This window comes from Diceros bicornis, chromosome 3 (genome assembly GCF_020826845.1).
Source record: "Diceros bicornis minor isolate mBicDic1 chromosome 3, mDicBic1.mat.cur, whole genome shotgun sequence".
Taxonomy (NCBI): Eukaryota; Metazoa; Chordata; class Mammalia; order Perissodactyla; family Rhinocerotidae; genus Diceros; species Diceros bicornis.
Window position 1 is genome coordinate 37,813,268 of NC_080742.1, and position 215,875 is coordinate 38,029,142.

A 215,875-nucleotide genomic window follows, 5' to 3' on the forward strand; every position below is an offset into this window, starting at 1 on the left:
TGTTCCTATAAACTGGTATGATTGAAGACAGCGGGATTGAGGATTGTGGACAAGAGAATTGAGATGTTCACAAGTTCAGAATGGGACATGTTAAATTTAAGAGGCTATTAGACATCCACATGGAGAGGTCAAGTGAACAAAGACGGATATATCTACATATATGTGTATGTGTGTGTGTGTGTGTGTACATACATCTACATATGGAAAAAGACCCGGTCTGAAAAATTTCCTTGAACATCCAAAGCATGGTATTTGAAGCATGAGACTGGATGAAGAGATTGCAGATAGCGAAAAGGTCCAAAGGGTTTTTCCTTTTGGGGCATTCCAACGTTAAAAGGTCACAAAGATGGAAGTGCATCACCAAAAGACGAGTAGAAGAGCCAATAATGTAAAAGGAAAAGAAAGACAGTATGGGGTTCTAGAGACTAAGAGATGAAAATATCTCAAGGTGGAGCTGTGTGAACTATTACTGTTAGGTCACTAAAGTGAGTACTGATAACTGACTTCCGAATTTAGAAACGTGGAGGTCATCAATGACCTTAACAGGAGCATTTTTAGTGGAGTGGTAAGGGTAAACCTGATCAGCATGGGTTAGTAAACTTGAAAGAAGTGAAATTCGGCATAACTTTTGTTTGGCTCTTTTTTTTCAAGTACCTACTGTAAATCTGTAAATTCTGAAAATTTTTAATTTTTTAAATATACACAAATGCTAACCCCAGTCAACTGTATTTAAATACAGCTTTGCCTCGTGACCTCATTAAGATGAGGAATTGACAAAGCAGTCTGTTGTATTACATAAGCAGAGTAAAAGCACAATTCTAAACAAATTCACTTAAAAACCAAAAAAAAATGCATGTTCTCTCTCCTGGCAGCATTGACATCTGATGCATTCCTAAGTGACGATGTACTTCTATTGCCAGTGTAGCTCCTGAATAGCAGTAATAGGATGTAGTTTCTTCAAAAAATACTATACTTCATGCCAAACTTAACATTCATTCTTATGTGGGAAAGTCTAGGAATACTAAACACAAAGATGGTGCTATTTAAAGTTTACAAATCTTTAACGGTCCACACAATTGTCTTCAATACTAGAAAACGGTGTTACTCATTTTTTAATGTAGCATTTATTTGGAACTCCTTAATAAAATGTTTTTCAAAATACATAAATGTTTTTCAATTACTTGGCTATCTATAACTTAAGGCCACCATGTTTCTTTACACAATTTTAAACTTTGATGTGATTTGTACCAAAGTGTCTAGAGCAGTAGTTCTCAACAGGTGGGAATGGGGCAATTTTGCCCATCAGGGGACATGTGACAATGTCCAGAGGCATTTTTGTTTTCACAACTTGGGGAGGTGTCGAGTGCAACTGGCTTGTAGTGGTAGAGGACATAGTCACTGCTAAATATGTTAACATGCACAGGACAGGCCACTACAAGTTATCTGACTCAGAAAGTCAATAGTGGTAAGGTTGAGAAACCCCACTCTAGAGACTGAAATTACACAAGAGCCACAGGAGCTTAAAGTATGAATAGTCAAGTAACTGAAATGCACTTCACACTCTATAGATTCAAGACTACCTAGGTTCAAATATCTACATTTGACTAAGAGAATGTAGTTGAGTACTTTAACTAATCCAAGTCTCAGTTTCCTCAACTGTTTTAAAAAAGAAATTTTTAAGTATTTGAGATAACCCACCTAATTCAAACATTGAGTTCAGTTTCTGAGCACATGTAAAATGTGCTCTTACTACCTTGTAAACAAAATGTTTACATTATTTATACATTAATCCAAAATGTCTCAAATTCCTCAAAAGCTTCTATGATGCAATGATTTACACACAACTATGTGAAAACTTGATATATGAAATATGGTTAATTCTTGATTAGCCACCATTGAACTGTTCCGCTCATTGGACCATTTGAGACTCTGGTAAAAGGTCTGGACCATGTAACAGGTAATACCTGTTAATATTAACATTTTCTCCAATCGAATTCCAATTCCATAGCCCATTTTAAAAAAGGTAACTCACACACTTTTCCCACTTAAAATTGCTACTAATGTACTTCTTGGCCTTTGAAAACCTGCCAAGACTCAGCAGAAGTTCTCAATCAAGATCTCTTCTTGGCCACTAGCTCCATGGTTAGTTAGCAGTGATAGCCTCAGATCCAACCACAATCCCCAGCCGAACCACAGCAACTGATAACCTTGAAAATCTTCAGCAAAGAGGATGTCACAGAAAAACCCATTGTTAACAACTGCACATACTGTGACATCAGCCAGTAACAGAAATCCAGGTTTCCATTTTGCCAAAGCCAAAGAGGCCTGAACATTCTTCCTGATTTACCTTTGTGGAATTTCCAGTTCTAGTTGTTAAATATGTTCCAGTGAAGTTACCAATGGCCTATACACAAAATGAAAGTGTTTTATTAAGTAGCATATAGTCTTATTTTAAATTTATACAAATACATAGAAATTCAAGAAATTCCTTAAATTCTAATAGTTTATTTCCTATACCCTAGTTATAAAGTTCAGAGCAGATTTTCAGCATTAAGTAGTGACACATATCAAGTTTCAGATATTTATTAATCAGTGTAAACCCCAATACAATATATCAACATGATTTCGTGCATTTAGAGGGGAAATATTTCCTGGTTAAGTGGAAAATTGTGCGGATGGCTTCTGGAAGACCTTCATTCTCAGCAGCTTTATAGTGAAACATTTCACTTAGAATTCTGGACCTTCCTTCTTCAGTTTGCTGTAATCCACATTCACTGAGAAGAACTTGGAAAAGAAAAAAGATATTTGAAATAATCTATCAAATACACAGAGATGGTACAGAAGTTTTAGAATTATTTTTATTCAGCTTTCTGTAGTAACTACTACAGACATGAATTTTTTATTAAGAATATTTAACAATATGGAAGTCATGCAAAGAAAAGACACTAAAATCTCAGTCCTTTAATAATGGTTTTGGTAAAGTAAAAATATTCAATCTACCTCAGAATAGTATTAGTATAATCTGTTAGAACCTATTAAAATTCCTTCTATTTCAAAGTGAATAATTAAGAATTCCTTCTGATATATACATCCAGTTCTTATGTTTTTACTTCCACCTGTACTCAAGCGAATATCCAACAGAACAGAGGAACACCAAGAATTATCATCCCTACTTGGTTAGCAAAGCACTATAATTTAGATAGAAGAGATTTATAGCAACCAAGATAGGCTACTATATAAAGTAATGCTTTGTTGTGTGGTTTACATAACTTTTTAGACACAAACTGGCTTGCCTTGATGGCTTTTCTATCTTCTGTATCTCTCACTTAGGAGTTTCTTTAATTTCCTAACCTATATTGCATCAACATCAAACTACACCTGACCACCTCTACTACAAAACTTTTTAAATAGTACTGTCTTTTTGCTTTTAAATAATACTGTACATTTGAAAAATTTGAAATTTCCTTATATTCAATTAAACTTAATTATAGAAATAAATCTTACTATGATTGCTTAAAAAAATGCCTCTAACTCTCAACTTTTTTTTTAATAATTTGTATTTGAAACTGCTCCAGTTCCTACTGAGGAAACATTAGGATTTGTACATAAGCCCAAATAAGGCTATAACCTTAGGTTTACTCATTCTTGTGCCAAACACTGAAGAAGTTGTGCTATAATTACTTGAAGCGCACACTATTTAACTCCAAAAGAACCAAAACTGCAGAATCATCAACATTTTCTTCAGAGTTTTTAAGCAAGAAGCTCAAAAATCTGTATCCATTATTTCTTCAAATACTTTTTTTTAATTTCTCCAAACATACCCTAACTTCTTTATCTCTAACTGAAAAATTCTTGTTTTACTTGACTTTTAAAAAACAAAAATTCCCTGGTTGTAAAGCTTATCCTTGAGGTACATATAGACTTTTATAGACAGAGAAGTATGAATAAGCCATAAAGTAGTATTCTTTGTTCTGACAGTGTTCTCTTATGAAGCAACTGAACCTAGACAATGAAACTTAAAAAAAGAAACTAACTGTGCTATCTCTAACATGTTAACAAAATATGGAGGGAATATTTATAAAAGGAACTGCAGGTTATACATTAAGAAGAAAATAAACATTTGTTGGGCTCTTCTAATAGATGCCAGGCACTGTGAGCAGAAAGCTTTATGTTTATCTTATTTAATTATCACAATTAACTAATTTTTACTCAGCAAGATACTCAGTAAAATCATTCTTACTCTTAATTACTCATTCTTATTTTATAAAAGAGGCAAGTGAAGATCAAACTATATGATTTGCCAAACAATGAATAAGAAGCAGCAGGATCAAGCCCCCACACCCATGCAGAGTGGAAAGGTCACAGTTATCTTTGCCTATTTTCTCAACTAAGCAGGCTTCTGATGTATTTGCTTCCACTCGGTTCCACATGCCAGTATCAAAATTCTCTGTTGAAGTAATTTTCACATCTGCTTTATTTTTCAGCTTCCATGTCCCCATTGTTTTTCTCAATCTAATGGTGGCTACCTTGACTGTCTCCGGAACAACAGCTAGGAAGGTGCAACATATTCTCATCTTAGCTTTGGGGCATTTTATTCAGTGGAGAAGCGGTGCTGGGCCTTTGATGCTTAAATCCTATTTTAGTCCCCTCTCTTGTTTGTATTAGTTAGCTTTTGCTAGATTGTAAAGTGGCAACAAATAACCCCTAAATCTTAGTGGCTTACAAAAAACAAAGGTTTATTTTTCACTCACATTATACGCCATTTTATAAGCTGACTGTTCCATGTTTATTCATTCCAACCCTGGGCTGAATGAGTAACCCTTAATGTCAACTTTGGTCTCATAACAGATGGAAAAGAACAATGGGGAAATCACACACTGGTTCAGAAGTGGCAGATATCACTTCCCCTCACCTATGATTTGCCAGAGCAAGTCACACAGCCAAGCCTGATGTCAATGGGCCACCAGAAAAACAAATTCTCTTAGGTGAGGCACAGTGAATGACAGAATAATCTAGCCTACCTCACTACGTGGGTTTAGAAGCAGTAGTAGTAGGCTTCAGCTCACGGTTTCTGGACCTGGTTCCCTTTTATTTTTCCTTGCAAATCACCCAATTCCTCTATAAGCTCATCTCTTGGCAAATACAGCTAATAATAAATAACATCCTGTTTTCCAAAATCTTGTTCTATAACAAGTTCTTTAGACACATGGTCTACCTTCCAAGTTATAGCAGGTGACTTTATCAAATATTTTGCCATTATATAATACAATTCATCTTTCCAGTCTCTAATATCAGTGTCATAGCTACTCAGAGCTCAATCTATGCCACACACACTAGATTTTTGTTATAGCAACATTCTGTTGTTTCCAATTCACATGGCCTCGTACTGGCATATGTTATATTCCAGGGCATTGGTAACTGGCTTCATTATCAGAATTACCTGCAGAGCTTTTCTGAACTGCGTATACCCAGAAACTCCAATATGCTCTTTGGTGGAAGGACCATGGCCTGGGTTTTTTTTTTTTTTTTTAATAAGTTTATTGGATATGGAATCATTTTCTCTAGAATAGACTTAATTTAAACAAAATTAGAGAAAAATAAATCGGGGTGCTTGCTTATCATTTTTGGGAGCAAAATGTAACACATAGATTAGATGGCTCGTTTCAGCTTTGCTGGTGCATTTTTGCTTCTTGTAGGGAGATCTGTTTAGAGATTTGGAAGTCAAATTATAATCAGAAGGACGAATAGAAAGCTTGGAATCGGCAAAAGGTGATAATTATCTTAAAAGTTGCTGTTATCAGTAACGATAGCATTCATCTCCATCATGGATGTCTATCTGCTAAGGGGTTCTGGACACTCAGCAGCAAGGACACCTCTTCTTGAGTGCTTAAGCAAACTGCTATTTCCTTCTTTTGATGAAGCAGCCTGGTATAGTGGAAATTGCATGGGTGAGTTATACACTTGGGTAAATTGTATAGTATGTGAATTATACCTTAATGAAGTTGCCCTGGTTTGTTTTTGTTTTTATTTTATTTTTTTGACATTGCTACAGTTTGTCTCTGTATGCAAAACTTTTACACATAAGGAAGCTAATGTTTGGGGAATCAACAAATGGCCTCAGATTTGTGACAACATGGATGGTCCTTGAGGGCATTATGCTAACTGAGATAAGTCAGACAGAAAGACAAACACTATGTGATATCACTTACATGTGAAATCTAAAAAAGCTGAATTTGTAAAACAGAAAGTAGAATGGTGGTCACCAGGGTCTGGGGATGGGGGAATGGGGGAGATGTCCTTTAAGAGTACAAACTTACAACCAGTAAATAAATAAGTTCTGGAGATCTAATGTAAAACATAGTGATTATAGTCAACAATACTGTATTATAAACTTCAGAGCTGCTAAGAGACTAGATAACTGTTCTCAACACAAAAAATAATAATTATGTGATGCGACAAACGTGTTAGCTAACACTAGTGTAGTAATCATATTGCAATGTATCAAACCAAACCTCAAACACATACAATGTTATGTCAATTATATCTCAATAAAATAAATGGTCTCAGTCCATGAAATCATTCTTTGGAAGAGTACTTCCACAAACCACTCTTCAGAAAAGATGTTATAAAGTTTACCTGGAAGGTTCATGGTAAAATTAAAAGTTTCAACTGACTTTCACTTCTTCCTACTAATCATCACCTGAAATATTTCAACCAGTCAACCCAACCATCCACTAAATTAGTGCCACTGAAAGTGTGGTCCACGGACCAGCAGCATCAGCATCATCCGAAACCTTATTAGAAATGCAAATTCTCAGTCTCCACAACAGATCAACTGAGTCAGAATTTCTAGGGGCAGAGCTGAAGATTCTGTGTTTTAACCACCTCTCCAGATGACGCCTATGTACACTGAAGTTTTAGAATCTTAATTATCTTAATTTCATATCCAGAGTCTAATATCTCTGAATAAAATCCTTAGAAAAAATATTCATTAGAAAACTATCTCATTTTAATTTGACAGAACAATCTAGCAGCTCCTCAAAAGTCATTATAATGGAATTTTACTTGTACATCCAATTTCAAAAAACATTACTCCATGACAAAACTTACTAAAAGACACTTCCCAACAATTCTGAAACCATTCTGCAGCTTACCTTGTATTGATCATTAGGACCCAGTTTGTTCCAGGGTTCCGGGTTATTCTTCCTGTCCCAACTAAAAGGAATAAGACATTGTACTTGTTATAGTAATAAAACACTATTTAAAATAGTTTTATACTTCTTAAGAAGCTAATATTTTGAACAGATCAATCTCCTTTTCTATTAGGTGAAGTATGGTGTTGTTTTCATTATGGAGCTGAAACAAAAACAGGATCTATAATAAGCAATCCCATGTAATCAATTAGCAAAGAGGTAGAACACACAGCCTCTTGGGGCAGCTGTCCTTATCCCTATCCCTGTCACAGGAAACCTTATACTTGGCTTTTACCAAAGCTTTCTATTTCATCAATGAAGTGATATATAAAAAAGTGCATAGACTAACAACGAACTAATCTTTTCGTTGCCTGTTTTCCAACTTCAAAAAGAAACATTCCCTATTGTGGAAAAGCAAGCAAAAAAAATTTATACTTACCAGCAACCTTGATTAAGTATTTTATAAAAATAGTTATTATCTCAACCCTCACAACGTTACAAGATAGGTATTAGCAGTTCTACTGTACCAATGAGAAAATGAGACTCAGAGAAATTTAGATGATCTCATGAACCACGAAAAATAAATGACAACAGCAGAACTAGGATCTGAACTTACTGCATGACTACAAAACTCAGGTTCTTTCTACTAGTACTTGATGTTGCCTCCCTAGAAAGACTGTGGCTCCTAAACCAGCTTAATAAATCATCCAAGCTCTAAACATTTTTATGTACTTGCCTGACATCTGGATTGAACATTGCCAAGCGCAAGACATACAGCGCTGCTCCAGTTCCTCCGGCTCCAATAAATATGAAGAGGGGGATCAACTAGAAGCAAACACAAAAAAGACAAGAATTAATCACCATCTTCAAATACCTAGATGCAGATAACAGAAAAGCTACAGTAGTTTCTACACACTGATTCCCAAGTCTCAAACTGCTATTTTTTTATCTTGCCTAAAAATCTGAATAAAGGTGGCCCCTACATTGAGGTAAGACTTCTTTCAACTGTGTTCAAAAGAAAGAAATGGAATTTCCAAAGGATGTGAAGATGATTCTGGTTTAATGTGGAAAAAATTATCTTCAAATTTTAAAATTTCCAAGAAAATATATCAAGTGTTCTTCACTTCTCTAATATTTATACATCAGTAACATTAAATTTCCCAGCTTCCTTTATCTCGAGGCTTGAAAAACAAGCGTTCGGCAAATTGTTTAAACTTGTCTCGATATAGATGTTATGAAAAACAAATGCTGTGAAATGAAGAGTCTGAACGAGCAAACAGAAACACTCCTATTACAAATATCGGTTTTAGGCATAATCTCTGAAAACGTACCAGCTACCAATGCTTAATGCGTTGTTAGACAACTGAGTTTAAGATCAAGATGCAAGATTGCGTAATGGAGTTTTAAGACCACAACACGTTGATGTGCTAGAGGAAAACGAAAGATACAAAAGAACTTAACTGCGTTTAAACTCTGCGCCACCAAACTCCCCAAAAATGTCAAGAGGATTCCAAGATCACAGACCCTCATTGCCACAAGGCCTGGTGGTGCAATGCGGTGAGTACAAGATCCTTAACAGACAGCATAACAGATAGAAAACCCGACTGTTGCTGGTCTCTAACCCACGCACCGCACAACTGTCCCTCTTGGTCCCATCAACCCGCAAGAGGGCGCGGCCCCCAGATCGATCCAACATTTACTAGTTTATTTTCCTCAAAGGAATCCCTCACCTTCCGCCCGCCAGCCCAACCCCCGCAATGCATGGCGTGGAAGGTCAGCGCTCGAGAGCCTGGGACAACCAGAAGAGCACGCAGTGATGCAAGCTCCAACCCCGAGGAACGGTAAGTGGCTGTGAAGGAGCAAGCTCCCAGGGGGCTGAGGCAGCCTTCACCTGACATAGGATGGACAGGTGAGGACACCGGGAAAGCGGTCACGAACTTACGCTCGGATGTTTCTTGGCCTGAGTGAAGATCTGGCGGAACATGATTGCGGCAGAGGCCTCGGCTCCGGAGGCGAAGAAAAACAAACCTTCACACCCAGAGACTCAGTAGTCTCCACACCTAGGATGAGCGGACGTTCAAAGTCACCCAGGACCTCCTACTTGAAGGACCCCTGGCTCGCCGGGCGGCTTGCGGCAGGAGGGCCCGGATGCGGCTGTCCTTAATAGTGCCTGCTTTGATCCAGTGCCTTACGCGACTGGTGTAACCTGGTCAAACCTTCAGCGTTCCACTCCAAAGCGAAACATTCTCATTCCTGTGCTATGTATATTTCTGACGGGTAATTTTTTGCGTCGAAACCAGAACACTTCGATTGACTAGATAGGCACTTTCTTGGGAAGCCACGCATTGAGAAATTGGGCAGGCGGGCGGACGGACGGGTCGGACGTTACGCAAGCGGAGTCCTCTTGCTGGAGGCCTGCGAGCCGGGGCCGCGCGCCGAGGCGCTGGGGGCGCGCGTGCCGGGCGCGCGCCGGCCGGGCCTGACTGCCGCTGAGGGAGCGGCGCGGCGTCTGTAGCTGCCGAGCGCCGGGCGCCTGCAGGGCGGGTCGGGTCTCTCGCCGCTAAGGTCAGCGACTGCGGTTTAAGAAGATGCAGCTGCTTCCTGTCTGAGACTGTCGCTTACGGGCAGAAGTTAAAAACTAGTAAATGACTTAAAGATGGCAATAGTCCTGTCAGTGTGATTCTTAAACCCTCAGGTCCTGGCCCTCGATTGAATTGAGAGCCACAAAGACCTTTGTGACAGAAGAGAGATCTAGACTAGAAGAATATATTTAGCAGTCAATTTACTGATGGGAAATGAAGCCATATGACTGAATGTGCTGGTTTAGGGAGAGAAGGTAGAGTGACAAGAGACATAAGGGACATGAATTCATAAGTAATTCTAACATGCAATGCTTGGGAGAGTAAATATGGCCAGCAAGGTAGGGAAAAAAAGATAAATGATGATTATTAAGATGACATGTCATGAAGCTTAGGAAGACTGGTGTCTTTTTCATTTGTTAAGTAAATCTGTATTAAGTACCTACTCTGCACCAGGCGCTGTTCTAACTAGGAAGATAGTGAATGAGAAAATTGTTCAGCCCTAAGGGAGTTTACATGCTGGTTGGGAAGACAAATGATAAACAAACAATTAAGATAATTTTAGATAGTGATAATAAACCAATGAAATAGAATAATGGGAGAGTGGAGGAAAGAAGGTTACTTTAATGGGAGTGGACACGGAAGGTCCCTCTGAGGAGGCAGTATTTGAGCTGAAACCTAAATGAAAAGAAGGAAGTAACCTGGTGAAGATCTGAGGGAAGAACATTCCAGTTGTCAAGAGAAATGGTTTTGAGATTTAAAAAAAAAAAAAAAACATAGGAGGCCAGTGTGGCTGATCTATAACAAAGGAGAGAAGAAAACGAGATCAGAGAGCTTGTAAAGGTCTCTCTGACATTGACCTTATAGACTATGGTAAGGAGTATGGCTATGTTTAAAAAAATTAGCAGAAAAAACAGAAAATATTTAGAACTGAACACAGAAACCTAACAGCAATAAGTGTAGGTAGGCTTTCAGCAAAGAAATTAGAAGGAGGAAGACCTCTCTTTGCAATATTTTATTTTTAATGATAACAGTTGATAATAAAATAAATAAATAGGTATATAGAAATACCACTGTTAATAAGAAAGTAAAATCCAGTGGCTTACTTTTTTGTCATTGACCTAGTTTCTAGAGGTAACAATAATATAGGTAGTTAAGTGATGCCTTTGGAAATGTTAATAAAGCAGAGTTACAGAATATAAATTTCATTAAATATTAACCAAATGTCAAATTGTAAAAGTTTAAATTTTGCACGTTAAAGTTAGGAGAAAAAGTCTGTGACCTATATTTTAAGCAGAGATTTGAAGAGTAGAAGTGACAGGCTAGAAAAAGAAGCCATAGTAGAAGATACGTATCATAAAAATAAATTTTAACTTTAGAAGTAGGATTGATATGTGTGGTAGATTATATTATATACAAGTACCTGCTGCCTCTCCCTGGAAGAGGATATCATTTACGTGCCTCATTGATGTCAAGCTTGATAAGATGACTTACTTTATCAGAAAATGAGATGTGAAAAGTAACATGTGTCATGCATAAGCAGAAGCTTTAGGAGCCAATATGTGCTGTGTTCTCTCTTTTCTCTCTGCCATGAGATCAGCAATGTTCTAGATAGAGGCTTGGGTGTTAGGGTGAAAACTACTTGGAGCAGAGACATTGCTGACCTGCAATGGACATGTATTGAGAATGAGAGATAAACCTTTATTGTTGCGAGTCACCAGATTTGAGAGTAGTTTGTTACTGCAGCATAACCTAGCCCAGTCTGGCTAATAAAGAATTTGGCACTAAAAGTGTGGTGACATGTTATCATAATAAAAATCCTAAAATATGTGGCATTGGATTTAGGTCCCAGCAACAGCTGACAAGGTAACTATTACCAGAGGCTGGAAAGATGGCTATCTGTGTTATGAAGTGCTGGAACATTTGGTGAAACAGTTTTCAATTAATTGGAAGGCAGTTAACATCCCTGATGAACTCATGGTTTTCAGTGAAATGGCAGCACGTGTCAGTTACTATTGGCAACAGTTGACAAGGCAATACCATAAAGAGACGGACTAAGAAAATAATTGGTCAGTTTGCAAGCTGTAACGACAGGGAATGGAGCATCTGGAAATTCAGACTTGTAGAGTCGGAAGATGCGACTGATTCTCATCTCCAGCTGTATGTGACAAAAGTGAGAAGATGTTTGGCCAAAAAAGTCAAGTAAATCCTCAAGATAATGACCCAGTCAAGAATGTAGCCATCACACCTTTGTTGAAACATCTCAATAAATTAAGGTGCCTCAACACATCCTTTCAACTGAACAATTTGAAAGTCTGGACAAATAGATAAGGCTGTAGCTCTCTCACCAAAACCTGATAGGATCAAGGTGACTAAAATTAAATCTAGTGAAAGAAAGAGGTGTGTCTAAAAAGACTTATGAGTATGGCCATTGATGGGTGGAGTTGGCTGGAATCCAATAGAAGAAAAGTAGACTACTGCTAAAAGAACCATCAGCCTTGGATTAAAGAGACTGTGACTGTTTGAGATGTTAAATGATACTTGGACTCCCCAATCTTCTGGAGATGAGAAGCAGGTTGACAGATGTGTTCATCTTCCAAGGAGCGCCTGTTCCCTAATGTTTTCTTTAGATGGATCTAAGGCAAGACTTCCCAGAAGTGAGACAGGAGCCGCAGAGAAGAGTGGACTAGAACTAATCCCCAGATAGCAAAATCAGGGCCTATTCAAGGAATATTCCATATGTTCAGTCAGCAGCAACTTCTGCCTCATGAGATTTCAGGACCAGTGTGTACCTCCCATGCTTTTTTTTTCTGGATAGGATCATTCATTGTGGTTACCCAGTCCCTGTTCCACCATTGTATTTTGTGTGTTATGGGGCAAATAACTTGACTTTGTTACCTCAAAGGTCTCCGGATCAAGAGGGGACATACCCAGAACACAGAGACTACAGCATCACTCAGATCATGGGCGTTGAGCTGGAAACAATGACAGTATAGGACTTTTAGGTAATCTCCCTTGGTGAGGAGGGTGAGTATATTTTGAAAGAGGAAGGGAGAAAGATCTGAATGTTTATAATCAGAAGGGCAGACTGTGGTAGATTGTCTTTTTGTTCACAAATATTTAATATCCTTACTGGGAAAAAATTATATTTTATCTCCCTGTTGATATCAAGCTTAGATTTGGGCAATAAGGATACAAAAATGAAAATATTGATAATACAAAAAGAGATAAGACTGTGGGGCCTGTGAAGAACTTAATGAAGACTATGATATTTGCAGAATGATCAGGCCAAAAAAGAGGGAGATTTGCATTCCATATAGATGAAATAGCCTGAATAAGGCAGAAGAAATGGAAGTTTATAGTGTAAGTGCATAATGTGTGGAAAGAGTTGAGACGAGTTCAGTGTGATGGTAGCTTAGGTTGCATAGAGAGGAGTTATAGAAAATGAAATGGAAAAGGTTAACCGAGATTTTTGAGAATTTTAGATTTGGGACTTGATCCTTTAGGCAGTGAAGACTCATAAAAAGTTTTGTATCTAAACACAGGATAAAACAACTGCAGGGCATAATACCTTGATAAATGAATTGGAGCTGTTTTTTACCCTCCCACTCTGAGACTTGTGCCATCTGGATTTCTTGTTCCTTTGATTTAATTTTGTGAACAATTTTAAAATACAAAAAAGGTATAAATATTAGTTGTCCAAATTAAATGTAAGTTGTACAGTGAATAGTTCTAAAAAAAATCTAGGCAGTATATCAATAGCACTCCAAAAAAATGATTTCTCTTATATAGTTTCTCTGAAGATTAAGCCTAGAAAATTCTGGAAGGTATAGTGATTATGTGTTGTTACTAATGTGTGACAGTAAAGAAATAGCTTCTTCAGAGAAGAATAATTTGATAAGTCAGCCATGGAGTACAATTATATTAATGCAAATTGAAGGCAGAATCTTATATTTTTTTACTCTGTTTGCATTTAGGCATTTAATTATTTTTCTGGCAGATAAATTGACAACTGGAGTTGTTTTTCTGATAACACAAAAGCAGATTATACATTCCCTTGCTAGTAAAGATTCTGCAGCTGTCCTTAATCTAAAAATAAATGTCTTCTTCCAATAGTATTATGGTTACTTAGCGTAAATTGTATTTAATTATAAAATTTCTATTATAAAAATGAAAACATATTTTGGTCTGTGAAAGTTTACTTCCACTATTATAAATCTCAAAGCTTTACATACTGTCATATTTAAATTAAATACCTGAAGCACTTTATGTACAAAATTCAATGAATATTAAAAAGTAAGGAAACTCTAGCAATTTAAAATACTGGTACTTATTTTTATTGAAACCTTCTGGTTAAGAAATATTTTAGGAAAGCTGTGTATTTACAATTTTTGGAAAATTATACCATACACTTAGATCTTCAAATTATAGTTTTTTCAAATAACTATGTTCTATTCCTCTTCTATGTTGCCACTTATTATCTCTCTGCAATTTCTATGAATCCATTTATTTAGTCATTTGTTCATTCATGTATTCATTCATTAAACATATAAGTACCTACTATGCATTGTTCATCATGCTGAGTGCTTACGATAAGAAGAATAACACATTGCTGTCTTTCTTCAATACCTTGTAGACTAGTGGGGCTGAGGATATAATTATAACAAAGCTTCATGATAAGGGTTACAATAGGTACTGATATGACTTAGGTTACTGAATGTATAGTGTCCTTACCAAGATCAGGAATATGAATTCATTTTTGGAAATGTTGAGTCTAGGATATCTATGAGATATCCAATTAGAGATGCTCTGAAAGCTGGCAGAAACGTCACTCGAGTTCAAGAGAGAAGTTTGGTCTGAAGATACGATTTAAAAGGGCAGGGCGTATAGGTGAGAGTTATTGAGAATTGATGAGCTTGTCTACAAAGAATGTGTAAGGAGAGAAGAAGTCAATGCTGAAACCCTAGAGAACATGAATAAAATGAGTACCAGGCCAGGAGGGAGAAGTCAGAACAGAAAAGTTAGAACAAGTCAGAAATGTAGGCAGCTATGTCAGTCATAGTTCAACCAGAGAAACAGAACTGCTAGGATATATACATGTATAATAAGAGATTTATTATAAGGAATGGACATTATGCAATTGTGGGAGTAGTGATTCTTATTGCAGTCTGAGGTCAGCAGTGGAGGCAGTTGGGAAGAGAAGAGGGACATGAAGTGCAAGAAGCAAAGACACATTAGAACCTGTGGGGATGGGTGGACCCATGAAGACCGAGAGACCCCACTGGTCTCTCATTGCCTCCAAACTCTCACCTTCAATAGTGTGAGTGTCCTGCGGAAGATGCTAGTGTCCTTTGTCATAGATAGACATAAACCTAGTCCAGGAATATAGAAACTGAGGGAGGAATTTGGCAAGAACAGGAGTACTAAGAGGTCCCCCAGGGGATCTCATGCATTCCAGACATATTCCTCCTTACCCTCATTGAGTTGTAGTATCCCAGTTTCCCCTTGCTAATCAAAATCAATCACCCAAGCTAATAGAGTAACTCATTGTATTTGCCTGTTGATTGATTGGCATGAGGATCCCAAAGTGACCAGGCAGCAGTCTTAACTTCCAGTTTAATGGGATTATTGCCTTATCTCCTGATAGAAGCATTCTTCCCTTGAAAATAAGACTTCTAGACCAGCAAAGCCACAGTTGCAGGGATGTTAAGTCAAAATTTCACTAGTGGATCACTAGGGAAAAGCCACTCCCATACTGTCTTGCACTATTGTCCTTCAGAGTCAGTCCAGAGTGGGACTGTAGTGCCACAACTGTTTACTTGGGGATATTGACAGCATTTCATACAAAGCTTTCTGTAAGCCAGGCTCAAATATTTCTTCCTCAGTTAACTGGCCGTAGAGAATGCTCCATGAAACCATAGGTGCAGGTTGAGAGGGGAGGAGGCATTATTGCGGGAGTATAGAACATGGGCATTTGTGGCACTTGCTCATGCAACTTACTTATGCTTTTAGGACCTGCTTAGACCCATCTGGTTTCCATCTGGTGATGGAATGCTGCTGTGCATGTTTAATCTTGTGGCATGTTGGTCAGACAAGACCCAGTTCGTGATGAATAACTCAGGTAGCATGATAATTTGTTTCAAGCACCAACAAATCTGCTAGGTTATACATCTCAAGAAGAGCAATTTGCATGGCAGCCCAGATCTGTTGCAAGGCCCTGCCCAAAACTAGCAGCTTTTCAGGTTACTCAGTAAGTGGGTCAGAGTAGCACACCCAGGTGAGGTAATTGTTGCCTCCAAAATCCAAAGAGGCCTGCATAGTAGTATGCATTTTGTGATAAGAGGAGCCAAATGCAGTAACTTGTTCTTCACTTTGAAAGGGCTATCTTGACATGTCCCAGACCATTGGAACCCTAGAAATTTCACTGAGGTGGCAGAAACCTGATTTTTTGGTCAGATTTACTTCCCAGCATCTGGCCTATAATTATCTTACCAGTATGTCTACAGTAATTGTTATTTCTTTCTTACTAGTTCCAGTCAACACAATACCATCAATGTAACCGACTAGCATGATTTCCTGTGGAAGAAAGAGATGATCAAGGACCCTGCAGAAGGGCTACAGAGTTGATATATCTCTGAGGTAAGACAGTCAAAGTGTGTAATAACAGAAGTAGTGTGTAGTCAACAGAAAGCAGACTACTTTCGATGGTCTTTAATAACAGCTATAGATACAAAAGGATTCACCAGTCTAAGATCAAGACGCTGGCAGATTCAGTTCCTGATGAGAACCGTCTTCCTGGCTTGCAGATGGAGGTCTTCTCACTGTGTCCTCACATGGTGGAGAGAGAGAGCTCTGGTCTCTCTTCTCCTACTTACAAGGACACTAATCCCATCATGCGGGCTCTACCCTCATGACCTCATCTAAACCTAATTACCTCCCAAAGGCCCTATCTCCATTGGGGGATATGGATATCATCCATATTGGGGGATAGGGCTTCAGCATATGTATTTTGGGGGAACACAAACATTCAGTCCATAACAGTTATCAGACCTTCAAGGTATAGATAATGCCAATGCTATTCAATTTATCCTATAACATTGAAAAAGTTATCTTCCAAATTCACATTACAAAGCAAGAATTAACCTCAAAATAAAACTTGACAAGAATAGTCCACCCATGCTTTCTTTAACCCCAACCAGACTAATTACAGCAGTTTTATCAAAGAAATATCCAATCCCTCAAAATGTGGGGCACTAGTAAAATATTATGAATTAAAATTACTTGATTTTAAAACTGTTAACAGACTTTCACTTCCAGGATTGGCAGACTAGGTTATTCAGACAATGTAGACTATGTCTTTCTGTTCAAAGATGTTGAAGAGCATACTGGGTTGAATAGTATCCACTGAAAATTCATGAAACGTACAACCTCAGAACGTGAAATTACTTGGAAATAGGGTCTTTGCAGATGTAATTAGTTAAGATAAGGTCATGCTGGATTAGTGAGCCCTAAATCCAATGACTGGTATGCTTATAAGAAGAGGAGGGGACACACAAACACAGAGACAGACAAAGAAGAAGGCCCTGTGAAGAGAGAGGCAGAGATCAGAGAGATTGGAGTTATGGTACCACAAGCCCAGGAATACAGGATTGGCTAGGAACTGGAAGAGGCAGGGAAAGATTCTCCCCTAGAACCTTTGGAGGACGTATGGCCCTGTCAACATCTTGATTTCAGACTTCTGACTTCTAGAACTGTGAGAAAATAAATTCCTGTTGTTTCAACCCACCCAATTTGTAGTAATTTTTATGGCAGTCCTTGAAAACTAATACAGATTTTGATACCAGAAATGAGATCCTGCTGTAGCAAATACCTAAAAATGAGGAAATGTCTTTCGAATTGGATAATGTCTAGAAGCTGGAAGAATTTTAAGTGCATGGTAGAAAAAGCTTAGATTGCCTGGAATTGACAGTTAGTAGAAATATAGACATCAAAGGCAGTTCTGGTGAGGATTTAGATGGAAGTGAGGAGTACAGTAGAGAAACCTTCTGTCATCTTAGAGAATACATATAAAATGAGCAGAATCTTAAAGGTGCTTCTGGTGAGGTTGCAGAAAGAAATGAGGAACATGTTATTGGACATTGGAGGAAAGGTGATCCTTGTTATAAGTGACAACTTGGCTGAATTGTGTTCTATTTTTGAGTATAAAGTAGAATTTGTAAATGATGAATTTGGATATTTAGCTGAGGAGATTTCCAAGCAAAGTGTTGAAGGTACAGCCTTATTTCTCCTTGCTCCTTATAGTAAAATGCAAGAGAAAAGAGATAAATTAAGGAAGGAACTGTTAAGCAAATGGATATAGTACAAGAGACATAGAAAATAGAGAGTGCCCAGTGTAGACGAAATTGAAGTCTGGGAGAAGACTGGGAGACTAGAGCAGAAAAAAATATTCAGAGATAAAATAACAAAGATTCTTTCAAATCCTGTGTAAGATATCAAACTAAAGATTCAAGAGTCTCTTCAAGTACCATATAGAAGAAAAAGAAAAACACACCTAAATTCGTTGCTGATGAGAATATAAATTGGTACTACACTTTGAAAATCTGACTTTTTCTACTAAAGTTGATTATTTGAATACTATATGATCCAGTAATTTCACTTTGAGATAAAAACCAAACAGAAATGTGGGCTTATGTGCACCAAAAGACACAAAGAATAATGTATATAGAATCGTTATTTATAATAGCCTTGAACTGTAAAGAGCCAAAATGTAAGGGTAAATGAATAAATAAATCATGGTACATTCAAGCATGTGCTTCCACAATGCAAATGAACTACAACTACACACAACAACATAGATGATCCTCACAGAAAATATTAGTCAAAGAAACCAGAAACAAAAACAACACACACAATATGAGTCCATTTACTTAAAATTAAAAAACAGTGTCAGACTCAAGATAATGACTATCTTTATAGGCAGCAGGGGGTATTAATTGAGGGGGCTCAAGAGAGGCTTCTTGGGTCTTGGCATGGATGGTGTTTATAAGTGTGTTTCCTTCTTGATAATCCTTTGGTCTGGACATTTATTTATTTTTCACTTCTCTCTGTTATATTTTCCAATAAAAGTTTTTTTTTAACTGAGTTGTATAAATTTCGAACAATGTTAGGAAGTTTGCTTATGATTTGTCACCTCAAGATCTGATGGATTAAAAAGTACAGAAGGTATCATTTATGCATTTTTGTTTGTTTGAAAGATTCTCCACCTTTTCAGTTGATGACATGAAACTTCCTGTCTCTAACTAACCTTATTTGTCTGTCTAACATAAAATATTGTACACTCTATGATGTTTCTCCACTGATGCTGTCTGTGCCCATCTGCTTCGCTTTCTTGGGACCTGCCCCTTGTGAAACTCAGCCCCTCAGACTGCCATTCATGTGCACTGAAACATGACTAAATACCTTGGCTTGCGTAAGAGATCTGTCTAATAAACAACTATTATAGCAAATATCGAAGTACTCACCTCTTGCTTTTGTCTTTTCTCCATGCAGGACAAATACTGATAACATTTCACAGTATCATGTTAGTTAAAAACAAGCTGTCTTACAATGTGGATGAACCATGAAAACACTATGCTAAATAAAAGAAGCCAGACACATAAGACCACACATTTTTTATTCCATTTATATGAAATATCTAGAACAGGCAAATCCATAGAGACAGAAAGTAGATTCGTGATTGCCAGGGGCTAGAAATAAGGGAAATGAGGAGTAACTGCTAATGAGTTTGGGGTTTCTTTCTGGGGTGATGTAAATGTTCTAGAATTCGGTAGTAGTGATGGTTGTACAACTTTTGAATTTGCTAAAAACCACTGAATTTTACACTATGAAAGGGTGAATTTTATGGTATGTGAATTATATCTCAATAAACCTGTTGTAAAAACTCAGCCTGGAGCTAAGCACATTTTTTTAAAAAGTTAATCTTATTATGCTTAGAGAGATGATTGACTGGCTAGAGCACAAAGATAAGACGAAAACTTATTTTCATGATACTCTTTTGTGCATTTAAAATATTTGTACTATGTGTACATACTATCTATGAAAAATTAATTAACTTAAAATTTTTTCAGTTATATATTTATGTGGAAAGTTTTTACTCGTGTAGTACTAGAGCAGATCCTTGCTGCCTAAATTCTTGAAGAAAATTCTGTAGTCAGTATATTTTATATAATTTGAAAAGAGTGATTATCAGTGAACCCTTTATTAGAAAACGTTGAAATGATTTTAAAAGTTCCCAGCCATCCAAAGTTGCAGTTGAGAATTCTGATTTGAACCTGATTCCTATTCCTTTGTAGATATTCTGTCTTTTCTCTATGGCAGCATTTATGAGTCTCCTGAAGTTCAGAAATTTTAGCACAATCTTTTCTCACTTCATCAGTATTTGTTTCTTGTGAATACCTCTGAAAATATTAATAACAGCATGATAAAATGAGGCCTGGACTTTCTGCAAGTCACCTTAGGGATCATAAATGACAACTGTTTGGATAGCTGCTGGCTCCAGGCTAGCTCAGTATTTCTTATTTCCTTCTCAATGTTCTATCATACCTGTTACAAAGGCTTGCCTTCAGCAGGCACCTTATTCCAGGTGTTCACATGTGATAATATAATTAACTGTTTTACTACTGCATGCCTTGGACTACCAATATCTTATTTTCCACTAGTAATGAAGTCATCACTGCCTTTTGAGCCACAAGTCAAATAATAAATCTTAAGTTCCCATTGTTGAGGTTTTATTTATTTTTTCTGAACACTTTTCTGTTCCAAATGCCGTATCAGACAAGATTGTACTAGAGGGAGTAGAAAGCACTCTAGGTGTTTTATACTGAAAAGAAATTTGGTGCATACAAAATCATTTGAAAGGCTGGAGGAGTGAAAGTCAGGGATCCAATGAGATTTTTAGTTTCAAGATCATACAACAACAGCTGTGATAGAGAAGGCAGAAAATGAGTGCAGCTATTGCTGCTAACCTTTTCCAGAACTGCTCCTTGACCATGACCTTATATCTTTGAAGCTGGTGGGTAGATGCTGGAATGTAGATTCTATTTTCCTGGGTAATGGAGCTTGTTTTGCTGCTGCTACAGCCAAAAGAAGATGGCCTCTGCCTCCCTTCCACGTAAATCTCGTGATGTACATAGGAGACCTGGTATCTCTGAATTATATAATTGTTTTAAAGGTTTTTAAAAATTTAGTTCCTCTCACATTGTTAGTTTTATTTAAATATTTAATGATTGTTGGTTGCCTACATGTCTGTATACATGGATTGTGTGGTATTGGTAGCCAGAATTTATATACCTTGCCTAAATAAGAAGCCCTGTTCACCTGGCAGATAATGAATGCAAGTTCTGTTTATAGCCGTCCTTGCTCTGATGCTTGTGATGGGTGGGAAGAAGGTTGGTGGTATAAGGAGGGTTCACCGTTTATGGTTTATCAGTAGTTTATGTGCTGGATATTCCTATTTCTTGTGGCAATTGACCGTCACTGGGCTCACAATCTTTCTTTCTCCTGTAAATCTGGTCCCCCTTCTGGTAATTTCTGGAGTCAGACTTCCCACTTAATAGAACTGAACTTGAAGTTTTATTCTGGGAAGAAACAATTGTTTTCAGTTCCTCTGAAAGCAGGATTGCTATGTGGCTTTTTTCCCTCTAATGTATTACCCAGCCTATTGTCCAGTCTTAGCCCTGCTCACAGGCCTCATTATCTCTCATTTGAGGGTTATGCAGAGACTTCACTGGAAAAACTCACTTCAGTGACTCCTCTCTTTCACCTGGATGAGATTATTAGCTTCTTAGTGTGGTGGGTTTTGTTGTCAATCTGAGCCTACCTCCAAAACCGTCAAAATTCTTTGATAGCCCTCAAAAGTTTGCTGGTGACAGTCCTCTCAGGTTATAGCAGTACTATGGTCTTATGGCTTTATTTCTATTTTTATGTTTCTTCTGTGATTTCAGTGAAATTTGGAGAGAGTCAAAAGGTAATTCACATATTCAATTTTCCTTTGTGAACCAGACCTATTAGCCTTAGATTTATAACAAACTGATATGTACATTCCTGGCTGCTTAAAAAATTAATCAGGATCCACAGCTTCTCTCTCAAACCAGATAAGATAATTTAGTTTTTGTTTTCATTTCTCTTATTTTACTTTCCCCAAGCACCGTATCCCTTTACCTCCAAATCTCTTGGATTTGGTTATAATCATTTAGAATTATGACTCTTCTAGTTTACTTATTCTTGCTTTATTATTGTATTAAATTCCACAGCTTCATTATCAATAATTATTCACATTTAATTATAACATTTATTTTCCTCTTCTTTTTACATCATTTTTTGCATTGCATGTCCTCCTATTTCTTGGATTTTTTTTTCATTTTTTTGGTGTAATTTTGGAGATACAGTAGTTTGTCATCTGCTTCGTAAAGCTTTTCATTTAACTAGAGAAATTATTATTATCACCTTCACATTCTAACTGAAGAATCAGAAGCTCAAAGATTTCAAGTTGAGTTTTTAAAGGTAACGCAGAAATCCAGTGGCAAAGCTTGGGCTCAAATGCAAGTCTCCAGACTCTATGTTTGCTGTCTTTGTTTATGTGTTTGTTTCTTTTTCCTACGGCAAGTGTCCACGACAACAATATGCTGCTTACTTCACTACCTTTTGTAGGAGTAGTTTGAAGGACAATTTTAAATATAAATCTGCTTTTTATAGTGACTATTGATGATGCTTGTACAGTCACATTCAGCTTGCTTAGTTGAACAGAATTGTGAACATTAAGAGTATTCTTTGGCAAAACACTACATTAAGGCTGTTTGTGGTTACAGCTATTAGGAAATAATTATTCTTATAATTTGCATAGCAATGCTTGAATACCTCAAATTTGAATTTAAAACAAAAAAGAAACATGATGAATTATACAACAAAAATATTTTAACAAGAAGATGGCAGATCATTAGGAGATTCAAAATTTTCTGAGTTAAGAATGCCAACAGTAATTTATCATGTGTGCCTTCAACTTGTACAGAAAAATGTTATAGGAGGTGCTATTATAGCAGTTCATAAATAATAAAAATTCTTTATATGACATAAAAATAATAGCAATGCAATATATCTTATGAATATAGATACAAAATACTCAACAAAATACTAGGAAAACTGAATCCAGTAACATATACACCATGACTAAGTAGAACTTATGCCAGTAATACAAGTGTGGTTCAACATATAAAAATCAATCAATGTATACAGCATATTGATAAAATAAAGTACAAAAACCACATGATCATCTCAATAGACTCAGAAAGAGCATTTAATAAACTCAAAATTCTTTCATAATAAAAGCAATCTACAAACTAGAAAGAGAAAGGAAGTTCCTCCACCTGATAAAGGGATTCTATGAAAACCCACATATAACATCAGACTAAATAGTGAAAGACTGAAACTTTCTTCCTAAGATCAGGAACAAGATGAGGAAGTCCACTCGCTACTTTTATCCAACAGTATACTGGAGGTTCTAGCCAGGGCAATTAGGCAAGAAAAAGAAATAAAATGTGGGGCTGGCCCTGTGGCGTAGTGGTTAAGTTCACGTGCTCTGTTTGGACAGACGGGTTTGCAGGTTCGTCCCACATGTAAAGTAGAGGAAGATGGGCAAGGGTGTTAGCCAAGGGCCAATCTTCCTCAGCAAAAAGACAGGATTGGCAACAGATGTTAGCTCAGAGCTAATCTGCCTCACCAAAAAAAAAAAAAGAAAAGAAAAGAAACAAAAGTCATCCAGGAAAGAGAGGAAAAAGTTCATTTAACATCATTTCCTGGAAGTTGCACATACCTTTTCTGCTCCCATCCCATTGGCCAGAACTTAATTACATAACCACGCATAACTGCAAGAAAGTTAGGAAATGTAGTCTCTAGTGGAAAGCTTGTGTCTAGTTAAATTTTGGGGCTTTTATTTTTGGAAAAAGAATGGGTAATAGGTATTGGGAGACAATTAGCGGTCTCTTTCACATTTGTTAAATGCAAATCAAAAATGCAATTGGCCGTTTTTAAATTTTACTTTACTTTTCCCTTTTTCTTTCTTTCTTTCTTCTTCTCTTTCTTTCTTTGTTTCTTTCTTTCCTTCATTTTGTCTTTTTTTGTTTTTAACACATGAACTGCAAAGATTAAAAAGATTGCTAGCCTAAATGTAATATGGTCTTCTCAACTGGATCTTGGAACAGAAAAAGGACATTAGTGGGAAAGCTAGTGAAATCTGAATAAAATCTGCAGTTTAGTTAATAATACTGTACTAATATTAATTTCTTAGTTTTGTAAATGTACCATCATTATGCAAGATATTGACATTAGTGGAAGCTGGGTGAAGGGTATACAGGAACTCAGTATTATAGTTACACTTATCAGTAAATCTAAAATGACTTCAAAATTAAAAGTTAAAAAAATGATTGCTAATACTTAATGGCCACAGGTTTGGAAAATTGGAAAGAATTCTTATTCACTCTTGGTGTTAATATATGTTAGTACAGCCTGTTTTTAGAGAGCAATTAGGCATTATTTATTAAATATAAACATGTTTATGCATTTTTATTCACAAAATCTACTTCTAGGAATTTCTTTTATAAAAAGTTGAATGCCAACTTTTGGAATCTTTCTTTTCCCTTTTAGGTAATTCAGTATGATTCCTCCCAGAGAATCTAGGAGGTTGTCAGAGAGTGGAATGTTTGCTTTTATAATTTCAGGGATAAAACAGTCCATAGTATGGATAATGTCTGAACTAGAATGGAAGTGAAGTTCCCAGAGTGGAGTTGGTTAAATAACTAAATTGCTAGACTTTTGATTGGAGGAATAACAGATCTGAAAGCCAATGGGGAGTATTAAGGATCAGATGCTACTTCTGGATCTTGAGAAAATGGGATGTGAGAGGATGAGTGGCTTCCATCTGAGAGGGCTGCAGGGTAATTTTCCATTTTAGACAAGGAGGTACAAGAATGGTCTTGAAAAGGAAGAGGGTTTACTAAGTAGGTTTTAAAATTTTGAAACAGAAGTTCCTACAGTGCAATAGAAAGGTTTGAGGGGGCACGTAGCAGTGGGAGTTTGGGTTAGGGGACTAAACGTTCAGAGAGATTAGAAGGGTTTACATATTTAGCAGTGATGAGGAACATAGAAAGATGAGTTTGCAATATAGTTGGTATGATTACTGTTATGGTGGAATGCCTGGAGCGTTAGAGGTAGTCCAGCTTTTGGGGGAATCTGACTAGCCACGCTTTCTTAGTCCTGTCCATTTGCACATGTTCTTTCCTTGGTCTGGAACACCTCTGTCTCCTTTTCTCCCTTCTCTGGGCCAGTTCCGACACTTTATGTCTGGATCTAAATAGAAGTTTCTCCAGAAAGCCTTCCTTGAGGGTCTTCTCTTAGCATGTGTACTTCTTCTCTAGTAGCCCTTTTCACAATATATATAGCAATTGTGTGTTGACTTGTGTGTATCCTCAACTGTACCTTCAGTTCTGGCAGGGAAAAGACAACTGTCTTACAGAAAGTCCAGCCGCTATGTAATCATCCTTAAATTGTACTACATAAATATTTACTATTTTTTTCAAATTTAATATTATAAAATTTAATTCCAGTTTACAAAAGAATTCAATACATGTTTCTTTAAAGAGTAAGCTCGACTACTACATTATATGATTTGATTCCTACACTTTTAATTTACAATCTTTCATAACCCTCTATTTCCCCATGTTACAGACATTTTTACTGAATGTTTATTTGTGGAATAAATGAATGAACTGAATCAGCTTCATCCAAATCTTTCTCTATCCTTGATATATAAACATTTTATTTTATTTTATTTTTTCGTGAGGAAGATCAGCCCTGAGCTAACATCCAACGCCAGTCCTCCTCTTTTTTTGCTGAGGAAGATTGGCCCTGGGCTAACACGTGTGCCCATCTTCCTCTACTTTATATGGGACGCCGCCACAGTATGGCTTGACAAGCTGTGCGTTGGTGCGTGTCTGGGATCCAAACCTGCGAACCCTGGGCCGCTGAAGTGGAGTGCACACACTTAACCACTGCGCCACCGGGCTGGCCCTTGATATATAAACATTTTAAAAAGTATTAATACTGCTCAGATTCTAACATTTTAATGTTGTTTCAAAAAATATTTAACCTGTATGTGAATTAACGTGGCATTCAAAACTGTTGAAGGACTGTCATATCTGGTTGTACATACTGTCCTCATGTTTTCATGTGTTTGAAAATTCATCTTAAAAAATAAATTTCTTAGGTGTATGCAAGGTACTATTCCACATTCATGGGACACACATTGTCAGATAATACACAATACACTTGTGAGGAAGAATATTTTCCCCTAGATGTAGTCTTTCTCTTAGCAAAATTAAATACTCTATATGTTTTATTTATGCAGAAATGTCTGTCTATAGTACAATCATTGTAACAATAATTAATATAAACAAATAAATACTTTTTTCTCTGTTAGAGTCGTAATTTTCAAAGCAGCGATCAAACAAGATCTCATGCGATTGTCACATTACCCTCTGCCAGGAAATAAAATTTTCGCACATTCCAAGATATTTTAAGAGATGCAATTTATGAAAGCAGCAGGTAGAGTGTGTGGCTGTCACTATTATTTATATTTGTGGGTAGTGACTTAAATTAGCAAACGTCCCCTTATGGAAAGTTTATTCTGATGAAATCCTTAAACAACAAAAATCAGAAATAAAAAATTGTCCTCCCACGGATTCGGACTGAGGGCGGAGCCTCAGGGATTTGTGGGCGGAGCCGCCGAGGGTCTGGGAGGGCTCTCTGCTCCCGCTCGGCACTACTCGGCTCCGCTCGGCTCCCTCTCGGTTCCCGCTCGGCTCTGTTCGGTTCCCCTTCCCGGAGGGAGAGCAGCGGCGATTCCGGCGCACGCGCTCTCGGCTCCTGCAGCTGTTAGGGCCGCGCTTTGCCGTGGGTTTTCACTTCCTTCTCTTCAGAGCTGTATCCGGGTCGTTGCCTTCCCTATTGTCTCAGGCAACTGGCCTCGGACTGTGCAAAATCTGGGTGTTTTGTTGCTTGTGGTGCAGGCTAATAAAGTTTTTCTTTTATTTTTTTCTAACAGTTTTAACGGGGGATATTAAGTCCCCAGGGCTGCCGGGTCGGCCGCGCTGCCTGGGCCGGGGGGCGCCTCTGGCCGGGGAGCGCCGAGGGAGGGGGCGCGAGCGGCCGAGGCCGGTTCTGGGAGAACCGGGGGGCGGGGGGCGGGAGGGACCGCGGGGCTGCACCTGGGGCGCGCCGGTCCAGTCAGCGGCGCCGCCCATTTTAAATAGCATTTTTTGACTTGTTTCCGCGGTCTCAGTCCCCGACCTCGACGTTGCCTGGGCTCTCGCAGCCTCTCCCTAGGTCTCCTCCAAACGACCACCTCGGATTCCTTAGTAAGTGTGTCGGAGGCCTCCGCGGGGAGAAAGGTCCATTTCAGCTCTTCTAGAAGTCAGGGCGGGCGGGAGCAGGGAGGGAGTGGGAGGATCCTGCGGGAAGCTGGACCCTAGGTGGATGCTACCCTTCCACCGTCCGCGGGAATGAACACGGCTTGTTTTATTCCCTGGGCTTTGCGTTTTCCTTATGTTGACTGTTATGGTGTCTAAGTGAGGGATTACGAGCGAGTCGCAGAAACATCAAAAGATGTGCAAGAGGGTCAGCTTCGATTTTCGCCGGCCTGGGTTCGGGTTCGCCGCATCCTGTGGCTGGAGCTGCCCATGGAGCTGCCCGGGCTTCCGCAGCTCTCGTTTCCACCACAACCTTCCCCGACGCCTTTTGCTGAGAACTAAGTTAGACAAAGATTCCCTGCACGAGGTCATCTGTACCTGTGCTTGGTGTGATTATGAATGACAATAATATTTTTCTCTTAACAGTGGATCGCAGCTCCAAGAGGAGGCAGGTGAAGCCTTTGGCAGCTTCTCTGCTAGAAGCTCTCGATTATGATAGTTCAGATGACAGTGATTTTAAAGTTGGTGATGCCTCAGGTAAATGTTTCCTTCTCTCTTCCCCTTTCCCAACTTTCTGGAGTTGGGCTTATTTTCAGACTTTTTTTAAAGAATCGGTTTTGATTAAAATGCCGATTTAAAGTTAAAGCACATAAACTTCATTTATTTTGTCCATTTGATTTACCTAAGATCCTGTATTACCATTACTTCTGTATTTGTTGATAACTGACTCAGGTAATTAGCAGGCAGAGAAGGACTTATTCCAAAGATGCAAAAACATTTTCTCTAGTCTTTATTTTAAAATATATTTGTGCGTAGTTTATGGATAGAGGGAAAAAAAAAAAATCAAGAGATATCCCCAGGTAGAATAATATCCTGAGAATAATGTAAGCCATGAACAGCCCATGAGCAAGATTCTTCTCATTTCGGATCACTTGGCACCCTCTGCGAGATTTTTGATTTTTGTCTGTTAGCTACCTGACCTGAATAAAATTAACCAGAGTAAAAAGTTGTACTTTGTGGTAGGTGCTGGACCTTGTGGATTGGGCCTTTCAAAAATCCTTGAGGTATAAAGCATGCATGCTTGCTCATTATATTTTGTGATTTTGAAAACAATAAACTTTTAAAAAAGGTCATATTTTCACATTGTACAAAATTGGAAAACATAGAAAAGTATATTTTTCTTTTGTATGTTCTGTTTATTGTACCTCATATATATATATAAATATACATAAAGTTTTAATTGCAGGAATCTGAGAAAAGCATACAAATTATATTTAAATATTTTATGTGAAAAATACTAATACACGCATGAATAATAAAAATTACTTATAATTCCACCCCTTTTGATGGAAATTTAAATAAAGTGAGAAATAAAAGCCCTTCCAATTTCATCCCTTTAACAGTTTTTAAATATTCTTCCAAAGAGTGTTCTACGTTTAGTCATATCTCTTTCCTTTCCTCTGGTTTTTCTTTTTTTTTTTTCCTGCTAGGAATAGTTGGAACAGATGAAATTAGGTTATTTTGTGTTACTATTTTACTTTTAATAGCATTAACAAGCAGAATTTGCATTGTGATTTACTGAGAACTTTTTGTTTTCATAGTTATATTTAGTTTTTACAATAACTCAGTGAAGGAGATATTATTTTACAGATAATGGGGACTGAGTTTAAAGAATTTGCATGAGGTCACTCAGGCCCCAATGGATCTAATCCATTTGGACTTTTTTTGAGTCCAAAGTGTATAATCTTTTCACTGCTTAGATCCTAAAAGTAGATAGATGTAATCTTAAACTGAAACTACTTGGATATTTTGGTAACTAATTGAGGTCACTCCCAGTAATCAAAAGTTGTTAAGTTAACCTTGATTAATTTTTTTTAACCTTTGCTTTTCAACTCTTTCATGTCCCATTTAGTTGATTCACTGATGTTTGGTACTTCCAAAGAAGGGAAAGAAAAGGGAAGGGAAAGGAGGAAAAATCCAAGCCTATTTTAGTTCTCTTGGTGAAAACCTTGGCAGGTAGGAATATTCTTGGCTAGAATGTAGTTTTGGTTTGTTATGGTTGAGTTTGTAAACTGTGACAAAAATAGCTGAGTTTCAGAAGTTATGATTTATTTGGATACCATTATGGGAAAAATGCCAAAACTTAATTTCTGTATTTCATAACTATTTCTGTGACAATAAATCCTGACTTTGTAGATAGTTTTTTTCTTATTGTGTATTAAGATGGATTCATTCACAGGTGTCACTTCTCTTTGCAAGGGTTAAAACAATCTAATGATACAAACTACTTTCTCAAAATAATTTTTGGTATCAAGCTAAATAGAGATTCCTGACCACGTTAAATCTTAATCAGAGTTGATGGGAATTATCTATTTTTTTGTGAAAAGTGGCAGGATGAGTTTTGTTAGCCTGATAATTTCTAAAAAAATCTCCTAAAAGAACTCAAAAATATGTACTTTCTATTCTCTTTTCTCATAATACCTAGTCTGCTGTACTTGTAATTTACTTCCCTGGCCCCTGGGGCGCTTAAGTCACAAATTTGTGTTTGTAGGTCTTGATATGTTATTGCAAATGAGAGTTTAGTAGAAAATGATTTTGTTTAGTTAGTAGTCAATAGAAATTGAATTGCATTTTCCATTCTTGGTGAAGGTGCTTTGGTGTCCCTCATAGCTGAGATGTTTGCTTATTCGAGATTACCAGTGTTTCCTGTTTGACTCCTTTCTCTTCTCTGCTTGAGATGTTGGACTCTTACAGGAAATAAGATATTAGACTTATCACTGGTTTTTAAACACGTTGAAGTTGTGGAATCCCAACCCTACTTATGAATTGGAGATTAAACTGAAGGTGGAGAAATAGTAGCTAAACATCTGTCTGATTATAGCTTCTTTCAAAACAATCTCTAGAAATGACTTATTGAATGAACTAGTGACTTCCTTAGAACTTAATGTTAAAATGGTTTGATTGGTTGGCCTCAATTTTTGTTAACTGGATTCTGTGCATCAATTTCTTCTGATCTTTATTTTGAAATCTGAAATTCTGACTACAAAACTTTATATTTCTGTTTGTCTTTAAGAATAAATATAGACAATTCTGAAAGGTTATTATATTCAACACCCTTGCAGAGAAACATAATTTTATTCATGTGCTTCTCAGATGATAAAATCGAAAAAGGTAAATGTTGCTCAAAAATGACCTGCCCATAAGATTGGCAACTGATTATCGACAGTTAATAATTATAAGCCTCTACCTTTAGACAATTATGAATCAAAAATAGGTCATGTTTCATTTTATCTCTATTGTGAAAGTAGAGCTAAATTTCTCATTTTTGGTTGAGGACAGTCGATAAATAAATTTTAAAGTTAATAAGTCCTGAAATGGGATGTACGTGTATTAGAATTATGGTGATAACCACCAGAAGAACCATATGTAGAAATGTTAGGTGGAACCATTTGAAATTGCAGTTTCATAGGTCTAAAACAGTTGATTATTGGCAGTTTCATGGTTTGGTCTAGTTAAAGTCCTTATGTTTGAGACTTGGACCTAGGATTGGGGTAGGATAGGTTGCATTTAATAATCTGCTATATAAATGGAATGTTTTTGAAGATAAGTGCGTGTATTACTTTTATTACATGAGACAAAATAGCAATGCTGTGTCTCCCACAACTCCCTGGCCAAAGTAAGATGGTTAACGTTAGATCTTGACCCATAGTTAGTTTAGTTAGGCCAAATTGCCAGAGAAAATCTAACTGGAAGGGTCAGGCTGAGACTTTGCTTTGGTAGTATTGTGTGCTTATTCTGACTTTGACTAAGTGGATCAAGATGTGTTCATTGACCATCTGTAGTTTTGTTTAAAAGCACTTTGCTGGATGTTATGGTGAATTCACAAGGAAATAGTGATAATATTAGAACAACTAAATAAAATAAGGGATAGATGATACAGTGCATAATTGATCACTTGTGTAGTTCAGTTCTTTCAAAGGAGATGGGACTACTTTAGACTGGATTGATCTAGAACAGTTCATTGAGGAGATAATTGTTGAACTGGGAAGTGAGAAGGAAGCAATCTAGATGGGGGAAACGTTAAGTGTTAAAAGTGTGGAGGCTGGAAAATGTAATTTATATTTGGGGATCAGCATTAAGTGAAAGAAAAGTAGAAGAAAAGAGCCTGGGAAAGTAGAATGAGGTCAAATTGAGGCCTTATGTGCTAGACCAGGGTTTCTCAATCTCAACTCTGTCATCATTTTGTGTTAATTCTTTGTTGTGGAGGCTTATCCTGTGTATTGTAGGGTGTTGCAGCATCCCTCTCTTCTGCTTCCTAAATGCAGGTAACATCTTCCCTACCTACCCCCTAACTCCTCACCGTTTTCTGGCAACTGTTGTCTCTAGACATAGCTAAATGTCATTTGTGGGACAAAATTGTCCCTACTTGAGTACCACTGGTCTAGATTTACCCAGAAAATGTAAGATGACACTGCTGGTACTAGAGTCAGAGGATGAGTTGCATTGACTGATTGGCTTTTTTAAAGGAGATATGCAGGATTAGTCAAAAATGGCCCAAGATGATAACTGAATAACCAGTAGACTGGTGATCTGTCTGTTATCTATTGTGTATATTTATGATACTGATCACTGTTGCACTAGATCAATGAACCCAACACAGTAACATGTCGCTTAATGATGGGGTTATGTTCTGAGAAATGCATCATTAGGCGATGTCATCTGTGTGAACATCAGAGTGTGTAAGTACACACGAAGAGTGTACTTACACAAACCTAGATAGTATAGCCTGTTACACACGTAGGCTATATGGTACTAATCTTATGGGACCACTTATGTGTGGTCCTTTGTTGAATGAAACATTGTTTGTTGGCTCGTGACTGTAGTTAAATAATAAGGTTGTTGAACAAAGATTATTCTTTATATTGCAAAGCTAATGAAACTCTGAATTGTCATACTGATTTTATCGTTTAATATTTATTATGGCGAAAACTTAGGCATTGAATACTGTGAAGGAATTCTTGAAGGTTGGTTTTTTAATTCTATAACTGTAAAAAATTCCGTAACTGTCTTTTAGTTGAATTAGCTGTTGCTTGGGGAGATTTTGATGTATTATATGTTTAGAAATGTTATCTTTTATTTAACTGAATAGGAGGTGGCGATTTCAATTTCAAAGATTTTTTTCCTAATGAAAAAAAATGTATTGTAGACTTAGAATTAACTCTGTCCTTATGCCTAAGATAGCTGTATTTGAAGTATCTGGCTTATTTCTCTAGTCTATTACTTTTTTTTTTTTTTTAAGGATTTAAGAGTGATGGATTTGGTACATGGCACAGAGTCATTGTTTGAATTTGTAGTAATAGGAAATTTTTCTTTGCAGCCCACAAAAATGTAATTATAAACCACTGAGGACTCTGATTTTCTCATTGTTATTATTACCAAGCTATGCTAGTAACTAAATATTGTTTGTCTCCATCCCTCAAACGAATATGTATCAAAAAGAAGAGATGACTAATCAGATGAAGTTATTTTTCAGAGATCAAAGAAAGCTAAAATTTGATATATTCCTGTTGCCTGCAGTTGGTGTATGGATATGTTGTATTTGGAGAATGAAGGGTTGGGTAAGCTACTAGGATTTGGATTTGTGTAAAAATCTCAGATTCTTCTAGTAATATGTTAACAAATGTAAAGCATTTAAATCTATTTTTTTAATTGCTTTCTATTCAGGCATGATTACAAAACAAAAACACAATGAAAGAGTATCAATTGCCCTATATATATTTTTTTGTGAGGAAGATTAGCTCTGAGCTAACATCCTATGCCAGTCCTCTTTTTGCTGAGGAAGATTGGCCCTGGGCTAACATCCGTGCCCATCTTCCTCTACTTTGTTTGGGACGCTGCCACAGCATGGCTTGACGAACCCCGGGCTGCCGAAGCAGTGCGTGTGAACTTAACCGCTGTGCCTCCATGCCAGCCCCAACTTCCCTATATTTTTAAAAATAATTGATTGGCATTGGCAACAACCACTGAAACAAAATTGCAAAAATTCCTGACATTTTGTAAAACTTACCAAGTAATAGCAAAGTTGGATTTGGTTTCAATTTTGATCAGGTACCCATATTTGTGCCCCAGTTAATCTTACTTTTGTATCTACTGTAAGGTTTTTATTGGTAAAAATTATTAGGAGTACTTTTTAGGTACTTCTACAAAGGCTTCTAGAAGATTGATCCAGAAGAAAAGTAACTTTCCTCCATCTCTCAGCTCTCTTAATTATGGCGTTGCTTGCAAGATGTTCCAGTTTCTTTAGTCAGTATGCACAGAGATTCTTCTTTGCCTTAAAAGTGTTTAGTCAACTCTGCTTATTATTTATTAGATCCTTATCTAAAAATATCTAGAAATTATTATTATTATTATTTTACCAGAGGTAGTTTTTCTTTGTAGGTTGAGTTTAATTGTTGTGAGTGGTATAAAGAAAATCATAATTTTCTTCATGATTTGTAGAGCTGTTGGTCTGAAAAGAAGTCATCCATTTGTGAATGATTCTGGGTCCACACTCTTTTTGAAATTCAAGAAGCTCACAAGTCCAAAGGTGTTTCCTCAGTTTGGCACAAACATATTTGATGGTAAAACCTGACTGGAACTGATAGGAGTTTACTTGTAGGGTTTACTTATGATACTTGTAAATATTCATGCTTTTCGTTGCAGAAATAATGTGTTTCATTATAGGATAGTGCCATAGACCTCACTGGAGGTGTTAGTGTAATGTATTGTGCATATACCCTGCTAAAATCTGAAAAAAATTTGAATTCTGAAACACATCTGCCTCCGAAAGTTTCAGATAAGAGATTCTTGACTTACATAATATTGCTCTTGTGTCCTATGCAAGATTGTTTAGGATGAGAGTATCTTTTCGCAACAGTCCTGAATAAGCTGTGGATAGTGCTTGATAATCCTCAGATTGACAGTGATTTTATAGGGTCAGTCAACATCTGCTAAATGTTAGTCCGTATTTTTTATGTGATTTAACTTGCGGAATTTTTTTTTATCAGCAATTTGTAAAGGATTTCTGAGATATTTTAGATACCAGATACTAATTATAGACAACTTTCTTTACTTTTAATGCCCAGTTAGTTATAGAGGGTAAGACCGGTTGAGTTAACAGAAATTAAAATGGTGTGGAAACATGGACTTTTTTCACCATTTTATTATTACGCTTTTCTTGGTTATAGGTGCAAAAAATTCATCACCCTACAGATTTTACTATTGATGTTGGCCACGACCTGACTATGACTGGTTTGTTTCCCACTTTCTCTTGCTCCTCTTCCTTTTTTCTCCTCCCCCTTATACCTCTCTCCAAATATTTTAGATTTTTATTTATTTCATTAGGTGTAAAGAGGATTAAAAGGTTACTAGATAGTGTTGGGCTAAGAGGGCCTGGGTTGCCCTAGGTAGGAATGGAAGAAACTTGCTAGAAAGCTTTTAGTCCTGCATGAATGAACTCTTTAATGTCCTCAGCCTATCTTTTTAGTGACTACTGTGGTTTCTTTTTTCTAAGATGGATTAGTTTTTAAAAATTCATTAATGTCTTTAATTCTAGATGCTATAGTAGTTACTGCCTAGAATTTTAGAAAGTTTAGGTGACTTTTATTTATTTTTTATTTTTTTTTAAATTTTTTATTTATTGCAGTAACATTGGTTTATAACATTGTATAAATTTCAGGTGTACATCATTATACTTCTATTTCTGCATAGATTACATCATGTTCACCACCCAAATACTAATTACAACCCATCACCACACACATGTGCCGAATTATCCCTTTCGTTCTCCTCCTCCCCCCTTCCCCTCTGGTAACCACCAATCCAATCTCTGTCTCTATGTGTTTGTTTATTGTTGTTATTATCTACTACTTAATGAAGGAAATCATACGGTATTTGACCTTCTCCCTCTGACTTATTTCTCTTTGCATAATACTCGAACAGTAAGTATCCTAATAAGCAGGAAAATGGGTAATTTCTCTTGCAGCTTCCATTTTCTGTGCCATTGCTGTTGTCTCTTTTCACCCGTGTACTTGGTACTCCTAAAATTGATTGGTACATTAGGAATGTGGTACAAATTGACTGTCAAAAATATCTGCTCATTTTTTCTGGGTAAAGAGTGAAACAAATGAAACAGTTTTTTGGGCCAGATTTTTCTTGTTCTCAATGTGACTCAATGCTTGTAAGTCCATATAGTTTATAAAAGGAAGATGTAAGGGAAGAAGAATTTGGTCTGTGTTATGTTATCATTAAATTAAAATCAAGTGCCCAATTTAGAAAGAATCATATTTACTTTTAGAAAAAAAATTACCTCTAGGGCACCAAATATAGCATGAGCTATGTGACACAAAATAACGCTCCTCGTTTTAAAGCATATTGTAATTTAGAATTACATATATTCATCTTCATTAGTGCTGTATTGAACTAAAACCATTATGCCAACTTTGTTGATTTATTATTTAATCAGGTTGGGAATGTCTACCATTCTTTGACTTAAATTTGTTTATATTGTTTTGCAAGTTATTCACGAATTTTGGTGGTTTCATTTGTGTCAGCGTTGTGTGTGTGTGTGTGTATGTATATACATATGTGTGGTTTTTTTTTCTCATATTTTCAACAGATTCTGAAGGGAGTGGTAATGGAAGTGAAGATCCCTCAAAGGACAGTGGAGAAGGTTCCTGTAGTGATTCTGAAGAAAATATTTTAGAGGAAGAACTGAATGAAGATATTAAAGTAAAAGAAGAACAACTTAAAAATTCTGCAGAGGAAGAAATACTGTCATCAGAAAAACAGTTAATTAAAATGGAAAACAAGGAAGAAGAAGAGAATGGAGAAAGACCTAGAAAGAAAAAGGAGAAAGAGAAGGAAAAAGAAAAGGAAAAAGAGAAGGAAAAAGAAAAGGAAAAGGAGAAGGAGAAAGAGAAGGAGAAAGAAAAAGCAACAGTATCTGATAATGTGGCTGTTTCTGCTGCTTCCACCACACCAGCCACAAGTCCTTCTGCTGTTAACACATCTCCTTCAGTCCCTACTACAACAGCTCCTACAGAGGAACAAGTCAGTGAGCCAAAAAAGTGGAACCTTCGTCGAAACCGACCACTTTTGGATTTTGTATCCATGGAAGAGCTGAATGACATGGATGACTATGACAGTGAAGATGACAATGATTGGCGACCTACTGTAGTAAAGAGAAAGGGAAGAGCTGCCTCTCAGAAAGAAGGAAGTGACGGAGACAATGAGGATGATGAAGATGAGGGAAGTGGGAGTGATGAGGATGAGAATGAGGAAGGCAATGATGAAGACCATAGCAGCCCTGCCAGTGAAGCGGGTTGCAAGAAGAAGAAGGGTAAAGTTCTTAGCAGAAACAGTGCTGATGATGAGGAACTGACCAATGATAGCCTGACACTATCTCAAAGCAAGAGTAATGAGGTAGATCAACCCAATTTTTATGATATCTGTCTGTCTGGGGAAAAGGGAATTCTTCTCTAAACCATTCTACCCATTACATTAGATAGTGGCTTCCTTGAAATCCTATTTATAGACAGCTATGGGAGTGAATGAGCACCCTAACTGTAACATTTATTCATTTAGTCAACCAACCTTTATTGAGTATCTACTATTTGTCACCGTTCTCAAGGAACTCACAGTCACCGTCCTCAAGGAGCTCACAGTCTATATATTTAGAGAAATATTTTTATATCAATAGACTTGGGAAATGGTAGAGTTTTCCTTTCCCCTTTGTATCCTCTCACCCCATTGTTCATAGAACTGCTGAATGGTGCTGAGTGGATTATGAAAACAAAGTCACCTTTCTTTCAACTTAGTTATGTCCATATCCACATAAAAATTTAGACTTTTAGAATACTTTAAAGCAGGGCAACAAACAGCATATGATTGTCTCAGACTTTTAAAGATACATTTTAAAGGTTAATTCCTTTACCAGTTGTAGCACCTATCATCTGAATAGTCACCAAATCTTTGCTTTAGATGTATGGTAGTAAATACGAACTATAGGTTTATGTATGTTTAGTAAATAAGTTCTCTCTACAAAGAAATGAAAAAAAGCCAAACATTTCTGTTATAAAACAAACATTTCTATCATAAAACTACAGTAATGACTCAGTTCTTCCACTTGAAGTTCTACTACCGAAAGTTAGGTTTATCCATTGGGCCCAAGATGCAACATTCAAGACTCTTCAGTCAAACACATTTGTGTCTCTTTGTCTGTGTGTTTATGTATATGTTTTTCCTCAAAAGGAAGATTGAGTTGTTGTCTTACATGAGATGTACCTGTTACATCACATGTAGAACTATAATAATTAAGTCTGTCATTTCTGTTAATTGTTCATAGTCATGAAAATTCACTTCTTTACCAAGCACTTATTTTTTGTTTTTTCATATCATTGAGATAGGTTAAGCTGGTAGAAAGATTTCCCTTCTATGCTTTGTTTGTTCTTTTGCGTTTCTTCTGCTTATAAGTTTTACAAAGCAGTGATTATCTATTTTAAGTGTTTCATTTAAAAATTTGATGTTTTCATACTAAAGTAATGTATAGCAACCTAGGAGGGGTTATATGAAACAGCTGTTTATATTTTAGATCATAAACGTTGGTTGACTTTTAGGTTGCCCACTTTCATATGAACGTTGCCTCCTCCAGTGCTATCCTAATTCTTTGTGTAAAGGAAACTTGTCATTTGGAATATAATATAGTATTTATAATGATGTAGCACAGGCAGTTCCCTATCCCCAATGCCAATTTAGGGAAATAGAAGTGTGGAAAATCTAATTGTTTATATTTGATTTAGGCATCTATCCAGTTTATTTTATAGCACTTGGCAATCTATATCTACAGAATAAGTTTACATCACTTCTTTACTTCATTTTTATTAGCCTGACATTCACAAAAGTAGGCTGGCTAATGATAGAGGCAGTGTGGGTTCGATTTAGGCTTAGGTATGGGGAACACCTGCATATGTTTGGAAACTTGCTATGTAAAATGTGTATGTTACCCATTTGTTAATTATCTGTAATATATAATGTATTGCTTAGAGATTGTAGACTTTTCTTTATGATGCATTTAAAGGCCACATGTGCTTAGTTTTTTCCTACCAGAAGAAACTAGTAAATAATGGGACTTTATGTATTTAGGTTAACAGTCCAAAGGAATGATATTCCAGAGCATTTCTTGGAAAAGTGCCTTGATAAAGTTGGCAGGAAGTTTTTTTCCTATAGTAGCTAAATTAATTCCTCTTGTGTTAGTTTATATTAATTTTCCTTTTGCTCTACCCCATACAGAAATGTAGAACTCACAGAAAGTTAATTTTCCTGTGGTAATATTCTACCTGAAAGCTTGATAACTGTTTTTTTCCCCAAAGACTATTATTCAATCTCTTCAGTAATTTTTGATGATTCTAGTTCTAATTGTCACTCAAATTAGATACTAAATTTTAATAAACTAATCAGTTGAGATTATTTTATCTTATGTTTCTAAATTTCCTATTCATATGATCTTGATTTTATAAAAAGATGACTAAAGGTAATTCTTGTTGCCTTATGGCCAATGTTTGTATGTGAGTCTTCCTGTTTTTTTTAGGTAGTGATACCTTGCCAAGTATCTATTAGTTAATACGTATATATTTGATTATATTTGAAGTTTTATTTTTCTCTGCTATTACTTTGTTTTCAAATACTACTTTGTAGTAGACATAGCTGAAAATGTGGCTTTAGAAATACATAATAGAATTATATTGGTTTATAAACAGACAAAGTTTTTTCTTGGCCACTGTGTCAATTGCTTTTGTAGGGAAATGATATTGGGCGTCATGGAGATGATGCCAGAAACTTTCATAATTTTGAAGTTTCTTAGGGGAGTTTTGATATTTTTGAGCAGGGGTTCTTTTATAACTATTGGCTCTTAATGGCCTTAACATGCCTATGCCACAGGTCTTGATTTACTCTAGAGCCATGGTTCTTAAACTTTTTGGTCTCAGGACCCCTTTAAGCTCCTAAAAATTTATTGAGGACCCCAATTATTATTTATGTATGTTGTATCTTTTGATATTTACCACTTCAAATTAAAACTCAGAAATTTCAAAAAGTAAGACGTATAGAACAGCACACAAATTGTCAGATTGATGGCGCCATCCCATGTCGTGTAGCTTCTGGAAAACTTCACCATATGCCCATGAGAGAGTGAAAAAGGCAAATAACCTTCGTATTATTATGAAAATAGCCTTTCCCTTGTGGACCCTCTGAAAGAATTCCCTAGACCACGCCTTGAGAAATACTGTTCTGGAATTGGACATTTGATAACGTGTGTTTTCTGCATATGGGCACTTGCCTTTGCCAATGGCATTATGGCATTTTTTGAATTTAGTGCAGTGTGAACAATCCCAGTGGACTATGGTTATATGTCTTTTTCAAACTTTAATCTTGAAGCTTTTGAGATTCACTAAGGTTGTCTTTTAGTTTTCTCAAGTAAATTTTTTGGGGAGGGCTGTGTAGCATTTTCAGAGAATGGTGTTCAATTCCAGGACTTTGAAACTAGAGCTTTAGATGAGAATTACTATATGGCAGAAAATTATATCAGTAGAAATTTTCAGATGGAAATTTTTTTGTTTTTTTAAGTAAGAGGCTCTGTTATGTTAAATGAGTTAGATGTCTTGCCATGTGAAGAAATGGCAGTTGTGATCTGATTTTTGCTAATTAAAATGTAAAAATTTTGCCAAAACTTATAAATAGCCACTTCTGTGGGGGACTTCTGACTTATTAATTGATTGCCTTTTTACGAATTTCAAAATAAATTGCTCTCAGGCCTAAAAAAATCAATTTGTAACATTGTAAAAAAATTACTTGAGGTTCTTGAGAATTTAACCTTCTTTAAAAACTTAGAGGAAGAACTGTTGGTCAAACTTCTTGGTATACTAATTTTTTCTCATCTTCAGAGCAATAGAATTCTTTTAGTTCTGGTTTTACATGAAGTGTGCTGGAATTTCCTCCTATTAAACACACATGTAATTTAGAATTTACCCTGTTGTATATACTATTTATAATCATCTTTGTGGAATACATATATAAATGAACACCAAACATATTTTGGAGCCCATTTACAGTACTGGGTAATATTATCATTTTCTGTGTAAATTTTAAATCCCAAGGGAAAAAATGAAAGTAATTTACTATAGGTAGTTATTGGCTTGTTACTATAATGCCCCATTTATTCTTATAGTTACTATTAGATTTCATTAAATTATACTATTAAAGTTATATTCTAGGTGATAGTCTTGTGCCATTCAAAACCCACTTTTCCAATTTCTATTTTTATGTAAAAATCATATTTTCAAATGATATATTTTGTGGTAAAAACTTGAGCTTAACTGTTTTCTCCAGAAACTTGAAAAATGATATGCATTTCAGAAATATGCTAATAAAAATTGATACTAAATTGGCTTTTATGTTCTGATCATAAGTGTGCTTAAACCCAAGTTTGATCTATGAACGACAATTTAGAGCATAACTTTTTAAGAGAATGTGTCATTTAGGTTTTCCCATTGAAGCATTGTCTGTTAGCCATTTGGTTAGGGTGATGTAAGGCTCTAGTTTCCCTCAGTTCTCTCCCTTTGTATTACATTTCTAGTAAGAATCTCAAATGATGGGGATCAGAGAGTCAGAAATACCAGTTAATTTTGTTTTCAGTGCCTCTAAATGATAATATGTATTGAGAGAAATTGGTTTAGAGTTGTAATTTAGACATTTACTGTTTTGCTGAGCAAAATGGAAAAAGTGGAAAATAATGGAAGTAGAGCTATCTGTTGATGCTAGTTTTTCTAATCCATAGAAATTTATTTGTTTCCCACATGGGTAAACCTTTTTTCAAGGGCTGATTAGTTGTTGTAATTCCACCAGAGAAGTATTGGCAGAGCACATAAACATGAGTAGCCTCTCAGTCATCAAACTCAGGTTGTTCGCTAGATTTTTTTCTAGTCTGTGATTATTTAACCTAGATGTGGTAGTCTAAGAAAAAAGCCTTTTTTGGATTTACCATGGGAAAATATTTAAAGTAGCAGTGCTCATTGAGGCTTATAATTTTTCATTTAGGGGTTCCAAGGAAGATTCCCCAGTGTAATAAATTGTTAGCTCATGTTTCTCTTTTTGAACCACCTATCAGAAGTACAGAGGAAAGGAGAATGGGAATGAACATTTATCAAGTACCTAGTACGTCTCAGGACCATTTTTGACATACATTTTCTTGTTAATTCTCAGCAGCCTCATGAAGTGGATATTATTTTTATCGTTCAGTTTTACAGATGAGAAACTGCAGCTTTGAGGTTTAACAGCTATTACGTGAGAGCTAGGAACGAAATCCAAGAACATTTGACTTTAAGTCAAATGCTGTTATGTTGAAGCATGGCTAATGGGATGAAAATCTGGGCAGATTTTTGTTTTGCTCACTGTACCAAAGTACTATATAAAAGATGAGTTTTCTTTTTAGGAAGGTTTTACCTTTATTTGCTAGCCATGTCCAAATCCTCCAAACTTTTGTTTGGTTTTATAACAAAGAGGAGCAAAATATAAAATTTTAAAGTACTGGAATTCTCAAGAGAAATGATATTGTCTCCTTGTTTACTTTTGCGTTCTTTTCTGGTTTGTTTTTACAGGTCAGCTACAAGTTTAGAGGTATTACACAGAAAATATATTGAATGTTATTAATTATTGTGACATTCAGGTGTCATTCAAATGTCATTTACAAATTGCTATTGAAATGATGGCTCTAAAGGTTACTTTTGGGTATTGGTTAATTTAAAAGAATATAAAGTTATGAAAAACAATATGAAAATATATTTAATAAATGTATGATATGGAACTAATTTAATTTTGTTTCTGAATATGGTTGGGTTCTTAAAATAAATAGACTCAAGTGCCATCTTTTGTTATATGTAATGCTAAGCCCAATCTGTTAAATATGACAAGAATCATTATCTTGTTAACTTATTATTTAAAGTTTAAATCCATAATGCAGAAGGTTTAAATTAAAAGAAGCAAACTCTTCCCTTTCTTGAAATTTTCTTTTAGTATTTATCTATTAATACATCTTCATTTCTCCTTTTATATTATAATTAGGTATCTTTATTACCAGTTTACACTAGATATTTCTTGACATAAACCTAATAGAGTACTCTGACTCTTCTAGCAGCTAGTCAACCTAGATCCTTTTTTAGATGGTTTTCTGTACCTGTATACACAGATATACCTATGTAGGCTGTCATGGATCTATCAGCCTGTAGTTTGATGACCCTGGAAGTTTTGAATTCCACAGCATGTAAGGAATATAGAGTCTGTAACTATGCCATCACATATGTATTTGCTTATATGTTATCTTGAATTGATTTTTTCCTGTTTAATATATGTGTGTCTTGTCTCCCCTAGGTAGGATTATAAGCTTCCTAACTGTAGGAACCATGTCTTAGACTTTTTTTTTTTTTTTTTTTTTTTTTTTTTTTTGTGAGGAGATCAGCCCTGAGCTAACATCCGCCAATCCTCCTCCTTTTTTTTTTTTTTTTTTTTTTTTTTTGCTGAGGAAGACGGCCCTGGGCTAACATCGGTGCCTATCTTCCTCCACTTTATATGGGACGCCGCCACAGCATGGCTTACCAAGCAGTGCGTCGGTGCGCGCCCGGGATCCGAACCAGCGAACCCCGGGCCGCCGCAGCGGAGCGCGCGCACTTAACCGCTTGCGCCACCGGGCCGGCCCCTGTCTTAGACTTTTTAAACCCGTTTATAGGATTAATAATTACTTGTGGGTTAATTTTTCCTTTCTCATAGTTTAAGGGGTCAAACTATAATCCAGAGTGGCAAAGCAGATGAAGATGCCTGCTTGGTTTTTCATTTCCTAGAGGAGAGAGAATATGGGACTTGCAGAGAAGTGAAAAATTAGAGAGAGGGTGCTTAGAGGGTCCTTGGACAAAGAGATGTACTTCTCAAATGTAGCATACTTTGAAATTACTAAAAGAATGGAGAATGTGGCATAATTTTGGAAATGCATAAAATAAAGTGAGAATTTTATTTATTAAAACTACCTTTTAATTTGTTATTTTCTGATATATTTTAATATATAGGACTCGCTGATTCTTGAGAAGAGTCAAAACTGGAGTTCTCAAAAAATGGACCATATTCTGATTTGCTGTGTTTGTCTTGGAGATAATAGCGAGGATGCTGATGAAATAATTCAGTGTGACAATTGTGGCATTACAGTCCATGAAGGTAATTTTGCTTTGTTTTTTTCTCCTTTTAGAAATGGCTGATTGACAACTGCATTTAAATAAGTAAAATCAGCACTTTTACATTTGTACTACTCTAAGGTTTTTCTATAATATTTCCTGATGTTTCAGTTGAAATAAGACACACTACTGGGGTCGGCCTGGTGGCATAGCAGTTAAGTGCTCGCGCTCCAATGCGGCTGACTGGGGTTCATATTCTGGCCTGCACTCACGCACCGCTTGTCAAGCCATGCTGTCATGGCGTCCCATATAAAAGTGGAGGAAGATGGGCATGGATGTTAGCCCAGGGCCAGTCTTCCTCAGCAAAAAGGGGAGGATTGGCATGGATGTTAGCTCAGGGCTGATCTTCCTCACAAAAAAAAAAAGAAGAAATAAGACATAATCCTCAAACTATGATGGGTGTTATTTTTCAGATTAATTAATAATTAAAATAGAAATATTATTTGGAAATCACAGTATTTTTTTGAAGGACAGTTTTATGATATTTTGCTTCATGGCTTGCTTGCCTTATTTGTTTATTTATTTCTAGTTTTTAAATGAAATTTAGATGTAGGAAAAAGTCTAGTATTTTAGTCCAGTGGAATGTATTATTTAAAAAGTCACGTTCTAAGTCTAGTGATATTATACAGTTTCTTCTTTCATAGTTATAATTTTTAATTTTGAACTTTATTTGTCGTCACTGGTGATATTACTTTGATCACATGGTTGAGAGGGTATGTTCCAGGTTTCTCTATGGTAAAGTTATTATTTTTTCTTATCAGTTAATTTTTCCAATCAGGGCCATGACTACTACAGTATTTCTATGGGCTTATCTTTACCTGCTTTTTTGGTATTACAGTCCTCCTCTCAAATAGTTCTGGGAGTCTTCTGGACTTGTGGGACCTGTGGGGCCTGAACTCTTTTAATCAATCCTCCTGGCTTCATATGAAGCTGCCGTCTCTTGCTGCTAAGGCTCACTGTGGGAATGTCTCCTCTTACTGTTATTCATTTATGTTTTCAGTAATGCTTGTTGAATACCTTCTATGTACTAGGCATTCTGTAGGTTTTAAGCCATGTAAAATGAACAGAATGTAGAAATTGCTGACCTCGTGGAGCTTAATGTCTAGTAGGAGAAACAGGCAATGAAGAAATAATACATATAATCAGGTGGTGGTTTGGACTATGGAGAAAAAGAAAAATAAAGCAGGACAAGGAGTATTGGGAATGCTATGGATAGGAGTGGTTGAGTGAGGAGGTAGAAGTTTGTATTTATAAAAGGTGGTAACGAAAATCCTGTTTGATAAGGTGATATTTGAGCAGTAATCTGAAGGATGTGAGTGAGCAAGCCATGTGAATATTTGGGGAAAGAACACTCCAGGAAGAGGGAGTAGTGAATGTAAAGATCTTGAAGTGGGAGCATGGTTGTGTAATGACACAGAGCTTTGCATGGCTAGAACCGAGTGAATGAGCTGGTTAGTGGTGGGGGTGGAGATGGGGGCAAACGAGGTGAGGCCTTGCAGGTCATAATAGTGATTTTAGATTTTACTGTGATGGATATGGGAAGACATACATGAGTTTTGAGCAAAAGATTAATATGATTTGATTTACATTTTAGAAGCATCACTGACTTCTGAGTTGTGAGTAGACTGAAGTGGGTCTTAGGTGGGAATCAGGGAGACTATTTAGGAGACCTATTGCAATGATCCAAGAGAGGAATAGGTTTTGAGGTAGATAGTAAAAGTTTGGTTTTAAATTGTCTAGAGTTTAGGTAAGATGTTGAAACTAGAGATATAAATTTGGGACTCATCAGCCTGCAGATGTTATTTAAAGCTCTGAGTCTAGATATGCTATCTAGGGAGTAATAAAGTGGTTCTAGCACTTGAAAGGAGATAGGGAACACATGGCCAGTGAGATAGGAGGAGAATCATAAGTAGTAGTGACCCAGAGGTTAAGTAAAGAAAGTGTTTCAAAAAGAGAAAGTGAGTAACTGTCAAATACTGTTTTTAGAGTCAGATAAAGACCTGTGTCATGTGGGAAATCACCCTAATGCAATGGTAAACTCCAAGTACACTACCAGGCAAGCTATCCCAAAGGTTGTAGGAAAAAAGGCTCACTGACAAAACGCTTATATCACATGGTTTATTAAATAAAATGTAAAATATGTGGAAAGAAGCAAGCGGAAGGATATGGGATTAGTTAACACACTCTATACTATCATTTCTGCCATATTCTATTGTTCTCACAGATCACCCTAGTCACATGTAGGAGGGATCATTCCAAGAATGTTAATACCAGGGACACTGATCATAGGAGGCCGTCTTAGAGGCTGCCCACCACAGATGCAGAGATGATATAGCATGTTAGTGTGCTGATGGAAGTGACCCGCGAAAAGGGAGAGTTGACAATTGATGATGTAAGGACAGAAAGGGGAACAATTACTGGAGCAAGGGCTTTGAATACAAAGCTAGAGGGGAGGGGATCCAGCATCAAGTGGAGAGATTGAGTACATAAGACTAGTCATAGTAATGGGAAGGAAAAGAGTGTAAGACAATTCAGAGAGATTTTTTTTATGTATAAAATGCATATAATCCGATTTATTTTTTAAAAAGAAGGTGAAGTAAAACCTTGATGAATTTGTGGTTGTTTATCCTGTGGGAAAAGATCAAGGCAAATACTTTTTGTTGTGTTTGTTGCCAGTTACATGAATTAGAGATAAAGAGTTGTTTAGAGGTGTAATCTTGAATGAGTGAAGCCACTTTACCTATAGAAGGGTTGGAATGTATGAATATCTTGCTAAGTTCCTGTTTTTTCTGTGTAGTCAGAGTCTAAATCTGCTGCCTACTTTCTGTTTCTGCCATGGTTGTGGCTGATGTTTGAGTGGTGTACAAAATAAATATTAATGCTTTTAAAGTAATTGAGATGCTCTCTCTAGTATTCTGGTGTTTTCTCCAATGGTCTCAGATTTTCTTGTGAAAAAGAATCACCTGAGGTGCTTGCTTAAAACACAGATTCCTGGGTTCCACCCCTAGAGATTCTGATTCAGTAGATCTGGGGTGGGACTCTAATATCTACAGTTTTAAAAGGTACCTTGGGATTCTCCTGCAGGAGGTGGGGAGGATCATCCTTGGAGAGACATTGGTTTAGAAGGAAGTAAAAATTGAGGGAGAAAAGGAATTATGCAGTGTGGGTGGATGTCATGCCAGACAGCTGTAGGTGTAGGTCATGGCAGGGAGCCAGGGCAACGTAGAATAAAGTATACTTTCTGGTATAAAACAGATATTAGACTCACAATGAGGTTTTTAAAAATTGACTTTTTTTTTTTTCCTTTCTAAAAGTGGTTAGAGCAAACACAGGCAAGAAGAGACAAAAATGAAACTATGAGGACAAAAAATAATGGTGTCAGAGCCAATAGAAGGTTGAGAGTCCAGGCAGATGGAAGCTAGGATGGTACCTTCTAAACAGATGTGCCTCTTGCTCCAGCTCCCCTCCTGTCTTCAGGGCTTATCTTTCTGAAATGCATATCTGTTCATATTATTCCCTCTTTAAAATCATTCCATCCCTTTAGAATAAAGTCCACACTCACAGGAGGACTCTTAGATTCCATACCCTGCCAATTTGAATGACTTACCTTTCTCTCCAGTGTTTTGGGGGCTTTCACATATGCTCTTCTCTCTACCCAGATTCCTTATGCTCCACAAATACAACCTAAATATATAGGTGTTGAAATCGGTGTTTTACCATTGTCTTCTTGTTATTAGGAGATATGAAAGAACTTTTTTAAATTCATTAAAATATTTCTTCTTAAATATAGGTAACATATGAATAGATACTTACAGAAATTGCAGGTAGAGAAGTACATAAAGTAAAACACTGAAGGATCTCGTTACTATTGCCCTCGCCTTCATCTCAATTCAACTTCTCTTTGCACAGGGAATCACTGTTAACAGTTTGGTCTGTACTCACACCTGTCTCTCTCTGGTACCTTCCACCTCTGATACAGGTGTTGTTCGTTTAACATTATTTTATTACTTGAATACATTTTCATTGTAGAACATATCAATATAAATGAGCTAAAGAAAGCATCTCTCATAATCATACCACCTAGAGATAAACATGCTTTAAACTTTGGTGTGTATTCTTCTAGACTTTTCTTGCTTTTTCACGTGCAGACACATACACAAACACTTTTAAAAAAATTAACTGGTCAATAATATGCAAACTCCTCTTGTAACATCTATACCTTTATTATCACCATGGTTCCACCCCCACTTCCCATCCAGGATTCATTCACGTATCATGCGTTGCATTTGGTGTCATATCTCTTAGTCTCCTTTAACCTGGAACAAATTTTCTGTCTTTTTGTGTTATTCATAATGTTGACGTGTTGAAGAATCTAAGCCAGTTTTTAGAATGTCTTCTAGAATTGATGAAAAGAAGAAGAAGAAGAAGTTTTCACATATTAAGGTATAGGGGAAAGCCATTCTGGTTTAACTCTGATTCAGCCTAAAACTTGTTTTCCCTAGAGCAGCCTGACTTATGGCCCACCAAATGTGCATTGCACATCTGCTTCAAACATTTTCCCAAAGGAAAGAATGCCTTCTTTAAAGATAGGGGTGAATGTCTCCCTTTCTCTGATGCCAATACCAGCACTTCTTTGAAGATGAGCTTTTCTTCCTAGAAAACCAAGGTAGTTTACCTGCTGCGTACATGCTAAACTGTAGCAAAACATCTCCTTGTGACTTTGAGAAAAACAAATGTATTCTTGTCATGCTTCATGTATGTTCTTTGTTCTGAAACAGTATATAACCATGCTGTAAATCACGCTTCACGCTTCTCCAGAGTGCTTTCTTCCCTGATGGAGGTTGCATTTCTGGCCTAGTCCTCAGCTTTGCTCAGATAAACAACACCCTATCTTTCAAATCTGTAGATTGGTTATTGATTATTTGTGTCAACAGAATGTTCCTCCATCTGTATTTGTCTGGTTGTTTTCTTGTGATTAGATTCAGTTTAAACATTTTTTTGGTAAGAGTACTATGTCGACGAGGTTTACTTCTGATTCATCACATCAAAAGACTTATAATGCCAGTTTATTGCATTATTGGTGATATTTAAGGTGATGTCAACCAAACTTCTCCATTTCACAGCTTTTTTTCTTTTTGTAATTTATAAGTAATCTGTGGGATAATAACTTTGAGACTTTGTTAATATCCTGTTCCCTAACAGTCTTCTACTTAGTGGTTTTAGTGTCCTTGCCAGAATCAATTATTACATTCATGGCTGCAAGAGGGGGATTTTCTAATTCTGTCATTCCTTCTGCATCTATTAGGCAGCATTAATTTTGTAAAGAACTTTTCCTCCCCTCTTTTCCCTTTCAGTATTACTGTGGGCTCATATGTTATCATCTATTACCTGATTGCTCTTTCTGTTGCTTAAATTGTCCAAATTTGACCAGTGAGAGCCCCTTCAGGCAGGCTTATGTGTACATACATGCTTGTGCATACATGTACGCATGCACTTTCTCTCACTCTCGTTAAATAAATGGGATAAATACCATGGGATTTTTCCTGCAACTTGCTTTATTTTACTCATCTGTTAATCTTGAGATTCTTTTCATGTTAGTGCATATGGGATATGTTATTCTTTTTAATGGTACATAGCTATAGAATGGTTCAACCACAATATATTTACTTTTTGTTTCTAGTTTTTTACTTATATATAGTGCTAACAAATATCTCTCTCATATATTCATGTAAAAATTTCTGTAGGGTAGATTCCTAGAAGTGAAATTGCTGAACCAAAAGATAAGTGCATTTAAACTTTTAAAAAAATTTGCCAGATTGACCTACAAAAAGACTGTACTTATATTCTTACCAACAGTGTATGAACTACTTGATTATACTGCATAGTAGTAAATTTTCTTTTAATCTTTTGGATATTATCTCTTTATTAAAATACTAGTTCACCTTATTAGGAGCGAGGTTTGGTATCTTGTGGCCGTTGCATTTTATTTTGTTACTTGCTGTACATTTCCTTTGTCATTTCTTAATAGGTTTTACTTGTCTTTTTCTCATTGACTTATTAGAATTCTTTTTTTTAATGTTAATCCTTTATCTGCTATATGTGTTATAAATATTTTCCATCCTTGCAAATATTTTTTCCACCCTGTCCTGTACCTTTTAACTTTGTGGTATTTTTCATTGTTTAGAATGTTCATTTTTGTACAGTCAGATATGTAGATCTTTCTCTACTAGTTTTTAAGTTCCAAAATGGATTTTCATCTAAAATTAATTAATTCAGAGAAAGGGAGATTTTCTTAAGCATTGCAGGAAGCTAGTGTTGCTAGGGTTTGTTTGCGTTTTTTAAATCCAGCTCCCCAAGTGACAGACTTCCATACTGTAATTCAGCCATGAAACATTTCCTTCAACATCTCATGGTTAAACATGAACTTCTTGAATATGTTATTTTAGAGAAAGCTGTTTACCCATGATAATATAATATATGAATATTAAATAAAATGTGGGCAATGTAGAACAGAGAGAAGAAAAAACGTTTATAATAGTCCTAATATCCAGACAACCATAGTTACTGTTTTGGTGTATTTCCTTTTCTTTTTTTTCCTTCTTTTCTTCCTTTTTTTTTTTTAATATACTCTTTAATCATAATTAAGAGAGGCTTTTAAGTTGAGATTTTTGCTAAAAGATAATATTCCAAATGTTGCCTATTAAATGCATAACTAATTACATTTCTGAATACTCACTTTATTTAAATGTAGATAAATCTCTTTCTTTTTGAAATTGAAGGGTTCCAACCTGTCACTTAGTATAAACACCTTTGTGACAAGATCTTATAACTGACTTGTAATAGTAGAGTACCCCTGACTGTGATGTCATTTATGCTGATACACTGATTGCACCATGTCTGAAGAAAAATGTCAGATATGTGTCATAGTGCATGACAGAGCATTAGGTAGTGCACTTGGCAGCAGTTACCCTTAAGTTTAGTTGCTATGCATTAAATGAGATAAGGTCTACCAAGAGATGCATTCCCCCCATTTGTTTATTTTTCAGTCTACTGTTAGCCTAGCCCTAGAACATTTTTATTTCTTAATGTATGCAAAAATGCATCCTCATGAGTGTTTGTTGGGTAGCAAAGTATATTCAAGTTATAACCATTCGGACTTTATAAGTCAGCAGGCACTCTGGTTCTTTTATGCTTTAGGATATATTTGTGACAAGTATCATGCATAAGTTCTTCTCTCATAAACAACAATATTACTCACTTTAAAATCTTTTTTAGTAGGTTTTGTAATCAGAGGTCTAGAGATAGGATGTTAAATACAGCAAAAGTTTTTTAAGTTTTTAAATGGCAACTTTTCTGTTCTCATTTTTTTCCTTTCTATACTGAGAGATATTGGGATAGATATTATTAAATACATGTTGTAGATGAGATAACAGTCTCAGAGATGCGGTTTGTTCAAAGTTACATAGTTAGAAGGTGGAAGACTGCAGGTCTTCTGGTCCCCCGTGACAAGTTGAATGGGGGAAATTTCCACTGATTTGGATTATCCATTCCCTTGTATAATTCAAAACAATTGTAAACACATTTCATATTGTTTTTTCTTAAATATGATTTATATAGGTTGCGGGTGTTAACTCAGAGGTTGATCTTAATTAGATAGCCATAGAAGCGTATTTTCTGTTTACTCATTTGAAAACATGATTAATCCATATGAAATGGATTTTACATGTCTCTAAATTTTTTATTTTTTGTGTTTACTCGTATAAATAAACTTTTTTTTCCATATTCATATTGAAGATGCACTTTTTGCATAGTCTACTAGGATAGAAGAGAATAAACATTGTTTTATGATACTTTAAATTCTATTTTGTATGGAAGAAGGAAAAAAGAATTTAAAATGTATTTAGGCATTAATTAAAATGGATTAGAGTGGATATAAAGTGATAGAACTGCTCTAGAGCTGAGTAAACCCAAAAGCTATGGGAAATATGGGAAAATTGGCAAGTGAAAGGCAAGGAAAGAACTCTGTAAAGGTAATAATACAGTGTGGGTCATTTTTCAGGGGCAGTGAAGCTGAAGAAGAAATACTTACCCACTTGCTGGTTGTTCTTTGAGCTTGCATGATACCAATCTCTTAGGTTACAAAGTAGAAATTTCCTAGGAGAGGCCCTCAGAAATCATTCTTGAGGTTGTTTGTAGGTAGTTAAATCTTCGTGCAAATGTTTGCTCTGTGTGTGGTATATTCTTTAAAAAATAGAATTGAAATTTTCCTTTATTCTAAAAAAGTGAACTGCTGTAATTTACTTTGATTTTGGTAAATAAAACGGATAGCCCCTTGGGGCTTTATTATCTTGGTAATTGCCTACTTTGTGTGATGACAGATGAAAGAATTTGCTTCAAAGGAACATTATTTTGTAAAGAAAATAGATTTTTTCCTTGTTTTATTGCATAAGCCTTTGAGAAAACAGCTTGACTATTTTTATTGTTTTGTTTTATGATTTTTCTTTGAATACAGTATTTTGCTTACTGTTGCTTTTACTGAGAAATTTTATTTTATTGGTGACAATCAACAATAGTTACTCCCAAGAAGAAAATTGTATTTCCTTTTAATTTTATGATTTGTCATTTTAAAATATATATCTAAACAGAAGTGATGAAGTTACCAGCCACAATATAATAGTATTAGAGAAATTAATGAGTTTTGATTCCTTTGCTGTCTTGTATACTGTAGTGTAGCTCCTTTAAAATCTTTTCTTTGGCATTCTTTTATATGACTTTCAGATTAAGTTGCGCTATTATAAAGCCTTTGAATAGCGTAAGGATGACAATAATTATGGGATTTGCTTGAGGCAGCTTATGTAAGTTATAGTTGCAAATCAGCTTTTAGTTTTCTGCCTACTGGGCTGTTTTAATTATAACCTGTATTGAGTGGTAGTATTGTGTGAATAAAATACTTACACATGACTGTTGACCTATTAATGACATCTAGTAAATTAATGTTGACATTTTAAAATTATTTGCTTGTTGTATATGGTTCTTTTTTTTTTCCTGGGTGATTTGTTTGACTCAGTATTTATTTATGTAGTTATTTGTTGATTTTAATTTGGATGTCTTTGGTGGTTGTAAGAAGACACTTTCCAATTTAGGCTCCTTTGGTCTGTTTAGTGTATAACCGCTTGAGATAATCACATGACCTTAACATTGGGTACATATAAACTTGTCTAAGTGGTAAAGCTTTCTGAGAGGTGATCATTCCTTATATATGTTTCTCATAGTGGTTTTTCTAATGTCTTCAGTTTATTGGAGGTTACTCTGGATGCCCCTTAGAATTGGGCACTAAGACTACCCTCTTCGAATAAACCTGGTCAGAAGCATCCTGGGATAGTTGATATTTGGCTGTCTGTAGAAACGACCTATCTTGAGAGGTAATAAATTTGTCTTAGGAGATCAGAAAAATGCCCAAGCCTAAAGATGATGAGGGCATACATCTGGACTAGAATTAAGTTGTAATCTGTTTCACTACTCTGTGTGCATTAAATTGTTTCTCTGAAGGATGTTTTAACGTGAGGGCAGTGTCTTCCTTTCTAGAATAGAAATTGGATTATATAAAGTTGGTGTGTGTCCAGCACCATTTAGGAAAAAGAAAATATTTAGGAGTCATGAATATTGCAGTCACCAGAGAAATACTCTTTATTATAAGCCATCAATAGTTCAGCATGATTTTTATCGTCTGGGTGAAATTCTCTCTCAACTTTTCAGTTCCCCTTTATTGAATTCCATGATTATTAGGACTTTGTTGGTGCCAATACATTCTTCTCGGTACCTTTATACCAAGAAAGAATTACTTATAATGGATGTGACATCACTTTCTGGTGAGTTTAGTTGGTTTGTCAGGCACTGAGAGCCTCATCAACACTGAATTCGTGGACAAAATTGAGTTTCAGGAATTTTAATGAAGAGGACCTGATCTTACCAATATCTTGACAGTGATGTTCTGGCCTGAATTTCATGTTGGCTTACATCTTTGACATGTAATCTACTCTTTTTAAGCTCAAAATCAAGGAAAATCTTTTTGACTTTATAACAATTTTAGACAGATCTTTATAATAACTTTAAATATAATTTATAATTCCAGATGTATATTTGAGTTAATGAAGAAACTTTGGTTTTGATAATTGCAAGGTAGTTGAAGGATAATAACCCTAGAACTATGCTAAGTAATCTTTGTTGGTGTGTTCATGAGGATCCTTAAACATTTTTTTCATGTTATCTGCTTAAATAATTTAACTAACTCCTCTCAGAATATCAAGTTATTAGTGAATGAGAAGAGGAAAAAGAGTAATCTCTTATTTTCATTCATTTCAGTTGTGGATAACTTTTTACAGAAGATACGATTATAAATGTTTAAAAAGTTCTAATACCTCATATAGCTAGAGGTTGGTTGGTTCAGTTGTCAATGGAGCTCAGCTTGTCTAACTCTAGTCTGAACTATTCAAATTGTTCTGTAGCCCTCATTTATATGTGTTTCTGTATTATTTTCCTTTTACTGTTACTTGCTTTGCATTTATGCTTGTATGAGTTTGTGTTTTGATCTGCCACCTCCGAAATTAGTATGTTTGTTTTGCATGAATGTGGTCTTTATTATATATATTTTAGTGTCCAGTACAGAGGGAGCTCAATAAATATTTACTAATCAATAGCTTCTAGACTCAATCTGATTCTTTTTAACTCATATTTAAGTAATTTTTTTATTAAAAAAATTTTAGAGAGCAATACATTTTTCCCCTCCTGTAATGCTTTTCTAGTAGGTCTAAAACTATTTTAAAAGTCATTTATTTCATTGTATATACTATGGTAGGTGAAAAAGTATTTTTATACAGTGATTTCACTTTTGTTTTGATGTTAATATCATTGTTATAAACTATTAGTTTTTCAGAATTTTTCTCTATGTCCTTTCCCTTCCATTTTTCTTTTGTGCTTTTATAAATGTGAGTTTAAAAAATAAACACTGTTTAATCATACTATTTTTTTTCTTTTAGGTTGTTATGGAGTTGATGGAGAGAGTGACTCTATTATGAGTTCAGCTTCTGAGAACTCCACTGAACCTTGGTTTTGTGATGCCTGTAAATGTGGTGTTTCCCCTAGCTGTGAACTATGTCCTAATCAGGATGGAATTTTCAAGGAGACAGATGCTGGAAGGTTGTCATAATTCTGTTGGGTTAATATGCCTGCTTTATAATGTGTCTACTTCTATCTGCTCTATTTATGATTTTCTGAGTTACACACTTTCATTTGATTGCTTCTTTGTATCTTCTTGGCATAAAGTAAATGGACAATGGGCTATAGATCAGAGCAGGAAGGAGGAGAGACTATTTATTGAGTACTTACATTTGCCTTTATGTCCATAATCCCATTTAATCCTAATAATGACCCTATGATAAGACAAATAGTAAAGTTTCCCATTTTATAGGTGTAGTACTTGGGGCTCAGATTATTTAAGTAATTTTAATTTTCTCAAGACCACAAACTGGTGAATAGTCAAGGTTGAACCCAGATCTGTCTGACTTCAAGAGTATATCAGGAGACGTAATCCATAAAGATATTTAAAAAAGGGAATTTTAATTTAAAGAATTATTAGGCTATGATAAAAGAGTAACTATAAGATATAAAAGAACTCTAAAGAATCTCTTAGGGCTAAGGGAGAGTATCAAGGGAATAACAAATTTAGAAGCATGACCCCTTCCCCCAGGCTGGGGTTCAGACCTTGTTGGAGCAGGTGTAGTTGCATCCTACTGGATGGCAGAGAAGTGTTTGCTGGTTTGCCTGGGCTGGAACTGATCTGAAGTTCTTGACAAGTAGGTGGCTGAACATAGGTGCAGAGGGAGCCGGGACGCTGGTGTGAAGGCTGGAGTATGTGATGTCTGTGTTGAGAAAGCCACAGAAAAGTGATCTCCAGGCTAGGCCTGTGAGGTCACTGAGGGACGGTGCATGTGGCTGGGGCATTACACTGGTGGATGTCCTCCTCCCGTCCTGCTGATGAGAAGCCCTTTCCTCCTACAGTGCTGTCCACCACTCTGCTAAGACAGGTTAATGACATGCCCACTGTAAAGGGGAAATGCTAAAGGGATTCTGTCCATTATTGCAGAGCAGATATTGAAGGGTAGATTTGGAGGTGAGAGGAAATAAATTGAAAACTGGCCCAAAGACCTGTGTTTTCACTATATTCGCACTCATCTTTATTATCACATCTGAGCAATGTCAATATAATGGTGTTGACATGTTTCATGTTTTTCCCCAGATTACCATCTGGGATGGATGACTGAGATAGTAGTTCCTAATCTTTTGTATTTTGTGGATCACTACCTGTATCATCTCCCTCCCACCCCCCTAAGAGGGGGTGCTTAATTTTTTATTTTGCCACGTAAGGATATTTCAGTATTTTTTATCAGACATGTTTAATATTTTAACAAGAACAACAAAACAACCTATACAAATTATCACTATCGTTTCCCATATTTTAACATTGAAAAGGGTAGGATACATTTTGTCCCCAAATAAAGGATAGGCTTTTAAATTTAATAAATTTTACTGTAGTAAAGTAAAAATTACTTTTTTATTTTTCTTATTTTTGCCTCAGTTGGTACACAGGCCCTTGAGAAATGTTGCCATACAAGATTGTTGGGATAGCATAGAATTGTCAGTGGACTCTTGGAGATCCCTATGTGTTGCTGTCTAAGAAAAATGTCTAAACCTCTTACTTCTTCCTCATCACCCATCCAAAAATAAAATAAAATAAGTACCTAACAAATGATTTGCTGTATTGACATGAATCTGTAGTTGGTGTCATAGACATGGGCATTATTTTATGTTTGGACTGACTTTGGCCTAGAATTAGGAAGTTTCATACAGCAGTGTGTACTTTCAAGGTGGACTGCTTACATTTGGATTCTAGTCTTTTCTTACTAGTTTTAGGCAAGTGATTTAACCTTTTTATGCCTCAGTTTCCTTAGCACTTTTGAGAAGATTAAATGTGATAATTTATGTAAAACAGTTAGTACAATTCCTGGAACATATGTGCTCAGTAAATGTCTCTTTAGTTCTGCTGCTGCTACTAGTGCTGCCAGTTGCATAAATTCTTTCTGGGAACTCATCAGTCCTGAGAGTTGAGGTTTATGATGGTAAATTGTGGTGAATAAGTAAGGCAACTTTGGAAAACACAGAGCTTCCTTTTAGGGAGGAAAATTATTGTCAGTATTTTTTTTTTTTTGGTGAGGATGATTGACCCTGAGCTAACATCTTCCTCTATTTTGTATGTGGGTCACCACCACAGCATGGCTCGATGAGCGGTATAGGTCTGTGTCCGGGATCTGAACTGGCAGACCTGGGCTGCCGAAGTGGAGCACGCTGAATTTAACCACTGTGCAACCGGGCCAGCCCCGAGAATTTTTTTTTTTACCTTTTTTCTTGTTAATAATTTGAAAGTTTTATCTGAAAACTTTAAAGTAGCTGTCTCTTCATGCTATCATAACCCACAAAGCAACTTGTAAACTTGTTTCTGAATGAAGAAAAGGGAGGCCTCTTTAACTATTTAGATTTACAGAACGAGATTTGTATTGACTCCTGTGGATCTTTCATATACAGACACCTCCCTTGATGGTGCAGCCTGGGAAAGCTTCTTTTATACTATTTGAATATTTTATTTGTGTTGATGTCCACACTCACCTATAGGCTACAGTGGAAATTAGATGTCTTGTTATGGTTTGAAGGATGTAACACTAGCTTGATTCAAGGCAAAAAAGCCAAGATTTGACAAGCTGTTTAGTATTCTAGCTTCTAATGCAAAACAGGGGAAAAGAAGGAACAATATATGAAAAAAATGGAAAAAGTTTTGAAATTGACTTCTATCACATGAGCTAATTAGACTTTTTCCTTCTGTTTCTGAATGGGAGCCACAAGCTCTACGCAGAAAATGATGTGATTTAATATGAGAAAACCATCAGTACATTCTTGTCATTACATTTTTATTTCCTTTCTTAGAGAGAGTATTTTACCCTGTCTTAAGTGGTCTTATAAACCTGATTATGGGAAGTATTAGGCATACTCTAACATCTAGAGATAATGTGCCAGAAACTAGGCTGCAAGCACTTAACGTTCATCGTTATAACTTCCAGACTGTCTCTGGGGTGCTCTGTCCTAGTAGATGCTTAGCAGTTGATTACTGAATGAAGAAGTGAGGAAATGAAAATAACATACTGGAAGTGAATTTGTTGTATATGTTATAAAGGCACTACAAATACAAGGCATTTCAAAATCAAATTTGATTGATTAATATAGTTCCCATTCTGAAATGAGTCTTTTGAGAAGTATCTTTCTACTTAGTTTGCTTTATTAAAATATGTGAATTTGAAAGAATCTATTAATAGTTTTTATGTTAGAATGACAACTCTGACTCTCTGTTTTATGGTGGTTTTATGTGATGCTTGTTTTCTGCTCCTTTCCCCAATCAACATCTGTCATCATTGCTCCAAGCAAAATGGATGGTAAAGTAACAAGGAAGATTATTCCTTTTTGATTTCTTGATTTGTCTTAATTACAAAGTTCTAAAGTATGTGCAGCTAAACAAATGAACAAAAAATTATTTACAAAAGGTGTTAAAAAGGACCAAAATTGTCTCAGCTGTTTGATATGTATTTTAATAAAGACTCAAGTTGGTATCCTCAGATGAGTGGTTGGAGGAAATGATACACTTGTGTGCCAGTCACACCAAAATGGCAGTTTAAATCTAGTAGTACTCGTGTGACTTGTACTAAAACATTTTGAGAAGGTCAGTATGAAGCAAGCAGCCAGCTGTTGGGTTTATGAAAGATAAACTCCTACAGAGTACAGCGGCATTTAATACACCAGTGGGGCATGAAAAAACTGCACAAATTAAATTGAGAAAGCAGCTGCTTGTTGAAGATGTGTATCTTTATATTGAACTCCACAGGAGGCATTTGGGAGGTGGGATAAAAACATTCTATCAAGAAAAATCTCAAAATCTTGGATTTTCTTCCCAATTAAAAAGATAGTTTTTAAAGATTTGTAACTATTTTCCCCGGTCCCTCTATAAAATGATTCTTAGTCTTATTCCTTTAAAACTCATAGTGCATCACAAAACAGAACCATCTAACAATCATAGTCCCTTAAGCTGTGACAAAGCAGAATTTGTTGATAATATATTCACAAGGTTAAAAGATAATTGCCATCTCATTTTTACCCTCTGTCTTACAAAAGTGATACAGATGTGTTTAAATTTCAGAATCCAGTGATCCCGTATTTTGTTTGGTTGTAAGCAAACAGAAGGGGTGCCTAATATGTTTAAAAAGGTTCAGAGCAGTTTTTAAAAAACGAAATTAGCATCAATTCCCCTTTATTTTTTCTTTTTAGTGTACTGAAACTTTGAGCGTTCTTTGTTTAGTGTTCCAGCATCATTCAGACTTTAAAAAAATATCTGTATGTGGGGCAAATAAGTTTTAGTTCATAGGTTCTATGGTGAACAGATGAGTTGAATGAAATATGACTTCCTTATATTATTATAACTGTTCTGTACTGTTTTCTAGTAAATAAGAAAGAAAGTCAAGATGCATACCAAAAATTGTTTTAAAATAGGTCCTTAAGGATTACCCAAGAGCTTTTAGAAAAAAATAACAAGAAAGAGCAATGTTACCTAATTACTGTAGAGTAACTTCACAGGTCTTCAATTAGGATCCTTAATTTTCAAAGTACTTAAAGTAATGAGTGTGAATACCTTTCCATGCATATGAAAATGATATTTTGTTTCATTTGAATAGTGGTTTTGTGCAAATATTTAAGAATAACAGGTAAGTGCAAAGAGCAGAGAATTTTAAGTGAAAGGCAATTATAGTTGTTAACTCTCAGCTTTGGCTAAGCTGCTGGAAAAGTAGTGCTTACTGCAGTCTCTTTTTCTGTAACTAAATGGTACAATTCTATACTTGTTTCATATTCTTTAGTTGCATGTCTGAGATTTTGAGATCTGACCATAGAATTCTTTCAGTAGTCATTTGAGATGGCACATATTTTATGTTTATTTTCTGTGTGGACATTTTATGAAAAGGTCTGATAGAAAAATTATATCTTCTCTCCATATAGATGGGTTCACATTGTTTGTGCCCTGTATGTTCCTGGAGTAGCCTTTGGAGATATTGACAAATTACGACCAGTAACACTAACAGAAATGAACTATTCCAAATACGGTGCCAAGGTGAGACGAAGTGTTTTTGATTTTCTGAAAGGGAAAGTTTTTACATGTTAGTTTACTTGGCTTTTTACAGCAACATTTATTGGTAATCATTGCAATTTGTAGAGCAGTTAGCACTGAATCATTTATTATTGATAGCAATTTTCCCAGAAAGCCAAAAATGTGTCAGTTCTTCCATGTATTCTTAATTTAGAATAACCTGTGGGGTAAACTGATAATTGGTACTACTGCTGTCCCCCTAGCGTTAGCATACTGCCTAGTACATAGTCAGTTCTCAGACTAGATCCGTATTTTTAATCAGTTAGATCAAATACAAACCTGATTTCTGACTTTACTTTTGAAGGGGAATTTATCAAAATTAGGAAAAGAGTACAAGAAGCACCTGTTGTTTTACTCAGGTTTCAAGAACTGGTTTTATCTTTATGACTACATAACGTGCCAGGCAAACGATTCTCAGCCTTGATAGTTTATAAATTGGTTTTTATTGATTGAGTTTAGGATTATAAGTGACAAAAATACCCACTTCTTAATTTAAATTTAGGTTATACAAATTTAGGTTAGGTATACAAACATCTCTGGAATACTAGAACTAATTAGGCACAGATACATTCTCTTTCCATTACTGTCTATTGGGAAATTAGGAAGGAAGACTCTTGAATAACAACATATTAAAGGTGGAGTGGGGAACTTACAGAGTGTTGGAAAATTCTGATGTTGAAAATTAAAAAATTTGACATTTTCTGTTAATATATCCAGAATATCCTGCTCGGGCTCTAAACACCACCTCTACCCTCACCCTCCACCCTCACTCCAGTACTCTTGTGCTTTAGTTCAGGTAATTTCTGTTGAACTGTATGCAGCTTCCCTCTCCAGAATTAGCTAGAGCCCCCATGGAGAAAAGCAGGCCCAAGCACTGAACTTACTTTCCTGGTCCTCAGGTAATTCTACACTATCTTGTTATCTCTCTGATGCCTTTAAGCTGTAGTTTAAAAAAAAATAATTTGTCCACATTTTCTAGTTGAGCAGGATTAGTACAAATTACCTAGTCCACCATTATTGGAAGTGGAAATTATTACTTTTTGATAGCAGCTTCATAATTCATAACTACAGAGCCTAGAGGGGACTAGCTTAAGTCATTTTCAGTAGGCACACAATATTACCATAAATATAAATCTAGAAGCAATTAAAAAAAACAGTAATCAGATATTACTTCATATAACTAAAGCCAGCAGTGACTTCTGGACCAAAAAGAAGAGTCATTAAATGTGCAGTTGTCAACTGATTTCTTCATTATCACCTGCTTTTGTTTCAAAGTATTATTGGGAAATGGAGTCGAAAATTATGTACTCTCTAGCTCATCTGCAAAATCACAGTGTTGTGAATTATAACTGAGACAGCTTTTCTAGACCACACTGTTGGTCCATTTCCTAATCCTGATTACTTTCTCCCCTGTGTTCTCAGTTGCTTAGTTCCCTAGCATTTTGAATGATTCAAGCAGTTGAGAAAGAGTCTGTTTTCTTTGTTAGACTGCTCTATAGTCTTATAAGACTTTATTGTCAGGAAATTTTTCCTTGTATTCACTCTGAAATCCCTTGCTCAATTTCATCATATTACATTAAATTACTTAATTCAGGGACCTATCCTAAACGATTTGGTTCTGTTCATGGTATTGACATCCTTTAAATAATTTATTTTCTCCATTTCTCTCTCTCCCTCTCTTCTTCTTTTTGTCTCTCTCTCTCTCTTTCTCTCTCTCTCTATTTTTTGGTCTCATGTTTAGATTACTATCTGTTGCTATTTTATACCATACACATTCTGCTGTTTTTGGAAAAGGACCCTTAACTAGACAGTAGAGTGTCAGGATTTGGGAATGTTTTCACATCTGTACCCAGAGTCCTGTTCTTGCTGTTTTCATTCATTGCTGATGTCTCAGTCTGGTGCTGTCTGCCCAGTAGGTGGTCACTAACTGTTATAGTATTAAAATGATATTTAGTGTCTACTGAAACTTTCTTATTTTCTTCTTTGTTTCCCTCGTATTTACTTGTTTACTAAACAGTTCTTCCTTAATTATCTACTGGCAATCTTTCACAGTTTAGCAGATTTTTCTTTTATGAAGATTCCTATTTTGAAACTAATTTTTTTTCACTGTGGTGGTTAAGATAGTTAAAAAGATGAAAAGATAAATTTGTGAGGGGATATGGGATAATTTCAACAGTTTAAACTTTTAGTTATAGTTGTTCTCTTTGTATACAGAAAGAATATAAATAATTGGCTATATTGTGTATCACTACCAATTTCACCAAATTTTTTACTTAAGATTACTTTCAGTTCTCTTAAAGATATTTAAAGAATGCATGATTTCTTTGGTTGCAATGTCTAGATCTTTTGGTGAGTTTTCTCTGGCTTCTCATTTATTTTCTTTCATTTTCCAAGCGGTAGTATATTGTTCAAGTCAGTATAGCTTAATGGTTAAGAGCATGGCCTTAAAATTAAGGTTAACTCTGGTTTGGAGACTGACTGACTCCCAGTTACTTATTGTGTTATTTTGAGCAGACTTCTTAACCTGTCTTCACCTCAATTTTCTCATGTGTAAAATGGGAATAATTATAGTAGCTCTTTCACATATTAGTGTGGACTAGAGTGTCAAATGATTACATATATTAACATATGTAAAACGCTTAGAATAGTGCCTAGCGTGTGGTAAGCCCTCAAATAATATTGATTATTATTACTAGCATCGTTATTATATCAGTGGAATTTTGGTTTATTAGAACTATGTATTAAGAAATACTCTTTTCATGTAAGCTCTTGGCTTGCATACAGTTATTGTTTGTATTGATAAACTGTTGGTTCACTCTTTGTATTTTGTGCATGCTTTGTATGAGAATGAAGTCTTTGTTCTGGACATATTTTTACTCTGCGAGTTTTCCTTTTATTCCATCTTAGGAGTGTAGCTTCTGTGAAGACCCTCGTTTTGCTAGAACTGGAGTTTGCATTAGCTGTGATGCAGGGATGTGCAGAGCCTATTTCCATGTGACCTGTGCTCAGAAGGAAGGTCTGCTTTCAGAGGCAGCAGCAGAAGAGGTAGGTTTATTTAAACCCACAGTTGGTGAATATGTTCATAAGACTTCTTATGACCCCTTTATGTCTTACAACAGGTAAGTGCCATAAAATAAATTTACAAGTTTATTTTTAAAGTCATTGCCTAGGGCCGGCTCCGTGGCTTGGCGGTTAAGTGCGCGCGCTCTGATGCTGGCGGCCCGGGTTCGGATCCCGGGCACGCCCCAAGGCACCACTTCTCCGACCAACCCGAGGCCGAGTCCCACGTACAGCAACTAGAAGGATGTGAACCTATGACATACAACTATCTACTGGGGCTTTGGGGGGAAAAAAATGAATAAATAAAAAATCTTTAAAGTCATTGCCTAGATCACTGGTCTAAAACTTCAAGAGTAAACAATATGCATGAGTTTCTTTGGTCATAAAGCAAGTCACACATTTGGAAAACATGTTAAAATTTTTATAGTGAGATCTGACAGATAAAATGAACATAATCCAAGGTGTTTTAAAGCATTAAAATGTCAGCATATTTTGTATGAGAATCTGAAATTGTATTTGAGTAATAACCTTGCTCTGTTACTCTCTAAATAAAATCATTACCCTCTCTTCAGTATCTGCATTTCTCTCTTTACAATTATTTTTAGTTCTGTAATTTTCATTCCAGGTTTATTGGCTTTAGGTTAAGCAGTCCTTGTTTTCAAAGTGTGTTTGGGGGACTCCTTAATATTCTTTTAAAGGGTCTGTGAGGTTAATACTATCTTCATAATAATATGAAAATGGTATATACTTGTTTTAATCTTAGTTCTCTCACAAGCAATAGTGGAGATTTCCAGAGATTATATAACATGTAACATGTTGAATGTGGAAACAGTTTTGAGAATCCAGCTCTCTTCTTTTATGTGAGCTATCTAGACATTAAAGAGATTACAAAAATGTAAAACAGTGCCACTCTTCTCACTAAATTTTTATGTGTAAACTACAGTATTTTTCATAAAAATGTTATTTATGTTAAGATATAATGAGCTTATTGTTATTTTAAAATAAATGAATATTTAAAAAATTTCTCAATTTTAATTTTTAATATGGTAACTATCTATAAATGTAACTCACATAAGTTCTTTGGGGTCTTCAATAATTTTTAAGATTGTTAAGGAGTCCTGAGAGCAAGTTTTGTTGATTCTTTAAGTTCTTTATATAGGCAAGTGATTGAGTGTTTCTTCTGTAATTCTTACTGTATATTCGTGATTGATTTATGGTATCTAAGCCTCTTCTTGTTACATTCCTTCTTTTATTGGGTAAATTTTCAGTGTCATGTAAAAAATGTGTTTATTATATTGGGCTTTTACCTTATCCCATTTATTTCATAGACAGAAAACAAGTAAAAAGGATAATCTGATGGAGAAAATTTGTTGAGCAAATTTTGAGGGATATATTTTATGAATAAATGGATCCTATAGCAATTATATTTTAGGTACACATCTGTTTTTGGGCGAGTCTCAAATTCTGATGAGTTGTACTTCAATTAATTGATGAAGGGTACTGGATGAGCATTGAGCATTTTCACAGCTATTAGGCAGACATAGAAGTATAATTATCTAATAGGGTTGTGTGGATTAGTCATGGCTGGTGGTCAAGATGGTGGACAGAAGTGTGGAGGGGCAAGGCAAGTAAGACTCAGAAGACCAGATAAAGCCGAGGTGAGCACCTGGCTCAGGGAACTGGTAGGTTAAGGTTATTACTCTACTTTTGGAAAACTTTGAGCTTTACAGTCAGGAAGAGTTCTTTGTAGCCATTTCTTTTAAAACTTGATAAGAGCTTTGCCTTTCATACTATGGTAGTTTGGATCCCTTTGTATAGCACCATCCACCATTGTTTTGGGTTAGACAGTAGCTAGTTAATTAACAAAAATGTGTGAAGTAGCCACATGTGGGACAGTGGAGTGTAATGGGGTCTATGGTGATTTAGAGAGTGCATCATCCCCACGTCTAAAGGCATTCAAATTGAAATGAAACAAACAAAACAATATTACATTAAATAAATGGTTTTCAGTCTATAGTCTTTCTATATCTGTTAGCTAATCAGGGAAAGCTAAAATAAATCAGGTTGTGGAAACTGGGCCTAAGGCTTTTTCCTTGCCTTGCTCCCTCCCTTGATTGATTAGGTAGGAATTCTGGGTGCTGGAATAATAAAATGTGACTTTTTCCCCTATTCACTACCTTGATAAGTGTACTCTTTTTGGGGAAATGATTTAAAGCATATTTACATATGTTTTTGGTTTCTTGTTATAAACATTTATAGAATTGGAAAACAAGAAAGATTTCTGAAAAATGTTCTACAGCCAGAGAATTTGCATGAATCAATATCAGTGAGGTTTGCTCCTGACAGTAATCATTCTGTTAAAATGAAGGTCTTGGCTATTTCTCCTGGTTATGCTTCTGTAGATTAAGATTCATGTAATGTAATAGATATTTAATTAAAAAACAAATTTTAAATTAAAACATCTATTGTTTGTGGGCATATCTTCTGTTTCAGTTTTATATGGATTTCTAGAAAGCTTTTTTTTTTTTCTTTTTTAAATACTGGTTTATTAAGTTGGATTTCTTACTTCTTGGTGACTGTTTTATATAGGCAGTAAAAGAAAAGTTGAAGAAGAGAAGTGCCTCAGTTTCATCCAGTGATGTCATACACCTTGCTATATTTTTCATGATTTTTTATAGCCTTTTGACATAGTACTTTATCTCAGTGGTGAGGATCTATTTGAAATTTCTATTCTTTTTGATCCACTTTGTGAAAATTCCAGATTATTTAGAATATTCAAACCATGTTATGACAAAATGTATCTTACTATTATTAAAACTGAGCTACATAGCACAGGTTCGGTTATACTGACTGAAACTTACATTATTATTTTTCACGTCATACAGTTAGCCTTAAGGTTATTTATATGCCATCTAAACCATATGGTAGTTGGTTCTTCTGTGGTAAAGTCTGATTTTGGTACTATTGAACATGTTATATACTCTGTTACTATGTAGCAAATTCTCTTTGAAACAATATAAGATTATTTATAGATTTTACTGATTTTTCCCACAACCTTTGACTTAATGGACTGAAATCATTCCTGGATTAAATTTCAAGGGCTCAAATTAGATCTTTGGCTATTGAACTGATGCCTTAATATTGCTAGGAGAACTGGGATTGGTTGGAATGGGCTCTTGGTGGATCAAATAATTTTTAATGAATTATCAAGAAGTTACATTGCTTAAAGTTAGACATTTTATATGGGATCTTCAGTGATACCTTTATGTGACTGTGTTAGGCATTCGATAACTTACACTTTATTTTTTAAATTATTCTAGATGAACTCTATGACAGTTACTCAGATCACTTTTTCTCATACTCTACTTCTAATCCTTTGGCAAATCCTATCAGCTGTACCTTCAAAATATGTCTAGAATATGTCCACTTCTTACAAAATTCATTGCTGCTACCCTAGTCCAAGTTATCCTTTGTCACCCAGATTAATATAACCACTTAACTGTTTCCACCTTTGCTTTTCTGGAGCAGAGAATGGCAAATTTTTTCTATAAAGACCCAGATAGTAAATATTTTAGGCTTTGAAGGCCTGTGGTTTATATTGCAATTACTTAACTTTGCCATTGATTGTGAAAACAGCCATAGACAATATGTAAACGAATGAGCGGGGCTGTGTTCAAATAAAGCTTTATTTCCAAAAACAGGCGGGGCCAGATTTGGCTCTCAGGTCGTGGTTTTGTCAACCCTTTTCTGGAGAATAAAGGACATTCTCAATAGCAGCTAGCATTATCACATTAAAATCTAAGTCAGATCTGGTCACTCCTTTGCTCAAAACCCTTCAGTGGGTTTCTCTCTGGTTCACACTAGAGGCCAGTTTCTTTACTGACTTATAAGACTTTCTGTGGTCTGGCTTCACATTACCTCTCTGACTTCATCTCTTCCCCTCATTCAGCCTCAGTGTCCTCGCTGCTCCTGTAATGAATGTGCCAGGTGAGCTCCTTCTCTGGGCCTCTGTACTTGTTTCCTTGCATGGGCTGCCCTTCCTCCATATATATCCTCATAGTTCATTCCTTCCCTTTCTTCAGGTCCTCGCTCCATGTCTGCTTCTCACTGTGACCTCTCCTGGTCACCTTGTCTAAAGTTGCAACCCTCTCCCTCCCATGACACTTTCTATTCACCTTTCCTGCTTTCTTTTTCTTTTTTTAATATCTAACTACTATCTAATATATGTGATTCTTATTTATCGTGTTTCTTGTCTGTCACCTTCGTTAGAACATGGATTCATGAGGACAGGGATTTTTTTGGTGTACTCTTATTTTTCACTGTATCCATAGTGATTAGAAGACAAGTTGAGGGAGTGGCCCCTTATATCAGTCAACTTTTATTTGATCAGCTGTTTAGTATTTAAGGTCTTTTTTTTGTAAGATTTTATTTAAAAAAAGAATTCTAGGCTAAAATTAGTTTTCAAACAATCACTTTGTGTTGTAGTGTTTGGCATATTTGATATCCCATTTATCCTTATTTTGATTTCCTGTTTATCTAAAGGCATTGCCTGAGGGTATACCCTTTGGCACACTTTCTTGTGCTATTGGAATTTATTCATACATGTGTCTGTTTACCTCTTTAGTTTGCATAAGATGAAGTTCACTGTTACCCCAGCTCAGTTAACTGTTAAAGCATATGTTAGCAAATCACTTTCATCTTGGTATTTCTCTAAGAATATAATCTTATTTAACCTTTATTTGAAGTTTGACTGTAAGAAATATGATTTATTTGGAGTATATGGAGAACATAAATTCCTCTCAACATTCTATGTAAGCTGTATTGTTAGACACTTATGGACCTAGGCAAAATTAGTTTGATTCTTATTATTATTCCTTTTGCTAATGTGTGCTTTTTACATTGTTGTTATTGAAAGCCTTGTTGACTTTTTTCTTTTGTATTAACTGAGAATGTTGATGAGCCCATTTTCAGTACACTACATGGGCTTCTTTCTCTCAGTTCTTAATATTAGATGTAGCTGTGTGTTTGCTTATTACCTCATTTGGTTTTTATCTTATGGATATTGTGAATTATATAATTGATTGTATTAACCTCTTTAATTTTCTGGAAATTTCAGAGCCACATTTGGAGTCTACTACCAGTGTGCATGCGGCCTTTAAGATACATGTTTTGTTTGTTCCTCTTCTTGGTGTTGGATCTCACCTAGGCTTTCAGCAGCAAGTAATAGAATTCTTAACTACAGTGGCCTAAATAGTAATATATTAACTGTGTCATATGACAGGAGTTATAAACCTACACACGGGGTTGTTTCAGTGGCTCAGTGATCCAGTCTTATTTTATCCTTCTAGTCTACCAACATCAGTGTTTTTCTTTTTCTTTTTAGTTCTTAAGCTTGTTGTCTCATGATCTCAACGTTGTTGGATTAGCTCTAAGCACTATGTTCTTTCATTGTAGAATCAAAGCAAAAGAAGAGGAAAAGGGTTCTCTTATTATTAAGAATGAAAATTTGTCTCTTATGTTCACTCCAGTAGATTTCTTTCCATCAGGTCTTGTGTCAAAACGTAGTCATTATGGCCACCATTAGCAGTGAGATAAGTTGGGAAGGTAAAATCTGACATTTTCAGTTTCTGTCAAAGAAAATGGGCTTTGCAAAAAAGGAATATGTTGGAAGGGAATGACTGGGGGAGTCAGCACAGTTTGCCACAACTAGCCTAAGAAGTTGGCAGTTTATTTCCATTCACTGTAGCACACCCATATACTTAGACCAAATGAAGTAATCTCTATGGCAAGCATTAAAAGAAAGAAAAGAAGAATCAGATGTTGTGAGTAGTGAAAGGAAAAAGTAAAAATGTCACTTTTCCCAATTTTCCTTTTTTTGCTTCAGAGTAGAATAATTCTAATGTTCTGAGCGTTCTATTCTTTGAGTCTCATCAGTTACTGGGTCTTTGCCTTTTCATAGTGTCATCCCTTCTTCTTCCAGCTTCTCTCATCAGAGTGGGCCTGGCTGCTGAGTAGTCCTTCCTTTCCAAGGCTTTGTTTCTCATTGGCTTTTTACCCCAGTCAGAGAGGTCAAGTTAATATTGGCTCAATTACTTTGTATTTCTTAGGGAGTTAAGTTTAGTAAATCAGAACATTGTTTAGTCAAGGTTATTGATTAAGTTATTTTTCATTTATGGTACATTTTATGTCAAAAGAGATCACTTATCTAAACTCTAAACATTAGTATGGCTTTAGCATTTGTTATTCAAGGAAAGAAAACAACATTCTACATTGAAAAAAGAATCCCATAGACTGAATGGTACTGGCCTTTATCATTTATTGTCACAGCTCCAAGTTAGTTCTATAATCTTACACATAACTTTAAGGAATATTCTGTATGTCTGGCTTCATCTTATTTTTTCCTACCTTTTTTTCCTCATTCCATTTTTTACTCTCACCTTCAAAGCACACACACACACATAAACACCCCCCCCCCCACAGTTCTTACTTAATTTTTAAGATTAATAACTAAAATTTAAAATTATCTTGTATTCTGCATATTTTAAAAGCCACTTTAAATCCTTTTTTGAATAATATAAGTAATAAATAAATAACCTATAAGATAAATATATCAGTTCTGTTTTTAATAAAGAGATTATAGTGTTATTTTTGTTTTTTGCGGGGGTAGATTCACCCTAAGCTAAAATCTCTTGCCAGTCTTCCTCCTTTTTTCTTCCTTTTTCCCCCCAAAGCTCCAGTACATAGTTGTGTATAGTTGTAAGTTCTTCTGGTTCTTCTATGTGAGCCACTGCCACAGCATGGCTACTGACAGACGAGTGGTGTGGTTCTGTGACGGGGAACTGAACCCAGGCTGCTGAAGCGGAGCACACTAAACTGTAACTGCTAGGCCATCAGGGCTAATTCTATAGTGTTATTTTTGAATTAACTGTGTCAGTTTTGTGTTCGTGTCTAAATTGGGATATCTACCATAAGACCATATTTGTATCTGCATTATAAACTGCAATCGAAAATGGTGAATTTGAAATGTTCCAAGTTTAAGGAAATATAAGATATGATAATAAATGCAGATGGATAATTCTTAAATATGCGCAGAACAGATATTAGTACTTTCCTAGGTAAGACTGATATTGGATAAGATGAGCTTCAGCTGCAGAATAAATTAATATAAGTTTACTCTTTTTATTTTAACAGATGGAGTTAAAAAATGAAAAGCAGAATTAGAATTATTAAAGTGTTATATAATCATTGAATCATACATATTTTTGTGCCAGAAAGATATATTATGTCAACTTTTAATGAGCTTAATATAAATAGTTAATACCATACACCTTTGTAAAATCTGATGCCAAAGGATAATTTTGCTTTCTTGGATAAAGCCTTATTTTGCCATTAGCTAGATTGGTATTAATTTTTTGTATAAAAGGTAAATATAAAAATAATATTTTCAGGGGTAAAGAAACTGCTATATATTTTCAATAAATTTTATAAGAAGTATAATTTAACTACATAAAAAGACTTAATACTAATTTAGATTTAGTTCACCTTGGTTTTAGACAGTCATATTCTGCATACAATATGTATGAGTGTTTTAAGAATTGGTAAAATACTTAAATCATAAAAGTTAGGGGAAAATGAACAAGTGATGAATGCCAAATGGGAAAAATATACCTTCACAAATGAGATCAAGTTGAAAACAAATTCTTGGATAGAACCCAAGTGCAAGATACCAATAAAGCTAAGTTGGTTATATTTAGTTTTTATAGGAAGAAATACTAAACAGCTATCAGACATAGTTTTGTTTATGGTTCGGAAATATGTAAAGGACAAAATATATTTATTGTCAACTGTGTTTTTCTCTTTTGGGATCTAGACACTAGGCATCTGGGCATTGAATTTACATTTAAAATTTTCATCTGTAAAAGGTTCTAGAAATTTCAAGTACTTGAGTAAGAAATTAAGAATTCTTGCTCAGTTGTTTTTCTTTTTTCATCTTCATCATCTGGGAGTTTCAGATTTGAGTATAAGACTCTTTAAGAAATAAACTACAACTGTATGATAAACGAGTTAATCGTAAAATGTCTGCAAGGCACCACAGTTGGAGGCTGACAGAAATATAACTCAGCAAGTATTTGTGGAAATGAATGTAACAGTCCTTATTGAGTTCACGTTCTAAATTCAGTTAACTTGTGTTAAGGGGTAACCTAAACTTTGTTTAGCAAACAGTGCATTTTATATTCAGAGGTAGCTTTATAATACTCAGTAAAATCAGTCAGTCATGACTGAGGGCCTGTGCGTATGTGCAAGGCACTAAGCCAGGTATTGGGGTGGAGGAGTCTGTCAGGGACCATAGAAATAGCCTCAAGTCACAGTGCCCACCTAGGTGGGGATAGATAGTAAGCACAATGAAATGTTGAACAACCATACAGGATGGCACTAAAAGATGTCAAAAGTGCCTAGTACAGACAAGAAATGATATAAATACAGAAAGAAGATGGTTCCCTCTACAAATCAGAAACTTCAGCTGGACCTTCTTGGCTTATCTACCTCTTACCTTTAGCAATTTAAGGATTATAAATTAATGTGTTTTACTGTCATTTATTCAACATATTTATTCAACAATATATTGACCTACTATGTATTAGGCATTGTTATAGACCCTTTAGAGATAGCAGTGAACAAAACAGACTGTGTGCTCTTAAGGTGGCTTACATTTGAGTGGCAGGTAGAGAGAGGACAGATAGTGAAAAAGTAAGCAAAGAAATATATTGTGGTAAGTACTGTGAAGAAATATAAAGTAGATTAAAGTATTTAGGGAGTCAGGGAGGTAAGATAATGCTGTTTTATAGATATCACAGAAGAGCTCTCTAATAAGGTGATATTTTATGAAAATCTGTAAGGCAAGTGATAGGGAGCACATGTTTATTTGAGAGGAGAGCATTACAGGCAGAGGAAACAGAATATGCAGAGACTCTGAGGTAGGAACGTACTTGGTTTAAGGACCAACAAGGAGACTGATATAGCTGGTACAGTTAGGGACTGGAGTTGGTAAGAGGGGAAGAAGGAGGTCATAGAGGTAGCAGGGGGCCACATCACATAGGACCTGGAAGAAAATGGGAAGGCCTTTGGGTTTTTATTCTGAATAAGATTGGAAGCTATGAGTTTTGCATAGAGTACATGTGAACCCACTTACGTTTAAAAGGACCACTCTGATTATTGTGTCGAGTACAGACCATAGAGAGGCAAGGGTAAAAGTAGGGAGACCAGTTGGGAATCTTATTGCAGCAGGTTTCAGGGTTGACATAATGAGAAAGGACAGACTTTTTAGGTATTTGCTGGTAGATTGTAGAGTATAATAGAAAGAGAAGGATTAAAGTTGACTTCTCTTTGCCCTGAGTTTCTAGTAGAATGGAATTGCAGTTGACCGAGATGGAGAAGACTGTAGGAAGAGCAGACTTGTTGCAGGAGAAAGGGAAGTTGAATATGGTTTTGGATGTGTTGAGTTCAAGATGTCTATTAGACATCTAAATGGAGACATCTAGTGATAGTTGGCTATCTGACTCTGACATTTGGGGAAGCAGTCAAGGCTAAAGCTATAAATTTGGGAGCTGTCAGAGTACAGATAGTATTTATGATGAGATGACTAGATGAAATTAGCTAGGGTATAAGAGTGAATGGAGATGAAAAGAGATCTGATGACAGCCAAAGGGCTACTTCAGCATTCAAGGTTGGGAAAATATGAAGGAATCTACCAAGGAGACTGAGGAGTGATTAGTGAGGGAAAAGAGAACTAAGAGAGAATAGTATACCAGGGGTCTTTCAAAGAAGTGTTTCAAAGAGGGAATGAGCAAGTGTATCAAATGAATAAGATTAATATTGAGAAATGACCGCTGGATTTGGCAAAATGAAGGTCATTTTTCCCTTGACAGGATCTATTGGAGTGGTTGGTAGTAATCATGAAAACGGGAGTGGAATAGAATTGAAGATAGCTAATATGGACAGGACTTTAGATTTTTTCCTTTTAAGAAGAGCTTAGAAGTGGAACAGCATATGGGAGCCCAAAGAAGATCTTTAAGGTTTGTTTTTTAAAGATACTGCAGTATGTTTAATATGCTATATGCTGAAGGGCGTGATCCAGTAGAGAGGAAAAGTGCAGGAGAGAGGTAGAATTGCTGGAGGAAAGAAGGGGTGGGATCCAATGCACAAGTGAGGGAGTTAACCTTGGATAGGAACTTTGGGCAGTTTATCCATAGTAACAGGAGACGAGGCAGAGGATGTGGGTAGGGTTGTAGCTAGGTTGATGTATGTGGTAATTGGAGGATGTGGAAGTTCTCATTTCTTTGCTTTTTCTCCCCCTCCCCAACCTCCTCTCCAGTGGAATTAAGAAACAAATAAGGTCAGCATCTGCAAGTCAGGAATAGGGAGGAGATATTGATGGTTTGAGGGAGAGATGAAGTTTTGCAATAATTGTCTGAAAATGGAGAGTAAATTAACTTGGGAATGTGTTTAGCTGCTCAGGTGCAGGTGCAAAGTAGGGGAAGAGTTGGATTTACCTGTGCTTCAGGTTTTCTCAAGTGAAGGTAGGTGAGGAAGAGAGGAGCAAATGAGTTGATGCTCCATGCAAAGGAGTAATTAACTGATGGACCATGGAATAATCAGGTAAAGAGGGCAGTCATTATGTGCATGGGCTGTAGGACAGTCAGAAGGTAGAAAGTCATACACTGGAGATCTGAATGGTGTTAAAAACTTGTTTGAGTCTTAGAGGGAGTGGGCAGGAAAGATAAAAGGTGATGCTCAAGGCATGATACTTTAGGCAATGAATTATGGAGACAGTACGGAATCTAGGTACGTTCGTGGCAATTAGGTGGCTGAGGTGGGTGGACAAGAACATTGATGGTGTTATAATTGAAAAGATAAAATGCGATATGCTGCTAACTCATTGTAGAATTTACACTCTTCTGGTTTCTGTAAACACTTCAATTTTATTATTAAGATACCAATAAAACATCTCTACTTTCTTAAAAATATACTGTTTTTATAAGTGCCAGATGGTTCTGAACGTACAAGACTCCCAAGTTTCTTTCAGTTTATGCTCCTTTGATCTGCTGTGTCAGTATTATTCAGGGAGCTTTGTTTAAAGGAAAAAAAATTTTTTTAAGATTATAGACCTGACCATGCCATTTGGAGGTCCACAGGCTAAATTTGACCTGTAGATACATTTTGTCCTATAGGAATAGTGTTATAAAAAGAAAACCTTGAATTTGAATGCCTTTATATGGGGCATTCCAGTTTGCCACAGGCCCTACAGTTCTCACAGTTCCCACCATTCATCCCACCCCCCCATCATTTACTTTTGTCTTATAATTTCCAGCATCTTTCAGGCCCCCTTTACTCATTTATGTTTACTGGTACTGTTTCTCAAGGTATTTGCATTTACAAGTCTTGCCTTAGACCTGCTGAATCAGAATCTCTAGAGCTGGGCATTAGTCATCTCTATTTAGAAACCTCCGTAAGTGAAGCTGATGACAGTCAGGTGGTGGTTGAAAAAGACAGATCTTACTTACTAGCCATAGATCTTGAGTTAGCAACTTAACCTCTTTGGTTTTCAGTTTTCTATCTGTAAAGTTGATATTAAAGTAATAGAGCCCCTATCATGTGGTAGTGGTAAAGGATAAGTGAGATAGTATGTAAAAAGGTACGTGTGCCTGGCACATAGTAGATATTCAGAAAAATGGTTTTCCCGTTTCATTTTCCTTTGGGAGTGGGATCTCAGAAGCTCCATTTCTCTAAGCAGGTTGAAGGGATATTCCAAGCCAACCAGTACAAAACTATTTTGACTGGTTTAACAAAACCAAATAATGAGTGGCTTAGACAGGGAAGAAGTTAAATTCTCTCTAATGTAAGATTCCAAACTGATCTGATGTTTAGGGGATATTCAGGGATATTTGGTTCCAAGGACTAGGTGCCTTCTTACTTGTTGCTTCCTCTTCCCTTAGTTTGTAGCACTTTCTCACATGGTCAGAGATGGTTTATCACCACCCTGACTAGGTTCCACCCCATTGGAAGGAGGAAAGTGGAGGTTAAAAGTAGGCACTTTCCTTTCAAGGGCATGGTCTGGAAATTTCACACACCTCATTGGCCAGAACTTGTCACACGGCTGTATCTAGCTGCAGGGAGGCTGGAGCAGAGAGTTTCTACCAGGGTAGCCATGTACCCTATGAATAGCAGCGGAGCATTGTCTGATATAGCGCCGGAAGGTAAAAGGATGGCGCAAAAAACTGGGCTAAGTTTCACTCGGTTGTACACAGGGTTGCTAGGAGTTGACATCTACTTGACGACACTAACAACAAAAAAAGCTATGTACGCAGTAAAAGGGTTTTAGTATTAAAGGGAAGAAAAGGAAAATAGATATTGAAAGACAGTTAGTGGTTTCTGCTGTAGTTAGTATTTGCTTAGTATATCTGTTCCATTCTCTAAGATTAATCTCTTGGTCATTCTGGCCTTAGAATTAGGGTTTATTGTTCCAGAATCTCAAATTAATTAATTAAAACAAAAAAAATATTACTTAGGTTACTTATTCCCTTTCAGATATCTTTTAAATCAGAGATAACTGGTCTTTTTCCTAAGTCAGAGTCTTAGTCCTAATGCTTAACTCACCTATGGAAGTATGAATCCTATCTCTGATAACTCAATTTCAACCTTACCTACTTTAAAACAATAGAATAATTCTCCAGATCTGGCCATGTTGGCTGAAGTCGATATAACCTTTTTTCCATTTAGCATCTTTGTCACCAAGATTTAAAGCATATCATGAGAAAGCTGTGTGTGTTGTGTTAATGCAGTCTCGTATCTACATTTTTTGTATTTTATTTTTCTAGCCATATGAAGTAGTTATTTTTTTTTTCCATTTTGCTAATGAGTTAACAGAGGCCCAGAGATGCTCAGCAACTTGTTTGAAGCCGCAAAGCCAGTAAATGGTGGAGGCAAGATTTGTATCTAGATTTTTATGTTTCCAATTTCTGTGATCTCATCCGCAGTGCCATACTGTGACATCTATGGATATCACACTATAGAATTATATCATATGCTTTTTTTATGTTAAGGACACGTTAGATTTTTTTATTATTATTTCTCTTTCTATTCTTTCTGATTTGTTTCTTCTTTTTAGTGTCATAATTTCTCTTTGGGTTGTAAAACCCTACCTTACTAAGAGACCCTTTTAACATAACTTGATAAAAACTCTATGGATAGCTTATCTTTATTTTTCCTCCTTGGGACTGACCTAAAAAGTGAACTACTTGTCATTTTGTTGACAATCACATTGCAGATTGCTTTTTTTGGGTATGTATTTATAAATTATTTCTGGTTTTGATAAAGTATTTTCTTTTTATTTTGGTACCCTACTCTTTATGAATAAAAAATGTACCCATTAGGCTAGTACATGAAAGATGGTTGTGAGAGAGGTGTGTTTCCATTTGAGGTTTTAGGGTTATACAGAGAGTTAAAGGGGATACCTAAAGTGTTTTATTGACAGGGCCTGGCCTACTTAATCCACTTTTGTCCTGGGTAGAATCTGTCCATGCATTGCTAGCCGGTTAGAAATGCCCCACTTATCTGTGTGTATTTTCCCACTTATCTTACCTGTATATTCTGGATATATTATTGTTTTGTAATATTAATCTATGTATGCATAACTTTAATATTTAAAGATGGTTTCTACCTAAGATTGTTAAAATCTTATTTGTTTTAACAGTGATTATTTTCTTAGGTATTTTAAGAAATTACTAATTTCCTAGTAATTAGAAAATTACTTTTGTAATTTATTTTAGAAATAACCAACACTGTAGGAAATTCTTCAAAAAGGAAATATTATCTCTTGTGTTAGGTTTTCATGACCCTTTGGAGTAAAAATGTTCATTTTTTTCCCCCTGTTTTTTGGTATAGGATATAGCAGATCCATTTTTTGCTTATTGTAAGCAACATGCAGATAGGTTAGACAGAAAGTGGAAGAGAAAAAACTACTTGGCTCTACAATCCTATTGTAAAATGTCTTTACAAGAGAGAGAGAAGCAGCTGTCACCAGAAGCACAGGTATGGGATTCGTGCCAAAACTCATGTTTTTCTTTCAAGGTTATAGATTTTAGATCTCTTGTGTGTTTGCCAATGACATGTGAAGTATAATTATGAAATTTGGTTAGTTACCTAGGAAATGGGTTGTTGTTAAGGTAAATGGTGAGTATAGTTTGTGGCTGAATGCATTACTCCTCATCTGGTCAACAGAGCAGCTGTTTATAAAGCATGTTTCCAAATACATTGAAAAATATGGCTTAGAGGAAATTATTCTGTCAGTGCCATATGTTGACCATGTCTCTTTTCAGTCTGTTCTAATGTTCATTTATGCAAAGGATTTGATCAGTTTGCCCATCATTTAAAATGTTTTTCTATGTAAATTAAGTAAATTTATGGAGACTGTTACAGTTATTGAGAAGAGAAACTTTGGCTTAATCGAATTAGTTTCTGACAACTCTGATCATAGAACAGGACAGTTGTTACTAGGGGTAGACCTAGTTTATTGTAACCCAAAAATTAAGAATTATACAGTATATCTTAAGGACCATGGATAGGTATAATTTGCCTTGATTTAGGAAATTCTGCTTATCTTTGCATTCTTTAAGCATGGAAGTAAAAATCATAAGGAGTGTGTTCCATTTCAATGTATTTTAAAATTTGTATTCATTTCTTTCATAGGCAAGGATCAATGCCCGGCTTCAACAATATCGTGCCAAAGCAGAACTAGCTCGATCCACGAGACCCCAGGCCTGGGTTCCGAGGGAAAAATTGCCCAGACCACTCACTAGCAGTGCTTCAGCCATTCGTAAACTGATGCGGAAAGCAGAGCTAATGGGAATTAGTACAGATATCTTCCCAGTGGACAATTCAGATACTAGTTCTAGTGTGGATGGAAGGAGAAAGCATAAGCAACCTGCTCTCACTGCTGATTTTGTGAATTATTATTTTGGTCAGTATAGAGACTAATACATGCACATTTTCGATGAGAACAATTTGCTAATGAAAATATTTGATATGCTGTCAATTTTTAGAAATTTATTAGCCATGCTACGTATATCAAGTAAAAGCATGTTTATTTTCCTAATAAGCTGGGGATTGTTGCAAAATGCTAGGTTCATGTATTTGCGAGCAGTTTTTAAACAATGTAGGTTACTTCATGTGATCATCTTTATGGCTAGCTTCTTCCTTTGTGTATTTTGTATATCAGCTTTTATTTTCTACTAAGTAAAATTGGGTGTTTAATTTAAATAGAGAGAAATATGCGCATGATTCAAATTCAGGAAAATATGGCTGAACAAAAGAATATAAAGGATAAATTAGAGAATGAACAAGAAAAGCTTCATGTGGAATATAATAAGGTAAGTTGGCTACAAAACAAATAACAGTATATGTTATTGATGATTTCTTTTGTGATTTTATAGCATTTCTGTTTATGTTTCATTTTGAAATTCTTCTGGAGTTTTATGTCCTTCCTTACAACTTTTACTCCTCAGTATCTTCATTATCTTTGCTAACACTTACTGAGCACTTTCTATGTGCCAGGCACAATTTTGAGCACTTTACACGTATTAACTCATTTAATCCTCACTTCAGCTTTATAATGTGAGTTATGATTATTGCTCCCACTTTCAGAGGAGGAAACTGAGTCCTAAACAGGTAAAGTAATTTGCCCAGGCTCACGTAGGTAGTCAGGTCATAGAGTTGCGGTTTGAGGCCACGCAGTCTGACTCCATTCCTTATTCCTAACCACTGTATTATATGTACCATATGTACCATAGGACTTCTCTTTCTAAGTTTGTAGAAAACTTAGAAACTTATTATTTTTTGTGTATGTGAGGAAGATTAGCCCTGGGCTAACATCCGTGCCCATCTTCCTCTACTTTATCTGTAGGACGCCTGCCACAGCATGACTCAATAAGTGGTGCGCAGCTCTGCACCCAGGATCCAAATCCGTGAACCCTGGGCCGCCAAAGCAGAGCGTGTGAACCTAACCACTATGCTACCGGGCTGGCCCCTAGAAACTTATTTTTAAATTACTATTTTTATCTTGAATTGTTTTGTAATGTTACTTTTGATTTAAAAAAACACTTCCCAATTTAAATTTCCATTCTACATCTTCATTCTATGATGAGGGAGATCAAAAAGAAGTATCATATAAAAGCAAGATGTGGCTAAAATGTTAGGTAATAAGTAACATGAGCATATAAAACTGGTATTGACTTATTGTTAGATAACGTTTTAAGTGATAAAAAAATTAGTAGGAAGTAAATTTCCAATAATCAGCCACACTGTGGTGAAAAGAGTACTGGTATTAGATTGAGAAAACCTGGGGATTCTTGCTAGTTCTATGATCTTGACCAAGTCACAAAAACCCTATGATCCTTAGTTTTCTCATTCGGAAAATGGGGGAAGTATATCTTGATAAAGTCATAAGGATTAATTAGCATAAGGTGTGTGAAATTATATAGTAAACTATAACAGAATATATAAATGTAGGTATCGTTATTAGTAGTAAAAATGCTAACATAAAACAAAAAGCTTACATTTTGGTGGTGCTGTGTAAATAATTGGATAGCCTTATCTGTCAGTAGTATGGTGACTTGAATGTATTAAAAATATATGGAATGTAAAGATAGACCTTCTTGGATACTTATTGATAAATATTTAAGTTTTACATATTTTACTACATATTTTCATGATTTACTAATTTGAATTATTTACATTGTAGCTATGTGAATCTTTAGAAGAACTACAGAACCTGAATGGAAAACTTCGAAGTGAAGGGCAAGGAATATGGGCCTTACTAGGCAGAATCACAGGGCAGGTTAGTTTCTTTCCAATTGCTATCTCCTTCTGTTCTTGCTCTCTATATGATTTTCAGAGATCAGATCTCTGATAAAACTGTCACTTCACTAACTGAAGAATTCTGTTTGATTAGGGTGAGCTAATCCTCTGGGATAATGATTTCTGCCTGAAACACATCTAGAGCGTTGGAAGCTGCCTACTGAGAACCTGTAGCTTAATTTGGTTGTTTTAACAGCTATCTTGTTTGCAAAATGTTTTCATTTGCTCTAACTGATTGACCTGTCATTTGTGATGAAGCTAAGATTTGAAGTATGAGTTACTCCTACCACATTCTTATTTCCTCTACTTGAGCAGTTTTAGATTCCTTGCTAATTTTTTCTGTCTTGTACTTGTGCTGTATTTAGTTCTTTTTTTTTTGGATGTAAAATTTAAAAGGCAAACTGGGGAGATTCATTTTCATATTGATTTGGTTTTGAGCTATGTAAGAGATGGTTTTTGAACTTTAATGTTATAGTTTTTTCCCTTTAGTAACTATTGTAGTTATGAAAAAAAATTACTTTATCCTTGAACATTTTTAGCCTGTTAATGTTCTTGCTGTTGAAAACAATCATTGCCAAATGGATTTCTTTGAATGCTTTTTTAGTACTGTGTATGTGATACATAAATTAAGAACTCATTCAGATAATTTCAGTTATATTTTTAAAGGATGCTAGAGACTCACAATAGTCCTTAGTGGTCTTATGTATGAAGGAGACTTTTCAAAGAACAGATATTTTTTTATGGTACTTGTTTCAGAGGTTTACAAAGAGTCAAATTCATCATATAATTCATGTAGACATGTTATTTTACTGAAGTAATACATACTGATATGTATTGTGCCGTGCTAGCTTTGAAGCTGCTTCTCATGTGAACAGGATTATGTGGCTTATATTATAATGAATAACATAATTTAAAAGGTGATAATGAGTAGTCGCCTGTGGAGAATTGACCTTTGTTCCTATTGATAGGTTGTTGATGGATTTTTAGAAGATGATGGTGTTTTATATTCTATATTTAGAGAAGTTAATGTTGAGTGCAAGCCTATTATTAGTTTATTTGCCAACCTGGTGTTATCTTTTGCCTGGATTTGCGAGTTTGCCTTATAAGAATCTCCTATTTAGTGTAAAACATTGTCTACCATAAAAGGGCATTTTCACTTACTAAATGACTTTTAATAGAAGTTCACAGATTTTCTTGTGCAAATATAAAATACACAGCATAAGTAGAATTCATTTATACTGCTTGCATGACACTTTTTTCCAGTTGGTTGAACAGACGCCGGTCCACCGGGCCACTGAGAAATGACTTTGATAGATGGTTGCGGTCTGAGAAGCCAGCATACTACAGATTAGTAGAAGCCCAAAGAGAATCTCATTCGCTTTGTGGAGAGTTTGGTCCAATAAGATAATTTTTCTAATTAACCTATGGAGCACCAATGTAGCTGGATGTTGAGGAAAATAAACGGCCTCAATATTCTTTTTGTCAAGTGTACTGTATTTTTTTTTAATGTTCTTAAATGCTCATCCTTGTCGTTCACTTTTTGAAGCTAAAGTAGAAGTTTAATTTTCATGTTTTAGTGTTCTACTGAAAATTGATTAAAGCCTGTAATTATAGGGTTCTAATGGAAGTAACTGAGACAAAAACTCACTTTAATCCTTTTTGCCAGTGTAGCAGCTGGTAAGACATTTTCCCCCAACAATCCTAGCATATTTAGTTGACTTGAGTGGTATATAGAGGAAAATGTTGCTTTAAATTTCTTCTTTAAAACAAAATAAACTGCATTTCTTCAACTCAATAGAAGTTGAATATACCAGCAATTTTGCGAGCACCCAAGGAGAGAAAACCAAGTAAAAAAGAAGGAGGCACACAAAAGACATCTACTCTTCCTGCAGTACTTTATAGGCAAGTAATGAAACTATGACAGATTGATATTGTGTGTTTTTAAACTAATATGTTTTAATAACAAGATGCTTCAGATATTTGAGAATGAATTATGTCCATACCAGAATTTAAGTTAAGTGCATTTGAAGTTCATTTTATTAATATCTGCATCAAAGATGCTTTCCAGGTTGAATGATAGAAGAGATTTTTGCTCATCTTTTGATAATAAGATAAATGACTTTTTGTATCCTTTAAGTAACTGGGGATATGTGTACATAAGCTCCATGGAAATGAACAGTCCTCTTTGGGGAATTGGAAAGTGACTTTAAATAATGTGGATGATTATTTCCTTAAATAATTAAAACAATATATTAGATCAATGGGCATTTATATTTTATTTTACTTGAATGAGTTTTAGAATTTTGCATGTGTTTTTAGGTAGTGAAAACACATACAATCTAAATTATTTCCTTTATACAGTGGTGGATAATAAAGATAAGTTTTAGGTTTGAATCTGTCTACATTTGTTTTTTCTCTCTGCTCAGTTATATTAATTTTGTTTCTGGAAATATTTTTGTTCTTTACTTTTTTTGCTCACTATTTTACAGTGTTCACTGTTACAGTATTCTGACATAGTCAGGACTTCTTTCCATACCTAAATAGGTTAGGCTCTTATTTTTTTCATGTAACTGATTATATTGATTAAGTGAGAAAAGTTTAGAAGATGCTAGTATGTTTATGTACGTAGACACACACAAATGTATACATTCACACACGCACACATATATATGGTTATGTAAATACACAAATATTCTCCCCACCACTTCTTCCTTTCTCAGAAATGGCAGCAATAATAACAATATCAATCTCTGTAATTACTTTCCATTCTTGGTTGGAGGCTCGCTCCATGGATTGTAGTAAATAACTTCCTTGAAATGGGGGAAAAGCCCACTAGTGTCTTAGTGTACAGCCTGAAGACTAGCACATTCTCAGTCCAGCTTTTCTAAACAAATTTGGTTCATTTGGAACCATCAAGCATATCCTTGTGCTTTTAACTTTTATCGCTACAGTTCCTTTTTGTTTCAGAATATATTTTAGGTGATTTTCCTTTTTAACTCTGAGCAACTTTGAGAGACCAAGTACTAGTTGTTGTTAGTGTGTGTGTGTGTGTGTGTGTGTATGTGTGTGTGCTTATGATCTTTTTTTCTAGGGTTATTTTAAAAATCCAAATATCTTGGCTGTTTCTGTACATGGATGGCTCTTTTAGTTCTCAACAACTTTTCCCTCACTCTTTACATTCCCAATATAAATATGCCATAGATTTTCAGGTCATGGTGCTTGTGCTCTCACGAGTGGTTAAGTTGCCTTTTTGCACAAGAAAAGTTAGATTCCTTAAAAACAAAAGTCCAAAATAGCAGTAATGACAATAGTAAAACTCTACGTTCTTTGCAATAAATATTAATTGGTATATTTTTAAACTCAAAGTCTGATTTTGAAAAGAGACTTATTTATATATGTAGCTTATTTACATGTTGAAGGCTCTTTGAAAGGTTTATAATTAATGTTATAAACTGAGTTTTGTTTGTAAAGTAACTTCTTTTGTAGTTTTAGAGAAGTAGAAAATTGGAAAATTCTTTTGTTTTAACAATTTATGTTTCTAGAGAAAAATTGAGCTAATGTTAAATGAGTTTTAAGTGATAATTAAAATTAAGGTAAAGATGATGTTGAAAATAAATATATATGCCCTTCTTTGAAAAGTTTGACTCTACCAATATTTAAATTTATGCTAGATCCAAGCTATTTTTCTATATTCTCAAAAGTATTTAGGACTAATAATTAGTTATTGATATTATAAAAAGATGTGTTATGAAAAAACATTTGATTTCAACAAAAGAAATATTGTTAATCGAGGCAAAATTTTGATATTTAAAAAATATGCTATAAATTAACTTTTTCTATAATAATCATTATTCTAATCCTTTATTTGCTGCCTTTATTCAAAGCTGTGGAATTTGTAAGAAGAACCACGATCAGCATCTTCTTTTATTGTGTGATACCTGTAAACTCCATTACCATCTTGGTTGTCTGGATCCTCCTCTTACAAGGATGCCAAGAAAGACCAAAAACAGTTATTGGTAAGTAAAAGGGAGGGGATTTAGATGTTAGAACTGGTTTGCTCTTAGTTTCAATAGTATAAAATGAAGTGTTATATCATATTGCTTCATAATAAAGTTTTTGGCACATTTAATTGATATTCTTATAAATATTTTTTCTAACTTTATTGAGGTATAATTGACAGTTGAAAATTGTATGTATTTAAGGTGTACAACTTAATGATTTGATATATGTATACATTGAGAAATAATCACCACAATCAAGCTAATTAACATATCCATCACCTCACATAGTTACCATTTTTTTTTTTGTGGTGAGAACACTTTAGACATAAATATTTACTATAGTATTAGATGAATAAAATTTTAACAGTTTTTTTGAGAAATGAATTTTAAGTTACCTGGTATTTTGGTATCTTAGCAATGGATTCTTAAGGCATGAATTCTGTCTAGTGTGTTTATAATTCTCGTTTGCTTTATTATAAGGATTTTTCAAATGCTTTACTTTTGAAATTGAATGAATTTATCAAGAATTTGCATCCACATTTGTGCTTTTATTTGTAATTTAGTATTTTATTTCTATATTAGTGTCACTGAAGGCTTTACTTCTGGTATTTGTCATTTACACTAGTTATATTTAAGTTCAACTTTTCTTTGCAAATCTACAAACATTTGACATATGTTTCTGAATTATTTTTTTCATTAACTTAGGCGTGTTGAATCACTACACATGTTTCATAAAAGTTTATGGTATTTATAATGAGTTTTATCCTTTCCTTAATTTTAGTCCAAGGGAGAAACAGATGTTCAAATTTTAATAGGCTGATTATATAGGAGGAATATAGGACATGGGAAACTTGGGAATGAACATGAGTATTCTTTTTATACAAATTACCTTTCTAGTTTTAGAAAAGAATGAATCCCAGATTCTTAAATGGCAATCTATACAAAAAGTCGTGTGTGTTTCTCAAACATATTAGGCATGTTTTTCTACCTCATTGTTTTATCTCATAAAGCTACCTCTGTTCATTTTATTAGGAAGCTTACATTCTTTCACTGTTTTCACAGAAGGCTTTTTCATAGTATTTTTTTATCAGTTTGTCTTGAGATAGTCATACCGGTCTGCTCTTTTCAAATATAGTGGAGTGTATTTATTTTGGTATTTATGTGCTTTTGAAACCCAGCACATGAATTTAAGAAGAAACTGCTCTAGCTTATTAGAATGCCAGCAGTGTTAATAAGCGTCCTAGGTGGGTTTCTAGATTGAAAGCCAGTTTGGTAGTCTCCAGGGCCAGGGCACTTTGTCATAATCTTGGACATAGAGATGTGCAGTTCTCTCCTTAAATGAGGTTATGAATTTTTCTAATACTGCTCTGCCTGCAGAGTTCTGGTTTCCAGCGTGGGCTAGTTTCTGGAAGAACTTCAGATGAAAGTGCGTAGCCTGGGATGTTTTAGTGAAAGCTCTCTCCAAGCACATAAATTACTTAGTGTCTTATGCATTGGTTGCAATGTTTTAAAGTAAAAGTAGAAGCTAATGTTGCAGCAAAGTGAAGTCTTCAGTATCTTCTAGTGATCAAATTTCCTTTGGCCTCTCAAATCAACTTAGCTAGCGTTGCTTAGCAATTAATTGGGTTTATTAATTTTGGAGTAAATTTTAGAGAATTATTTTTTTCTTTAGTGTATCTCAAATTTGGGAGGCAATTTTTACTTTTTGCTTTTTAACGTTTTCAATTTATTTTTGAAGTTTATTAAAGATAATAAATACTAAAAAATTTCACTCCCTGAATATTTTACTATTATCTATGCTTTGTAGTTTATTTAAGTCTATTTTATATGTATTGTACAAAAACTGTATAATAGTGTGCTGCTGTGCATCTTTTCCCTGTTCTGTGCGTTCTCTCATTGCCATGTTGGTAGCTTGAGAATGTCCATGGTTAGGAGTATTCATACCATGGAAACTGGCAGATGCTACAAATTAGGACTTGCTCCCATAGAGAGCCAGGTGTTAGATATTTAGTAGCATACCACTGCCTAATCTCTGCTATAGTCTCTACTTAGTTCTTCTCAGTCTTTATCTTAGGGAAAGAAGTTCTTTTACTGGATCCTTATCTTGTGACTGAGCGCCAGTTTTTGGCTTAAATTTCTATAAAGCCCACTGGTATATATTTCCGAATGTCTCCAGCTTCTGCTTTTGCTGTCTTTATGCTATTTAAGCCTGTAGTAATACCCTTATTACTATATCCCCCTTATGTTCACTGCCAGCTAGAATTACTATGCAATCTGTTGCTTTACTTGTCAGATACCGAGTTCTGCTTGATAGACTGTTCTAAGCACCTTTTATCCAGCTTTTTCTTCCAGTATCAGCACTGCTTTCATGGAGATACTAGTTCTAGATCTGGATACTTTCTGTTTGGTCCGTCCCACAATAGTTCACTGGGCTTTGCTGGACTGATTTAAGACATGTGACAGGAAAGAAGAGATGGATAAAGATACAGAAGTAATCATTGGTGGAGGAAGTAGGGAAGTTAAATGAGTTCACATTAGATAGGCTCTGACTGTTCAGTGAAATAGAAGTAACCTGTTGAAAAGGGAAGGGCCTGGGATGATGATGGGGACTTGAGAAGAGAGGAGATAGTTTGCAATAGCTATTGTGGAGAAAAATCACAGATAACTGACTTGCTGAGGCTATTTAGCAAGAATGTTCAGTGAATTAGTCTAGTAAGTGTGATTAATTGATTTTTCTGAATAATGCTTAGCTGCCCAGGAGCAGGAAAGAGGAAGACCCAGGAACTTCTTAGGTTGGGTTGGGGTTGGGCAAAGCAGATGAAGAAGAATATTAGATGAATGAGGAGTTTGGAAGGGGATAGAGGAACTAGTGAAGCTATAATCTAGGCTCCATTTTGTTTGTACCTACTCCTGGTGTTTGCAATGTATTTTGTCTCACTTTTAGTTTATCTTGTTGTTTTTTTAAAAATTATTTTATTGAGGTCATTTTGGCTTATAACATTGTGTAAATTTCAGGTGCACATTATTATTTATCAGTTTCTGTATAGGCTGCATCATGTTTACCACCAACAGTCTAGTTTTTATCCGTCACCATACATATGTGCCCCTTTACCCCTTTCGCCCTCCTCTCCACCCACTTCCCTTCTGGTAACCACTCATCTGTTCTCCTTACCCATGTGTTTATCTTCCACATATGAGTGAAATCATACGGTATTGCTTTCTCTGTCTGGCTTATTTTGCTTAGCGTAATACCCTCAGAGTCCATCCATGTTGCCACAAATGGCACTATTTTGTCTTTTTATGACTGAGTAGTATTCCATTGTATATATATACCACATCTTCTTTATCCATTCATCCATTGATGGGCACTTGGGTTGCTTCCATGTCTTGGCTATTGTGAATAATGCTTCGATAAGCATAGGGATGCATAAACCTCTTGGAGTTGTTGCTTTCATGTTCTTTGGAACAATACCCAGTAGTGGGATAGCTGGATCATATGGTATTTCTATTTTTAATTTTTTTGAGAAATCTCCATACTGTTTTCCATAGTGGCTACACCAGTTTGCATTCCCACCAGCAGTGTATGAGGGTTCCCTTTTCTCCACATTCTCTTCAACACTTGTTATTTCTTGTCTTGTTAATTATAGCCATTCTGACCTGTGTGAGGTAAAAAATCTCATTGTAGTTTTGATTTGCATTTCCCTGATAATTATTGATGTTGAACATCTGTTCATGTGCCTGTTGGCCATCTGTGTATCTTCTTTGGAAAAATGTCTGTTCATATCCTCTGCCCATTTTTTGATCAGGTTGTTTGTTTTTTTGTTGTTGAGTTGTATGAGTTCTTTATATATTTTGGAAATTAACGCCTTGTCGGATATGATTTGCAAATATTTTCTCCCAGTTGGTTGGTTTGTTTTTTAAAATATATAATCTTGCTCACTGCCTTACATTCTTTTTAAGACTAGTCTAGTAAGGTACAAATAAATAATAAGAGCTTGATTTATTAGAGTAGCTCAAATAGTAAATACTTCTTTTAATTTTAGAGTACTAATCTTATGTTTCCACCACCCATCTGATCAGAATTTGTCTTGCCTTTCTTAATTATTTAAAGAATATTGTAAAGAGTATTATTTGACAGAGAATTGAGTAGTATTATTATATCCTTTTATTCTCTGGATATACCTGTTTTTTTCTTTTAAGATGGAAAGAAAATATATAACACAAACTCTTCTATGAAGAATTTACAGAAAGTTTTTCCCCGTTTTTTTTGATAATTTATCCTTCCCTTTCTCCAGTAACTCTTTTTTTAAATTCAGATGTAATTGACATATAACATTGTATTAAAGATGTACAACATAATGATTTGATATACGTATATATTGTGAAATGATTACCACAGTAAGTCTAGGTAACATCTATCACACATAGTTATAAATTTTTTTCTTATGATGAGAACTTTTTAAGATCTAGTCGCTTAGCAACTTTCAAATATACAATACAGTGTTGTTAACTATAGTCACCATGCTGTACATTACATCCCTAGGACTTATTTATCTTATAACTGGAAGTTTGTACTTTTTGACCACCTTTACCCATTTCGCCCCTGCCCCTGACCCTCTGCCTCTGGCAACCACCCATCTGTTCTCTGTATCTATGAGTTTTTTATATTTACTATTCCACATATAAGTGAATCATACAGTATTTCCCCTTAATTTATTCATTTAGCATAATGCCCTCAAGGTCCGTCCATGTTATTGCAAATGGCAAGATTTCGTTTTTTTTAATGGCCGAATAATATTCCGTTGTATGTATATATGCACCACATTTTCTTTATGCATTTATCCGTCAATGGACGCAGATTGTTTCCATGACTTGGCTGTTGTAAATAATGCTGCAGTGAACATGGGAGTGCAGATATCTTTTCAAAATAGTAATTTTGTTTCCTTTGGATATATACCCAGAAGGAATTGCTGGATCATATGGTAATTCTATTTTTAATTTTCTGGGGGAATCTTCATACTGTTTTCCTTATTGGCTGCACCAATTTACATTCCCACTAACAATGTATAAGGGTTCCCTTTTCTCCACATCCTCTCCAACACTTGTTATCTCTTGTCTTTCTGATGACATCTATTCTAACAGGTTTGAGGTGGTTTTATTGTGGTTTTCGTTTATATTTCCCTGGTGAAGTTTTATATAGGCACCTGTGAAGATTTTCCTCTAAAAAGAGGGGAAAGCACGGGAAAAGGCTTAGATATAAGAAAAAAACTATGGTGTGGAATCTTTGAAGGTTGAAAGAGGTAATTTGGAAAGGAGAAAAAAGAAAAAGAATTAAATATAATATTTGGGAAATAGAGGGTTACTGGATTTATTACGTTTAAACATTCATAGAATCCTTTTTCTTTGACTTATGCAAATAAAATTCTCTATAAATTAAATTAGTATACTTCCTTATCTTAGCATTATTGTACAATAAAATTATTTTTCTTTAGTAATTAAGATTTTTAAAACCCCCTTGGGTAATCATTCTGAACATACCTTGTAGTGTATAGTACCGGAGATGAAGGAAGTTATAGCAAATTGAGAAAAATCTCTTGGTATTTCAGTATGAAGGTTGTTCTTTTGTATAAATTCTTGACATAAATTTTTATTATTTATACTTTAAAATCCATTTTTACGTAATTGAATGTTTTCATTACTTAAGGTTATCTTTAGTATTATGAATGGGAATTATAAATTATAGGATTCTTTTCCTTAGTAGAATATATATTAAGTAAAAGTATACAGGATTAAGGTGAGGTTAGCTAAATTCATGGATAATGGCAGCTTAGTGGGTTATTAAAAGAAGCCAGGTATGTGTTTTGACATTATGAAGGATAATCATGACTTTCCCCCCCAAATATTGTTTAATTTCATTGAATTAGACAGGCATGGCTTTATCCTAGGTTATTATTTCTTAGGAACTTGTGTAATGATTAATGTAGCAGAGGTGCTTTTTCATATCTTAAAGGATATTTATAAGATGGAGACCAAAATGTTTAATAGATTGTTGAAAAGGTTGCAAGTAGGGTGTCCGTCTGTGTTGACTCCGTGTACTGCAAGTGCCCTGTGGCAGTTATCTTGAGATAGGAATAGATAAATTTCTGCGTTGGCAGTTACATTTTGTTTTGATTTTCTGAGTTCTTCAATGTTTTATGTATTTGGGGCATAACATTTCTATTATCTGAGTGCTCTAAAGCAAGTTTCTATGTCACCTAAATGTATTTTCGTGGGGATGAAAATGAGCATGAGAAGTTAGAGAATGTCCTGACAAGGGATATAGTTACAAAATGAGAAACGAAGGGGGAAATAATTCATTACAAAAAAAACAAAAAACAAAACAATGATTCATCCTAAAAAGGTACTTGTTTCTATATCCCAGAAATTCATGTGTGTTAAAAGTGAATTGGAACTGTCTGAGAAACTGACTGCATTTCACTTCAAGTGGTAGAAATGATCACTTAGTGTTAAGATTACATGCTGTAAAGGCAAGGAACTGATTCTTTTATGTGATATGATTTGATATCTTTCTATAGGCGTTTCCGTTTTGATGGTTGTTGTGTTTATTATTATTTGCTAGTAATATCTAACATTTGTGGGGTTTTCTCAATTTAAGACTTCCAATAGATTATTTCAAAATATACTTATTTCAATTAGAAGGATCCGTCAGGTGTTCACTTCTCATACCAGCCTTTACCTTTTCACATGGGACAAAACAGGAGCAATTTAGTGTATTATACTTTAGCTGTATTTTTATTTTGATGGTAATCTATGAATCGAAGGAATAAAAGCTTGGTTGTTCTGGCAGTAGACATGTAAAAATTTTTAAGTACCACATGATAAATTGCTCCCTTTTTTTTCCTCTTACTGGCCAATTTTTTTAGTGTTAACATTTTCATTCAACAATTTTACTTAAATAAATTTAACATATTAAAATTAATACCTTAAATATTAATTTGCATTTTAGCAATTAATGTATTTGTATTAGCAACACAAATGGTACTTTGTATTTAACGCTGTTATTGGAGTTCAAAATTTAAAGCTGTTACTTTTTAAAAATAAGAATTACTTTGATATTAAGTTTATTAATGAGTGAGTGATGTGAATTTTGATGGAGCATGAATTCAAATGGTAAGAGATCTTGGAAAATACTTAAGAGAATTATAAGTTGCATTCAAGAATGGTACTGATATAAACACGTATGTAAACTAAATATCAGATATAGTTTTATGCATTATAACCATTTTTATAAAGAAAATACTATAAATTAGACTTTCAGAGAATTACTTTCTGATCATTCTTTTAAATTTGAAGAAAATATGTGAAAAAAAATTTACTTCTAACAACTTGTTATGAATTTTTGAAATGGGTGTTTTTAAATGGCAATATAAAGATTTCCGACAGTCATTGTGTAGACTCCTCCTGTCCAGATGTTAGCCATTAGCCATGTGTGGCTATTTGAATTTAAGTTAATTAAAATTTAAATTTAAAAATCAGTTCTTCAGTCACATTAGCCACATTACAAGTATTCAATGGCTATATAAGGTCTACTGTATTGGACAGTGGAGATATCGATAATTCTAACATCATGTAAAGTTCTATTGGACAGCATTGGTCTAGATTGAAGTGTCAGTTTTAATAATGTCTTAAAATTTGAAAAAACATATTAGTAATATTTTTATTGTGGCAAAATACATATGACATAAAATTTGTCCTCTCAATCACTTTTAAGTAGTATAGTTCAGGGGTATTAAATACATTAATAGCGTACAGCCATCACCACCATCCATCTCTATAGCGTTTTTCATCTTGTAAAATTGAAACTCTGTACCCATTAAACAATAACTCCTCATGCCTCCCTCCCTCCCTCCGGCCCCTGGCAACCACCGTTCTACTTTCTGTCTCTATGATTTTGACTATTCTTAAGTACTTCATGTAAATGGAATCATGCAGTATTTGTCTTTCTGTGACTGGTTTATTTCACTCAGCATAATGTCCTCAAGGTTCATCCATGTTGTAGCATATTGCAGAATTTCCTTCTTTCTTAAAACTAAACAATATTCCATTGTATGTGTATACCATATTTTGTTTATCCATTCATCTGTCAGTGGGCACTTGGATTGCTCTCACATTTTAGCTATTGTGAATAGTGCTGCTGTGAACATGGGTGTACAAATATCTCATCGAGACTCTGCTTTCAGTTCTTTTGGATATATACCCAGAAGTGGAATTGATGGGTTATATGGTAATTCTATTTTTAGTTTTTTGAGGAACCACCATACTGTTTTCCAAAGTGGCCGTACCATCATTTTATTTTCCCACCAATAGTGCACAAGGGTTCCAGTTTTTCCTCATCCTTGTCAACACTTGTTATTTTCTGTTTTTTGTTTTTTTTTTTCTGATAGTAGTCATCCTAATAGTTTTAATTTTCACTTCCTTAATAATTAGTGATGTTGAGCATCTTTTCATGTGCCCGTTAGCCATTTGTGTATCTTCTTTGGAGAAATGTTTATTCAAATCTGCCTTCAACATGTGGACTTACAAGCCAAAGTTACAATAACACTAGCTTTTAGGGTAATAAATTTTTTTTTCCAATGTATATTAGTCTCATGTGAAAAACAAAAAGTGTAGTTACAATCCATTGTTACAGTAATATTGGCTTTTATAATTGACCATGTATTAATCTTTATTGAGACTTTTATTTCTTTACATGGCTCTGAGTTACTTACTCTCTAGTGTCCTTTTTTTCACCCTGCAGGACTCTTGAGCATTTCTTGCAGGACAAGTCTAGTGATAATGAGCTTCCTCAGCTTTTTTTTGTCTGGGACTGTCTTAATTTCTCTTTCACTTTTGAAGCACAGTTTTGGTGGACATAGGATTCTAGGTTGATAGTTTTTTTGTTTTTTTTTTTAACACTTTGAATATATTGACCCACTGCCTTCTGGCCTCCAAAGTTTCTGATGAAAAATCTGCTGATATTAAGGATCCCTTGTGTGTGTTGATTCTGAACTTCTCTCTTTCTGCTTTCAAGATCCCGTGTCTTTCTCTTAGGAAAGTTTGATTATAATGTGACTTGGTGTGAGACTCTTTGAATTTATCTTACTTGGTGTTCGTTGAGATTTTGGATGTTTATATTCATTTGTTTCATCAAATTTGGGAAGTTTTCAGTCATTATTTCTTCAAACATTGTCTCTGCTCCTTTCTTTCTTCTTCTGGGACTTCTGCAATGCGACTGTTAGTTTGCTGGTTGATGTCCCAGGTGTCCCTTAGCCTCTGTTCACTGTTCTTCAGTCTTTTTTCTTTCTCTTTCTCAGACTTGATAATTTCCACTGTCCTATCTTCAAGTTTGTTCATTCTTCTGCCTGCTCAAATTTGCCTTTTAATCACACTAATGAATTTTTCATTTTAGTTATTGTACTTTTTAGCTCCAGAATTTCTTTTTGGTTTATTTTTAGGTTTTCTCTGTCTTCATTGATATTTCCATTTGGTTCATATGTTATTTTCTTGACTTTCTCCACAACCTCCTTTAGTTCATTGAGCATCTTTAAAACAGTTATTTTTAAGTCTTTGTCTTGTATATCTGCCATCAGGTCGTCTTCTGGATAGCTTCTGTTACTTAACTTTTTTTTCCTTAAATGGGCCATAGTTTCCTGTTTCTTTGTATGTCCTGTGTTTTTTTGTCAAAAACTGGACATTTGAATTTAATAATGTGGTAACTGCAGAGATTAGCTTCTCCTCCCTCCCAAGGGTTTGCTGTGTTTTCTTACATATTTTTGTTGTTGTTTGTTTGTTTGTTATTGTTCTAGGCTGTATCCGTGCTGAGGATCAGCCTGAGGTGTAAACTTACTGTCTTCTCATATCTTTTCTGAGCCTTTCCCTGGGCAGGCGTAGTCACTTTCTAATTTTTCCTGTATATGCACTTACTTTTGAATGTCCTAGTCTTTAATGTCTTGCTCCCAAAAGGAGAAAAAGAGAAAAATGAAGGTGAGGGATGAAGACTGCCAGTCTTTTAAGTCCTGCAAGTCCCTTCAGCCTGAGGGGGAGGAGGTTGCAATAATAGAGTGAGGTCATCCACCTCTTTGTCTGCACTTCTGTGATCAGAAGCAGCAGTCAGCAATCAGAGCACAGATCCCCAGTATTTGGAGGAAAGGGTTTGTTTTGTCTACACTGGCACTTAACAGCTGTGTGCAAGCGACTGTAGGACCATGTGCACAACTGCCTGCCATATAGCTTGGGATGGGTAGCTGCTACTGTACTAAGAGCTGAAATTGACTGAAACTAATTGCATTTTACCTGTGCAAGCCTTTCCCTGCAAGTTGCAAGCCTTCAATAGATTCCAGAGTTCCGCAAGTTACATCAGACAGATTCTGCCAGTGCGGTTGTTTTCTAGGAGAGACAGATTCCTGTTGCTTTCTACTCTGCCATCTTCCCCCTCCTCCATTTTTTAAAATGCTGCTTAAGCAATTCTTTTAATAAGTAAATATATGTTTCCTCTTTTATAAGTAGTGTGGGCCACCAATTAAAATGATTCATTTATTTTTTTCAACACTTCTTAGAGTCTGTTTCTACAGAGTTTTCTTAGTTGGTGTCTTCAGCATGGCTTATCTTTAACTAAGATTAAAAGATTATAGCTGTGACAAGGAGTAAAGTCAGGGTCAAGGAATGACTTTGATTTCAGGTGAAACAGTGTATGTCTCTTAAGGAAAAGTCATGAGTTCCAAAGAAAGCTACCTTTTTAATCAGTGCTAAATCCCTTACATTGGTTCCCTTAAACATGCAGCATTATTGTACATGTTCTTACGATACTTATAGGAATATATGGAATTGCTTTATATATTATATTCACTGTTGTCATTCTTATCAGAGTGTATGTGACCTTTTGTATATATAGTCATTGTATACTCTGTGGTCACATATTCCCATGTATATTTTTATATATTCTTCACATATACCTGAATTTTGTATTTATAGACACCATAGCTAATGCTAGAAAGTAAAAATAAATGTATGAGCTTATGTTTTTTTCTTTATGTAGGCAGTGTTCAGAATGTGACCAGGCAGGGAGCAGTGACATGGAAGCAGACATGGCCATGGAAACCTTGCCCGATGGGACCAAACGATCAAGGAGGCAGATTAAGGAACCAGTGAAATTTGTTCCACAGGATATGCCTCCAGAACCTAAGAAGATTCCAATCAGAAACACGGTAATTTATTCCCTATTTATCGTAATCATCACAGAATACTGAGGCCAGAATTTAAGAAGTGAGAAAGACGAAGGGTGAACATATACTTAGGAGTCAAAAAAAGGAACATGTATATTGCTATTGGTTATTCTTAAGAGTTTATTGTTATATATCATACATACCTGAGAATTTATAGTTTATATGTTCAACTTAAAGCATAAGAGTAATGAACACCCATTGTATCCACCAACCCACTTCAAAAATAGAACATTACCAAAGCCTTTGAAGTCCACTGTGAATCCCTCGGTAATCACATTCCAGCTAGCCCAGACAGAGGTCACCTCCTTCCTCAACTTTATATTTCTCATTCTCTTCTTTTTTTATAATTACACTTCAAATGTACATATTTATAAGTAATACGGAGTTTTGTAGGTTTTGAATTTTATATGAATGGAGTCAACTTTTTTCTTTTATTTGATACTGTGCTCAACATTATGTTGATTTGATTCATACGTGCTGATCTGTATAGTTTTAGTTCATTTATTTTCACTAATGTGTAGTTTTTAATTGAGAGAATAGATCATTATTTATCTTTTCTTCTATAGATTGGCAGTTTTGCTGTTTCCATCTTTTTTCTTTTGTGAACAACTCTATTTTAAATATTTTTGTAAATGTCTCCTGCAGTAATAACAAGGAGTTAGGGTATATACCAAGATGTATATTTGCTTAGTTATAGGATATGTGCATCTTCAGTTTTTCTGGATGATTCCAGTGTTTTTGAAACCAGTTTGCAGTCTTACCAGCTGTCGACTGAAATAGAGTCTAAGTAAAGGTTAAATGAAGGAGTTTATTCAGTAATCAAAGTGAGGAACTCAAGTCCCAGGCAACAGTCCAAGAGAGTATTCTGAGGAACTACCCTGAGGTCTACAGATCTGAGTGCAGTTTATATACTTTTTAACAAAGCAGTGTATGTGCAAGAAAGTGTATGTGCAAGAAAGATGTGCTTGCACATCTAATATTCATATACTTCAAAGATAAGATAAACAAGAACTTTTTGATTACACATCAAACAAGGTTTGCAATGTTGATGTTATCTATGTGTGGAGGGAGGCAAGGACCAGGCTCGTTATTTTTTCATCATTCTCTAAGAAATGCAGCTGGGGAATGTGAGAGCAGAGTACTCTTTTTCTTTTCCTGTTGTTGATCTCCCCAGCTGGTGTCTTCAGTCATGACGTGTGAGGTTGCAAAGTCATTCTAACACAGGCCTAAGGTGGCCTATATGGCTGCTTCACAGTACAGCATGGATTTTTGTACTGACTTGAAGCCTGTGCAGCTCACTTGTTAGATTCGCCTGTTAGATCAGGGAGAGGAGTCCCAAAAGTTTGTTCACACAGCAACGAATAATGTGACTGTTGCTCCCAAACTTGTTTTGTCCAATGTTTTTATGCTTTCCAATGTGATACATGTAAAATAATATATCACCATTTTATTTTGCATTTCCCTCAATACAAAGACTTTGAGCATCTATGTGTATTTTTTGTGTGTGTGTGTGAGGAAGATCAGCCCTGAGCTAACATGCGATGCCAATCCTCCTCTTTTTGCTGAGGAAGACTGGCCCTGGGCTAGTATCTGTGCCCATCTTCCTCTACTTTATATGGGCTGCTGCCACAGCATGGCTTAGACAGGCGGTGCGTTGGTGCGTGCCTGGGATCTGAACAGGCGAACCCTGGGCTGCCGAAGTGGAGCACATGCACTTAACCGCTGCGCCACCGGGCCGGCCCCTATTTGTATATTTTTGGTCAGTTGTATTTCCTTTTCTAGGAAATGTATATGTAAGGTTTATGCAAGTCTTTTCCATCAGATTGTTAGCCTATTTCTCATTGAAAATTCTTTGAGGTCAGAGTTTAAAGAACTTCTTTCAGAAAGCATTTATATTTGTTATTACCAGATGCCTGGGAACTCTGACAACCTAAGATTATTTTAAATAAGTTTGGCGTGTGTGTCTTTTCCATTATACGAGTAGTGTGAATTTCTGCTCCAAACCCGTGAGGGCTGGCTTGCAGTTATGAATTCTTAGGGGAGACATTTTTTACTTTCTTACCTTGAGCCAAGGCAGGCACTTTTCAAAAATCTGCCTTCCCCTGAGGAAGAGGTAAAGATACTTTTAGGGTTAGTTGTCATCCTTCATTTTGTTACCTGTTTATAGAGTCTTTATTTTTTTCCTTAAAGTAACAGTTTTCTTTAATTCATAGTAACCATCTGTATTGTAATCATTTAAAAGATCTTATTCAAGAGAAGTCACCTAGATTGTTTCATTCAGTTTTGTATTATGGGCTTATTTGAAATTGATGAGGCAAATCTAGGAATTGTTATCTCTTAGATAGTTGAAATAGTTAATTTGGGGTTCTCTAAATTGGTCAACTTGAAATAGTTTTATTTATAATTCCCACTAGTTTAAAACACTTTTTAGTCTTCACAAATATGTTTTGTTTACAAATGAACTAGAGAGAATTTTCCTTTTTTAAATAAGCCTGGTAGTTGTGTTTCTAAAATATTTTCTGTAACTGTTTGATGCCAATATCTGCAGCTATTCTTAAAATCTTAGAGAAAAGCTATTATTACTTCATATGTTTATGCCTACAAAGATTATCCGCTTATGACACATTTTTTTCGAGTTTATTGTTTAAAAAATTCTTTAGGACCAGTATTATCTTCTTGACTTCGGAGTTATCATATAGAGGGAAATGTTGAAAATATAGTGACATTTATGTGCCCACAGTTTAGTATTACTTAAGATAAAAGAGGATCCTATTTTTTTCTAATTTGCCTCTCTGCTTCTCCAGCCTAGAATTATAAGGAAGCTTTTAAATTTTCTAATTTAATCCAGTTCCTTTCCTCTTATTCTTTGTCTCTAGTTTTTCTGTGTAGAAGTTTTAGTCTTCTTGTAGATATTGGTGGATAAAACACAAGAAAGGATTTCATGGCCAATAATTTTAGGAAATATAGTTTGATTGTTTTGTCTCTTGGGGGAATTCAAATGCATATTGAAGCTCTGAGAAATACCACTGCTTAGAAAAATGATTACTTTTCCTTATTTATCCTTTTTCCTTATTTTATCAAAGAGCAGGTTTTTCAAGACACATTTTTTATTGTAGCATAGAGTATTGTGTAGTACCAGCTTTGGAAACGGTGTTCTAGAGCCCATGGATTACTTTCATCAGGATCACCTGGGGTGTTTGTGGAAAAGTTTGGATCCATCCTAGAGCTAATGAATTAGAATTAGGGAGTTGGGCTAAGCAGACTTCTTAAGTGTTATTGTTATGCAGACTAAAGTTTGAAAATAGCTATCTAGATGACATTTATGATTATTACTCTTACTTTTTTCCTTCCTGCTTCCCTCCCTTCCTTCCATACAGCAATTCAGAAAACCTTTAATGAGCATGTTCAATTGGCCAGGTACCTGATCAAGGAACGTAAGAATGAGAGATGCAGAAAGTGATCAGTCAGTTTAATCTTGATCTTACCATTTAGGCTGAGTTCCTATTGTTACATTAATTTTTTATCTATCATTTTTCTTTCAGAGTTGTATTAACATTTTAAATTATTAGATGGAATGGTTAAAAATGAGGCACTTTAGGGGCCGTCCCAGTGGTGTAGTGGTTAAGTTTGCGCGTTCCGCTTCAGCGGCCCGGGGTTTGCCAGTTTGGATCCTGGGCGTGGACCTACTCACCGCTCATCAAGCCATGCTGAGGTGGCCTCCCACATAGAAGAACTACAACTCTACAACTATGATATACAACTATGTACTTGGACTTTGGGGAGAAAAAAGAAAAAAAGAGGAAGATTGGCAACAGATGTTAGCACAGGGCCAAACTTCCTCCAAAAAAAAAAAAAGAGGCGCTCTAGTTTCTTTTCTTAGCACACTGTTAATTATGGGAGTCCAGGTATAAAACTGCCTACTAATTTGTATAATCAAGTACCTTTCTCAATAAATAACAGATTTATCTCTTCCTTTAAAAATTTTTTTAAGTTGTTGTTCCTAGTATCTTCCTAGTATTACAATTTTTATTTTAGTACATATATTATATTTTGGGATATTGCATCCTTAAATTTCTTATAATAATATTTTTGCTTTTGTTAGTTTTTGTTTTTCCTGCCATCATTGGCCAAAGTGTGGTTCATTTCACAATAGTCATATTATTCTATCAAAATTCTGAATAAAATTTTACCTTCGTGACATATGGGCTTCATGACGTACCTTAAGCTTTAATTTCTCATTTTAAAATAATATATGTCTCAAAAAACTGTTAAAAATGATCCTTTTTTCTATGACTGTCTATCTATTTCTGTTAAATTTGTTATGTTCCCTTGGGTTCCAGTGATAGCAGTTGTTTTAGAAAAGTAGTTTTGGATTATTTCATGCCAGTAAGAATGATTTTTCTCTTGTTTCATTTTGTGAGGTATGTGAATTGATATTCTGTTAGAAGAATTTTATTTTTAAAAATTCAGACTTTACAGTGTAATTAAGCACACAGCATTTTTTAAAAAATTTTTTGTTTATTGCAGTAACATTGGTTTATAACATTGTATAAATTTCAGGTGTACATCATTATACTTCTATTTCTGCATAGATTACATCATGTTCACCACCCAAATACTAATTACAACCCATCACCACACACATGTGCTAAATTATCCCTTTCGCCCTCCTCTCTCCCCCCTTCCCCTCTGGTAACCACCAATCCAATCTCTGTCTCTGTGTGTTTGTTTGTTGTTGTTATTATCTACTACTTAAAGAAGGAAATCATACGGTATTTGACCTTCTCCCTCGGACTTATTTCACTTTGCATAATACCCTCAATGTCCATCCATGTTGTCACAAATGGCTGGATTTCATCATTTCTTATGGCTGAGTAGTATTCCATTGTGTATATATACCACATCCTCTTTATCCATTCGTCCTTTGATGGGCACTTAGGTTGCTTCCAAGTATTGGCTATTGTGAATAACACTGCAATGAACACAGGGGTGCATGTATCTTTATGCATTGGTGTTTTCAAGTTCTTTGGATAAATACCCAGCAGTGGAATAGCTGGATCATATGGTAGGTCTATCCTTGATTTTTTGAGGAATCTCCATACTGTTGTCCATAGTGGCTGCACCAGTTTGCACTCCCACCAGCAGTGTATGAGAGTTCCCTTCTCTCCACATCCTCTCCAACACATGTTGTTTCCTGTCTTGTTAATTATAGCCATTCTGACGGGCGTGAGGTGATATCTCGTTGTAGTTTTGATTTGCATTTCCCTGATAGTTAATGATTTTGAACATCTTTTCATGTGTCTGTTGACCATCTGTATATCTTCTTTGGAGAAATGTCTGTTCAGGTCTTTTGCCCATTTTTGAATTGAATTGTTAGTTTTTTTTGTTGTTGAGATGCATGAGTTCCTTATATATTTTGGAGATTAACCGCTTATCAGATGTATGGTTTGCAAACATCTTCTCCCAATTGTTAGATTGTCTTTTCGTTTTGTTGATGGTTTCCTTTGTTGTGCAGAAGCTTTTTAGTTTGATGTAGTCCCATTTGTTTATTTTTTCTCTTGTTTCTCTTGCCCGGTCAGACATGGAAGCACACAGCATTTTAATGTCTTTTTTGAAGAATTGTCTCTTTGGAGTTATTCAAGAACGATCAAAACTATGAAATAATCAGGGCTGCTATAGATGAAGTCCTATTTTTGTTGAGTAGTTTTTCTTACCCCCTGCTATTACGTTCTTACCTTTTATACTTTGTATCCTTACATTTAAAAATAACATCATGGTGGTAGTAAGGAAGTGAAAGGGAGAAGGAAGGGATTCACATGTTACAATATTTGAGTAAAATCCTGGTACATTGCTACAATTAATTTAACTTCTGTTTGCCATACTGCTAATAAATCCAACCATTTTATTATTTTGTATTTCTTTCTACTGCTTGACTATTGGTATTTTAGTTCATTACATTTTTCAAAGGTAGGTAAGTCAAAGAGGATGTAGGAGTTTAGCTTACTTTTATATAAGATGGTTTGCTAATAATGATACCTAACATTTGCTGAAGACTCATCATATGCCAGACACTGTGCTAATCTTCCATCCTACTCCCCCTTGTAAGTTAGTATTTAACTATTGTAACTCCTATTTTACTCAAAATGAAACCAAGGCACAGAAAGCTTGAGTAACATAACTGTGATCTTACAGATAATAAGCAGATAACCTAAATTAAGAACTCGTGTCTTTTCTGAGGTCTGTAGAAGAACATTTAATTGATGTATAAGTGGAACTGTTGTAAAACACATGATTATTAGGTAGCATAGTTGGGAATGGGGTGCTCTAATCTGATACCAGAATGTTCATGTGTCTTTCCACAGCATAGTGATATCTATGGGAAGCCAGGCACATATCCACTTACTAACTTTCATAACTGAGTTCATTCACATTATATGTGAGATTCAACACTACTTTTCTTTGAACTTTCAATTGAGTTTGAACAGTTTTCCTTTTCAAGCTTGTGCAAGAGCATTGGCATCATTTCTGTCAATAACAGTACAATAGTGTAGAAGTTAATAAAATGTTTGAAAGTTATTCTGTCTTGAGGAAATTGATATTAAAAAAATCAAGCAAGGGGCCGGCCCGGTGGCGCAAGCGGTTAAGTGCGCGCGCTCCGCTGCGGCGGCCCGGGGTTCGCTGGTTCGGATCCCGGGCACGCACCGACGCACTGCTTGGTAAGCCATGCTGTGGCGGCGTCCCATATAAAGTGGAGGAAGATGGGCACCGATGTTAGCCCAGGGCCGTCTTCCTCAGCAAAAAAAAAAAAAAAAGAGGAGGATTGGCAGATGTTAGCTCAAGGCTGATCTCCTCACCAAAAAAAAAAAAAAAAATCAAGCAAAAAGAAAAGAGAAAAACTAGAAACCAGCAAAATCAATAAGTACACTGACAGCATGTGTATGTATGAACCACTAGTATATGTTTATTTTGCTGTTCTTCTGTGTTGGTTTGCTTTTTTTCCTCCAAATTGTGAATACTAAAACCTGCTGGGGGAAAAAAGATTGTATATTTTTGTATTGAGAGCGAAGCTGGAGAAGTACATTGTGGTTTTCTTTGCTATTTTTTTTCTTTCCTAACTAATCACTCCAAATCTACAATAAAACATTTGGTTTATTGCATCTCAGCTTTTTTGATTAAGCACCGAATATCTTTTTACTTTGCTCACTTGGTTTGATCAGTGTGAAGAGAGATGGGCCCATAGACTCAATCGTTGTGCTTCAGTGCTTGCTTTGTGCCAAACAAGGCTGCTATTAGAAGAATGGTATCCACTTCTTCCTGCTGACAGGCAGTTTCCATTTATCATGGCCAGAGAGTGCAACGGGGGATAGAACACTTCGGCAAACCTTACTATATTTTTATTATTTGGATACTGAGGAAAGTCATTTTTCATTTCATTCTACTCTTGTTTGCTTAATAAGGATTTATAGAAATCTGAATGAATACAGCATATTTGAGACAGTAGATTCAATAAGATATAGATGCTTTTCAAAGTGAATAGTCCCAGTACTACTTTTTTCTCCTAGATTTTTTTCTATCCAAAGGTGATAAAAAGATTAACAAGAAAAGTTACTTGAAAAAAATTATGACACTAAAGATTTCGTGTTTAAAAAATGGATTAAAGGGGCTGTTTCTAAGTGTAAGAATGAAAATACTATGCTTTCAGAAAATACTCTTCCTATATACACATGGAGAGTCTCTCTGATTCATAGTTTAATGTTATCTCATATTTGATTGTTAGGTTACCATCAATTTTTTTTTAATTTATCATTCTGAATGTTTGAATTATTTTTAAATTAAATTTTAACTATGAAACTAATATGTGAATACTTTTTTGTTGTAGGGAATTCAAAAATATAATTAAAGTCTCCTTTGACTTTCCTCCCAAGATTACCCTTCCCTGACCCAATTCACACGCCTTGAATCTACCTTTATTACAAGTATACATATTTTGAACTTTGATTGTCTGACATTTCTTTTGATATATCTGTCAAAAAAATAGGAAAAAAATAATCAGTGAACCATTGGAAAAGTAGTATGGGGATTATTCAAGAAACATAGAAATATTCAAGTATTAATAAGTAAAAGAGGAATGATCTAGTTCTAGAAAATTCTTCACATATTGTTTCCTGCTCCAGAGATATGACTTTGTAACATCTTCTTAGATTGGCTCACAGATATCCCATCTCCAGAATTTCAGTGTCTCAGTAACGAATATCTCTCTTTTATTACTGGGTACAAGTAAGAGGACTAAGTCTAAAGAAGAAAAAGTGTTGAAAAGCATACTTTTATTTAACTTTTGTCTGTTATTTACTGTGTATTTTATATTAATTCAGTTGTCATAACTACCCTATGAAGTAGTTACTAATATCATTGCCATCTTACAGATGAGAAACTAAGGCAAAGAGTTTAAGTAACTTGCCTGAAGACGTAGAGCTTCCAAGTGGTAGAGCCAGGAATCAAACTTAACTAGCTCCTGAGCCTGTACTTCTAACTACTTTATTATGGTGCCTTTCTAGACAAGATTACTAGTAATTGTTCCCGGCACTTCTCCTTGGGCCAGAATCACAGGCTCTCCATGCTTCCAGCAGCTTGCTGACTAAGAGTTTGGTTGGGAAAATGGAAGTCATTTTGTGGAGAATTATGGGCTTATACCGGTGTTGGCATAGCTAGGGGTGTGGATGTCAAGACAGCTGTGACCATGGGTTGGAGGGAGCTCTGCTGAACATCAGAGAAATTGTCAATGAAATGTCTGTCCTGAAGCACTGAACAGGTGGTGGGAGCTGACATTAGGTCAGAGAACTTGATGGTGAAGATCTCAGTGTGAAGAGCACTGTTGAGTGGGTGGAGAAATGGGAGTTTGGGGGGAAGTTTCCATAGCCTGCCAGGTGTGTGAAGAGGGAGCTAATGGAAAGGTCTGCAAGTCTGCAGTATCTGAAAAAGCCAAGCACCTGACTCCCATGACCTCCTGAGAAAAATGGCTTTCACTTTACTTATCTGTTTCAAATCTGAGGTTACTAACATGGAACTATACAGGGAAGGGGACTATGGGAAATGTAGTTTCCAGCTTTAGACAGAGTAAGGTGATGGTGGGTGGTGGTTGTCGAGGAGGAGGTGTGTGTCAGATTGATCACAGATAATCTAGTGTAATAACCAACTGCACTTTAAAAAAATGCCTAATGTAGTGCTTACTTGGTGCAAGGTAGGTGCCCTAAAAAGTAACATTTCCAGACTCCTTTTCCCCTGCTCCCTTCTCTTTCCTCTTTGAGAACTGTGATATTGTCTTTTTCATCCGTATTCTCCCAGTTCTGAGAGTTGTGCAAGGTATGCAGTAAGTTCTTGATAAAATGGTTAAATGAATCACTGATAGCTTAAATACAGACAGTGACTTGAAGAGTTATAAAATACAAAGAGGATAGGCTCAGTGTAGGGCAAAGAAGGTGAACCTGGGCTTTTTATGGGCTCAGCAGTATTTAAAATAAAGAGAGGGTTAACTCCTTCCCTAGCTTGCTGAATATCCAGCTGAGCTCTCACAATTTTTTCCATTCATTTATGAATGATTCACAGGTTTTTCTTTTCACCCTCTTTTTTCCTTTTCTTTTTTTTAGTTAATTAAAAGAAAGTAACGTGGGTGATGTAGAGAATCTTAAAAAATAAAGGTTCCTGTGACAGATGATATGTCAGCCTCTGTTAACCCGGTGGCTTTCTTTCTCTTTTCCTCTTTATTTATAGAAGCTACATAAATGAATATAGGTCTTTTCTCGTTAGAGACTTTGGCAAAGAGAGCCCTTTGTATTTTGATTATTTTAAGCAATTCTTTCTTTCAGAATTCCTACAGTTTATACCCTCCATTGCCAGTGTCTATTTCAAAAGTCGGCTTTGATGTAATTGATTTATTTTTCAGTGGTTGAGCCTATGCTTTGGATCTATACATTCAATATATGTGGTAATATCACTTTATAAAATAATAACTTTCATATGTCTAATTATACATTCTAGAGAACACTAGTTGTTTTCTTTAGTAGTATTAGTATTAAATTCTGCATTGATAGCCAATAATAATGATTGGGGATAATTTTTTAATACATTTTTTATTTATGGTAGGAATGAAAATGTTTAGTCTTTGGATCTGGAATCTCATTTATATTAATATAATTAAGCTTCTTTTGTACTAGGAGAATTACTTTTCTTCTCTTGCATGAAAGCCTTTTTATATAGTAAATTAGTTTATATACGTAGCCCACCTTTAAATGTAAAATGACCATATTTCATATATAGTGTTTTTCTTTGATTCATATATTACTTGGGTAAAAAAAATCTTTTTCTTTAACTTCTTAAAATGTTATGTGGTTCTAATCTTTCAAATATGAATTTTTATTATAGTAATTCCTTTCACTATTTTCAAATAGTATCTTTTTCCTTCTACTTTTCCAAGTTGTTTCATTGAGCCAAAACAACTTTGTGATCTCATTGACCTTGTAGGTTGCTGTTTTACTGATCTGTGATACATTCACTGTCTAGTATCACATAGTCCATTTTATAATATTCTGGTTTTAAGACTTAATTGTTTTGTTTTTCACACCTTTGGAGACCCCAGTAATTCTGCAGTTATTTCATCTACTCTGATTTTGCTAATTTTCAGCTTTATCTCATAGCACTTAGAGGGTAGATTGTAACTTCTGATGCATGCAACACAATTCTCAGCCTCAGTGATTTGATCTTTAACTTATTTTATCCTCTTGGGTAAACCTTCAGAGTCCAATAAAGGGAAGATAGTACTTTAAGATGAACTTTTGTTTATAATGTATAGAAACATGAACTTATGTTATATTTTCTTCACAGTTGTCAGAATTGTAGGCAGTTATATTTTGTGTGAGTGCTTTGATCATATTTATTCCTGAGTTGAATAGTTCTCCAGGTTATCCAGTAAAAATTGGCTATGTGGGAATCCTAGTCTTTCCATAATGTCTAGTCTTTGCTTGTGACTCCTTATCCTACTCTTGAACCATGATCAGGTTAATTTTTTTCAGCATGTATCTCTTGAGCAATTAATAATATAATGCACTGGGCAATAGATGCTGAATAGAACACCAAAATGAAGGCATAATCTATGCCCTCAAGGAACTATGATGATAGAAAGTTTGGTAATATGAACTATAAAGTACAGTGTCCATAAGAGAGATAAGGTTAAATCGCTCTAGCAGATAGTGTAATAGTTATGATATGGAAGAGAAAGACAGGAGATTGAGGTGAGCAACAAAGTTACAAGTTGACTATTACAAGTAGGAAAATTTTCTACTGGCTGAGGAGGTCGTCATTTTCCATTGCCCAAAGCCTTGGTATTAATAAGTTGAAATTTTTAAAGTAACAGCAAGCTAGATACTTGTAAAAGCATTGGAGCCTTTAGCATAAAATTTAGTGTAAAAATTTTGAACCATATTTAGGTATCATAATACCTATAGCTGTCTTTGTTATAACATGCTTTTATGATAGGCATCTTGATGGCATTACTAACCTGGCAAAATTTTAAAGAAGTTAATTGGATCAAATCTTAATAATTTAGGGTTTTTTAATATTTATTCAATTAGAAATATCTTGTGTATGGGTATGACTCATAATTAAGTTTGAGAAAGTAAGTAACCATTTAAAATGTAATGATATGTTCCTCTCTAGGACAATTTCTTTGTAGCATTATTCCCTTTCAAAGATAGATGGTACAAAATCAAATTCTTGATTATTTTTGATAGCACTAAAACATATAGCATAGTGTGTGGTGGAAAGCCCCTAGAGTAGCACATGGCAGATTTGAATTCTAGTCCATAGTCTACCAACAACCCTTTATGTGGCTTTGGATAAGTACTTTAATTTACCTTGTTTGCACTTAGTATCCTCATTTATAAAATAAATTAGATGATTTGCAATCTTTTCTAGAACTAAAAGTCTCATTCTAAATTTCACTAAGAAATTATTTTTTATCCTTAAGACTATTTATTAGAGGGTTAAAATACACACATTGATATTCAAGGAATCTGGAGATGGTAATAATATTTTGTAATTAGGCTTCAGAGTTTTTATTTTTGTTTTATTTTTAAAAATCACATTTGTTAGTAACCTTTATTTTTTCTCTTTCTGGCAGTTACCTTTATTATAATCATTGTTGTTCTTCCAAAAAAATTTTATGAATCATTTCAGGAGATACTTTTCCACAAGTGGGCCACCACCAGGTGTATATACTGTAGGTTGACTTGTTTATAAGATTTTATTTTTTGAAATTTTCCTTTTGCTCCATTTCCAAAGTAACATTTGATTGTTCAATTTCATACTGACTTCTTCGTGATAGTAACTTTCCAAAGAGAAAATATTGTTTAATAACAATAGAAACATGCTTTCTTACTTTATGAACTTTTAAACAATAGCATACTTTTCACCCTAATACTGCTCTAAGGCTGGGTAGGCAGAGGTGAGGCAAATGCTGAGGAAAAGAATACAGTCAGGCTGTCTCACTAATTAATTAAATTTTGAGGATTCTCATGCAGTTTGTTTTTAAAGGAAGGCATGAATAGAGTTTTAAAAATAACTTTCTTTGCCTTTTGTTGTTTTTTCAATTTGTTTAGTTTCTTTGAAGTTAAGACCAAGTCTCCTTGGTAAAATATTTCAAATATACAGTTTTCCATATGATCAGACATGTCATATAGTTTTCTTATAAGTTTATTCTGGAGCCCTCTCTCCTCCAGTTCTAATCTGAATTGGCTTTTCTATGTCATTCTTGGGCTTTGCTTCATCATCATCCTGGGAATTCCTTTTAACCTTTGATAAGTGGAATTTCCTGTGGCTTGCATTCCAATTTTTTTTCTTTTAGTCCCTTATCTTGATGGGACAAATCTTCAATGACTTGTAGAGTAAAGGTTAATGAGAGGTAAATTTTTTGAGACTTTACATGTCTGAAAATTTAAAAATTTTTTTCAATACTTCATTAGTAATTTGGCTGTGTATAATACTACATATATTTTTAAAAGCATCACTTGACTGTCTCCTGGCTTCCAGTATTGCTTTCTGCTTTTGTAACTAATGTTTTTTTCTCTTTTGAAACTCTCAGAATTTTCTCTTTTTCCAGTGTTTTCAACTGTATGATACAATGCCTTGGTGTGGTACATTTTTATTCATTTTTGGGGGCTCAGTGAGCCCTTTTTTTCTAGAAACTGATATATTTTAGTACTGAAAAATAATTTCTATTATTTCTTTGATAATTATCATCCTTCTGTTTTCTGTGTTCTCTTTTTCTGGAACTTCTACTGATTGTATTTTGGTCCTTCTGGATTAATTCTCTAATATTCGTATCTATCATATTGTCCATTTCTTTGTCTTTTTTTTTTTTTTTTACTTTCGGGGAGATTTTCTCAACTTTAAATTCCAACCCTTTTACTAAATTTCTGATTTTGGTTGTGTATGTGCTTAAGTCCCTTTTTCTTTTAATAGCAAATGTTCTTATTTCGTGATTGCAATGACTTGTTTTACCCCTTAGGGATATAAATTATAATTACTTTTCAGTTTTCTTCTGTATTCTGCATTGTCTGTGTTTCCTCTGGGTTCCTTATTTCTATTCATGTTTGTCTCTTTCATGTTGAAGCTTTCAGATGCCTGGAGATCCTTTGATGTCCACTCATATATATTTTTTTTTAAGGTGATTAAATTGTGTGGGACTGGTATACCCATTGTTTTCTCTGTGGGGTGATTTTATGATCAGGGGGCTTTTTCTTTGAGAACGCCCTAAATGTCAGAATCTGTAGATTTTTTTCCACGTTAATTCAATAGAAGTTTTCTCTCATCTCCTAACTGGTAGATGTAATTTTGACTGCCAGACTCCTGGACAGGCGAGGAGAAGGGGGCTAAAGGTCTCACGGGTTAGAAAGCAGAATTGAATTTAAGCTTCCTGGCTTTCTGTTTGCTACCTCATTGCTTTCTTTTCTATGCCTGGTAACCCCTTGTCCAAAGTCTATCTGGTGATTTTTCTCCAGAGAATATGCCTCCTATGTCCTATCAGAGAGGGGTAATCTCTTGACAGCATAGGGAAGGAGTGAAATCTTTTATACCTTTGTGTTACGGAATTTTAACCCAAAGTAGTGTTTTATTTATTATCCGTATGAGTGTGTGTGATTCTTACATACTTAGGGATTTTGTTTTTTAATTGTTGCTTTTATTTGTTTTCAAATAGTCAATTGCTATTAGATGCCTCATTTCCATCTACAGATTGATAGCTTTAATAAATTCACCTAGTGCATACATTTGATTTCCACAATGTGATAGGCAGAATAATGGCTCCCCAAAGATGTCCATCATGTACTAATACTCAGAACCTGTGAATATGTTACCTTACTTGGCAAAAGGGGCTTTGCAGGTATGGTTTAAAGTTATGAACTTTGAGATGGGAAAATTAACTAGGATTATCCATGTGGGCCCAATCTAATCACATGATACCTAAATGGAGAGGACCTTTCCTGGCTGTAAGTAAGAGGGAGATTTGGCTACAGACAGTGGGTCAACGAGATGCAGCATTGCTGCCTTTGAAGTTGAAAGAGGGGGGCCGTGAGCCACGGAATGTTGGCAGCCTCTAGAAGATGGAAAAGCAAGCAAACTGATTCTCCCCTTAACACCTCCAGAAAGGAATGCAGCCCTATCATCACCTTGATTTTAGCCCAGTGACACCCAGAATTCTGACCTACAAAACTGTAAGATAATATATTTGTTTTGTTTTAAGCCACTAAATTTGTGATAATTTGTTACGGCAGTGATAGAAACTAATGCATAGAGTGACTTCTGTATTTCTTTTGACATTTAAAACTGAATGGGAAAATGATTTATAACACTATGTAATTTTTACTTGAAGCCGTCAATGTTGGAAATGAATGACACATTCATTCATACTTTGGAAAGTTCCAGTAGTGCATACTCACTTAAATCCTTTATATCATTAAGTGATGTAGAGTCAATAGGTAGATTTTACAATGTTTATGACAGAAGTTCAAATAATTTTATAAGTGGCATTTTAGCTTTATTTAGGTATAATCTAAATATAAAATTTAGTCATTTAAGCAGTAATGGAAAATTGGTTTATTATTTTTTAAAGTTTGCTACAATTAAAATTAACTCTTAATCCAGTTATGGCTGGTATTTTTTTAATAGCTTTGTTGAAATATAATTCACATACCATACAATTCACCCATTTAAAGTTGTACAATTCAGTGGTTTTTAGTATATTTCTAGAGTTGTGCAGCCATTATCACAATCAATTTGAGAACACGTTCATCACTCCCCCATAAAAAAAATTCTATACCTATTAGCAGTGGCTCCCTTCCCCACTCTCCCAACTCCAAGCCCTAGGCAACTATTAATCTACTTTCTGTCACTATAGATTTGCCTGTTCTGGACATTCCATATAAATAGAATAATGCAATATGTGGTCTTTTATGACTGGATTTTTTTCGCTTAGCATGATATTATCAAGGTTTATTCATGTTATAGAATGTATCATATTTCATTTCTTTTTATTTTTGTATAACACTCCATTGTATGAATATACCAGATTTTATTTATCTGTTCATCTGTGGCTTGATGGACATTTGTGGAGTTTTTCCCCCCATTTTTTGGCTGTATAAATCATGATGCTATGAATATTTATGAGTTTTCACTTATCTTGGGTATATACCTACAAGTAGAATTGCTGGATCGTATGGGAACTCGAATTTTAACATGCGAGGAGCTGCCAAACTGTTTCCCAAAGTGGTTATACGATTTGCCATTCTCAACAGCAGTGTATGAGGGCTCTAGTTTTTCCACATCCTCACCACCACTTATTATTGTCATCCTTTTGATTATAGCCATTCTAGTGGGTCTGAAGTGGTATCTCATTATGGTTTGGTTTGCAGTTCTTTGTTAGCTAGTGACAAGGAGGATGATATTTTAAAAGAAAAAAATAATGCTTTTTTCCCTTTTTCCCTCTCTGTTATCTGTACTATGTAACAAGTGCTAAAATGATGTTTCTAGTTGGACTCTTAAACAAATGAGAAATGAATGAGATTATACATCTGTTGTAAAACATTAATTAATTCTCTATTATTATTGCCATAATCTCTGATTTTAGTACATATTAGCCAAGAAAGCAAAACCTAATGTGATATTATGATGAAGTTCTAGAAGGATACTCTGAGGAATAATAGGAAGATTATTCCCATGGCACTATTTTCTTTTGCTGCCCTCATCACAATTGTAATTAAGTTTTTTGTATGTTTATTAGTTTAATAGATGAGTGAACAGAGACTTTTTACAGAATAAAGACCTGGTCATTTGTCTTTAAGCATTTAAACTTCTATTACTTGAGTGCTAGGATAAGTTCAGGTGGTAAAACTGGGACCAACAGGGCCAGCCCAGTGGCCTATGGTTAAGTTTACATGCTCCGCTTCAGCAGCCTGGGGTTTGCGGGTTCAGATCCTGGTCACAGACATAATGCTGCTCATCAAGCCGTCCTGTGATGGGATCTCACATACAAAGTAGAGGATGATTGGCACAGATGTTAACTGAGTGACAATCTTCCTCACACACAAAAAAACAAAAAAAAACCTGGGACCAACAATTAGAACTGTCTTACATTGAAACATGCTACCTTGTTCTTTGAAATGGTGGAGGCTATATGACCATTAGGGATATGTTTTGCAGGGTTTTCTGCATTGGGTAGAGAGAACGGATTATATGAAGTAATATTTGATTTTAAGATGTGTGTGAAGTAACTATAATTAAATCCAAATTCCTTTGACCTTTGCATGTTATGGGTCCTTCTTTACATTTCTAGTCCAATAGCCATCTTTATTCTCACAGTTAACCAGCAGCCTAGTTAGCCAGGTCCCTCCATCCTTCACTTACAATTCCAGTATCTTATCTGGATCCTATGTTTAATCTTTTTAGTAGTGCTTTTGCTACCATCCTTGATTCTTTTATCCTCTTGCTAATCTGAACTTTCTTTTTCCATTCCTGCCTGAGGATTGCCAGCATCACACTTAAATGTGTTCCTTTAGAATTTTTTTTTTTAATTTTTTAGGCATTTTCTCTATACCCATCTTTAAGATGAATGTAGAGTTTTATATCATTATATTAAGGGTATTAGAAATATGACTCACTCTTAAATTTAAGAACAATTTTGATTGTAGGTGAGTGAGGTTTTGAAAGATCTGAGCAGTGTATGATTTTATTTTTATGCTTCACTTTAGTTGCACTTACCATATTTATAAATAATTATTCATGTAATTATTTGTTTGGTATCCGTAGACTCTTGGAGTTGAACTCCAAGTGGACAGGAGCTATCCTGTTCACCACTATATGTGCAGTACCACAGGGTTTGGTTCACAGTAGGTGCTTAGTGAGTAAATCACAAATGAGTTCTTGCCATCTTCCACTATGGCTGTGCATTTGAAGCCAGTGTACTTTGGAAGAGCCTTTTTTCTAGCCCTTTATTGTTAGGAAGGGAATTGGTCCCTTTCTCCTTGTATATTAATCATATTTCATTGGTGAAACTATAGAATTACTGTAAAGGCAGCCTGGGATACTTCTGTTTAAGTACCTTATTATTTAGACATTTTCTTTGCATTATTTTTTATGTGGAAACTTTTCACTTGCTTTTAGGCAAAGAAATTACTTTTGAAGAAAATATAAATTAGCTTACCCATGTCTCTTTTGAAGTTACTTTAAAATTGACGTTTGTACTTTATGGCATATTTTCTAATAACTTTAATGTAACTTGAAAGGTTTCATATTTTCTTTCGTTTTCTTTACACTCTGTGTCATCTAGTGACTTTTCATCTTTTATCCAGGTGCCAGAGGACTTGTTGGGACCTATCTCTCCATAGTCTTTTACACACATGCATCATCTTCTACTCTCTTTGAAGTTGTCAGGTCTTTCTTCCTATCTCATACATTTTTATTTTGTTTTATATATCTCCTTTTTTGGAAAATAAATGGAATAAAAAGTCAAAGTACTTTTTAGCAGCTTTGACTGAAACCATATTGTTTTTCAGGATGTACCTTTTCTTATAGATCATTATTTTGGAAATAGACTTAAATGCATGGTTAATCTGTTTTTCATCTTACTTGACTCTAAATCAATAGCCTGTTCCAAGTGACAGTCTTCATTTGAGAGATAATCAAATATCCTAGAGTCTACTTTGATTATGTTTGTTTTTAAACTAGTTTTACACATATGCAAAGTAGTATCCTTTTTAGCAGAGTTAGAGCTTAAGTCCTCAGAATTTGAAAATCTGGAATATGTTTTACATATATACGTATAATTTTTTATGCTAGTTTAATGGAAATATAGAAACATTTGGATTCAGCCCTATTGGAATGACTAAAAGTTACTATACATTGTTTCCCTATCTTAATTGACTTGTTATCTTTATACTAACTTTTAATTAAATTATTACAGCTCTGGGAAGAAAGAGTTATATGTGGGGGCTTTAGGTATCAGTTATTATTGTGTCTATTATCAGACTCATGATGACTTCTGAGGTACTAAACAGATTATATAACCTCTGACTGTCATATATCCTTAGAAGAAACCTTGGCAAAAATTTCTGTGGTGAGCTGGACCATAATTAAGTCACTTTGGCTCACGTGGAAGAGATACTGTGGGTGTGCTCAGCTCAAGTAATCTTATTCAGAACCCAAAGGTGCCTGCTGTGCTTTTTGTCTATCGAAAATCTATCATTTTTATTTATTTCCAGGAGTATGAAATAAAGAGAATTAGGAATAGGCAGAGCTTCAGGATTTTACATATTTTGAACATACCATTATCTGTGAGAAGAGTTTTATAGGAACGCTTATTTATTGTGTAAAATGTATATTTTTTATGTTTTAGGCTTGTGGTTATTTTAGTTTATAGTGTTAGCCAAATTGGTCATGATTTTCTTTTTATTCTTCCATGTATTTTCCTAACCCTGTTAATATAAATTAAATTAGATAAAAATAAACCCCATAGCCAGCTGACGAGAAGGAAAAACACTCGTTTTTGGTGATCACCATTCCATCTGTTGTATGCTGATAGCCAGCAGAAACAATGGCAGACGCTTTGCTCATACCTTGTTTATATATACAATTTTCTTTTGAATATTTTATCAGCTTTAATATATGATTGTTTTCAGTATATTGTTTTATAATTGGAAAACAAATACTTATTTTGTTAGGGGAAATATATATAAACTTTACATTGAAGCATTTTGAACACCTGTCAGACAGCTGCTGACATTTATTCCTCCATAAATCTGAAGATATTTAGCTTGACAGAGGTTTTCAAGGTTTGACTTAATTATCCTAATATTGAATTTGGAATTTTGCTCATAAATAAGCATTCTCTTTTTATATATAAATTACATAGGGAGGCATTCCCTACATTTCAGCTAACCACATGGCTTATTTATTATTTGTCATTTGTGTAAATGTTGATTTGTCATCAAAAAGGTAAGTGTTAAATTTAGAGAAAACAGTGCACAGATGAATATGTGAAACTCAGCTTAGTGATATCAAAGATGTTGAGGCACTGTCTTTTAGTTTTAAATTTAGTTCATTTGTAAATGAATCATTTAACCTTGGAAAAATCGTCATGCATCTGGCTTAATGGTAAATTAAAATAACCCCAGCTCTAAAGAATTAATTAAAATTTGTTACATGTTTTCTAGTCCAAATGAGTGAAGTTATTGAAACATCTAATTATTTGTTTCAGATGAATAAGCTATTAAAATGATGTTTGGTAGCTAAAAATATTTTATTCTTTTCTAACTTAGATACATTGTCTCTAATACCATACCACTCTCTTTGTGATGCTTTTATCACCTCCTGTTTTCAAGTAGACAGATAAAGAGCCAGGTGATCTAAGCAGCTTGGATCGTCATTGTTCCTTAGGCAAATAAAGTTCTTAAAAAATAATAAAACAGAAAAAAATAGGAATGTGTGAAGATCTGGAGCAAGTTTCGAACTTTCATTTACTTTTAGTAGCTTAATAATTGGAAAAGGAAGCACAATTTGGAATTGAACCCTCGATTGATCATTTGGAACTTCTAGACAATGTATCTGTAAGTTCTAAAGCACATACTTGTTAAATAAAATTATTCCTTCTTCCACATGCTGTTTTCACCCTGCTGCTTTATTTATTTTGTTTCTAAAATAGTGTCAGCCTCAGTGTATATCATGAAATGAGCACCTGGTTATGAATACTTCTGTACATCTAAGATGGGGCAAGCTCTTTGAAAACTGAAATTTGTTGAATGAGCCAAACATGTTTTTGTTTTTCTTTTTTTTTTGGCATCATTTCTCCCTCTTTTTAACTCCCCTTACATTTTCTGATTCATTCAGAGTTACCATGTTTAGGATAGCTTGTCTATTGTGATCATAGGCAGTTATGTTGTCATGGTTACAGTTGCTGCCACTTTATTCAAACTAGAAAAAAGCCCACAGCTCTTAGCATTTTCTTGGTTGAAGGACTTGGTATTGTGAAGAGTTGTTTGGATTAAATCCTCTTATATTTTTTTCTTTGGAAATATTAGTGGTGTGATAAATGCTAAAGAAGCTTGCTATAATTTACTTTGGTAATGGATCGTGTTAGTCATTGTACTGTATAGGTCACCAAATTGGGTAGAATATAGTGTCAGTTCGAGGTATTGAGGTTTCCTTTCCATTGAGTTTAATTCTCTAGTTTGCTTGTTTTGAAATATAAGAATTTTTCATTTATGCATCACAGTGTTATAGTTTATTTAAGTATTCAAGTGAGAATAAGAGATTAGCTTTCTCATGATAATTTTGCTCATCTCTACTTGGAATTAAATTATTAGTTTTGGATTTGGCATACAAGAAAAATCACCGAAATGAGAGTTGAGATACCTGGGTTTGAGTTTTACAAACTCTGTCAGTTATCAGCTGTGTGATCATCAAGTCACTTCCCTGGACTGCTTTTTCAGAGCTTTAAGATGCTATAATTTCTGGGCCGGCCCCGTGGCTTAGTGGTTAAGTGCGCGCTCTCCGCACTTAACCCAGGTTCGGATCCCAGGCGTGCACTGACGCACCGCTTCTCCGGCCATGCTGAGGCCGCATCCCACATACAGCAACTAGAAGGATGTGCAACTATGATGTACAACTATCTACTGGGGCTTTGGGGGAAAAAAATAAAATAAATAAAATTTTAAAAAAAAGATGCTATAATTTCATATTGCTTGTAACAACTCTGTTTTTTTGGCTGGAAATTGTTTATGTTTAGTTATTTAAAATTACTACAGGAATACATCAATGATTACCATTTAGTAATAAATGTACTTAATTTAAAATGAGTGTTTAGATAGTTATAAATACACTTATTTTAAAAATAGCACTTTAATAAAATATATACATAGTTATATAAGAAGGAATTTATAAATATAGAGAAATGTAACTATGCCATTTGTGATAGGATCACTAATTGGCATTATGCCTTATGATACTAAGTGCAGTTTGGGTATGAAAAACTTCCAGTTGAAATCATACCAGATGTTTGAAGATTTAAATTATTAATCCAAAATGGTAAATAATTGTATATCTTCAAGAGAATTGAAAACATAAACTTGGAGCCTTCATGTATATATACTTCAAAAATTAATTCAATGCTTAGATAATTCAAAAACTAGATGATTCTTTTGCTACTTCATTACCTAAAAGATGGTTGAATGAAGAGAAATATGGAAATGGGTGAAGGCCTTTTGAACATTCTTAGGTGTTTATAGAACTAAAATGAGTAATTTGAATATTTTCCCTTTAATTCTGATCACCTTATTGAAATACCCTATATGCATAAATTATGCAAATTGAAAAATAGATTACTTGAGAAGGGAACAGTAATTTACTCTTTTTGTCAGTGGTTTTGTTATTTGTATTATCTAGTGTAATCATTTATGAGTTTCAGTCTAACCACTTATTGTTTCATTAAACAAATTTCTTGAGCCTTAATGTAATACATATTGTATTAAGTTTAATTGGGTCTAGATAGAGGAATATGACCAGCGTGGGGATGAGTTGTGTTAATGGACAGAAATTGAAGCATAAAGGACAAGAGCGTCACAGAAGGGAAAGATGAGTATAGAAAGAGCTTAGAACTTGTATAAATGTTGTCAACTGATGGCCTCATATTTTAATGTGTATATGACTTATTTGGGGATCTTGTTAAAAGGCAGATTCTAATTCAGTGTATTGTGATGAGCATGAGCTTCTACATTTTTAACAAACTCCCAGGGGATGCCAGTACTTATAAGCCATGATGGGTATTTTGAGAAGCAAGGCTCAGTACTGTTCTTTGGAGTTAAGAATAGATGTAGTGCCTCCATTTAAAGCCTTTTCCTGGATACAGTCTTACTTCTTCTTCCTGATTCTTTCCATATTGTAATTAAAACATACTGATTGGCAGTACAAATGTAAATGAATACATAGTCTATAAATTTACTTCTTTTGAATGACTACTTTAGTCAACTCTTGGTTATGTAGATGAAGATTAAACTATGCGGTTAGCCATGTTATTAAATAACAAAGGACTCGGTATTATGAAGAATTGAAATGACAGTAATTTAGGAAAACCTGGATGTATTTATATTGGACAGCAATTCTGTATAGAATTATTTAGTACCTACTCTAACTTGGGAATGTTCCTTGACATCAACAGTCAGACAAAGTAATTTATGGAAGTGATGCCTCCTTTCTTTTCCAATCTCTAAAGAGCAGTGGCATGCACATGGGGATTTTAAGTCTATAAAGGCTGTGCTGTTTGGGTGGAGATTTTTAACATCTTGGCTGCAAATACTATTGTACTTATATTACTTTTAAATGTTTGGATGTCGTCTTTCAAATGGTAGATGTGTTGTGAAATACAGGATGTAAATCTTAACTAAATAATTTTAAAATAAGTCATTTGTATCATGTTTTAGTTAGTTTTATTTCAACCAGGATTTGGGGACATCTGAGATCTTTTCCTCCCAATTTTTTTATGGCTTTTAAAAATTGATTGTTTCTTTATGTTACTCAAACATTTATGCACACACACGGGCATACAACAGATGTAGTATGAGTACAGGTTTAGCATTTCAGCTGCGGAAGTTATGCATGATAAGTTATGAAAATTTAAATGCTCTGTGTGAATCATAATTGTGTATGCAGTGTTGAAAAAATCTTTCAAACCGATTTTGGAGAACTTCTTTTTTCTATCAGATAATTGTGTTATTTAAAAGTAAAGCACTGTAAAATGTATTTAATTTGTCATGTTTTTATTTTCTGTGACATAAATTGTAACAAAGTGCAATAAAGCAATATAGCGTTAATTAGAAATACTAATTTTCCAAGTGCTTAAGCAGTAACATTTAAGAGAGAAAATTTATTTTTATTATTAATTAAACATTAGATATTTTGTGGATTTTTTTTTTTTTTTTTTTAGAGAACCAGAGGACGAAAACGAAGCTTCATTCCTGAGGAAGAAAAACATGAGGTTGGAATAAGTTAAGCATTTTTTACACAGTCTAAACTTTGAGAAACTTTCTTGATTAAAATTATTTCTGTTTTCCTCATATCCTCATTTTATGTTTTGTTTTGTTTTCCCTTATATGGCAGGAAAGAGTTCCTAGAGAGAGAAGACAAAGGCAGTCTGTGTTACAAAAGAAGCCCAAGGCTGAAGATTTGCGAACTGAATGTGCAACTTGCAAGGGAACTGGAGACAATGAAAATCTTGTCAGGTAAATTGGATGCCAAGACCTTGTCTTTAGGGGATTGAAGTTCCATCTTCATCATTTTCTTATCACAGATATAATGGGGAAAAAAAAAATCACAGTATAGGACCTTTCTTAAAATCTTATTTAGCAGAAGCAGTAATTCAGAAACAGATTTCATCCACTTACTAACCTGCCACACATGGTTATTCTCTGGATTTGGCTGTAATTAAGAGTGATAATCTGGATTTTGAACACAAGAGATTTAATTTTCTCTTGGCAAGAGACGTTGACAATCCTCTGTAGATAGAGGCCACAAAAATAATTTGATCTAAACTCTTTGTACTAAGATTATCATGTTTTATCTCAGAAAACAATAAAATTACTAATCTCTGCTGGCATATTATAAAAGTTGAAGTTTATTAGCAGTAATAAGACAGATACTTTTCATGGACAAGAGCTTCATTAGCACTTCCTTACCATTTATCAAAACAAATGTGTTAAATGCTTCTCTCTTATGAAATAAAGAAAGGTGAAAAGATGGCCTAGATAGATTTTTTTGGTTTGTTTTTTGTTTGTTTTCTTCTTTGTTTCTTTGTTTTGTTTTGGTACTTTTCTTTTTTTTTTTTTTATCAGACATAATGCTAACCAGGAATCTCAGCTGATGTTGCACAGTGGCTATTCCTGAGGGTCCAGACACTGCTAATTTTAGCCATTTGCCTCTTTTCTGAGATGAAGAAATTGCTCAAAGCCCTGGGTGAGATGGAGGAGTGGGTGGGTGAACAAAAGGAGACCTCATTTAAAAGAGATATCATTCTTTCAAAGGACGGTGACATAAAGAATCTTTTAGTATGTTAAGGGAACCCTTTCTGATTTCTTTCAAAAATCGTCTTTTGATAAAGTCCTATTAAATTAACTGAGGGCACAGAAATTAAATGTTTCAAAAAGAATAAGTTGATAAAATATATATTAATACTGTTATATAATTTTAAACATTTGCTTCTAAATGATGTCATTTGTCATTAAAAATATAATTTCTATTTGTTCAATTCCTCAAATAAAGGCATACAGTTTTAAATTTTGAGTTTTTTATGCCATCATTGAAGAAGATAAGGAGAAGATAAAAATTCCAGTGAAGAAATACAAAGTGCTTCAACAAAGTTAAGAAAGTCTATAATATTTGGCCAGCGTTTTTTGAAGTAGTTTGTGTAGAATGTCATGAGCGCTCTCCTGTAGGTTAAACTCATTTAAATTTAGGGTAAAATAGTTCCAGTATCAGAAGATAGCTATGAATAATTCTGACTGCAATAAAATTTTCTTGAGTTATGTAAAAAAAGAAATCCCAAGCATAAACATAACATAATGGAGTACTTAACACAACAAAAATAAAAAAACAAAAAGAAAAAATCCATAAAGACAATCTTACATAATGAACAAAAATTCAATATAGAGGAAATTCCCTTAAAGTTGAGGGTGGCATTGTGGGGCATGATTGATTTGAAACAATAGTTAAAAACTTAGCTGGTTATTCCCTTTTTGATTATAGGAACATGTGTAAATATCTACCCTCTTATTTGTTTTCTCTAAGATAGTAGATTGATTCAGGCCTCTTTGCTTTAGGACCTATACGTTTTTACCAGATTTTTATTTATATATTCATGCATTTGAATGAAAGAACCTAGGAAATACAATTTTTATTTTAAAAACCGCTTTATAACAAGAGTGTCTCCAACACATCATATTTTAGTTGTCTTTAAAAAATAGGTGCCATCTTTCTTCAATTCTTGATAAGATTTTTGAATAATATTAGCCTTTCATTTATTTAATTAGTTTCTGTTATAAAATTTTCATTCCTAATTGCATTATTGTAACATGCCAGTGTGTGGGATTTTGTGAAAGTCTTCTGGAAGGTAAAGATATTTTTGTTACTCTAGAAATGATGGCTATACAAAGTCTTCTTCCTTGGTTTTGCCTTTTTAAGAAGATAACATCACAGATTTTCTGCAAAGGTTTTAAAGAGGTAATGAAGAAGGGATTAAGTGTTTTATAAATATTATATATTAATGTTTTTGAGGACAAAATAAACTGGCTATAAAGCAATGCCATAAAGTGTTTTGTGGTTATAATGTGATTGTTCTATTAAAAAATATATATACATTCAGTTTAAGCACTATTGCTCTTGGATTAAAGAAGAATTTATTTTATATAGAATTTCATGTGTTTAAAAAGGTAATCTTATAAGCTAATATCTGCCATTTCCCGTAACATCTCTTTTATTTTGTAATTGGCACCATTATTGTTTGTAAATCCCCTCCCCTACTTTTATGATTAAGTTGCATCTTAAATATTATGTACACATGCTATTTTTTTTTAACTTTAATTTTAAGACATTTTAAATTAGACTTTATTTTCCCTAAAGATATATTTCAGTGCTTGGTCAGAGATATATTATACTTATTATGTATGTCTATTAGGTTCTCTTATAAAATTAAATTTCTTGGGTCATAATTTAATTACTCGTCTTTTACTGAATATGCTGTATTTATTTTCTCAGATTCCTTTGAACTACTGTACATGACTCAGCAGAACCTGCTGTTGAGCAGCTTTGATTTTGAAGCCACACTTCTCTATGTAATTCAGGCTGTATACAAAATTCCTTCTTAATTATTTTCCTTGCTTTTTCAGTTATTTGTATATATGAATTTACACGTATAATTTTTTAATATCATTGGGAAATTGCGTTTAATTTATCAGTTAACTGCAATAGTAGGTTCCAACTGTTGTTTTCTGTTTCGCCTCTTAAGTTTTTCTCAGGTCTTTGCAAAATTATTTAGCATTTCTGTGTCTCAGTTTTTCCCTCTATTGTATGGGATCATAATCATACTGTGATCCATTAGGGACTTGGTGAATAATTGCTAAGTGATAGTAAATTCTTTTCTGTATAGAATAGTAGGGCAGTAGTGTTATTTAGTAATTCAAAGGATACATATATGTGAGCTCTGAATTAAGACTTCCAATTGGTCAGTATGTTCCAGTACTAATAAATGCTTATTTTTTACCTTTCAGAGAATGTGCGTGTCCCGTTTTTGTATATAATTATTTCTAGAATGTGGAGGACAAAAAATTTGAATTTGTTGAAACATGTTCTCTAAAATGATTAGACTGAACTATTTCCACTAGACATGGGAAATACGAAAATTATCAAGATTGTAAAGAGAAAGATGGTTTACAGTATCTTAAGCATTTTTTTTTTAAATAGTACTTTCTTTTTTGCCATCTACTTTTTAAATTTAATCAAAAATTACCTGGGAGGTTTCCAATTAAAAATATATTTCTTTTTTTTTTTTTTTTTTGTGAGGAACATCAGCCCTGAGCTAACATCCATGCTAATCCTCCTCTTTTTGCTGAGGAAGACCGGCTCTGAGCTAACATCTATTGCCAATCCTCCTCCTTTTTTTTTTCCCCCCAAAGCCCCAGTAGATAGTTGTATGTAGTAGTTGCACATCCTTCTAGTTGCTGTATGTGGGATGCGGCCTCAGCATGGCCCAAGAAGCGGTGCGTCGGTGCGCACCCGGGATCCGAACCCTGGCCGCCAGTAGCGGAGCGCACACACTTAACCACTAAGCCACGGGGCCAGCCCGTAAAAATATATTTCTTTATGTTATTTAGTACAATTAAATGCTAAAGCCCAAATTAAAACTGTCTTGGAATTGTGAGGTCTTTTTAGGTAATTATCTCTTGTGATGAATGTTTTTTGTTGGACGTAATTATGGGCCCACTTAGTGATATCTTATTTGTTTTTGTTTCTGCAATTCCTGGCACATTTAATACTCAGTAAATGCTTACTAAATGAATGACTACATAAGTAATGACATTGTTCTTCGCTGAATTAATAGAAAACTTTTACTATTATAATTTATTCCTAGAACAAATTGGTCACTAAATATAAGTATTTGATGAAGATGTTTAAAAAGCTTAATAAGGGAGGATTGCTTTTACGCTTTTAAGAATGGTGGATGAAATTTTTTTGTCTTAGGTAGGGAAATAGGAACCATAGATTTGAGATTAGTTGATGCATCTATGTAAAAGTAGAAATGAAGTGATTTCCTCTCCTTCAACATATTTGATTTTCAAAAGATAGGTGGGCCTTTTTTCTCTATAAGTCTTTATCAAGCCTTCAAATTAGGAATAAGACCAAACTTTTAGACCTCAAATTTTGTCTTAACTGTGTAAACTCAGTGTTGTGGCCCTTACTCAGAAACATTGAGGGTAGGAAATGATCTGTGAAGCTATTTTACTTTTATAGCTATGTCCACACTATTAAATACTTGCTGTATTCTCCTCCTCATTTGAATATATGACAACTTACATAGGTATTGAACTATTTTGGTTGTAAGATTAGGATGTCTGTTTGGTCTCTTAACAATGTTGTTATCACTTTTATTTATTTCACATTTTAAACATGTGACTTCTGAGTGCTTCCTCCAAAACTAAATTTGATTGAATCCTAAGTTATTAGGTATACCAGCAAGAATTCATATTTATCAGATTTTTATTTCAAGTGTTAATCTCTTTGATTATTCAGATTTTTAATTTTTAATTATCTTTTCTGTTCTAACTAGTATGGAGGTTGGATTTCTAATATTTCTTTCAGTTATGTATGGTAAAATGTGTCCTCTCATGTCACCGTGACAGCCTGTGTGATATACCTCTTTCTTTGAGTTTGGCTGCTGTTATCTCTGGTATATGTTTAACTTGGCTTTTCTCCCTTGAAAGTATAACCACCTTGAGGGCAAGGTCTGTTTTACTTCTCCTTATAGCTCTGTGTTCTTGCTCCAACTCACTGAGCAAAGAGCCCCCGTGGTAGTTAGTGGCTTACACACTTCATAGGAAGTTGCATTAAGGAATCATTGGCAAGATATTAAATCTTCCTAATTTTTATGTTAAATTTAATATAAAAGGCAAAGATAAAGTATCATATCAAGATGTCTTAGAAGACATAATGGACTTCCTATAACTCGTAGCCTGAAGAAGTATGCTGCCTAACTCTTTTATCAGGGTTCACATCAAAAGGGAAGAAAAGTCTAGCGTTCTTAATCCACTTTGAGGAAGCATTAGGAATTATTTGAAAATTTAAACAAAGGAATATAATTATGACCTCTCTCAAACTTTGTGTTCTTAGTTTTGTTAACTATTCTTTTTCTTTTTTACATATACTTTATTTTTTGTAGCTATTATAGAAACAACTACTTTTCAAGGAAATTCTGGTATGATTGTCAATGACATCATCTAATACTTAAGTAAAATTAAAATTCAATAAAATTATGAACACTTATTTCTGCCACATTCTTGGGTGTTTAATATAATGATGTCCCTATTTTAAGAAAATATTAATAAATTTCCATTTTGTGTAGCACACAGTTGATGTTTAAGGTTTTTGATACCTTTAAAAAAGAAATTACCTTATGAGGACTCCTTTAGTTTTGAAAGTTTGACTTATTATTTTTGAAAACCTGGTCATTTAATTGCATTAACTTAAAAAAGCCACTTAATTGAATCAGCTTAATACCAGAAGTAAAACTCTATCAGAATGCCAGTATTTAATATATGAATAATGCTAGAATGTATAAAGAATCAGCCTGAGCATTGATTAACAAAGATGTTTTTCTATCCTTTTTATCAAAGATAAGTAGGAAAAAAAGAGCAAATATTACAACTATTTAAAGTTTTATATCATCCTTGATGATATGTTTTTTAAAATAGATGTTTTGATGAAGTACAATCTTAGTAATTTGGAGGTAGACAACAAAAAATTAAGTCAAGTAAGAAAATGGCTGTACCTAAATAGAAACCTAATCATATGTGCTTTGTTTTAGTATTTTTAAATCCAGACTCTAAACTACAGAGAGAAACAATAGTTCAACTTTCCTAAAGTTGTAAATTCTGAAGTAATGATGAACAAGCTGAAATAGTTTCATGGAAATATTGTTTCCATTTATTTGTTAACACTTATTTATAAATTGTCTTGTCTAATAGTTCTCTAACTTTTAGGTTTCAGGGCAATGTATTTACCTGTTTGCTCAAGCTTAGAGTATACAGGAAGTAGTTTCAGAATTGCCAACCCAAACCACTGCAAAAAGTAAATCCACTAAGTTCAGTAGTTGTTTGGGTTTGTATGTGTGTATGTGTTGTAAAAGTTACATACAATGAAATGCATAAATGTTAAGTGAATAAATTGGTGAATTTTAAGAAAACCATGTGCTCGTGTATCGCCAGTTTCTATCCAGAAATAGAATATTTTCGTCACTCCCAAAAAGCTGTGCTCTTTCCCAGTCAGACCTTCTTTCAAAGGCAACTGCTTTTCTAGTTTTTTCCACTATAGTTAGTTTTGCCTCTTGTAGAATTTCATATCAATGGCATGTTTAGTTTTTATTTGATGTCAGTCATTTTAATGGGTGTATGAGAGACTCTCACTCTGGTTTTAATTTGCCATTACCCTGATGTATAATGATGTTGAGCACATTTTCATGTGCTCATTAGCTTATTTGTATATCTTCCTTTGTGAACTAATTCTTTTGCCTGTTTTTTAAAAAATTGGGTTGTATGTTTAGTATTAAGTTACAGGAGTTTTTAGTATATTCTGGATGTAGGTATTTTTATAAATATATGTTTTTTAAACATAGTCTTTTCTGTTGCTTGCCTATTCATTTTCTTAATGGTGTCATTTAAAGAGAAGAAGTTACTAATTTTGCTGAAGTCCAATTTAGCAACTTTTTCTTTTATGATTATTGCTTTTGTTTCCTATTTAAGAATTCTTTGCCTAGGTCCAGGTCACAAAGATTATCTTCTTATTTTCTTCTAGAAGCTTTATAATTTTAACTTTTATATTGAGATATGTGATCCATCTCAAATTAATTTTTGTTTGTGGTGTCAGGTAGAGTTAAGGAACGTTTGTTTGTTATGCCGTCTGGGTTTTTGGTTTTCCGGAACCATTTGTTGAAAATACTTGCCTGTCCACATTAAGTTGCTTTGGTACCACTGTTAAAAATCAATTGATTTTTTAAATGTGGGTCTATTTCTGACTTTGTATTCTATTCTGTTAAGCTATGTATTTATTCTTATGCCAGTACCAATTTTCTTGATTATTGAAGTCTTAGAGTAAGCTCTTTTTTTCCAGATCCTTTGCATTTTCATATAAGTGTCAGAAACAGCTTGTTCATTTTCACTAAAAAAAAGAAAGACTGGATATGAAATTGAAAAAAAGCACAGGCAGCAACAACAACAACAAAAAACCTGATTAAAAATGAGCAAAGGTGGGGACCAGCCCCATGGCCTAGTGGTTAAGTTCAGTGCATTCTACTTCAGTGGCCCGGGTTTGCAGGTTTGGATCCCGGGTGCGGACGTGCACCACTCATCAGCAGCCATGCTGTGGCAGTGACCCACATACAAAATACGGGAAGATTGGCACAGATGTTAGCGTGGGGTGAATCTTCCTCAAGCAAAAAGAGGAAGATTGGCAATGGATGTTAGCTCAGGGTGAATCTTCCTCAGCAGGAAAAAAAAAATGAGCAAAGGACTTGAATAGGCATTTCTCTAAAGAAGATATACAAGTAGCCAATGAGCACATGAAAAGATGCTCAACGTAATCATTAGGGAAAGTCAAATCAAAACCACGAGATACCACTTTAAACCCATTAGAATGGCTATTATAAAAAAAAAAAAACAACAGAAATTAGCAAGTGTTGGTGAGGATGTGGAGAAGTTGGAACCCCTGTACACCATCAGTGAGAATGTAAAATGGTGCATCCACTATGGAAAACAGTATGTTGATTCCTCAAAAAATTAAAAATAGAATTGCCATATCATCCAGAAATTCCACTTCTGGATATATACCAAAAAGAATTGAAAGGAGAGATTCAAAGAGATATTGTTCATCCACGTTCATAGTAGCATTATTGGCAGTAGCCAAAAGGTGGAAGCCATCCAAGTGTCCATCAATGGATGAATGGATAAACACAATGTGGTATATACATACAATGGAATATTATTCAGCATTAAAAAAGAAAGAAATGCTGACACATGCTGTAACATGGATGAACCTTGAAGACCTTATGCTGAGTGAAATAAGCCAGTCACAAAAGGACAGATATAGTATGATTCCACATAAATGAGGTACTTAAGAGTTAGGAGATCTCAGCTAGTCCAAGCTTATCACTTGCCAGTTCTGTAATTTTAGGAAGGTCACTTAATCTCTGTGGATCTGTTTTAGGAGAGGACCTGAGGCTATGTTGTTTCTTCGGTCTAAAGCAGTAACTCTGTTATTCAAAGATTATGTGGTATTCCAAGTTCTGAAATCCACGCTGCCTGTTTTGTCACAGGCTCTCCTATAAACATACTCTCAGTAGAATCTCTTTCTAGGCTACTCTGAAACTATGTGGAATGTGATTGTTTTTCTTGATTAAGTCTCTTAGAGTGGAAGCGGTTTTCTTGTCGCCCCCTGATTTAGGTAAAAGGAGTGGAAAATAAGTCAATTCAAAACACCTGCTTCCTTTGATAAATAGCAAATATTTTTTTTAGAATAACTATATTTTGATCTACTTTTCATACCATAATAATTCAGCCATTATAAGTGTGGAGTGTAATGATTTTTCATTAATTTATAGAGTTATTCAGCCAACACTATAATCCAATTTTAGAGTTTTTCCATCACCTCAAAAAGTGCTGTGCCTGTTTACTGTCAGTGCCAGCTCCCACCCTCAGCCCTAGGCAACCACTGTAAATGTTCTCTTGTCACTGGTTCCGCATATCCTAGTCCTTTCATGACCAACTTCTTTCATCTTAATATTACAGTTATACATGTTTCTGGTTATGTATAAGTTAGATTTTTTTTCAAAAAATTTTTAATTCACTAAAGGCAGCAAAGAGTCTGTGCTGGACCGAACTTCAGTCATCTCCCAAACCTTCTCCTAGGCTCATCTGTGCACTTCCTTGTAAAATCCAGTTTTAGCAAGAACTCTGCTAATTGGGTTTAACCAGACCCCTCCACCCTTGATATCTGGTCACCCTCCGCATCTGATCAGGTTCCTCATCCTCCACCATGCCCCAGGTGATGTCTGATCACCCTGGCCTGTCTTCAGCAGGAATCCTGTTAGGTCTGTTTAGCCAGAACCCCCTTACCTCTGATGTTTCTTTCCTCTTAGTAATTTTCTATCCGCTGATCTCCACCCTGCTCCTTGGCTATAAATTCCCACTTGCCCATGCTGTATTCAGAATTGAGCCCAATCTCCCTCCCCACTGTAAAATCTCATTGCAGTGGTCCTTATATCTATCATGATGGTCCTAAATAAAGTCTGCCTTACCATCTTTAACAAGTGTCATTGAATATTTTTTCTTTAACAAAAGAACTTCTAATTAAAGAAATACTAAAGTGAGTCTTGAAACGTGAAAAGAATTTTCCCAATTTATTCCTTCTTCAACTCGATATTTTTAACGTTAGATATTTAAAAGAAGAAGCCTGCTAAATTTATATGAAGAGCATAAATTTTATTAAATTTTAAAGTCTTTCTACATTTTGGGAGACAGTATTATATAATGAATGATTAAGTGTAAGGATTTATAGCCACTGAACTGGGTTTGAAACCTGTTTCTCTTATTTGTGAATTCTGCCTTTATCTTGCCTGTGGCTTAGTTTCCTTATCTATAAATAGTAATAATCAGTAGTACCTACCCCATAGCTTCTTGGAGGATTAAATGAGGTAAATACAAGTAAAGGGCTTGGCACAGTAGTTAGGGAGTTGTAAATGCTCTCTATATGCAAACAACAACAGCTGTAATAAAACACTTATATAATGCTTACAATGTGCCAGGTACCTCATATATACATATTAACTCATTTAATCCTTACAGCTACCCTATGAGGTAAGCAGTATTATTATTTCCATTGAATTGATGAGGAAACTAAGGCATAGAGAGCTGAAGTAACTTCCCAGAAGTTGCATAGCTGGAAAGTAGTGGAACTGATATTTAAATTCAGGCTCTCTGGCTCCAGAGCCCATGCTCTTAACCTTATAGGGTCTCAGCATAATTTACATTTCAGCTCCCTGGGAGGATAAAACTTACCTTTGATAAATGTGTTTCTTGCAACTAAAGGATGACATCCGTTTCAGCATCATATCTGATGTTAGATTTTATGGTTTTCAAGACTCTATTTGATGTTCTTTGAGACTTCAGTGCTATAATCTTTATTCTTCTAAATATGCTATTTGATAATTTTTGATATTAAAAGGATTTATTAAAATGTACTACTTTTTCTTTTTAACTTTAGATATTATTGAATTTTTTATTTTTGTGCTGAATGAGGATCATAGCACTAATAATGAATCTGATCTTTGTAGATGTTTGTCACTACGATATTTGTTTTTAAGGAAATATACTTTGTCCTTTTTGGGCACAAGATTATATCTCTTTCAGATAATTTTAAGATATGTTAATATCCAAAGGGTATATGAATATAATAAATATGTTTACATTGTATTTATGTTGTATATATACACATATTAAAATAGCATATATGTTCATATTTAATTCATACATATACTACCTACATTTAATACCATATATATTAACTGAAGTTGTTTGTGAAGATCTCTGATGCCATCCATATTTTCATTTTTTGGTCGTTAGTAATTTTAATTGTGATCATCTATTTACTAGATGTTTTTGTAGTCCCTCTGTCTTGTCTTGAAGAACAACACATATCATTACTCTAATTGTAGATTGAGGAAATCTCTGAATATACAGGTACAATGATGTGAAATTTTAGAGAGGTGAGTATTTGTATGAACTGCCAGTTGCTCAAAAAAAAAAAAACCACAAGATCACAAGCACAGTATATTGGCATTTTGTGAATTAAATTTGGAGAACAGACATACCTCGCACGTAGTCAGCCTCTTGATTACCTGTGATCTGAGGGCTTGTTGTTTTTTGGGTTTTTTTTTGGAGGGGGAAGAAGAAGGGTCATTTAAATGAGTGGAACAATACAAGATAATAGACAAAGAATTGCAGTCGTTTGAAATTTAGTAAGCTTAGCAACTAAGAACATTTCACAATCTTCATAAAATAAATGTCAATTTGTTGTTAGTTGAGGAGGTTTGCATCATTATGTTGAGTCTTTCTTCAGCATACATGAAACTGATACTTAAATCTCAGAAATATGTAACTTCAGAATTACATAACCTTAGGGTGGTCTTGTTCAGGTATTAAAATGTCTGTGTGTGTGTGTATGTTTTAGTTAACACTGATATTTGAACAGAAATAGTTTTACATTTCTATTTTATGATTAAGGATAGAGAAGAGAAGCTATCAAACCTCATTTGTTCCCTCATTTCACCCATTCTCTAGATGTGGTATGCATTGTTAGTATAACTCTAATTTTCCACTTAATATTGTTGACAGATATGGAGAGGTTGTTAATTAGGAAAACCAGGATGATAATTGTCTTGGTTGTTAAGGAACAATCTCCTTTTTTTTTTTTTTATTTAGGCAAAGGTAGCGCGTTTAATATTTATCTTAATAGTCTCGAAAAACAAGCCTCACTTGAAAACTTAATAAGTAACGAAACCAGGAAAAATGGTGGGGAGGGCATAGGTCTAAAATTGAGTAGTTGGATTTTTAGGTAAGACTGCTAAGCAAGAGGCTATGTCACCAGGAAGAATGCAGATAACTTCTCTGGGAACCAGTTAGCTCATTCATAAAATGAGCAATGTATTAGATCGATTTGAAAATCCCTTTTAATTTTCACATTCTATGGTTTTATAATACTCTAGGAAGGAAGAAGAGGAGAATAATTCAGAAATGAGAAATATCAAGTTGTAAGGAATTCTTAATAATTTATAGCATAAACCTCCTATCAACAGTGCTATTTTTAATTATATTATTAGCTCATAATATTTTTCTAATTTTGATTTCAGTTGTATATATTTTATAGGTCATAGCCTACCAAAAATATGTGAGTTAATTATAAGGCAACCACTTTTCATTTTTTACTAATTGAGACGTAGGTTTGTGAGGAATGGTGTATCATAGAAAATATTGTCTTTTAATCTGAAAAGTTTTTGTTCTTACTCTATTAAACAAAATATTATAGATTGAGCTTTTAAATAGGCTAAAATGTATTTGTAGATAAAAATGACATGTTATCGGAGTATTTATAGCATTTCTCATATTTACTCTTGCTTTATAGCTCCTTATTGTTTTACATGTATGATATATGGTTTCTTTTCATTTTAATTCTTAATAATTTTTCTTTTAATTCTTAATTCATTTTAATCCTTTTTGTGAAAAAATTTTAAGGAGCAATTACATTTATCCTAAACCAGAATGAATTAAGATTGTCAATTCCTGAATTAGCTCTTCCTGTTACAATACACTTAATAGGATTTAAAAATATAGTGTACCTATGTACAGCCGGCTCCCATTTAAAAGAAGTTTCCTCTAATTCTGGTCTCACTTTCTAGACTGACCTCATGTATTATTAAGAAAATACATAATCAAAAATTAGGTTGACATTGTGAGATAACTTGCTGACTTTTACCGTTGCACATAAACAGCAGTTATTCTAAATCACAGTATCACTTTCAGCCAGATAACTACTAAAATCACTGCACTGTGGTTTCCTGAAAATGCCATAATCTTTCAAATGCCACATTAAACCAAGAAAGAAAGCCATCAGTAGTGCCTGCACAGTTATGTAGAAAGATGAGCCATGAACCAAGTGAAAAGATGTTCTGGAAGAACAGTAACCTTTCCCTTGATGTGTGCATTTCCCATTACATTTTTGACACAAAATGTTGCAAAATGATTTAATGGTGGCATTTTGTTTTGCTGACTCCTTTTTTTCATTAAAACGAAACCAAAGTTAGGATAGGAATGTAGGGGAAGAGTGACCAAGCACTGAATTCTATTATAGGAATCTGTTTTCAAAATAAAGAAATAAGATATTTTAGGAACATGACTTTTCCCCCTTTATATTGTATGGTAACAGTGATATACCAAGTCATTTAGTTCTATTAGATCTTCAAAATGATGTTGTTTGATCTTTATTTTTTCTCCATTGTCCTCTTCGTCTTCTTTTTTCCTCCTAGTAACCCTTGATCATAAATGACATGTCAATAAATCAGAAAAGCTTTGTTTAGCAAATATACATAGACCTCACCTATTTCATGTAACCCAGAAAGTGTCCTTCTTTTTATTCTCACTTTGGATGTATATTACTATGGATGTATATTGCTAGAACTGATTATACAAGGAAACAGTAGCAATAGACTCAATGGTCTAAAAGATCAATGCCTGTTAACTTTGAGACGAGAGAGGATTCATTTCTATTGGAAATGAAGTCATAAAGTTGTCCCACATAAAACTAGTACAAAGCTTATTTGCACCTATGAAAACATGCCAAGAAAGAGAAAGTAACTTGCCAAAATAATCGTTTGTAAGACTTTTGCAGCATTGGATTTTCAGTTTTAGTGTTGATATGGAATGCCTGCATATGGGCCGCACAGTGGCATGAGAATTTATTTTGCACATGCGTATTTCTTAGTATCTCACTTAAAAAAATACATCAGATAGTGTTTGACTAAAACACTGCTTTGATTCCCCCTCACCCTCAGGATTATAGAAGTATTCATGAAAGGTACAATTTCAATTAAAGGAGTGGAAATTTTACTTGGAATTTCTCAGTCAGTATGCGGTCAGTTGTTCCTTTTTACCCAACTAATGTTTCAGTAGGAGACTTGATTGCTCTTTATGAATTCTATGGGTAGATTAGATTTAGTTTCCTAATAAACATTAACTCTGCTACTCTTTCTTCCAAATGTCTCAAAATGGAAGGGTCATGCATTGAGTTCAACAATTCTTTACCTTCATTTTATCTTATTTAATTCCTTTCGAACAACTGTAATCTAGATCAAAAGAAGTAATAAGGACAGTGTGCAGTGTGGATATATGTTCCCATGCTTTCGACTAAAATAACTTAACAGCTTTGTTAGTGATATAATTAAACTGTGCCCTGATGAGCAAGTACCTTTCTTTTTCTCTTTCTTGCTTCCTCTCTCTCTCTCTGCTCATCATCATGACCAAAAAGCCGCAGAAATTTGTTAAATATAAATAATCTGTTTTCCCAAGAATTTCACATAATGGGAACTCTTAGTATAGGATTACCCAGTAAGATAATTGTAAAAAATGAGTGGTAGCCAATAAAACAAATGGGGCTGTGAAGAATGGATAGATTTAAGCAAGTAGGAAAGAAAGGAGCAAGGCATTCCAGAAGAGAAGAGAGGCTCTAGGAGTATAGCCAGGAAGATGAGAAGTTCTTTTATGGGAATGGGTAGCTTCAAGCACAGATCTATGGAGAATTGTTTGTCCTGAAACAGCACAATTTCTGGTGGTTTTTTTGGACTGTAACATTACATAAGTAAGATATAAAAAGATATTTTATAAGATGGTATTTTCATAACTCTTACTATTTGCTAAAAATGTAGTTAAAAATAACAATTACAAAACTTAAACTTTGAAATATTCATGAAGAAAATAAATATACACATATATTCTGGAAAAAAATAAAAACCATCAGTAAAACAAATGTTGCAGCACATACAGATAGCTTTTTATGTTAAAGATAATTAATGGCATACTGAATTAGAACACATTTATTAACTTAATTAGAACACATTTATTAACTTATCGGATTGATTTTTAAGTACCAAAGCAATAAATGTTGTTTATAATTGTTTAAATAACAAGTATATAGAGGAATGTTGTTTTCTCCCTACCTACTCTAAACCCTGCTCCTTTGAGGTAACAGACATTACAGTTTAGTGTATAATACTTCTTTCTTCTAAGTACAACTAAAATATTCAGGGCCCATTGACTGGCCTCCTCCCTCCCTCTCTCCCTTTTATGTCTGTGATAGGCTTTATTCTGAAACTTGCTTTTATTTTTTAACTTGAGAACACATAATGGACTTTTTTCAATAAATATAGAACTAAACCAGTCTTTTAAATAGCTACAAAATATATCATAATGTGGATGTACCCTAATTTATTGAAACATTTCCCTGGTGATGGAGATTCATTTTTTTCTGTTTGATCTCTATCCCAACATGAGTTTGCTAGGCCAAAGTGTATGCGTATTTTATATTTTAATAGATACTGTTATTTCATTTCCCAAAAGACATGAATGTGTGAGGATGTCATCACATTGATTTTTGACAATCTGGTGGGTGGAAGTTGGCATATTGATTGTATTTTGTGACTACCTATGAGGTTGAGCATTTATTCATATATTGGTTAGATTTTCTCATTCGTGTGTTGTCTTTCCTTATCCTGTGCCTCTTTATAGAGGTGTTTCTCCTTTTTTAAAAATGAGTTTATCACGTGCCTTTGTATAAGTTGCAGATATTTTCTTTCAGGTTTTTTTTTGTGTATGTGTGCTTTGTTTGCTAATGGTAGTTTTTGCCAAATCAGAATTTTAATTTTTTATATGTTGTAATATTTATGTCTGAAAAAAACTTATTTGATATGTTATTGTGAAATAACCAACTAATATCTTGTATATTACTTAGGAAAGCAGTGCATATTATTTGTCTTTGCCCTTTAGATGACATCTGCAGCTTTGCTTGAAATATTTTTAAAGATCTGCTGAGATACTGTGTCATGTAAAAATAATTTTTTATTTTACATTTTGGCATTAGTCTAATATAAAAATATTATTTTGCTTTACTAGAGTATGTTATATTCTTCTGTTGATTTAAAAACATAATTTGTTAGTTTTCAGAGACTATTTTGTTAATTTTTAAATATCGAGACTGTATATTTTAAAGCATATTATATGAAGCTACTTACTGATGTTGTAGCCTTTTCTGTTGTAGCCTTTTCTGTAGTATTTTGGACCTTGAGGAAGTTGAATACGTTTTTGGCGATTAATTCCAAAGGCCAAAAAATTATTGTTTTCGTTGAAGAAGTCACTGGCGAATTCTGAATTGCTAAGTTTAATGGCCTTTTTATTTCTAAGTGCTCATTGTATTTGATCTCATTTCAGCATTTAACATTGATGCCCAACCTTCCTTTTTAAACCTTTTGGTTTTCGTAGTGCAATGTTTTACTCTAGTTCTTATCAGTAAGCAAAACAGTGGTTAAAATGCTTGAATTTTGGAACCAAGTTATTTGGGTTCAAATCCTTGCCCAACACTAGCTGTGACTTTGAGTTGGTTATATAATCTCTGTGCCTTAGTTTCCTCATTTGTCAACTGGGAATAATAATCATTTCTGCCTCATAGAATTACTATGAGGATTAAATAAATAGAAATATTTAGTGGTTGTATGCCTTCATCAGCTCTTTCCTAGTCTGTTGCAGTAACCAGCACCTTCACTAGATTGAATGTCTCTAGTCTCTATCCAGTTGTCTGAGTGAATTTGTTCACGTTGTACTTAAATTTGTCCAGAAGCTTCCCGTTTCTTGCAAGGTAAATCCAGAGTTTATAACGTGGTTTATAAGGCCCTCCAAACCTGGCCTCACTCTATCTTTTTGTCTTGATTTGTGGTTATCTGCAACTCCAGATGACCTGTATTCCAAGATAGCAGGCTATCTCTCCTTCCTAAAGCTTTCCTGCCGTCTTGCTGTTACTGTACGTTATACCGTCTTATCTAAAATTACCTCCCCTTTTTCTCTGGAATGAGGGCTTTTCAATCATTTATATTTAGTCTCTATGTCTTGGTCAGTCCATGATTCTTAATGTGTAAGTACCGTATCTTAATAATTAAACAAGTTAATTTTAATATTCCCAATCTCAAGCTCAATACTTACCACATAGTGTGCTATTTACATAGCTGAAAAGAATAAAGCATCTATAGATTTTAATTAAAGTAGTTCTTAAGAGTGACAATTGTCAGGTAATAGTGGGAACTTGACTTAGTTTTGTTATTTTTATATACAAGACTTTGAAGCCTTGTTTAGATTAGGATGGTAGTTTTTGCCATCTTTTATTTTAATATAATTTACATCGTAATTCGCTTTGTTTTTTTTCATGGCTATATTGTTCTTCTATGAGTTAAGGTACATTTTAAATTCTCAAATGAGTTTTATTACCCTTAATATTTCTCTTGTGTTTCTAAGGATAGTACCTATTTCATTGAAATCTGAATTATTTTTAATCTGAAAATATGTGTGTTATGTTAGTTTCTGCTCATTTTAGCTGCTTAGGTAATATAGAGTCAGTTAAGTTAGATCTGACTGTATCTTAACCTAATTTTGGTCAGAATAGAGGAAATAAGGCTATACTTTGTATTGTAATGTAATGTGTAGCTATCTGGGTCTCCTTTTTACTCTGATCTGAAAGAAATTTCTTAACAGGTTGAGAACTCCTAATTTGGTTTCCTGGGGTAATTTCATGGCAGTAGATGGCACCGTGTTTGTTTCTTTACCTGTTTTTTTGGTTTGTTTGTTTTGTTTTTTGATATGGTACTTTGATATTGCTTCATGCCAGTGATTGGCTTCGAATCTTCGATGGGAATCTACCCATGCAGTTATTCCTTTCAGTGGCTCTTGCTGACATGAATTATATCTACAAGCTATTTATATGATCCCCAGTACCCTTCTCACTTGCTAATAAATCTCTAGGTGATGTCATTCATGTTCATAGCTTCATTCATTAGTGTGTATGTGTTTGTATGATACAGACACATGTACAAGACTCTAAATCTAACACTCTTTTCTGGTATTTGGTAAGCATTTTAAATAAGTGAAAAGAAAATCAACTATGAATAATTTAGGAAAATTGTGATGATTTCCAGAAGTTGAATGGAGGCAAAAAGAAAGGAAAAAACAAAATAAAATATATACATCTTCAAACTAACATAATTATAAATCATCCAAGATGATTACTGTTAGTAGGACATCATTTTGCAAGTTTTAACTTCTGGTAGAGTACTGCTTACTTTGTTTCCTTCAATATAAAATTTAACTTTGCAAGGTTATCATTATTATTAACTTCAGAAGGAAATTTGTATTGGTCACACACATACATGCACACGTACACACAGCAACCTATTTCCTAGCATGAGTATTTTACAAATTATCAAATCATACAAACACTAACAACTAATGAGAATAACACAATATTTTTTATTTTCAGGCATTTTAAAAGTATCTTCTATAAATTTAGCGTATTTCATATATAATGCTACTTTTTCATTTCAATAAAAAAATCACTTTTCTTACTGGTTTGGTTGTATTTGTTGTATAAATATTCTTATCTTTTATCATAATAACCTTCCTCCTCAGAATTTATCACAAGGAAATATCCAAAGAAAAAAAGCTACATAAAAGAACATCTATAGCTATATTTATAGTAGGAACATTATCCCCACCTAAAACATACAAATCTCAAAATAAAAACAGCTTAAACATTGTACAGAAGGGAGAGGATAAACTATAGCAAATCAGTATAACAAAAAATATTATGTATCTTGTATAGCTTACAAGATAATTACATGGGAATGAAGAAACCTATTTTAGAACATAAGTGTATACTTGTTAGAACATAAGTATATACTAAATTGTTACATATAGATAGCTAGAGATTAGAAGGGAACAAGAAGGGAGCATGGTACTTTTTAGTATGGTAGGATTATGAGTAAAGCATTAAAAATTTTTTACAAATTTTTAAGTAAGTTACTTGCATGAATTTAATGTTAAAATAGAGCCCTATTTGACCACACACACCAAAAGGCCAGTTAAATATAAAAAACATGGCTATGATCAGTTGAGCACAGCCTATAAAAACCTAACACAAACCTTTGCCCAGAAACTACCATTTCCTAGGGAAAACATATTCGAATGAAATAAACATCAAAATTCCTCCTCAAAAAAGACACTAAAGGTAGTCTAAATAAGTTTTTGTGCACATAATTTCAGTTAGTTAAGCAACATAATACTAAACAGGGTGAAAGGATATATTTACTGAGGTATAAAGAATTCCTTGATTTGTATATAAGTATATATATAACATACCTAATCATTATAAATTAGGCTCTCAGTGTTGTCTGGCAGTGCTTCCATATTTTCCTGGTCAGCTTAAACTTTCGTTCCTGACAGCACCTATTTCCATTCTCCTCGTGCTCCTAATCTCATCAGCCTCTTCTCTTCCTCCTTCCTGTTTAAGAAATGACCTCATCCCCTGCTGCACATTGAAAGAAGCAGCCGTCAGACAGAAATGCCTAAACTTCCTGACATGAAACCTGTAACTTACCTATATACTTATTGATATCTATAGGCATCTCTCTTCCACCACCCTTCCTTCTCCTCTTTTCTTAACAGTGCTGTAGAAGAGGTGTTCCCTTTTCCTTCGAAAGCTAATATTTCTACCAATGCCCTGGATCCCATTCTCCTTGACTGTGATTATTTCGTACTCTATATAGATATACTTAACTTCTTCTCCATGGATTTCTTTCCTTTGGCTTTCAAGATATGGCATTCTCCTATCTCTCTGGATAGTCTTTTTATAGACTTCTCTACCTCTGCCTTCCGTGCACGTGTTAGTTCCTTAACGTTCTGTCCAAGATCTTTTTTTCGTTCTACCTAGTCTCTGATGATCTCATCTTTGACATATCTTCGATTAATCCATTAATGCTGAACACTCCTAAATTTTTAAATCTAGCCAAACTCTTTCTACTTAGTTTCTGACTGGTATTGCCAAATGCCTAGCAAGACATCGCCAATTGAGACTCCACAGGCAGCTCTGATTCAATATGTAAATTGTTGACTCAGTATCTATTTCATAGCAATCTCTACTTTCAGTCTGCATCTTCACTCCTACTGCCTCAGTTTTGGCCTTTCTACTGTCTTATTTGAGCTTTTGCAGATAACTTTCTAAAATTTCTCCGTTTGTAACTTCCTTTTTCTCCAGTTAATGCATCCATAGTCCTCTTTCTATATCACATACTTATCTCTTTACTTAAGTTCTTTCAGAGGATCTCCAGGAAAATATCTAGACCCCTGCCACTTATCCACAAGTACCCTTTACTACAGCTATACCAAACTATGTGGTTTGCTGATATGCTCTTTTTTTTTTCAAATGCTGGGGAAGATTTGCCCTGAGCTAACATCTGTTGCCCATCTTCCTCTATTTTCTGTGTGAGCTACCACCTCAGCAGGGCCGCTGACAGAAGAGTGGTGTAGGTCTGCGCCCAGAAACCGAACCTGGGCCACTGAAGCAGAGCATGCTGAACTTAACCACTAGGCCACTGGGGCTGGCCTGGCCCTGATGTACTTTTTTAAAAAATTCATCTGTGCTTTTCTTCTGCCTCAAATTTTATTCCACATTCTCTCTGCCTGATAAATTCCTTCTTACCTTTTAGGACTTGCTTTAATCTCTTGTTAGTTTTTTTTATGTGTTAATCCTTTCCCTAACCCTCTCTCTGACTTCTCAAGCAAAAGTTGTCTGTCTACCTGATATGCTTCATTAGCAGTTTATGCAGGCCTCTATGATAATACTTGATAAACTTCTGATGTTTGGCTGTCTTAAATCCCTGAAAACTGTTTTTGGTAACAGTGTGTGATTTATTAATATCAGATAGACATGTTATCTGTGGGCAAGTTTTTCAGTCTCATTAAGCCTCTTTTTTGTATTGGTAAATAAGAATAATAACTTATATATAAATATAAAGTATATAAGCATATATAATGTAATATATGTAACATCATTCCCTTTATACTTCATTGCTTCACCTGTAGTACTCTAAGATAATTAGATTTGAAATTAGAGTGTCTTAATCTTGTTATTTTTGTCAACTTCAATTTTGGTTTACACTAACTTTATTAGAACTAGAATTAGAAACTACAACACAAATAAGTGAGATGACTTACCAGAATTTTCAAAAGATTATTTACTGCTATATCTGGATTTTTCTTAAAACCCTACATATTAAGAAAAAAAAAAGTTCTTGTGAACTTTATTCCTTTGCTTGTATTATCTGAAAATTAAACTATCCGTTCCAGAATTTAGTATCTCTTTCCGAAACAATACCTTTTCTCATTGATCCAAATTGGTTATTAGGGTACTTAATTCCATCCTAGGCAAGGGTAGGCTGTTATTTACCCAAAGTTTATTTTATTGTAGCCTTACTTTAATTCTTTGGTGAAAGAAAGTGAGAGGAAGACAATTAGAAAAAAATTAAAAAGTGAATAACCCAGTTTCTTCAGCTTTTCTTTCATAGGTACTATATCAGTTATTTAATTCTTTATGATTTTCCATTGAACCTTATTTGAATACTCCATGGTTTCCTTCAAAGGTGACGTTCAGAACTCTGGAAACATTTTTTTATGAGGCACTTAATGTATGTCTGTATTCCTAAAATACTTAGGCAAGTTTGAGTAAAGTATTATGGGTGAAGAGAAGAGCAACAGGTTAGAGAGGTTGAGTATTACCTCGTGACTATACAATTGAAAATGTGACTATATGATGTGACTTTAGTGTAGAATTGTTCGTGCATTCTGTGTATGTGTGTATACATCATTTTTTAGTACAAAGATAATATATGAAGCCCAGGACCCTAAGTGTGATTTAGTTTATGAATTGGCAGCCACTTGAGCACTGTGAGAGTTGATAGATTGAACTACATAAAAGTAACTGTTTAAGTATGTTCTCTCCAAATAATAGCAAGTGGAGGAGGAATTCTGCTTTGAATGAAACTGTTAGGCACTCCCTATAATTGCTCAGTAAATCAGATGGACACAGACAGCTGCACAAGGGAGATAGGCCTAGGAAAGACTAAATCAGTGGAATTCAGTTACATCCAAGTGAAGTTATATCAGTCAATAACTTTCCTTTTAAGTGACTCAAATCTTCCAGACCCAAACTTCTCTTGTCAGGTTACTCATTGGTGTCAGTTATTAAAGAATCATAAAATTGCCTGATTATATCAAGGACATTGTTGTCACATGGCTTGTAAATGTAGATCTTTTTTAAAAGAAAAGTTGCATTTCCTGTGGAGCATTGAGCACACTGACCAAATATTTCTTTGACTATTCTATTGAAGCTTTCATTTGTAAAGAAATTATGGAATCTACTATTTCCCTATTCTTTTAAAAAGAAGATTCCTGTGTTTGTTCTCATTAAATTTATTTTCTAATGTATTTCATATTTATTAAAGATATTAAAATCCATTCATTTTTTTCATCCATCAAATTGTTATATGGAAGTACATAAGAGACTAGAATTTAGAGGATCATATTCCTAAAAGAATGATGGAGAAATCTTCACATAAACCAAGGTGACATTTGAGTTGGATCTTAAAGTATGAGCAGGTTTCAAAAGATGGAGGTGGGAGGTAGCAAATCTTTCAAGAGAATGAATGAACATGAATAAAGACACAGGGTGGGATTGTTGGAGTCATGTATGATGTAGTTTTAAGGCACGTCCTTAGTTTTAAGTATTCAGGCTGAAGATTTTAAGAGTCCTAATGGGGATTCATTGGAGGCTAGGGAGGATAGTACTTTAGAAGATTGGTACTGTATTATCAATTTATCAAATATGTGATAAATGAATGGGCAGCTAGAGGTAACCAGTTTATGAGCTAGGAACCTAGACTGATGGAAAAATAAATGAAAATAATTAGAAAAATTCAGGAGACGTAAATTCAAACTAGAGATTACAGCAGATAATTAGCCAAAATGGGGAGGCAAGGAAGAAAAGGGAGTGTTCAACTGAACTGGCTGACTTTAAGGTAACTATTGGATACAGTGGTGATACCAGTAACAGAAAGATGAGTGGCTATATTTATATTTTAGCGACAAATACGGTAGGTTAATGGCATCATAGAGGGTTGTGAGGTTTCTTTTTAGGAGTGTTGAGTTAGAAATTTCCAGAAAGCATTTAAAGTTATGGGATTATAAACATAGAGAGGAATCAAACTCTGGAAATAGATTTGGTGACTGACACATTTGTTCTATACAACTCAAGTATCCAATCCTAACTTTCCTACCATTGCTTTAAATAAATGACTGTATCTCAGACTGGATACTGAAGGTCTGGTAGGAAATCATGTTCTATAAGAATGGAAGAATGGAAAGAATTGGGTAGATGTCCTTGGTTTAGTTGAGCCACAGGCCGAGTCCAGAGAAATTTAATTACCAAGTAAGAGATCCTCAAGATGAGATTGTTTTATACTCTGTGGGGTTTTTTAAAGCTTTGTTTGGTGACCAAAATATCTCTGTGTATAAATAACATTTGTCTTTGCTTAACTGAATGTCAACTGTGCCACCTTAAGTAAAGTTGTAGAATATTTGTAATTTGTCTCCGACCCCCTTTATTTTGTGTTTTAGCTTTTGTTTCCAGTCCTTTCTTTGTGATTTCTTCATACCACCTGAATTTGCTCTACTTTAAGTGGAGGTTCTTAATCTTTAGGGTACATTCAAATCACTTGAAAGGCTATTAAACCACAGAGTTTCTGTTTTGGATGCTCTGGGGTGGTGCCCAAGATTTGTATTGCTAACAGGTTCTCAATTAATGCTCATTCTGATGGTTTGGGGATCACACTATGAGAACCACTGTTTTATTCCAGAGGCCCTTTAGCTGAAGCCCTAGGATAGTGCTTCTCAGCTTGGCTAGGGATGCAAATCATCTGTAGAAAGAATTACAAAAGCAAACAAACAAAAACAAAAACCTCACTCTTGGAGATTGCAAATCAGTAGATTCTAAAACTATGGGGTGGAATTTGGGCATCTGTGGTTTTACAAGGCTTCACAGGTACTAGGTACCTAGTAGTACCTCGTAGGTACTACCTAATTATACCTATGCCAGCTCTCAGGCCCTTAGATTCACCCTTTCATTATACTAAGTTCCAGCTGTTTGGGGAAGATTTTAGAAAAGCATTCATTGAGCAAATAATTATTGTACATCCATTTGTACCAGATACTGGACTTGATCCCAGAGATACAGAGGTGAACAACATAGGAATGGTACCTCAGAGTTTAAACATCTCCTGCCTTTTTTGCATGTGCTCACATATTTACTGATTTAAATCCAAACAAGTTGGCCTTTTTGAAGTCTTTATACTGGAACAGCGCTTATGTAGGGCTCTCAAAAGACCAAGAGCCCCATTCTCCACTAGCTGAACCTGATCATTGACTCTTAGATCCTTTAGGGAGGAGACACAGTTCTCTTGGCCAAAATAGTATTATAAAATGTTGAAGCAGGGATGCAGATAAACTGAGAATTGTTTAAAGCTCTGCATGCAAAATGATAGACTGGTTAAAAGGGGGTTTTTCTCTCATGGTGACCCATGAACCAGGTTGGCAATAGCAGTGGCTCTAGACAGCTCTGAAGTAGTGCAATATCAGACAATATCTTTTAAAGACCATGCCCTGATACTTAAGATTTCTGTAGTCAGAAATCTTTTACTATAGTCAGAAAGTACAGTACAGTCCTGCTCGGCAAAACTTTTAGGTTTTAAACTCTAAACTTTTAATTTCCCTTGTGACTTTTCTCTTTAACTCATGGGTTATTTAGAAGTGTGTTTTATTTCCAAGTATTTGGGGGATTTCCTATATATCTTTCTATTAATGATTTCTAGTTTAATTCCATTTTGGTCAAAGAACATATCTTGTATGATTTTAGTTCTTTCAAATTCCTTGAGGTTTGTTCTATGGCCTAGAATATGGTCTGTCTTATTCTGTGTGCTCTTGAAAAGAATGTGTATTTGTCTGTTGTTGAGTGGAATGCCATGTAAGAGTAGGTTGATTGTGTTGTTCAGGTGTTTTTATATGTACTTATTTTCTATCTACTTGTACTGTTATTTACTAAGAGAGGAGTATTAGGGGCCGGCCCGGTGGCATAGTGGTTAAGTGCGTGTGCTTTGCTGCATCGGCCTGGGGTTTGGATCCCCGCGCACACCGACGCACCACTTGTCGAGCCATGCTGTGGCAGCGTCCCATATAAATTGGAGGAAGATGGGCATGGATGTTAGCCCAGGGCCAGTCTTCCTCAGCAAAAGGAGGAGGATTAGCGACAGATGTTAGCTCAGGGCTAATCTTCCTCACAAAAAAAAAAAAAAAGAGAGAGAGGAGTATTAAAGTCTCCAACTATAGTTGTATGTATATATCACCTTTCAGTTCTATTAGTTTTTGCTTTATATGTTTTGAATCTCTCTTGTTGTTTCTTTTTGGTGAATTGACCCCTTTATTGGTGTATTGTCCTTTTTAATTCCTGGTAACATTCTTGTTCTGAAGCCTACTTTGTCTAATATTATTGTAGGCACTCCAGTTTTCTTTTGATTGCTGTTTGCATGGTGTGTCTTTTACCCTCCTTTATGTTTAACAGCCTATATCTTTATATCTAAAATAGCTTTATGTTTATAATTATATATTATATAGATATTCACACAGACATACAGACTATATTTAAAGTAGATTGGATTTCTAGTAAATAGCATGTAGTTGAAACTCGCTGTTTTATCCAGTCTGACAATCTCATTCTTTTAGGCATGAGATTAACTCTGGGCAGGTTACATCATTTAGAGTTACATCATTTAGAGTAATTATTGATATGATTGGGTTTAAGTCTACCATCTTGGTATTTTTTCTGTTTATTCCAGCTGTTCTTTGTTATTTTTTCCCTCTTTTTATGCCTGCTTTTGCATTGAGGATTTTTTATGATTCCATTTTTTCTTTTTAAGAGCTTTTTAGTAGTTGCCCTGGGATTTGCCGTATACATCCTTAATGTATCACTGACTCCCTTCAAATATGATTTTACTACTACACAAGTAGTATAAGAACTTTAAAACATACCCTTAATGCCAGAGGCAGAGTTAAGACTAGTTCGGTCCTCACTCTGAAAGTCTCCCTTCCCTTCACATTCCCCAAGTTCATTGTTTATCCCCATTGTATCTAACTCAGCCACTTGTTGAATGTCATTGCTCTGAATAAGAAGCAAAGTGTGCACACTCCCAAATCTTGGCATGTTTTTCTCTTTGTCTATTTCTGTCTATCTGGCATTTGTCTCCTTCATTTTCCCTATCTCTGAGCTATCAACGGTGCCATGATGTGAAAATGAAAACTTTAACATTTAAATTGAAATTTAAAGGAAGGTGTGTGTGTGAGTGTAGGAGAAAGTATATGTGAATCTTTGTATACCTCCCCAATTTTTCTGTAAATCTAAAACTCTTCTAAAAAATAAACTATTAATTTAAAAAAAAAATTAAAGGCAGGTAAGTGGAAACTTTTATATATGTTTTAAAAATTTTGTTCATTATAAAAATATACATACAAGAAACATTCAAAAATATAAAAAGGGTTTAAATCCCTGTAATCTTTATAGCATCTTAGTATATTTACTTTATTTCATATAATTTTAATGGTTTTGTTCAAATTTTTTTTTTTTCTGAGGAAGATTCGCCTGGAGCTAACATGTTACTGTTGCTAATCTTCCTCTTTTTTTATTTTATGTGAGCCACCGCTATAGCATGCCTGCTAACAGACAACTGGTGTGGTTCGGCGCCTGGGGTCTGAACCTGGGCCGCTGAAGAAGACTGCGCCGAACCTTAACCTCTAGGTCGTCGGGGCTGGCCCCCTCAAATTTTTTTTTAAATATAATTGTCGTATATTATTTGAAAACTAAAAATATCAGAATAATTTGGGAACAATTTTCCATTATAACATTTCTTGATATCTAATCCCTCCCTTTTCCCATTCTTGTGGCTTCCTTGAGACCTTTCTAGTGTCTTTTTCACTGTGTTATACTGCATTATTCTGTACACCTTCACTGCTTCGGTGTTTCCTCTTGCCTTCTTTCTGTGTTTCTCACTTCTGATTAGCCCTCCTTGGATCCCACTCTGTTTTTGCCTTGGCTCTCCTCATTTTTATTGCTAGTGTATAACTGCGTTCTGTAGCTCTAATATATCTCAATTCCTCCAACCTTCTCAGTCTTTCTCTTGCCCAATAAAATGGCCTAAACATTAACTCGAATCATTGTAGAAAGTCCACCAGTATCCTCCCTAATTTTCGGAGCAAGCCATATGCTCTCCTACTTATTCATTCTCCAGTAGACCCTGCTGTTCTTTACTTTATTCTCCAAATACCATTATTCCAAGGCTGTCTTGAACATTTACTGAACAATTTAGGGTAACAGAGGCTTCTTATAGCACAGAACTGTCTAAAATTTAAAATTGAATGCTTTATATCACTGTTCTCAGAGGTAGCTTGGCCATTCCCACCACTAATAATGTTGCCTTTTTGCCTTAGACCTGCTATGTAAAAAACAATAATCGGTGGTTTAAGTTAATATGTTTAGATCTAAAATGATGCTGTATTGTACATCATAAAGAGATTAGATTCTAAAGAGGAAACTAGAAAATAAGGTGAGTCTTGTGAAGGAAACTTTATTTAAAAAGTTATTTTTTAAGAATATTTTTCTGTTAGTAAAAATTGGAAAAAAGATGTTTAATATTTAAAATATTCATGTTTGGATTGTGAAGGTAGCCCAGCTGTCTCTGAATTTTTCTTATTAAGGTGGTATTCTGATAAAATTTGGATTAAATAGAAAATGTTTACTCAGTAAATTTTTTTCTTTCATAATAAAGTTGATTTGATGATTTTGTTAGACGTGTGGAACGGCTAACCTGCCTCATACATTTAGTATTTAAACGTATGACATTCTTTGACTTTCAAATCTATATTAAAATACTAAACCTTTAAGTAACTTTGTATGATTCATAAACATTTTTTATGCCATGTGTTATCAATGTTTGAATTTTTTTAATTTTTTTTCTTTTTTAAATAAATGAATTATAGATAAGTAATTTATATTTCAAGAAAACAGAAGCCTGAACATGGTATACATTCATTACATAGTGAAGTGTGGTATTTTTGGAGTACGCAATTTTAGAATAGTAAACCTCATCATTTCAAGCACATATAGCAATGAAATATTTCTCGTTTCATTCATTTATTTTTCAGTAAAACTTATTTTTGTAATTTTTTACTTATTTTCCATTGCAGTATGTTAGTATTGTTAACTTATAAAAAAGGATTATCTATTATATATTTAATTGTTTGGAAAGACTGGGGCTCTAGCCACGTTTTGCTACTGCCTAAATGAATGACTTCAAATTAAATTACCTCTAAAGTCATTTTCTCATCTGTAAAATGAAGGCATCAACCTCACTTTTTCTCAAATTATGTAACTTTTGTAACTCAAAGAGATTCCAAAATAAACACTGTACAGCTCTGAAAAGGTTCTCGAAGTCTATAACCCAATCAGTCGTCTGACACTTGAATCATCTGCCCGGTATCTCTGCTAAGTGACGGGGAAAGAGCTTCTGCCGGGCAGAGAGCTATGTAAATAATACATTCCCTCTTGAGGCAGTTCTGACCATTGGCAGTTTCTCTCTCCAAGTGAGCTGACGTGTCTCTCCTTAGTACTTTCAATCCTGGAGTCATACAAAACAAGCATAATCCAACTTCTAGTATTAGAAGTCAACTATATTGTTTTCTAGTTTTTCTTTCTTTTTTTAAATCAAACATCCTGTTTCATCTGTTTCTTCTATAACAAGGTTTTGATATCTGTTGGTTATTTTTATAGTTTTGGGTATGTGAAATAGACATGATGTTTAATGAAATTAGAGGTGAAATAAATTTGAAAATAAGATAAATTTTGGAGTTGCTGATAGATTTTGATATCTAGATAATAAATGTATAAGAATCTCATATTTTTAACATTTGTAATTTATCCCCAGAGAAATGTTATTTTAAAGTCTTTATGGACTGGGAATTAAAATAATGCTAATGTTAGATGATTACTTTGTCCTAGACTCTATTATCTACTCTCTAAACATATTATCTCATTCAGTTTTTACAACAGTCCTATGAGGTATGCACGTCTCCGTTTTGGAGATTAGGTAAGTGAGGTACAGAGACACTAAGCATCGTGAAATAGAAATTATTCCAATTATATATTGAAATTATATAAATTAATTTATGTATTAGAATATAGTTTCTTCTTTTCCCATAAATACTACTATAGTGTTTGATAAATTACTGTTCTTCATGTTAGTTGCTGAGATTTATAGAGTGTTTATTATGTAGGCTGGTCAGTGTACTAAGTGCTTTCCATATTTTATCTTATTTTATTGTATTAGTATTTCCATATTAATCCTCATCGCAGCCCCATAAAATAGATACTGATTTTATCCCTATTTTATGGGAGAGGAAACTGAGAAGAATTACCTGTCCAAGATCACACAAGTAGAAAGTGGTGGAATTAGAGTTTGAGTCTAGGCATGTTGACTGTGTGTAGCTCATGCTCTAATCATTAGGCATGCTGCCTCATTAGACTACACTGCTTTAGCATATTTGACTTTGTTGGGGCGAAAGAAGGAGATGCTTCTTCTTGGTCGGCAATTCCAGCTATACAAGATACAGTCTCCTGGTGCACGCATCAGGGAACCCCTTTGAAAACAGTAATTTATTTTTCTACATTACTGTGTAAGTAAGCTTACTAGGTACATATGGAATGAACACAAAACTGAAACTTGATCTCCGATGTAAAAGACCACATAGTCTTTTGTCCTAGGAAGATAGCAGCCAAGACAAGTCACATTGCTTATTCTGGCTTTAAGGGAGATTTGGAATATTAAGTGCAATTTTAGGATAGAGAAATATTAGCAGTAACTTTTTAGTTTTTTTCAAAGTTAAACTTCAATTTAGATTTAATTGGGGTTTAAAGCAGATTTCCATGATATCTAATGTATCTTTATTCAAATTCCTATCAAAGTTAAATACAGCTGTATCTTTTGGGTTGTCTGCTAGTCTCCATCATTTGTGCATGTAATTAAGAGTACTTCTGTAGTACATGATGTGGTTCCTTCCTCTGGCCTTATGCTTATCTAGTGGTGCTTAACCTGCAGACAAAGCACTTCTCAGAATATCAGATTCAGAAGGTGCTTAAACTTCTTGACTTTAGAGACTGAAGTACTGAGAAAAGTTAGCACCTGTGACTATTCAACAAGGGAATTCAACTCTTCCTGTTTCCCTGTTATCCAATAAGGAAATGCAACTCTTTCTATTTATTTCTCCTATGTTGATAAGTACACGTCTCTGAACACTATGTTTCACATTATATTCTTTTTTTTCTTGTACAATTTTGTTTTTGCTTTCTTTGGAGGTTATTCGGTTTGGCATGGTAGCTCTTCTCAGTAGTGCTTTATTTGTCTGTGATTGTGCCACTTTTCACTTTCTTTTTCTCAGTGGAACTTAGAAGCATTAAACACATCTTTCTAATAGTTAAATAGTAAAATGAACTTTTTTTATAATGTGTGATTACTTGGCAGTTTCTCCTCATCTATACAAATCAATAAATATCTGAAGGAAATGATAATTTTTTATGTTTACTACAGTCAGAAATAATGTTACTTCTAATCACTAAGCAGCTAAAATGTCTCCTCTGAAGATAAAGACGCAAAGGTAGCAAATGAATGTGTTGATAGGGAAATAAATACAAGAAACACTAGGGGAAGTTTTGAGAAATAAATGCAAGTGAATGAGTTTTGAAAATTTGGCTAAAATTAGTGCATTTATAATAAATGACCAGGTCTTTACAGTGAGGTGTATTCTATGTTGTTTTTGCACAATCCACTAAAATAGCTAGTTAGGGATATACTTTCCACAATTGTAGCCAAACATTCCTAGTATAGTCTTTGATAAAGGAAGGCAGTGTAGGCACAGAGAATAACATCATTTGAAAACTTTCTCCCTGCGACTCTACAGTAGAACCAGCTCTGTACCATCTGGTTAGGTGTGCTTGTTCTCAGCACAATTGCGTGCTTTCTCAAGCATTGTTCAGTTGCCATATTTGATGAAAAATAGCAAACTGCTATTTTTCAAAACATTCTGGTCAAACATGTTTGCTTATGTAAATACAAACACTTCATCATTTTTATATTTTCTTTTTTGTTTTAGTGAGATAGATTTATTTTGACAACTGAAAGTAATAATGATAATATTACAAGAGGAGGCAACTCAATATTTCAAATGATAAAACAGTTCCATTTTAATCAGTGAGAACCTACACAGGATCATGGCATTTAGGTTTAGGGTGTCTGTCTCTTTGGACCAGATCGTATGTTATTTGAATCTACTGTGGTATTGTTAGTATGTTTCATAAGACATAGTGCAGAGCTGCTATGATCTTTAAATGTTAATGTTCTTTTCTTATCACTTTACTGTGTAGATACCCTTCATGAGACCCAACTCTGCCACAGCTCATCCTCGGAGGCAATCCTGGAAACCTCTTTTATAAGTGTGATTTTAAAAATGTGGATAACACTCTCAATAGAGTACATAAAGTAAAGGAGAACAGCTATCTTGTCCTTCCCATAAGCTTATCACTGCAAAAAGTTGCCTTTGCTTGTCAGGTTTGGATAGAATGTAATTGATTGGTTTGTTACTTGGATTGACAAGGCAGTTAATTTGCCTGTGTGGATTTTTTTCTATTTTTTTCTTCTACTTTCTTATTTTTTTTTGCACTAATCAGAAACATTCGATATGTGCATTGTTGAAAAATACTAGGTAATGTCTTGTCAGAATTGTCCTATTAAGTAATGCCTTTCCCTGTTGCTTCTTTGGCAAATTATGATATACAGTGTTTAGACTTACTGAAGAGTTATGGAAGCCTGTGGGACTTAAATACAATGTGCTACTCACTGTTGTTGTTGAACAATACCAGTAACAAACAAGAAGGACAATACATTCCATTAGTCTGCTATTCTGTTTCATCCAACTTAATACATATATTCATATATGAAATGCTGCATTGGGAAACCACTGTGGACTCTTATATTAAGCGTTATTTCTATTTATAATATTCAGCAAAAGTGAAAGACTTGTAAAGCATATGCCGTTCTAGTTTTGACTCATTAGTTCTAGTGTGAAAGAACTAATGTTATTAGCATGAAATTTTTACAACTTCAGATTTTAAGTTCATGAATAAGAGTATATCTGTGTTGGTCTCTAGATATTTTCCAATAACACCCACATTTATTCAGTCTTTATGATTTATACGAACTCTCCGTGTTCAGTATAATTTTATTTTTCTCAACCTTAAATATGAGGTTATGAAATAAGAAGGGAAGTACAAAGCTTGTTGACTGTACAACCTGCAAGCTGAAAGATCTTCATCAGCATCTGTATCTTTCCAGAAGTTTACAGAATTAAAATTTGATCTTCAAGCTTTAATGATCCAGTTTTAAATCAACGACAGACATATGTTGAATATTCCATCACTCCATCTTGAACTGATTTAAAAGAGACTCTTTGCTGAAATTGAAATGCACATATACATGTAAATTGTCAACATGTCTCTTGGAATTTCCTGATTTATAAATGTGGTTTTGGACATCTTTTCAGGTATAGTGGCAATTGAAAATAGTTTAAACTTTAGGAATAGAGTAGGCAGTGTTATAGATAATCAAAAGCAAGTGTAAATATAAAGTTGCTGTATGCTACTAATCTGTAATTATAGTAAGGAACCATATTATTGGATAACAACATAAGTAATTTGTATATAAAAATACGTATAAACTAAGATTATTAACTTATTGGAAGATCTTATAACATTGGAGGAAAAATATTAATGACCTGTAGCAAAACCAGTAGGCTTTTTTTTTAAGAATAAGAAAGGACTCATTATGTATCACTACATAAGTTTAAGAATAAGTTGGTAATTATTACTATTACTGAACTCCAGCTAGTTTTAAGAAAAATGACAGATTGCCATTTTCTTAAAAGAATATATTAATGCATTAGGCCCTAGCCCTTCTTTGATATATGGTGAGAAATTACTAGTGGTCATTTTATTGTAGATTTTTTGAGAAATCATTAAGCCTTGTGGTTTGAGTGTCACTATTAATCAAGATCTTTTCCACCTTGGTTCTAATTAGAATACTACATTATCATCATCCTTCATCTTGCAATTTTTGGTGGTGGATATGCTATTTCATATTTAGTGCTAGCCCTAAGAATCTTTGTCACACATTATAAATATAAACCACATAATTCATAAGATCATTTATCCTGCAAATGTATTTGGAGTAGGAGAACTTTTGAAGGGAGCAGAATAAAACTCTTTCTCCTAGTAATCTCCTAAATACTCTTGTATTTCCACAGTAGAAAATTAACCCTTTTCCATAATTGGTCCAGTTGCTATTTAAAGGAGATATTAACGTGTACTTAAGAAAATATGCGCTAAATGGTTCATATTTCACAGATATATGTAAGAGAAAACAGCATGACAGGTAAATATGATGGCTATTTGTCACACAATAGGGAAAGGAAAAAATACTGAAATATCAGGAAGGAATTTAAATGACTCTGAAATCCGTGAAGAATGACATGGTGGTATATAGCAGTGGTTCTCAAACCTTATAGTGCATCAGTATCACAGGAAGGATTTGTTAAAACACAGATTGCTGCCCTATTCCCCTCCTTATCCTCCTCCTCCCCACTTTAGTCCCTCCTCCTGCCTCCCTGCAGTTTCTGATTCAGTGGGTCTGGGATGAGGCCTGAAATTTTGCATTTCTAACAAGTTCCCAAGTGATGCTGATGCTGTTGGCCAGGGACACCACTGTAAGAACCATTTGTATATAATATTTGTTAAGGAATCATTGCGTTGTAGTTGACATTGATTGATTGCATGTGGCTTTAATCTCCTTAAAAGGGCCCTTAAATTTTCAAAAATATTTGTTTCCAGATAAGAGAGTTTATGGTAGCTTCATTTACAACACATACAATAAATTTCTTTACTTTCATAAATTCAGTTAAACAAATCCTTATTTTATTTTAGACCTGTTATGGGACAGCGCTATTTTAGGTACAGAAATGAATCAAGCAACATAGCATTTGTCAATAATTCACTAATTCCCTTGTTAAAAACAAAGATTTGAAATTAGGGTTATGTTTGAACATGAAAACAAAATTTAGCCTTAACCTTTGTCCATCTTAAGTTTAGAAATGATATTTATATATCATTTACATAACATTATTCACATGTTTCTTGAATGTTTATCTGATTTTACATTTATGATGTTAAAAAGAGATTGCTGACCAATAATTAATAAGAATATTCACAACCATTATCCTATTTCCCAGTTTTTACATCCTATTACTTAATGAGACCACTCCTTTTAAACACTTGAATGTTTGTTACTTGACTAAACTTACTACTTTTTTACTTGATTCACTTATGGGCATATTTTATGACTATTTCACCAAAATATGTTTAAGGAATTCAGAAGGACACTCTGCAGCAGAGTGGAATATTAACATTATTAAAGTTTTTTTATTTTCTGAAATTGTTTTGACAGTTGAAACTTGTTTAAGAGACTCAGCTTTAGAGCTGCATGGCAGATGAAGGCAGAAATTTTTTCCTACCTGTCTGAGTCAACACTTGGTGAATTTACATAATTCTAAGGATTGTGATTAAAAATATTTCAGAGATGGACATGCTTTACAAATACATTCTTTATAAAAACGTAGGCCTCTTTCTCCCAGTGCTCACTCTAAGACTTTCTGCAGGCCTGCTGATAAGATTCACTGCTGTTCAGGTACGTAAGATATAATGAAATTGGATGCTCATGCTGGGCTTTGCAAATAGAATGAGATTGACCCCCAGCCATTATCTCATTTATCTGATTTACATTGTAAAATCAAGATCTACACTATTGATTAGAGCATAATTAGTTAATTATGAACAGGGAAATACAAAGTTATGTGGGGCCTGAGCACAGCAGGTTGTACTGCTGAAAAATTTCCAAGGGCATGAGCAGATGGAGATCAGTTTATTAAAGAACAAAGCAGACATGATTCAGGTAGGATATGTCTAATCATTCTCTCATGCTGTGAGGAGGGACTTGACCATATTGTGTATTTTTATATGAATTCTTTTGTTTTGTGTTTCATTTTTTCATTTCACTTTTAATCTTGCAACCTGGCTGCTGTAGATGTAGCTAACTGAATTGATCCCGTTATTTGTGATCATTAAATATGAATTTCGATAATTATCTAAATATTTTACCAATTAATAGACTTTCATATGTAAAGAATATTTTTGTCTTTCTTACCACTCATTCATTCATTGATTATTATCTGTGATAAAAGTCTATAGTGGCATTAATGAAAATATGTTCAAGACTTCCACATTAATCTTCATGAAATATGATATAAAAGACATTTTCTGATTATTTCATTTAGAAAATGCTCATATAGGTGGTTTGCACTAAAATTGTTGTAAAATATGAGGAATAAAATATATCTTTATTGATATTAAATGTTATTCTAATAGTGGTAGAATGCAGAATTTTGTGCAACCTTTTTTAAAAGTGACAACTTGTGGGCAATGGTCCTGCATTTTTTTCTCAGTCTGTTAAATGAGTAATTGAAGTAATTGGCCACTGTTCAATGAAAGAATTTATCACTACTGGTTAATAGATTTATGTAGGTGTTTAAGCTATTAGTGAAATTTTATTTAAGTAATGTTAATATTCAAGACCAATTCTTTTGATCTTTCTTGTGTAGAATTTTTACAGAGATGCTGAAAAAGTAAGAAAATCTAACCCATCAATTTTCTTGATGTTTAGTTTTTTTTTTAAGTGAACCAATGTAATAGTATGTATTTTCAGAGTCAGTTCTTTATTTTACCCTATGTAGACTTGGAAGGGATCTAAATAAAATGTTCCATTGAATAAAAAATAGGTATGATTATGGATCAACTTGATCTTAAAAAAATGTACATCCCTTTTCAAGTCCCATGTTGTGAATTTCTCTTCTTTGTGAAGTTTAGCTTATCATCTGGCTATAAATTATATGCATAGGAGGTACACTTAATTGTTTCGGTTCATTTAAAAAGTAGTTATTTAGAGTACTCTCCTAGCGAAATTATCAATTGGAAATTAAGGGATTTGAAGAAACCCTTTGGAACACTGGCTTTTAGCCTGTCTCTTAGGCACAGGCAGAAATAAATCAGTTGTTTCTTTTTACTTGTTTGCGTATTCTCAGTAATAAGGTGAACACATGACTGATGGCTTGTATGGATTATAGGACATATGAACATAAATCATTTTCTTCCTCTTCTTTGTCTAGGGTGCTATACTTAACCATATACTAAGTAAGTATCTTAAATACGTATAGAACTATGTTTATTTGGTCACTGCATTTTGTTTAATCAGTGTGTAAAAGACCATATACATATATAGCTTGTTTATTATTTACATCTGTATCCATTATGAATCTGATGCCTAGGAAGTTGTATTTAGTAAGAATCTAATTAAACAATCAGGTTTCCTTTTATCTTATAGATGGAATTCATTTTATCTCATTTAAAATTGTAATTTTAGAATGTCCTATAGTGTTAATGTGTACAGTATTTATTAGATGTTTAAAGGATACTTCTTTAAGCATCCAGTTTGCATTAAAAACTTTCATAGTGTTTCCTTATAGGTTAGTTTTATATTCTCTTTTAATATTTTAAGACATTGTCTTCCTATTTAATATATGTGCTGTTGGTATAATAGTTTGTTTTTATTACATAGATATTTGTGTTATTTAATAAAGTATATTGTGTTATATCACTACGATTTGTGGATCAATGACTGCTTTTGCAAAAGATTTTTAAAACATTTTATTCTCTATTTTGATAAATTAAATATGTACTACATTATGTGCTGCAAGTATGTGTTTCCAAATATATGTTAGAAGTAGAGGTAGAGACCATAAATAATAATTTGGTCAATAACTACTTCAACTCTATTTCAGCTAGGTAGCAGAATGATTGCAGACCCTTATGAGTTTCTGATTTTTGAGTTTTTTAAATGATCTAAATTTGTAACACACCCAAAATTTGTTGGTTGACAAAATTTGCTAAGATTTACAAAATAGTGTGTGTGTGCATGAAATAAGTAATCCACTATTTTTACCATCTACATTGTTCTTCAGTTTCTATGATTCTTAATGGTATCTCTTACATTTGTCTGTGGTATATGAATTCTTGCAAATTTTCCTTAAGTTCACTTGTATTATTCAGGATATTTTTGTTACCAGCACATAAAGATCTCTTCAATTCAATATTCTAGTGTAGAAACAATCAGATTTTTCCCACATGGAAATAATTTTCGTCATTTCTAGAAAGAGCTTATATTTGTATATTTGTTTATTAATAGAGCTATTGATTTCAAGATTGGGCTATTTCTTTTGTTTTTGTTTTTCCTCTCCTGGATTTTGGCAGTTCCTAAGTGTATTAGCTACTCCTTTTTGCTATTTAGTCTTGGAAAATTGCAGTTTTTATTTACTGGTGAGTGAGTTATAACTTGAGAGAACTCCCATATCACCCCCTAATTCTGACAAGCAAATTCTGCTTTTCCTCTTGGACCCGTCACAAGTACATTAGAGTTCCATATGTAGACTAAGTCATTCCAAAAAATATCACTAATAAAGGAATCAATAAGGATTAGGTCATTTCCAAATGACATATACTTCAATGTTATCTTCTAACAAATCTAGCGTATAAAAACTTTTTATTTTTCCCGTTTGCATTTATTATTGAGCTCAAAGATAACTGATTTTACAATTAATTTAAGTCAACTACAAATTGGAACTATATCAGTGTAGCAAACTTGTTCTTAATTTATTAGCTGGAAACAGATATACCAACAGGAATTACCTTATGTACATGAACGTGAAAAATAATGAATTATGATTCACTTTTATATTCATCACGGTGTTTGACTCGAGTTATACACTAGAAATCATAATTTGCAAGTTATTATGACACAGAGTTATAAAGTAAATATGGAGTAATTAGGTTGTAATTTGATATGAACCAGGAAAACATTAATCCCAAAACTCTTCACCTGTCAAGAGCCCAGATTATTGGCAAAATGAACTATAAGGAACATTGCCTGAAAACCTGAAGTTAAGCAAAAAAAGACTCTATTTAGCCAAAATTGAGTCTATGTACTTAACTCAGTAGAAGTTCTCATTTTCATATCTTTTTACTATCAATTTGCATAGTCTTCGTAAGTTTAGTGATCTGGTTTCTGAATCCACAACAAATTATTGCTGAGGAAATGCTGCTTAGAAAAATTCACTGACAATATCAGAAAGCAGTGGCTGATACTTTTCAAGTAAGCAAGGACCCTGAAAACCTGATACAAGAATTCAGCAGAACAGCAGACTGATGACACGCACTCCAAACACAGAAGGCTGGCACAGAGTTAGACACGTAGCAGCATCCGTTGCATGTACTCGTGTCCCTGAGATGACAAAGAGTAAATTATGTTTAATGTATTTTCTTGATGAAGCAAAGAATGTGATTCTTTTTAAATTTCCCATCAAAGATGATCGAAATACTAGTTTTCATGCTTGAAAGGATATGCCCTCAGGTATCTAGAAATCTTAACCTTCTCATAAACTCAGAAATACTTGTACTCTGAAGATTCCTATAACCATATGTTTAATGTATTTGAAATTTTAACTATTGAAAGGTAAATAAGTTGAATAGAGAAGAAAGAAGATAAAATTGTGTGGGCTTACCATTTAGTCTCTATGTTACATTGGATGTTAGCTATATATCATCTATTACTTTTTCTTAATGCCAGAACAACAGGTATTTGAACATTTTAGTTGCCTTTAAATATATTTTTGGATAGTTTAATTATAATATTGGCATAGTAAATAAAGTACTATTATTCCTATTTGATTTTATTTTTCCTATAGCTGGAATTATCATAGTAAACTTTTTTTTCAAGTCCATATCTTGAGTCTAAAAGAAGAGTTTTAGAAGAATACATAAGCGTATTTGGTTCATAAGGAGAAAGTTGTAGAGGAAGAAATACATAAACTTATGACATATAATTGTGTTTTAAACTTCTTTATACCTGAAAACTCAGCTAAGTTGCTACTTTTCTGCAACTCTTGATGCCCAAAATGGGTCTTGGGGAGATTGGGTTTTGTAGCACGGCATGAAATTTTTACTATAAATATAGATTTATAGTACCCTTTATGTGATAGTTTATAAGAATCAATTGTTTTCCTTTGTGTGTTATTTATAACAATAGCTCCTTCCCCCTTTTTCTAATCAAGATTATTGAATAGTAATTTTGCATTTTATTCAAGTAAAATGTCCTATAAATTTTTCCTCTTGGTTTCTTAGTTGTGGATTTCTCAACTTTTTAAGTTTTAAATCACTAAGAGAAGTGATATATAAAGAGAACCTGACAGGTTGGTTTAGAGAAAGTATTATTTTTTTTAATTTAAAAAAAGAGCAACAAAGAAAATGAAAAATATAATCTTTCCTATAAGATGTATACATCTTTGTTATTTGTTGTTAAATTTGGTCTTGTTATTCCAACTGATGCAAAATTCTTTTTACAAAACACTGAAATAATACAGATCTTTCTTCATTGTCAGCAGGATGAGATTGTCTGAAACGAAGAATAGGTATGATAGTTTTCTTAGATTTTGTACATCATAGGTGGCAAAGACACTATCAAAATATTTGTTAATAAGCTTTAAAATGTACTAAGAGGTACTTTGAAAAACCAAATGCACTGAGAGAAAGTGACATAAATTTTGAGAAAATTTATATTTGAGAAAATAATATGAAATTCTTAGAATGTTTTTTATTTGCTGTAGATTGTGTTAGCATGCTATAAACATTAGAAAGTTTATTTACAATCTACCTTAATTTGGAGAAAGAGAATGATAAGGTATAACTTGTATAGAATTAATTATAGCTTAATGTAGCCTAGTAGAATTCTTTGCCTAGTAGAATTCCTTAGAGTTCTAAAATTTTTTAAATAATCACAATATATTGGATTGAATTCATTATGTTGAATTATATATCTTATATTATTAAATGTTTTTAAACTATCTAATGGGCAAATGATTAATTCTTGAAGTTCAAAATTAAAATTGTTGTGTTTGTTAGTTTTGAACACATATGGCTATACACATACATTCATTTATAGGCTCTTAACATTTCTACTATCAAAATGTTCTGAATGATATTTGTTTTGTTTGTTAATTTTATTGTTTGGTGTATTTTGTTGTTCTAAGACATTTATTTCAGGTTTAGATTGAAATAAGTGTCATCTAAGGTTTAGAAAATCTAAGGTTTAGACTGAAATAAGAAAGACAAATAGTCTTTGTCATAAACATTAGTTTAATAATCTTGTGAGCTAAGATAGAATTAACAGCGTTAAAGCTGAAATGTACAATACTTTGCCATTTGTCTTTGAAAAAGTTGTTTTTGATAGTATTTAGATATACCATAAATCTGTTTATCCTGCAGGTGTGATGAATGCAGACTGTGCTACCATTTTGGCTGTTTGGATCCTCCTTTGAAAAAATCTCCTAAACAAACAGGCTATGGGTGGATATGTCAGGAGTGTGATTCTTCATCTTCTAAGGTAAGGGGGGAAAAAGCCTATAAGAAAAAGTGCTGTTTCCCTTCATTTTCATAGCTTTTCTATATCATACCATCAGCTTCCTAACTTTAAAGAGAATTGGAATATGAAGGACCAACATTTTAATCTAATTTACTTTAAGAATGTATTACCTTGGTGATTTTATTGCCCTTAAATTAAGGAATAAACAGCCCTACTAAATTATATAAATTTCCTCTAAGGAATAATTTAGCTATTTTGTGTATTCTCTGTGTTACTGTAGCATATTCAATAGTGCTCTAGTAGCCCAAAGAAGTCACCCTCTGCTAACTTTCCGCACCTAGGGAATGATGGCAGGGCAATTCTGCCTTGAGTCAAAGAAATTTGTTTTGACAAGTATATATATGTGTGTGTGTGTGTGTATATATGTGTATGTGTATCTATATATATGTATGTGTATATATATGCATGTATGTATATATATAAATGTTAACCAACAGAATAACCAAAAAAATCCAATTTTATTTTGTAGATGACTCATCTTAAGATATAATAAGTATACTGTGAATGTTTTATAAGGTCTGTTCTTTTAGAAAACTAGTTTTTATATCCTAAAATTTATTTTTGATGTTTATTTTAGCTGAGTAGAAAGGATGAAATTTCTGATAAAGTTGTTTAATAGTTTATCTCCAAAAATAAACTACTGAAATTATGTCTTTTGAATATCAATATTATAACCTTAAATTGTGGTAATATACAGTTTAAGATTATTGTGTGTGTGTGTTTTTAAGTGTGTGAGTGAATAGCTAGACTCCTGATGCTTTAACTCATTTGACAGAAATATTGAATATATTTAAACTAAAACATTCTGGTTAGCTGTATTAATCAAATTGTTCTTCCTTAAATAGGCAATGGAAACTAACTGGCTATAGTAATATGAACATCAAGGCATCTTTCTTAAATGCATTTGTCTGTGCTAGAGTGAATTAAAATTAATACTGAATTTCTGTCTGATCAGGGAATCAAAAATATTCTTTTTATCATTAGTTAAAATGATTTGTACCAGGTTACCACAGAGGCCATTAGTAAAAGTTTATTTATTAAAAAATGCAGAAAGCATTTGGTTATAGAAAAAAACTATTTAAAGGTTTTTTAAATAACCAAATTTATTAAAAATTTTATGTATTTGTATACCGATTATTAAAATAGAATATACTATGCATTTTATTTAATAATCAAGCATTTTTGCCCCATGTTTTAAACTATATAATATCAAGAATTATTTTCCATTCATTTTATTACGACCCAGATTTAAGAGGGAGCATATTTAATATCAAAAAGTTTTATTACATAATTAAAAAATGCTTTCCAGAAATTGTATTTAAATGAAAAAAATAGTGGCATACTATTGCTTTTAAATAGTTGTCTTATGGGACTCCTTGTGGTATAATATAATTTTTCTAAGTGCGATTTTTTGTTTGGAGTTTCCTCCTACCCTCAATGAGCAAGTTAGGAAAGCAATTTTTGAAAAAGGATTATTTCCTTTTATAAATATGCCTTTTTGCATATATTCTTTTGCAAAGGCTCTTTACCACCACAAATATTGCATTGTATTAAATGCAAAGAGTGATTTTGTTAAGTTATATAGTAATTTCATTAATGAATATTGAAAATGCAAGGGGGCATATTTTACATATTTGAGAGCATATTATACATTTTTTAAATGCGGTAGGTGCCAGTGGCTCTTGAGAAGGGTAAGGAGTTTTTGTTTTTCCCTCTCTAGCAGAGAATAGATCTTTGGACTCTGAAAGGAAATCCATTAGGAAGGCACATTGTTAGGAAACTTTCACTGTATTTGCTGTACTCTGACCTGTGATTAACTAACAGATACAAACAACCAACATTTTCAAAATTTCATCCAAATATGGTATCTAATTTTTGGAATGTCACAGCAGTTTACTGTAAGGATTACATCAGTGAAATGAATTTGTATTTTTATCATACCAACTTTATATTATATACTTCTTTTTTTCAATGAAAAATTGAATTTAATATAATAATTAAGCTGAAAGTTAAGGAAACTTAATTCATTCCCTTGAATATTTGTGTTGCACTAATTCTGTTTTGCTCACTTTTTAAGACTTCCATCCTGACAAGCAGGTAGTAAATTTTCTGTTTACATTTTCTCTTGAGAGATGTTTGCTAGTATTGAGTCCCAAGAAGAAAGCATTAATAGATAATATCATGTTCTGTAATTCAGTGAATTGCTGCAGAAACTTTAAATTAAGAAAGCAGTATATTATTAACATCGGAGTCAAGAAAATATTATCTTAAGGCCTAAAAGAATCCCAGAATGAAAGTTGACATATTTTGCTTATACTTCATTTTCCTCTGTTTGCTTTGGTGGAATGTTATTTGTTAGGTAATACTGGGTATATTTGCCATGTTCATACATTTTAATGATTTGAAAAGCTAAGATAGAAGTAGTTATTTCCAGGAGAAAAGGAAGTGAATCTGTTGCCAGTAAATTTAGGTGGATGGAAGTGAATGTAAAATTGTTATAGCCATAAAATATATATCCAGCTTCCTTTCCCTGGGGTAGTCAGGATTATCAAGTTCAAGCAATCTTAACTTTTATTATAAAAATTAACTCACAAATAAGAAATTATTTATTTTGCTTAGAATTTTAGATAATACAGGGTAGGGGTATATAGTTGAGTATGTGCTTGAAAATGCATTGCACTTTAAACATTATTTAACTGTTAACATTATCTCCAAATTTTGCATACCAAAGGAAACTCTAAAATATTGCCATGTATACTCTCAGCAGCATGATATATTTATACATGACTTTGTCTTTCAAGTAATAGGTTTTTTGCTGTGGGCTTTATGAGGGCAAAAATCTTCTGTCCCTAATCTGCCTTTTACTTTTATAGAAATTCCACAAAAGTCTTACAAGATTCATCAGACGGAAATCCATAATTTTAAGTTTTAGCACATGTAAGATAAAACAGACCTAAGTTTAGTTAATTTTAATAATATTAATTTAATAACAATTACCTAAAAGTGGAATGACTGTTTTTGAGATATAATTGACATATATCAACATATTAGTTTCAGGTGTACAACATATTGATTTGATATTTGTATATAGAATGACTTTTTATTCTATCCAAACCCATGAAGTATGGCTTGATAAGACTTTCTCTGCTGTATCAATCCTTCGTAAACCTAGCTAGTCACTTTAGGTTTCATGAAAAATGACCAGCTCCATGGACACAGATATGTGCATATACATGTACACACACGGAGACACAAATCCGTACACGTGGAAACACACACACACACACAACATACCTTCTCTCATAGGCTATGCTTCAAAGACATTTGACTAAGGCAGCAGCTATCCAGGCAGTGAACTGTGTTTATATTTAATGGAGCTAGTTCATTGCTACCTATCACCATGCATTAGGGTTTTTTCCCTGCTCTTTAACATGTTGTGAAAATACTATTGCTAATGAATGCTGTAAGTCTGGAAAAGTAATGTATTTTATTCTTCCCCTCCACCTCACTCATCTCTTGTTTTTTCTTCCATCTCTACTTCCATCCATTAGCTAAAGCCAAATACCTGGAATAATCTTCAAGCCTTCCCCATCCTTGTCCCATATAGAAAACCATTTCTTGAGTCCTCTAAAAGTTTTCTTTCTTAAATGTTTCTCCAGTCTTCTCTTTGCTCCTTTTCTCCACTGCTACTGCCTTGATTCAGTGCCTCACTTTTTCCTCATTCTATCAGTTACTCTTATTTTAGAAGCTATCTAAATAGTGCTGTCAGACTTATCTCCCCTTTCATCCATTCTCTTCACTGGAGGCCTCCAAAATGAAGTGTTTGCACCGGGAGATAAACAAGATGACTAATTAAATCAACTTAATTGTATATAACGTTTCATGTTAATTTCTATGTCTGTGTTATTATTTTATAATGTAAATAATATATTATTACTATAGAACAGGACTATAACTTCACACATATGTACTTATGTTAAGGTACATATTTAAAATATTTTTAGTGTTGGGGTTCATCAACAAAAATATTTGGAGACCATAGTCCTATACTGCTATTAGAGTAATCTTTCAGAAGGTGTATTTGTCACACCTCTGCTTTACATCTGTCAGTGTTTTTTCATCCTCCTACATATTCAAAACAAAACCAACAAAATCAGGAAGTTAACGTTGATACATTATTACCATCTGATCCTTAGACCTCACTCAAGTTTTGCCATTTGTCCCAGCAATGTCCTTTATAGCAAAAGGATCTAGTACAGAATCATTCGTTGCATTTCGTTTTCATGTTTCTTTAGTCTTTAATCTGGGCAGTCCCTTAGTCTTTCCTTGACTTTCATTACCTTGCCACTTTTGAAGATCTACAGGGCAGTTGCTTTGTAGAATGCCTTTCACTTTGCATTTTTCTGATCTTTTCTTGTGGTTATATTCATTTCATGCATCTTTGCTAAGAATATCACTGATGTGATGCATTATGCACTTCTGTCAGTTGACACATGGTTTTGATTTGAGCTGTCGATGGTGATGTTAACTATAATTACTTGACTAAGGAGTTATTTGCAAGTCTTCTCCATTCTCTTCCCATTTCTAATTAATAAGTAATTTGTGGGGAAGAACTTTGAGACTATATAAATATGGAAATATTAGTATATGTAAGTATATATATATAGGATATATAGCTATCTTATTCCTTCTCAAACTTTCATTTTCTCTTTTGTTCAGTGGGTTATATTGGTTATCATCATTATTTATTTTGATGTTCAAATTGTCCCAAATTTGGCTAATGGAAGCCACTTCATGCCAGCTTCTGCCATTTCAGCCTGGCATCTGTGTCCTTTTGACATGATCCCAGTAATTTTTGAGTACTTCCTTACTAAAGATGTTCCAGGCTCAACTTATGCTTTTCTTTCCTGGACCCAGCCGTTTCTCCAAGGAGCCCTGGTTCCTTTTAGTGGAGAATAGTATTTAGAAACCAAGATCTTGGTACTAGATGTGTTCATTGTTACTGGGATATTGCTCCTCCTAGGTCTTCTCAGTAGACAGAGCCAAGGACTAGATGTACGTATGTACAGTCACACACATACACATTTATTTCTATATTTCTGTGCCTTTTTAGATATTAGAAACGATTCTAGTTTTCTCCCTGACAGAAAACTGGCTCCCATTATCCTTAATATATATTTTTATATGATTAATCCCCTGATATAAAACTAATCTCTTGTCACCCTCCACCCCCACCCCACAAGGACACCTATTTTACTTACCATAACCTGATGGCTTTTAGGAAGAGGCGAGAGAGGAAATAAGGGTGGACATTTATATTTTTTTACAAGCTCCTCAAATTATTTTAATGAGCAGTCGGGAATAAGAATTACTGTTTTATGTATTTTATGAATTCTTCAGTTATTAAAAAAGTTTTCAAGCTAAAAACTAACTTTTTTAGAATTTTAAAATAAATCTACTCAATGTGTATAACCCAAGTCAAACTTCAACTAACTGACATTTTGAGATTTTATTGTATACTTACATATAAGATATAAGGTAGACTTAATATTTTTTTAAATATAGGGCACAGTTCACCATTCAGTCTTTTCCTAGGGTATACTTGATATAGATCTGAACAACTTCTGTCTGCATAAACGCCCCAAATGAAGATAACTTATTTTGACATGGTCAAATGAACTTGTATAAATATTTCTTTTAAAAGTGCTTCATTCAAGTCATATGTATTCACAAGTACCACTGAGAATTTAAATATACATCGTATATTTTACAGTGACTGTGCCAGTTATGATTCTAGCTTTTCATCCTTGTTTAAGCTCTGTTTTGTTAAAAGCCAGAGTATACATGACAGGTCATTATCTGACTACTACAAGATGATCTGTCTTAGCTTAGAGACCTCCATTTGTTTCACTCTTATTTGGTATTTCTAGTATACTACTCTTTTTTAGCAGTAATATGTTGAATTCGTATGCATAGAAATCTCATCTAAATCCCTGTGGAAGATTTTCTGAACTACAAATGCATGACATGCCAACTGGGACAAATGGTACTTTTTGATAATCATTTGTATTAGAAATCCCTGAGTAGGGGAAGTATGATATTTTTCATTTTTGTTTTATTTCCCAAATTTTCTGTATTGAGCAACTAGAGTTCTATAACTGATAGACCTACATCAAAACGACAGTGTATCAATATTCATCTTCAACTCAGTCATTGAGAATTTTGCCTCTTTAAGAACTGAACAGAACAATCTCTCCAAGGAGTATCTTGCCACAATACATTAAACTAGCACGTTTAATTGAACCTGGTAATATTGGAAATTGAATGTCTGAATTTTATGTATTATGAAGATTTATGAAAAATATAAAATTAAAATGAATTATCCTTTAAAGTTCTTTTAAATTTGAAGCATATAACTGACCCATAAAAAAAGGACTTTTTAATATTTTAACTGTTCGTTTGACCTCTGGGATTTATCTGACATTAGGTTAAATTTTAAGTTTTTGAATTTAGCACGGTTGACAAAGAAGTCATTTTTAGGTAAAACTTATATACCACTTAACCGTCTTAATTCAGTATTCTTCTAGCAGTTGTGTGACAAGCATTAGAGCTTTATTGAGTTTTGATTTGCCTTTTTACTGACACAGGTATGTAAAAGTTTTTTCTACAGTATCCTACATTAGAATCCCATAGAACAAATCTCTGGTGGTTTATAGACTTCCTGAAGTCTGGGAATTAAAACTGTGGTGTGGTTATCTTTGATGATGGCTGTAGGTAAATGTTTAAACTTTAGATTTCCTCTTTGCTAGTGTGTCAGATAAAGCCCACAAACTTCCAGTTCATCTTCTAAGTTATCTTAGACTTAAGTTCAGGCTGTTGCAGTTACTCTAGCATTTTCTCTGGCAGGCAAAATTGTTTGTATAAATGTCTTTTAAGCCCTTAGTTTCTAATTGAGTACTGTACTTTGAGACTAGTGACAATGATTTGTGAATTCAATGAAAAGTAATAGCCATTAACAATTCCACTAATTATAGTTGGTGCTATGCTTTTTTTAAAAAAAAGTAGAGTGTATTTGTTTAAACCCAACACTTCTGTACTGAACTGATTATTTGTCATTATTGCTGGCTCCAAGAGGTTGTTTACTTGATTGTCCTAGAGATGTTTCTGAAACCTATCCCTAGGTAATATTTTTATCATGTAACAATTTTCAGAAAAACAAAGATTATTTGTAGTTATTCTTTATAATAGAATTGGAATCTATTCCAATCTGTTTAGTTCTGTAACCTAAGGTAATTTTCATAGGGACTGTATAATACACAGGAAGTGTATTGGAATACTTCAGTAAGTCATGGTCAGGTATTCCTTAAGAATCTTTCTGAAAATATGATTTCTTTCCTCTAGGTAAAGTTTGTCAATGTTTATAACATACATTTTTATGTATTTCAACATCACATTCACAGAGAAAAGGATTAGACCCTCTAAAATTAGACAGTTGTTTTCTATATTAATAATTGGCAAAGTTGAGAAACTAAATCACTTTTTAAGTTACACTTACTACAAACTGGAAAAACCAAACCATTTTCTAATTCAGATGGCATATGGGCCTGATGTGTTTACATAGCATGCTGTGGAATACCATATGTGATGAAAAACTAAATCGTAACTGAGATAATTAATCAAAGTACAGTAGGGTGCCATATATAGGAATGCCTTTCAAAACTCACCAAGTTCATACTATCCTTTAGTTTTAAAATAGTTTTTTAATGTTTTTATGTTTTATTATTTTGGAGAAAAAAGTCACCTACTAAAATTCTGGTAGTTAAACTGAAGGTTATTTCATTACAACTTTTAAAAAGTTAATAAGAATATTTTTATCTTATTAACTTAGCATTTGAAATATTGAAATTGGATTATATGAATATGCCAACGTAAAAATTCAGAAGGGTGGGGCCGGCCCGGTGGCGCAAGCGGTTGGGTGCGCGCGCTCCGCTGCGGCAGCCCGGGCTTCGCTGGTTCGGATCCCGGGCGCGCACCGACGCACTGCTTTGGCAAGCCATGCTGTGGCGGCGTCCCATATAAAGTGGAGGAGGATGGGCACGGATGTTAGCCCAGGGCCGTCTTCCTCGGCAACAAAAGAGGAGGATTGGCGGATGTTAGCACAGGGCTGATCTCCTCACAAAAAAAAAAAAAAAAAATTTCAGAAGGAATACAGAGTATATTAATTATATAAACTTGTTAATATAATATGAGTGAGAGAGACGTTGTTCATCACAGAGATGGTCCTAGTTGAAGTAAGCTAGTCCATTCTCAGAGTTGTGCAAGTGATGCCTGAATGATAGGAAATGCTTAAATCCTGGCTTCAAAAAACAGAGTGAGATTTCATGTATTCTATATGTAGATACAGTTAGATAGTTTATTCCTTCTAACTTATTAAACATTCAGTTTAACTATTTCATTATTTTGTACTTATCTGTTAAAAATTGTCTTTCTAACCTATATATTCTGGTTTAAGAAGTACCCGTTTGCCTACAACTAAGATAGACTTCTTCAAATCTAAGCTAAGAAAATTCAAAGAATGAACTCTGATAGTTAATGGAATTGATTTCTGAAATCAAATATATTTAAGCGTTCTAATCTTGATGTTCTGCTAGAATCCTTACCAAGATTAAGAAACTGTAGATTAGGGGTTGGGGACGTAGTGAAAGTGTGTTATGCCATGTTAGTTACATTTTTACGTATTCATTTTTTGACATTTCCGAGATTAGACGTAACTGAGATTATAGGAAACTATAAGAAGTTTATATCTTTAAGTGATAATACTTCATTTTTCCATAAAAATTCGCCATTAAATTTATGGATTTTCTTATAATCTGAGGCATGTTGAGTAAAAAATAAAGAAAAGAGTAATTTAAAATATATGGAAAGTCAAAGTATACAATATGATATAGAACAAAGAACTTCATGACCTTTGAAAAGAAACAAACTGGGTTCAGATATTTACTATTTACTGTGCTTGTGACCTTCAGCAAGTTGCTTCACTTCAGTGAGCTTCAGGTTGCTCATTTGTGAAAGGTTTAATAGCGATATTTGGAATAATACAGGTACTCAGTAAATAACATCTCTTCTTATTCTTAAAAATAAGCAAGCATTTTAGCTACAGAGAGAAAAGTTCAAAATTAGTGATAATGTTCTGATTTTCGAATATAAGAAATGTTTTTGAGAAGTAATTTGAATAGCAATTTTCTGTGTTTTATTTTTTATCTTCACACATACCAGGTAAAAATCTTTCTTGAAAATCTTTCTTGTCTCTTCCAGAGTTTCACACTAAATAGAGTTAGATCATGTTTAACTTTTTCATTCACAAAAAGGTTCATTTGTTTTAATTTCTTGCTAGAATTGAGGCAATGAAAGCTATTATAATTAATCTATTTTTTAAACTTAGGCACTTATAGCTCTCTAAACTTTGAAAATTACACACTCTTCCATAAGATATTTTTTCTAAATTTATAGCAAATAGTTGGAATTTTTTTATATTGATAGCAATGACTATTTCACATTAAATATAGAATTATGATCCTCTGTGAATCACACAGATCATACACTAATGTATTTATTTTATAAGTAGAATGCTAAATATATATATTTAGAAAGTAAAGATTTACTTTCATATTTAAACTACTAGCTCTACCATTGAATAACAGGAAAAGACGTAACTGATAAGGGCATAAAAGGGAAACTTGTTTTAACTGAAGGCATGTTTTGTTAATAGGTGAAGAAACATCCAAGAAATTTCCCATAGACTGTGGAGGGGCATTATTTCCTTGTCAAGGTCTTGAAAACTATAAACTTGAAACAGAAATGAAAATAAAAAGTAAATAAAATAAAATTTCTAAGTAACAAGCCGCTGAAGACAAGTGTAAGATAATTTATGAGTCCACTTGTCAAGGTGTATGTAGTTTTTGATAATAAAAGATTCATCAAGCCTAACGAATGACTTTTAGGGAGCAGGCATATATCAGCAACACATCTTTTTATTGTATTAAATGTTTGAATACTTTTAAGAATGGAAATGTGGGAAGCTCTGGGCTAGCACTTTCACATTCCTTGTGGAGTCTGGAAATTAAGGTTATTAACTTTTAGGTCATGATGTGTAAACACATTTGGAATTTCGTAACATGATTATGTGCCTTTAATATATCTTACAGTGTTTATGCCAAGAGAAAGCCTCATTCTTAAATAAGGAAATTTGCACTCATTCTCCAAGGCTACTAATGCCTCTCTTTCAGAAAGGTGGCATCTCAGTTTGTGCTTTATTTGTAGGAGTCAAAGGGCGGTGATTTACACATGTAAATTCTTCAGAACCCTATCTTTACACCCCATACTTCTCTGCCATCTGCTCCCCTGATTGCAGTGGAAGAAACTGTTAATAATGTATTTCCTTAATTATAGCATATAAATGTCTTTATGTGTTTACCTTCATGTTAGTTAAAAAATGAATATTTCTTTCTGGGAATATCGGATATGCTGTTCTTAACATGTTTTCCATTGCTAAAATACTAAGTAAGGCAAATTATAAGACTGTGGTCTACACTCTCCTGCCACAGCCCTATAGCCCCAGCTTAGTCCAGTCTGGCTTCATATTACAATTTTAGCTTCAGTTCTCATTTTGACAGGGCCCTATGAACCACCTTTAACTAACTTGAATAGTTTAGGTAAACATCACTTTATTCCTTCTTGTGCTTTATTTATTATTGATATATTTATTTATCAAAATTTTTTTTAGTATCTTCTGATTTACATCATAATTTGAGATTTTCATCACTTGTCAATCTATATAGCCCAAATGCTGGTGATTTCTCCTCAGAGTGTAGTCTACAAACCATCTGTACCAGGATCTTCTAACGTTTTGTTAGAGATGCAGTTTGGAAGGCCCCGTGCAGACCTGCCAAATCAGGATCTCTGAAACAGTGCTCAGGAATCAGTATATTTATAAGCACCACAGGTGTTAATTATGATCATTAAAGTTTAAGAACCACTGCTTTTGACCCTAATCTCTTTTAAATTTCTTACACATAGTTTTGTCTCTAATTGAAGTATTCATTTATTGTACCTACGGATATCATTCTCAGACTTTACTCTTCTATACAGGACTGTCTTTCAACCCCACAGGCAGGTTCAAGGTAGATTGATGACACCTGATTCGGGTTCAATACAGTAGCATTCTCAGATTACTGGTATACCATATTCCCTTGCTTCTTTCCAAGTTCTGGAATTGCCCCACAACATCTCAAGGATCTTTTCTGAGCCATAAATTCAGTTTGTCCCCATCAAGAATCTTCCTCAGTTACTCTGCTTCGTGTTTTTCTACTTCTTTGTGGCAGTTGACACTGGTAACTTCTTCCTTGTTACAAACTCCTTTCCCGCCTTCAGTGACCCTGTTCTCTCCTGGCTTTCTCCCTTCTTAGCAGATCGTTTCTTTGGTCTTTCTGATAGGCTTCTTTGGCTTGCTTTCACGGTCTTCTTTTCTCCCTCACTTGGCTTCTTTGGCTTGTTTTCACGGTCTTCTTTTCTCCCTCTGCAAGTGACTGCATCCATAACCAAAGCCCAGTACCACACCGGTTTTGATACAGGAAAACTTGGGATTAGGATTTAATGATCCATCTACTTGCTCTGAGTTAATGTTTATCGAGAGAGAGACTTTCTGCCCCTTAAAATATTATCCTTTTGTCTAATAATTAAGATATAATGTAGTGATAAATTTACCAATAAGTTTTAGTTGGCCATTTCCACTATCTAATAATCTCTTTTTGCTACAAAGTTTAAATAGTATTTTACTTAAGTAGGAGAATGTGTTATCAACTTGATCTCTAAGTGAAGTATTATTCTGGAGGTATGATTAAATATGCTGTAATTGAGACGTAGAACTCTATTTGAGTTTTGTTTAACTTTGAAGCTAGAGAGTAATAATTCAAAGTAGCAATTTTTTAATATAATGAAACTAATATCCTTTATATAAAGTCTTGCTTTAAAAAAAATATGTGCTTCTCACTCTTTTTCTCCATACTTGTTTCTTGTCTCTGACTCTTTCTGGAGAAAGTTGGAGTCAGAAAAAAAAATTGCATACATTATGTGTGTGTGTTTTTAATTTCTTATAAATATAATACATGGTCATTGTAGAATATTTGGAAAATTCACAAAACATAAAAAAAATATTTAAGATTACCTGCAAGTATAACATCCAAAAGTATTACATTTCTGCTCATGTTTCAGTAGTACATCCTACTACAATGTACTGTTTAAAAATTGCAATCATATTCTACATTCTGTTATATAATGGTCTTTTTTTCATGTAATTGTATATATGACAATTTTCTGTGTGTTTTTTTTGTGTGTGTGTGTGAGGAAGATCAGCCCTGAGGTAACATCCATGCTGATCCTCCTTTTTTTTTTGCTGAGGAAGACCAGCTCTGAGCTGACATCTATTGCCAGTCCTCCTCCTTTTTTTTTTCCCCCAAAGCCCCAGTAGATAGTTGTATGTCATAGTTGCACATCCTTCTTGTTGCTCTATGGGGGATGCTGCCTCAGCATGGCCCAAGAAGCGGTGCGTCGGTGCGCGCCCAGGATCTGAACCCGGGCTGCCAGTAGCGGAGCGCGCGCACTTAACCGCTAAGCCACGGGGCCGGCCCCCCTGTGTTTTTAAATACTCTTTTCTAATCAGATTTTTAAATACTATACAATATTCCTTTGCACAGATATACTCTCAGTTACAATATTCCTTTGCATAGATATACTCTCACTGTAATTGCTGGGTCAAAAAAAAAAAAGAACATTTTTAAAATAAGAAAGTACCATACTAGTAATAATTATAGCAATTAACATTTATCGAGTACCTCTATGTGCCTAGCATTATCTAAACACTTAAAATGTATAATCTCTGGGGCCGGCCCCGTGGCATAGTGGTTAAGTTATCACGCACTCCGCTTCAGTGGCCCAGAGTTCACAGGTTCGCATCCCAGGAGCGGACCTACGCACCGCTCATCAAGCCATACTGTGGCAGGCGTCCCACATATAAAAAGTAGAGGAAGATGGGCCCGGATGTTAGCCCAGGGCCAATCTTCCTCAGCAAAAAGAGGAGGATTGGCAACAGATGTTAGCTCAGGGCTAATCTTCCGCACAGATGCAAAAAAATGTGTAATCCCGTTTAATCCTCACCACAGTCTTTAAGGTAGTTACCATTTTTTATCTCCTTTGTGTGGGTAAAACACAATTACATTTAAAGAAGTTAAGGATTACACAGCTAGTAAGTGGTATAACAGTGACTCAAACCCAGATCTGCTGATTCTGGAGCCTGTGTTTTAGAGACTTGCTTTCATATATTGAATCAGGTATTTTCTATTCCTTGTTATAAGACATTCTCAAATTAGATTTTGTCCTGAAGCCATTTTAGATTTTCATAATGTAGAAATTCAGATAATTTTTCTATTATAAATAAACACCACTAGTAATAGGAAAAGGAAGAATACCTTTATTGGTAAGTGGGATCTGTTTTCATCTTTCTATGAATAGAGAAATAAAGCACGAAGGTAATTCTTAAAACAAATAAATTGATTAAAGATGGCCCTACTATAAGGTGTAGAAGATAGGCTCCCACTCCTCAAGGCCCTTTCTTCGTAAAATTCAATGAAATATTGAATTTCCCTGTGTTAAGGGAGCTGCCACTTGACAATATGGATGATTTATGTAGACCCAGCAGAGTCTAATCTATTGTACTTGGAGGGAGATGAGGGAAAGGGCTCTAAAAGTGAGTTTTCTTTATTAGGCACTAAACACTGTATTTTAGCTGAGTCAAATATTACTTCTTAATGTTTGTCATGAGTTGTGAAGTTTTAAAACCTGTATTGTGTAAAGAAGCTGAAACCAGCCACATTCAGTCTCTGTGCAAAGATACTTTAAGAATATTCTGATTTGTGCAGTGTCAGCCACTTTGTGTGCAAACTGGAAGATTTTTTTTCAATATCAGCTTGCTTTTGCAGTAAAAATTCTTATTCAAAAATAGTACCTATTTGTCAGTGGATCAAATACTAATTATAATGCAGTTTAGACTCATTTAAGTTAATTCTTTTGTTTGTTAACCAAAGAGTATGAAATTATTACCTCACTTATAAAGAGTTAAAAAAATGTTTCCCTCCTCCTTGAGAGATCAAGATCCATGTATGTAACAGCTTTTATTCTGCTGTATTTCCACCTGTGACCTAGCTCAGTCATCTAGGTTCTTTTGTGATTTCAGACTTCTCTAAGTTGTTTTTGCTTTAAGATATTGTTCTCTTTGTTTTTCTCTGGACTGTATTCATTTGCTAAATTTAAACTCTGGTCACCTAAGATGCAATCTATTTTAATGTTTTCTCTGAAGGTTTCTTAAAGGTTTATGTTGTAGTGTGATATCTTCATTGAAGTTCAGTTGGTTTTTTGTTAAATGTACCTTCAATAATGGCTACAAATGATTATCTGCTTCGCTGATTTGAAAACTCTTTAAAGTATACTTACAGAGGTTAAGATTTTTAAGAATCACTTTGAAAACTTCAAGCTACATCAAAGCATTTTTGTCAGTTCACTTTTGTGTTCCTGAAGGACTGGACTATTTTCTCAACTTTTAAAGAAAAATAGTATTCTGTAAATTTTGTTTCTGAAATCAGATTTCTAAATTTAGATTACCAGATATTTATGAATCAGTTTCCAAAGCACAGATGTATAGTAGCCTAAAGCAAGTCATGAACATAAGGTATTTCAGCATTACTTCCGTATTTTAATGCAGCAGTTTCAACATACATACCACCAACAAAAAATCATTACTTAATAACTCAATTTAAAATTTATTACAGTATCCAGTCGTTAGTTTAGTTATCATTAATTAATTTTTCCCCACTTCAAGTCACTTTAGGATTGTGAATGAAGTAGAATTTTTGTTTTTTTCTGCTGAGTAAGATTGTCCTTGAGCTAACATCTGTTGTTAATCTTCCTATTTCTGCTTGAGGAAGATTGTCCCTGAGCTAACTTCTGTGCCAGTCGTCCTCCATTTTGTATGTGGGATGCCGCCGCAGCGTGGTTTGATGAGCGGTGTGTAGGTCCTCGCCCAGGGTTCTGAACCCATGAACCCTCGGCTGCCTAAGTGGAGTGCACGAACCTAACCGCTACGCCACTGGGCCCTGAGTAGATATTTTTAGAAAACATTCTTTTCTCTTTTACAGGAAGTCAAAGTGCTGTATAATTTAAACATTTTTCTACCTTTTCCCTGTGACATTTAGTGAGGATGTGGAAGCTTTAACCTGTTTGCAAACATAAAGCCTATACTAAGTACCATCTTGTCCTCCATTTCTTTTTGAGTGCTCCCAAGTCTGCTACTCGTGAATCTAATTTTTGCAGTGAGATAAACTTACTTTCTTCATGATTAGCTGTTCCAAAATCCCCAAATTTTCTCTTCTTTCCTACTCTTTCTCTTCTCCGTCTCATTTTTCCCTGAGTTAATGGAAGCTGCGTTTGGAGCATGACACTGTATATATTTATTAAATATATTTGTGTTCCTTTATCAGTAAAATGCTTTCCTGGGATAGGAACCTCCCTAATAGGATCTAATACAGTTAGTTGCCCTTTTTTTTTTTCACTCATCATAGCAATTTGAAGGAAAAACAGTCTTGCAGTCTGAAATTGACACCTTTAAACAAAAACTGTTCAAATTAATTTTAAATAAAGAGTATAAAAGGAGACAATAAAGGTGGTCTTACCTTATTAAATGCTTTAAAGATTATCCAGATTTCTATTTTTAAAAGACTAATCTTCCTTTTTTTTTCAGATAGAAGTAAATTTTATTCTTGAATTCAAGACAAGATAAAAATAGAAAGCAACTTAATTCTTTCATCCCAGTGCCTATATATAAGCTTTGTTGGATCTTCTTTTCTTGAGTGACTCTAGGGCATATCTCATGGTTTTTCAAGTCTCCTTGAAATATTAATAATCTTTTTTTTTAATATCAAAACTCTTGTCCAGTTTAATGTCAAGGCTTCAGTCTCTCAACCAGTTCAAAGTTTCTCCTCTCACCAGCTCAAGCTTGCTTCAAACTGGGAAATCTGTAGTTTGGAAAGGGGCCATACTAGACTTGGATTCTTGTCCCTGCTTCCTTTTGTGGATTGTTAGTGATCTCTCATTGCTAGGGCTTTCCTGCCTGCTATTCCCCTGATGTGAGAGATGCCTTCTCCTGTGGGTTACTTATAACTCATTTTCAGAACTTAAATTCCTTTTGTCTCCTCTTGATTGGCATCACCTCATTCCCACCAGACTGTCCTCTGGCTAGATCCCTTTCTAGACAACCAGAGTCTTGCTGTCCCACAGGTCATCATTTGTCCTAAGATAAACACACACAAACCCTTGCCCTGCAGGCTCAGAAGAGCAGTCATTCCCCCTGCAGCCCTGCATCTTTCCTCTGCTGCTCTGCCACTACAGCTAGACAGACATGCATCACCACCCAGTCTCTATGTCCTTCAAACCCCTACGGGACAAACCCTCTGAGTACTTTTCAGAAAATCCCTCTTACATAGGGACTTCCTTTCAAGTACCTCTTTTAATGAAATCCTTACTCTCCCGTCTCACTTTTCCTTATTCTTCAGGCTTCTCCTTTGATGAGTTACTAGACCAATTTTTGTGTGTATGTGAGACTTTGAAGAAAATATTTTCTGAAGTATTTTATCACTGCATATCTTTTAAAAAGTGAAATTTTAGACCATTTATGAGAGAGCAGTACATAGAATTTCACCCACCCCATGATTAAATACACTATCACCATGACTCAATTATGATCTTTTTTTGTACTTGCGTCACTTCTTCAAATACTTTCTACCAGTTCCTCAACTCTTCTCAAGACCTCCAGGCCATCGTCTTCCTTCTGATTTTATCCCCCACCCCCTTTTTCAATGATGACTTGACATTTAATGTACACTTTTAGAAAACATTACAGCCCTCTATTATAATTCCCCAACTTTCTCTGGTTCTTTTTTAAACTATGACTTGACATTTTAATGTACACTTTTAAAAAACATTAGAGCCCTGTGTTATAGTTCCCCAACCTTCTCTGGAGCCTTTGTATTGATTCATCTCCACTGTTTCTTTTCTGGCCAGAAATAATGGGTGAAATTTATGGACTTAGGTTCACTACAAATTCATGCCTCCTAAGTTAAACCAGGCCTCCTTGCTATCTTTTGTGAGTTCCTTATCAGATTTCTTATAGCAGTTATTTCACATCTTTGCCACATATCTCAAGTCTCAGTTTTATTTCCAGCACTCTGATTTTTTTCAAGATGACTTTGTCTCTTACTTCACTGAGGAAAAAGGACCATATCCTCAGCTTATCTCCTCTCAACCTTAGAAATAGTCTTTGTTACTTTTCCTGTTTCAAGCTTTGTTACTTTCTCTACCTCAATCTCTTATTTCCTGTCTCAGAAGTAAAAAATATATCACTCACTTTTGCTCTTTTTTCCAGAAATCTCTTTTCTCTTCAGAATCTAAGTTTCTGTTCTCATTAAGCCATCCTACAAACTTTTTCCAAATCAGTTTTTTTGAAAGATCACTTTTCACATGTCCTTCCAGGTTAGAAAACTCAAGGAAGGAGCTGTCCATTGTCCATACTATGGGACAGATGTCAGGATTTTACCCCTGACTTTCAAGGCCGTCTATAATCTGGCCCCACACTGATATTCTGAATTGCTCTCTTTCTCTGTCTTCCTCTCTCTCTCCCCTCCCTCCCTTCTTCCTTATCTCTTTTACAAATATCATTGGGGTATTTTGTTTGTTTGTTTTTTATTAATTAAATGTCCATCTTAAATCCTGGTTTTCTCCACAATCCTTAGGACTAGACTAAATTTCTTTTGCATTTCTTTGCTAGACTGTTCATTTGGCATTTGGTAAATGTTTCTTTCTATTGTTATTCATCTTTTTATGTCTAGGTCCTTTTTACCAGCTAGACTGCAAACTCTATGGCAGAAAATATTTCTCTCATACTTCCTCGAAGACAAGGAGCCTTAATCTTACACATAATTTTTTCTGATTGCTCCTGGTAGTTCTTCACTGCTAGCATGTTTCCTATTAGATGGTATTGAAATTATTTTTTAAGCTTTTATTTTGCTGAATGGCAGTGAAAGTGGTACAGGTTCTAGTTTTTGCCTCAGATGCCCAAGGCTGTTTGTTGAAATAACAAATGATGTCTGAAACATAAATTTCTGCCAGCTATGACACAAAAATGCAAAAAAGACTGAGAGTAAGAGACGTAAGAAAATATCTTATTCAGCAAGATATTTTCTTATTTAAAATATCCTTTCTTAGAATAGTTTCTGTTCCTGTCTAGTTCACTCAGCATTTCTGTTAACATTCAAGAGTACCTGTTGATTATAGTAGATTTCTTTGGAATAGGGATATAGTTTTAAATTAAAAAGAAACTGTCTTCTCCAGAATGAAGAACACTGGGATTATCTAAGGGTATAAAACTAATCTGAAAGAAAATATCTATTTCATATTTTTCATACATAAAATTTGAGAAGAAACAGTGAGTCTTTTATTTATACAGATATTTCCTTTCTTTTGATGACCCTATAGGGGCCAATAGGAACCTCATTTTACTGAATAAAAATCTGTATAGTACTCAAAAAAAGTAAGCCACGTACTCTACTGGGTGCTTGAGATATGCTAAGATAATCAGACATGAGTCTGGCCCTTAAAAACTTACGTTCTAATAGGATGGATAAGGCATGTATGCATATAACTATAAGATTTAAAGTGTTAATATAAGATTGAAAGTGTTAAATGTCATTAGAAAGTGCAGATAAGCTCCTATGGGAATTGAGAGATTAAGAACATTGCTTTCGGCTTCAAGAATCTAAAAGAGATTGTGGATAATATGTCATTTGAATGGAATTATGAAAACTGGGTAGAATTTGATAGGAATGTAAGTCAGGATAAGCTAGGTTATACAGCACACACAAAAAAATCCCAAATTTTTAGTGGATTAAAACAGGTTGATTTCTCATGCAAGTAAGATATCAATACAGATTGGCAGAGCAACTCTGCACATGAGTCACTTGGAGACCGAAGCTGATGATGGTTGTATTTCAATGTGTGGTCCAAGGCACTATATCAGAGAATATGGCTGATTGCAGAATGGCTTTTAAAGTCATATCTGGAAATGACATATCCCTGCAGTTTATATTCCACAAATTACATAGTTAAACCTAACTTTAAGAAGCCAGGGAAGTATAATGCTACCATGTGCTACCATACTTCAAAGGCCTTTCTGGTATTTGAAGCAGCGCAGGGGAATCCTTGGAGAGAAAGAGCGTATGTACAATTTGTATGTGGGAAACTGCATGATAGTTTGAAAAGTAGTAATTGTACTAATAATAGTTGCTAATATGTTTTAAAATTTTTTATTTTTGCTTTTATTAATAGACTTTTTTGATCAGTTTTAGGTTTATAGAAAAATTGAGTAGAAAGTACACAGAGTTCCCATATGCCCCCTCATTCCTGCCCCCACACCCACCAGTTTCCCCTATTTATTAACATCTTGCATTAGCGTGGTACATTTGTTACAGTTGATGAGTCAGTATTGATACATTATTATTAACTAAAGGCCATAGTTTCCATTAGGATTCACTCTTTGTGTTGTATATTCTATGGGTTCTGAAAAATGTGTGATGACGTATATCCACCATTACAGTATCTTACAGAATAGTTTCACTGCCCTAAAAAATCCCCTGTGTTCCACCTATTCACCCCTCCCTCCCTCCCTTCAAACTCATGGCAGCCGTAGATCTTTTGACTGTCTCCACAGTTTTGCCTTTTCAGAAGGTCATCATACAGTGTGTATGGATGTACCACGGTTGATTTATCTATTCACCTGTTGAAGGTGAGAGAGAAAGAGTATGTGTGCAATTAGTTTATTATGTGTACAACAATCTTGGTTGCTTCCAAATTTTGGCAGTTATGAATAAAGCTGCTATAAACATGCATGTACAGGTTTTTATGTGGACATAAATGAGTTTTGGGGACAAAACAAGGAGCGTGATTACTGGATCAATTGTAAGAGTATGTTTAGTTTTGTAAGAAGCTGCCAAACTGTCTTTCAAAATGACTGTACCATTTTGCATTCCCACCAGCAATGAATGAGAGTTCTTGTTGCTCCACATCCTTGCCAGCATTGAGTATTAAACTCAGTGTTTTGGATTTTAGCAATTCTGATAGATGTGTAGTGGTATCTCGTTATTGTTTTAATTTGCAGTTCCCTATGACGTATGTTGAGTATCTTTTCATATGCTTATTTTCCATCTGTATATCTTCTTTGGTGAGCTATCTCTTCAGATCTTTTGCCTATTTCTTAATTCAATTGTTTGTTTTCTTATTGTTGAGTTTTAAGAGTTCTTTGTATATTTTAATGCCAGTCCTTTCTCAGATATGTGTTTTGCAGATATTTTCTCCCGGTCTGTAGCTTGTCGTTTCATTCTCTGAACAGTGTCTTTTGCATAGCAGAAGTTTTTAATTTTAATGAAGTCCAACTTAATTTTTTTTCTCTTATAGGGTTGTGCTTTTGGTGTTGGATCTAAAAAGTCATCGTCAAACCCATGGTCACCTTTATATTTTCCTTTTGCTATCTTCTAGGAGTTTTATAATTTTATATTTTACAGTTAGGTCTATGATCCATTTTGACTTAATTTTTGTGAAAAGTGTAAGGTCTGTGTGTAGATTCTTTTTTTCACCTGTTTTCCTAAGTGTTCCAGTGCTATTTGTTAATATTCAGAAGTCAATTGCTTTCTTATATACTAGCAATGAACACTTGGAATTTGAAATAAAAAACACAATACCATTTTCATTAGCACCAAAAAAAGTAAATACTTAGCTAACAAAATATGTACAAATCTATATGAGGAAAAGTACAAAACTCTTATGAAAGAAATAAAAATCAAATGGAGAAATATTCCATGTACATTGATAGGAAGACTCAATACTGTCAAGATGACAGTTCTTGCCAGCTTGAACTATAGATAGTGCAATCCCAATCAGAATCCCAGCAAGCTATTTTGTGGATATAGACAAACTGGTCTAAAGTTCATATAGAAAGAAGAATAGCTAACACAGTTTTGAAGAAGAACAAGGTTGAAGGACTGAACCTATCTGACTTCAAGACTTACTATAAAGCTACAGTAATCAAGACAGTGTGGTATTGGCAAAAGAAAAGACATATAGATCAATGGAATAGTAGTAGACAGCACAGAAATGGACCCATATATATATAGTCAACTGATCTTTGGCAAAGGAACAAAGGCAATTCAATGGAGAAAGTATAGTATTTTCAGCTGTTTTTGATGCAAAGTGGTTAGGAGGGTAGATTGAGATCATATCATAAAGGATTGTAAATATTGCGTCATGAATTTATAGCCACTGAAGTGTTGTTTGGAGCCCTTTAGAGGATGTTAGGGATCAGAAGAGGAGGCAATATCATTTAGACCAGTGATTTGCAAACTTTTTCAATGAGAGATTTATTTTATATAGTCTGTTACATATAACTTAAAGATTTCATGGAATAAAAGCATGCTGATAATTTTTGTTCTTTACTTCTTAGATTAAGAAATGCTAATCAGGGACCGGCCCCATGGCTTAGCGGTTAAGTGCGTGTGCTCCGCTACTGGCGGCCCGGGTTTGGATCCTGGGCGCGCACCGACGCACCGCTTCTCCGGCCATGCTGAGGCCGTCCCCCACATACAGCAACTAGAAGGATGTGCAACTATGACGTGCAACTACCTACTGGGGCTTTGGGGGAAAAAAAAGGAGGAGGATTGGTAATAGATGTTAGCTCAGAGCCGGTCTTCCTCAGCAAAAAAAAAAGAGGAGGATTAGCATGGATGCTAGCTCAGGGCTGATGTTCCTCACAAAAAAATAAATTAATAAATAAATAATAAATAAATAAATAAGAAATGCTAATCAATCTCCACTAAATCAATTTCACTACCACTTATTAGGGATAAATTATTTGAAAAATATTAATCTAGTCAAATCGCTTTATTTTACACATAAGGAAAGTAAGACTCAGAGAAGTAAACTCAGCTCAAACTCAGGGTTACACAGCTAGTCAATGGCAGAGCTATGACCAGGTTTAGTGCTAGTTAGTGCTCTTCCTACAGTCATTTATTAGTCTATCATTGAGCACTTCATAAATTATTGTATATTGTCATTAAATCTGTTAAGTGATTAAAAAATTTAGTGTTAAAATATAGGTGTCTAAAATTATTTTGCAAAAACATGAGTGAACTCAAACTATAGAAGGATACACAGTGAATGATTAGGTAGAGCAAACCATAGTCTTCTAAATAAACTTTGTCAAAAGACTGAAAGCATTCTTGTGTTATATGTGTATTGTATGAGTACTTACACATAAATATGCTAATTTCTTTACTGGCACTGGAACCCACCTCCTTCTTCATTTGACATAGTTTTCTAAGACCTCTGAACTTGACTTTATTCCTTCCTTTATCAGTATGCCTCATTACTTCTTACGGTACAATGTTTCCTGAGAAATTAGTCTCTCAGAAATTAGTCTCTCAGATGTACTCAGTTTCTCTGTACTTTTAGTCCAATAGTCTCCTTCAAGAATACAGACTCAGAATCAAATTGTCTAGGAAACCTGAAAACTTGAGCAAGTGACTTAATCTCTCTGTGTCTCGTTTCCTCATTTTAAAATAGAGATTGTAATAAATAATACCTGCTCAAAGCTTTTTTTTTTTTTTTTTTGTGGCTGTTTTATCTGTGTTTTAGAGTCTGCTAATAGCGACGATGAGCCTGACCAGTACCTAATTCACTTTTCTCTTTAGTTGCACATCCACAGGAAAAAGAAGTGAAATGGTTTTCACTAAGATCAAGATGAAATATACATTTATGTCTAGTACTTCTGAAACACTGAGAATAGCACATCCATTGTGTTTTTAATTTTTTATTTATTTGAGGATCATTTAAAATTATTTTAATAGAATGTTCACTTTAACTGTAATTTTTTTAAATACTCTATAAAAAATTAAGTTTATTCAAGTGTCAATTTTTTCTATATTTTTCACAGTAAAGAAATATCTTTTTTTTCTCATTGAAACTCCAACTTTGATAAGGAGCAACAGTTTCTTGAATTGGTTATGTTAAATGTAACTTGAGCTTTCAGTGCATTGCTGTGGTTATGTTTCCAGAGCCTGCTGTAAGAGATAAACCCCTTGCAAATGAAGACAGCATTCATTTCCTTCCATCTCAGGCCACACAGAATTGATTGAGGTAATAAAATGACAGCGCTTTGTAATATACTGAAGGCTCTTTAATTCGAAAACCAGTTCTAACCTGATTCAGAGCTTGTTTAAAGCTAATTTATAGCTTGCATAATTTTCAGCTGGCCGACCAAGGTAAAGGATGATATATGAAAACTGATAAAGAATTAACTTATGATGCATTCAGACCTGTCTTGTTCAAGTCAGCTGGTATTAAAAAACAGAGGTACTGGGGGAGAATGGCAGAAAAAATCATTGGTAAGCTTTTGCTTCACATAAGTAACATTGTTGACAACAGTTTCAATTTCCCGTCTTATTTCAAACCTAGCTTCTTGTCCTTTCTTTGTAAAATCAGTTCTACTGGCGTTGCCTGTATTTTAGTCCTTCATTTTTCATCACATATTAAGATCAGTGTGAGGCTGGGTACAGTTAGCAGCTGTTGTGACTTCCACAGTGCCAAATCTATTGTATGCCATGGTATTAGTGCTGCTGCTAAATGGTTCTGTCTGTCAGCATTTTAATTACAAATAATCTTTTTCAAGATGTAAGCTGAAAAGAGTTAGAGCTGTTCATTTTTATTTGGGCTGAAAAATCAGTATTAGGCTTTTTCCTTTGTGGGCTGTTTTTATCTCTTTATTCTAGCATATTTATTTATTTGTCACCCACAAATAATACAACTGCCATAGTAAAGTATTCTGTACTATGAATGAAGCCAGATTTTCAGAAATTTCACGTCAGCATTCGTAAGTAAGAAATGGATTCCATTTTCCTTTTTTATGTTTAAATCTTTTGCATGCTTATTACTTTTTCCCTTAAAGAAAAGATAGTGGAGGATGGACATATCTTTTGCCATATTCTGTTATTACTATAGGATCTTGGAAAGTGTCAAAACTTTCAGTAGTACATTTATCATTCTTAACCCTGTGTATCACACTAAGTACATGGCAAATGTTTTGGATATCTAAGCTAAAAAAGTCAGTAAACAAATATATTTAAACATCAGGTTAGATATATGAGACTGAGAAATTCTGCAGTTTCTTCAATGAAACTTGCCTAGATATCTAGTTAGGTATTAAAATGAAGATTGTGGTTAATCTAATTATGATGTCTATCTATAGTAAACATGACCGTAATTACTTTAATTACTTTTTTGAAAATTATAAAGCAGTACATGCTTATTATAGAATAGTATATAGAGATGAAAATAAAAATTTTTCAGAGGATAACCACTGCTAACATTTTGTTATTTTTTTCTATTTATATTTTTTAAGATCTTAATATCATATGACATATGCCATGCATTCTCTGTGGGGGCATTATCGCTCCAAGGGGGCAAAAATTGGTTCTTGCAGGAGTGAAAAACCAAGATTAATTGGTTTGTGACCCTCCATAGCTCAACCTTTTCTGATAAAATCTTATTCTTAGTATTTAATTTCTCTCAGGTTTTCTTGGGTATCACACAAGTAGTTCTGACATTGAGCTCATGTAAAATACACAAAATCTATACATGATCAATGCTACAAAACAATGATAAATAATAGATGGTTGTGATCAGCTGACTTTCGACTAATTGCTTGATCGTGAGGTTATTTCGCACACGGTGGCCTGTGTGTGCCTACTGGCTGCCATTGGCTGTCTTGTGGATGTTGCTTATGCTTGATCTTCAGTGCTTTTGTGTATAGCTTAGGCTTTGAGAATTAAATAAAAATTGATTATTTAGCAGCTAGTTATTTTCTCTTATCAAGCAAAAGTTGAAGTTCACTAAAAATTATTTTTAAGATTGATTTTTTTAAGTTATTTATTTTTGCTGGAAATATAATAGTTTGAATGATTTGTTAAGACTTGATTTTACATTGTTATATGTTTATGTAAATTATAATTTGCACATGTAACGATGTTGTAATTTACATAAATAAATTACATAGTACTCAGCAAATGTAGTTGCAAAGTTGTTACATATTTTAATAGCTTTTAATTTTTAACTTAAAAATTATATTTAGTCATTTGTAACCTTGTATCAAATAAGAAGAGTTAAGCATTATGCTTACTCTTTTTACGTATAAAGTACAGCTATACATACAGCATATAAACAGATATACAGTATGTCTGTGGCATTAAAACTTCATGGAGAGGCAGTTAGGAAAAATTTCTAAAAATATTCTTTGGGGGATGCTAATGAAAAAAAGCAGTTGAGAAACACTGGTACAAACAACATATATCCTGCTTTTTCCCTTAATATTAAATAATAAGCATTAACAATTACTTTTAAGCAAAGCCAGTTTTGGGCCCTGTACACAGTGAGCGTACTACTAAATTAAGAAGTAAACAGTAGATTCACTTGTGTTACCAGCATCAGTTGTTATAATCGATTTCTTTTGAGATGGTAATCCATAAATGCTACTAATCTACATCGTTGGAGACAGAGAATTGTAAATATCAATTTAGAGATTGAAACATCAATCTTATTAAATCTAAGTCTCAACAGGATTCCTTTGTAACATTTTTTATGTATTATTGTTTGAGGTGCTTCAAGTGGTCTGACCTTTGTATTTACTATGGTCCTTCCAGTTTGTATGTATATTTTCCTTTCTCTCATATAATTCTAGGATGTGATTTATGTTTCTACTCTTCCACAAACATTAGTGTCTTTATGCTGCCCACTATTATGCTATGAAGATTCAAAAATGAGTAAGACAATTCTTCCTCTAAGTAACTCTATCTCATTATGAAGATAGGCATGTAAATTGAAAAACTAAGGACTTATTACTCCTTTAAAAATTCCAGGTATATGATATGGTAGAAAAAGAGAAATAAACCATTCTTTTACGGAGCCAAGCAAGCAAATATTTGGCAGAATGAAGTACAACAATAACAAATCATATTTTATTGTATAAATCACATATATTATGCTAAATATTCTAACAAATAATTCTAAAACTTATCTCACTTGTGTATAATTTTTGCCATTTCCATTAATTATCTTAAGAGAAAAAAAGTGCAGACAAGTACTCTAAGAGTGGGAATAGTATATTTTTTTTGTTTTCTTATTTTTGTAGCTTGAAGACTTCTATTTTTTGTGTTCAGCTCCATTTTTAGTTGGTTCACTGTCACTAAAATGTGAACTCCTTGACTTGAATCATATAATATGAAAACTTTACTTTTAAAAATTGTATTCCTTTTTAAGTGAATTTCGAGCCCACATAACAAGTGATTTTTGGAACCCAAGTAATGTAACCAAACACAAACATATGGTGGTTATATTTTTCTTCTTTTTATAGCTTGGGGAGAATGTAATTTTTAGAACAAAGATTTTATTTTTCCCTTGTATGCATTTAAAACCATCTAATAAAAGCAAAGGCCCTGGAGATATTCTTATTACAGAAATCTCAGGGAGTAGATATGTCTGTAAAAAATATTGTTGTTTTCATATTCACAATATTTATATATATAAGAAAAATTTTGTTTTACAACAGAGGGGTTTTTTTAGCTATATTCTTACAGTCCTACTGGAATTGACAATAGAAAGCAGTTAGTTTTGAGTAATTTAAAGCAAAATTTGTCCGTAGCACAGAACTGATTTATTTAAAAATTTACAGATTCATTAACAAGAGATGTATTAAGAGAAAATGTTTAAGTAATTTGTGTTGTTTCTCTTATTAAAAATTAGGCATTTATCTATATTTAACCTTGTAGAGTCACTATTGTTTCAGTGTGTACTCGTTTCTGCTGATATTTGGAAGCTATTTAGTATATGACTTAGTGTTGCTTGCATTATATGGGAAGATTAATTTTACAAGCTCTGCTCTCTGTTTGAGTAACTTTACATATTAAAGTTAGGAAGGAGCATCATCAAGTTAACCTAATTAAGGTAACTAATTGTCACACTCTTATGAACTTCATATTGAGAGGAAATTAAAGACAAATATATATCATCAGCCTTTGGTTTGAAATCAAATTTAAAGGATTTTACAAAGTTGTATTATATTTAAGTGAAGAGTGTATCTATCTTATACTAACTCTAAAATATAGGTCATTTAAAATGTTAAAAGGCAAATGTCTGGAGTGTGCCAAGCATTTAGCTTTGTTTCTGAAAGAAATGAAAAATAAATTACAAAAAATGAAAAATATGACAAGTAACTTTTGGTACCTTTTATGTATACAAAAGGTATAGCAAATGTTTCTGGAATTGATGAGTAAAATTTTTCATGGGATGTAACTTAATGTACTATTCCTAATAATGTGCTAATGCATCATTGTGATCAGCAAGTCCATATAATAGTGGCATTGACTTCTGGATTCCTGCCTGGGTGTAGGGATAACCTGACCTATGAGGCCAGTTGGGGCAGTAACTTTCAAAGGTCCCTGACTGGGACCCACAATTTCCTACACGTTCCTACATACCATCCTACACGCATCCCTGTACATGATTCTATACATACCTCTGCACACCAACTTCTCATACACCTCTGCATATATCCTTACAGACATTACTACACACAACTCTACACATAGCCCTACAATACAACTCCTACATAGCCCTTTACAAGACCCCTACCGTACACACACTGTGTGTGTACACATACACTACACTAAAACAAAACTTACCCTTCTTATATATGTGATGTATCCTATTTTGTTCTTTTCTATTAAATTTCACCTTTAAAACAAATATTATTCACAACTCACTAAACCCACATTTTGTCTAAACCAGAGCATGCTTGCTGTTATAGTACATCCTGACCGATACATAGGTCTACATATTTTTCCTAGGTGTCTAGGCATATGAATACAGTTACAGAAGCAAATATAGATGACCTGGGGGGAAGCAATATTTTGCTTACATTCCAAATTTTGTGTAGGGTTTTTTTCAAGTTGTTGTGATGTAATCTTTCATTGTTTAGCAATAATGAGCTATAGATTTATAAATTTCTTTTTTTCTCACCATACAATAGACAAACTGCAAAAATATCCTATGCAAAAATATTTAAAGAAACTAGAAGTTCAAACAAAGAGGTTCAAATGATAGGATTTGAAAGAGGTTCATGTAATAGGATTGAAATTTCTATACTTTATAATAAAATGAAGAGCTTCATGCAAGTAGAATGGCAGTAGGTTGCAAATTTTGGCATTATCTGAAATTGTTCCCAACTACTTACTGACATTGAGAAATGTTTAATTCCTGGGAAATATCTTTGACATACAGTTCGTCTTATCATGTAAGTGTCAAGAAGTCAGTACTGTTTTCTGTTATGTTTATTATCTGTGAAGTAACCTCTTTTTTTATATGTCTATTTCTATGAAATTGAAATTAAGTGAAATATGCCCTTGGCGCCTCAGGTTTGTAGTCAGACAGACTTGGATTTGAACTAAGCTCCACTTTGTAGCTTTGCCATCCTGGGCAAATTCCTTAACCATTCTGAGTTTCAATTTCCTCATCAGTACAGTAGAGATAATACTTTGTAGGCATGTTCTGAGGATCAGAGAATAGCATATGTTGAACACATTGCACAATTCCTGGCCCATTAAATCATCTGTAAATGGTAACCCATATCATCATGATTATTATTATAGTTATTAACATTATTGCTAATCTCATGTTATGTTTATCCCAATTTGTGAGCAAAGCCGAGCTGTTTTGTTGCATGTATGTTTGATTTTTCATAACCCAAAGAATAAGAAATGCCTAAAAACTTACGGTAGCTCTTTATATAATTGTTGCTGTCAAAAAAGATTGCTTGAGAAAAAAAGTATCATGTATAAATTTGCTTATAGACTCTTTTTTCCTCACTTATAACCTATGGTTTCTGGATTGATATGGAATTATAGCACAGTACTATTTCACAACTTTTCACTAGAGGATTATATGAACACTGGAATTTCTAAGCACCTCAGGTTTTATTGTTTGTTTTTTTTTTCGTGAGGAAGATCAGCCCTGAACTAACATCCAATGGCAGTCCTCCTCTTTTTTGCTGAGGAAGATTGGCCCTGGGCTAACATCCGTGCCCATCTTCCTCTACTTTATATGGGACACCGCCACAGCGTGGCTTGATAAGCAGTGCGTCGGTGCACGCCTGGGATCTGAACCTGCGAACCCCTGGCCACCACAGCAGAGCGTGTGCACTCAACTGCTGCGCCAACAGGTCGGCCCCAGCACCTCAGTTTTTAATTCAGGCTCTTACTATTGAATTTCATATGGTACTAAATTATTACTAAAAACAGAGGTCAGTAGATACTGCAAATGTGCTCAGACTTCCCTGAACAAGTAATGCCTGCCTTAAAAATTCAGTTTGTTAAAATCATAAAGCATTGACCCAGGGAGAGAATTTATTCCCCAAGGTTATTTGAGGAGAATACCAGTTTCACCTTGAGTTTTATTCATGATAGTATACTTTTTGTTCATTTAGAATAGTTGAAATCTTAGAATTTAAATCTAGAAGTGACATTCTAGATCAATTGGTCAAATTCTCTTAGACCTCCTTTCCCTCAAGGTTAGCTCTGTAGTTAAGAAATCTGGAGTTCCAGAAGATTTGTGAATGAATTGTCAAAGACCCATAATGAGTAACAAGGCCCAGATAAGGCCTTTGACTTGCTCTCTCCAAGTCCGTTGGTCTTTCTGCTATGTAGTGCTGATGTCCAGTGCTCATTTATGTACATTTGTGGTTGAGTCTTTTACAGTGCCTATACAATTTCCAAATATTGTATAATTTCTGTGATGATCTAATGGGGCTTATTGTTTGGCGTATGTAGATAAAATAAAAATATTTCTTATCACATATTCACTTGATACTTCCTTCTCCTTACCATGTAGTCTCCCAAAATTTAAAAATACTGCTTCATGAAAAAGAAAATACTAGCGTTATTTTCCTCAACTTATCAGACTATCAAAATTATTTGCCTATAATATTTTTTGTGTGTGTGTGAGGAAGATCGGCCCTGAGCTAACATCTGCCAATCTTCCTCTTTTTGCTGAGGAAGACTGGCCCTGGGCTAACATTTGTGCCCATCCTCCTCTACTTTATATGGGACGCTGCCACAGCATGGCCTGACAAGTGGTGCATTGGTGCGCGCCCAGGATCCGAACCCCGGGCCGGCAGCAGCGGAGTGCACGCACTTAACCACTACACCACAGGGCCGGCCCCTACCTATAATATTTTAGATGGCTACCTTTTAAATATCTAAATATCAGAAATGCAAAGTAAAAGGAATAATTTACTTAAGCAAATAGCTTCACTGGTTATTATTTTTGCATTAGGATTTCTTAGACATGTTTTTTTGGTTTGTTTTGCTGCTACAGGTGCTTCTCAATTAAAGCAAATAGTTTTATTGAGTTTTCTCCAAAGTGTCCTATAGACAACAATGTTAAATTTATTATCAATGCGAAATCATGAACCCCAAACATATAAAATTATAGATTTTTTATTTCCTCAGTAACCTTAGGTATCCTCAAATTTAAAGCTGGTAAAAATGCTTGATACCCTTTTCTGTTCTTATAGTGATACACTTAGCAATTAATCACTGCTCCATTATGGATCGTTTTTATCTACATCTTATGTCTGTTCTGTTTATATAGAATAAATATTTATGTTTTCTCATTTTTCTGACCTAAGAGATACAGATAAAATAGGTTTGAAATATCAACCATAATTCATTGCTTGAAAACAAAGGCCTTATACTGATACTGTACGGAAGAGAAAACTATCTAAATCTTTTCAGCAGCAAGCTTATAACCAAGATTACATCAGCATTTTCCTTCTTGAAAATGTATCTTCTATATATTAAAGTAAGGAAGCAGTATTTTATGAAAAATAGTATGACAAGTTTAACCTATCATCACCACAAACCTAACTTAAAGAAGATCTTGTTATATTTGATAGGGAAAAAATAATGGTAAGATTTTTTTTTTTAGTCACATGTTCACTATACAACATCATCAAAAAACTCCTAAAATGCAAAAAAATAAGTGAAATAATTCATATGTTGTTTATAGTTTTCTACTTTAAGTTCTCAAAAACAAATTATTATCTTATATAAATATACAATGATAAAACATTAGTGACTTAATGGCTAGTTGGCTAATGTCATAAAAGTTATCAGTTTGAAACATCTAGAATTTTCTTTTCTGCTCACACACAAAATGTAGCCCAGTATTTGAGTACTGCTTGCATTTTTTTTGTGGTTAAATATTTGTCTAGGATAGGAACAGGCTATATACCACTTGATCTGCATTACTTAAAAATTAGAAATATAAAAGATTTTAGTTATGTTAGAAATATTGGACATGCTTTGGGAATCCAGATTTATATTTCTTGAGTTTGACTTGATATTGCCTTTTCCAACAACGAAAAACAAAATTTTATTGAACTATGGTCTATATACTAAAATATACCCCTAAATAATTTTTTGAAGGTGGTATACTACAGGAATTTGTAAGTAAATAAGATATATAAACTTTGTTTTGCATAAATTTTTTCTATAAATAACCATGCAGTGTACTTTTTCTCGTATTGCTGCTTATCTATGGTGTATTCAGTAAGGAATTAAGTGGCAGATCACTTTGAGCTGTATTTTTTAATGTATTAGTAATTTTGTTTTCATTATGCAAGTAATACAGTTTCATTATAGGTCATTTGGAAAATGCAGAAAAATGGATAAACAAAACAAAAGTCATAACCTACTTGTCAGAGATTACCACTGTTAGTCTATTAATGTATTCCTTTCTAGCTTTTCTCCTTGCCTTCATTTAACAAATATTTGCTGAGCATCTTATAAGCGTAAAGCCCAGTAATAGTTACTGGGAGTATGGTGGTGTCCATGGCAGGATATAACCCCTGTCCTCTTGATGCTTATAGTCTATCAGAGAATCTAGACAAATGAGATGAAAGCTATGGAAGAAGAACTCAAGGTACTGTTAAAACCAGTAGCAGGGGAACTAACCTAGTTTGATGGGTCTCAGCAAATATTCTTTTTTTTTCTTTTTTTGTGAGGAAGATCAGCCCTGAGCTAACATCCATGCCAATCCTCCTCTTTTTTTGCTGAGGAAGACCGGCCCTGAGCTAACATCTATTGCCAATCCTCCTCCTTTTTTCTTCCCCCTTCTCCCCAAAGCCCCAGTAGATAGTTGTATGTTGTAGTTGCACGTCTCGCTATACGTTGCTGTACGTGGGACGCTGCCTCAGCTGGACAAGCGGTGCGTTGGTGTGCTCCCGGGATCCGAACCTGGGCTGCCAGTAGCGGAGCACGCATGCTTAACCGCTAAGCCATGGAACCGGCCCCTCAGCAAATATTCTTGATATTTTTAGAACATGGTAGGAGTCTTCCTGTGATTCTAGTACTATTATAGGCATATGTCCTCACTTGCTATCTTTCTCTCTCTCGTATTTTTAAAATTCCATTGGCCATTTCAGTGAGGATCTAGAAGGAAAAACAATTCTTATGTGCATATAACCTTCATATCTGAAAAATTCACATTATTTTAAAAACCCCTATGGTATTGTTATCACTGCTATAATCTTAAATAGACTGAAAATGAGCATATCTACAAAATGTCTGTTAGGCAATTACTTCACTAAGGGCAGAAAAGAATTTAGCATTTCCAAATTATTTTTATGATAATAGAAAGTTGCTGATTCACTTGTTATAATTTATGGAAGTATTTTATCCAGTTTTAACACTACTGTTGTCCTAAAGCGATTAGCACAGCAATTTTCGAAGCAAAATTTCATAGCAATTTTGTAATAATAATTTTATATTAATATAATTAATTTTAATCAAACTATTTAAAGACCTATTTTTCTAATCAAATAATCATTTGCTTTGTTTTTACCATTATAGAATATGCTAATGAATGTGAGAAGTAACATATATTATAGATATATGTAATAGTACCATAATCCTATTTCATTAAAATAGTAAATTAACAATGTCATAGAATGCTAGACCTTTTAATTTTTTTCTGTCTCACTTCTGGTTTTATTCTGTTCTATATGATGTACCTTACCATGTTTTAAACTTGTTGTATTAGTATTAAAAAATAAAGGAAAATATAAAAGCATATTTCATATTCAAAAAATTTCTTAAAAATAATGGCAAATAAACTCTTGAATGTCTTGAGCCTAAATTCTTCATCATTAATTATTATTAACTATCTTAAATTAATTCTATTGTTATATTAAAATGTTTCATTAGAAAATTTAGGCTTATGACAGTATGTTTTATGGCATAGTTTCCAGTGCTTTACAGTCAAAATATGATAATTCCTACAATAGAATATTTATTTACATATTACAGAAATACATTTTGAAAGCAAGTAATTTTGGTATGATCTAAGACTTTATATTTGAAGCTAATACCAGAAGAATAGCAGATAGAAAATATCTTTTTAGTTCCTTCAAGAAGAATCTCTTCATTTCTTTAATATTTCCTTTGACAAACAGGTTTTAATATCTCCCACTTTTTCAGAGACTCTAACCTTGACCTCATCCCTTCTCCAGCTATTGCCTGTTTCTGTGCTACAGCAAAACTCTTAAACAGTTGTCTGTACTCAGTACCATTTTCTCTTTCGCCTCTAAAATTGGAAATGTTATCAAAAATAAGTGAAAGAATACAAAATATTATATACTTCCTGATTACAGTCATGTAGAGATAATTCTCAGAACACTCAATTGAAGTTGGGAAAATCATTCTGATTTGACTGTTTGTTTATGGTTGGCAGTATAAAGCAACATATATGCACTTTTTTAAAAAAAGCTTTTATAGAACTCTGCTATGTGTGAAAGCTTTCCTTTCATGTGTACCTTCAGCTCCATATGGTATTTCCAGCATAACTAGGACATGCAAACCTATAAGGAGATGCTGAAAGATGTTCTATTTATAATAAATGCAGTATACTCACTCTTTGTGCAAATCAATGCTGCATGTGTTTTTTTTGGTTTTTTATTCAAACTGAAAGTCTTAGAAACCAGGATAGATGGTTTCTAATATCATATATTGTTTTGGGGGAGGGATAATTTTATGCTGCAGGAAAAGTTTGATTAATATAGGAGATATAAAGTAGAATGCTTAACAAAAAGCCCAGAAATAGTATTGTCAGCAGCCCAGGCTATCAGGAGTTATTTTACCATGATTCCTTTGGTCTTTCCGTTATGGTTCAAACATGGCTGCTATAGATCCAGTCATTATACCTATGTTCCTGAAATTGAAGAGAAAAGATGAAGTACAAAATGGCATCTCTCCATTCTCTCTTTAAACTATTTCAGCCAGGCTTTGTTCCTACTACTCCATTGAAATGGCGCTTGTTAAGGTCATTTACCATCTCTTTCTTGTCAAACTCAGTAGTCGTGCCTCTGTCTGAATCTTATCTGACTTCTCAACATCGTTTGACAAAGTTGACCATTCTCTCTTTCTTGAAACATTTTCTTATCATGGTTTCTATGACCCCCATAGTCCCTTATTTATTTTCTACATGTCTGGCTACTTCTCAGTCTTCTTAGCTGAATTCTCCACCTGTACCCAAGTTGTATTATCATGGCTTAGTCCTTGGGGCCCCTTTCTTCTCTATTATATACCATTTCCTAGATGATTGCATATAGTCTCATAATATCTTTATGTTGGTCACTTACACATTTCTAGTACCAGCTGTTAACTCTTCCCCCAAGATCTAAATTCAAATATCCAGATGTTTGCCTGACATTCCCATTGGATAGCTAAAGATTGTCTCAGGCTTAATGTTGCCAAAATAGAATTCTTATTTCCTGATCCTTCCTCTCTCCCATCACAACTTAATTCTTCTATAGTCTTTTCCAACTCACTTCTACCATTTTTGGGTGCCCAAAACAGAGGAATCCTTCCTAATTATTCTCTTTTGTTTATTCCCCATATCTACCTGTCAACCTGTCCTGACTCTGAACCATATCATACTTCTTTCCATTCCCACTACTACTGCAGTACTCCAAGCCACCATCATTTCTGTTCTGGACTGTTGCGAAAGGCTTCTGTCTTATTTCCTTATTTTCATTCTTACCTAACCTCTACCCTTCTTTCTCTATACTACAACCAAAATAAGCTTAAAACTCAAAATCAAATCATGTTACTTAAATTCTTAAACCTTCCAATGGCTTCTCATTGCAAATGGAATAACCAGTATGGCTTACTCAGTTATGCTTGACATTTCATCTCATGCCAGATATGCTGACCTTTCTAGTGCTCATACATGCTGAGCTCATTTGTACTGTAGGGCCCTTGCCCTTGTTCCCTATGCCTAGATATTCTCTTCTCACGGATCAATACATGACTGGCTCCTTCAAATTGTTCAGGTCTCAGCCTGAATGTTACCCGTTTAGTTGAGGGACTTCCCTGACTACCTTGTCTAAGAAAAAATGTGTTCCCACACTTTGTATCTCTCTCCTCTGTTTCTCCTACTACATAAAAATATGAAATTATTTATCTGCTGACAGTTTACTATCTGTCTTTCCTGTTGGAATTTAAGATCCATGAGGACAAATACATGCTATTGTTCACCACTTGTTTCTCCAACTCTTTGAACAGAACCTGGCACATAGTAGACGCTCACATATTTGTAGGTTAATACACAAATACAAAACAGTTCTTTTTTTTTTTAATTTTTTGTTTATTGCAGTAACATTGGTTTATAACATTGTAAAAATTTCAGGTGTACATCATTGTACTTCTATTTCTGCATAGATTACATCATGTTCACCACCAAAATACTAATTACAACCCATCACCACACACAAAACAGTTCTACATTATAAGTAATTCTTAATATAACAGTTATAATTTGTATTGAAATACTAAAATTGTAGTTAGAAAAGGAAGCAAAACTGATCACTTTCATTTTGGTAAGAAGAAAAAACACTTTTTTCAACTATGTACATGTGAGCTCAACTTTGGGCTACAGTTTTTAGAAGTGTACTTTAATCTTTACAATAATAATAGCTACCGTTGTTTTGAGCACCTACTGTGTTACAAACATTTCAGTAGTATAATTTACATGCATAATCATATTTTTAATCCCCAAAGTCATTTTTTGAGGTTAGGTTTTTATGTTTTTACTTTTTACAGGTAAGAAAACTGAGACTGAGAGGTCATGTGCCTTTCCCAAGGTCACACCAATAGTAAGTGCCAAAGCAGGATTCAAATAGGTTTGTCTGACACCAAAGCCTATACATTATCCACTGTGCTCATGTAGATGTTTTGGGTAAGAACATCACCAACTGTTTTTCAATATAAGATCAATTCAATTGACTTAATACATACACACACACACACACACACACACACACACACACCCAACTTCACCAACATTTTTTGTTTTGTTTTGTATTTGTACATGCTGTGTTTTTGCCAACATTCAGTTTAAAATCATACTGATTCATTAAGGTTGATACTGACTCATCATGGCAGACAGTTCCAGACAGCAACTTAGAAGACATGAATTCTGATTCCAGCTCTACTATTAATTAGCTGGAGGACCCTGGGGAAGTCAATTATGTACTTTAAGAATGGTTTCTCTATCTGCAGAGTAAAAAGAGTGGACCAAATGATCCATCCTCCAAGTAAGGTACCTTCTAGCTCTAAAATCTTATCGCTCTTAATAGAGAAGAGTGGTCTGGAAAGACCATTAAAATCTGTTGTAACCTCGTGGCATCTGACTTATCTCTTGAATGTGAATTGCTTATTCAATATATCAATTTGCTTTTCTTAGAAATACACATAGTGGGCAGTATTCTTGCCTTAATCAGTCTTGAAATTTAGGAAGATAATTAGAAGAATACGGATATAGAATTTAAACGTTGTCTTGAATGATCAATATTGTTTTATTGTTTGTTTAACTCTGTTGATTTCCCTCATAATATCAATAGAGGTTCTCTCTGAATTCTCTTATTGTTTGTAGCAGAGTTTCAGTTGATTCTCTTGACATTTCCAGATAGACACAAATAAGGATGATTTTTTCTGCTCTATTATAATTTTATACTTCATGTCTTTCCCTTTTCTTAATTGTGTTGGTTAATATCTCAAAAACAAGATTAAATTATAGTGGTATATTTGTCATCACCTTGACTTTAGTCGTGTTGTTTCTAGTGTGTGCTGCTAGCTTTTGAGCCAAAAACATATATGTTACATTAAGAAAGTATAACACAAGTAAAATGTAATGTTGAAAATCAACTGCAAGTTGTAGAAGATACATATAATCTGATGCCATTCATATAAAATGTTAAAATATAAAACATACCAAGGAGTGATTAATATCCACTTCAGTGTATTGGTCACATCTGGTAAGAAGGAAGGAAGGGAAATGGGATGGGGAAGGAATATCCAGAGGACTTCAGTAAGTGTTATAAGTTATGGTTATGATTATTGTTATGTTTGAAGCACTTGATAACAAAATAACTTATTTGCTGAAGAAACATGGAGGTGTCTTGTTGACTAGGTATAAAGAAGGTAAGAGGCATAAATTGAGCACACTTTTAACATTTCCAGCGTTATCAGTTTCCTGAGAGCAGGGATCAGCTCTGTTTGTTCTCCTCTCTACCTGAACAAATGGCATGTAGTAGATATTCACTAAATAATTATTGAATGAAAAAATAGAGGAAAGAAAGAAGGAAAGGAGGATATTTTTCATCAGTTTTTCTGTGCCCTCTTTCTCCTCATTCTTTCATACACATCATTAATTTTTTAAGTAAAGCTTAGTATAAATAAGGCATATAGATTTATTTTGTGTATTAGAAGCCTACATTTTTCCTAAAGAGCAAAATGTTAACCATGTTTTTCATACAGCTTTCCAGAAATCAATGTGTTATTACATATTTATTGTGCTGCTTGTGTGTGTGAAACATGTAACACAAATTAATAATGGGGTATACTACTTGTTTGCTAAGTCCTAACAATGATTCAGGCTGCCTACTTTCAGAGGGGACAAAATGGCATCACAGTCTCAAATGCCTGCTATTGCTCAGTTGTATTCCTGCTTTATCATGCCTTTGAAATTGAATATATCAAGACATTTCAAATCGTGGTGAAACACAGAGTATACAGTTTATTTTCTATTTTAAAAGAAAATTAAAATAAAGGAGCCACATTCTATTTATGTATTTTCTGTCTATGATAAAATATATACCAGTAATTTAAAAAATAGGAAAAGCAAAATAAAATCATTTTTTAAAAACTCTCTCAAAATGCAATGGAGAATTATAAATTTAAATTTCCTGGGTAATTGTTGAACATCTGTATTATGAAAATTAACACTTTCTAAACGTTTAACGTATTTTTGATTGAAGAATTTGGTTGCCACATTATGCAGCTATGAGATCATCAACTTTTATTTTCTCATTTTTATGTATTTAAATTTATAACAATTTTTCATTAGCTATTGCATTATGTCAGAGTTTTACATTCAACTGAGTAGTATACTAGGATTTTTCTTTAGCCAGCCCTGGTGGTCTAGTGGTTAAGATTCGCTGCTCTCACTGCTGTGGCCCAGGTTCATTTCCCGGTCAGGGAACCACACCATCTGTCTTTTGGTTGTCATACTGTGGCAACTGCGTGTTGCTGTGATGCTGAAAGCTATGACACCAATATTTCAAATACCAGCAAGGTCACCCATGGTGGACAGGTTTCAGCGGAGCTTCCAGACTAAGACAGACTAGGAAAAAGGACCTGGCCACCCACTTCGGAAAATTTCGCCAGGAAAACCCTATGAATAGGAGCAGAGCATTGTCTGATACGGCGCCGGAAGGTGAGAAGATGCTGCAAAAGGATCGGGCAGAGTTCCTCCCTGCAGCACGTAGGGTCGCTAGGAGTCAGAATTGACTGAGGGCACTAACAACAACAAAAGATTTTCTTTTGAGACCCTTGAGTTTGAACTCTCAACATTCCCCAGAGCCCCCAAGAGTTCTTCATGGACCTTCCTCTGTAGAGGCTTGTGATTCTTAGAAATAGAGACTGTTTTTTTCTTTCTCTTAAAGAAAGCTTTTGTGTTAGTAGCTATCAAAGAATTGAGAAAGCCATGGACCTTCATAATAAATCCTCTTTACATGAGCTTATTTGAAGACATAAGAGCAGTCATTCCAAGGTAATGGTATAATTCTATGTTGCTCAGAAACTGATCCTTGCAGTTGGATTTCCCAGTACCCTTTTTGCCCTCAACTATTTCTGCATCCTCATGAGATTTAGGAAATATAACACGACAAATCCTAAATGTGGTCAGAATGCTTGAAAAAATAAAAAGGCAATTGATATGTTTATCAGGATTTCTATAAATAATCTTCAGGGAGCAGAATTGTTGACCTATTTTGGATTTGAAGATTGCTTTTTGATCAGTTCTGCAAGGTAGGCTTAGAACCTTTTTTGTATAACTGAGTAATTAATGGTCAATATTCATTGGGAAAAAATTGAATAATATTAGAAAAGTATGTGAACCTTTTAAAATTTATTGATCATGAGCAATTCTAATTGTCCATATACATACCATAGGGTATATTGGAAGGAGAACTCTGGAGTCAGGCAAAGCTGAGTTTGAATCCCAGCTCCTCTTATATTTTTAGGTGTGTGACCAGGGCCAGTTCCTTAATCTCTCCAATCCTCAATTTTCTCAATGGGAAATGGGAATGATAATACTTATCTTGCCTTGCATTTGTGAGAATTACATACAATGCATGTAAATACTTGGTATTTAATAAATACTCAAAATGTCAAAACTATTATTTGTTTCCCATGCATCTATATAGTAGAGGATTCACTCATACGTTCAAGAAAATATTCATTGAGGCTATGATATGATAGGAATGGCACTAGCTCCTGAGGATACTGTGGTAAGCAAGACAGAGAAAATCTGCTATCATGGAGCTTAGACTCTAGTGAAGGAAGACAGATGATATGTAAATAAGCAAGTAAATGATCATTTCATTGTGATCAATGTTATGGAAAACAATCTGCTTGAGTGGTAGAGGAAGGGCGGGTTTCATGCATGAAGTCTGAGAACTCCTCACTGACTGAGACCTGTATGACAAAAAAAAACTAGGCATCCAAAAATCAAGGGCAGAGGAAACAGCTAGTGCCATCTGTTCAGGAATCAGAGGGAAGACCAGCATGTTTGGAGCCAGGTAAGCAAGTTGGAGAACTGTGCAAGATGAAACTAGAAAGGTGGGAGGGCCCAGATGATATGAGACTTTATAGGCCATGGCAGAATTTTTGATTTACTCTAAATACAATGCTATTAGAGGGTTTCAAGCAAGGGTAGGGTGTGATGTCATCTGTGTCTTACAAAGATTGCTGTCTGCTACATGCAGAATAGATTGTACAAGTACAAGAAGAGAAACAAGAAGGCTGGTTAGGAAGCTATTGGAGTGATCCAGGCAAGAAGTATGATAGCTTGGACTAAGATGGTAACAATGGAGATGGAAGCACTAAACAGATTTTAGGTACCTTTTGGTGATAGAGACAACAGGACTTGGCTGTGGAGCGTGAGAGAAAGAAAGGAACTAAGGAATGACCCCTAGAGTTTGGGTTTGAGCAGTTGGGTGAATTGCAGACCAAGAGAGTTATAAGGCTTTTTGAGAGAAGTTGGCAGTGGTTGAGGAAGGGGTGTCGCAGTTTGCCTTTGTACATGATATGTTTGAGGTGCCTATTAAAAGTGTAATTAAGGGGCCGGCCCAGTGGCGCAAGTGGTTAAGTGTGCGCGCTCCGCTGTAGCAGCCTGGGGTTTGCCAGTTCGGATCCTGGGCGCACACCGATGCACCACTTGTCAAGCCATGCTCTGGCGGCGTCCCATATAAAGTGGAGGAAGATGGGCATGGATGTTAGCCCAGGGCCAGTCTTCCTCAGCAAAAAGAGGAGGATTGGCAGATGTTAGCTCAGGGCCAATCTTCCTCACAAAAAAAAAAAGTGCAATTAAGACATCAAGTATCAGTGGATATATGAGTTTAAAGCATGGGATATATGTCAGGACTGAAGACATAAATTGAAGAGTCATCATAAAATAGATGGCATTTGAGGTCCTTTAGAGCCATCTCCAGATAAGGTTATCAAAGGGTAATAGAGTTCTAAAGACAACAATAAAAAGAAGTTAAAAGAAATAAAAGTTATGGGGAAAACTGAGGGCACTAGGAGAAGAAATTGAAGAAAGATGCCAATGTTGTATTGGTAAGCACATTTAACTGCAAGTATAGAAAAACCCACTACTTCTAACATTTCATACCTTGTATATTCAGAATTGAGAATATTAGGTAGTTATAGGGTTAATTAATTAAAGAAAACATTTCCCTTCTAACATTATCAGTGTGTTGATTTTTGACTTTAGGCTGGTCTCTCATGGTCACAAGATGGCTGCAGGATCTCCAAGCATTGTGTCCTCACATAACACAGAAACAATCCGATGGAAGTGATCTCTGTCTTGTGTTCTTTTTTTTTTTAATAGTGAGGAATACTTTGACAGAAGTTCCCCGGTAGGTTTCTCAACATGTCTTATCTAGAATCAGTTCATGTTTCCAATAGGATCTATCATTATAGTCAAACACATTTGAGAAGAACTAATAGATTTAACTAAGTTATTTATATGGAACTTACCTTACAATGAAGGTTTATTTCTTTGGCATGGACTATTTATTCAAATAATTAATATTATATTTTCAATAAGGATTAATCATATTTACCATATATTTATACAGACCTCATGAATTTAAAATATTGTCCATTTTAGTATGTGTGTACAATCATGCACTACATAATGACATTTTGGTCAACGATGGACTACATGTATGACAGTGGTCCTATAATATTATAATGGAGATAAAAAATTTCTGTCACCTAGTAACGTCGTAGCCCTCGTAACGCTGTAGCACAACGCATTACTCACGTGTTTGTGGTGATACTGGTGTAAACAAACCTACTGTGCTGCCAGTCGTATAAAAGTGTAGCACATACCATCATGTACGGTACATAATACTTGATAATGATAATAATGACTATGTTACTGGTTTATGTATTTACTATACTATACTTTTTATTGTTATTTTAGAGTGTACTCTTTCTACTTATAAAAAAAGTTTACTGTAAAACAGTATGCCATGTGATGCTGGCAGCAGCCTCATACATATCGTGTTTACAAGGGCTTTTGCATCATTTTCTCTTGTGCTTGATTTAAGTACACTCTGTGATGTTCACATAAAGACAAAATTGCCTAACGATGCGTTTCTCAGAATTTATCCCCGTCGGTAAGTGACTCCTGACTGTGTATATCTGTGTATATACATATGTAAAAGAAAAACAAAATTTAAATATTACTTCAGGGAGGTGAATTAAATTACTTTTAACTTCTTTTCCAATTCCAAGATTCAATATTTCTAAAAATCTAAGAATTTATTTATAAGATTGTGGCCCATTTTCTTTGAAGCAACAGTATGCCTAAAAGGATCTTAAGTCAACTCTACAAGAACTATATTTGTCCAATTTCTACAGCAAATCATTATTTATTGTTCTTATATGTTGAACCTACCTAGATCCCAAGATTATTTTCATTTCAGTTGGACCCCCACACTAAGGTTGTTGCTTTATTCAGAGAAAAAAGCATTAATTTATATTCATCTACAATTACGACATCATGCAGACTCTAGGTCACTCTGGGAGGAACTTCAATCAAAGATGCTAATCAAAGGCCCATGTTGAAAAATTTTGAAGAATTTAATTATTGCCTTTCCCTAATTATTACCATTTATGAATGAAGATCTTTGAGAGTAATTCACCCAATTAACTTATTCTTTTATTTACTGTTGATATCTTTGAATCTGGTAATATAAACAGTTGAAATTGCAAGATCCAGAAATTAAAGAGGCACAGATGGAATTGGATTCTATTTACTATTATAATGATGGTTATTCAGTTAAGCAGTGTTTTTGAAGAGGATCCCCACTACCTACCCGCATATCAATAGGCCATTGATGATTAAAACCTGTCATAAAGTTAAGCCTGGAAAGAGGCGAGAATAAAGCATATTGAGTGCTTTCTATGGGCCAGGGTCTGTTCTAGTCTTCTCATATTTTATTTCATTTAGTACCTTTAGCCATCAATAATAGTTATTACCATTTTATAGAGGGCGAAAATGAAGTCGAGAAAGGGTAAGTGATTTTTTTCAAAGTTGCATAGCTTTGGATAGTGTGTGTATGAAAGTTAGGATTTGAATCTAGGTTGGCCCGTCACTAACCACAAAGCTGAAGTTTCCTCCACTCCACAACTGCATAGAAGAAACAGGACAAATATAAAGTACATCTAAAGTAACCATCCATGAGCACTGCGTAATGCTGGAACCAATGTTGTCTACCTTTCCATGTCCTTTCCCACTCCTTTCCTCTCTCTCACGGGGCTTCAGCTGACAGCCTTCTTACTGTTCCTGCTACCTGGAATGCTCATCCCTTCATTCTTTACCTGACCTACGACTTCTTATCCTTCAAGTCTCAATGTATTTGTCATTTTTAGGGCGGAGGGGAACGTCCCTGAAACTTTTAGGTCCTTCTAGTAAAAATTTCATAGCACTGTACTTTTCTTTCATTAAACATAGCATAATTGCAGTTATATAGTTATCCGAGTATTCAGTTGTTTTAGTCACAGATTACGAGTTCCAGAAGGTCGGGATTGTGTCTGTTTTATATCTCACAGTTTTTTAGCACCTAGCATGATACCTGACATGTAGTTGACAGTTAATCAGGGAGGGATGCATGGTGCTTATACAGCCCCCTGGGTATCTTTTTTTTTTAAATGTTATTTTATGAAATATTTTTTCTCATGTCCTATAGCCTAGATTATGGACTATTGAGAAATACTTTATACTTATCGAATAACTAATTGGTCAAGAAAACATTGGTTAAATGAATGCATTTTCAGGCATGCTTTATCAGTGATTTGGTACTTGCCGAGTGGCCTACTTTTGTGAATAATTTAAGAACACAATGCATGGTTTTCATTATGGTAACAGTTTAAAGCAAATAGTTTAAAACATTTAAACTTTTTCTTAAAAAGCAAAGTAGTGGCTAGGCAATAATCTATAAATTCAAGATGTGGAAATATGGCTGTTGTTTTTGACACTGATTATGAAATACCACTATTAGAGAAAAATTTTGTGTGGAATTTTCTAAAATAGTATTTTTAATTTTTCTTGAGGCAAAATCAAGTCTTTTTTCATCCGTGAAAAATTAATGTGCCATAGGAGATGTGTTACTTGAACGTCTAATGAGCTATTAATTTCCAATAAAACTGTGAAGATTAATGAGTTCACTCTGGGGAAAAGAGCATTCAACTTGAAATAGAGATATTTGAGGCAACTTAATCTGTTCACTTGGGAGTAAAGTTTTAAAATTCACTTTGTAAACATAAGTTTATTTCCGAAAGACATAGTCCTTGATGTTGAGTTTATCTTAATGAAAGAGCAGTGTAAGTTACATTGAGAAATATTTGTTATAAAGATTCACAATACTAATCTTTGGGCGTATATTATTTTGATGCTATAGCCCAACTCTAGAACATTAATCATTAAAAAAAACTTTCTTTATGTGTTGTCATGGTTCCGTTGTCTTCTTTTCACGTTTATATGCCTGAAGTGCTTGATTATATGCTTTCTCCATTGCATTGTGATTATATGCACGCCTTTATACCGCAGTGGAACAATGGGCTCCCCTTGGCAGCAAGACATTTTATTTATCTTTGTTATTTCTAGTACCTTGCCCACTGTCTGACACACTATCATTGTTCAATAAATTTTTGCAGGAGGGAGAAAGGAAGGATTCTAGGAATAGAATTTACTTCGAGTTAATAAAATGTTTAATATGAGTCAAAGGACAAAATATATTCTAGACTCTTCTAAAATGAGAATAGTGTTTGATCAGTACAATCAAGTCTGTCATTGAGTTACCAAAAAATAAAAAATAAAAATGGTTCTTTTACGTTTTATTTACTAACATTTTCACTTTGTTTTGATATTTGTGCACAATTGTCAGTCTTAGATCAAATGATGCTTCTGTGGAGAAGTTTCTTTTGTTAAGCAAAAGGCCCTCTTTTTCCTCTAGATAATAGTCAGACATCATCTTGAAACCCCTGATTAAAGGTAGTGAAATAACATGTCAGTATTAATAAGAACATCTGCTACCCAAAAACACTACAATATGAAATCATAAAAACAGGTCATATTATTTTTTACCATATTACAGTTACATAGAACAACTTGTTCTAATGGTTCCTAAACTGCATGAATCCAGAAACATGACAATGAATTTCATGTGTGAAACTCATTACTGAATGACTGTATGATTTTACTAGGAAGCAATAAATACTGATTTCTAATGTGAAGTCTGCAATGAGCTGTCCATATCACGAAAGTGCCGCAACCTTGTTATCCATAACTGTGGTTACCTCTGCGTACTGTTCTGGTGAGAACTTTGTGGTATTTAAAACCAAAGTATCCTTATTTCTAAATTATCTGACGAAGATTGTTTTCTGTTTTTACTTTTTGTGTTGAGATAACTTTAGATTTTAAAAGAGTTGCAAAAATTGCAAGGAGAGTGTGGAGTACTCAGCTTCTCCCTATGTTAACGTCTTATGTAAGCATAGAAGAAATATCAAACCTTAGCCGTAGTATAATACCATTAGGTAAACTATAGAATTTATTTGAATTTTACCAGTTTTGCCGCTAATCTCCTTTTTCTGGTCCAGTTTACTCTATTTCATTTTATCACCATGTCTCTTCCAGTTTGTTATAGTTGCTTACTCTTTCCTTGCCTTTCATGACTTTTACACTTTTGAAGAGTACTGTTCATTTATTTTGTAGAATATCCCTCAGTTTAGGTTTGTCTGATACTTTCTCATGATTGGATTGAGGTGTGCATTATGGGAAGGCTACCACAGACCAGAGGTGCTGTCTCTTCTCGGTGCATCATATCAGAGGGAACATGATGTCAATGTGTATTACTAGTGATGTTAACCTTCATGGCTCAAGTTAAGGTGGTGTTTGTCAGGTTTCTCCACTGTGAAATTATTGTTTTTCTTTTAACAAAGTAGTTTTCAATCATTTGGGCTTGGGGAATTATTTGTTTTATTTTTAAGTAGCTAGACAGTCTAGTGAAGAAATTGCTTTCATATTTTTGTCTATCTACTGGTCAGTATTTTCATATATACAGTGGGGAGTTAGATAAGCTATGTTAGACATCTTTCAACTTTAATATTCTATGACTTAATGACTCTAAGGAGAACTATGAGAGAATGAGATGTGTCCCATACATAACATAGTTGCTTCTAGATTAGCCTGAAGTGCATCTTTGAATTTGATGTAGCTTTTGAGATGAATACCTTGTCAGCTTCCTGCTTAACAGGGGTATTATATATTGAAAACAACTTAAATTGAGACAGTTTATAAATTTCCTAACTGAAAATCTATTATCTAGACGTTACTTAAATATAAAGTTGTTTCCTAGTCTCAAAATGGTCAGTTTAAAATATTTATAGTTTATCTGGCCTCAGAATAAATAATAATAAAAGAATATTAATTATTAAAATACTTTAAATCAGGCTATTTTGTATCTTAATGGAAACTGCATTTTTCACCTTTTTTTTTTTTTGTTTTTTTGTGTGTGTGTGTGAGGAAGATCAGCCCTGAGCTAACATCGATGCTAATCCTCCTCTTTTTGCTGAGGAAGACTGGCCCTGAGCTAACATATGTTGCCAATCCTGCTCCTTTTTCTCCCCAAAGCCCCAGTAGATAGTTGTATGTCATAGTTGCATATTCTTCTAGTTGCTGTATGTGGGATGTGGCCTCAGCATGGCCGGAGAAGCGGTGCATTGGTGCGCACCCGGGATCTGAACCCGGGCCGCCAGTAGCAGAAAGCACGCACTTAACCGCTAAGCCACGGGGCCGGCCCTGCATTTTTCACTTTGAATCTGATGAATTCCATTCAGTGAAATCAAGTTATGGAAATAATATCATTTTCATTAAGGGAGTTTTGTTACCTTTCACTTTTTGAATGTCTCTTGCCTATTCTCTAAGATTATGATATTACCATTTATGTAAATTCTGTTTGTTTCTTTGACACTGATTTTGATACACATGAGCTATAACTGTCCTTTGTTTAGAATGTCAAAATTCTGCAAAGGAAATATAAAATTTCAGTGTTTTCTCTTATTTTCTATTGTGGCGTGAATTAAAATGGCCAAAGATTATGATTTTTCTAATGGCAGTAATAGAAATTAGTTTTGGTAAAAATTAACCTTAGGGCCTGACTAAGCAAAATTTTTTTTCTTTTAATATATATAGTGCCTTTTTTATATATGTTGCATTAAACTCCTCATATTGTGAGGGAAAAACAAAATGCCGTCACATCCTATTAAAGAAGGCACTTATTCTACGATGTCCAATTCCTGTATCATGGTTATTGCTTATATTAATGAATAAATAAAATATGCTACATATAAGTATTTTCCAGCTTGTATAATGAACTCAGTTATTGATGAATAATTTGTAGTCATAGTAAACAATGCATGTGTGTCTGAAAATTTTAATGAGCCAACCACTGATTTTATTTTTGTCCAACTTGGAAATCTTTAGGCTCTGAAACTGTAATTTGACTGGTGATCTTGTGTATCTAAAACCTTTTAGACGTTATTTTTGCCTCATTTTAATTTGGTAGAATTTTTTAAACTCCTGGGAATTTAAACTTGTATGTGTATTTAGGGCAAAAAATAAAAAAGCGTAAATTTAGAAATGTCTCTTCTCCTTGAGTCCCTATGGGGAAAGTAGAAGTTTGTATGTATTGTCTTTAAATATTAGCACATTTGGGGTTTTTGAAGTGTTACATTTAGTGAATAGTAGATAATTTGTGCAGAAATATTTTCTCAAGAACCTCTTTAAATATGATATCTTAGTAACCATAAACTTTTGATTAATATATATTGGACTTGTGCTGTCCTCATTGGGTTTATGCTCATTCAGAGTCTCCCCTAACTCACACTTACCATCCATCATTCATTTCATTTCCTTTCTTTTATCCTATTTTGCCAGACTGTCACTTTCCACTCCCTGATCTTCATTTTCTTTACTGTGAATACGCCCTCCCTAGATGGCTGTCACCATCCATAGGGCTTTTCTTCCAGGTCAGAGAGATTCCCTCTTGATCCCGAATCATACGTGGCAAATCCAAAGTCTTATTTTTAACTGCCCCATTTCCATGCTACCAAAAGCCACGATAAAGAAATAAAAAGTGACAGGAGGAGCTAAGGACTTAGAAAAGCAAACCTACTCCACCAGAATGTAAATCAGAATCACAAGTTGGAAAGATAAGTAATTGTTCAACAAATGAAGTAGAATTATTCATATATTCTCATTCATAAAATTAGAAATTCATTACCTCCCTTTTATCTGTCTTACTTGCTATTAAAATAAAGGATATGATTTTGTAATATTAAAGGGAGATTTCTTTGATTATCTTTTGAGTCACTAAGTAGAGAAAAAAGGTAGAAATTTACAAAAGAGCTCCATTCTGTTTAATGACATATGTGTTTAAGCTAGGTTTACTAAGAACCTCCCAAGTTACGTTATTTTATAGTATAGCCTTAGACTTTCTAATTAAATATGCAACTTCTGTCATAGGAAAAAATGACAGAAAATTTTATGCTTTTTACAGTAAATTTAATTAAGCATTTCTTGTAAGTTCATTGCAGTAGCTATCATGGCCCACTAAAGTTGGAATTCAGTTGTAAAATGGTAGATTAATTGCCTTTTGTATTAAATGAAATAAGAATCTCAAATCTGCAAAGTCAGGAAATTTAATTGTGGTCTTCAATTGCTTATTCAATGCATCGGAAAACTGAATGCAGAAGTACAGAAAAAGGGCCAAAGGTTGTTAAATGTAGCACGTCACACACATTTTGCACTTTACTTAATGATCCAAGTGTTTATTACTATGAAGTAAATGCACCATTTAAAGAATTATGGTGGAATTGTAAAACGTTAAAAACTCCAATTAATTTTAGTCTGAAGCAGCAGCGTGCTCATTTTGCCTAAAACATTTTCATTATCATCAGTATTTTTCCAGTTATTAAGATAAATTTTTTCCTCATTGTGCAGCACTAGCATATTTTCTGTATTAAAAGCACAATCTTAAATGCTGTTGAGAGTTATATCTGGTATATGTTTTAAATGAATAAAAGAAAGTAGTTTTTAACCACAGATTGGAACAGTGAATTATATATTGCTTTTCTGCGCTTGTTCTGTAACTAACAGAACAGGTTAAGTGTGTCTACATATTTTTCACCAGAAGCTGTATACATATACTAACATTTTTAAAAGAACCATTAATATAGCAGACAGATAATTTTGACTGTTAATTTGAATCCAATTACAATAACTCTTCCTTCGCTGCTTAGTCAAAGGAATTTTTTAAATCTAAACAAAATATCATAAGAAAATAGAAATATTTTAAGTTAGTGCTTAACTGCACCTTCTCACTTCGTTTTACTGTTGTAGCAACATGTGACTTTGCTGTGAACAGCAAATTCAGTAAAGTAAAAACAACTGACCTCATTCTCTTTGTAAACATAGACCCCCTTTATGCTTAGTTATTTCGGGCTATAGTTCAAATGGCCAGATTATAAAGGGACTTATTAAAAGAAAGCTTATGTTGGGGCGGGCCCGGTGGCGCAAGTGGTTAAGTGTGCACGTTCCGCTGCGGCGGCCCGGGTTCGTCAGTTTGAATCCCAGGCGCACACCGACGCACTGCTTGGCAAGCTATGCTGTGGCGGCGTCCCATGTAAAGTAGAGGAAGATGGGCATGGATGTTAGCCCAGGGACAGTCTTCCTTAGCAAAAAAAGAGGAGGATTGGCAGATGTTAGCTCAGGGCCTATCTTCCTCACCAAAAAAAAAAAAGAAAGAAAGCTTATGTTTTCTGATTGTGAAGTAATCCATGTTCAGAGTAGAAAAGTAAGAAAATACATGAAAGCACAGACAAGAAAATAAAATTAATAACGTCACCAATATGAACATTTGAGGTACTTAAGAAAGGAATTTTAAGTAGAACAGTGGAAAGCAAACAATTTATTCTAGCTGTGTATTTTCATCCTAGGGGCTACAAGTGACTTGAGTTTTTTTCCACATAAAATCTTTGCCCATACATCATACTTACTTTGAATCTAGAAAACTTTCATTAAATAGCCATTTTTATTTTATTCTTTTAATCTTTTTATTTTGAAATAATTTTAGACTTACAGAAAAGTTGGAAAAATAGTACAGATAATTCCTATTTGACCATCATCCCGCTTCCTGTAGTGTACCATCTTCTATAACCAAAGTGAATTACTGAAATCAGGAAATTAACATCAAGACAATACTGCTAACAACGCCATGGCCGTATTCAAATTTTGCCTGTTTTCCCACTAACATCCTTTTTTTGGTCCAGGATCCCACACTGCATTTGGTCATCATGTCCCCTTAATCTCCTCCAATCTGTGATAGTCCAAGCTTTATCTTGTCTTCCACGACCTTGACACTTTTGAAGACTACTGTCAGTTATTTTATAGAGTGTGTATCTGGTGTTTTCTCATGTAAAATTGAAATTATGCATTATTGGGAAGGATACCATGGACCAGAGTTGATGTGCCCTTTTTAGTGTATCATACCAGAGGGTTAATGTTAATATGCATTACTGGTGATGTTAATCTTGATCATTGGTTAAGGTGGTATTTCACAGGTTTCTCCATGATAAAGGTACTTATAAAGTCATCTTTAAAGATATAAACAATGGGGAAAGTTGTCCCTTTGTATAATCCTACCTTTAAAAGAAATCATTTAAAACTTGGCAGTCTATAGGGTAAATACAGAATCATCTGTACTCCTAGACTGTAATCTGAGTCCAGATATTACCTGAGTGATAGAAATTCAGCTACTAAGATAATTCGCCTTTGTTTGGAGTTGGTTACCTCTTACGAGAAAAGAAAAGCAGGATGGATAGGTTTTATTAATTGCAATCATCTTTGAACTATTATGAGAACTAAGCCAAATTTGTAAATAAGGAAGAATAGAGGGCACCTCTATTCCAAATTGATGGTGCAAGCTGAATAGCATTTAAACAAAATTTTCAAATTTTATTCAGTGGTAAGAGGGATTTAGTTTAGATAAAAATGGCAGCATTTTTACTTATTTCTCTGTTAGAATAACTCTTTTAGTCTCATGTTGCCACCTGAAGCATCAGACCATAATTACATGGTCCACGTGTGCCTAGAAGTTATTATTCTCCTCGCTACGGTGCTGTCAGTGTAAAAAGAGCAAGAAGGCTAAGGAACCACATTGAGTTATTTGGCGTTATGAGTGTTATTGTTATATGGGTGCATATTCTTGAAATTCCACATGTAAGTAGCAGATCTTCAAGGTGGTTATAATCAACATGTTTTCTGGAGTATGAATTAACGAGATTAAACATTAAGAGGTAAGCCTGTCTGCTTTCCAGTGGCCCCAAAGGGTACATTTTCTTGCTGGCTGCTTCAGAACCCTTCATGAAACAAATGTCAAACTTGTCAGGGCTGTCACTAAGACAATGATCCGTGTAGCAAGGGTCTTCTTTCACTGGGAAACAAACAGATGTCTTATCTAAGCAAAGAGTGACAAAAACCTGCCATCTATCAGAAGAAATTTTTGCCTGCCTTTAATATCTGGTAGTGAAGAAATATTTTAGTAAAAAGCTTCCTTTCTTTGCAGTTTCAGTCATTATGCAGTCATTTGTCAGTGATATTTGATATGCTGCCTGAGCTATTTTAGTGATTTTATTAGTCTTGAACTGCAAGTTCTTATAAAAATTGACCTGCAACGTTAGAAACACAAATTAGCACTTCCAAAAAAGAAAAAAAACCTCTGAAATCCTATCTGGAGCTTTATTGTATCTAATTGTAATGCTTTTATTTATAATGATAAAATCTATTACTGTTATTTTGATTACTTTGATGATGTTATACTATAGCAATTATGATGTTTTTATACTCTAGCAGTTAGGGTTAAATGCCCTTTCCACCCCTCCATAATCCTCTTCTACATCCAGATCGCAGCTATCTTTGTACCGAGGAAGAAAGAGATTGGATCTTGTTACTTATACAAATGGTTTAAAGGCAAAATATTTTAAGACATATCCTTAGCATAAAGAACAGTGTGAAACAGTTCTGCACGTGTCCTGAACAGGAAGCAATGTTAGAAGAGACATGCTTTTATAAACTATACTTTATTACTAAGAAAAATTCAACAACAAAAAGACTGGCATTATATTAAGAATGTTAGTTAAATAAGAAAATAAAGTGTATAGATACTTCCTAGTCCTCAGGGTCATTATTAAGCCTTTTACATTTCTATTTTAACTTAGAGCAGCATTGAAGGGTGCTAGGGAAGACTAGATAACCAAGCTTCTTAAACCCGTTAGTCATATTGGTGTGAGAACTTCGTAGACTGTCCGCATGATGAAGGCTCCACTCTTCTCCTACAGATTAAAGGATATGAGCTTGATAATGGCTATTTGGGCTGATGTTGCTTCAAACGTTTTCGCTTATTTCTGTTTCCAGTACTGTTCTAGTGGGTTGAGATTGCTAGAAGTATGACTACTGGATACGGAAAGATATTATGCTTTTCCAAATTACGTATTAATTTAGGCAGACCTTTCTTTTGTTCATTTTTTACTCCACTGTTTCACATAGTTCAGAAAACATTTATTGGGCTCCAACTGTTGTACTAAATGTGCCCCGGTAGATGGTAGAAGTATTGGATACGATGAAGCCCTGCCTTGGGGAACATGTGGACAGATCGTTGCTACCTAACAAAAATTTCTTGCCACCTTTACCTGCTGATTTAACACTTTCTGTCAGTGTCTCACCTGAAGAATACAGTGGAGAGTGTAGAGTAAGATTTGCTTTTCATTAGGATGTAATTAGAATGTGATCTCTAGAAACTTTTGTCTAAAAGTAGAAACTACCTGTTCCTTAGTAGATTTTCAAGAGTCAATCAAATATAATATCTCTATTCAGCAGAGATAAATTGGAAAAAAAATTAAACAACGTACAGTGGCTGTTATGCTTAGAAAAATGTATTAAAATTACATTGCCAAAATGATAGTCAAAACCCCATCTCTGGTATCTCTCATGTCTATAATAATTCAGGTCAGTTGATAATATTGATAATTTCTCTGCTTTCCTGGTGTTGACAAAGTCTAAATCACAGATGCTGCTGAATTTAGAGAGAGACAAAGTATATCAAGGAAGCTTTCTCCATCATAATGTTTATAGGAAACGGTGTAGTTTCTCTTGATATATAATTTTGGTTTGTATTTTCTTAATAAAGTCACTTTACTAAGCAGAGCTCAGCAATTATTAATTGAATTGAATTTGGTTTTATAAGATACAGAGATGCAGGATGATATGTTTGGTGATACTGATATTATTACTGTTGTCTAAAGATACTTAAGAAATTGCTACTCATGCTTAAATAAAAATGAAAAATCTTACTTGTTAAATCAGAAGTCGTAGGACAGCAAGACTGCTTTGTACTTAGGTATTGTTGAAGGAACATGTATGGTGAGATGGGTTACAAATTGTAAGATGAAATATTTTTCCAGACTCTCATTATTTCATACTTTGGAGGTCACCGTTTAATATTGAACACAAGATGCACTTCATTTCTATGGAAGCAGATGTTATGTTGTCACTTCATTTATTCGCCGTGTTCCACAGGAGCGTGCTGTGAATTATGAGGCCACCACTTAGAATCGAAACTGTAGAAGATTTTAGGAATTCTATAGCCTGACATGCCCCTGATTCCTATTTTAGAGCTGACTGATCTTCAGATAACATATGGTGGTGCAAGTAATTGGAAAATTGGCAGACCTGTCAAGAAAGCATGCTAGATGAGACCAAAATGCCGTGCTGGAGCACATAAAGTGTTTCAGAAGTTTAATTTATTGTTTTTTATCAAACAGTGAGGTAAAAATATCTGATCCATCCCCTAAAAAGGATACTGTTTAGTGGCAGGTGTTTTCAAAAGTAATTTTTAGGTCATTGATAAAATAAGTTGCTTTTAAAAACATGTCATAGAAAATTTCAGTCAACATGTAGTATAAAACAGCACCCCACTGTACCTATTTAAATGTTACATAATTTTATAGCCTTTTCCCTAAGATTACTGGAATCACAATAGTTAATTCTTTAGAGAAATAGAGTTAAAAGATATTAAGTATAGCTGATAAAATGCCCTAAAGTTTATATTTTAATGTTTTCTAAAATTTATTTCACAGGAAGATGAAAATGAAGCTGAAAGAAAAAATATATCTCAGGAGCTCAGCATGGAACAGAAAAATCCAAAGAAATAAAGGATTTTCTGTAGTGTTTTGAAAAGTTTGCAACTTATGTAGTAGCAGATAAAATTTCTAATTGTACAATGTTACATTGTAAAATCTAATTTGCAAAATGTTCTCAATAAAGTCGTTGAAAATGAAATAGGAGCTTGCATTTGGAATTTGTATGTTTTTTAGAGCAATTTAAACCTTTAATAAAAGTTAGACTTTAAAATCTTTTTAAAAATTTTTTTAACTGAAATTTGAGAATAGATATGGAATTTTCTCTTATCTGTAACCTAAATGTTAATACATCTGGGTGACCTAAAAGCAAAACTGTAAAAGTCTTTTTTCCCCTTACTAGTCTCTGTTGTGTTCTATGGCCTTAACAGAATTTCAATTATTAATGTAAAGAAAACCCACCATCATTCAAAATTGAACAGGGAATGCTTGCTTGCATGTGAAAACTCTTCAAAACAACCAGTGGCGCAAGATGAAATACCATTTTCTGATTTCATCAACTTATGTATGACATAATACTCTAGGATTTCAGGTAAAGGCTAAAAAGAAATGATAATTTAGTCTCTGTGGCAGAGGTAGTGCCATGACGTTTAATTCATAAAATATTCACTAAGGACCTACTATGTGCTAGCCCTACACACATTTCCTGGACATTTCAAGAACAGTTCCCCATCTGTGTTTCTTTGGCTTAGGGATTTTCTAAAATTTCTTTGATCCCTATCTTTATCAGAGTTCTCAGTAACCAGCTATTTTACTTTCCCTGGTTCTAATTCCCAAGCTGTCATTTGCCAACTACAGCAGGAGCAACGAATTTACTTGCTATTTGCAGAGCCAAATGTTTTTGGCAGATGTCTTTGATTGTTTAAGGCAGAGTTTCTTAAAATGAGAAGCAGAACTTTGGAGGGCTCGTAAGACAATGCCAGCGTACAACTTCTTCCCTGTCAGAGTGAATCTGTACACTGGAATCTGTACACTTGCCCTGGAGCCATAGTTTTATCACATGCATCTGACAAGCTCAATGAAGGTGTGACAGTGGGCTGTGCTGGCAGCTATGATGCAGTGGGCTGAAATGGGAAAAACTGCAAGTAGGCAAGATAGAAAATTCATTGATGTGTAGCCTCAAATAGTGTAACTGTGGATATCAGGAAAACAGCTGTATCCCACAGACTGGACTCCCTGGAGGAATTTTGGAGCAAAGACTTTGAGCCAAGAAAAGCCTGAGAAGGCAGGTCAGAGTCTGCAGAGGGCCTTTGCAAATAAGCAAATACAAAAATTAATTTGACTTTTTTCCCATTTCTTTCTGTTTTTGAAATAGACATCAGTCTATTTCAAAATACCCATATTCACATAAATCAGAATTACCTTAGTAGTGTTACTTTTGAAAAGATGCAATAATACACGATTCATATCATGGCTGACATTTATTATGTTGCAGGTACTGTGCTGAACACTTAGTGTGCATTATGTCACTGATCATCCCTATTAACATATAAAAGATAGTTACTGTTACTTCTCCCATTTTACCAATAATCAATGTGAGGCTTAGGGGAAATAAGTTAACCAAGGTTATGTAGCTTGTAACTGGAATAGCAAGCCTTCAAAGGAGCAGGCCTTCAAAGTAGCAAGCCCCAAGTAGCCCCACCCCAGAATATCACATTTAATCATTTTAAAATACCTATTAATACCATCCTCTTTCAATCCACTATCTTCCCCCAAAAT

The 215,875-nt window shown here is 34.4% G+C and overlaps 2 protein-coding genes across 7 annotated transcripts; one reads left to right on the plus strand and one right to left on the minus strand.

Annotated features, from left to right (window-relative positions):
• Nucleotides 1-2,567: 2,567 nt before the first annotated feature.
• NDUFA4 (NDUFA4 mitochondrial complex associated) lies at nt 2,568-9,268 on the minus strand. The gene is made up of 4 exons (XM_058526306.1): nt 9,136-9,268; nt 7,930-8,018; nt 7,155-7,215; nt 2,568-2,784 (listed from the first exon to the last, which is right to left on the minus strand). Exons 1-4 carry the CDS (start codon nt 9,175-9,177, stop codon nt 2,728-2,730), a joined length of 249 nt encoding a protein of 82 aa, XP_058382289.1. The 5' UTR covers nt 9,178-9,268; the 3' UTR covers nt 2,568-2,727.
• A 17,825-nt stretch (nt 9,269-27,093) lies between these two features.
• On the plus strand, nt 27,094-214,337 carry PHF14 (PHD finger protein 14). 6 transcript variants are annotated; one of them, XM_058526320.1, is made up of 19 exons: nt 27,094-27,237; nt 27,715-27,825; nt 35,945-36,750; nt 43,437-43,581; nt 54,635-54,794; nt 59,745-59,856; nt 62,800-62,937; nt 76,894-77,040; nt 77,698-77,968; nt 78,271-78,377; nt 79,748-79,843; nt 81,662-81,765; nt 83,748-83,879; nt 94,939-95,107; nt 118,644-118,694; nt 118,817-118,938; nt 158,416-158,445; nt 159,299-159,416; nt 214,097-214,337. In XM_058526320.1, coding segments are annotated over exons 1-19 (2,895 nt in total). In that variant the 5' UTR covers nt 27,094-27,236; the 3' UTR covers nt 214,172-214,337. The 6 variants fall into 6 exon arrangements, with proteins under 6 accessions (XP_058382303.1, XP_058382312.1, XP_058382339.1 ...); XM_058526329.1 differs by having other exon boundaries at nt 158,419-158,445; XM_058526356.1 differs by lacking the exon at nt 214,097-214,337 and adding an exon at nt 155,092-155,116 and having other exon boundaries at nt 159,299-159,331.
• The last annotated feature ends 1,538 nt before the right edge of the window (nt 214,338-215,875 follow it).

What these genes read in the sequence shown, in the direction of transcription:
- NDUFA4 (XM_058526306.1), bottom strand. Translation starts at nt 9,177, where the DNA reads ATGTTCCGCCAGATCTTCACTCAGGCCAAGAAACATCCGAGC. An exon ending in ATGTTCAATCCAGATGTCAG is followed by an intron (nt 7,216 to 7,929) that starts GCAAGTACATAA and finishes TATTCCTTTTAG; the next exon opens with TTGGGACAGGAAGAATAACC. An exon ending in GTCCTAATGATCAATACAAG is followed by an intron (nt 2,785 to 7,154) that starts GTAAGCTGCAGA and finishes TTCTTTTCCAAG; the next exon opens with TTCTTCTCAGTGAATGTGGA.
- PHF14 (XM_058526320.1), top strand. An exon ending in CAGAGGCAGCAGCAGAAGAG is followed by an intron (nt 62,938 to 76,893) that starts GTAGGTTTATTT and finishes TTTTTGGTATAG; the next exon opens with GATATAGCAGATCCATTTTT. An exon ending in TTGTCTGAAACGAAGAATAG is followed by an intron (nt 158,446 to 159,298) that starts GTATGATAGTTT and finishes TTTATCCTGCAG; the next exon opens with GTGTGATGAATGCAGACTGT.